Raw genomic sequence first — 288358 nt, forward strand, 5'->3', positions numbered from 1 at the left:
GTCAGGCTGAAAGATTTAGCAACTAGCAAAGTGAAGATCTAGGAGTCTATTTTCCTTGAACCTGTGTGAAACTGGTAAAACCTAAAGGGAAGGGTAAGGACACTTAATGGACAGAAAGATTAATTGAATGAAATCTGGGAAGACATGGAGCCTTATAATCGAAAGTTAACCTATTTCCTGTTTGTTTAGCTGTTTGACACAACTCTTGTGGACTTTATGGTTCATTTATGGGGTTTATAAGACTTTAATATATATTACACTGGAGCTCTATTTATAGGGTAGAATTCGGTCACCTTGATGCAATGGAAAGTATACTGGCCACCGAGTCACAAGACTGTGACCTTAGGAAACCTACCAAACCTCTCTGGGCCTGCTTTTCTTACCTGTAAAATGAAGATCTCTGAGGCCCTTTCTGAACAAGTCTGAGGGGTCAAAGTTTTATCACACCTCACAGTCTCACCTGCTACTGAGCTCTGGCCAAGAACCTGATAGTCTTGCAACAGGACTCCATTGTGTGTTCCTAGATGAGTTTTGCTTTGACATTAGATTGGCTTTAACATGTCAAGGGTGTCACATAAACGTATATTTTTGTTTTGCTTTTGTCTTGAAATGGCAGATTATAGCTCCTGCAGCAGGAAGATAAGAAATAAGGGATTACCATTGGTCTGCTATCGACTCATACTAGATGTCAAATTGAGATACATGAACAATGCAAGCACATTCAAGCTAAAAGAACAGATTGTGGCAATATTGTGGCAATATTTAAAAATATCACACTCTCTAAATAAGAGGCAGTTCTGATAAGCCTGTTTGGAATTCGTGCAAAACACCCATAACTCTGAAAATCTGAATCGTACATTGCCAAGGTAAATTGCTCCTATGTGGTAATTATAGATAAAGGGATATGTGGGTTATGTGATCATACCTGTCCCCCTTGGTTTCCAGATACCAGTCTTTCCTGGGCCTCTTACTTTCCAGATTGCTCCTTTTTTAGTCTCTTTTGTTTGCTCCTTCCTTCTCCTCATTCCCTTTAAATGTCTTTTTTTCCCCAGGCTTCTGCTTTTACTCCTGTTGCCTTCTTACTCTGTAAGCTCTCCCTGGCTATTTTATCTTCTCTAATCACTTCAGCTATTATCCGTAACCCGATGACCTCCTTAATCTCAATCTCCATACCTGATTTATTTCCTGGGCTCTAAATCTAGGCTTCTGCTGCCTGGGGGTGCATTTCAACAGTGAGCTCTCACGTACACTCAAATTTAACACATCCCTAACTAAACTCTGTCTTTTTCTCTACCAGAGACACACTTGTCCCCCTTCATGGTCTACCTGCCCCGCCCCGTACCTTTTAATACCCTACCTCAATTAATGTTATCATCTACTAGACTGTAAATTACAAGGGCAGGGACCATGGCTGTCTTGTTCACCATTGTATTCCCAGCACATTGCAAAATGCTTGTCACACGGTAGATGCCCAGTAATATTGTTTAGTATATAAAAGACTCCACCCACGATTCCAAACTAGAAACCTTCAAATCACTCTTGAAGCCTCTCTCGCTCAGCTCCCCAGACCTGTGGGGTTTATTGCATAAATGGCTTTCACATTTGGCCCCTCCTCTCCATCCCACTGCCCCAATTTAATTCAGCCCTTATCTACTATTTCTTGGATTACTGCAGGAGCCCCCTCACCAGTTTTCCTATTGAGCTGTTTTTTTTCCCAATTCATCACCATCTGACCCCCAGAGGGATTTTCCTAAAGCTTGAATCTAATCAGATTATCCTCAGGCTCCCCTTTACTTAAACAGAGTTTGCAATCTGGCAGCCTCAAACTGAATACAGCCTATGAATGTATTCCATGGAGTCAATATAGTGTTTTGAAAAAAATGAAATGCACTGTATTTCATGAATACTAAGATGTATCTTTTTTTCCCCTTCACATTTTAGCATCTCTGAATTTGGGATAGGTCTTCAAATTGATGGAATGTCATAGTTTGATTGGTAGCATTTTTTGTTCTTACTGGTATATTTAATGAGGCATCTCATAATTAAAGATGTCTTAAATTTGCTAAAATGTACTCATTGCTGACATTTAAAAATAGGGAGACTTTACATTAAAAAAATATGTTCAGCTTTTCTTGAAAAATTACATCTGGCAACACTTGGACCAAAATTTCTGGATGGCAGCCCTAGTAAGTAGCAGCTGCCTCATTTAGACGAAAGCTCTCCAGAGTACCCCATGGTTTCCACCCAGGCTGCTTTATTCATTTATATCATCTGCCCCAGTTCATATATGCATTTGAAATGACAATGACCCCTGGTTAACAGGTTAAAGTCCAAATCCTCTGTTATGATTTACAAGGACTATCATAATTCACACCAACCTACCTCCCCATGTTCCTGTCCCCATCCTCTACTTCATTTATCCTCTCTCCCCCAGTGTCAGGAAACATGACTCCAATATCATATGCTCTCTCAGGTTTTCCCTGCCTTTTCTGTTCTATGAAACATTCTCTGACTTTCCCAGGCAGAGCTCATTTCCCTCTGGGCTCCAATACTCTGTAGGCTTATCTCTACACATGTACCCACTGTATTGAAATTATTCCTGGATATGCCTATGTCCCTCATTACACTGTGAACCTGGTAGGGGAATGAATCATATGTCATTTATTCATCTTTGTATCCTGCCTCGTAGCTGGTACATGCTCAATAAGTATCTGTTGAGTAAAGAATGGATAGGGTGTGTTTTCTGACTGGGATCTCTGTTTTTTTTATGTTTTTGTCCATGGAGAGAGAGTAAGAAAGCTAAGAGAAGGGCAAGTTTTTTCCTTAGTGCTCTTAGTTTACAGCAGAAGATAATGCTTCTGGCTATGATTTCAGAAAGCCCTTGGCAGTCAAGGACAGTAGGGACTTGAACGTCTACAGTCCCAAAGGACTTTGGTGCTATCAGGTATTGAGGTATCAGAGGCCACAAGTGGACAGCGACAGTAAATACTCACCACCAAACAGATCTAAATACGTTCCTGTTTTCTCAGTTACTCCCAAATCTAGCTGCTTTGCCTAGATTCTAGCATACTCCCCAGTATGCATCAAGGCAAATAATATGAGCTGCCAGTTAGAATTACTTTTCCTTGGCAGAAATTGTGGCCAGCTCCTGGAATCTTGTGAAATATGAGAGGTTGCCTTTAATGCCCTCTCTCTCCCTTGTGAGGTAACCAGCCTTCTCCCTTCTTCTCTCTTTCCATAGTTTCCCACTACCCTAGCCCAACCAAGTGTCTTAGTTTGAGTTCCCTCAGAAGCAGACCCTGAGACAAGCATCTGAGGGCAAGAAGTTTGTTTGGAAGGTGAAGGCAGACCCAGTAGGGGAGTGGGGAAGTGAGAAAGGAAGGTGAGGCAGCCAATAAAGAATACATCTAGCAGGCATAGGCGGAGAGGGCAGCTATTTTTCAATCTTAACAGGCACTTTTCTCTGCCCTCTTGTAAGTCTAATTGCAGCATTATAAGTAGGAGCATGATTCATTCTGATTTTTATTTTGCCTCTCCCATTTCCCATCCTCGTTAAGTATTATAAAATATACATATCTATGAGAACACCCTCTTCCCTCTCCTCTTTTCTTCTGGCTAACTCCTGCTGAATCTTCAGGTCTCAGCTTGTACATCACTTCCAGGAAGCCTTCTCTGCTTCCTCCTCCCTTCTGGGATAGAGGCTCTTTTCTCAGTGCTCCCTTAGTATCCCATTAGAGATTTTATCATACTGTATAGCTTTCATTTATTCATGTGATACATATGTCTTGAGTGCCTCCTATGTGCCTGGCACTGTTATAGGTATCTGGAGCTTATATGCCACTAGGGGAAACAGAAAATAAACTATTAAAGGAGTGGATATCAAGTGGTGATAAGTGCTATGAAGAAATTGAAAGCAGGACCAAGGGACAGAGAGCGATGGGAATGCTGTTGAGATGGGGGCGGTTAAGGAGGGTGTCTCCAAGGAGATGACATTTTGAGCAGAGACCCAAGTGAAGAGATGGGGAGTGGGCCAGGTGCCTAGCTGGGGGCAGAGCACTCCAGGGAGAAGAGACGAGAAGTGCAAAGGCCCTGAAGTTGGCATGTACTTGGCATATTTTAATGTTTGTTTACCTGGGTATTTGTCCCACCTGACCGAGTCTGTCTTGTTCACCAGTTGTGTCCCTGTCCCTCAGCACAGTCCCTGTCTCATAGGGAGTGCTCAATAAATCTTTTTTTTTTTTTTCATGTTGCAATTATTTTTTTTTAATCATCATTTTATTGAGATATATTCACATACCACGCAGTCATACAAAACAAATTGTACTTTCGATTGTTTACAGTACCATTACATAGTTGTACATTCATCACCTAAATCAATCCCTGACACCTTCATTAGCACACACACAAAAATAACAAGAATAATAATTAGAGTGAAAAAGAGCAATTGAAGTAAAAAAGAACACTGGGTACCTTTGTCTGTTTGTTTCCTTCCCCTACTTTTCTACACATCCATCCATAAACTAGACAAAGTGGAGTTTGGTCCTTATGGCATTCCCAATCCCACTGTCACCCCTCATAAGCTACATTTTTATACAACTGTCTTCGAGATTCATGGGTTCTGGGTTGTAGTTTAATAGTTTCAGGTATCCACCACCAGCTACCCCAATTCTTTAGAACCTAAAAAAGGTTGTCTAAAGTGTGCGTAAGAGTGCCCACCAGAGTGATCTCTCGGCTCGTTTTGGAATCTCTCTGCCACTGAAGCTTATTTCATTTCCTTTCACATCCCCCTTTTGGTCAAGAAGATGTTCTCCATCCCACGATGCCGGGTCTACATTCCTCCCCGGGAGTCATATTCCACGTTGCCAGGGAGATTCACTTCCCTGGGTGTCTGATCCCACGTAGGGGGGAGGGCAGTGATTTCACCTTTCAAGTTGGCTTAGCCAGAGAGAGAGGGCCACATCTGAGCAACAAAGAGGCATTCAGGAGGAGACTCTTAGGCACAAATACAGGGAGGCCTAGCCTCTCCTTTGCAGCAACCGTCTTCCCAAGGGTAAAACTTATGGTAGAGGGCTCAACCCATCAAACCACCAGTCCCCTATGTCTGTGGTCATGTTGGCAACCATGGAGGTGGGGTAGGCGAATACCCCTGCATTCTCCACAGGCTCCTCAAGGGGGCACTACATCTTTTTTTTTTTCTTTCCTTGTTTGTCTTTTTTCTTTTCTTTTTTTTTTTTAACTTTCCCTTCTTTTTTAAATCAACTGTATGAAAAAAAAAGTTAAAAAGAAAACAAACATACAATAAAAGAACATTTCAAAGAGACCATAACAAGGGAGTAAGAAAAAGACAACTAACCTAAGATAACTGCTTAACTTCCAACATGTTCCTACTTTACCCCAAGAAAGTTACATAATATAGCAACATTTCAGTGAACTTGTTCCTACTACATCCATCAGAAATTAACAGACCATAGTCATTTCTGGGCATCCCCAGAACGTTAAATAGCTTATCTGTTCTTCTTGGATTATTGTTCCCCCTTCCTTAATTGCTCTCTACTGCTAGTTCCCCTACATTCTACATTATAAACCATTTGTTTTACATTTTTCAAAGTTCACATTAGTGGTAGCATATAATATTTCTCTTTTTGTGCCTGGCTTATTTCGCTCAGCATTATGTCTTCAAGGTTCATCCATGTTGTCATATGTTTCACCAGATCGTTCCTTCTTACTGCCGCGTAGTATTCCATCGTGTGTATATACCACATTTTATTTATCCACTCATCTGCTGAAGGACATTTGGGTTGTTTCCATCTCTTGGCAATTGTGAATAATGCTGCTATGAACATTGGCGTGCAGATATCTGTTCGTGTCACTGCTTTCCGATCTTCCGGGTATATACCGAGAAGTGCAATCGCTGGATCGAATGGTAGCTCTATATCTAGTTTTCTAAGGAACTGCCAGACTGACTTCCAGAGTGGCTGAACCATTATACAGTCCCACCAACAATGAATAAGAGTTCCAATTTCTCCACATCCCCTCCAGCATTTGTAGTTTCCTGTTTGTTTAATGGCAGCCATTCTAACCGGTGTTAGATGGTATCTCATTGTGGTCTTAATTTGCATCTCTCTAATAGCTAGTGAAGCTGAACATTTTTTCATGTGTTTCTTGGCCATTTGTATTTCCTCTTCAGAGAACTGTCTTTTCATATCTTTTGCCCATTTTATAATTGGGCTGTCTGTACTATTGTCATTGAGTTGTAGGATTTCTTTGTATATGCAAGATATCAGTCTTTTGTCAGATACATGGTTTCCAAAAATTTTTTCCCATTGAGTTGGCTGCCTCTTTACCTTTTTGAGAAATTCCTTTGAGGTGCAGAAACTTCTGAGCTTGAGGAGTTCCCATTTATCTATTTTCTCTTTTGTTGCTTGTGCTTTGGGTGTAAAGTCTAGGAAGTGGCCTCCTAATACAAGGTCTTGAAGATGTTTTCCTACATTATCTTCTAGGAGTTTAATGGTACTTTCTTTTATATTGAGATCTTTGGTCCATTTTGAGTTAATTTTTGTGTAGGGGGTGAGGTAGGGGTCCTCTTTCATTCTTTTGGATATGGATATCCAACTCTCCCAGCCCCATTTGTTGAAAAGACCATTATGGCTCAGTTCGGTGACTTTGGGGGCCTTATCAAAGATCAGTCGGCCATAGATCTGAGGGTCTATCTCTGAATTCTCAATTCGATTCCATTGATCTATATGTCTATCTTTGTGCCAGTACCATGCTGTTTTGGCAACTGTGGCTTTATAATAAGCTTCAAAGTCAGGGAGTGTAAGTCCTCCCACTTCGTTTTTCTTTTTTAGAGTGTCTTTAGCAATTCGAGGCATCTTCCCTTTCCAAATAAATTTGATAACTAGCTTTTCCAAGTCTGCAAAGTAGGTTGTTGGAATTTTGATTGGGATTGCATTGAATCTGTAGATGATTTTGGGTAGAATTGACATCTTAATGACATTTAGCCTTCCTATCCATGAACATGGAATATTTTTCCATCTTTTAAGGTCCCCTTCTATTTCTTTTAGTAGAGTTATGTAGTTTTCTTTGTATAGGTCTTTTACATCTTTGGTTAAGTTTATTCCTAGGTACTTGATTTTTTTAGTTGCTATTGAAAATGGTATCTTTTTCTTGAGTGTCTCTTCAGTTTGTTCATTTCTAGCATATAGAAACATTACTGACTTATGTGCATTAATCTTGTATCCCGCTACTTTGCTAAATCTGTTTATTAGCTCTAGTAGGTGTATCGTTGATTTCTCAGGGTTTTCTAGATATAAGATCATATCATCTGCAAACAATGACAGTTTTACTTCTTCTTTTTCAATTTGGATGCCTTTTATTTCTTTGTCTTGCCGGATTGCCCTGGCTAGCACTTCCAGCACAATGTTGAATAACAGTGGTGACAGCGGGCATCCTTGTCTTGTTCCTGATCTTAGAGGGAAGGCTTTCAGTCTCTCACCATTGAGTACTATGCTGGCTGTGGGTTTTTCATATATGCTCTTTATCATGTTGAGGAAGTTTCCTTCAATTCCTACCTTTTGAAGTGTTTTTATCAAAAAGGGATGTTGGATTTTGTCAAATGCTTTTTCAGCATCTATTGAGATGATCAATTGATTTTTCCCTTTCGAGTTTTTAATGTGTTGTAATACATTGATTGTTTTTCTTATGTTGAACCATCCTTGCATGCCTGGAATGAACCCCACTTGGTCATGGTGTATGATTTTTTTAATGTGTCTTTGGATTCGATTTGCAAGTATTTTGTTGAGGATTTTTGCATCTATATTCATTAGGGAGATTGGCCGGTAGTTTTCCTTTTTTGTAGCATCTTTGCCTGGTTTTGGTATTAGATTGATGTTAGCTTCATAGAATGAGTTAGGTAGTGTTCCATTTTCTTCAATGTTTTGAAAGAGTTTGAGTAAGATTGGTGTCAGTTCTTTCTGGAAAGTTTGGTAGAATTCCCCTGTGAAGCCATCTGGCCCTGGGCATTTATTTGTGGGAAGATTTTTGATGACTGATTGGATCTCTTTGCTTGTGATGGGTTGGTTGAGGTCTTCTATTTCTTCTCTGGTCAGTCTAGGTTGTTCATATGTTTCCAGGAAATTGTCCATTTCTTCTACATTATCCAGTTTGTTGCCATACAGTTGTTCATAATATCCCCTTATAATTTTTTTAATTTCTTCAGGATCTGCAGTTATGTCACCTTTTTCATTCATTATTTTGTTTATATGGGTCTTCTCTCTTTTTGATTTTGTCAGTCTAGCTAGGGGCTTGTCAATCTTGTTGATCTTCTCAAAGAACCAACTTTTGGTGATATTTATCCTCTCTATTGTTTTTTTGTTCTCTATGTCATTTATTTCTGCTTTAATCCTTGTTATTTCTTTTCTTCTACTTGGTTTAGGATTGGTTTGCTGTTCATTTTCTAGCTTCTTCAGTTGATCCATTAGTTCTTTGATTTTGGCTCTTTCTTCCTTTTTAATATATGCGTTTAGTGCTATAAATTTCCCCCTTAGCACTGCTTTTGCTGCATCCCATAGGTTTTGGTATGTTGTGTTCTCATTTTCATTCGTCTCTATATATTTAGCAATTTCTCTTGCTATTTCTTCTTTAACCCACTGATTGTTTAGGAGTGTGTTGTTTAACCTCCAGGTATTTGTGAATTTTCTAAGTCTCTGATGGTTATTGACTTCTAATTGTATTCCATTGTGGTCAGAGAATGTGCTTTGAATAATTTCAATCTTTTTAAATTTGTTGAGGCTTGTTTTATGTCCCAGCATATGATCTATTCTGGAGAAAGTTCCGTGAGCACTAGAAAAGTATGTGTATCCTGGTGATTTGGGATGTAATGTCCTGTAGATGTCTGTTAAATCTAATTCATTTATCATATTGTTTAGGTTTTCAATTTCCTTATTGGTCTTCTGTCTGGTTGATCTATCTATAGGAGAGAGTGATGTGTTGAAGTCTCCCACAATTATTGTGGAAACATCAATTGCTTCCTTTAGTTTTGCCAGTGTTTCTCTCATGTATTTTGTGGCACCTTGATTGGGTGCATAGACATTTACGATTGTTATTTCTTCTTGCTGAATTGCCCCTTTTATTAGTATGTAGTGGCCTTCTTTGTCTCTCAAAACATCCCTGCATTTGAAGTCTATTTTATCTGAGATTAATATTGCTACACCTGCTTTCTTTTGGCTGTAGCTTGCATGAAATATTTTTTTCCATCCTTTCACTTTCAGTTTCTTTGTGTCCCTGTGTCTAAGATGAGTCTCTTGTATGCAACATATTGATGGTTCATTTTTTTGGATCCATTCTGCGAATCTATATCTTCTAATTGGGGAGTTTAATCCATTTACATTCAACGTTATAACCGTGAAGGCATTTCTTGAATCGGCCATCTTATCCTTTGGATTATGTTTGCCATATTTTTCCCTCTCTCTATTAATATCCTTTATTGTACCCATACCGAATCTCTTTAGTACTGAACCTTTCTCCAAGTCTCTCTGTCCTGTCTTTGTTTCTCTGTCTGTAGGGCTCCCTTTAGTATCTCCAGTAGGGCAGGTCTCTTGTTAGCAAATTCTCTCAGCATTTCTTTGTCTGTGAAAAATTTAAGCTCTCCCTCAAATTTGAAGGAGAGCTTTGCTGGATAAAGTATTCTTGGCTGGAAATTCCTCTCACTCAGAATTTTAAATATATCGTGCCACTGCCTTCTTGCCTCCATGGTGGCTGCTGAGTAGTCACTACTTAGTCTTATGCTGTTTCCTTTGTATGTGGTGATTTGCTTTTCTCTTGCTGCTTTCAGAACTTGCTCCTTCTCTTCTATGTTTGACAGTGTGATCAGTATATGTCTCGGAGTGTGTTTTTTTGGATTTATTCTATTTGGAGTTCGCTGAGCATTTATGATTTGTGTATTTATGTTGTTTAGAAGATTTGGGAAGTTTTCCCCAACAATTTCTTTGAATACTCTTCCTAGACCTTTACCCTTTTCTTCCCCTTCTGGGACACCAATGAGTCTTATATTCGGACGTTTCATATTATCTATCATATCCCTGAGGTCCATTTCGAGTTTTTCAATTTTTTTCCCCATTCTTTCTTTTATGCTTTCATTTTCCATTCTGTCATCTTCCAGGTCACTGATTCGTTGTTCAACTTCCTCTAGTCTTGTACTATGAGTGTCCAGAATCTTTTTAATTTGGTCAACAGTTTCTTTAATTTCCATAAGATCATCCATTTTTTTATTTAGTCTTGCAATGTCTTCTTTATGCTCTTCTAGGGTCTTCTTGATTTCCTTCATATCCCGTACTATGGTCTCATTGTTCATCTTTAGTTCTTTGAGTAGCTGCTCTAGGTGCTGTGTCTCTTCTGGTCTTTTGATTTGGGTGCTTGGGCTTGGGTTATCCATATCGTCTGGTTTTTTCATATGCTTTATAATTTTCTGTTGTTTTTGGCCTCGTGGCATTTGCTGAACTTGATAGGGTTCTTTTAGGGTTTGTAGACCTATTGAAGTCCTTATCTCTAATTTATCAGATCTACAGCTTCGTGGAGTACACTTTCTCTAACTAACCAGCAGGTGGCGTCCACGAGCCACCTGTTCTCCACAAGCCAGATCTCCCCTGCTTAGCCTTTTTGGTGAGTGGGGGAGTGAGTCTTGTGGGGCCCAATTGGTGTCCCAAGCTTGCGTGTGTAGTTGGTGTTGCCTGCCCTGTATGTGGGGCGTGTTTCTGGGCAGTCGGGGAGGGGGGGTGGCCCTAACAATCAAATCTCCCTGATGATCCTAGAGTTTTAAAGCTGCTGCAATAGTCTAATCCTTCAGTTCAGTCCTGCCACAGTTTGTCTCTGCCACTGACCCACAAGTCTTTGGTATTGGCGTATGGCTCCTGAGACTTGCAAGTGGGCCCCTCTTCCAGGCTGTGCACCCCGGGTCCTCTGTTGAGGGATGACTGTGCTATGTCACAGGTGAGTGCCGTCCCCCCAGGGCAGTTCTGGGCTGCTGGGCTGTGTAGGGAGGCTCCCAGTCTGCTCAAATGATGGCTGAATGGGGCTTTGTTAATTCACACTGCTCCACCTTCCCAGCTCTGGGACATTCAGCTGAGGTTGCAGGGAAGGCTAATGTCCACGCCCAGTTTTGTGGTGTGTGCCTGTTATTTGAAGCACTTCCGTCACACTGGATTGTCTGGGGCAGCTCTGGGCTATGGGGCTGGCGATGGGCAGGAGTGTTTCCTGTCCACCAGGATGGTGGCTGTGAGTGGACACCCCCCTTTTCTTGGGAAGTTGTGTTGTTTAGTGAATTTTCTCAGCCACTGGATTATTGCCTTTTGTCTCAGAGCTCTCTTAGTTCTGCTCTTGACTTGACGTGCCCAAATTGCAATTCTTTGAAGCTTTCTGTATTGAGCTTCTTAGAGTAATTGTTTTAGAAAAAGCAAAAAGGATTTAAAAAAAAAAAAAAAAAAAAAAAAACGGCCCTCCTCAGAGATCTAATGGGTTATTGAAATGCTAATAGACAAAGCAACCAGGGCCATTAAGGAAAGGTGCACAGGGCAGAGAGATCAGCTTTGCTTCGGGATTTGCATATGCGCCTCAAGGCCTGATCTCCGCCCTTCCCCTTTCTGTGTTCACCAGAACTCCAAAAATCCTCTGCTTTTATTTTGGAGTTTTTCGTGTTGTTTTTTTTCTATGCCTGTCTCCTCTCTGCTGGGCTGGCTGCTCTCAGAGTCTCTGGTGTCTGGTCTCAGTCTATCTATGGTTGGAGTTTGAATCAGTAGAATGAGTTTTCGATAAGAGCAGCCACTGCAGTTCTCCCTTCTCCTTCCCGGAGCTGACAGCCCCTCCTCCCCCGGGACTGAGCCTGGCAGGAAGGGGCGCGGGTCCCCTGGCCGCAAAAACTTACAGATTTCGCTGATCTCAGTAGTTCCACGTTTTCATGAGTGTTGTATGAAGTATGCCCAAAGACAGATTGCTCTGTGGTGTCCAGTCCACGTAGTTCCTGGCTTTTTACCTACTTTCCTGGAGGAGTAACTAAAACTTACAGCTCACCAGTCTGCCATCTTGCCCCGCCCTCTCAATAAATCTTTTTTGAATTGAATGGAAGAGCACAAGGCATCCAGTTAAGGATAATTTGATATTGCCAAGGCATTTTCTGGGGGGCAAATTGAAATTTCACCTTTCCTGTTTTTATGTGATGCTGCACCCGTTGAGATTTAAATTGGCCCGCCTTTACTGTTAGGGGTTTAAATCTGTTAATGATTGGGTTTAGAACTGTTAACATTTCTTTGACCATTATTATTATTTTTTTTTCTTTTTCAGGCTGAGGAAACAAATCCCTGCTCAGCTGGAGGAAAGCCAGAGAACATCTGAGGGGAAACAGGAACCTTAAGTTTGTAAACGCCCAAGGTGCTGACCCAGGCAGTAGCGTATAATGATTATAATGATTATAAGTGTCATAGTGCCTGAGTTCAAATCCCAGCTCTGCCGCTCATTTGCTGTTTGACTTTGGGCTGTAGTTTGTGCTATAGTTTGCAGGTGGGGATTATAATAGTATATATCTCATAGGATGTTGTATGGATTAAAGAAAATTAGCCTGCGTAGAGATTATCAAGTGCCTGAAACAGTAAGTACTCAATAAATGTTATTATCATTATTGTTATCTATTCACATACATCAGTGCTGGTTCATTTACAGCTGGAGACTGCCTTTAGGACTCCTTGTGGTGTCTTTGCACAATGGAAGTTATTGACTTTAAGCAAATTCTGAGTTTTAATCAAATCATCTAAAGGGCACAGCCAGTCCCATTCCTGGTCCAGAGGCTGGCCAATAAAATAACCACCTAAAGCCCAAGTTCCTTTTCTTCTTACTTTTCTTTCTGAGATTATGCAAATATTTATTGGGTACCTCTTATGCATTAGATGCTGGGGGTACCAAAGGGAATGAAATGAGTCCTTTCCCTTCAGGATTTCTCACATGAAAGGATAAATTGCACTGCACTTTGGGAAGCACTATAATTGGACATGCACATGGCTTTAAGAGCCCAGAAGACAGAGGGACTAACTCCCCTTCAGTGATAAAGGAAACGCTTCACAGAGGAGGTGGCATTTGAACAACTGTGCCTAAAAATAGCTATAGTTTAATCACTGTGGATTGCATAGGCATTTGGCTGAGAAACCCAACCATAGAGCTACATTGTCCACTCTTTTTTGGGGGGAGCCTGGGTAATTATGCTATCATTTATAATAGTCTGTGGCAGCCTCATCAGGGGCTAGTCTTGGAGTCCCTGCTATGGAAAGGTGTACGGGTTATATTGCCTCTTAATGAGGCCCTCTGATAATATTTAATATGCTAATAGGAATACAGAAGCCCAAAGCTGGCTTTCCAGATATTTTACGAATGACTCTATTAGATTACGTAGAAAGCTAGGTAACCGTTTTACTAGATCTCCCGTGGTTCTCAATTGCATAAAGAAATTGGACTAATGAGCAGCTTGGGTGGGGTTATGAAATGATGGTGGCTGGAGGCGTGTAAATCCTAGCTTGCAATGCCTTAAGCTCTAAAACACATATGGTGTGTAGCCAGCTAGGGCCAGTTTGGGAGGAAAATTGCTGTCGGTGCAGTTGCAGTCAGCATGAGACTGGTGACAAGCCCACCTCTGGGTTACTGTGAAACCTAAGAGAACTGTGGCTGTGGGCATCCATCACTAGCATTGGCGCTTCAGTTTTTCAAATGCATCTTCCTTCTAACTCAGCAAAATTGCAGGCCACCTTCCTTTTCTTTTCAGCTGATAAAGGGAAGGGGAATCTCTCTTTCAGATAGCTTCTCCAACAAGCAGTTAATTGAATAGCTGGTGGGCTAAACATGTCATATAAATTAGCTTGCAGCACAGCACCAAGCAACTGTTCCCCTTAAACCCCAGGACTTGAAAGTCCTAAGGAAAAGCATTTAGTTTTCCCACTTCCTTAACTGTACCCAGGCTGTTGTAATGATTTCTAAAAATTATCCTTGGTTGACCTAAAGATTTGGCAACTGGATACTTTTGTGGCTGCCCCCTCCCCCCTTTTTTAACCTAAATTCTCTTTTATACTTTGAGTGGATGCATGCAAACAGCAGCCCAGCCCTGCCTGTACAGAGCGTGGTCCCCTTGGAAGCAGTCATGTGACCACTGACTTTGCAGCCCAGAACTTGAGTGCATCCCTTTATCTCTAGGCCCTGAGCTGAGCAGGGCAGGGCTGGGGCAGACAGCTGCAGCTCACAGGCCAATTCAGCCTTGCCCTGATCTGTGGCTCTGGGCTCGCTTTCCAGGCTGAAAGGCAAAGCAGCCATTTCCTTAATGGAATTTTTTCTTTATTTTCGTGTGTCTTTATTTTGCTTATTTATTTAAGCAAGGGCTCTCCCTGCAGAGAGCTGCAGAGATATGAGATGTGCACACGCACACGCGTGTGTGTGGTGTATGTCTAGGGGTGGGGGGCTCCAGAGAGAGCTGGAATGTACAATTTCTGAATGTACTCTTCTTTCATACCTCTACATCTCTCCTAGAGAAGTTTTTCTCATTTCTGTTTCTTTCAAAATACCCGGGGTGAGGAAAACCTCTGCATTGGCCAAGCAGAAGAAACAGGTAATAATGTTTGTTTGTTCTTAGGCACTTTTGACAACCAGAATTCTTCATTATAAGCATATATTGTTTAGCAGTGGAACAGGGCGTGTGCACTCCTTGGAGTATAATTTATTACTTTGAAATTTCTCGGAATGAGTTTTCTTAAAGATGCTGATTGCAAACCATAATCATAATTTTAAAAAGGCATACAGAAGACTTTGTAATCTTTGTGGCTAATTTCAAATGAACTTGATGATGTTTGGAAAGAATCTGTAGTCCTGTGAGTGAGAGCTAGAAAATGAAGAAAGGGATACTGATTTAGATGGTCCTTTGCGGAACCATTCTAGGCCCCTCATGGGGTGCTCTCCAAACCCCACTACCTAACTTCATATTCAGAAATCTTTCTTTAGTCCCCTTGGCCTTGCCTCATTTTAGAGGACCACAGGATTGCTCTCTGTCTATAGGAAATGGAAACAAAATTCCTTGGAATGTTCAAGACTTCTCTGTAGTGATTTAGTACATACACAAATTGACCAAATTGGATCCTGAAACCAAGGCATAGCTAGCCTTTAGGCAGACAGATATTTTTGTTCTTTAATGATTAAACAGAGTAAGTCTTTGGTTCTGCCGCTAATCAGCTGTGTCACTGTGCCACTAAGTATGGTATTTAATTTCTCAGTTTTTATCTGTATTATGGTGGTGGCAGGGGTGGGGTGGGGTGGTGGTTGATAAACCTTGGAGGTTTGCTGTGGAGATTAACTGAAATAATAGAATTATAAAGCACCTACTGTGCTGGGTAAATACTAGCCTCTTAATAAATAGTAGTGGCTTTAGCTATTATTATTACTACTACTAGTACAGCATTCTTTCAGATCTTAGACCTCTCAGAGGAAGAGCCCATTTCTTGGCGAATTGAATCTTCAATTTATCCCAGAATCAGTAGACACCCAGACAAAGCATTCTGAAGGAAGAGAATTGAGCAAACACTATTTTGTTTCAACACTCCTCTACAGTGGGTACCCCTCATGCCTGGTTAACTCATCAACTAAGAAGAGTTGCTCTTGGTTCAAGCCACGTTTTTCAACCACTGAGCTCATCAGTCAGTCCTCAGGATGAGTCTGTAAGGTGTTTGTTATTATCCCTATTTTCTTCACGAGGAAACAGGTACAGAAGGATTAATATCTGGCTGAGCAGAATTCAAACTCTGGTCTGTTTAACTTATAAACCCAAGGCTCCACCGGGCCAGAGTTAGGCAGTTAGGAGTAATAGGTGTTCTTGAGATCTTTGCCTCAAAAGGGTCCCCAGCTAAGCTATTTGGGAAACAGTAGACACTATAGCTCTTTCCTAGAGATTCACAATGCACTTTAACATATTGAAGACTCTGAGAAGTCCTGAAGTAAAGAGAGCTGTTTAACTCTTCCTCTGAACTTATTTGATGGTGGGACCTTTTTTGCCTTAACCTAGTATCATAAACCACATAGAACTACTCTTCCACAAATGCACTCTGGAAAACCTGGCTCCAGGCCAGGTTGACTCCTTATTGCAATCATTTGTGATATAACAACAGGTTATATCAGACACCCTTTGATCTTCCTTTATCTTATTCATTCGTCTCATGGGACCCAGGAAAGCCACCAGCTCAGTTGTACAGACCTTCCCTTAATCACTTAAGACCCCAAACACAATAAAATGCCACAGTATTCTCCTGGAAAAATAGTGGTGGCAGGGGGGCTCTAGTATGGTCTCTAGTGTGGTCATCCAGGGGCTCCTCTACCCCACTCTATGCCCATTAGTTCAATTTAGGCCAAGATATCAGGCTATAAAACCTGTGTTTCAACTTGAATCTCGAATACTAAAGAGAATGCAACAATGTGAGCCCAAAGAGGTATCTGTCCTCCATACTCATAACTACACAGTCCAAGGAGGGAGAATTAGACCTGCCTACCTATCTAATTGCCATTTTTGGGGGGAATGTGGGTGCCAGTTGGATGACTATGGATTCCAGATTTGGGTTCCTCAGGGTCAAAACTAGTGTAGGAATTTCTTAGGAAAGCCAGTATCATGCAAACTTCACATCTAGAATGCCAGAGGTGGAACCAAGGTCAGTGTAGCTGAGGCAAGGTGTGGGAGTTGGATAGCAGTGTACTTTGAAATAAAATAAAGTTAAGAGCGCATAAGAACAACTCAAAGAGGCTGGCCAGCACTTGGAGCATGCTTGGTGGTAGAAGTCAGGTTGGCTGAAAGGGTCATGTTTTTCTCTTACCCCCTGTATTTTCAGCTTTGGAATTGAAAAGTGGTTAGGAATAAAAGAACTGAACAACATCGAAGAGTTCCACCCTTCAGGTCTCTCCCCTGATGCCCTCACCCCCAACAAACACACACACACACACACACACACACACACACACACACACGCACACAGTAAAAACCTTTTAGCAGAAGCCATTTGTTTTGCAGGTTGTAAGTGAGTGCCCGTGATGAGTCAATATTTTATGTTTACATTTAAAAGCCATCCTTGGTATATATCAGTAGGGACAGCAGTGCTGGGCAAGCTTCAAGTTGTTTTTTTCCCCAAGATACACCACACTAGCTCATGTCGCTGGTTCATGTCATGGTATCCGTGGATCTTTGTGAACCATGCATAAACACCACACGTCTCAAGCCTGAGAACCCCTTTCTGGCCCTAGGGATTCACTTCATCAGAGACTTCTGTAATGCACTAAGTGCTTCTCTAATGCTGTCAGAGGGAAGGAAATAGAAGAAGCTTAGATTTTACCAAATAATGGAAAATCCCCAGATCATCTTGATCAGTGTTACAGTGCAGATCTGGGTATCCTCAAAGGCACATGCACTGCTTAAAAACTTGCTTCCTTCTTGGCCCTGAAGTAGGTGAGCACAGTCTAGACTGGGCAGCCCGTGTGAGTGGTAAGTAGCACCTTGCCTTACTCTTTTTCTTTTTTTAATATTACCTGAGGGAGGAAAAAAACAAGTTAGCAATAATTTACTTAATAATTATTTAATACTGTAAAAATTCTAATAGCAAATTATTTTTTTCTCATAAACAAAGAATTCTAGAACAATTATTTTTTCCAGTCATGATTTTGAAGTTTTCTTTAAAAATGGATGTATGAGCACTGTCTATTTTCTGGCTTAATAAAAGCCGTTGTATAATCAAAGAGCATATGTGTGTACAAAATGATGGACTAATAATGACTTTTAGCCATTAATTTTTTAAAGGACTTAAAGGCTTAGAGATATTCATTCCTTTATTCATTCATTCATTCAGCAAATATTTATTAAACACCTGCTATGTGAGAGGCACTGTTAGGTGCCAGAGATTCAAGAGATATTTTTAAAGAAAGATGTCCGTGGAGCTCTCAGCCTAGCAGAAGAATACATAGGCCTGATGCTTTTTAAGTCCTGGTGAATCTTTTATATGGAAATTTTTTTTGTTGTGTAATGAACTAATAGGAGTGGCTGAGAAACAAATGCCTTTGAAAAGAGGTTACTGTTAGGTCTGGGCCCTGGGCCCCTCCTCGTTGCCAGTCTTTCGAACCAAACTACCCTGCAGTTACTTTATTGTTTTCTGGAATAAGAAAATTGAGATTGAAATATATCACATCATATTGTTGAATCAATGTTTGTTGCCTATTCAATGCCCAGCTCTTATGTATTCATAAAAAGGGGTAGAAAAATAGTATAAGAATGGAAGCAAAGCCCAAGGAAGATATGGATATTGTTGGAGAGCAGTGTTTCTCAAACTGAGATGCAGACTGTTTGCCTACATCAGAGTCCTCTGAAGGGTTCACTTTAAGTGCAGATTCCCAGGCCCCCAGCCCTTCTGCATCTAAGTCAGTAGAGGTAAAGTCTGGGAGTCTTCCTTGTTTAACAAGCTTCCCTGCAAAGTCTTGTGAGTACTTGAGTCTGAGAGCAGTCATCTAGGCACTTAGAGAATACCACCAGGACTAGATGGGTTCCTTTAAAGGATGATGAAGGAAACCAGCAGATGTGTTCTCAGAGGCACTGCAGGTAACCTTTGAGAAATTTCTGAGTTACAGGAGAGAAGGCAGGAGATAGGTAAACAGTGCCTTGATTTCAAAAATGAGAAGATACCGGAAGCTAAAGTCGTGTAAGCCTAACATGACCTCTGGAAAACTTCTCTTTCAAACAGATGGAGTCAAAACATTTAGAGGAAAGTGTGATGATCACTAGGCATCATCATGGGTTCATTAAAGCATTGTCTATATCAGAGACTGTCAAACTTTGTTGCGTATTAGAATCATCTGAGGGACGTTAAAAAGTCCCCAGGCTCAAGCCCCACCCAATACCAGTTACATCAGAATCTCTGGGGGGTGGGACCCAAGCATCAGCATTTTTTAAATCCCCAGAGATTCTGATTTAATGGGGTGCAGACTGGGCATCAGGAGTTTTAAAAGCTCTCCAGTGATTCTAATATGCAATAAAGTTTGATACAACCACTGGTCTTTGTGACATTAAAGTCACTTCCTTGCACTCTGTGTAAACACTAGGTAATTTTAAAGGTCTCTCTCACCTTTAAACTTCTGTGATTCTGTTATTAAAGATCACGCCAAAAAAAAAAAAAAAAAAAGCTGGAAAAGAGCCCAGACTTCAATTAGTGATATGAATGAAGCAGATCTGGTTAAGACTAGGGCAAACTGGGCCAAAGGGTAAAGGTTGAAACTGACTGTGTTTTAAAACTTCAACTTCCATGTGAGACCAAGGGAAGAGATGTCTGTTTGGTGCAGGATCTATATTTTCTAAACTGTATAACTTATACAGTCAGTTTGTTCAAACACCACAATTCCATGGAACTTTGAATAGAAAGTGAGATATGGTAGGTTAGTATAGGTTATAGTGAAATAGTGACACATCCCAAAGTAATAAAATCCCAAAGAATAAAAATATATATGCAGGGCCCCCCTGAGGAGCTGGGGGAAAATGTGGAAGTGTTGGACTTCCTCACCTGGATGGTTGCTGATGTTCTCACAAACATTAGGACTGGTGGTTTGATGTGCTGAGCCCTCTATCTTGGCACTTGCCCTTATGGAGCTTGCTACTGCAAAGGAGAGGCTAGACCTGCATATAATTGTGCCTAAGAGTCTCCCCCTGAGTACCTCTTTGTTGCTCAGATGTGGCCCTCTCTCTCTCTCTAACTGAGCCAACTCGGCAGGTGAACTCACTGCCGTCCCCCCTATGTGGGACTTGACTCCCAGGGGTGTAAATCTCCCTGGCAATGCAGGATATGACTCCTGGGGATGAATCTGCACCCAGCATCATGGGATTGAGAACATCTTCTTGACCAAAGGGGGGATGCAAAAATGAAACGAAATAAAGCTTCAGTGGCTGAGAGATTTCAAATGGAGTCAAGAGGTCACTCTGGTGGACATTCTTATGCACTATATAGATAACACCTCTTAGGTTTTAATGTATTGGAATAGCTAGAAGTCAATACCTGAAACTACCAAACTCCAACTCAGTAGTCTGGACTCCTGAAGACGACTGTATAATAATATAGATTACAAGGGGTGACGGTGTGACTGTGAAAAGCTTGTGGATCACACTCCCTTTATCTAGTGTATGGATGGATGAGTAGAAAAATGGGGACAAAAACTAAATGACAAATAGGGTGGGATGGGGGGGATGATTTGGGTGTTCTTTTTTGCTTTTATTTTTTATTCTTGTTCTGGTTCTTTCTGATGTAAGGAAAATGTTCAAGGATGGATTGGGGTGATGAATGCATAACTATATGATGGTGCTGTGAACAGTTGATTGTGCTCCGTGGATGATTGTATGGTATGTGAATATATATCAATAAAACTGAATTTAATTAAAAAAAAGAATGAATTAGGGGCTGTGTAGTCAAAATAAAAGTTATTTCAAATAAAAAAATATCATGCCAAGCCAATTCCTTCCTTCCTTCCTCCCTCCCTCCCTTCCTCCACTTCCTCTCCTTCCTCTCCTTTCTTCCCTTTCTCTTCCTTTCTCTTCCCCTCTCTCCTCCTCCCTCCCTCCCTTCCTTCCATCCTTCCTTCCTTTATTTCTTCTTTCTTTTTCTGGGATTAGAATGTCAAGGTGTCCAAATAAATATCTTAGTTTCATTGAAATATTTAATGAAATTTCCTAGGATATCCTTGTAGATAAATGATAGTTAGATGGATGAATTTGCATAACAAATATGCTTAGAGAGTGTGAATGTAGTGGATGTGTGATGACCCTGGAGAATCCTTTTGGGTGGAGTGCCATAAGGCTTGTTCTGCCTTTGCACCTGACATTGTTAACCTCTTTTTATCCATGATGTAGATAAGAAAGACATGAAAGCAATGCCTATCAAATTTAGAAAAATCTGATTATTAAGGTTATGATTGCTTTAAAATAGTTTCATAATTCAAATATTTTGCTCATTTTAGTTATTCCTTTCTTCGAGTTGAAATTGGAAGCTTTAAGTGTAGTACTAATGGAAAAATGGACATGTCAGGGAGTGTCCAGAGTCAGTTGTTCTCTGACTTTGTTCCTATCAAGAAATGCAAATATAAAACACAATAATTTGTTGGATCAGGCTGGTTTGGAGCATTGCAAAATAAAGGAAACATCACCCAAAAATCCAATGGGACAAGATACTCCAGAAAGGCGTTGTGTTAAAAACTCCTGCCATATGAGTGTGGAAGATCCAGATCCAGCAATTTCAGCTAACTCATCAGAAGGCCTGGACTCTGGAAGGGGTCTCGGAAACACTTGGAGAGCGCCTTTCAAAAGGGCACTCACAGATTATGATTCCTCAGTTTGGGGTCTTGAGTCTCCATTTTTTAAGTGCCCCCAACTGATTCTGAGCAATACCCTTGAAGAAGTCACTTTGATTTGAATTTTGGCATAGTTGTTTCAATATATTGTTTTTGTTCCGTAGCCCGTCTCCAATTTGAGTTTTTACAAGTCCAGATAGATTTAATTACCTTGAGCTTAAAATCAAAACAATTAAATTATGTTGGATCCTTCCTACCCCATTCCCTATATTTCAATTAGAAAATGTATACTCTTACAGTTCAAATTTTCTTTTCATTTTTAATGCTTTAGTTATACAGAGCTTGATCTGACTTAGGCGTGGGGGAAATGTAATTTATGTGTGGCAGAAAAGCAATCTATAGCTGCTGTGTTGCTGATGTTGCTGCTGCCGTGTTTTGGAAAATAAAACAGGATTAGATTATGTATGATCATTTTCCACATCACATGATAAACTGCAGTTCAGAAGAAGCATAAAATGAGTCCTGCTGAGCAGCCCCTTAGATACTGTGTTGTTAACTGGTGGTTTCCTTCCCTCATGTGTCTCTCTCATTAGAATCTATTACTGAAGTGAGTGGCTCCTTGCAGCATAAAGTGAGGTACTTTTCAAACTCCTCTTGAAATCAGAAGTTGAATTCATGAACACACACGATTTAGACAACATGGGCTGTGGCAGTTCATCTTCAAAGAAAGGGAGGAAATCTGAGAAAGGTGAGTGCTGGCAATGAATCTGTCTTCATGAATGAAAAGGGGCTAGTGAGTCAGATTTACCCTTTCCCCCTTTCTCCTTTCCTATCACTGTTCTTTGTATAAGGCATCATCACTTGAATTGAAGGTTAAATATTGGGGTAGCATGGGAAACTACCTTTAGGAAGATGTAGCTTTGAATTTATGAAGCCCCACAAAGTATTACATAAGAGATATATTATGTTTGATTTAACTTCAGTTTAAAATGTACCCATATAAAATCTCAACTTGAAATTCAGTGGCAAAGAACAAGAAGGACTGTAAATGTATATCTGTTTATTCAATAATCTTATAAATAGCTATATCCATACCTATGTGACATTTAGTAGCATCATTGAATTTTTATTAGATTTTATAGCTCAACAATCAAATTATTTTTTGTATCTCTTCAACAGAACTTTATGAGATTTCCCTTATGTTTTTATAATAGTCTAGGTAGAATTTGAGGAATGCTAGATCATCTATTTCCAAAACAGTATATTGTTTCTAAATAGATGATCCTCCCCACCCCCATATAATTAAAGATTTAAATATTTCCTTTGTTTACTTTGTGCTGAAGTTCTTTCTCAGTTACTGGAATCTAGTTGAAACTCACTTGAGTGTTTAAGGGACCTTGTCTCCAGAAGGAAATTAAAATAAAAACAAATAAACTGGGGCAATTATATGAATAATTTGCTCTTAAACTCCATTCCCTTGTTATTTAGGTTACAGATAATTTTCTCAGTTACTATTCTACATTTTGGTTTTGGAGATTTACTCAGGCTTAAGTTGGAGAGGTTAGGATGCAGAGTATTCTATACTAATCAGTGTGGGATGTTTCCCTTTGGGAGTCAAATGTTCTTCTTCCCAGCTGACTTGTGCTGGTGAGTTCCCAAGCTGTTCGCTGAGAATAGGAAGGGACTTGGATGATGCAGTAACTCTTTGAGCGTGGCATGAAATAAACCTTTCAAAAACTCCAACTGAACTAATTCCACAGTAGTAATTTATTAGCAGAGAGAGAAGAGGGTAGGATTACCCACAATTCTTCAATTTTAGCCACTTTTCTTAGGTTAAAAAAAAAAAAAGGCCAAGCCCAGCTTGTAAAAGGAAATCTCTCTCTTTTTGCAATACTTTCCAGCTTTTAAAATGTTGCATGTAAATTGTAATATTAGCTTGGATTTTTAGATCCCTTTTTGAAATAGCAGCTTTACTGAGATATAATTCAGATACCTCTCAATTCATCTATTTAAAATGTACAATTCAGTGGTTTTTTAATATATTCAGACTTGTGCAACCATCACCATCATCAATTTTAGAACATTTTCATCTCTCCCGCTAAAAAAATAACATTAGCAATCACCCCTCACCCCCACCCCCACTCCAGCTCCAGCTCTAGGCAATCGCTAATCTACTTCCTGTCTCTATTAGGTTTGTTTATTCTGGACATTTCATATAAATGGAGGCATACAATATGTGGTCTTTTGTGACTGGTTTCTTTCACTTAGTATAATGTTTCCAAAGAACAACCATGTTGTAGCACGAATCCGTACTTCATTCCTTTTTGTTGCTTTCTAATATTCCATTGTATGGATATACCACAAATGGCTTATCCATTCATCAGTTAATGGACATTGGAGTTGTTGTCACTTTTGACTATTATGAATAATGCTGCTATGAATGTTTCTTTACAAGTTTGTGCGTGAACATAAGTTTTCTGTTCTCTTTGGTATATATCTAGGAGTGGAATTGCTGAGTCATATGGTAACTGTATGTTTATCATTTTGAGGAACTTCCAAACTTTTCCCAAGTGGCTGCACCATTTTATGTTCCCACCAGCATTCCATTTCTCCATATCCCCACCAACACTTGTTATTTTTCTGTCCTTTTGAGTATAGCCATCCTCATGGGCATGAGGTGGAATCTCATTGTAGTTTTTACCAGTATTTCTCTAATAACTAATGATGTTGAGCATCTTTTTATGCATTTACTGGCCATTTGTATTTCTTCTTTGAAGCAATGCCTATTCAGATTCTTTGCCCATTTATAAATTATTTATCTTTATATTATTGTGTTGTAAGAGTTCCTTATATATTCTAGATACAAGTCCCTTATCAGATATATGATTTGCAAATATTTTCTTCCATTCAGTGGGTTGTCTTTTCACTTTCTTAATGGTATCTCTTGGTGCACAGAAGTGTTTAATTTTGATGAAGACCAATTTATCTATTTTTTCTTTGGTTGCTTGTGCTTGTGGTTGCTGAGGAACCATTGCCCAATCCAAGGTCATGAACGCCTATGTTTTCTTCTAGTAGTTTTATAGTTTTAGCTCTTATATTTGTATCACTGATACATTTGGAATTAATTTTTGTATATGGTGTGAGGTCGGGTCCATCCTCATTTTTTACATGAGGCTATCCAGTTGTCCCAGCACCATTTGTTGAAGGGACTATTCTTTCCTCATTGAGTGGTCTTGACACTCTTTTCAAAAATCAATTGACTATAAGTGTGAACATTTGTTTCTGGGCTCAGTTTTATTCCACCATATCTATGTCTATCCTTATGCCAGTACTACCCTGTCTTGATTACTATAGCTATTGTGGAAAATTTTGAAATTGGGAAGTGTGAGTCCTCCAACGTTGTTTTTCTTTTTCAAGATTGTTTTGGCTATTCTGGGTCCCTTGAATTTCCATATGAATGTTAAGATCTACTTGTCACATTTGGTAAAGAAGCCAGTGGGTTGTTGATAGGAGGATTATATTGAATTTGTAGATCAATTTGGGGAGTATTCCTATCTTAACAATATAAAGTCTTCTCATTTAGGAACATGGAATGTCTTTCCACTTGTTTAAGTCATCTTTAATTTCTTTCAACAATGTTTTGTAGTGTTCAGAGTATAAGTTTTACACTTGTTAAACTTTTTTCCAAAGTGGAAGTGGAATTGTAAGTGGTATTGTTTTCTTAATTTCATTTTCAGACTTTTCATTGTGAGTGTATAGAAATACTTGAATTTTGTCTCTTTATCTTGTATCCTGCAACCATGCTAGACTCATTAATTAGTTCTAATAGACTTTTAGTGGATTTTTTTCGGATTTTCTACTTATAAGATCATGTCATCTGTGAAAAGAGATTGTTTTACTTCTTCCTTTGCAATCTGAATTCCTTTTATTTCATTTTCTTGCCTAGTTGTCTCGGCTAGAACCTCCAGTACAATGTTGAATATTTCCTAATTTTCCTTTTGAGTCCTCATTTGACTCACTGGATTTTTAGGAGTGGGTTTTTTGGTTTTCAAATATTTGTAAATTTCTCAAAGTTTTTTTCTGTTATCAATTTCTAACTTTATTCTGCTGTGGTAAGAGAACATACTTTGATTTCAATTCTTTTAAATTTATTGAGGATTGTTTATGGCCTAGCATATGGTCTATCCTGGAGAATGCTCCTTGTGCACTTGAAAAGAATGTGTAGTCTACTGTTCTTAGTAGAGTGTTCTATAGATATCTGTTAGATCTAGTTGGTTTATAGTGTTGTTCAAGTCTTCTATTTCACTGTTGATCTTCTGTCTAATTGTTTTATCTATTACTGAAAATGTGGTATTGAAATCTCCAACTATTACTGTTGAATTGTCTATTTCTTCCTTCAATTCTGTCTCTTTTTGATTCATATATTTTGGGGTTCTATAGTTAGGTACATATATATTTACAATTATTGTATCTTCCTGATGGATTGACCCATTCATAATTATAAAATGTCCCTCTTTATTTCTGGTAACAATTTTTTGTTACAGGCCTTTTTTTTCTGATGTTAGTATACCCACTCCAGCTTTCTTATTGTTGTTTGTGTGATATAACTTTTTCTATCCATTTACTTTGAACCTGTTTGTATCTTTTAATCTAAAGTATGTGTCATGTAGATAGCATATAGTTGGATCTTGCTGTTTTTTAACCAGTCTGACAATCTCCACCTTTTGATTGTTTTTTTCCTCCTCTATTCTTCCTTTACTGCTTTCTTTTGTATTAAATGAATATTTTTAGTGTAGCATTTTAATTCCTTTATTGAATTTTCACTACTTTTTCGAGTTATTTTCTTAGTAGTTTTTTACCATATAGGTCTTAAATTTTCAGAATCCGTTTCAGATTTATACTAACTTAATTTCAATAAGAAATAGAAACATTAGTCCTATATAGCTGTGCTCCCTCTCTGCCCTTTATGTGCTATTATTGTTATACATATTGCATCTATGTATGTTATAGATTGAAGAATACATTGTCTAATTATTACTTTACATAATTTTATATCTTGTAGAGAAGCTGAGAGAAGAAACAGAGCAAGTATGTACTTATAGAGTTTATTTTATTAACCTTATTTACGATTTCTGGTTCTCTTCATTTGTTCCTGTGGATTCAAGTTACCATTTGGTGCCATTTCCTTACTCCAATATAGCTTTGCTCCCACTCCACTCCTTTGTGATGTTGTTGTCAAATATATTCCATTTGTATATGTTATAGGCCCAAGAATATGGTTATATCATATTGTTTTATATAATTGCGTTTTTAAAAAAATTCAGCTTGAGATATATTCACATACTATACAATCATCCATGGTGTACAATTAACTGTTCACAGTGCCATCATATAGTTGTGCACTCATCACCCCAATCTATTTTTGAACATTTTTCTTACACCAGAAAGAATAAAAATAGGAATAAAAAATAAAGGTAAAAAAGAACATCCAAATCATGCCCTCCATCCCACCCTATATTTCATGTAGTTCTAGTCCCCATTTTTCTACTTATCCATCCATACACTGGATAAAGGGAGTGCGATCCACAAGGTTTTCATAATCACACTGTCATCCCTTGTAAGCTACATAGTTAAACAATCGTCTTCAAGGGTCAAGGCTATTGGGTTGTAGTTTGATAGTTTCAGGTATTTACTTATAGCTATTCCAATACACTAAAACTTAAAAAGGGATGTCTATATAGTGCATAAGAATGCCCACCAGAGTGACTTCTCAACTCCATTTGAAATCTCTCAGCTACTGAAACTTTATTTCGTTTATTTTGCATCCCCCTTTTGGTCAAGATGTTCTCAATCCCATGATACCAGGTCTGGGTTCATCCCTGGGAGTTATATCCTGCATTGCCAGGGAGATTTACACCCCTGGGAGTCACGTCCCATGTAGGGAGGAGGGCAGTGAGTTACCTGCTGAGTTGGCTTAGCTAGAGAGAGAAGGCCACATCTGAGCAACGAAGAGGTACTCAGGGGGAGACTCTTAGGTGCAATTATCAGCAGGTTTAGCCTCTCCTTTGCAGCAATGATCTTCATAAGGGCAAGCCCAAAGATAGAGGGCTTGGCATACCAAACTGTCAGTCCTCAGTGTTTGTGAGAAGAGCAGAACAACTCAGGTGAGGAAGTCCAACACTTCCACGTTTTCCCCCAGCTCCTCAGGGGAGCCCTGCATATATATTTTTATTCTCTGCCCAAAATACTTTGGGATGTGTCACTATTTCACACTAACCTGTACAACCGTACTAGATCGCACTTCCTATTCAAAGTTCCGTGTAATTATTGTGTTTGAACAAGCTGACTGTACAAATTAAATTGTTTAGTATACTACAGAAAATATAATCCTGCACCAGATAAACATCTCTTCCCTTGGTGTCACATGGAAGTTGAAGTTTTAAAACACAGTCAGTATCATCCTTTACTCTTTGGCCTGATTTGCCCTGGTCCTAACCAGATCTGCTTCATTCATATGTCTGTTGAAGTCTGGACTCTTTTTTTTTCCGCTTTTTTAACAGTTGCTATATGTGCTAATACTGGCATTCATATTGCTGAGCTCTAGCTCTGAGTTTCAGGTGTCACACAGATACCCAAAGTTCAAGATACCGATCAGGTTATAGACAAAGGGATCAGCATCTCAGAATTTGGAGATAGCCATTACATATAATTGCTTTTTATATCATCTTAGGGAAGAAAGAAGAGGTATACATTTATCCTGTCTTTTATAACTACGTTATTACCTTTACTGGTGCTCTCTGTTTTGTTTTGTTTATTAGAGAAATTGTAGGTTTACAGAAAAACCATGCAGAAAATACAACGTTCTCATATATCCCCTATTATTAACACCTTGCATTAGTGTGGTATATTTGTTACAATTGATGAAAGAATATTATTATAATTGTACTATTAACTGTAGTTTAAATTGGAGTTCATTGTTCGTGTTGTACAGTCCTATGATTTTTAAAAAGTTTTTATTCTAGTAACATAAATACAACCTAAAATTTCCCCTTTTAACCACACTCAAATATATCATTTAGTGCTATTAATTATGTTCACAATGTTGTGCTACCCTAATGGATGATGGCTCTCTGTTTTATGTGTATGAGGACTCATAGTACTGTCCAGCGTCATTTGCTTTTAGCTTGAAGAAATTCCTTTAGTATTTCTTGTAAGTCGGGTCTGATAGCAACAAATTCTCTCAGTTTTTGTTTATCTGGGAATGTCTTTATTTTCCCTTCATTTTTGAAATATATTTTTGCTGAATATAAGATTCTTGGTTGGCAGTTCTTTTTTTCTTTCAGCACTTTGAATATGTCATTCCACTGCCTTCAGGCCTCCATTGTTTCTGATGGGAAGTCAGCTGTTAATCTTATTGTGGTCCCCTTGTATATGATTGCTTTTCCTCCTGCTGCTTTCAAAATTTTCTCTTGTCTTTGGCGTTCAGCATTTTTCTACTAGGATGTGTCTGGCTGAAGATCTCTTTGCCTTTATCCTACTTAAAGTTCATTGACCTTCTTGTATGTGTAGATTAATGTTTTTCATAAAATTTGGGAAGTTTTCAGTCAATATTTCTTCAAAAATTTTCCTGCTCCTTTCTCTCTCTCCTTTCCTTCTCATACTCCTGTTATGCATTTGTGGGTGCACTTAATGGTGATCCACATTTCTCTGAGGCTCTTTCCATTTTTCTTCATTCTTTTTTTCTCTCTGTTCTTCAGATTGTGTAATCTCTATCAATCTATCTTTCAGTTCACTGATTCTTTTTTCTGCCAGTTTAATTCTACTTTTGAGCTCCTCTAGTGAATTTTTAACTCAAGCATTTCCATTTGGAAAACTCAAGCATTTCCATTTCCATTTGGTTCTTTTTAAAATAATTTCTATCTCTGTATTGATATTCTCTATTTGATGAGGCATTGTTATCATACCTTCCTTTACTTTTCTAAGCATGATTTCCTTTAGTTCTTTGAACATTTAGAATGCCCTCATTGAAATCTTTGTCTGTTAAATCCAACATCTGGGCCCTCTCACAGGTAGTTTCTGTTGCCTGCTCTTTGTCCTTTGTATTGAGTCACACTTTCCTCTTTCTTTGCATGTCTTGAATTTTTTTGTTGTTGTTGAAAACTGGATATTTTAAGTAATATATTGTAAGAATTCCAGTTATGAATTCCTGTCCTCCTCTTTGGAACTTGTTTTTGTTGCTGTTGCTTGTTTGTTTATGACTTGGCTGGACTATTTTAGAAGCCTGTCTCTCCCTTGATGTCACTCCTAAGAGGTGTAGCCTTGAACACGTGCATAGTCACCCTGGTGTGACAGTGGTTTTAGCAGAACTCTGACTGTTTCTTTTCCTGAGCTCTCTGAAAGCAGTCTGCCTCTGCTGATATTTCACTTCTTTTATGATATGCAACAGGGATGTAAGTGTTACCGGACCAAGGCAGTGGATTCTTTTGCCTGATGTTCTCAAATGACCAATTCCTGAAACACCAGGGTTTCAAAGAGAGAGAGCATTTTATTGCTATTCATGAAGCAGGAGAACAAATGGCCTGTGGGTCCAAAATCTGTCTCCCCAAACTGGAGTAATTCTGAGTTTTACAGCATCAAAAGTTGAACAGGTTTTAGGATAATGAGAACAATGGCCCCAGATTATATAATTAGAAAGGATCTAATTATTGAGCATGTGCAGATTGATTACATGCTTAGTCACAGAATGTATGTAAGAAAATGGTGGCCTTAATATGTTGATGGGAATGATTTTTAGTATTATAATGAGGTATAGGTGACTTGTAGGTTAAAGTCTAAGCTACTCTGCATGTCAGACGGGCTTATTTTGGTTAGATCCAGCTTCAGTTATCAAGATAACTTTGAACTTGGGGTAGGTTAGTTCTGGACTGACAAAGATCTTTCATTAATAAACATTAGGGGCTGTCTTTAGTGATCATAAGACTTTAAAGTCAAGAAACTGGACAAATGGTTACAAGTGAAGGTTAGTCACAAGGTTTTTACAATCACAAGGGTACAAGATAAAGGGTATACAATAATTATCAGAGATCAAGACAGCTGGATTACAGTTCAGGTTTCAGGTATTTCCCTCTGTCTACTCTAATATACCAGAAAGTAAAAAGGAATATCTACATAATGATTCAGTAATCATAATCAGTCCTTAAACACTAATTTCTTGGTTATATAAGAATAATAGGTGGAGGCGGGGCAAGATGGCGGACTGGTGAGCTGTATGTTTTAGTTACTCCTCCAGGAAAGTAGGTAGAAAGCCAGGAACTGCGTGGACTGGACACCACAGAGCAATCTGACTTTGGGCATACTTCATACAACACTCATGAAAACGTGGAACTGCTGAGATCAGCGAAATCTATAAGTTCTTGTGGCCAGGGGACTCGCACCCCTCCCTGCCAGGCTCAGTCCTGTGGGAGGAGGGGCTGTCAGCTCCGGGAAGGAGAAGGGAGAACTGCAGTGGCAACCCTTATCAGAAACTCATTCTACTGATCCAAACTCCAACCATAGATAGACTGAGACCAGACACCAGAGAATCTGAGAGCAGCCAGCCCAGCAGAGAGGAGACAGGCATAGAAGAAAACAACACAAAAAACTCCAAAATAAAAGCGGAGGATTTTTGGAGTTCTGGTGAACATAGAAAGGGGAAGGGCAGAGATCAGGCCCTGAGGCTCATATGCAAATCCCGAAGAAACGCTGATCTCTCTGCCCTGTGGACCTTTCCTTAATGGCCCTAATTGCTTTGTCTCTTAGCATTTCAATAGCCCATTAGATCCCTGAGGAGGGCCCTTTTTTTTAATCCTTTTTTCTTTTTCTAAAACAATTACTCTAAGAAGCCCAATACAGAAAGCTTCAAAGACTTGCAATTTGGGCAGGTCAAGACAAGAGCAGAACTAAGAGAGCTCTGAGACAAAAGGCAATAATCCAGTGGCTGAGAAAATTCACTAAACACCACAACTTCCCAAGAAAAGGGGGGTGTCCGCTCACAGCCATCATCCTGGTGGACAGGAAACACTCCTGCCCATCGCCAGCCCCATAGCCCAGAACTGCCCCAGACAACCCAGTGTGACGGAAGTGCTTCAGATAACAGGCACACACCACAAAACTGGGCGTGGACATTAGCCTTCCCTGCAACCTCAGCTGATTGTCCCAGAGTTGGGAAGGTAGAGCAGTGTGAATTAACAAAGCCCCATTCAGCCATCATTTCAGCAGACTGGGAGGCTCCCTACACAGCCCAGCAGCCCAGAACCGCCCTGGGGGGACGGCACTCACCTGTGACATAGCACAGTAATCCCGCAACAGAGGACCCGGGGTGCACAGCCTGGAAGAGGGGCCCACTTACAAGTCTCAGGAGCCATACGCCAATACCAAGGACTTGTGGGTCAGTGGCAGAGACAAACTGTGGCAGGACTGAACTGAAGGATTAGACTATTGCAGCAGCTTTAAAACTCTAGGATCACCAGGGAGATTTGATTGTTAGAGCCACCCCCCCTCCCTGACTGCCCAGAAACACGCCCCATATACAGGGCAGGCAACACCAACTACACACGCAAGCTTGGTACACCAATTGGACCCCACAAGACTCACTCCCCCACTCACCAAAAAGGCTAAGCAGGGGAGAACTGGCTTGTGGAGAACAGGTGGCTCGTGGACACCACCTGCTGGTTAGTTAGAGAAAGTGTACTCCACAAAGCTGTAGATCTGATAAATTAGAGATAAGGACTTCAATTGGTCTACAAATCCTAAAAGAACCCTATCAAGTTCAGCAAATGCCAAGAGGCCAAAAACAACAGAAAATTATAAAGCATATGAAAAAACCAGACGATATGGATAACCCAAGCCCAAGCACCCAAATCAAAACATCAGATGAGACACAGCACCTAGAGCAGCTACTCAAAGAACTAAAGATGAACAATGAGACCATAGTATGGGATACAAAGGATATCAAGAAGACCCTAGAAGAGCATAAAGAAGACATTGCAAGACTAAATAAAAAAATGGATGATCTTATGGAAATTAAAGAAACTGTTGACCAAATTAAAAAGATTCTGGACACTCATAGTACAAGACTAGAGGAAGTTGAACAACGAATCAGTGACCTGGAAGATGACAGAATGGAAAATGAAAGCATAAAAGAAAGAATGGGGAAAAAAATTGAAAAAATCGAAATGGACCTCAGGGATATGATAGATAATATGAAACGTCCAAATATAAGACTCATTGGTGTTCCAGAAGGGGAAGAAAAGGGTAAAGGTCTAGGAAGAGTATTCAAAGAAATTGTTGGGGAAAACTTCCCAAATCTTCTAAACAACATAAATACACAAATCATAAATGCTCAGCGAACTCCAAATAGAATAAATCCAAATAAACCCACTCCGAGACATATTCTGATCACACTGTCAAACACGGAAGAGAAGGAGCAAGTTCTGAAAGCAGCAAGAGAAAAGCAATTCACCACATACAAAGGAAACAGCATAAGACTAAGTAGTGACTACTCAGCAGCCACCATGGAGGCGAGAAGGCAGTGGCACGATATATTTAAAATTCTGAGTGAGAAAAATTTCCAGCCAAGAATACTTTATCCAGCAAAGCTCTCCTTCAAATTTGAGGGAGAGCTTAAATTTTTCACAGACAAACAAATGCTGAGAGAATTTGCTAACAAGAGACCTGCCCTACTGGAGATACTAAAGGGAGCCCTACAGACAGAGAAACAAAGAAAGGACAGAGAGACTTGGAGAAAGGTTCAGTACTAAACAGATTCGGTATGGGTACAATAAAGGATATTAATAGACAGAGGGGAAAAATATGACAAACATAAACCAAAGGATAAGATGGCTGATTCAAGAAATGCCTTCACGGTTATAACGTTGAATGTAAATGGATTAAACTCCCCAATTAAAAGATACCGATTCGCAGAATGGATCAAAAAAAATGAACCATCAATATGTTGCATAAAAGAGACTCATCTTAGACACAGGGACACAAAGAAACTGAAACTGAAAGGATGGAAAAAAATATTTCATGCAAGCTACAGCCAAAAGAAAGCAGGTGTAGCAATATTAATCTCAGATAAAATAGACTTTCAATGCAGGGATGTTTTGAGAGACAAAGAAGGCCACTACATACTAATAAAAGGGGTAATTCAAGAAGAAGAAATAACAATCGTAAATGTCTATGCACCCAATCAAGGTGCCACAAAATACATGAGAGAAACACTGGCAAAACTAAAGGAAGCAATTGATGTTTCCACAATAATTGTGGGAGACTTCAACACATCACTCTCTCCTATAGATAGATCAACCAGACAGAAGACCAATAAGGAAATTGAAAACCTAAACAATCTGATAAATGAATTAGATTTAACAGACATCTACAGGACATTACATCCCAAATCACCAGGATACACATACTTTTCTAGTGCTCACGGAACTTTCTCCAGAATAGATCATATGCTGGGACATAAAACAAGCCTCAATAAATTTAAAAAGATTGAAATTATTCAAAGCACATTCTCTGACCACAATGGAATACAATTAGAAGTCAATAACCATCAGAGACTTAGAAAATTCACAAATACCTGGAGGTTAAACAACACACTCCTAAACAATCAGTGGGTTAAAGAAGAAATAGCAAGAGAAATTGCTAAATATATAGAGACGAATGAAAATGAGAACACAACATACCAAAACCTATGGGATGCAGCAAAAGCAGTGCTAAGGGGGAAATTTATAGCACTAAACGCATATATTAAAAAGGAAGAAAGAGCCAAAATCAAGGAACTAATGGATCAACTGAAGAAGCTAGAAAATGACAGCAAACCAATCCTAAACCAAGTAGAAGAAAAGAAATAACAAGGATTAAAGCAGAAATAAATGACATAGAGAACAAAAAAACAATAGAGAGGATAAATATCACCAAAAGTTGGTTCTTTGAGAAGATCAACAAGATTGACAAGCCCCTAGCTAGACTGACAAAATCAAAAAGAGAGAAGACCCATATAAACAAAATAATGAATGAAAAAGGTGACATAACTGCAGATCCTGAAGAAATTAAAAAAATTATAAGAGGATACTATGAACAACTGTATGGCAACAAACTGGATAATGTAGAAGAAATGGACAATTTCCTGGAAACATATGAACAACCTAGACTGACCAGAGAAGAAATAGAAGACCTCAACCAACCCATCACAAGCAAAGAGATCCAATCAGTCATCAAAAATCTTCCCACAAATAAATGCCCAGGGCCAGATGGCTTCACAGGGGAATTCTACCAAACTTTCCAGAAAGAACTGACACCAATCTTACTCAAACTCTTTCAAAACATTGAAGAAAATGGAACACTACCTAACTCATTTTATGAAGCTAACATCAATCTAATACCAAAACCAGGCAAAGATGCTACAAAAAAGGAAACTACCGGCCAATCTCCCTAATGAATATAGATGCAAAAATCCTCAACAAAATACTTGCAAATCGAATCCAAAGACACATTAAAAAAATCATACACCATGACCAAGTGGGGTTCATTCCAGGCATGCAAGGATGGTTCAACATAAGAAAATCAATCAATGTATTACAACATATTAACAAGTCAAAAGGGAAAAATCAATTGATCATCTCAATAGATGCTGAAAAAGCATTTGACAAAATCCAACATCCGTTTTTGATAAAAACACTTCAAAAGGTAGGAATTGAAGGAAACTTCCTCAACATGATAAAGAGCATATATGAGAAACCCACAGCCAGCATAGTACTCAATGGTGAGAGACTGAAAGCCTTCCCTCTAAGATCAGGAACAAGACAAGGATGCCCGCTGTCACCACTGTTATTCAACATTGTGCTGGAAGTGCTAGCCAGGGCAATCCGGCAAGACAAAGAAATAAAAGGCATCCAAATTGGAAAAGAAGAAGAAAAACTGTCATTGTTTGCAGATGATATGATCTTATATCTGGAAAACCCTGAGAAATCGACTTTACAGCTACTAGAGCTAATAAACAGATTTAGCAAAGTAGCGGGATACAAGATTAATGCACATAAGTCAGTAATGTTTCTATATGCTAGAAATGAACAAACTGAAGAGACACTCAAGAAAAAGATACCATTTTCAATAGCAACTAAAAAAATCAAGTACCTAGGAATAAACTTAACCAAAGATGTAAAAGACCTATACAAATAAAACTACATAACTCTACTAAAAGAAATAGAAGGGGACCTTAAAAGATGGAAAAATATTCCATGTTCATGGATAGGAAGACTAAATGTCATGAAGATGTCAATTCTACCCAAACTCATCTACAGATTCAATGCAATCCCAATCAAAATTCCAACAACCTACTTTGCAGACTTGGAAAAGCTAGTTCTCAAATTTATTTGGAAAGGGAAGATGCCTCGAATTGCTAAAGACACTCTAAAAAAGAAAAACGAAGTGGGAGGACTTACACTCCCTGACTCTGAAGCTTATTATAAAGCCACAGTTGCCAAAACAGCATGGTACTGGCACAAAGATAGACATATAGATCAATGGAATCGAATTGAGAATTCAGAGATAGACCCTCAGATCTATGGCCGACTGATCTTTGATAAGGCCCCCAAAGTCACTGAACTGAGTCATAATGGTCTTTTCAACAAATGGGGCTGGGAGAGTTGGATATCCATATCCAAAAGAATGAAAGAGGACCCCTACCTCACACCCTACACAAAAATAAACTCAAAATGGACCAAAGATCTCAATATAAAAGAAAGTACCATAAAACTCCTAGAAGATAATGTAGGAAAACATCTTCAAGACCTTGTATTAGGCAGCCACTTCCTAGACTTTACACCCAAAGCACAAGCAACAAAAGAAAAAATAGATAAATGGGAACTCCTCAAGCTTAGAAGTTTCTGCACCTCAAAGGAATTTCTCAAAAAGGTAAAGAGGCAGCCAACTCAATGGGAAAAAATTTTTGGAAACCATGTATCTGACAAAAGACTGATATCTTGCATATATAAGGAAATCCTACAACTCAATGACAATAGTACAGACAGCCCAATTATAAAATGGGCAAAAGATATGAAAAGACAGTTCTCTGAAGACGAAATACAAATGGCCAAGAAACACATGAAAAAATGTTCAGCTTCACTAGCTATTAGAGAGATGCAAATTAAGACCACAATGAGATACCATCTAACACCGATTAGAATGGCTGCCATTAAACAAACAGGAAACTACAAATGCTGGAGGGGATGTGGAGAAATTGGAACTCTTATTCACTGTTGGTGGGACTGTATAATGGTTCAGCCACTCTGAAAGTCAGTCTGGCAGTTCCTTAGAAAACTAGATATAGAGTTACCATTCGATCCAGCGATTGCACTTCTCGGTATATACCCGGAAGGTCGGAAAGCAGTGACACGAACAGATATCTGCACGCCAATGTTCATAGCAGCATTATTCACAATTGCCAAGAGATGGAAACAACCCAAATGTCCTTCAACAGATGAGTGGATAAATAAAATGTGGTATATACACACGATGGAATACTACGCGGCAGTAAGAAGGAACAATCTCGTGAAACATATGACAACATGGATGAACCTTGAAGACATAATGCTGAGCGAAATAAGCCAGGCACTAAAAGAGAAATATTATATGCTACCACTAATGTGAACTTCGAAAAATGTAAAACAAATGGTTTATAATGTAGAATGTAGGGGAACTAGCAATAGAGAGCAATTAAGGAAGGGGGAACAATAATCCAAGAAGAACAGATAAGCTATTTAACGTTCTGGGGATGCCCAGGAATGACTATGGTCTGTTAATTTCTGATGGATGTAGTAGAAACAAGTTCACAGAAATGTTGCTATATTAGGTAACTTTCTTGGGGTAAAGTAGGAACATGTTGGAAGTTAAGCAGTTATCTTAGGTTAGTTGTCTTTTTCTTACTCCCTTGTTATGGTCTCTTTGAAATGTTCTTTTATTGTATGTTTTTTTTCTTTTTAACTTTTTTTTCATACAGTTGATTTAAAAAAGAAGGGAAAGTTAAAAAAAAAAAAAGAAAAACAAGGGAAAAAAGATGTAGTGCCCCCTTGAGGAGCCTGTGGAGAATGCAGGGGTATTCGCCTACCCCACCTCGATGGTTGCTAACATGACCACAGACATAGGGGACTGGTGATTTGATGGGTTGAGCCCTCTACCACAGGTTTTACCCTTGGGAAGACGGTTGCTGCAAAGGAGAGGCTAGGCCTCCCTATGGTTGTGCCTAAGAGCCTCCTCCCGAATGCCTCTTTGTTGCTCAGATGTGGCCCTCTCTCTCTGGCTAAGCCAACTTGAAAGGTGAAATCACTGCCCTCCCCACTACGTGGGATCAGACACCCAGGGGAGTGAATCTCCCTGGCAACGTGGAATATGACTCCCGGGGAGGAATGTAGACCTGGCATCGTGGGACGGAGAACATCTTCTTGACCAAAAGGGGGATGTGAAAGGAAATGAAATAAGCTTCAGTAGCAGAGAGATTCCAAAAGGAGCCGAGAGGTCACTCTGGTGGGCACTCTTACGCACACTCTAGACAACCCTTTTTAGGTTCTAAAGAATTGGGGTAGCTGGTGGTGGATACCTGAAACTATCAAACTATAACTCAGAACCCATGAATCTGGAAGACAGTTGTATAGAAATGTAGCTTATGAGGGGTGACAATGGGATTGGGAAAGCCATAAGGACCACACTCCACTTTGTCTAGTTTATGGATGGATGAGTAGAAAAATAGGGGAAGGAAACAAACAGACAAAGGTACCCAGTGTTCTTTTTTACTTCAATTGCTCTTTTTCACTTTAATTATTATTCTTGTTATTTTTGTGTGTGTGCTAATGAAGGTGTCAGGGATTGATTTAGGTGATGAATGTACAACTATGTAATGGTACTGTGAACAATCGAAAGTGCGATTTGTTTTGTATGACTGCGTGGTATGTGAATATATCTCAATAAAATGAAGATAAAAAAAGAAAAAAGAAAAAAAAAAGAATAATAATAGCAGCTATCATTTGTTGAGTGCCTAGTCTGTATATTCATTCTTTCTATTTCTCACCAGAATCTTAGAAGCAGCTTTGATTAGCCTTCTTCTATAGATGAGGAAACTGAGACATAGAGATTAGAGAAATGCTCAGAGTCACTCACTGGTTGGTGGCCGAACCTGAATTGGCACCAGGTCTGACAGGTTCCAAAGTCCATGCTCCTCTGATATACTACCCAGACATATAGAATTGGAATTGATCCAAATAAAGGAAATTGAGCAATACAATTTCATTCTCCTGAACTTCATTTTACAGTTAAAATTTTACATCAGTGCTATTTGAATTAATAATCTATTGCCTTTGTTTGTTTTTTCCCTCCCTTGTTGCACCTTGAGAACTCTGTGATATATTTTCTTTTATTTCTTCTCTTCAGACCACTTAGAAATGCATTTATTCAATTTTTCTAAGTGCCAAGGAACCTAAAAAAGCTATCTTTGTGTCTTTGGCTTTGACGTTTGATGATAAAGCTATGATAAATGGAAAAAATTCTCTAATGGAGGTTATTCTTTTCAAAATATTTGTTTACTTTTATTAAAAAATTTAAAATACTAAATAGCAAAGCAAATATTACTCCTAAATTCATCTTTAATTCTTGGTAGTATTCTTGGTAGAACGTCTAGTTAATTTAGTTGCTTTAAAATCTAAGAATCAAGCCATTCACAAATGCTTGAGGGTTCCTCCTCCCTCCCACCACTATCAAAGCCCTACTCCCAATCCCTCACCCCCATTTTTCAGTCCTTGGTGATGAATATTTAAATTAGCAACCCTCGTGGAAAAACAATGAATGACATTGTTTCCTTCATCTTTAGTGTGCTGTAAAGAATTTGCTCAAAGTTTAAAGGGAACCTTGCCATTCTTCTTGTTATTATTTTGGTGGTGGGGGTGGGGGTGGGTGGGGATTTTGGGTTATAATTGCCATCAAACAGTTTTTATTGGCACTGTGGAGAAATAGCAGAAATCACAGTGAGCTGGTACTCCCCCTCATTTTTCTCCTCAATGAAATCTGGGTATCAGATAACCTTTTTTTTTAATTCATTTTATTGAGATATAGTCACATACCATGCAGTCATACAAAACAAAGCATACATTCAGTTGTTCACAGTACCAACACATAGTTGTGCATTCATCACCAAAATCAATCCCTGACACCTTCATTACCACACACACAAAAATAACAAGAATAAAAATTAAAGTGAAAAAGCAATTAAAGTCAAAAAGAACACTGGGTGCCTTTTTTTGTTTGTTTGTTTGTTTGTTTGTTTTTTTCCTTCCCTCATTTTTCTACTCATCCATCCATAAACTAGACAAAGGGGAGTGTGGTCTATATGGCTTTCCCAATCACATTGTCACCCCTTATAAGCTATATTTTTATACAATTGTCTTCAAGATTCATGGGTTCTGGGTTGTAGTTTGATAGTTTCAGGCATTTACTGCTATCCATTCCAATTCATTAGAACCTAGAAAGGGCTGTCCATGTTGTGCATAAGAGTGCCCACCAGAGTGACCTCTTGGCTCCTTTTGGAATCTCTCTGCCACTGAAGCTTATTTCATTTCATTTCACATCCACCTTTTGGTCAAGAAGATGTTCTCCATCCCACGATGCCAGGTCTAGATTCCTCCCTGGGAGTCATATTCCACATTGCCAGGGAGATTTACTCCCCTGGGTGTCTGATCCCACATAGAGGGGAGGGCAGTGATTTCACCTTTCAAGTTGGCTTATCTAGAGAGAGAGGGCCACATCTGAGCAACAAAGAGGCATTTGGGAGGAGGCTCTTAGGCACAATTATAGGGAGTCCTAGCCTCTCCTTTGCAGCAACAGTCTTCCCAAGGGCAAGTCCTGTGGTAGAGGGCTCAGCCCATCAAACCACCAGTCCCCTATGTCTGTGAGCACATTAGCAACCATCGAGGTGGGGAAGCCCAATACCCCTGCATTCTCCACCAGCTCCTCAAGGGGGCTCTGCATATTTTTTCATTTTTTTTTAATTAACTCTTTTTTTTAAATCAACTATACATAAAAAAAATTTTTAAGAATACAATAAAAAAACATTACAAACAAAGCATAAGAAGGGAGTAAGAAAAACACAACTAACCTAAGATAACTACTTTACTTCCTACATGTTCCTATTCTACCCCAAGAAAATAACCTAATATAGCAACATTTCTGTGAACTTGTTCCTACCATACCCATCAGAAATTAACAGACCATAGTCTTTCCTGGGCATTCCCAGAACGTTAAATTTACCCACGATAGCTTATCTGTTCTTGTTGGGTTTTCATTCCCCCTTCCTTAATTGCTCTCTATCACTAGTTCCCCTACATTCTACATTATAAACCATTTGTTTTACATTTTTCAATGTTCATATTAGTGGTAGCATATAATATTTCTCTTTTTGTGCCTGGCTTATTTCCCTCAGCATTATATCTTCAAGGTTCATCCATGTTGTCATATGTTTCACGACATCGTTCCTTCTTACTGCCTCATAGTATTCCATCGTGTGTATATACCACATTTTATTTATCCACTCATCTGTTGAAGGACATTTGAGTTGTGTTTCCATCTCTTGGCAATTGTGAATAATGCTGCTATGAACATTGGCGTGCAGATATCTGTTCGTGTCACTGCTTTCCGACCTTCCGGGTATATACCGAGAAGTGCAATCGCTGGATCTAAGGGTAACTCTTTATCTAGTTTTCTAAGGAACTGCCAGACTGACTTCCAGAGTGGCTGAACCGTTATATAGTCCCACCAACAATGAATAAGAGTTCCAATTTCTCCACATCCCCTCCAGCCTTTGTACTTTCCTGTTTGTTGAATGGTGGCAGCCATTCTAATTGGTGTGAGATGGTATCTCATTGTGGTCTTAATTTGCATCTCGCTAATAGCTAGCTAAGCTGAACATTTTTTCATGTGTTTCTTGGCCATTTGTATTTCGTCTTCAGAGAACTGTCTTTTCATATCTTTTGCCCATTTTATAATTGGGCTCTCTGTACTATTGTCATTGAGTTGTAGGATTTCTTTATATATGCAAAATATCAGTCTTTTGTCAGATACATGGTTTCCAAAAATTTTTTCCCATTGAGTTGGCTGCCTCTTCACCTTTTTGACAAATTCCATTGAGGTACAGAAACTAAGCTTGAGGAGTTCCCATTTATCTATTTTTTCTTTTGTTGCTTGTGCTTTGGGTGTAAAGTCTAGGAAGTGGCCGCCTAATATAAGGTCTTGAAGATGTTTCCCTACATAATCTTCTAGGAGTTTTATGGTACTGTCTTTTATATTGAGGTCTTTGATCCACTTTGAGTTAATTTTTCTGTAGGGTGTGAGGTAGGGGTTCTATTTCATTCTTTTGTATGTGGATATCCAACTCTCCCAGCCCCATTTGTTAAAAAGACTGTTATGTCCCAGTTCAGTGGCTTTGGGGGTCTTATCAAAGATCAGTCGGCCATAGATCTGGGGGTCTATCTCCGAATTCTCAATTCGATACCATTGATCTATACTTCTATCTTTGTGCCAGTACCATGCTGTTTTGACAACTGTGGCTTTATAATAAGCTTCAAAGTCAGGGAGTGTAAGTCCTCCCACTTCGTTTTTCTTTTTTAGAGTGTCTTTAGCAATTCGAGGCATCTTCCCTTTCCAAATAAATTTGATAACTAGCTTTTCCAAGTCTGCAAAGTAGGTTGTTGGAATTTTGATTGGGATTGCATTGAATCTGTAGATGAGTTTGGGTAGAATTGACATCTTAATGACATTTAGCCTTCCTATCCATGAACATGGAATATTTTTCCATCTTTTAAGGTCCCCTTCTATTTCTTTTAGTAGAGTTATGTGGTTTTCTTTGTATAGGTCTTTTACATCTTTGGTTAAGTTTATTCCTAGGTACTTGATTTTTTTAGTTGCTATTGAAAATGGTATCTTTTTCTTGAGTGTCTCTTCAGTTTGTTCATTTCTAGCAAATAGAAACATTACTGACTTATGTGCATTAATCTTGTATCCCGCTACTTTGCTAAATTTGTTTATTAGCTCTAGTAGCTGTATCGTCGATTTCTCAGGGTTTTCCAGATATAAGATCATATCATCTGCAAACAATGACAGTTTTACTTCTTCTTTTCCAATTTGGATGCCTTTTACTTCTTTGTCTTGCCGGATTGCCCTGGCTAGCACTTCCAGCACAATGTTGAATAACAGTGGTGACAGCGGGCATCCTTGTCTTGTTCCTGATCTTAGAGGGAAGGCTTTCAGTCTCTCGCCATTGAGTACTGTGCTGGCTGTGGGTTTTTCATATATGCTCTTTATCATATTGAGGAAGTTTCCTTCAATTCCTACCTTTTGAAGTGTTTTTATCAAAAACGGATGTTGGATTTTGTCAAATGCTTTTTCAGCATCTATTGAGATGATCAATTGATTTTTCCCTTTCGAATTTTTAATGTGTTGTAATACATTGATTTTCTTATGTTGAACCATCCTTGCATGCCTGGAATGAACCCCACTTGGTCATGGTGTATGATTTTTTTAATGTGTCTTTGGATTCGATTTGCAAGTATTTTGTTGAGGATTTTTGCATCTATATTCATTAGGGAGATTGGCCGGTAGTTTTCCTTTTTTGTAGCATCTTTGCCTGGTTTTGGTATTAGATTGATGTTAGCTTCATAAAATGAGTTAGGTAGTGTTCCATTTTCTTCAATGTTTTGAAAGAGTTTGAGTAAGATTGGTGTCAGTTCTTTCTGGAAAGTTTGGTAGAATTCCCCTGTGAAGCCATCTGGCCCTGGGCATTTATTTGTGGGAAGAATTTTGATGACTGATTGGATCTCTTTGCTTGTGATGGGTTGATTGAGGTCTTCTATTTCTTCTCTGGTCAGTATAGGTTGTTCATATGTTTCCAGGAAATTGTCCATTTCCTCTACATTGTCCAGTTTGTTGGCATACAGTTGTTCTTAGTATCCTCTTATAATTTTTTTAATTTCTTCAGGATCTGCAGTTATGTCACCTTTTTCATTCATTAGTTTGTTTATATGGGTCTTCTCTCTTTTTGATTTTGTCAGTCTAGCTAGGGGCTTGTCAGTCTTGTTGATCTTCTCAAAGAACCAACTTTTGGTGTTATTTATCCTCTCTATTGTTTTTTTGTTCTCTATGTCATTTATTTCTGCTTTAATCCTTGTTATTTCTTTTCTTCTACTTGGTTTAGGATTGGTTTGCTGTTCATTTTCTAGCTTCTTCAGTTGATCCATTAGTTCTTTGATTTTGGCTCTTTCTGCCTTTTTAATATATGCGTTTAGTGCTATAAATTTCCCCCTCAGTACTGCTTTTGCTGCATCCCATAGGTTTTGGTATGTTGTGTTCTCATTTTCATTCGTCTCTATATATTTAGCAATTTCTCTTGCTATTTCTTCTTTAACCCACTGATTGTTTAGGAGTGTGTTGTTTAACCTCCAGGTATTTGTGAATTTTCTAAGTCTCTGATGGTTATTGACTTCTAATTGTATTCCATTGTGGTCAGAGAATGTGCTTTGAATAATTTCAATCTTTTTAAATTTATTGAGGCTTGTTTTATGTCCCAGCATATGATCTATTCTGGAGAAAGTTCCGTGAGCACTAGAAAAGTATGTGTATCCTGGTGATTTGGGATGTAATGTCCTGTAGATGTCTGTTAAATCTAATTCATTTATCAGATTGTTTAGGTTTTCAATTTCCTTATTGGTCTTCTGTCTGGTTGATCTATCTATAGGAGAGAGTGATGTGTTGAAGTCTCCCACAATTATTGTGGAAACATCAATTGCTTCCTTTAGTTTTGCCAGTGTTTCTCTCATGTATTTTGTGGCACCTTGATTGGGTGCATAGACGTTTATGATTGTTATTTCTTCTTGTTGAATTGCCCCTTTTATTAGTATGTAGTGGCCTTCTTTGTCTCTCAAAACATCCCTGCATTGAAAGTCTATTTTATCTGAGATTAATATTGCTGCACCTGCTTTCTTTTGGCTGTAGCTTGCATGAAATATTTTTTTCCATCCTTTCACTTTCAATTTCTTTGTGTCCCTGTGTCTAAGATGAGTCTCTTGTATGCAACATATTGATGGTTCATTTTTTTTGATCCATTCTGCGAATCTATATCTTTCAATTGGGGAGTTTAATCCATTTACATTCAACGTTATAACCGTGAAGGCATTTCTTGAATCAGCCATCTTATCCTTTGGTTTATGTTTGTCATATATATTTTTCCCCTCTGTCTATTAATATCCTTTATTGTACCCATACCGAATCTCTTTAGTACTGAACCTTTCTCCAAGTCTCTGTCCTTTCTTTGTTTCTCTGTCTGTAGGGCTCCCTTTAGTATCTCCAGTAGGGCAGGTCTCTTGTTAGCAAATTCTCTCAGCATTTGTTTGTCTGTGAAAAATTTAAGCTCTCCCTCAAATTTGAAGGAGAGCTTTGCTGGATAAAGTATCCTTGGTTGGAAATTTTTCTCACTCAGAATTTTAAATATATCATGCCACTGCCTTCTCGCCTCCATGGTGTCTGCTGAGTAGTCACTACTTAGTCTTATGCTGTTTCCTTTGTATGTGGTGAATTGCTTTTCTCTTGCTGCTTTCAGAACTTGCTCCTTCTCTTCCGTGTTTGACAGTGTGATCAGAATATGTCTCGGAGTGGGTTTATTTGGATTTATTCTATTTGGAGTTCGCTGGGCATTTATGATTTGTGTATTTATGTTGTTTAGAAGATTTGGGAAGTTTTCCCCAACAATTTCTTTGAATACTCTTCCTAGACCTTTACCCTTTTCTTCCCCTTCTGGAACACCAATGAGTCTTATATTTGGACGTTTTATATTATCTATCATATCCCTGAGGTCTGTTTCGATTTTTTCAATTTTTTTCCCCATTCTTTCTTTTATGCTTTCATTTTCCATTCTGTCATCTTCCAGGTCACTGATTCGTTGTTCAACTTCCTCTAGTCTTGTACTATGAGTGTCCAGAATCTTTTTAATTTGGTCAACAGTTTCTTTAATTTCCATAAGATCATCCATTTTTTTATTTAGTCTTGCAATGTCTTCTTTATGCTCTTCTAGGGTCTTCTTGATATCCTTTTTATCCCGTACTATGTTCTCATTGTTCATCTTTAGTTCTTTGAGTAGCTGCTCTAGGTGCTGTGTCTCTTCTGGTCTTTTGATTTGGGTGCTTGGGCTTGGGTTATCCATATCGTCTGGTTTTTTCATATGCTTTATAATTTTCTGTTGTTTTTGGCCTCTTGGCATTTGCTTAGCTTGATGGGGTTCTTTTAGGATTTGTAGACCAATTGAAGTCCTTATCTCTAATTTATCAGATCTACAGCTTTGTGGAGTACACTTTCTCTAACTAACCAGCAGGTGGCGTCCACGAGCCACCTGTTCTCCACAAGCCAGTTCTCCCCTGCTTTGCCTTTGTGGTGAGTTGGGGAGTGAGTCTTGTGGGGTCCAATTGGTGTACCAAGCTTGCATGTGTAGTTGGTGTTGCCCGCCCTGTATATGGGGCGTGTTTCTGGGCGGTCAGGGAGTGGGGGTGGCTCTAACAATCAAATCTCCCTGGTGATCCTGGAGTTTTAAAGCTGCTGCAATAGTCTAATCCTTCAGTTCAGTCCTGCCACAGTTTGTCTCTGCCACTGACCCACAAGTCCTTGGTATTGGCGTATGGCTCCTGAGACTTGCGAGTGGGTCTCTCTTCCAGGCCGTGCACCCCCTGGTCCTCTGTTGAGGGATGACTGTGCTATGTCACAGGTGAGTGCCGTCCCCCCAGGGTGGTTCTGGGCTGCTGGGCTGTGTAGGGAGGTTCCCAGTCTGCTGAAATGATGGCTGAATGGGGCTTTGTTAATTCACACTGCTCCACCTTCCCAACTCTGGGACAATCAGCTGAGGTTGCAGGGAAGGCTAATGTCCACGCCCAGTTTTGTGGTGTGTGCCTGTTATTTGAAGCACTTCCGTCACACTGGGTTGTCTGGGGCAGCTCTGGGCTATGGGGCTGGCAATGGGCAGGAGTGTTTCCTGTCCACCAGGATGATGGCTGTGAGCGGACACCCCCCTTTTCTTGGGAAGTTGTGGTGTTTAGTGAATTTTCTCAGCCACTGGATTATTGCCTTTTGTCTCAGAGCTCTCTTTCTTCTGCTCTTGTCTTGACCTGCCCAAATTGCAAGTCTTTGAGGCTTTCTGTATTGGGCTTCTTAGAGTAATTGTTTTAGAAAAAGAAAAAAGGATTAAAAAAAAAAAAAAAAGGGCCCTCCTCACAGATCTAATGGGTTATTGAAATGCTAAGAGACAAAGCAATTAGGGCCATTAAGGAAAGGTCCACAGGGCAGAGAGATCAGCTTTTCTTCGTGATTTGCATATGAGCCTCAGGGCCTGAGCTCCGCCCTTCCCCTTTCTATGTTCACCAGAACTCCAAAAATCCTCCGCTTTTATTTTGGAGTTTTTCGTGCTGTTTTTTTCTATGCCTGTCTCCTCTCTGCTGGGCTGGCTGCTCTGGGATTCTCTGGTGTCTGGTCTCAGTCTATCTATGGTTGGAATTTGGCTCAGTAGAATGAGTTTCCGATAAGGGCTGCCACTGCAGTTCTCCCTTCTCCTTCCCGGAGCTGACAGCCCCTCCTCCCACGGGACTGAGCCTGGCAGGGAGGGGTGTGGGTCCCCTGGCCACAAAAACTTACAGATTTCGCTGATCTCAGCAGTTCCACGTTTTCATGAGTGTTGTATGAAGTATGCCCAAAGTCTGATTGCTCTGTGGTGTCCAGTCCACGCAGTTCCTGGCTTTCTACCTACTTTCCTGGAGGAGTAACTAAAACATACAGCTCACCAGTCCGCCATCTTGCCCTGCCTCCAGCCATTACCATTTTAACATGCTCAGGTGCCTTCCCTCTTTTTTCCCTTTTCTTTTTTTTTCTTTTGGATATTTTTTTTCTCCTTTTTTTATTTGTTTTGCCTTTTTCCCCTCCAACTTTTTACTTTTAAAAATTGCAAACCTACAGAGAAGATGAAAGAATAGTACAATGAACACCCGTATATCCTTTACCTAGATTCACCAGTTAACATATTGCCATATCATCCCCCTCTCCCATTTTCTCTTTCTCCTTTGGAAAGTAAGTGGTAGACATTATGATACTAACCTCTATATACTTCAGCATGCATCTCCTAAAATGAGGGTGTCTACGTGTGTGTGTATATATATATATAAAACAGGGATATTCTCTTTTATAACAACACTATCACACTGAAGAAATTTAACATTGATTAATATTATCTAACATATAGTCCATATTCAAAATTTCTCAGTTGTCTAAAATTGCTCTTTGTCACTGTTTTTATCTTCCCTTTCAAAAAAACAAAGCCTTTTTTTGACCCCTTGTCCCCTCCAGTTACTCCCCTATCTCTCTCCTCCCTTTTAGAGCTTGCTCCTGGAAGGGGCATTAATACAGCTGTGTCCTACTTCCTTATCTCCTATCCCATGCCACTCAAAATGATTTTGACAGGTTCTTGAATGACCTCGAAGTCCAATGGATCATTTTCAGTACTTATATTTCTTGGCTTTCTGGTAGCACTTGGCACTCCTGCACACTCCTTTCTTAAAATAATTGCTGTACTTGACTTCAGTGCCAGCATGTTCTCCTGATTTTCCTACTAAGTCCCTGTTTGAACTGTTTATGAGGGCTCCACTTTCTCCTGACTTTTAAATGTTGGGGTTCTTCTAGGTTACTCTTGGCCCTCTTGTTTTATCACTCTGGTGCTCTCCTTGGGTGACATTATATACTCCCATGGCTTTAATTATCATCAATATGTCAAGTCCGCCAAATCTTTATTTTCGGCCCACATTAAATACTATAATCCCTGGTTTGTTGGCATCAATTGGAAATCATTTTCAACAGTAATTTCCTTTGTAAAAGAAACCACTTTCTTCATCTGAAATTATGTTTGCTCTCAATAATAGTTCTTAATTATTCACTTTTAGGTATGATAATGTGTTGGCCTTGCGATTTGTATAGAATTGGTACTGCAAACACATTTACTGCCTGCATGAAACAGGCAATGAAAAACAACTTATTTATTCTTTATACCAATTAAGTACAACTTCATCTTTTCTTTGTTGGGTGATTAATCTACCTCTGGCTTCAGAAATTTCAAGTGTTTTGAGAGTCTGACAGGGAGACATCTAGATACCCACTTTAGAATCATGAGCTTTTAGAAGGTAGCAAGTATTGCTTAGAGGATATGGAGCTCCACCCCTCCATTTAAATGATTTTTCCCAACTTCCTGAAGTAATGGTTGTCCAGCCTCACTAGACAATTCACAAAGAAGCCAGCTTTATTGTCGGACCTTGTTAATTGTTAGAAAATCCAATTACAGGGAGGCATATTTCAAGTCAGTGTAAGAAAGGGCAATACCTCACCCTCAAATGCCTATTATTTCCCATAATCAGAACACTTTTCTTGTATGATTATGGCTTTATATTGCATTAGCTTTTTAGCAGCTGCAGAAGATAAACATTAAATGCTGATGATATTTGACCTTGGATGAATGAATGTGGCAATGTGGCTCAGATTAGTAATTAATAACAAGGGAGACAAAACACAATTGCAGTTAAGATATTTAATTTTATTTCCTGAGTGAGGATTAAAGGTCATTATTGAATTGTTGAATAGAACATATTTCCTATGAGAAAATATTTTAATAATTTAATAGAAATACTTTTATATAGCTAAATTCCTTTTACATACTTAAGAATGTAAAATAGTTGTGAAAAATTGCTATCTTCGTGATAATGATTCCTTTAGAAAAGTGGCAGAAATTAATATGGTAGGGTGGTCACAATTACTTGTAAACTGTTGTTCCTCCTGGTCCGAGTGTTTTACTTATTTAACCTGTTATTTTGGTATTGTATAGATAAAGCTTCAGATTTTCTTGGACTGATCGTGGAACCAAAGATTACAACCCTCATGGATCTTTCCATAAGATGGCCTTATGTAATCTTTGTGTTGCTTCGTTGTCCTATTGAATAAAGCAGGGCTTTAAATGGGGCATTAAGAAATCCTGATCCTAATAAATGTAAAAGGAATGAAAGAGTTAGAAAGTCACTATTTTGCAACCACCACTGAAATAATTGATTTAAGCAAAAATCAGTAGTGTATGTTTGGAGAACAAAATATATATATAGTCTCATAGCATGTCCCTGCAAATTGTTTATTAATTATAAAGAGAATAAAAGTACCACTACAGTAAAGAATTTCAGGGGGACACTGCCTTAACCAAGTGATCTAAGTGAACCTCACCAGTAATGAGACAAATGAACGTCATGTGCCTCCTGATGTAATACACTGAGGACACATCACTTATTCCTGCCAAAATATATAGCCTACATCTAATCATGAGGAAATATCAGACAGATCCAAATTGAAGGATATTTTATAAAACGACTGGCCTGTACTCTTCAAAAATTTCAGTGTCATTAAAGATAAAGAGATAAAGGCTGGTCTCACTAATATGAACTAACTATTATGATCAAACTCGGAGAATTATATTCGAGAGCATAGATTACCAGGAGATAGAAAGTGGGCAGAGATCGGGCAACCGAGGATTAAGGAGTACAGAATGTTCAATAAGGTTCATTGTAAAGGTTCAGAAATGAATAGCACAATACTGTGTGATGGTAGCACAATACTGTAAATGTAATTAACAAAGCAGAGCGTGAGTATGGTTGAAAGAGGAAGGCTAGAGTTGTGTATGTCACCAGAAGGAAAGCTAGAGGATAAAAACTGGGACTGTATAACTTAGCGAAACCCAGAGTGGACAACAATGGTGGTTAATTGCATAAATATAAGACAGTTCTTACATGAACTAGAACAAACATAAGTCACTTTTACAAGGTGTTAATAATAGGGTGCTATATGGAAAAAATACAGTTAAAAGAAAAAAAAAAGGATAAAGGCTGAGGTACTGTTCTAGAATAAAGGAGACAAAAAATCTGACAACCTGAGATGTATTTACTGAATTTGTGGTGGTTGCAACCAAGGTTCATGCTTTTTAGCGGTACCATTTTCTAGCCCTTCCTTGTTTTTGCTTTCCACCAGTTTCCTCATTCATTGAAGACTCTCTGCACCAAGTACCAGTATCATCCTGAGTATCTTTAGTGTACATGTGAATAACCCCCAAACACTTTGGCATCTCAGTTCCTTGACCTAATTCCAGCAACCCCCTCCTCTGCTTGACTTCAGCTGCTCACTCCCATTTCCTGGCCCCTGTTGTCATCTGGAACAGCACCGCCTCTGAAATCTTAATAATTGCCATCCCATTCTCGGATCTCTTGGCCTTCATTGAAACCTCTGGGACTTAGGCCTTTCCCATATGTCTCTATTCCCAAGCCCCTTTTGTCTTCATTTTCTTCCCCATCCAGCTTCTGTTGGCTATCATTTGAACCATTCTGCCCCAATTGCCCCAAAATCCTTGCCCCATCCTCCTTTTCTTACCTGCCCCTGGCAAAACAGCCTGTCTGCATGTATAGAGTAGGCAGAGAATTAGATTTATCTGGCATGTGGCTTCTGATATGCCTTAATTTGTCATATCCTTGTATTCAACTGGATACTGTTGGTACTTGCATCAGTATACAGGGATGGGACCTAGAAAGCTATTTAACATAAAGGAAATAAGCAAAGTCACATGTTCCAATTGTGAAACACTGATATTTAATTGATCATATACAGTCATCATAGTTTTAGGAAGTTTGAACGAGAAATAATAGATGAAATGTTTAGTTTTCCTAAACCAATTGCTAGCAACTTTGGCTACAGTTCCTTGATGGGGAAAGTGAAAGATATTAGTGGCTTGACTTGGAGTTTTCTACAATGATAATACAGATTTTTTTTTTTTTTTTTAGTAGCCTTTGGAATTTGTCTTCTTTGTCCAGAAGTTTCTGGTTTGAGTGTACAGTTTTACACATCAATTTTATATACAGCTTTGGTATGTATAATAATAGGTAGGCTGCAGCTGTGTCATTAAAAAATAGATGAGTGAATTAGAATATTTTTAACTGGAAAGGATCTTAGAGATCACATAATCTAAAATTCTCATGTTCAGATGAGAAATTGAGGACCAAGGAGGTTAAGTGATTTGTCTGAGGTTACATAGTTTGCACCTGGTTGAGTCAGGACCAAAATAGAAGTCTCCTGATTAAAAATTCAAAACTTATTGTTATTACTAAATGTGGATGGGTTAGTGGGTGGGAGAGTGAGTGAGTAAATAAAAAGTTGTAGAAATGACCTCTAATTCTTGCCCTTCTTCCTTCTTTTTTGACTGGAAGGCAAGAGGGATCTGAGAAGGATAAAATTGTGATCTCTTTTGTTATTTGGGGAAGATGATGGTTTGGTTTAAAATGTTTGTCATTGAATACTGGGCCTCACGCTTTACTCTGTTTTCCTTTTGTTGAAGAAAATGCCTTTGCAAGCACACGGGCTCTGAGCTGTGTGCCCTTGCCATGCGGGGCTGCCAGAGCTCATGGACGAGTGGGCCTCAGAGGGTCCTGGCCTTGTTTGCTGCCCAAGAAGCTGGCTTTGTAGCCAGCTCATGTCTGCTGGGCATGTGCTTTGAGCTTGTTTTCCAGTGAAAGTGGAAGTCTCACTGGGCCAGCCACACTCTCTAGCAGATGGCAGATATAGAACCAAAGTAACAGCAAGAAAAACTGGTCCCAGGCCAGAGTGAGCCATACCTTATTCTCATCATGCTTTGAACAGCTGAGGTAATAGATGCTTTTTCTTCCCTGCTTAAAGCCTTTTGCCACTAGAAATTTGCTTTCCAGTTCATTTGAATTCATTCTAATCAGCTCTATCACACCTGTGCCTCTGTCTCTTCCTGACTTGGTCATCGGGTATCTTAAAGGTACATCAAATATTTACTCTTAGTGTTCCCTTGAGAGGCCTCTACCAGCAGAATTTCAAAAGAAGAGAGTCTTTAAATGCCATATTATTCCAAATATGAAACTTCTTATTTAAAAAACTGTCTGTCAAACTCCAGTTTAAAAAACAAAATAAAGAATCATTAAAAAAAACTCTACTGGTCAGCATTAAGAGAAACAAAAGACAGAAAATCTTGATTAAACAGTAATTTCACTTATTCATTCATTCAACAAAATTTTTATTGGACACCTACTATGTTCCAGAGACTGTTCCAGACCCAGGGGATACAAAAGCCAACCCAATGGACAAAGTTCCCAGCCCTTGTGGAGATTACACTCTAGTGGGAAGAAACAGTAGCAAATAAGTAAAATATATATTGTATCAGATGGTAATAAGTACTGTGGAGAAAAATTAAAATAAGGAAGGAGTGAGGCAATGGGGGGAAGGATGCCACTTTAAAAATTGTGATCAGGAAAGGCCTTACTGAGAAGGTGACATTTGAATAAAAACTGTGGGTCCACCACCCTTCCTGCTCCAGGCTCTTGGGTCTTGAGATGGTATCCTGTTTATCCACAGTAGTTGGTAGAATTACTAGTGAATATTTTCTAATTAGGGAGTCCTTGGGGCACTTGGAGTTGATAGCCTAGAGAGAGACAATTTCTACCTGTTATTCATACCTCACTTTTGAAAAGAGTGTCTACGATTTAGTGAGTGCTTCCTATATGACAGGCAATGTGCTAAGCATTTCATATTAATCAATCAATCAATTAATACATTGTTAATACTTATATAAATATATTACTGATACATTATTATGTGTTATAACAACAACCCAAGAAGATGGTCATTCATTTGTTCAACAAATATCCATTGCCAGGCCTTGCCCCAGATGTTGGAGATGTAGCAATGAACAAAATAGATAAAGTTCCTATTCTCAAGTAGCTTGGCTAATAGGCAAAGACAGACAATAAACATAAACATCTGACTATATTGTATGGTAAATGGTAAAAAGTGCCAGGGAGAACAATAAAACAGGTAAAGAGGAAGGGAAAGTGAGATGGGGGAAGCAGTGGGAAGTAGGTGCTATTCCACATATTGCCTCTCTTTTTATGGCTGATTCCAAATGCCATGCTGAGCTGTAGGGCATAATGTAATGAGCTCAGGTTCTAGAATTGTATAGATCTGGATTTGGCTCTACATTCTCCCACTGACTAGCAATGTGACCCGAACAAATTATTTCTGAGCCTTAGTTTCCTTATGTGTAAAATAAGGATAATGACACTTCTTAGGATTGTTGGGAGGATCAAATCAATTCAAATCAAATAAGCTGATCCACTTAAGCAGCAAGCACAGTGCCTGGCACAAAGCAAAACCTCTGAACTTATTTGCTTTACTCACTGACTCTCTGTATGCATATTTAATTTCTTGCAACATACCATGATAACGATCACCACCAGAGAAAAGAATCCATTTAAAAAACACAAAAAACAAAAAACAGCTTGGCAATAGAGAAACCACCTGTGCCGGGCACAGAAAATTGGCTAAATTATTAAACCTATGCTGTTGCTTCCTTCTAGAAATAAAATTAGGATATGTGTCCTTGGGACACATGGCAATAGCTTTTACTTTTGTTTCTTTTCTTCATGGAATTAATGTGACTGGGAAGACAAGCCCTGCTACCCAATGGAGCCGCAGCACCAGAAGTGGATCTAAGCTGTCCAACAAGTTCAGAACTAGATAACATAGATCTTCAACTGTATGGGCAGGGTTGGGGGTTATGAAGCCAGCGATTCCTTCCAGTAAGGTCTCCCAGATCTGAGCTCTACCCCTTGTCATTTTGGAGGTTTCTGTTCCAGAGGAGTGTCCTCAGCTGGCTGGTTTTGCTCCAGGGTGGGTGGGCTCTGAGGAAACAGGTGAGGTGTGGGAGGTATTACATTGTATGCCCAATACTGCCTCACCAGTCTCCTTCCCTGTCTTGAAGAGGTTGCTGAGGGAACTGTATGCCCAAGGAATGACAGCAGGATGTGAATCCAAGTCCAGTTTATCAACCACTGCCCAAGTACTTGGAATCCCAATGGAGAACTCCAGCAGGGGCCTGAGCTGGAGCACCCAGCAAGTTGGAGGCTTGAGGCCTAAGTAGGCCCTGCTTTTCTTACTCCCATGGGACTAGCTGATCAGGCAGGGTCTAGTCAGGAGGCATTAAACCACATGAGTTATCTGAACAGAGAGAATTTTAATATAAAGAAATGTCAACTAGGCATCAAGTTGTTAACTAGGTAACTGAAAGAGAACTCTAAGCTATCACAGGAGCAACTGCAGGAAACAGTTACCACCCCTAGGGCTGAGAGAACAGAGGGAAAAGATGGGAATTTTTTAAATTTAGGAACTTAGAGGAGGTTGTCCTGCCAAATTGAAACTCAGACCTTTGAGAAGGGGCACCATCAGCTGGTGCTAGTATGTCTCAGGGGCAGCCGGGAGGCTGGTTCCACAAGTGCCGGATAAACCACAGACTGGATCCCAGTGCTGCTACAAGGGAAAACTGCTGCCACCGGGACGGAGAGCAGTTGCTAGATTACACTGGCAGGAACAGGAAGCAGACAGGGAGGAACGTGTGCCTTGTTCCTCCTCCGCCTCTATTGGCAGAGCCCAGCGAGGAGTGGCTGGCAAAGCAGTAACGGGGTCTGCACCAAGCTGACTAGAGAAGGGTGGGATCAGAGTTGAGAGGCAACAGTTTAATAAGTGGCGTTCATGCTCAGGTGTAGAAGCTCCAGTATGGGAGTGCCAGCATAGACAGAGAGGGATGATTCCTGAGTTGGGGGGGGGGAGCTGGGGGAGCAGAAGGGGGATGTGCTTTGGCTTACTGACTTTGGGGTGGAAGGGGAAGGGCACAAGAGAAGGAAGTGAGCGTGGCTGTATACCTTCTCGGGCAAGGTATCCACACGTACTGGTACACTCTAGGCCTGTGAAGATATTGTGTGCCTACCAAACAAAAGAGCAACTCCTCCCTTTGGGATAAGGGGTGGGGAACACAGCAGGGGCCTCTACAGAGGCAAGGCAGAGATGGGGAGAGGGGTCTGAGGTCTCCTCTCTCCCCATGAGGAGGAGTAAAAATCGTATATGCAAAGTGTCTAGCATAGTCCAGGTAGATAATAGGTATTCAATAAATGGTAGCTATTATTATTCAAAGGAAGGAAAGGTACAACTAGAGTCGGGAATGAAGTAACTGGCTAGAGTGGTGAGAGCCCAGAGTTTGGACTCAGAACACCTGAGTTCATGCTAGGTAAGTGACTTTGAGTGAGATACTTGACTCTCTGAACCCCAAATTTCCTTTTGTGTAACATGGAGATGATAATACTTGGGCTGGGGGGAGAGTGGTACTAACTGTCTTGTAGTAGACTCTTAACATATGGTAGCTATTTTGTTCTATTAGTAATTATACAAATAATAATGAGCTTGGTTTATCAGTGTTGCTAATACTTTAGGGATTAATTAGTCCACTACATCATTGTACAGATGAGGAAACTGAGGCACAGAAAAAGGTCAGTAGCTCTCTGGAGGTTAAGAGCTTGGGCTCTGGAATCAGTCAGACCTGGATTCAAATTCTGCTGTCCATTTCCCGGTACTTCCTAAGTGACCTGAAGGAAGTTACTGGGTCTCTTTCAGCCTCATAGTGTTGTGAAGACTGTGGGAGTTACTACATTGCCTGGCCCTCAGTAAGTGCTCAGTAGATAGCTCTGGGACAGGACCACTGAGTTGAGGGCTGGTTGGTCATGACAGTGACTGTTCCACAGAACAGGCCTTTCAAATGGGCCTGGGTCCTCCATATTGGTGTTGTGAGGACACTTTGGGTTTCAGCCATGGTACTCCCAAGTATTTCAGTATTGAACGAGCCACTCTATTTCTTCTCACTGTGGATTTCTCTATTTCTTCTCACTGTGGATTTCCCCTATAAAGATCGTGATACTTGACTGTATGTCTATTTCCTGGGGTTTTCTGGAAACCAGATAACTAAATGAGCATCTCTGGAACCCAAGCACCTTGGGGAAGCTCAAAAATAAACCCTCAGATTTCTACGTCCTGGTGTATACTCAGCGTATCACAGTAGAACCAAGCCAAAGGGTACTGAAACTTGAGGCTGGATTCCTGCTTTCAGAACTCAATTTGTTCTTATTATAGTCATCTCTTAATTTTTATGCGCTAACTGGGAAAAGTGATAGCATGAATAAAAGGAGCCAGCTGGTGTTGATTGCTCTTCACTTTAAAACCTCAGGAAGGCATAAGAGACTATATTTTAAGTCTCATCATCTGTCACCTGGTCTCTTTCTTCAATACTATGAAGCTGCAGGATGAGTCAAAGGCTGGCAGCTACAGAAGGGAGATGAGATGCCTGGATAATCCACAAACAAGACAACAATTATCATTATAGTTGCCATTTATTTAGCATGGGCTTTACACCAAGTGTTGGGCTAAATTCTGTCTGTAATATCTCATTTCATCCTCAGAGTAACTCTGTGAGGGAAGGATGTGTGTTATTTATCCATCTGTCTATTTGCAGTTGAATCTCAGATGCGGAAGTGGAGCAAACCATACTTCTCAATTCATTGTACATTATCATCATTGGTCTGTGCAAGACCCAATCTTATGTTAATTAATTAATTTGCTTATTCCCTTTTATCTGTGTATCCCACACTCATTCACCTCTCCTTATAAATAACTGTTCTCTTGAGCTTCATGTGTATCTTTTCCTTTGTAAGTATTCTTATGAAATGTATATTGTGATTTTGTGTATATATATATTTTTAATTTATATAAAATGGTTTCACTTTTTTCCTAACTGTTCTAGCTGAAGCCTGATATTTTGAAGATTCATCCATGTTGCTATGGGTTTATTTAATCTGTTGCTTCCAATTGGGCCATAATATTCCATGGTGTGCACCCACCAAAGTTACACATTCTCTTTCCTGGCAATGGACACCCAGGCTGTGGGGTATCAAACTCCCTACTGCCACAAATAAAGATGTGATTGTATCCCCATACATGTCTCCTTCCACTGGGATATATTTTGAAGAATGGAATTGCTGTTTCATAGAATAAAAAATAGACTTTAATTTGCCAAAGTAGTGCCAGAGGTAAGTACTATTGTTATCCCCATTTTACAAATGAGGAAACTGAGGCTTTGAGAGCTTTAATAACTTACCTAAATTCACACAGATAGTAATTAGCAGAGCTGGGATTCAAATTCAAGCAGTCTTGCTCTGAAACTTGTACTCCTAATGGCTATGCCATCATTATTCTCTGAATATTTGAGAATTGAGGACATTTTAATAAAAACATAGAGGCAAGCCTCATCGTTTTTAGTTTTTATATTCTTAGAGCCTAGCAATCCAAGTGGACTGATTTTTTTTCTGATGTAGCTACTTCCCCCATAGACACATAGTAACTGTTTCTCTCTTTCATATCCCATGGGTTGGTAGCGATAAAAGCCGCGTTGATCATCCAGAACTGGTACCGAGGTTACAGCGCCCGGATGAAGGCCAGACAATGCTATGCCCTGACCATTTTCCAGTCCATCGAATATGCAGATGAACAAGGCCAAATGGAGGTCTGTTTTGCTAGCTTGTCTCTTCTTTTGGTAAAATGCTGCCCTTTACCACACCGTTATCCCTTGTTATTATAAGAATGAAAGTGTGGGTATTTGGGTCCATTTTAAGCTGAAGAACCTTGGTGAAAGGCTTTAAAGGGGGTGTAGTGACATTGTTTTGGCACTAGCCATTGGGAACGTGATTTGGGAAGAGGATAGCGTTTCTTAGTTCTTAAGTTTTTTGTAAGGGAACTGCCAGATGTTTCGTTAGCTAATTAAAAAATGGTCTTATTTTATTTTTGGGTGCATGCCCCATAGGAAGTAAAGTTGTTACTTTATGAAGGAAAATACTTTAAGGAGTTAAAAAAAATGAAAGAACGTCTTGGGAACAATCCTATGAACGTTCTAGATGGAAATATAAGTGGGTGAGGAAGGCCTTTTTAAAGCTTGCACAAAGGAGACATAAATCCAGCTTTAATGCTCATTGATGGAAAAAAGTACTTTTCAATAATAAAAAGATCTTGAAAAGATCACCAATATAGTTGTTAGTGAAAAAAATCAACTTTTAGAAAAATATGTCGAGTTTTACCCCATGTATATGAAAGAAAATGAAATATATGGCAAAGTCTGGGAAAAGATACACAGCAAATTGTTCATAGTGATTATTTCTGTGGACAATTATGGTTTTGGTGGGTGGGGGGTTGTTAAGAGAGACTTTTCATTTTCATTCTGTATTCTTTGTAGTTTTTAACAATCATATATTTGTGTATCAAATTATAATCTTTTTTAAAATAATTAAGAACACTTTAAAAAGAATTCAAGAAATTGTTGGATTGATTTTTGGCAGCTATATAAATGATATGGGATGGTTCAATCAGATATTCCCTTTGCCCGGATTAGGGGCTCAAGACCTTAACTGTCCTTTTAAACACTGTAGAATGTAGAGATGAATATAAAAGTAGAGTGAGCCCCCAAATTGATATGCTTTATACACATGCATTCCAGTATTAGTACATTTTTTCTATTGACTCTTTTTTTATAACAGCTTTATTGAGACTAATTCACACACTATCCAACTCACCTATTTAAAGGGTACAGTTCAGTGGTTCTCAGTAGATTTCAGAGCTGTATAACTATCACCACAATCAATTTTAGAAAATTTTTATCACCCCTAAAAACCCCATACTCATTAACAGTTATTCTTCCATTCCCCCCTTCTCCAGCCCTAGGCAACCTCTAATCTCCTTTCTGTCTCTATGGATTTGTCTCTTTTGGACATTTCATATAAATGGAATCATACAATATGTGTGGCCTTTTGTAACTGGCTTCTTTTGCTTAGCATAATGTTTCCAAGTTCATCCATCTTGTGGCATGTATCTGTAATTCATTCCTTTCTATGGCTGAATAATATTCCATTGTATAAGATAGATTATATTTTGTTTAGCCATCCATCGATAGACCATTTGAGTTGTTTCCACTTTTTGAATATTATGAATAATGCTGCCATGAAAATTCATCTACAAGTTTTTGTGTGGACATCTGTTTTCAGTTCTCTTAGGTATATACCTGGGAGTGGAATTGCTGTGTCATATGGTAACTTTAGGTTTAACTTTTCGAGGAACCACCAAACTGTTTTCCAAGCAGCTGTACCACTTTGTATTCCCACCAGCAGTGTATGAGTGTTCCAATTTCTCCACATCCTTACCAACACTTGTTATTATCTGTCTTTTTGAATATAGCTATCCTAATGAGTGTGAAGTGGTATCTCATTGTGGTTTCTGTTGACTCTTAATTGACAAACACATCAACAGCATTAAAATCATACATTTTGATATTTGTATGGAAAGTCCCTCTCCCCTCAATTGGTTGATAAAGTGCCTTAGTATTCACTCTTTATGGGAGGCTAGGCTGGGAAAGGAAGTTATTTGCACTTTATAAATGCAGGTCTTGATGGATAATTGATAGGCATAGAGGCAGCAAGGTGATGGTTAGAATGCTGGTGGATTTCCATCTTAACCTCCCTCCTTTCCTTTATTTCCTAAGTATATTTGACATTTAAGAGTAATCTTTAACTCAATATCACCACGAAAAAGCAGTGATCATAATGAACAAAATTTAGTAGCCATCTTAGTTTGGGTTTCCTAGAAGCAGGGTCTGGGACAGAGATTCTGGTGCAAGTGACTTATTGAGGGAGTAGTCTCAGGAAAAACCTATAAGGGAGTGAGGAAAGCAAGATAGGACAGGGGAAGAACTGACCTTCCAGAGAAGCCTGACCTCAGTCTGATCCCACTGGAAGCTCTAAAGTGTGAAATGCGTCACAGAGTTTGCCCCACCAGAGGCAAGGGGGAGGCTGGGCTGTTGTATCCTTGCTTCAGCCAGTCATTGCCTATGGGCAGCCCCCCAGGAGGGGGCATACATAATATCTTATGCAACTCTGGGTACAGTGTCTCCCATCTGCCAAGGGCAATCCTCCTGATGAGGGTAAAGGTGGGAGATGAGTGTGCCAGACTAGTAAAGGGGACTCGGGTGGGGCACTGACAGCATTTGCCACAGTAGCTGTTTGTGGTTCATTAATTGATTAATGCATTTTTATTTTGTTCAGCTATCCAACTTCTTTTCCTTCATGTTGGCAAACTATGCAACTGTACGTGAGGAAGATCCAGGTAAGTACAAAGGCTTAGTCTTTTGAAAAGTAATCATTAAATATTGACTTGTCCTCATCAAGAGATGTAAATTCTGAAAATGGAAGAACACTAAGAAATTTAAAAGGTGCCCACTCGTTTTGTCTATGTGATGCCGAACAACTGGTGAAATCAGTTTCAACTGGCTTTTTTTCCTCTCTGGTGTGGACTAAATTGGATATTTAATGTTTTCACTTTTCAGAAAACTGAATTAGATTTCATTCAACATTCATTTGTTGAATACCTTCTCTGAACCACAATCTATTGATGACCAATGGTAGCTTAGTAAAGAGGATCTTACTTTTCATCCACAAAAACGTGTGCTGCGGGCTCAAAGTATCTTGACTATTTCATGCAGCAGATCTGGGGTGGGGTGGTGAATGATGGCTTAAACACAGTTGGCTCCATCATGTCTGTGTTTTCTGCACACACACAGACACACACACGTATACACATACATACATATGTATATATTTTGCCATTCTGAAGCAGAGATGGGTAATATAAGTGTGTTCAAAAATGATTTTAAATTTATAATTATTCACAATGCATGTGTTTCTCCAGCAAATGAAGATTTGCCTGTTTTTATCTCCAGTGTTGCTCTAATTAAGTTGTGTATAGCATCTAAGAGTATCTTTTAAATAATCTGATAAACACTGTTCAAGGTGATGAAAGAATGATGTTTTAATGGCATGATTTAAGCTCAGTGCATATGTATGAAACTAATTAAAGCATTTAATGATCTGTAGAAGCTTTCTGAATGGTGGAATAGCCAAACCTGAGGAGTGGGGAGTGGGTGGAAGTGGGTACTTTGCCATTTTTTTTTCTTTTAAATAATTGCAATCTGAAGACAGTTGTTTGTGCTTCATGTTCTTTGGCAAAAATATTTTTGTGAGGAAATATAATAATGATGAAACAAAACAGCACTCTTTCTGCTTATGCCCTAATATTTCAATCCAGCCTGTGCATTAGAATCACTTATGGGGCTTGATAGCTATAGATGGCTGGGTTCCACTCCAGAGCTATTTACTCAGACTCTGTATTTTTCAAAATCTGAATTTTAAAAAATTTGGCAGGGATTTAAAAATATAAGAAAATGTTTATCAGAGAAGGGGACAATGGTATAATCTTCTTATGTGTACCTTTTCTTAAAGTATAGCATACAGAAAAGCACATAAATCATGTGTATGACACATTTTCTCAAAGTAAACATACCCACATAATCTGTGCCCAGAACAAGAAATAAGATTTTATCAGAGCCACAGAAGCCCCTTCCCTGCCCCCTTTCAGTTACTACCCAGTACTCCCCCCATCAGTAACTACTTTCCTGACTTCTACACCCCAGATTAGTTTTGCTTGTTTTTTAAACTTATTTATATAAATAGAAACATACAGTGGATACTCTTGAGTCTGGCTTTTTTTGGTCAACATTATATTTGTGAGAGTCATCCATATTGATGTAATTTGGTCATTCTTATTGCTGAATAATATTTTATTTTATGAATATACCATAATTTTTTCTATTGTTTATAGACATTTGAGTTTTTTCCAGTTTTGGCAATTTAAATAGTAATGCTATGCACAATCTTGTATACATCCCTTTCAGTGAACATATATATTAATTTCATTTGCTGCATGCTCATTTTCAGTTATCTATTGCTGCACAGCAAACCACCCCAAAATTTAACAGCTTAAAAACAACAACCATTTTATTGTGTGTGATTCTTTGGGTCAGGAATTTGAACAGAGCTTATTAGGGATGTCTTATCTCTGCCCCATGTGGTGTCACTTGGGCTCACTCATCTAATTGGGCTGGGCAGGAAAGTCCAAATGTTTTTTCTCACATGTCTGGGACTTCAGTGTTGTCTATTAACTTGGATACCTCCATTCTCCTCGTGTAGCCTCTCTGTCCAGCAGGAAATTCTGGACTTCTTTACATTGTGGGTGGGTCTCAAGAGGGCAAAGGCAGAAACTGAAAGCCTCTTAAGACCTATGCTCTGCAACTCACGCAAAATTTGTTCTGCATTACTCTATCAGTCAAGTCACAAGGTCAGCCACAAATTCAAAGAGGCTAAGAAAGATTCACATCTTGATGGGAAGAACAACAGCATTACATTGTAAAAGAATTTGGACACAGGGAGGCATGATTCATTGGGCCATTATTATAAATATATATCATAATACAGGAGTGGAATTTCTGGTTTATAGAGTATGCATATATACAGCTTTATTAGACAAACTGACAAACAGTTTTACAAAATGGTTGTACCAAGTTACACTGCCATCAGCGTATGAGTTCCAATTGTTCCATATATTTACCAACACTTGGAATTGTCTATCTTTTTCACATTTGCCATTCTTGCAGTTATGTAGTAGTATCACATTTTTGCTTACCTGGCATTTCCCTGATAAGCAGTGATGATGCTCACCTTTTCATATGTTTATTGGTTACAAGAATATCACATTTGGTGAAGTGCCTGTTAAGGTCTTTCACTCATTTTTCTGTTAGGTTATCTGTCTTTTTTTTATCAATTTCTAGGAGTTCTCTAAGTTTTCTAAATATGAATCTTTGTTAGTTAAATTTATTGCAAATATCTTCTCCTAGTTTTGCCCCCACCCTCAATCTTTAAATAGTGCCTTTTGATGAGCACAAGTTCTTAAGTTTAATGTACTACAATTTTTTTCCTTTATGGCTAGTGCTTTCTGTATCTTATTTAAGAAATCTACCTGATATGAGAAAATACACATATATCTGCTCATTTATGCAAAAATAAAGACAGGAAGGATAAACCAGAAACTAATAACATTGTTTACCTATAGGGGATGGGTGGGAATAGGGTATACTTTTTTTTATAGTTCTGATTCTTAGAACCATGATAATGTTTCACATCCCTAAAAAAATAATTAAAAACAGGAGGTATGTGTATGTATAATCCCAAAATGGAATATAAACTGTGACAAATGAATCTAATGATATTACAAATGAATAACATAACCACCCAGTTTTAGTTTGGCCAATGCTGCCAAAATGCAGATACCATAAAATGGGTTGGCTTTTACAATGAGGATTTATTGACTTACAAACTTACAGTTCTGAGGCCATGAAAATGTCCAAATCAAGGCATCAACAGACAATGCTTTCTCCCCAAAGGCCAGCTACCAGTGATCTTGGACTCAGAGGAGTCACATGACAAGGCACATGGAGGCATCTGCTGGTCTCTCCCTTCTCTCCCAGATTTCTTTGCTTTCAGCTTCTGGCTGCTCCATCTGTGGCTCTCTTTTTGAGCCTCTATGTGTTTCTTTCTGAATTTCATCCTCTTGTAAAGGACTCCAGTGAGGGATTAAGACTCCCCTGGGACATATCTCATCTGAAATAACCTAATCAAAAGGTCCTACCCACAATAAGTTTATACCCACAGGAATGGATTAGCTTTAAGAACATGATCTTCTGGGGTACACACAGCTTCAAACCATTGCATACCCAAAGGAAGTGAGGAGGAAACAAACGAGCCTAAGTAACACTGGAAAAAAGAATTTTGACCATAATGTACCTAGGTGAGGTTTCATTTTTACTTATCCTGCTTGGGGTTTGCTGAGTTTCTTGGATATTTAAGTTGATGCTTTTCATCAAGTTTAGAAACTTTTCATCCATTAATTATTTAAAATAGCTTTCTTTTCAAGTCTAAACTTCTTTTTCTTTCTGAATTCTTCTACTGCTTTTAAACTTTGAAAGTCCTGAATTTTTAAAAATGTGGATCAATATGCCTTTATTTCTAGATTTTTTTATGGTTTGACTTTTAAAATGTTAACACTTTGTAAATTTTGCATTCAGAATATTAAACTGAAAAAGGAATTTTTAAAACATAGTGGTTGAGAATAATTAAAAACCACAACTGCAAAGAAAATTTCCAAGTAGTTGACCAATTTTTCTTGCACCATGTATTTGATAATATATCCTTTCTCTACTGATTTGTAGTGCCTCCCTCATTATATATTCATTTAAAGGTGTTTAATAGGGTCTGTTTCTGGGCAACTATTCTCTTATACTTTTATATTTCTCTATTACAGAGTCCTTTTATCATACTGATTTAATTATTACAGTGTAGCAGAAAAAGAGTTTGACAGATTATTGTTTTAGGTTGAAATGTGATGGCCAAGAGTCTTCCTCTTTGGAGGGGAGGATTCCAGTTCCACCTAGGCCTGTTTAACTGATGTGCTGTGATCCATAAGCAGGATAGTTTTTAGGAGCCAGAAAGTCATTTAACATTACCAGATATCAGTGCCAGATTAAAGGTTTTCACTCTGAGACACAGAATATCTCGGGACACTTTGAGTGTTCCAGAGGGGAGAGGCACCTAGAAGCAGTTCTTCTTGTCTTTGTAATCTCATCACCTCTTTTGTGAAAATCAATTATGCCTTTTTATTTCCCTCCCCTATTCCTTTAGGAGCTCAAAACCAGTTCATAGGACTTGATGGGGAGTAGAGGCTCCATACATGCAGCCCCCAATCTGCTTTTAACATCAGCCTCCTCCCACAGGTAGAAAACCAAAGCTGCCATACATGGCACTAGACTTAAACAGATGGTGGCAGAAGTGGGGATGGGATAGAGGGTGTGGAAGTGTTGTTTTGACTATTCTTTCTGCCCCCCAGATCAGCCAAAATGTCCTGTCAGAAGCAGGTATTTTATATTTTTTGTTGATTTGGTGAATAGGCTGTTTTTCTATTATATCTTCCCAATGATTATTGGTGGTATTTAGCAAAGCTTTTGATTTATGTCTATTTATCTTGCATTGTGCTACTATTGATTAATAATATTAATAAAATCATTATTATTATTGCTGATATTTGTTAAATGTTTACCATGTGCTATGTGTTTAAGTGCTTTAAATACATCATTTCATTTAGTCTTCATGGCAAACTAATGAGGTTAGTATTATTATCCCTTTTTTGTAGGTGAGGAGGCTTAGAGGGTAGCCTCCCAAGGCTATTCATTTAATCAGTGGTGAAGTTGTGATTCCAACCTGGTATGATTAATCTCCATATTACACTTGGTTCTCTTATCAATTCTGGGAGTTTTTCAATTGATTTCTCTTGAGTGTAGATATTTAAGCACATTGGCCACAAATAACTTTATTTTTATATCTTTCTATCCAATAGTTGCACTCTTATTTCAGCTTCATGTCTTATTGCATTGGACAAAGATGCCAGAACAATGTTAAAATGAAACAGTAAAAGTGGGCATCCTTGTTTTGTTTATGATTTAATGGAAAAATCACTAGTGTTGATTTAAAATATTTTCATATTAAGGAAGAGCCTTTCATTCCTAGTTTTCTGAGTTCTTAAAAAATCAGGAACAAGTGTTGAATTTTATGAAATGTCATTTTGGCATCTATTGAGTTTATTTTGTGGATACCAATGGTTTAGATCCAGATTCATAATTGAGAGATGAAATAATTATATATATGTGGTTCATTTGGTGCTTTTCTTTTTCAAGCAATATCTGGAGCTTGGTTTCAACGTGACATGTGGGTGGTAGAGGCAGAAAATGTTTTTTAAAAAATTATGGACTTAAAATTTTTCCCTGTCCAGATTTTGAGTCTGTACTGGGTAAAAGAAAAGGTTGTGTGTAGGGGGTATTTTTGAGTTATTTTCTTTAGAATAACTTGTAAAGGTATCATTTCATTATATTTCCAGATTTGGTTGTATTTAATTAGTTTAGGTTCATGTTGACAGAATTGTAAATCAAATAGGTAAGGATTAATTCTAATTACATTTTGCACAAAGCTTCATATATTGTTGGCATTCATTAAATTCTGATTAGTTAGTCTAGTTGTAGCCCACAAGGACAGTGTATGCAATAGAAATGTTAAAGCTTTTCATTGTTTCCATATATGAAACACATTAGCTACTGTAAGAGGATCAATGTTATTCTTTTTTATGTGGTTAAAAACCAGCAGAAAAATTATGATTTAATGTTGACTAATATTTCACATTGAGTAGTTTTAACTAAGAATTGGTTGAAGGAGATAGTGCTTTTTCATGTATTTATCACTGAACTTAAAAGGAATGAGGGCCATCAGATCTATGAAAGGGAGGGCCAGATTGAGCTTTTTTTTTTTTTTAAAGAAAAAGCCCCAATATTTAAATTTCATTCATAAACAACCAGGCTGAGTTTTAATAACTGGAAGTGATGGAATTGGCTTGATATGTCAGTTAACCAATGGGGAGGGAGAGTAGACAGAGCATGGGGGGAGGCAGTGATTGGGAAAATGGAATAAAATGATTTCCTGTTTAAACCTCACAGAGTTGGGATTGCTCAATAAATCAGTTATAAGTATATAAATAATACTATATATTGTATAACATAATTATGTTTTAATATGTAGTGAAAGTGTAGTGGTTAAGAGTTTGGGCCATATTGGATTAAGGCCCACCCCACTCAGTTTGGGCACACCTTAACTAATAACATCTTCAAAGGTCCTGTTGACAAATGAGTTCACACCCACAGGACCAGGGATTGGGACCTGGACATTCCTTTTGTGGAGGACATGATTTAATCCCCAACATCCCTCTTCATCTTTCTCCACCTGAGTTGGCTGAATTTCTGTTCTTAGGCTGTTTCATGGGCAACCTAGCAAGAAGGAACCCTGGGTCCCAGCACCTACTGAAATAGGCAATGCAGGCAATCTGTTACGTAGAAATGTCTCTCTGAGAGAGAGGCCTTGTGGATACTTCCACCTAGGGTTTGTCATCTGACTTCATCTGCTTTTTTTACCAAGAAAAAAAAAATCATGTCAGAAATTTTGTTTTTATGTGAATAAAGAAATCAATTATAGCTAAGTAAAATCTTCTGTGTTTAACAGGGGAAGAATGAAATGACTATTGCAGTTTGATTCTCTGTAGATCCTGAATAGCAGCAGATGTTCAAACCAAATAATACCTTGTTATGTTTTTAGCCCTATTTTTAAAAATCTAAGATGGCAGAGTGGGCAAACAATTCAGAGTTAGAGCTTCAGAGCATCAAAATACCTTGATTGGTGGGTTTTCCCTGTCCTCCACCCTCTCCTCCCTGCTGATTGTGGGCTCACTGCTTTGGTGAATGCACCTACTGCTCTCAGAATGAATCATTCCTTCTGTTTATATGTGGGGTACCTTGGCATTCTTTTTTTTTTTTTTTCAGCTTTTATAAAGGGGTTTTATTTGGTTACAAAGTTACAGTCTTAAGGCCATAAAGTGTCCAAGATAAGGTGTCAACAATCGGGTACCTTCACTGGAGGATGGCCAGTGGTGTCCGGAAAACCTGTTAGGTGGGAAGGCATGTGGCTGGTCACTGCTCCAGAGTTCTGGTTTCAAAATGGCTTTCTCCCAGGATGTTCCTCTCTAGGCTGCATCTCCTCAAAAATGTCACTCTTAGTTGTTCTTGGAGCATTTGTCCTCTCTCAGCTTCTCTGGAGCAAAAGTCTTCTTTCAAAGGCCATCTCCAAAATGTCTCTGTAAGCTGCAGCTCCTCTCTCAGCTCCTGTATGTTCTTCAAAGTTTTCCTCTTGGCTGTAGCAAGCTTGCTCCTCCTGTCTGAGCTCATATAGTGCTCTAGTAAACTAATCAAGGCCCACACTTAATGGGTGGGGCCACACCTCCATGGAAATTATCTAAGCATAGTTATCACCTACAGTTGGGTGGGTCACATCTCCATGGAAACACTCAATCAAAGAATTACAATCTAATCAACACTAATATGTCTGCCCACACAAGAGTGCAACAAAGATAATGGCATTTTGGGGGACATAATACATTCAAACTGGCACAGTGGCTATACCTAAATAGGATTTTAGAAGATCCCATTCACAAATGAACCCACACTATTAACTGATAATACATCTTCAAAGGATACTATTTACAAATGAGTTCACACCCACAGTAACACAGATGAAGATTAAGAACAAGTCTTTTCTTCAATTAGAGATATGAACAAAGCAGATATGGTTAGGACTAAGGCAAATCAGGCCCAGCAGTAAAGGACATTACTGACTGGGTTTTAAAACTATAACTTTTGTGCGAGACCAAGGGAGGAGATGTTTATTTGGTGCAGGATCTATATTTTCTGTAGCACACTAGATGATTTAACCTATATGATCAGTTTGTTGGAACACCATAGATGCATGGAGCTGTGAAAGGGAAGAGGGATTTGGTGAGTTTGTACAAGCTGAGGTGAAATCCCGATACATCCCAGAGTGATATGGGCAGAAAGTAAAAGTGTATTTGCGGGGGCCCTCAGAGGAACTGGGGCCTTGGCATTCTTAACATTTTTTTTAAATTCAGTTTTATTGAGATCTATTCACATACCATACAATCATCCACTGTGTACAATCAATTGTTCACAGTACCACCATATAGTTGTGCATTCATCACCACAATCAATTTGTGAACATTTTCCTTACTCCAAAAAGAATAAAACTAAGAATAAAAAATAAAAGTAAAAAAGAACACCCCAAATATCCCATTCCCCCCATTATTCATTCAACTTTTGGGTAGGACAGTTTTTTTTTTTTAATTCAATTTTATTGAGATATATTCACATACCATACAGTCGTCCATGGTGTACAATCAACTGTTCCCAGAACCATCATATAGTTATGCATTCATCATACCAAGCTATTTTTTGAACATTTTCCTTATACCAGAAAGAATCAGAATAAGAATAAAAAATGAAAATAAAAAAGAACACCCAAATCACCCCCCATCCCACCCTATTTTTCATTTAGTTTTTGTCCCCATTTTTCTACTCATCCATCCATACACTGGATAAAGGGAGTGTGATCCGCAAGGCTTTCACAATCATACTCTTACCCCTTGTAAGCTACATTGTTATACAATCGTCTTCAAGAGTCAAGGCTCCTGGGTTGCAGTTTGATTGTTTCAGGTATTTACTTCTAGCTATTCCAGTGCATTAAAACCTCAAAAGGGTTATCTATATAGTGCATAAGAATGCCCACCAGAGTGACCTTTTGACTCCATTTGGAATCTCTCAGCCACTGAAGCTTTGTTTCATTTCATTTCACACCCCTATTTTGGTCAAGAAGATGTTCTCGATCCCAAGGGCATTCTTAACATTTTGCACAGTACCTTACATGAACTAGGTACTCAAGAAGATACTTATTGCATTCAGTATCAGGATATTGATTCTCCCCCCTTTCTGTCTTTCCCTTTTCAGAATTAGTAACTCGACTTTTTCATGGCACCCTCCAAGACAACATCGATAGAGATGACTATGTGGGCCTGATAGATGTTCCATACTCCTATAGTGGTCCTCGGCTGCAATTTCCTCTCACTTTTACTGATATTGACCTACTTCTCGAGGCCTTCAAGGAACAACAGGCAAGTGGAAGCAGATTCTTCCCTGATTCTTGTACATAGCTGGTACTCAATGACTATCTGTTGAATGAATGAATGAAAAAAGCAGAAATGCATTCCCTTGGGAAAAATTTTACACTGAGAACTATTCTCTGCTCTGATTAGCCCATTTTAAATAAAAGTCTCCTCAGGTGCACAGCAACTTTCTTTCTACTTACAGGCTTACAGCCTTCCCTTTTTATTTATTTTTTTGAGCTATAATTCACATACCATAAAATTTGCCATTTTAAAGGATATGATTCAGTAGTTTTTAGTATATTCACAAGCTTGTGCAGCCATCATCACTCTCTAATTCCAAAACATTTTCATTGCCCCAAAAAGAAACCCCATACCCATTGGCAGTCACTCCCCATTTCCCCCTACCTCAGACCCTGGCAACTGCTAATCTACTTTCTGGCTCTATGGATTTGCCTATTCTGGGCATTTTATATAAATGAAATCATACAATATATGGCTTTTTGTGTCTGGCTTCTTTCACTTGGCTAAAGTCTTTAAGGTAAATCCATATTGCAGCATGTATCAATACTTCCTTCTTTTTATGGCTGAATAGTATTCCATTGCATGGATACACCACATTTTATTTAGCCTTTCATCTGTTGATGGACATTTGGGTTGTTTCCACCTTTTGAATGTTATGAACAATGCTGCTATGAACATTCATGTACAATTGTCTGTGAACATTTGTTTTCATTTCTAATGGGTAACAGTAGAATTGCTGGGTCATTTGGCCACTCTATGTTTAACTCTTTGAGGAAATTCCGAACTGTTTTTCACAGTGGCTGCACAATTTTACATTCCTACCAGCAATGTACGAGGGTTCCAGTTTCTCCAGATTTTCACCAACACTTGTAATTTTCCTTTTTTTCCCCCGATTATAGCCATCCTAATGGGTGTAAAGTGGTATTTCATTGGGGTTTTAATTTGCATTTCCCCAATGACTACTATGTTGAGTATCTTTTCATATGCTTATTGGCCATTTGTATATCTTATTCAGAGAAATGTCTGGTCAAGTCCTTTGCTCATTATTCAGTTGAATTGTCTTTTTGTTATTGAGATGTAAGAGTTCTTTATGTATTCTGGCTTCTAGAACCTTATCAGATATATTATTTACAAATATTTTCTCCTATTCTGTAGGTTGTCTTTTCACTTTCTTGATAATGTCTTTTGTGGTGCAAAAGTTTTAAATTTTGATGAAGTCCAGTTTATCTGTTTATTCTTTGGTTGCTTGTACTTTTGTTGTCATAACTAAGAATCCATTGTCAAATCCAATGTCATGAATATTTACCCCTATGTTTTCTTCTAAGGGTTTTATAGTTTCATTTGTTGTATTTAGGTCATCAATTCATTTTGAATTAATTTTCATATGTGGTATGAGGTAAAGGTCAATCTTCATTCTTTTGCCTGTGTGGATGTCCAGTTGCCCCAGCACCGTTCGTTGAAGAGACTATTTCCCCATTGAATGGTCTTGGCACTCTTGTCAAAAATTAATTGGCCATAGATGTACAACTTTATTTCTGGGCTCTCAATTCTATTCCATTGGTCTATATGTCTATTCTTATGCCAGTATCACGCTGTTTTGATTACTGTAATTTTGAGGTAAGTTCTGAAATTGAGAAGTGTGAATTCTTCAACTTTGTTTTTCTTTTTCAATATTGTTTTGGCTATTTGGGTTCCCTCTGCAATTTCATATGAATTTGAGGATTGTTTCTTCCATTTCTACCAAAAATGCTGTTGGAATTTGGATAGGGATTGCATTGACTCCATAGTTCGCTTTGGGTAGTATTGCTATTTTGACAATATTAAGTCTTCCAGTTCATGAACATGGGTTATCTTTCCAGTTATTTAGGTCTTCTTTAATTTCTTTCTGCATTGTTTTGTAGTTTTCAGAGTACAAGTCTTTCACCTCCTTAGTTAAATTTATTCCTAGATATTTTATTCTTTTGGATGCTATTGTAAAAGAATGTTTTCTTAATTTCCTTTTCAGATTGTTCATTTCTGGCATATGGAAACACAACTGTTTTTTCTGTGTTGACATTGTACCCTGCTGAACTCATTTGTTAACTCTAGTAGGTTTTTTTTTGCATGTGGATTCTTTGTATTTTCTCTATATAGGATCGTGTCATCTGTGAACAGAGATAGTTTTACTTCTTCCTTCCTGATTTGGATGCCTTCTATTTCTTTTTCTTGCCTAATCACTCTGGGTAGAATTTCAGTACAGTTGAATAGCAGTGGTAAGAGTGGGCATCCTTTAACTTGTTCCTGATCTTAGGGGGAAGGCTTTCAGTCCTTCATCATTGAGTATAACGCTAGGTGTGGGTTTTTTGTAAATGCCCTTATGTTGAGGAAGTTCCCTTCTGTTCCTAGTTTTCTGTGTACTTATATCATTAAAGGGTGTTAGAATTGGTCAAATGTTTTTTTTTGCCTCTATTGAGATGACCATGTCATTTTTATCCTTCTTTCTATTAATATGATATATTACATTGATTGAATTTCTTATGTTGAATGGCCTTTGTATTCCTGGGATAATTCTCATTTGTTCATGGTGTATAATGCTTTTAATGTGCTGTGAGATTTAGTTTGCTAGTATTTTGTTGAGGATTTTTACATCTGTAGTCATTAGGGATATTGGTCTGTACTTTTCTTGTGGTATCTCTTTGGCTTTGGTATCAGTGTAATACTGGTCTCCTAGAATGAGTTAGGCAGTGTTCTGGGTTCTATATATATATATTTTTAAGAAGGATTTGAGAAGGATTGGTGTTAATTATTATTTAAATGTTTGATAGAATTCACCAGGGAAGCCATCTTGTCCTAGATTTTTCTTTTGGGAGGTTTTAAATTACTGATTCAATCTCTTTACTTGTTATAGGTCTGTTTAGAATTTCTAATTCTTCTTAAGTCAGCTTTGGGAATTTGTATTTTTCTAGAAAATTGTCCATCTCATCTAGGTTATCTAATTTGTTGCCATGCAGTTGTTTACAGTATTCTCTTATATTCCTTTTTATTTTTAAATAAATTAATGCCCCCCTTGTTTCTGACTTTAGTTATTTTGTCTTCTCTCTTTTTTTCTAAGTCAGTCTAGTTAAAGGTTTGTCAATTTTGTTTATCTTTTCAAAGAAACAATTTTTGGTTTATTGATCTTCTCTATTGTTTTTTCTGTTCTCTATTTCATTTATCTCAACTCTAATTCTTATTATTTCCTTCCTTTTAATAGCTTTGGATTTAGTTCACTCTTCTTTTACTAGCTCCTTTTGATATAAAGTTAGGTTATTGATTCAAGATCTTCTTTTTAAATGTAGGCATTTACAACTATAAATTTCCCTCTGAGTATTGCTTTCACTCCATCCCACAAATTTTGGTATGTTGTGTGTTCATTTGTCTCAAAGTATTTTCTAATTTCCCCTTTGATTTCTTCTTTGGCCCATTAATTGTTTAAAAGTGTGTTGTTTAATTCCCATTTTTTTGTGAAATTTCCAGTTTTCCTTTTGTTATTGATTTCTAACTTCATTCCATTGTGGTTGGGTAAGATATTTTGTATGATTTCAGTCTTCTAAAATTTATCGAGACTTGCTTTATGGCCTAATATATGATTCATCCTGGAGAACATTCCTTGTGCGCTTGAGAAGAATGTGTATTCTGCTGTTGTTGGGTGGAGTGTTCTATATATATGTTAGGCCCAGTTGGTTTATAGTGTTGTTTAAATCCTGTTTCCTTATTTATTTTCTCTCTAGTTTTTCTATCCCTTATTGAAAGAGTGGTGTTGAAATTTCAAACTATTGTTGTATAAGCTTCCTATTTCTCCTTTCAATTCTGTCAGTTTGCTTCATATATTTTGGGGCTCCATTGTTTGGTGTGTTTTTGTTTTAAATTATTATATCTTCTTGATGGATTGACCCTTTTATCAATATATAATGACCTTCTTTGTCTCTTGTAACATTTTTTTGACTTAAAGACTATTTTTTGTGTATTAGCATAGCCAACTCAGATCTATTTTGGTTACTCTTTGCATGGGCTATCTTTTTCCATGCTCTCACTTTCAATCTGTTTGTGCTTTTGGATCTGAAGTGAGTCTCTTGTACAAAGCATATAGTTGAATCATGTTTTTTTCTACCTTTTCTGCCAGTCTGTGTCTTTTAATTGGAGAGGTTAGCCCATTGACATTTAAAGTGATTACTGAAAATGAAAGGCTTCTTCTGCTTTTTTAAATTTTGTTTTCTATGAGTTGTATATTTCTTTTTGTCCTTATTTACTCCATTACTACCTACTTTGTGTTTAAATGGTATTTTGTAGTGACCCTTTTGATTCCCTTCTCATTTCCTTTCTGCTTATTTTTAAGATATTTTCTTAGTGGTTACTATGGGGATAACAAAATAACATCCTGAATTTATAACAATATACTTTGAATTGATACCCAACATAACTTCAATAGCATACAAAAACTCTGCTCTTCTACAGCCCCATTTCCTCACTTTATGGTACTATTATCACAAACTACATATTTATATATTGTGTGCCACAGGTCTCTTAGGCTCTGCTCATTTTTCTTTATTTTTTTTTCTTTTTGCTCTTCAGACTGGACAATTTCAATCGACCTGTTTTCAAATTCATTGTTTTTTCCTTCTGCCTGCTCAAGTCTGCTATTGAAACTCTTTAGTGAATTTTTCATTTTGGTTATTATATTTTTCAGCTACAGAATTTTTGCTTGTTTCCTTTTTATAATTTCTGTGCCTTTAGTGATACTCTCTGTTTGTCATACATTGCTATCCCATTTTCCTTTAGTTCTTTGTCCTTGATCATATTTAAGACAGGCAATTTAAAGTCTTTGTCTAGCAGGTCCAATATCTGAGTTTCCTCAGGGTCAGTTTCTGTTTATTTCTTCCACGAATGGGCCATATTTTCTTGTTCCCTTGCATGACTCATAATTTTTTTTTTTGTTGAAAACTCGACATTTTGACTATTATAATATGGTAACTCTAGAAATCAGATTCTTTCCCTTTCTCAATGTTTGTTTTTGTTATTTTCTGTCTTACTTTCCTGGCTGCTATGACAAACACCACACAATGGTTTGGCTTAACAATGGGAATTTATTGGTTCTCAGTATCAAAGACTAGAAGGCTTGCTTCCTCCTGGGGTCAGTAGTGTTTTGGCTGGCTGGTAATCCTTTGGTTCCTTGGCTTTCCCATCACATGGGGATGTCCTCTCCTTTCTCTTCCAGGTTCTGTTGACTTCCAGCTTCCTGTTCCTCTCCATGGCTTTTTTCTCTTTAAGGCTTCCAGTAGTAGGGTTAAGACCCATCCTTATACAGTTGGCCATACCTTACCTAAAAGTAACTTCTTCAAAAAGTCCTGTTTACAATGGGTTCACACCCACAGGAATGTGGATTGAGATTAAGAGCATGTTTATTTTCTTGGGGGGTGGTGGTAGATAATTCAACCTACCACACTTGCTTTGTAGTGACTTTTCTAAACTTTTTGTAAAGTCTGTATGATTTGTCATGTGTAGTCTCTGAAGTATCTGTTCCTTTAGCTTGTATTTGGCTAGTGTTTTGAGACAGATTTCTTTAAATGCCAAGGGAAAAGGGAGGAAGGAAGGAAAGAAGGAAAGGAGGAAGGAAGGATGGGAAAGAGGGACGGAAGGTGGAGGAAAGGAAAGGGAGAGGAAAGGGAAGGGAAAGGAAGGAAAGGGAAGGAAAGGAAAGGGACCCCTCTCAATCTTTGCAAATTGGCTCTGTGTTGGGATACTCCTTCAAGGCTTAGCCAGGCTATTTACAGCTCTGCCTTAGCCTTAAGTTCCTGCTTGCACTGAGCAGTTTTAAGTTACCTTTTTTTTGGAATCAGCATTTGCTTGGTTGCTGTAAATCTTTGACTCTTTTCTAGAGTTCTGACAAAGTTTATTCTGACAGTTTTTGTTTGAATTTTTTTTATGTTTCTGTTGAGGGACAGGCACTTGGAGCTACCTACTCTGCCATTTTCACTGACATCACCCCAAAAGTCTCATTCTTAGGTTGGAACCCTAATGGCATACCCTAGGAGCCAACTGGAAGTAGACTGGCTCTTCAGAGATTGAAACCCAGCGTTGAATCCTCTAATTCCTGAAATTGAATTGAGATGATCCTAGATAGCTAGTGCCCCTAGCCACCTGCCAAAAGCAAACTTAAATACTCTCTGGAAAAAATAGGCCTAGAATTATTTCTCTTTTTTTTCATATATAATGTCCAAAACTCAATAAAAATATTAACCAGGCACATGAGACTACAAGACACATGAAAGAAAACTAAGACAAACAACAACAATGGAAGTAGACCTGCAGAGCATTCAGTTAATAGTGTTATTAGACTCAGACTTGAAAATAAACATGCTTAATATGTTCAAGGAGATAAAAGATAAGGCATAAATCCAAGGAGCCATAATAGAAAAGATTGATAATTTTGACTTTATAAAAATGAAGGGAAGAATAAAAGTTCAATGCAATATATAATTGCTTTTATCTGTAAGAAAAATTAAGGATTATATATATAATATATATTTAGTTTTAAAAATTGATATAAAATTCACATAACATAACATTCACCATTTTAGCCATTTTAAAGTGTGCAATTCAGTGGTCTTTAGTATATTCAAAATGTTGTGCAGCCACCACTACTATCTAATTTCAGAATATTTTCATCATCTCAAAAAGAAACCTCATACCCATTAAGCAGAAGTGCCCCATCACCCCTTCCCCAAGCCCCTGGCAACCACTAATCTACTTTCTATCTTTATGGATTTTCCGATTCTGGATATTTCATATAAATGGAATCATACAATATGCAACTTTTTGTGTCTGGTTTCTTTTACTTGGCTTAACATTTTCAAGGTTCATCCATGTCGTAGCATGTATTAGTACCTCATTCCTATTTTTTTTTTTTTTGCTTTGTTTATTTTTTTATTATTATTTTTTTTTAATCTTCATTTTATTCAGATATATTCACATACCATGCAGTCATACAAAACAAATCGTACTTTCGATTGTTTACAGTACCATTACATAGTGGTACATTCATCACCCAAATCAATCCCTGGCACCTTCATTAGCACACACACAAAAATAACAAGAATAATAATTAGAGTGAAAAAGAGCAATTGAAGTAAAAAAGAACACTGGGTACCTTTGTCTGTTTGTTTCCTTCCCCTATTTTTCTACTCATCCATCCATAAACTAGACAAAGTGGAGTGTGGTCCTTATGGCTTTCCCAATCCCATTGTCACCCCTCATAAGCTACATTTTTATACAACTGTCTTCGAGATTCATGGGTTCTGGGTTGTAGTTTGATAGTTTCAGGTATCCACCACCAGCTACCCCAATTCTTTAGAACCTAAAAAGGGTTGTCTAAAGTGTGCATAAGAGTGCCCACCAGAGTGACCTCTCGGCTCCTTTTGGATTCTCTCTGCCACTGAAACTTATTTCATTTCCTTTCACATCCCCCTTTTGGTCAAGAAGATGTTCTCCGTCCCACAATGCCAGGTGTACATTCCTCCCCGGGAGTCATATTCCACGTTGCCAGGGAGATTCACTCCCCTGGGTGTCTGATCCCACGTAGCGGGGAGGGCAGTGATTTCACCTTTCAAGTTAGCTTAGCTAGAGAGACAGGGCCACATCTGAGCAACAAAGAGGCATTCGGGAGGAGGCTCTTAGGCACAACCATAGGGAGGCCTAGCCTCTCCTTTGCAGCAACCGTCTTCCCAGGGGTAAAACCTGTGGTAGAGGGCTCAACCCATCAAACAACCAGTCCCCTATGTCTGTGGTCATGTTAGCAACCATGGAGGTGGGGTAGGCGAATACCCCTGCATTTTCCACAGGCTCCTCAAGGGGGCACTACATCTTATTTTTTTCCTTGTTTTTCTTTTTTTTTTTTTTTTTAACTTTCCCTTCTTTTTTAAATCAACTGTATGAAAAAAAAGTTAAAAAGAAAACAAACATACAATAAAAGAACATTTCAAAGAGACCATAACAAGGGAGTAAGAAAAAGACAACTAACCTAAGATAACTGCTTAACTTCCAACATGTTCCTACTTTACCCCAAGAAAGTTACCTAATATAGCAACATTTTTGTGAACTTGCTCCTACTATATCCATCAGAAATTAACAGACCATAGTCATTCCTGGGCATCCCCAGAACGTTAAATAGCTTATCTGTTCTTCTTGGATTATTGTTCCCCCTTCCTTAATTGCTCTCTATTGCTAGTTCCCCTACATTCTACATTATAAGCCATTTGTTTTACATTTTTCAAAGTTCACATTAGTGGTAGCATATAATATTCTCTTTTTGTGCCTGGCTTATTTCGCTCAGCATTATGTCTTCAAGGTTCATCCATGTTGTCATATGTTTCACGAGGTCGTTCCTTCTTACTGCCGCGTAGTATTCCATCGTGTGTATATACCACATTTTATTTATCCACTCATCTGTTGAAGGACATTTGGGTTGTTTCCATCTCTTGGCAATTGTGAATAATGCTGCTATGAACATTGGCGTGCAGATATCTGTTCGTGTCACTGCTTTCCGATCTTCCGGGTATATACCGAGAAGTGCAATCGCTGGATCGAATGGTAACTCTATATCTAGTTTTCTAAGGAACTGCCAGACTGACTTCCAGAGTGGCTGAACCATTATACAGTCCCACCAACAGTGAATAAGAGTTCCAATTTCTCCACATCCCCTCCAGCATTTGTAGTTTCCTGTTTGTTTAATGGCAGCCATTCTAATCGGTGTTAGCTGGTATCTCATTGTGGTCTTAATTTGCATCTCTCTAATAGCTAGTGAAGATGAACATTTTTTCATGTGTTTCTTGGCCATTTGTATTTCCTCTTCAGAGAACTGTCTTTTCATATCTTTTGCCCATTTTATAATTGGGCCGACTGTACTATTGTCATTGAGTTGTAGGATTTCTTTATATATGCAAGATATCAGTCTTTTGTCAGATACATGGTTTCCAAAAAATTTTCCCATTGAGTTGGCTGCCTCTTTACCTTTTTGAGAAATTCCTTTGAGGTGCCGAAACTTCTAAGCTTGAGGAGTTCCCATTTATCTATTTTCTCTTTTGTTGCTTGTGCTTTGGGTGTAAAGTCTAGGAAGTGGCCGCCTAATACAAGGTCTTGAAGATGTTTTCCTACATTATCTTCTAGGAGTTTTATGGTACTTTCTTTTATATTGAGATCTTTGGTCCATTTTGAGTTAATTTTTGTGTAGGGGGTGAGGTAGGGGTCCTCTTTCATTCTTTTGGATATGGATATCCAACTCTCCCAGCCCCATTTGTTGAAAAGACCATTATGACTCAGTTCAGTGACTTTGGGGGCCTTATCAAAGATCAGTCGGCCATAGATCTGAGGGTCTATCTCCGAATTCTCAATTCGATTCCATTGATCTATATGTCTATCTTTGTGCCAGTACCATGCTGTTTTGGCAACTGTGGCTTTATAATAAGCTTCAAAGTCAGGGAGTGTAAGTCCTCCCACTTCGTTTTTCTTTTTTAGAGTGTCTTTAGCAATTCGAGGCATCTTCCCTTTCCAAATAAATTTGATAACTAGCTTTTCCAAGTCTGCAAAGTAGGTTGTTGGAATTTTGATTGGGATTGCATTGAATCTGTAGATGAGTTTGGGTAGAATTGACATCTTAATGACATTTAGCCTTCCTATCCATGAACATGGAATATTTTTCCATCTTTTAAGGTCCCCTTCTATTTCTTTTAGTAGAGTTATGTAGTTTTCTTTGTATAGGTCTTTTACATCTTTGGTTAAGTTTATTCCTAGGTACTTGATTTTTTTAGTTGCTATTGAAAATGGTATCTTTTTCTTGAGTGTCTCTTCAGTTTGTTCATTTCTAGCATATAGAAACATTACTGACTTATGTGCATTAATCTTGTATCCCGCTACTTTGCTAAATCTGTTTATTAGCTCTAGTAGCTGTATCGTCGATTTCTCAGGGTTTTCTAGATATAAGATCATATCATCTGCAAACAATGACAGTTTTACTTCTTCTTTTCCAATTTGGATGCCTTTTATTTCTTTGTCTTGCCGGATTGCCCTGGCTAGCACTTCCAGCACAATGTTGAATAACAGTGGTGACAGCGGGCATCCTTGTCTTGTTCCTGATCTTAGAGGGAAGGCTTTCAGTCTCTCACCGTTGAGTACTATGCTGGCTGTGAGTTTTTCATATATGCTCTTTATCATGTTGAGGAAGTTTCCTTCAATTCCTACCTTTTGAAGTGTTTTTATCAAAAAGGGATGTTGGATTTTGTCAAATGCTTTTTCAGCATCTATTGAGATGATCAATTGATTTTTCCCTTTTGACTTGTTAACGTGTTGTAATACATTGATTGATTTTCTTATGTTGAACCATCCTTGCATGCCTGGAATGAACCCCACTTGGTCATGGTGTATGATTTTTTTAATGTGTCTTTGGATTCGATTTGCAAGTATTTTGTTGAGGATTTTTGCATCTATATTCATTAGGGAGATTGGCCGGTAGTTTTCCTTTTTTGTAGCATCTTTGCCTGGTTTTGGTATTAGATTGATGTTAGCTTCATAGAATGAGTTAGGTAGTGTTCCATTTTCTTCAATGTTTTGAAAGAGTTTGAGTAAGATTGGTGTCAGTTCTTTCTGGAAAGTTTGGTAGAATTCCCCTGTGAAGCCATCTGGCCCTGGGCATTTATTTGTGGGAAGATTTTTGATGACTGATTGGATCTCTTTGCTTGTGATGGGTTGGTTGAGGTCTTCTATTTCTTCTCTGGTCAGTCTAGGTTGTTCATATGTTTCCAGGAAATTGTCCATTTCCTCTACATTATCCAGTTTGTTGCCATACAGTTGTTCATAGTATCCTCTGATAATTTTTTTAATTTCTTCAGGATCTGCAGTTATGTCACCTTTTTCATTCATTATTTTGTTTATATGGGTCTTCTCTCTTTTTGATTTTGTCAGTCTAGCTAGGGGCTTGTCAATCTTGTTGATCTTCTCAAAGAACCAACTTTTGGTGATATTTATCCTCTCTATTGTTTTTTTGTTCTCTATGTCATTTATTTCTGCTTTAATCCTTGTTATTTCTTTTCTTCTACTTGGTTTAGGATTGGTTTGCTGTTCATTTTCTAGCTTCTTCAGTTGATCCATTAGTTCTTTGATTTTGGCTCTTTCTTCCTTTTTAATATATGCGTTTAGTGCTATAAATTTCCCCCTTAGCACTGCTTTTGCTGCATCCCATAGGTTTTGGTATGTTGTGTTCTCATTTTCATTCGTCTCTATATATTTAGCAATTTCTCTTGCTATTTCTTCTTTAACCCACTGATTGTTAGGAGTGTGTTGTTTAACCTCCAGGTATTTGTGAATTTTCTAAGTCTCTGATGGTTATTGACTTCTAATTGTATTCCATTGTGGTCAGAGAATGTGCTTTGAATAATTTCAATCTTTTTAAATTTATTGAGGCTTGTTTTATGTCCCAGCATATGATCTATTCTGGAGAAAGTTCCATGAGCACTAGAAAAGTATGTGTATCCTGGTGATTTGGGATGTAATATAATGTATATGTCTGTTAAATCTAATTCATTTATCAGATTGTTTAGGTTTTCAATTTCCTTATTGGTCTTCTGTCTGGTTGATCTATCTATAGGAGAGAGTGATGTGTTGAAGTCTCCCACAATTATTGTGGAAACATCAATTGCTTCCTTTAGTTTTGCCAGTGTTTCTCTCATGTATTTTGTGGCACCTTGGTTGGGTGCATAGACATTTACGATTGTTATTTCTTCTTGCTGAATTGCCCCTTTTATTAGTACGTAGTGGCCTTCTTTGTCTCTCAAAACATCCCTGCATTTGAAGTCTATTTTATCTGAGATTAATATTGCTACACCTGCTTTCTTTTGGCTGTAGCTTGCATGAAATATTTTTTTCCATCCTTTCAGTTTCAGTTTCTTTGTGTCCCTGTGTCTAAGATGAGTCTCTTGTATGCAACATATTGATGGTTCATTTTTTTGGATCCATTCTGCGAATCTATATCTTTTAATTGGGGAGTTTAATCCATTTACATTCAACGTTATAACCGTGAAGGCATTTCTTGAATCAGCCATCTTATCCTTTGGTTTATGTTTGTCATATTTTTCCCCTCTGTCTATTAATATCCTTTATTGTACCCATACCGAATCTCTTTAGTACTGAACCTTTCTCCAAGTCTCTCTGTCCTTTCTTTGTTTCTCTGTCTGTAGGGCTCCCTTTAGTATCTCCTGTAGGGCAGGTCTCTTGTTAGCAAATTCTCTCAGCATTTGTTCGTCTGTGAAAAATTTAAGCTCTCCCTCAAATTTGAAGGAGAGCTTTGCTGGATAAAGTATTCTTGGCTGGAAATTTTTCTCACTCAGAATTTTAAATATATCGTGCCACTGCCTTCTCGCCTCCATGGTGTCTGCTGAGTAGTCACTACTTAGTCTTATGCTGTTTCCTTTGTATGTGGTGAATTGCTTTTCTCTTGCTGCTTTCAGAACTTGCTCCTTCTCTTCTGTGTTTGACAGTGTGATCAGTATATGTCTCGGAGTGGGTTTATTTGGATTTATTCTATTTGGGGTTCGCTGAGCATTTATGATTTGTGTATTTATGTTGTTTAGAAGATTTGGGAACTTTTCCCCAACAATTTCTTTGAATACTCTTCCTAGACCTTTACCCTTTTCTTCCCCTTCTGGGACACCAATGAGTCTTATATTTGGACGTTTCATATTATCTATCATATCCCTGAGGTCCATTTCGATTTTTTCAAATTTTTTCCCCATTCTTTCTTTTATGCTTTCATTTTCCATTCTGTCATCTTCGAGGTCACTGATTCGTTGTTCAATTTCCTCTAGTCTTGTACTATGAGTGTCCAGAATCTTTTTAATTTGGTCAACAGTTTCTTTAATTTCCATAAGGTCATCCATTTTTTTATTTAGTCTTGCAATGTCTTCTTTATGTTCTTCTAGGGTCTTCTTGATTTCCTTTGTCTTCCGTACTATGGTCTCATTGTTCATCTTTAGTTCTTGGAGTAGCTGCTCTAGGTGCTGTGTCTCTTCTGATCTTTTGATTTGGGTGCTTGGGCTTGGGTTATCCATATCGTCTGGTTTTTTCATATGCTTTATAATTTTCTGTTGTTTTTGGCCTCGTGGCATTTGCTGAACTTGATAGGGTTCTTTTAGGATTTGTAGACCAATTGAAGTCCTTATCTCTAATTTATCAGATCTACAGCTTCGTGGAGTACACTTTCTCTAACTAACCAGCAGGTGGCGTCCACGAGCCACCTGTTCTCCACAAGCCAGTTCTCCCCTGCTTAGCCTTTTTGGTGAGTGGGGGAGTGAGTCTTGTGGGGTCCAATTGGTGTACCAAGCTTGCGTGTGTAGTTGGTGTTGCCTGCCCTGTATATGGGGCGTGTTTCTGGGCAGTCAGGGAGGGGGGGGTGGCTCTAACAATCAAATCTCCCTGATGATCCTAGAGCTTTAAAGCTGCTGCAATAGTCTAATCCTTCAGTTCAGTCCTGCCACAGTTTGTCTCTGCCACTGACCCACAAGTCCTTGGTATTGGCGTATGGCTCCTGAGACTTGCAAGTGGGCCCCTCTTCCAGGCTGTGCACCCCGGGTCCTCCGTTGAGGGATGACTGTGCTATGTCACAGGTGAGTGCCGTCCCCCCAGGGCAGTTCTGGGCTGCTGGGCTGTGTAGGGAGGCTCCCAGTCTGCTGAAATGATGACTGAATGGGGCTTTGTTAATTCACACTGCTCCACCTTCCCAACTCTGGGACAATCAGCTGAGGTTGCAGGGAAGGCTAATGTCCACGCCCAGTTTTGTGGTGTGTGCCTGTTATTTGAAGCACTTCCATCACACTGGGTTGTCTGGGGCAGTTCTGGGCTATGGGGCTGGCGATGGGCAGGAGTGTTTCCTGTCCACCAGGATGATGGCTGTGAGCGGACACCCCCCTTTTCTTGGGAAGTTGTGGTGTTTAGTGAATTTTCTCAGCCACTGGATTATTGCGTTTTGTCTCAGAGCTCTCCTAGTTCTGCTCTTGACTTGACCTGCCCAAATTGCAAGTCTTTGAAGGTTTCTGTATTGGGCTTCTTAGAGTAATTGTTTTAGAAAAAGAAAAAAGGATTAAAAAAAAAAAAAAAAAAAAAAAAAGGGCCCTCCTCAGAGATCTAATGGGTTATTGAAATGCTAAGAGACAAAGCAACCAGGGCCATTAAGGAATGGTCCACAGGGCAGAGAGATCAGCTTTTCTTCGGGATTTGCATATGCGCCTCAGGGCCCTTCCCCTTTCTGTGTTCACCAGAACTCCAAGAATCCTCCGCTTTTATTTTGGAGTTTTTCGTGTTGTTTTTTTTTCTATGCCTGTCTCCTCTCTGCTGGGCTGGCTGCTCTCAGATTCTCTGGCGTCTGGTCTCAGTCTATCTATGGTTGGAGTTTGGATCAGTAGAATGAGTTTCCAATAAGGGCTGCCACTGCAGTTCTCCCTTCTCCTTCCCGGAGCTGACAGCCCCTCCTCCCACGGGACTGAGCCTGGCAGGGAGGGGCGCGTGTCCCCTGGCCGCAAAAACTTACAGATTTCGCTGATCTCAGCAGTTCCACCTCTTCATGAGTGTTGTATGAATTATGCCCAAAGTCAGATTGCTCTGTGGTGTCCAGTCCACGCAGTTCCTGGCTTTCTACCTACTTTCCTGGAGGAGTAACTAAAACATACAGCTCACCAGTCTGCCATCTTCCACTGCCTGCTCCCTCATTCCTATTTATGGTTGAATAATACTCCACTGTATGGATCTACACCATTTTGTTTAAGGGATTGTCTATTTATACATGTGTTTGCATATTCATATGTAGCTATATTAATTTTTACTTGCTTATTAAATGCATAGAATGCTTAGCAGTGGCTGTTCTGGGGATAGGGATTGGGGGACTAACGTCTGGGGATGAGGGAAAATTACTTTTCATTTTTATGTCCCTTTTTACTGTTTAAATTTCTATTTCAACTGAAAAACCAAGTTAAGTTTTTCCATTTAAAGAAAGAAATATCCTTTAAAAGTGGTATTTTCTCCTTCAGTGTCTTTAAAAGAATATAAATATTTTAAGTTGTTATTTAATCTGAATGATAAATATGGAAAACAACATGTAAGTTAATTATTTTAAGCATTTAATATTTCAGTTGTAAACACAATTATAATGCTATTTTAAGTCAGCTTTATAAGTAAGTCCTAATGATAGGAAGTGATTTTAGTCAATCTGTAACGGACCTAGGAAAAACTACTTTAGTAATAGGAATTTCCTGTTGCAATCATTCTCATTGAACATTTGTCAATTTAAATTTTTTAAAGACAAAATTGCCTCTTCAGACAGGAATTACTCTGATTGGTGCTACAAATGGATCCAAAAAGCTATAATGGCAAGTTACGGTAACACCGAAGCCAGCATTGGGAATCAATATATTAAATGTGCAAACTGAAATATGCCATTAAACAAAAGTGTTTTTTTGCCATTCTTTTAAAATATGACTAAAGGAAAGTTGACATTCAAGTTTTGACTCAGGTTGTGGATTGAGTGGATTTAGAGTGCTTTTGTGGTTAAAATACTTAGCAGTCCATTATGTCTTGGATAGACAGGAAGATAGCTCTTGCCCCAGTAATCAACATCCAGGGACCTTTCTCTTTCCTCCTAATTCTCACATTGCTTCAAATCCTGTTTCCTTTCTTTTTAAAAAATTATTACTTAATCATGAAAATTCTCAAAACTTAATTCATATGTTTTTGAAGTCTGGGATAGAAAATAATTTTATTATTTTAATAGCATTGAAAATGGAAATTTTAGAACACCATGAGTCAGGATTGGTCCAAAGGGTTCTATCTGCCCTTAATTCCATGTCCAAAGCAGTATCTTAACAACATGTAGATATGATGCCTCTGTTGGTCTTCAATAATCTGAACAAGTACTGTCCACTTGGAATATAATGTGAGCCACATATGCAATTTAAACTTTCCTAGTAGTCACATTTACCGAGTAAAAAGAAACAGGTGAAGTTAATCTTAATAATATATTTTATTTAACCCAACGTTTCAAAAACATTATAATTTCAATATGTAATCATATTAAGGATTATTAATGAAACATTTTATATTCCTTTTTTCATACTAAACTTTTATAATCCAGTGTGTATTTTGCACTTCCACTACATCTCAGATTGGACTAGCCCCTTTCCGAGTGCTCAATAGCTCCATGTGGCTAGTGGCTGCCATTTTGGACAACACAGGTCTAAACGGTCCTGACACCTAAAGTGGTAGAAACAGCTCTTAAATTTGTGTAGTAGTTACATATCTGCTATATTATTTTTTGGATTATGTATTTGGAATATTTTATAATTGAAAAGGAGAGAACATGCTACAACATGGATGAACTTGAAAACATTATGCTGAGTGAAATAAGCAGTATTTGAACATAAGGACAGATACTATTTGATGTCACTTACAGATGAAATATCTAGAAATAGCAAATTCATCTATCTACAAAAGCAGATTAGAAGCTACCAGGGGATAAAGAGAGGGGGAAAAGGAGAGTTGTTGCTTGGTGGGTATGGTGTTTGTAAATTTTGAAATAAAAGAATTTTTAAGAAAGTAAGGTGCTGCAGGATAACATTTATGCTCTAAATGGAGACAGTGAAACTATAAGGAATTTAAGATTTAGTAAATTTTGATGGGTCCAAATTTGAGCATATGTTTTTTAAAATAGATTTTCCAGTATTCAGGAAGGTTGTCATACTTTAACATTAAAGATTGTAAATGACACTTTATGAGAATAGTATTTAACATATTTTCTAGGTCAATATAGGTGACACCATTTTTCCTTAGGTGAATTCCATTTATTATTACAATTACATTTAATAAACATTTATCCTGTGACTATTAAGTGAAAAGCACAAGGTACTTTTCATATACTGAGGGGATAGGGAAAGAAATAAAGTACCATGCTTTTTTTTTTTAAAAAAAAAAAAAAAAAGCAATGAATGATATGAAGGAGGCATACAATGGAAACCCAAAAGGAGCCATTAAACTCCCCTGGGAGAAGAAAAGATCAGGGAAGACTTTCAGGAAGAGGTATTGTTTGAGTTGAGTTTTGAAGATTGAGTAGGAATTTACCAGAACATAGTACAGGATCTGCCATAGAGTGGATATTTGATACTTTTTTTTAGAATTAAATTAACTAATAAAGATATTAACTGAATTTATAGATGAAATAATATGTCTTGGATTTGCTCCATAATAATCCATTGTGGATTGAGGTACAAATGAAACAAGATTCCCTACATGTTGGCAATTCTTGAAGTTGGTGATGGATTCATGGCACTCATTATATCATCCTCTCTATTTCCATACATGTTTGAAAATGTCCAAAATACACAGGGGGGTGGGGAGTGGCTTAAACAAAGGGAATAAAAAATTAAAAAGCTTGGGGAAGAAAACGGAGTAAAATAATGATCTCCACACTATAACTGGAGGAGAGCAATAGGATGACTAGTCATAAATAGGAGATAATCCAAATGTTTTATTTGGGTTTGGAATACGTTTTATACATAGACTTTCATATAAATGTGCTTACTGTTCTGTAACTTCTCAAGTCTTATACATTAAATCTTGGAGTTACACGTGGGACGCTTGACTCAGGAGTTCCTTGGGAACTTGTCTGGCTGCCTGGTGAGAGCTCCAAGCCCAGCAATACCTAGTTTCCATCTCAGGTGGCAGGACATCCCAAATAAATGCAAAGCAGCGCTTCTTAAACAGATTCTCTCTACTTCTCTTTCTATTTCTCTGTCTTCTTTCTCCCCTTCTCTTTTATTCTTTTTGGCTACAGATTTCATTAGGGCAAGGGAGTCCTTCTTTTCCCCCCATCACTCCTCTGGGCAGTCAGGACCAAGAATAATTAGAAATGTTCTACAAATAGATGATGTCAATTAAAACATGAGAGTATAAATGTCCCAGGAATCATTCATTCATTCATTCATTTATTCATTCAATTTACAAATATCTATTGAGGGCCTGTTATATGCCAGGCACTGTGCTAGAATAATCTATTTGAGAGTAATTTACAGATTATCCTGAAATGCAACTATCTGTAATGTGCTCATATGCTCCACCTTCAGTTGTCTACAGTTGTGTCTTTCCTCCTAGTTCTATTTCTTCTGTTTCCCCCCCCCCACAGATACTTCATGCTTATTATGTCTTAGAGGTGCTATTTGAAACCAAGAAAGTCCTGAAGCAAAGGCCGAATTTCACTCACGTAAGAACTTCTCCCTCCAAAGAGATAACAATCTGTGGTAAGTTTCAGAGCGGAGTTGCCAAATTAATACCTAGAAGCTTCTTTGTCTTACATCATTTGCCTAACTTAAAACTGTAAATTGGGCTGTGCTAAGGGAAAAGTGTTGAAGATAGTTATCTATCATGATAATACTGTTCCCCATCTTGTCTTTGTTTTGCATACCAGCTGGCAGGAATTAATTTTATGAAAAATTAGAGAACTCATAGCTTTTTCTAAAGGCAGACAGCATTTTAATATGGAAAGGCACCCATGGGTGGAAAAGCATTCTTTGTCCTCCCTCTAGCGCTCATTATTTTTATTCCATGTTGCTCTTTCACGGTGGACCCCTGCATGCCACTTTACTGGGAAGAGATATGCCTTAGGATAGAGATTAAACTCTTCTCTGCCCTTGGCTGCTGTTTTAGATTTTTCCAACTGGTCTCTGCAGCTTTTAGAAGAGTGGGAATGTCCCAGAAATCTGTTCCTTGTTCTTCTGAATAACAAGAGTTGAGATTTTGTTATCATATAGGCCAGCCTGGCAGGATATTGCTTCAAGAAACAGTACACATTGAAATTCATCACAGTTGGTGCTCAGCATGCTTGCAACTGTCTGAGAATGGGTTGTGTGGAAGGAACAGCAATTCCCTTAACTTCTAATTAAGCCTTTAGGTTACAAAACACTGATTGTTATTTTCCAAATCATTTTTTTAGCCTATGTTTCTCTTGCCCTGGCAGGTATAAAGTGCATTTGACAACCTAATTAAACCATTTCCATTTCTAGCATCTGATAGTGGAGACCATGACTTGATGTAGCAGTGCATGCTTCACTATGTGCCCTGACTCAGGCATTCAAAGAAAGGCTTTAATGGCGCAATTCCAACATGATCAGCCCCCCACATCTCTGCCCAGCAGATGATGCAGCTCAGTAGTGGGGGACCTTTATTCAAGATACTCACCAGGTCTTACTTTTGGTGGAATTAAAGAACTTTGGATCATGAGGCTCAGGAAGCCCTGCCAACCTATGTAGCCTGTGAAGCCAGGGAAAGGTTTGCTATCAGAGTGTGTACAATAGGCCAAAACAGAGAGTGGGATTTTCTCCAACATGTTTCTACTGGAGATACAATTGCCACCGTAGACTTTGGATAAAAGGATCTGGTAGGTAGACATGAATTAGAGGATATGGAAGTCCTTAGAATCACACAGTGTAAGAATGCTTGAAATTTTTTTATAGAGACCATCTAGTTCTAACCCTTGCTCTTATGGATGAAACTGGAAACATCAATTGCCTTCCATGCATTTCTATGCAGTACCTGCCCCCTCTCCTCCACCCGCAAGCTCATCTGTGACAGGATCAGAAGGGTCAGAATTAAAACTCAGGTCCTGTGCATCGCAAGTTAGAGCCAGTCCTTTATCTCCTATTCCAACAAACATCATGCACCTCTCTGACTGATGTTTCATTTTCCATCATGGCACATGGACTAGGGAATTGACTAATTGGACAACTCCATTTATTTAAAGATTACCCTCATCATGGGCTTTTTGTTCTTTTTTTTTGGCTGGGGTGTACTTTATTGATGGTACCTGACAGAGTAGGGCTCTCAGCCCCTCCCCTTCCTCAGGGGGTCTGGGATGGAAGCTGTGGAGGACGGGCAACGCTTGGTGTCAGGGATCGATTTGGGGCCAGGACTCCCCAGCAGCTGATGGCCTCGCTTCCTCTCATGCTGTCGCTGGGGCTGGTGGTCCAGGGGCTCTTACTCCTTGGAGGCCATGTAGACCATAAGGTTCACCACTCTGTTGCTGTAGCCAAATTCATTGTCATACCAGGAAATGAGCTTGACGAAGTGGTTGTTGAGGGCAGTGCCAGCCCCAGCATCAAAAGTGGAGGAGTGAGTGTCACTGTTAAAGTCACAGGAGACAACCTGGTCCTCAGTGTAGCCCAGGATGCCCTTCAGGGGGCCCTCTGACGCCTGCTTCACCACCTTCTTGATGTCATCGTATTTGACCGCTTTCTCCAGCCGGCAGGTCAGATCCACGACAAACACATTGGGGGTGGGAACACAGAAGGCCATGCCAGTGAGCTTCCCATTCAGCTTCGGGATGACCTTGCCCACTACCTTGACAGTGCCGGTAGATGCAGGGATGATGTTCTGGGCAGCCCCACGGCCATCACGCCACAGTTTCCCAGAGGGGCCATCCACAGTCTTCTGGGTGGCAGTGATGGCGTGGACGATGGTCATGAGTCCCTCCACGATGCCAGAGTTGTCATGGATGACTTTGGCCAGGGGTTGCCAGGCAGTTGGTGGTACAGGAAGCATTGCTGACGATCTTGAGGAAGTTGTCATACTTCACATGGTTCACGCCCATCACAAACATGGGGGCATCGGCCGAAGGGGCAGAGATGATGACTCTCTTGGCACCACCCTTCAAGTGAGCCCCAGCCTTCTCCATGGTTGTGAAGACACCAGTGGACTCCACAACATATTCAGAACCAGCATCACCCCATTTGATGTTGGTGGGATCTTGCTCCTGGAAGATAGTAATTGGATTCCCATTGATGACAAGCTTCCCGTTCTCAACCTTGATGGTGCCTTTGAATTTGCCATGGGTGGAATCATACTGGAACATGCAGACCATGTAGTTGAGGTCAGTGAAGGGGTCATTGATGGCCACAACCTGCACTTTGCTGGAGGTTATAGCAGCCCTGGTGACCAGGCGCCCAATACAGCCAAATCCGTTTATTCCAACCTTCACCATCGTGTCTCAGAGATGCGGCTGGCACTGCACAAAAAGATGCGGCTATCTGGCAAGAGGGCAGGAGCAAAGAGCCCATTGTGGGCTTTTATTTCCAGACTGTTTCCAGGTCGTGCCGTTGGTAGAAGGGACAAGCCAAGGCCAGTAAGTCCTCTTTGCATAAGAATTATTATTTTCTGTCTTTAATAGCTCCAATGAACTTAGAAAAATTTGGTCATCATTTAAAACAAAATTTCAAATTGGGGCCATTAAAAAAAAAAGCTTCTAATTAAGATAGTATGAGGAAAGGAAGAGAAATTGTGATGAAAATTTGCCATTATTTTAATTTCAAGATGCATTTTTATATGTACATATAAATATGCCATATAGTTCCCAGCATGCATGAAGTATTTGAGTTTTTAGCCTATAGTTATGTTATAAATGATAATCAAATCTTCACTCATGTTTTTTGTTTATAGTAAAAATATCTCCCTGTGTCTGTCTTCCTATGGTACAATCAACTTTTTCTTTTGCTGCCCAATAGAAATTAAAAATATTTCTATAGCTTCAACTTTTAATATGCTGAAATAAGTTCATTTTTAGTATGCCAGCTACAACAGTTCTGTATCCCCAAATCTTTGAAAGACAAGTCACCCTGAAGAAAATTAAGAAAATAAAATAATTAAAAATACATGTGAAACTGATAAGTAAAAAATCCTTCCGTCTTTATTTCCTTAAATTTGGAGTGAGACCATATGAAAGCAATAACATTAAAATGTTCCTAATCTTGATATTATGGCCATATTTTATAAATAAATGCTAGTGATACAGGATTTTCATTTTGTTATTCTCATTATACTTGGAGTCTTCCATTGCATATATTTTCTTACTCTTGATTGTGGGATTTTAAGCAAATCAAGGAAAAGCATTTCTAAATTAAATTCTATTTGGTAATTAAGTTGATATACAGAATAGAATTTATGAGCAGAACTTAAGACAGGTATATTATCTAGAGATAGTTATCCAGATAGGGCTTTTGAGCAATTTGCACATTCACTCTTATTTTTGAATTAATGGTCTCATATACTCATGGTTTCTCTTAGTTGGCTGAGTTTTATAAAGCCATGCTTTTATTTTTATCTATTACAACTGCCTCATCAAAAGAATGTCAACCATCTACTCACAATTTTTAAATTTCAGATGCTACTGCTGGAACACATTCTTAAAACATGTCTTTAAAAAGCTATGTGTTTAGCAATTAAACATATATTCAGTGTGTCCTACTATGCACCAGATACTATAGTAGGCACTTGGGGATTTAATACTAAGATAGATTCTGTTGCTGCTCCTTGAGATGAAAGAGAGTAAAGGCAGTATAGAATAATGGAGAGCTTGGGGTTTGAAATGACATAAAGTTGGGTTTGAATTCTAGCTCTAGCTCTGATTGTTGGTAGCTGGGTAACTTTGCTTAAGTTGCTTAACTACTCTCAACCGCATTTGTAAGATGATAATGATGAAAATAACAGCCATCTCATAGGGTGTTTGTAAGGACTGAATAAGATGATGCATGTGAAATGCTTAGCCCAGTGCCTGGCTCAGAGTAAGCTAGGCACTCCGTAAATGGCAGAAATGAACTGGTAATTGCCACACAAGATGCCATTCCCCCTATTGGAGGGAAAGAAAAGATACTATGGAAACAAACTGTCTGTCGAATTAATAATAACATAGGGTAAAAACCCAATGCCCTGAGAACAGTTGGAGTATATCAGCAGTCTTTCAGTTTTAAAATTCCTTAATCTAAAGGTCATTGTGACAGGGAGGATCTAAGATGGCAGCATAGAGAGGAGTGGAAGCTAAGTAGTCCCTCTGGAACAACTAAAAAAACCAGAAACAACTAGTAAATAATCCAGAATAACTGCAGGGGGACAGACGTGACCGTCCACTCATCATACACCAACCTGAATTGGGAGGATTGCCTGAGATCACAGCATAAAATCTGTAAGTAAGAACTGTGGATCCAAATCGGGAGACCCCTCCCCGACAGCCCGAGCTACAAAGCCTCATGGTGCCAGAGACAAGCTTTCTCCCAGCAAGCGAATATAGCTCAGCTGAGCTGCAACTGGGGTTTTAATTAGCGAGTGTGAACTGCTCACTACGAGGTACGAATCCCCAACAAGTAGACAGAGGCTTTGTGTGACGACTGACCTTGGAGAGCTGGAGGGTCGCCTCAGACTAGCTCTGTTCCTTTTTCGACTCAGTGGAGAAAGCCTCGGCCTTTTTCAGTTCCCAGTTCTGTGACCCAGACAGGGGTGTGGCACAGGCAGAGAGAGACCACTGAAATGCTAATGACCTCCCCCTAGGGCGTCTATCTTCTCTAAGAGGAAAGGGGTGGGGCCCAGCTCTACTACCTGCCTTTCATTCAGAACTTACACCAGTCAAGAATTATAGGCTATACCCCACCTCCATGGTTGCTAACATGACCACAGACATAGGGGACTGGTGGTTTGATGGGTTGAGCCCTCTACCATAAGTTTTACCCTTGGGAAGATGGTTGCTGCAAAGGAGAGGCTAGGACTCCCTATAATTGTGCCTAAGAGCCTCCTCCCGAATGCCTCTTTGTTGCTCAGATGTGGCCCTCTCTCTCTGGCTAAGCCAACTTGAAAGGTGAAATCACTGCCCTCCCCCCTACGTGGGATCAGACACCCAGGGGAGTGAATCTCCCTGGCAACGTGGAATATGACTCCCGGGGAGGAATGTAGACCCGGCATCGTGGGACGGAGAACATCTTCTTGACCAAAAGGGGGATGTGAAAGGAAATGAAATAAGCTTCAGTGGCAGAGAGATTCCAAAAGGAGCCGAGAGGTCACTCTGGTGGGCACTCTTACGCACACTTTAGACAACCCTTTTTAGGTTCTAAAGAATTGGGGTAGCTGGTGGTGGATACCTGAAACTATCAAACTACAACCCAGAACCCATGAATCTCGAAGACAGTTGTATAGAAATGTAGCTTATGAGGGGTGACAGTGGGATTGGGAAAGCCATAAGGACCACACTCCACTTTGTCTAGTTTATGGATGGATGAGTAGAAAAATAGGGGAAGGAAACAAACAGACAAAGGTACCCAGTGTTCTTTTTTACTTCAATTGCCCTTTTTCACTCTAATTATTATTCTTGTTATTTTTGTGTGTGTGCTAATGAAGGTGTCAGGGATTGATTTAGGTGATGAATGTACAACTATGTAATGGTACTGTAAACAATCGAAAGTACAATTTGTTTTGTATGACTGCGTGGTATGTGAATATATCTCAATAAAATGAAGATAAAAAAAAAAAAGAATTATAGGCTAATCTTTGCATCAGGCAGAGAGTGCCCCTGCACAGCCCAGCGGCCCGGGGCTTCCCTTGAGGGACGACGCGCACTAGTGATGTAGCACAGCCTTCCCTCAGCAGAGGTCCTGGAAGATCACAGCTGAGAAGGGGGGCCCGCTCGGAAAACCCAGGGACGCTACATCAGTGCCGGTGGTTTGTGGGTCAGCAACAGAGAAAAGCTGGGGCAAAACTGAAATGAAGGCTTAGACTCTTGCAACAGCCTTGAATCTCCGGGAACACCTGGGAGGTTTGAGTATTAAAGTGGCCCTGCCTCCCTGACCACCCAGACACACGCACCACGTTCAGGGTGGACGGCTCCAACAACAAACCCAAACTGAGTTCACCAACTGAGCCCCACAAAAATCATTTCCCCACACACCACAGAGACAGAGTTGGGGAGAACTGACTTGAGGGGTATAGGTGACTTGCAGATGCCATCTGCTGGTTAGTTGGAGAAAGTGTACGTCACCAACTTGTATTTCTGAAAAATTAGATTGGTATTTTTTTTTTTTTTACAACTTGAAAGAACCCTATCAAGCAAAGCAAATGCCAAGAGGCCAAAAACAACAGAAAATCTTAATGCATATGATAAAAACAGATGATATGGAGAACCCGATCCCAAAACACCCAAATCAAAATATCAGAAGAGACACAGTACTTGGCACAATTAATCAAACAATCACAATCAAGGAACAAAAACATGGCACAGGATATAAAAGACATGAAGAAGACCAAGGAACAGGATAAAAGGGACATAAAGAAGACCCTAGAAGAGCATAAAGAAGACATTGCAAGAGTAAATTAAAAAATAGAAGATCTTATGGAAATAAAAAATTTTTGGCCAAATTAAAAAGACAATGGATACTCATAATACAAGATTAGAGGAAGTTGACTAACAACTCAGTGTCCTAGAGGTCCACAGAACAGAAAATGAAAGAACAAAAGAAAGAATGGAGAAAAAAATCAAAAAAATTGAAAAGGATCTCAGGGATACGATAGATCAAATAAAACGTCCAAATTTAAGACTCATTGGTGTCCCAGAAGGGGAAGAGAAGGGTAAAGTTCTAGGAAGAGTATTCAAAGAAATTGTTGGGGAAAACTTCCCAAACCTTCTACACAATATAAATACACAAAGCATAAATGCCCAGTGAACTCCAAATAGAATAAATCCAAATAAACCCACTCCAAGACATATACTGATCAGACTGTCAAATACTGAAGAGAAGGAGCCAGTTCTGAAAGCAGCAAGAGAAAAGCAATTCACCACACACAAAGGAAACAACATAAGACTAAGTTGTGACTACTCAGCGGCCACCATGGAGGCAAGAAGGCAGTGGCATGACATATTTAAAACTCTGAGAAAGAAAAATTTCCAACCAAGAATACTTTATCCAGCAAAACTCTCCTTCAAATTTGAGGGAGAGCTTAAATTTTTCACAGACAAACAAATGCTGAGAGAGTTTGCCAATAAAAGACCTGCCCTACTTCAGATACTAAAGGGAGCCCTACCAACAGAGAAACAAAGAAGGGAGAAAGAGATATAGAGAATTTTAACAGGCATATATAGAACCTTACATCCCAAATCACCAGGACACTCATTTTTCTCTAGTGATAACGGATCTTTCTCCAGAATGGACCATATGCTGGGACATAAAACAAGCCTCAATAAATTAAAAAAAAAAAAAAAAAACAACAAAAAAAACAACTGAACATATTCAAAGCACAATCTCTGACCACAATGGAATACAAATAGTAGTCAATAATTTTTGAATTGTAACTCCACTATTTACTTCCTACATGATATAAAATACACAAACTCTAATGACAAATCAGTGGTTTTGAACTCAATGTAAAATATGTAATTTTTGACAAGAAGTATATAAAGGTGGGGGAATGGAGGAGTATAGGTACATAGTTTATGTGTCCTATTGAAATTAAGTTGGTATCAAAGAAAAACAAGATTATTATGGATTTAAGAGTTTAATTTTAAGCCCCACAGTAAACACAAAGAAATTATCAGAGAATATGACCATAGAGATGAAAAGTAGAGTATGGGTTAAGAGAAATGGGGGAAGGGGCAATGGGGAGTTAAGAAATGAGTGTAGGGTTGCTGTTTGAGGTGAAGGGAAATTTCTAGTAATAGATGGTGGGAAGGTGATAGCATTGCAACATTCTAAATGTGATTAATCCCACTAATGGAATGCTAGGGAGGGGGTGGAATGGGAAGATTTAGGCTGTATATATGTTTCCACAATTGAGGAAAAAAAAAAAAAGACAGTGTAAATAGACGACAATTGAATGCCAAGGATGACCCTGGATGGGATCTGAGCATGAAGGACAGGAGGCTCAAAGGGACACAGTTGAGACATAGGGAAAAGGAAATATAGAATGTAAGTTTTGTATCATTGTTGAATCTCTTGTACTTCTTAGCTGCGCTTAATGGGGTTGCATAAAAGAATGTTCTTGTTCATGGGAATTGTATATGTGAATTATAGTGTTTGTTCAAGGATGTGTGCAGCTAGCTCTCATATGTTCAGAAGACACAGCAATAGATGATGGATGATAGATAGGGAGAGAGGGAGGGAGGGAGAGAAAGAAATAGCGGCGTGACAACATGTTAAAGTTAGCGGATTGGGGTATTGGGGGGGTCAGGGAATGCTGGAGTTCTGTGTATGGGATTTGTATTGTTTTTGCAACTGTTCCTATAACTTTGAATTTATTTTAAAATAAAATGTAAATAAATAAATAAATAAATAAATAAAGGTCATTGCATCTTCTTTCCACTGAATAGTGATTTTTCATTTGCACTCCAGGTGATTTGCATGGGAAATTGGATGATCTTCTTTTGATCTTCTATAAGGTAAATGATTATTTTGCTAAATAATTCCACTTTTGTTGGGGGAGGGCAATCCTAGGGAAGATAACAATGTTAGTTTTACTGGGGATATGTACAAATATAGATGTACTATAACATCTTTATTCAAAAAGCTCAAAGATTTTTAGAGGCATATCATTTGATTTTTTGCACACATCTCATAAATTGTTTTTTAATTTGGGTCTTTGCTCAATATTATTATTATCTGTATATCCATTGGGATTTGCACCTGATTGTGTTTATGGTCTTTATTATATCATAAATGTCTAGATGGCATAAGGTGGGAAGGGAAGCAGTCTGTTTTATCTTATTTGATTTTTATTTTGTTCAGAAGTGAACATGTCTCATACCACTCCTCTCTTCCAATGCACATTAGTTATGCTTGAAAGGAGTTTCTTACAGCAAGTTCCAAATTGCTCTCTTCTTTACCCTGATTCACTGCCTCTTGGCTCGGTTGCTCTTCCAGTGCTGTGACTGCTGTTCATGCATTGGGGTTTCATTTGTGGGAACCAGCACAGAGGGCACAAAGCAGCTTGGTCAGCATGGAGTTTCCCTGCATCTTGTTGACTGGATTCATTTCTCTCTCTGAGCAGCAGTTGCAATCTGAATGTTTGCTTCTGGGAAGACTGCATGTGGGAAACTGATCCTGAGTTGACCCCTACCTTCACAGTGGTACCCCTTATGCTGGTCTTCTCCATCCCTCTTTTGGATTAATGTATTTCTCTCCCATCCATCACTGTCATCTCACAACTAGCATGTTGAATAATTGAGCACAGCATAGGTGTCTCAGACAACTATTATGATGGCTAATTAGTTCCATGCTTTAAGACTGAAGAGCTTGATGAATAATTTTTTTTCAGCTACAATATTATCTTGAGCTTATATCCCTTAAGCGGTTGTCTTGTGAATAAAGTAACATAAATATCCAAAAGCATTTTAAAAATAATAAAGTGTAACAGAAATGCAATATTTTCATTTCATTCATTCAGAATGGAAGCTTGGAAGGAAATGGGTCAGCTCAAACCAGGAGGGCATGAATGGAGCTGGCACTTAGGAGTAGATTCAGTTGAGATCACAGGAGGCCTCAGCAAGGATATAAAGCATGACAGCCAGAGAGTGGGGTCAGAGGAAGGAGGAGGCTGCCCAGGTAGTAGGTTGGTATCAGGAAGTCCAACCAAAGGTTTGCTGTTCAGGTGCTGAGAGTGCTGGTAAAAGAGCAGTTCCAATGGTCGACTGCGGAACCTAAGCAGGCAGGGAAGGGAGAGAGGCCAGGATAGGCCAATCAACTGGGGAAATGGGAGAATCGAAGGACTGGAATGCTCTTTGAGGTCAGGGAGCAGGCTGGCCAGGGTGAGGGCCTTGGGCAGCAGGAATGGTGGAAGTTTTAGGGGGAGTTGTCCTAGGGGATGAGAGGGTCCAGGGTGGAATCTGGAATGGGGGTGACTGAAGTTGGTGAAAGAGAATATTGGCTATGAGGAGGTCAAGATTATGTAAAGCAGGTATGCTAAATGGGTTGGCCACGTGGTCTGAGGGTTGTGGAGGAGGGGAAGGGAGGCTAGTCAGAGGTTAGGGGCATGAAAGGAGGAGAGGCTTTCACCTGAGGGTGGCAAAGTCTTGGTCTGTTAGTGGCTCGGAGGAGCAGGTGGACCCTCTCCTACTCCTGACCCTGAGCTGTATGTCTTATATGCAGGAATGAGCCCTTTCCTTTGAGAGGGCTGAGTCAGGAGTCAAGCAGCATCCTTAAGACAAACCCAGATTTGTAGAGGGAAGTCTTTTCTGAATGAGTTGGAAGACAGAAGGGAGTTTATTTACCATAAAATAGGGATTCTACCAAATTGGAAAACTGTGGGTGAGGTAGAATGGATTGGTGAGAGGAAGCCAAGATGTTGTACAGATTGAGGAATGGGATTTGTTTAACTTAGTCTATAGCTCTGTGCCAAATTTTCAGAAGTTCAGGCCTGCTATTGTTGGCAGTTATGGTCTGAGTAAAGAGGACAGGGGCAGGGTGTGGGGAGCATGAAATAATACTTGTAATTATTTCTCTAGACGTTTTGGGAAATAGATGAAAGGGAAAGCAGTTGAGTAAATTAAACTGGAAAAATGGCTTCAAGTGATTTAGAAAAGAAAATTTCTTGAGAGGCAGTTGAAGATATTAACTTCTGACCAGGGATAGGACTCTGGAGTAGGCAGATGAAAAAAGAGAGTTATGACATGTTTCTTTAATTCCTTTGGCGAAACTATATGGGACATATAAAACCGGAAGGTGCTAAAGTAAAGACTGAACAGGAGGAGGTGGGTGGAAAGAAGCACTATAAAAAGAATTAAAGGTGAAAATATAGCATTTAAATGAAAGCAAGAAAATATTTTGAGAGCTAACCAATGACACAGTGTTCAGGGAGTAGAGATTGAGAGCCATGGCAATGAAAGAGTAGGGCACTATTATTTGGAATGGATTTGGGTGGGGGGAGGTGAAAGTGATGCTTGGAAATTCAACAGCCATGAATTAGAATTTTGGCAGGATTGAACAAGAAGGTCAAATGCATCTTGGATGGGGAATGAATTGCACATTGTTTTAGGCTCCTGGTTGCTATGGCAAATACCTCACAATGGATTGGCTTAACAACAGGAATTTATTGTATCATAGTTTTGGAGGCTGGAAGACTGGCTTCCTCCCGGGGTCAGTAATATTCTAGCGAGCTGGCAGTCCTTGGGGTTCTTTGGCTTTCCTGTCTCATGGCGATGTCCTCTCTGTCACTTCTGGGTTCCGATGACTTCTGGCTCCTTTCTGTGGCATTCTCTTTTATAGGGCCTCCAGTAATAAGATTAAGACCCATCCTGATTCAGTCGGCCACATCTTAACTAAAAACATCTTCAAAAGGTCCTATTCACAATGGGTTCCCACACACAGGAATGGGATTCAGATTAAGCACATGTTTTTTTCTGGGGTACATAATTCAATCTACCAAAACCATGAATATAAACTATTTTGGAAAAATGTTTCTGTTTGAAAACAGATGACATTGAGACCCCACCTATCCAGAGGTCAAACTTCGGTCTACTTCACTTATCTGTAACATGGTCCCAAACTTAGAGTTAAGTAGAAAAGGTCTCTGAGCTCTTGAAATAGTTGTCACAGATCCAATGAACTTTATTCACAGAATAGGCCATGGGCACTTGCTCAAAGACCAGTGAATATAGTGAACAGAAATCAGTAAGACCTCATCTCACAAATTTGCCTGTCTGGTCTTCCAGCCCACAGCAGATTAGGGAGTGGGAGGAGAAGAAGCAAAAGTCAGATACAGTGTCAGCAATGAAAGGTAAAAAAGCTCTTCCTTGACAGTGAGAGGAAATATAGAACTATAAAAATGAAATAGAAAAGAATAGTAAATTCATTGATCTGGGGCTTTGTAGTATATAGGGAAAGGAAGTCTGTACTCTGAGGTGCCTGAAGGGATGTTTCAATTGATGAACCTGCGTCAGGAAAGTTAGGTGGTATATACTGTGTTAAGAAGTAAGAGAATCAAAGGGCACGTTACAAAGGCTCCCAACCAAAATGCCTAAAGTATTTTTTAAACATATTTTATTTAGCCTTTACAGGAGTAAGCTTCTACGATCTAGAAAATTCACTTAAGCAATGCCTAGTGTATGAGTGAGTATCATTATTAGGTATTAGGTATAGGGTGATGACAGAAAATGAAAAAAGAGAAAGATTGAGTGAGAGAAGAGTAATAGGCCCAGAAAATAGATGTGGAGAAAAGGAAGAAGAACGTCTCAAAAATGAGGAGGGAGAAAACAATGCTCAGGTGGGGAGCAGTGGAATTCTCTTTGTGGCATCAGATACAAAGATTGCCTGCTCAGGGATTACAGCAGGTACATAACTATGATTAAAGCAATCACTTGATTGCTTCAAAAAATCGTAGAATTGCTGCAGTGGTCTCTGCTTCTAATGGCAATGCTTTGTACTCAATCAATACATCAAGTCATTGAATCCTGATTGTATGTAATGCACCAATGTGAGGTACTTTCCTCTGATTCATTGATAGGATCCCATGGGATTGAATCACATCAGCGTAACCCATGAGCTCACAGTCTTCCATTTAGAAGCAGATAGTGACCATGCTTTAACTTATCTTTATATTATTTATTTATTATTACGGGAAACAGAACTTGAATTGTAGGGACTAGTTTGGCAAACTACATCTTGTTGGAGATTTTTGGAGGTATAAATGGCCAAAATTTGTATTATGCTGTGACTGACCTATTTTTTTCCATCAACCCAAAAGAAAAACCAGGAAAACCCTCTGGCATTGAATTAAGGCAGAATTTTAATTCATCTTTCTACTGGTGTTTTACTAGCTAATTTCTTCCTTGTAAGTTCTTTAATACACTATAGGATACTTAGGCTGTAGGGCTGGGGTTGGCCCAAGACCAACCAAACACATTGCCTGAGAAGAAGAGTTATAAGGTAGGGTTACTGAGATGCCACACCATATTACTCTTTTAATCCAGGTTGTTGGTTTGGTTCAAGACCATTATTGCTATAACTGATCATAAACAAAAGTCTACGCATCCACTAATTTATTCACTCCTTCATTCATTAAATTTATCTGGTCCGTGTAATGTTCACGGCACCTTATAAAAACTGTGGAAAGATATGGAGATGAATAGGAAGTTCATTCATTTCACATATATTTATTAAACACCTTTATGAATGATGTCCTCTGACAAGGTTTGATAGCACAGTATGACTAAGACAGAGTTTTGGCCCCCAAAGACATGATAGTTTAGTGGGGAAAGTTGACTAACAAAAAGACAAGACATTTCGGGGTGGGGTGTGTTAAAATTGAGATATGTATGGGATTCCAAAAAAACACATTGGAGGCACATCTAACCTCTTGGAAGACTTCCTGGAGGAGGTGACATTTAAAACATTCCTGTCAAAGAATTTTAGTAATTTATTAAGTGACTCAATCATGAGGGAGAGTTTTCGAAGATCAGAAAAGATTTTATTCTCACATACTTTGTGCAGTTAACTGCAATAAATAATGTTAATCCGATCTGGGATTCATACAAATGATGTTTTTTTTTTTTTTAAATCCTATTAACAAACCATCATCACCCCTGTCCATTCCCATGCCTTTAAGTTCACCCTCATTATCATGTCTACATATTAGGTTATCATTCCCCCTTCATTAGCTTCTGTCTATCTCTGGGTCTCCTATATTCCACATTAGAAGACACTGATTTTATATTGTTCATGGAGTTCACATTAGTGGTAACATACAATATCTCTCCTTTTGTGTTTGGCTTATTTCACTCAGCATTATGTCTTCAAGGTTCATCCATTTTGTCATATGTTTCACGACCTCATTCCTTTTCACTGCTGTGTAGTATTCCATCATGTGTACATAGCACATTTTGTTTATCCACTCGTCTGTTGAAGGACACTTGGATTGTCTCCATCTCTTGGCAATTGTGAACAATGCTGCTATGAACATCAGTGTGCAAATGTCTGTTCATGTTACTGCTTTCAGATCTTCTGGGTATATACCGAGAAATGAAACTGCCAGATTGTAGGATAACTTGATATCTAGTTTTCTGAGGAACCACCAAACTGTCTTCCACAGCAGCTGTACCATTATATGTTCCCACCAGCAGTAAATGAGACTTCCAATTTCTCCACATCCTCTCCAGCATTTGTAGTTTCCTGTTTGTTTAATGGCAGCCATTCTTATTGGTGTGAGATGGTATCTCATTGTGGTTTTGATTTGCATTTCCCTAATAGCTAGTGAATATGAACATTTTTTTGTGTGATTTTTAGCCATTTGTATTTCCTCTTCAGAAAAATGCCTTTTCATATCTTTTGCCCATTTTATAATTGGGCTGTTTGTACTATTGTCGTTGAGTTATAGGATTTCTTTATATGAGCAGGATATCAGTGTCTTATCAGATATATGGTTTCCAAATATTTTCTCCAATTATGTTAGCTGTCTCTTCACCTTTTTGACAAATTCCTTTGAGGTATAGAAGCTTTTGATTTTGAGGAGTTCCCATTTATCTATTTTTTCTTTCATTGCTTGTGCTTTGGGTGTAAGGTCTAAGAAGCTACCTCTTATTACTATATCTTGAAGATGTTTCTTTACATTATCTTTTCAGAGTTTTATGGTACTGTCTCTTATATTGAAGTCTTTGATCTACTTTGAGTTAATTTTTGTATAGGGTGTGAGGTAGGGGTCCTCTTTCATTCTTTTAGATATGGATATCCAGTTCTCCCAGCCCCATTTATTGAAGAGACTGTTCTGTCCCAGCTCAGTGGATTTGGGGCCTTATCAAAAAATCAGTTGACCATAGATCTGGTGGTCTATTTCCAAACCCTCGATTCGATTCCATTGATCAATATGTCTATCTTTGTTACCGTACCATGCTGTTTTGACTACTGTGGCTTTATAGTAGGCGTCAAAGTCAGGAAGTATAAGTCTTCCCACTTCATTTTTCTTTTTTAGAATGTTTTTAGCAATTCAAGGCCCCTTTCCCTTCAAAATAAATTTGATAACTAGCTTTTCCAAGTCTGCATAACCTTGGTTAAGTTTATTCCTAGGTACTTGATTTTTTTAGTTGCTATTGTGAATGGAATTTTTTTCTTGAGTGTCTCTTCAGTTAAGTCATTTCTAATGTATAGGAACATTACTGACTTATGTGCATTAATCTTGTATCCCACCACTTTTCTGAATTTGTTTATTAGCTCAAGTAGCTGTGTTGTTTATTTCTCCGGATTTTCCAAATATACAATCTTATCATCTGCAGATAATAGCACTTTTACTTCTTCCTTTCCAATTTAGATGCCTTTTATTTCTTTGTCTTGCCAGATTGCTCTGGCTAGAACTTCTACCACAATGTTGAATAATAGTGGTGACAGCGGGCATCCTTGTCTCATTCCTCATCTTAGAGGGAAGGCTTTCAGTGTCTCACCGTTGAGTACTATGCTGGCTGTGGGTTTTTCATATATGCCCTTTATCATATTGAGGAAGTTTCCTTCAATTCCTACCTTTTGAAGTGATTTTATAAAAAAAAAAAAAAGGATGCTGAATTTTCTCCAATGATTTTTCTGCATCTATTGAGAGGAACATTTGATTTTTCCCTTTCAATTTGTTAATGTGTTGTATTACATTGATTTTCTTATGTTGAACCACCCTTGCATGCCTGGACGGAAACCCACTTGGTCGTGGTGTGTGATTCTTTTAATGTGCCTTTGGATCCGATTTGCAATTATTTTTTTGAGAATTTTTGCATCTATATTCATTATGGAGATTGGCCTGTAGTTTTCCTTTCTTGTAGCGTCTTTACCTGGTTTTGGTATTAGAGTGATGTTAGCTTCATAAAATGAGTTAATTAGTGTTCATTTTTCCTCAGTTTTTTGAAAGAATTTGAGCAGGAATGGTGTCAGTTCTTTTTGGAAAGTTTGGTAAAATTCCCCTGTGAAGCTATCTGGCCCTGGACTTTTATTTGTAGGAAGCTTTTTGATGACTGATTCGATCTCTTTACTTGTGATTGGTTTGTTGAGGTCTTCTATTCCTTCTTGGGTCAGTCTAGGCTGTTCATATGTTTCCAGGAAATTATCCATTTCCTCCAAATTGATTAATTTGTTGTCATACAGTTGTCCATAGTATCCTCTTATGATTTTTAAAATTTCTTCGGGATACACTGTAATGTCTCCCTCTCATGTATGATTTTGTTTATTTGAGTCTTCTCTCTTTTTTCTTTGTCAGTCTAGCTAAGGGTTTGTCAATCTTGTTGATCTTCTCGAAGAATCAACTTATGATTTTGTTTATTCTATTGTTTTTTGTTCTCCATATCATTTATTTCTGCTTTAATCTTTGTTATTTCTTTTCTTCTACTTGGTTTAGGGTTAGTTTGCTGATCATTCTCTAGCTTTTTCAGTTGTTCCATTAGTTCTTTGATTTTAGCTCTTTCTTCCTCTTTAATGTACACATTTAGAACTATAAATTTCCCCCTCAGCACCACCTTTGCTGCATCCCATAGGTTTTTTTTAAAATTCAATTTTATTGAGATATATTCACGTACCATACAATCATCCAAAGTACAATCAATTGTTCACAGTACCATCATATAGTTGTGCATTCATCACCCCAATCTATTTTTTGAACATTTTCCTTGTACCAGAGAAAGTAAAAATGAGAATAAAAAAATAAAGGTAAAAAAGAACATCCAAATCATCACCCCCACTCTATTTTTCATTTAGTTTTTTGTCCCCATTTTTCTACTCATCCATCCATACCCTGGATATTTACAATCACACTGTCACCCCTTGTAAGCTACATTGCTATACAATCGTCTTCAAGAGTCAAGACTACTGGGTTGCAGTTTGACAGCTTCAGGTATTTACTTCTAGCTATCCCAATGCATTAAAACCTAAAAAGGCATAAGAATGCCCACCAGAGTGACCTCTCAGCTCCATTTGGAATCTCTCAGCCACTGAAACTTTATTTTGTTTCATTTTGCATCCCCCTTTTGGTCAAGAATATGTTCTCAATCCCACAACATCGGGTCCAGATTCATCCCTGGGGGTCATATCCCATGTTGCCAGGGAGATTTACACCCCTGGGTGTCAAATCCCATGTAGGGGGAGAGCAGTGAGTTCACCTGCCAAGTTGGCTGAGCTAGAGAGGGAGGGCCACATCTGAGCAACAAAGAGGTACTCGGGGGAGACTCTTAGGCACAATTATAAGCAGGTTTAGCCTGTCCTTTGCACTAACTAGCTTCATAGGGGAAAGTCCCCTGATAGAGAGCTCAGCACATCAAACTGCCAGTCCTCAATGTTTGTGAGAACATCAGCAACAATCCAAGTGAGGAAGCCCAATGCCTCTGTATTTTCCCCCAGCTTCTCAGGGGGGCCCTGCATCTATATTTTTATTCTCTGTCCAAATTACTTTGGGACATGTCTCTATTTCACACTAACCTATGCAAACCTACCAGGTCTCACTTCTATTAAAAGTTCTATGTAATTATGGTATTTGAACAAACTGTACAAGTTAAATTGTTTAGGAAATATAGATCTTGTACCAACTAAACATCTCTTCTCTTGGTCTCACATGGAATTTGAAGTTTTAAAATGCAGTCAGTATTGTCCTTTACCCTTTGGCCATATTTGCCCTAGTCCTAACCACATCTTCTTCATTCATATCTCTAGTTGAAGGCTGGGCTCTTTTTCAGCTTTTTTAACAGTTGCTATATGTGCTAATACCGACATTCATAACTGCCAAGTTCTAGCTCTGAGTTTCAGGTGTCACACAGATACCTAATGTTCCAGAGACCAATCAGTTTTTACACAAAGGGATCAGCGTCTCAGAGTTTGGAGATAGTGTTACAATTCAGGAACAGATTTGACTGCTGTAAGAGCTTACGATCTAGAGACCATTACAATAATCATTCCCCTGTTAGGCTGTGCTCTAAGATTCAATTCTGAGTTTACACATTGTAGTTAGTCCATATTGGTGAGGTATTATAGTGTTTGCCTTTGTTTCTGGCGTACTTCACTCAAAATGCTGTCTATAGGTTCCATTCACCTCCTTGCATGTCTCACAGCTTTACTCCTTCTTGCAGTTGGTCAATATTCCATTGTATGCACACCACTCTGTTCTTCAGTCGATGTACCCTTAGGCCACCTCCACCCATTGCAAATCATGCATACTCTCTCCATAAACACCAGTGTGCAAATGTCCATTCATGTCCCTGCTCTGAGATCCTCCTTGTAAATGCCCGCTAATGAGGTAGCAGGACCTTAAGGCACCCACATACTTAGCTTCATGTGGAACCACCCTACTGTCCTCCAGAAAGGCTATACCATTCTGCCTCCTAATCAACAGTAAATAAGTATATCCCTCTCTCCATGTTTTCACCAGGACTTTTATCCCTGTTTATATTTTTCCATAAAATTTTATAGAGCTGTATTCACGTACCATATAATTATCCATGGTGTGTAATCAGTTGTTCACAGTATCATCATACAGTTGTGCATTTATCACCACAGTCAGCACTTGAACATACTGATTACTACGAAAAAAAAAAGTTTTTTTTTAAATGAATAATGAAAAAGATAATAAAAAGAAAAATAAAATATCATAGAATACAATATAGTAGTAGGATCAGGCAACAACACCACTACCAAGAATCCCGTATCCCTCCCTTATATCCCCCCTCACACATTCAGCTTTGGTATATTGCCTTTGTTACATTTAATGGAAGCATATTACAACGTTACTGTTGACCATAGACTCCAGTTTGCTTTGATTCTATTTTTTCCCCAGTACCATCCCCTTTCCAGCACTCTGCATGGTTGACATTCACTTGTTCTCTCACATACAAAAACAGTTTTATGGTTGTACATTTAGTCACAGTCGTTGACCACTCCAGTTTTTGCTAAGTTAAACAGTTCCAGTCTTGAACTTCTATCTTTACCTCAGGTGTCATTCATGTCCCTAGCCCATCTCTTTCAGCTTTACTCACGGACATCTTTGTTCAGTGTAGTTACGATATTGTGCTACCATCACACAGTATTATGCTATCTATTCTGGATCTATACAATCAATCCTGTTGAACATTCTGTAGTCCTTCAGCATCAAATGCCCGATTTCTACCCTCTTTCTATCTCCTGGTAACCTGTGTCATCAGCTTTTAACTCTCAAAGTTTGCTCATTAATGTTAGAACATATTATTGAGACCATACAGTATTTGTCCCTTTGTTTCCAGCTAACTTCACTCAACATAATGTCCTCAAGGTTCATCCAAGTTATTATATGTTCTGTGTCTTTGTTCTGTCTTACAGCTGTGTAATATTCCATCGTGTGTACGTACCACAGTTTGTTTATCCACTCATCTGTTGATGGACATTTGGGCTGTTGCCATCTCTTGGCTATTGTGAATAACACTGTGACAGACATCAGTTTACAAATGTCCATTTGTGTTTTAACTTTCCATTCCTCTGAGTATATACCTAGCAGTGGAATAGCTGGGTCATATGGCAAATCTATACTTAGCTTCCTGAGGAACTGCCACACTGTCTTTCAGAGTAGTTGCACCATTCCACATTCCCACCAACAGTGAATAAGTGTGCCTCTTTCTCCACATCCTCTCCAGCACTTGAAATTTTCTGTTTTTTGGATAATGGCCATTATAGTAGGTGTGAGATGATATCTCATTGTGGTGTTGATTTGCATTTCTCTAATAGCCAGTGAAGTTGAGCATTTTTTCATATGTTTTTAAAGAAATTTTTTATTGAGATTGTTCACAAACCATACAGTTATACAAAGGTCCAAAATGTACAATCAATTGCTCATGGTTCCATCATAGAGCTATGCATCCATCACCACAATTAATTTTTTTTTCAATTTTGAGAACATTTTCATTACTCCAGAAAAGAAATAAAGACAACAAAAGGAAACTCAAATCCTCCCATACCCTAACCACCCCCCCTCCATTATTGATTCATAGTTTTCTATAGTACATTTGTTACTGGTGATGAAAGAATGTTAAAATACTACTAACTGTAGTATATAGTTTGCAATAGGTGTATATATTTTTTTCTATATGCCCCTCTATTATTAACTTCTAGTTATAGTGTCATACATTTGTTCTAGTTCATGAGAGAGATTTCTAATATTTGTGCAGTTAATCACAGACATTGTCCACCACAGGATTCAGTTTTATATATTCCCATCTTTTAACCTCCAGCTTTCCTTCTGGTGACATACGTGACTCTGAGCTTACCCTTTCCACCTCCTTCACACACCATTCAGCACTGTTAGTTATTCTCACAATGTGCTACCATCACCTCTGTCCATTTCCAAACATTTAAGTTCACCCTAGTTGAACATTCTGCTTATAATAAGCAACTGCTCCCCATTCTTTAGCCTCGTTCTATATTCTGGTAACTTATATTTCATGTCTATGAGTTTACATATTATAATTAGTTCATATCAGTGAGACACTGCAATGTTTGTCCTTATGTGTCTGTCTTATTTCACTCAATATAGTGCCCTCAAGTTTTCTTCATCAACCCATTTTTTTAAGATGGTTTTGTTCACACACCATACATTCCATCCTTAGTAAACAATCGTTGGTTCCCTGTATAGTCACGTATTTATGTATTCAGCACCATTGCCACTATCTCCATTTCTTCCACAAAGGAGGAAGAGTCAAAGAAGGTAGAGGGACAAAAGAAAAAAAAAAAATAGAGAGAGAAAAAGAAACATTACAGCTAGAAAGCAACAAAAGGAAAGCTAGCATTAAACTAAAGTAGAATAAAGAGTCAGACAACATCACCAATGCCAGGAGTCCCATACCCTTCCCCTATGCCCCCCCCCCATATGCATTTAGCTTTGGTATATTGCCTTTGTTATATTAAAGGAAGCATAATACAATGTTTCTGTTAACTATAGTCTCTAGTTTGCATTGATTGTATTCCCCCCCCAATGTTACCCTATTTTTAACACCTTGCAATGTTGACATTCATTTGTTCTGCCTCATGTAAAAACATATTTGTACCTTTTATCACAGTCGTTGAGCACCCTAGGTTTCACTGAGTTATACAGTCCCAGTCTTTATCTTTCGTCTTTCGTTCTGGTGTCCCACATGGTCCTAACCTTCCTCTTTCTACCATACTCACAGTCATCTTTGTTCAGTGTACTTAAATTACTGTGCTACTGTCTCCCAAAATTGTTTTCCAAACTTCTCACTCCTGTCTTTTCCTTTCTGTCTGCAGTGCTTCCTTTAGTGTTTCCTGTAGAGCAGGTATTTTGTTCACAAACTCTGCCATTGTCTGTTTGTCAGAGAATATTTTAAGTTCTCCCTCATATTTGAAGGACAATTTTGCCAGATATAGGATTCTTGGTTTGTGGTTTTTCTCTTTCAGTATCTTAAATATATCACCCCACTTCCTTCTTGCCTCCATGGTTTCTATTGAGAAATCTGCACATAGTCTTATCAAGCTTTCTTTGTATGTGATGTGTTGTAGTTATGTTTCCTTTCCCATTTCTGATTGTATTTATTTGCATCCGCTCTCTTTTTCTTTTTGTTAGCCTAGCTAGGGGTCCATCAATTTTGTTGATTTTCTCAAAGAACCAACTTCTGGTTTTGTTGATTCTCTCTATTGTTTTCCTGTTCTCAATTTCATTTATTTCTACTCTAATCTTTGTTATTTCTTTCCTTCTGTTTGCTTTGGGGTTAGTTTGCTGATCTTTCTCTATTTCCTCCAGGTGAACAGTTAATTCCTCAATTTTTGCTTTCTCTTCTCTTTTAATATAGGCGTTTAGGGCAATAAATTTCCCTCTCAGCACTGCCTTTGCTGCATCCCTTAAGTTTTGATAAGTTGTGTTTTCATTGTCATTTGCCTCAAGGTATTTTCTAGTTTTTCTTGTAATTTCTTCCTTTGCCCACTGGTTTTCTGAGAGAGTGTTGTTTAGTCTCCATATATTTGTGAATTTTACAACCTTCTGCCTGTTATTTATTTCCAACTTCATTCCATTATGGTCCGAGAAAGTGTTTTGTATAATATCAATATTTTTAAATTTGTTGATATTTGCTTTGTGACCCAACATGTGGTCTATCCTAGAGAATGTTCCAGGAGCACTTGAGAAAAAAGTGTATCCTGCTATTGTGGGGTGTAGTGTTCTATATATGTCTGTCAAGTCTAGTTCATTTACGGTACAATTCAACATCTCCATTTCCTTATTGATCCTCTGTCTAGATGTTCTATCCATTGATGAGAGCAGTGTATTGAAGTCTCCAACTATTATTGTAGAGGTATCTACTTCTCTTTTCAGTGTTCTCAGTGTTTGCCTCATGAATTTTGGGGCACTCTGGCTTGGTGCATAAATATTTATGATTGTTATGTTTTCTTGATGAATTGACCCTTTTATTAATATATAGTGTCCTTCTTTGTCTCTTTTAATTGTTTTACTTTTGAAGTCTAATTTGTCTGATATTAATATAGCTACTCCTGCTTTTTTCTGGTTTTTGTTTGTGTGAAATATCTTTTTCCAGCCTTTCACTTTCAGCCTATGTTTGTCCTTGGGTCTAAAGTGAGTTTCTTGTAGACAGCATATAGATGGGTTCTGTTTTTTAATCCATTCTGCCAGTATATGTCTTTTTATTGGTGAGTTTAATCCATTAACATTTAGTGTTATTACTGTAAGGGCAGTACTTTCTTTTACCATTTTGTCTTTTGGATTTTATATATCAAATCTTATTTTTTCCTCTCTCCTTTTACCCTTCCTAATAATCTTCATTTTTACATTCTTCTCCAAACCTCTCTCTCCTGTCTTTTCCTATCAGCCTATAGTACTCCCTTCAGTATTTCTTGTAGTGCTGGTCTTTTATTCACAAACTCTCTCGATGTCTGTTTGTCTGAAAATATTTTAATCTCTCTCTCAGTTTTGAAGGACAGTTTTGCTGAATATAGAATTCTTGGTTAGCAGTTTTTCTCTTTCAGTATCTTAAATATATCATACCACTGTCTTCTCACCTCCATAGTTTCTGCAGAGAAATCTGTGCATAGTCTTATTGAACTTCCCTTGTATGTGATGGATTGCTTTTCTCTTGCTGCTTTCAGAATTCTCTCTTTGTCTTTGACATTGGACAATCTGATCAAAGTGTCTTGGAGTAGGTCTATTGGGATCTATTCTGTTGGGGGTATGCTGTACTTCTAGAATCTGTAATTTTCTTTAATAAGAGTTTGAAAATTTTCAGTGAATATTTCTTCTATTATCCTTTCCCCCCCTTTACCCTCTCTTCTTCTGGGACACCTATAACATGGATTTTTGTATGCTTCATTTTTTCACTCAGCTCCCTAAGACCCTGCTCATGTTTTTCCATTCTTTTCACTATCTGTTCTTTTGTGTGTATGAATTTGAATGTCTTGTCTTCCAGTTCATGGATCCCTTCTTTTGCCTGTTCAAATCTACTGTTGTATTCCTCCATTGTGTTTTTATCTCCTCCATTTTGCCCTTCATGGCCATAAGTTCTGCCATTTATTTTTAAAAGTTTATGAATTCTTCTTTATGTGCATCCAGTGTCTTCTTTATATCCTTCATCTCTTTTGCCATATCTTTCCTCAGGTCACTGATTTGATTGTTGAATTGATTTAGGAGTTCTGTTTGATTATTAGTTATTTGTTTGAATTCCTATATCTCAGTTGAAGTGTTAGTTTGTTAATTTGCTGACTCATATTTTCATATTTCCTTGTATGGCTCATTGTCTTAAGCTGTCTAGGCATCAGGTTTTCTAAGTCACTTTATTCTGGAGCTCAATTTCACTCTTTTACCTATGGGTTTCTTGTTGTTTGGCTTTGTTCTCTATCCTTTGGTGTTCTGATCAACTTATTTTAGACCTCTAACTTAGGTTCTATTTATTTGATCAGAATTTTTCACCTCTTATTTTTCTGTTTCTTGCCCTGCCACTATGTAGCCTTTTTGTGAGAGGGTCTCCTCAGATATGGTCAACCCCAGTCAGGTTTTCCCAGTCCAGAGATGCCCAGGTCACAGGGGGAGGATATGGAGTTTCCCTGTGAATGAGACCCTCCTGTGAGGCCTCTAGACTCGGTGCTTTTCCTGTCCTGTCCAGCAGGTGGCGCTTGCCAGCCCGCAGCTCCCTCTCCAGTGTGAGGAGGTGTGGTGTCTTTACTTCTCCTGCTGACTCTGACCCTGTTGGGGGCATGGCTGACTGAAGGTGGTTTCTAATTTCCAGCCCCTGGGGTCTGAGCTCCTTGATGGAGGGCTGCCAATTGAGCTGGACCATGCCCCACTCTTCTTGGGGAAGTTATATGCCCTTCAGGGAATTGTCTCCCCCATTAGACTCACTGCTTTGTCTGTCAGACCTATTTCAGCTCTCCATTTCCTGGGTTCAGAGGCCAGTTGCAGATATCTGAAAAGAGCTATTTATAATAGTTATTAAAAAAAATAAAGAAAGAAAGAAAAAGAAAAAAAGAAGTCCCGTTTAAAAGCCTTTCCCCAGCCTGGAAGTTTTGTCAGTGGCAGAATAGAGTATTTAAAGATGTGCTTTGGGCTATTATCTGGATAATTACTCTCCAACAGCTTTAATTCTGACCTTGCCAGGGGGCTATTGAAGTGTAAAAAGATAAGGATTCAGAAAGCAAGAAGGGAGGAGGGGCAAAATTTAGGGAAAAAAACACAACAGCCTTTTTGGATCCAGGAAATGGGTGCCCCTGGTACCTGCCCCCCCTTCCCGGAGCCCAGCCCTTCTCTAGCTCTCCCAGCTCTAAAAGTTAGTTAATTTGTTAATTAATTCTGCAGTTGAGGCTGGGTTGAGCCCCCTTCTTGCTCCCAGCAGATTGTTTTTTTTTCCTTTCAGGGAGCCAGCTGTGAGACTGTCTGAGAGGTTTGGGCAGGGAGGGGCGTCAGACCCCTGGTTGGGGGAACTTAAAGATTTCGCTGTGATCTCGGCTTTTCCACATGATCCAGACTTGTGTACAATGTGTGACTGTTCACTGGAGACCCCAAAAACACTGTTTAATACAGTTCTTGACTAATTATCAGCTGCCATAGAGAAGAGGCAAAATTCCATTCCTTACCACTTCGCCCTTTTGCCATCCCATAGGTTTTGATACGTTGTGTTCTCATTTTCATTTGTCTCTAGATATTTAGCAATTTCTCTTGCGATTTCTTCTTTGACCCACTGATTGTTTTGGAGTGTGTTGTTTAACCTCCACATATTTGTGAATGTTCTGGTTCTTTGACGGTTATTGACTTCTAGTTACATGCTATCATGGTCAGAGAGTATGCTTTGAATAATTTCAAACTTTTTAAATTTATTGAGGCTTGTTTTATGCCCCAGCATATGAACTATCCTAGAGAATGTTCCATGAGTGCTAGAGAAGAATGTCTGTCTTGGTAATTTAGGAAGTAACGCTCTATATATGTTTATAAAATCGAATTCATTTATCACATTGTTTAGGTTCTTCCTTATTGGTCCTCCATCTGGTTGTTCTATCTATAGAAGAGAATGGTGTATTGACGTCTCCCACTGTTAATGTAGAAATGTCTATTGCTTCCTTCAGTTTTGCCAATATTTGTCTCATGTACTTTGGGGCACCTCGATTGGGTGCATAAACATTTGTGATTGTTAATTTCTTCTTGGTGAATTTTCTCATACATATGCATATATATATATATATATATAGGTATATATATATGTATATATATTGTCCTTCTTTGTCTCTTATGACATCTTTGCATTTAATGTCTATTTTGTCTGATATTAGTATTGCTACCCCTGCTTTCTTTTGACTGTAGCTTGCATGGAATATTTTTTTCCATCCTTTCACTTTCAATCTCTTTGTGTTGCTGGGTCCAAGATGAGTCTCTTGTAAACAGTATATTGATGGTTCATACTTTTTAATCCTTTCTGCCAATCAATATCTTTTAATTGGGGAGTTTAATCCATTCACATTCAATGTTACTATTGTGAAGGCAGTTCTTGAATCCAACCATCTTATCTTTTGGTTTTTATTTGTTAGATCTGTTCCCCCCCTTCTCTTTTTTTTCCCTTTAAGTTTCCCTTACTAATACTCTTCAGTTCTGTGCCCTTCTCCTGACCTCCCTCTCCTTTCTTTTTCTTCTCAGCTGGCAGAACTCCCTTTAATATTTCTTGCAGGGCAGGTCTTTTGTTAACAAAGTATCTCAGCATTTGTTTGTCTTTGAAAATTTTAAATTCTCACTCAATTTTGAAGGAGAGCTTTGCTGGATAAAGAATTCTTGGCTGGCAATTTTTATCTTTCAGAATCCTAAATATGTCATGCCACTGCCTTCTTGCCTCCATGGTGCCTGCTGAGTAGTCAGTATTTAGTCTTATGTGGTTTCCCTTGTATGTGGTGAACCGCTTCTCTCTTGCCACCTTCAGGAGTTTCTCCTCTTCACCATTTGACAATCTGATTAGTATATGTCTCAGAGTGGATTTATTTGGATTTATTCTATTTGGAGTTCATGAGCATCTTTGATTTGCATATTTATGTCATTTAGAAGGGTTGGGAAGTTTTCCCCAACTATGTCTTCAAATACTCTTCCTAGCACTTTTCACCTTCTGAGACACCAATGATTCTTACATTTGTTTGCTTCATGTTGTCCATCATTTCCCTGAGGTCCGTTTCTCATTTTTCGATTTTTTTCACCATTTGTTCTTTTGTGTGTTCACATTCAACTGGTCTGTCTCTAGTTCACTTATTCTTTCTTCTGCCTCTTCAAATCTGCTGTTGTGTGTCTCTAGTATATTTTTAATTTGATCAATAATATCTTTTATTTCCATAAGATCTGCTATTTTTTTAACTTATTCAGATTCTTCTTTATGCTCTTCTAGAGTCTTCTTGCTGTCCTGTATGTCCTTAGCCAAGTCAATGAAGTTGTTTTGGAGATTTATGTGTACTTCTTTGATTAATTACTCCAAGTTCTGTGTCTCCACTGGCATTTTAATTTGGTCGTTTGGGTTGTCCATATCTTCTTGTTTCTTCATGTGCTTTATGATTTTCTGTTGTTGGCCTTGGGGCATTTGCTTATCTTGATAAGTTTATTTTGGGATATGCAGGATTATTTGAACATTTATTTATAATTTGGCAGAGCTACAGCTTGGTGGGGTGCACTTTTCCTATCCTACAGGCAGATGGCACTCTTGAGCCACCTCTTACTCTCAGGCCAGCTCTCCCCCAACTTCACCTGTGCACTAGATGGTGTCCAACCTGGATGGAAATCCAATCAGTGCACCAGTTCTCGGTGTACACTTGGGACTGCCAGCCTGTGGGTTGGGGGCCAGCCCTGTACAGTTCAGCAGGGAGCCTGCTTTAAGGCACAAAACCTAATAGTTCCCAAGGCTTGTGAATGGGCCACTCTGGGGCTGTGGGGCTGCGCATCTCACCCTCCAGCTCAAATGCACTGCAGTTCCTGTCCACCATGCGCCTGCGAGTCCCTGGGGTTGGGGAGGGGCTCCTGGTGCTTGGGTGCAGCGATCTTGCCTCTCGGCTGTGCTCACTGCAGGCTTCCATGGAGGAAGAATGAACGTGGTCACCACAAGTCCGCCAAATCCTGAGTTCCCTCATGGGAGCTCTCAGCCACAGGGCTGGTGAAGGGTTATCTCCCCAGCCAACTGCTGAGAAGGGTGCACGAGGTGTGGAAAGCTGCTCCCTCCCATGCTTATCAGCCAGCTCCAGTCACCTGTCCCTGGTGGCAGTCCAGACCAAACACACTCATCTCATCCTTTCAAATGCAGTCTCTCTAGCTAAGTCCCCACTATGTGGTTGTTCTAGTTTGCTAATGCTGGAGAATGCAAAACACCAGAGATGGATAGGCTTTTATAAAATGGGGGTTTATTTCGCTACACAGTTACAGTCTTAAGGCTACAAAACGTCCAAGGTAACACATCAGCAATCAGGTACCTTCACCAGAGGACGGCCAATGGCGTCCGGAAAACCTCTGCTAGCTAGGAAGGCAGCTGGCGTCTGCTCCAAAGCTCTGGCCTTAAAACGGCTTTCTCCCAGGACGTTCCTCTCCAGCAAGCTTGCTCCTCTTCAAAACATCACTCCCAGCTGCACTCCCTTTTCCTCCCCCCCGAGTCAGCTCATTTATATAGCTCCACCGATCAAGGCCCACCCTGAATGGGCGGGGCCACACCTCCATGGGAACATCCCATCAGAATCATTACCCACAGCTGAGTGGGGCACATTCCAAGCAAATCTAACCAGCACCAAAAACGTCTGCCCCACACAAGACCACAAAGATAATGGCATTTGGGGGACACAATACACTCAAACCGGCACAGTGGTGTAGAAGTCCCTGCCCAGTCAGTGGAACCCTGGAGCTGCTGTTCTGGAGCACTTTCTGCCCTTTACTAGTCTTTTTCACTGAGGAGAATTTTGCTCTGCCTCTCCTGATCCACCATTTTCCCAGAAGTCCAATTGTTTTTGATTGTTTGAAATTTTGGTTTCTTTAATGTTTAATTGTCCTAAACAATTGTATCATTTTACAATTTAATACTAAGTTAGACATTTTCAGCTCACAATCCCATCTGAGTTTGAAAAGGATTCTTTTCCCTGGGTACCACGATATTAACCACAACAGACCTTTGCTAAGAGTACATTTCAAATTTACGTGGCTTCAAATATAATTTTATCATCAAGTGAAGCAATTTGCATAGCATTAGTTAGGTCATATTTTTAGATTTTATTTTCTGAAAAGGTTAATTTTAATCAGACACTTTTGCCTAATTAGAGTGGCCAATTTGAAATACTTCATTCAGAGCCTTAGCCTGCTAAAATTACAAGACATTTTTCCTCATTGAATAGAAAGTGTGAAATTTTAAATCAGGTATTGGCAAATTAGTTTGTTAAATGATCCTGCGAGCAGAGATGCCTGAAGCTGAAAAAGAGATGCACATGGACAGAGAGAACCGGTTGGGTAGCACATTGATGCTGTCCATTGGAAGCCATGGTGCCTTGTTTCCCTTTTCTTTCTCTCTTCTCCCCATGCTTCAAACCCCCATCCCCCATCCTGCCCACCCATAATTTTCCAGTTGTGAAGTTTGTTGAACAGTTTTCTTATTCTCTATCAGTGTTTCACACTGCCACAGTGGGTGCTTCTTTTTATTCTGGGATTAAGGCAGTATTGATGTTACAATCAGAAGAATAGACTTCTAAAATAGGGGTTGCAAAATAAATAAAATTAAAATAATGTGGAGTTGAGGTCCAGAGGTTATTGTTTGTTGTGTCTTGGGAAAGTGTTCAAATAAGTTGGGATAACTTCCAAATGTATGTTGTAAAATGCTTCAGTAGGAAATAGGTGAGGATGTAGGCTTGTTTTTGTCTCTGTGCAAGTTAATTGTGGCCTGCAATCTCTCCCCCTGCAGGTCATGTTCTGAATACTGTTAAAAGTTGTAGTTACCCTAAGTTCTCTGTATTTGTCAACTTAAAACTCCCTGCCATGGATGGTTTTTTGTACATCAGTTACAGAATGTGCCAGAGAGTTAGATTTTCTCTAACTGGCTGAAGAATAGCATCAGTTTTTGCTTCTTTGAAGGAAATGCAGAGAAATTCCAGTAGCCAGAAGCCCAAATATCCTAGAAACCCATGTCCCAGGAGACTTTGTTCTTCATCTCTTGTCTGTTGTCTAGTTCTGTTATTATTCTAAAACTAAAACATATTTGAACTCAGACTATATAAAATAATATGACTAATCTTGGGCCAACAGGGCAGATCTTATACATCCAAATAAGTCTTGCCTTCTTTGAAGAGGTTGCCTTGAGAAGCTCAAAACTTACAGGAGTTCATATATATTTAGGACCCCTCTTTTAGAATAACTTGCAGAGACTGTAACATAATCTACTGAATATGCTTCACTATTACAAATATTAATCTTTTGAAGGCATGTGTGGTTTTCTGAAAAGGTTAAACTTGTGTGGCAAGTGTGCTGTATAAAGCAGATGGCCTAGCTATTACTTTTTTTTTGTTTAAAATTAGATTTAACTCAAGAAATTAATTATTTTTGCTTACAGTAGAGGTGAAAGAATACAGAGGTAGCAAAGAATCCATTTCAAAGTTTGGTTTAAGTGGAGATGAGTTTTCTGTTTGTTTGTTTTTTTAATTAAATTCAGTTTTATTGAGATATATTCACACACCATGCAGTCATCCATGGTGTACAATCAACTGTTCACAGTACCATCATATAGTTGTGCATTCATCACCCCAATCTATTTTTGAACATTTTCCTTATACCAGAAAGAATCAGAATAAGAATAAAAAATAAAAGTAAAAAAGAACACCCAAATCATCCCCCCCATCCCACCCTATTTTTCATTTAGTTTTTGTCCCCATTTTTCTACTCATCCATCCATATACTGGATAAAGGGAGTGTGATCCACAAGGTTTTCACAATCACACTGTCACCCCTTGTAAGCTACATTCTTATATAATCGTCTTCAAGAGTCAAGGCTACTGGATTGGAATTTGATAGTTTCAGGTATTTACTTTTAGCTATTCCAATACATTAAAACCTAAAATGTGTTATCTATATAGTGCGTAAGAATGTCCGCCAGTGTGTTCTCTTGACTCCATTTGAAATCTCTCAGCAACTGAAACTTTGTTTTATTTCATTTCGCATCCCCCTTTTGGTCAAGAAGATGTTCTCAATCCCACGATGCCGGGTGTACATTCCGCCCTGGTAGTCATATTCCATGTTGCCAGGGAGATTTACACCCCTGGGAGTCAGGTCCCACGTAGGGGGCAGGGCAGTGAGTTCACCTGCCGAGGTGGCTTAGCTAGAGAGAGAGGGCCACATCTGAGCAACAAAGAGGCACTCGGGGGAGACTCTTAGGCACAACTATAAGCAGGTTTAGCCTCTCCTTTGCAGTAACGAGCTTTATAAGGGCAAGCCCCAAGACAGAGGGCTCGGCATACCAAACCGTCAGTTCTCAATGTTTGTGAGAATATCAGCAACAATCCAGGTGAGGAAGTCCAACACTTCTGCATTTTCCCCCAGCTCCTCAAGGGGGGCTCAGCATATATATTTGTATTCTCTGCCCAAATTACTTTGGGATGTGTTGGTATTTCACTCTAACCTATACAAACCTACCATAGGAGATGAGAAGTTTTAATATAAGAAAATCTGTCATCACCGTGGAAAACCGGTTTACCATCCAAATATAATAAATATAATTTTAGATGGTTGAATGCTTTTCTCCAGTTTTGGTACTAAGATTATGCTGGTTTCATGAAATGAACTGGATAGATTTCCATCTTTTTCTGTGGTTTGGAATAATTTAAATCCATGCTTCTCAAACTTGGCTACACATTGTAATCACTCAAGGAATTGATAAAAGATACTGATATCTGGGTCCCAGCCCCACAGATTCTGAAGGGCATATCGGGATTTTTAAAAGCTCCCCAAGTGATTCTAATGCTCAGCCAAGGTTGGGAATCATTGATTTAGATGACATTAAAACTATTTGCTCTTGAAAATTGATATAGCTCCACTATAAAGCCACATGGGCCCAATGCCTTTTTTTTTTTTTTTTTTGCTGGGTGTACTTTACTGATGGTACATGACAAAGTAGGGTGCTCGGCCCCTCCCCTTCCTCAGGGGGTCTGAGATGGAAGCTGTGGAGGATGGGTGACGCTCGGTGTCAGGGGATCGATTTGGGGCCAGGACTCCCCAGCAGCTGATGGCCTCTCTTCCTCTCATGCTGTCGCTGGGGCTGGTGGTCCAGGGGCTCTTACTCCTTGGAGGCCATGTAGACCATAAGGTCCACCACCCTGTTGCTGTAGCCAAATTCATTGTCATATCAGGAAATGAGCTTGACAAAGTGGTCGTTGAGGGCAGTGCCAGCCCCAGCATCAAAAGTGGAGGAGTGAGTGTCACTGTTAAAGTCGCAGGAGACAACCTGGTCCTCAGTGTAGCCCAGGATGCCCTTCAGGGGGCCCTCTGACGCCTGCTTCACCACCTTCTTGATGTCATCGTATTTGACCGCTTTCTCCAGCCAGCAGGTCAGATCCATGACAAACACATTGGGGGTGAGAACACAGAAGGCCATGCCAGTGAGCTTCCCATTCAGCTCCAGGATGACCTTGCCCACTGCCTTGGCAGCACCGGTAGATGCAGGGATGATGTTCTGGCAGCCCCACGGCCGTCACACCACAGTTTCCCAGAGGGGCCATCCACAGTCTTCTGGGTGGCAGTGATGGCGTGGACGGTGGTCATGCATCCCTCCACGATGCCAGAGTTGTCATGGATGACCTTGGCCGGGGGGGCCAGGCAGTTGGTGGTGCAGGAAGCATTGCTGACGATCTTGAGGGAGTTCTCATACTTCACATGGTTCACGCCCATCACAATCATGGGGGCATCGGCCGAAGGGGCAGAGATGATGACTCTCTTGGCGCCACCCTTCAAGTGAGCCCCAGCCTTCTCCATGGTTGTGAAGACATCAGTGGACTCCACAACATATTCAGCACCAGTATCACCCCATTTGATGTTGGTGGGATCTCGCTGCTGGAAGATAGTAATTGGATTCTCATTGATGACAAGCTTCCCGTTCTCAACCTTGACGGTGCCTTTGAATCTGCCATGGGTGGAATCATACTGGAACATGTAGGCCATGTAGTTGAGGTCAGTGAAGGGGTCATTGATGGCCACAATCTGTAATTTGCGGGTGACTACAGCAGCCCTGGTGACCAGGCGCCTGATATGGCCAAATCCATTTATTCCGACCTTCACCATCGTGTCTCAGAGATGCGGCTGGCACTGCACAAAAAGATGCGGCTGAAAAAAAAAGAGTTAATTGAAAAAAAAAAAAAAAGCAGTGAAAAAAATATGCAGACCCCCCCTTGAGGAGCTGGTGGAGAATGCAGGGGTATTAGGCTTCCCCACCTCGATGGTTGCTGATGTGCTCACAGACATAGACGACTGGTGGTTTGATGGGTTGAGCCCTCTACCACGGGACTTGCCCTTGGGAAGACTGTTACTGCAAAGGAGAGGCTAGGCCTGCCTATAATTGTGCCTAAGAGCCTCCTCCCGAATGCCTCTTTGTTGCTCACATGTGGCCCTCTCTCCCTAGATAAGCCAACTTGGCAGATATAATCACTGCCCTCCCCCCATGTGGGATCAGACACCCGGGGGAGTGAATCTCCCTGGCAACATGGAATATGACTCCCAGGGTGGAATGTAGACCCGGCATCGTGGGATGGAGAACATCTTCTTGACCAAAAGGGGGATGTGAAAGGAAATGAAATAAGCTTCAGTGGCAGAGAGATTCCAAAAGGAGGCAAGAGGTCACTCTGGTGGGCACTCTTATGCACAATATAGACAACCCTTTTTAGGTTCTAGTGAATTGGAGTAGCTGGTGGTAGATACCTGAAACTATCAAACTACAACCCAGAACCCATGAATCTTGAAGACGATTGTATAAAAATGTACCTTATGAGGGGTGACAATGTGATTGGGAAAGCCATGTGGATCACACTTCCCTTTGTCTAGTTTATGGATGGATGAGTAGAAAAATGGGGGAAGGAAACAAACAAACAAACAAACAAAGGCACCCAGTGTTCTTTTTTACTTTAATTGCTCTTTTGCACTTTAATTATTATTCTTGTTATTTTTGTGTGTGTGATAATGAAGGTGTCAGGGATTGATTTTGGTGATGAATGCACAACTATGTAACGGTACTGTGAACAATCGAATGTACGCTTTGTTTTGTATGACTGCATGGTCTGTGAATATATCTCAATAAAATGAATTAAAAAAAATGCAGCTGTCTGGTGAGCGGACAGGAGCAGAGAGCCCAATGCCTTTTTAAATGATAATCTTTAATCATCTTTCAAATTTTTTCAAGTAATTGCATTGTTCAAGTTTCTACTTCCTTTGAATAAGTTTTGGTAGTTTCTGATTTTCAAGGAAATAATCCATTTATCTAGATTGTAAAAAAAAATTGCCATAGATACTGATATTATATTTGTTACACACACATAATTCTTTTATTTACTTCCCTTTATCTTTTTTCTAATGTTTACTCTTACGTAATTTGTCATTCTCTCTTTTTTCACTTATCCTTAATTAGGCTCAGGATATATTTATCAATTTTATTGCTTCTTTCAAAGTACCAACCTTTGGATTAATATATCTTTTCTTTTTTTGTTTGTCTTCTGTTTCATTAATTTTGGTGTTATCTTTTTCTGATTTATTTTGTTCTTTTTTCTAATTCCTTTAGGGTGAATACAATCTTTCATGTGTATCTTCTTTAATAATGAAGGCATTTAAGGCTATCCATCTTTTTAAATTTTAGTTTTAGCTGAACCTTTTGTTGAACTTGTAATTTTGGTTTTGATTTCCTTTTTCATCCAATGGTTATTAAGATGGCAACTCTTACTTTCCAAGGATCTTATTCCAAAGAGTTAGAATTTTTTCTAATTACATTTTTACTATTTCAAATTTTATTGGATTATGATATAAGAATATGTCCTATGAAATGTTTCCTATTTAGAATTTCTTAAGGTTTTCTTTGAAGTCAAGCATGTGATTGATTTTCATAAAGGCTTCATGGGCATATGAAGAATCAATTGTATTCTCTATTTGTAGGATGCAAAACTCTTCATATATATATATGTTAAATCAAGCTTATTGGTTGTATATTCAATTTTTCTCTCTGTATTATTGCCTGTTATGTCTGTCTAAATATGTGTATTAGTTATATATTGCTGTGTAACAAATTATCCCAATACTTGGTGGCCTAAAACTACAAACATTTAATGTCTCACAGTTTCTGTGGATCAGAAATTTGGGTGTGGCTTAGCTGAGTGGTTGTGGCTCGGGTTCTCTCATGAGGTTGGAGTCAGTCTGTCAGCCAGGGCTGCTGTCATCTGAAAGCTTGACTGAGGCTGGAGGATCCATTTCCAAGATAGCACACTCAATTGGCTGTTGGCACAGCACCTCAGTTCCTTGCTGAATGTTGGCAGGACAGCCACATGGGCCTCTTCACAGGGCTGCCTGAGTGTTCTTGTGACATGGCAGCTAGCTTTCCCAAGAGTGAGTGATCTGAGAGAGAGTAGGCAGAAAGCTGCAGTGCCTTACAACTAGTCTCCAACATTGCACACTATCACTTCTGTTTGTTTTTGTTTTTGTTTTTTTCATTAGAAGCAAGTCACTAAATCCAATCCACACTCAGGGGAGGCAAATTAGACTCCATTCTTTAAAGGGAGTGTCAAAGAATTCGTGGATATTATTTTAAACTACCACAATCTAAATAATTCACCATACTTATATTTTTAAACAGTTTCTTATTGCATTTACAATAGTTAAACATATGAAGCAACACTTGTTCTTTTGTTTATTGTATATAAATTAATGAATTGTATCTTCTTCATAAAGTGCCCTTTATTATGACACAATGTTGCTTTGTGATCATATTTAGCACTTTTAATCCTAAATTCTACTTTGTCTCATATTAATATTTACATTTTTGCTTTCTCTTTGTTGTGTTTACCTTATTTTCAGCCTCCCCTTATCCATTTATTTTATGTGTATTTCTCACAAACAACATATGCCTGAGTTTTGTGTTTTAGCAGTTTAATAATCTAGGTATTTTAATGGGATAATTTAGCCATTTGCATTTTAGAATAACAATAGATACATTTGAAAAATTTCCTTCCATTCTATTTTTTTAAATTCTATTTTATTGAGATTATTCACATACCATACAATCATCCACAGTGTACAATCAGTTGTTTACGGTACCATTATATAGTTGTGCATTCATCACTACAATTAATTTTTTTTTTTCAATTTTTGGAACATCTTCATCCTTCCATTCTATTTTGTTTACTATTTATTTCACTTTGTTTCATCCTATTCCTTTTCTTTTGCTGTTTCGGTTTTCTTTTTTATTGTTTTATTTGGAATTTTTACTGTGCTTTTCCATTCACTAGTGGTTTCCTTCCCATTCCTGACATTTCTTATAATATTTGTGTGTATGTGTGTATTTCTCAAATAGCTACAAATTTATTCTTCCACGATCATTCTCTACTCTCCCCTAGTAATATAAACACAGTTATTTTTAACTCATTCAGATGAGATTTTTAGAACATTTTACTTTCTCCCCTTACCTCCTGCAAACCCTAGCTCTTGCTGATGCCATATTTTTTGTTCTTGACCATTATCAGGTTTTCCTTCATAGTATGTCTCTTTTATTTCCAGAATCCTTGCTTGGTGCTTAAGTACAAGTTCCACATTATCATTATCCAGTTATATTTAACTATATAATGAAGGTTCATTGCTCACATCTGTAGTCTTTCTTCTTGTTTTTTTCTCCAGCTTGAGGACTTTTTATTGTCATTGTTGTTTGATTCAGTTTGAGTATTTTCTTGAGTGTTTCCTCTATGGGGCACATGGGTGCTATATTCTCTGAAGGCAAGCTCCTGTATTGTGAGAACTTCATACTGTTTACTTCTGTGTTCCTAGCACCTAAATTTGTGCCTAGTACATAACAAGCAATCAATAAATGTTTATTGTTTTTGAGGTAGTAGATCACTAAATATTCGTATATGTCTTTCTTCCATTCTGAAGAACTTTTTTTTTTAATTTTTATTTTGAAATAAATTCAAACTTACAGTAACAGTTGCAAAAATAATACAAACCCAATACGCAGAACTCCAGCATACTCCAACCCCCCTCCACCAATACCCCGATCTACCAACTTTAATATTTTGTCACTTTACCATTTCTTTCTTTCCCTCCCTCCCTCCCTTGCTATCATCCATCATCTATTGCTCTGTCTTCTAAACATAAGAGAGCAAGTTGCACATATCCTTGAACAAATAATATAATTCACATATACATTTCCTATGAACAAGAATATTCATTTATGTAATCGCATTAAGTGTAGTTAAGAAGTTCAAGAAATTTAACATTGATATAAAGCTTACATTCTATATTTCATTTTTTCTTATGTCCCGGTTGTGTCCTCTTGAGCCTTTTCCCCTCTATTCTTAGATCTCATCCAGGATCATCTATGCCATTTAATTGTCATTATCTATTTAGACTGTCTTTTTTTTTTTTTCAATTGTGGAAACATATATACAGCATAAATCTTCCCATTCCAACTCCTCCCAAGCATTCCATTAGTGGGATTAATCACATTCACAATGTTGTAATGCCATCACCTTCCTACCATCCATTACTAGAAATTTCCCTTCATTCCAAACAGAAACCCTACCCTCATTTCTTATTAATTCCCCATTGCCCCTTCCCCCACTTCTCATAACCCATACTCTACTTTTCATCTCTATGATCATATTCTCTGATACTTTCTTTGTGTTTACTGTGGGGTTTAAATTTAACATCTTAAGTCTATAACAATCTTGTTTTCTTTGATACCAACTTAACTTCAATAGGACACATAAACTATGTTCCTATACTCCTCCATTCCCCCACCTTTATGTAGTTCTTGTCAAAAATTACATATTTTACATTGAGTCCAAAACCACTGATTTATCATTACACTTTATGTATTTTAGATCCTGTAGGAAGTAAATAGTGGAGTTACAAATCAAAAATACAGTAGTATTGGTATTTATATTTACCATGTACTCTTTACTGGAAATCTTTATTTCTTCATGTGGTTTCAGTCAGTTGTTTAGTGTCCCTTCCTTTCAGCCTGCACAATTCCCTTTAGCATTTCTTATAGGACTGATCTACTGGTGATGAAGTCCCTCAGCTTTTGATTATCCCGGAATGTTTTCATCTCCCCCTCATTTTAAACCTCCAAGTGTTTGTGAATTTTCTAAGTCTCTGGTGGTTATTGACTTCTATTTGTATTCCATGGTGGTCAGAGAATGTGCTTTGAATAATTACAATTTTTTTTTTAAATTTATTGCAGCTTGTTTTATGTCCCAGCCTATGGTCTACTCTGGAGAAAGTTCTGTGATCACCAGAGAACAATGTGTATCCTGGTGATTTGGGATATAATGTTCTATATATGTCTGTTAAATTTCTCTTTATCGCTCTCTCCTTTCTTTGTTTCTCTGTCGGTAGGGCTCCCTTTAGTATCTGAAGTAGGGCAGGTCTTTTATTAGCAAAAATCTCTCAGCATTTGTTTGTGAAAAATTTAAGCTCTCCCTCAAATTTAAAGGAGAGCTTTGCTGGATAAAGTATTCTTGTTGGCAAATTTTCTCTCTCAGAATTTAAATATGTCATGCCACTGCCTTCTCACACCTCCATGGTGGCTGCTGAGTAGTCACTACTTAGTCTTATGCTGTTTCCTTTGTATGTGGTGAATTGCTTTTCTCTTGCTTGCTTTCAGAACTGGCTCCTTCTCTTCAGTATTGACAGTCTGATCAGAATATGTCTTGGAGCGGGTTTTTTTGGATTTATTCTATTGGAGTTCACTGGGCATCTATGTTTTGTGTATTTATATTGTGTAGAAGGTTGGGAAAGTTTTCCCCACAATTTCTTTGAATACTCTTTCTAGACCTTTAACCTTCTCTCTTCCCCTTCTGGGACACCAATGAGTCTTAAATTTGGGTAGTTTTAGTTTATCTATCATATCCCTGAGATCCATTTAGATTTTTTTATTTTTTTCCCCCATTCTTTCTTTTGATCTTTCATTTTCCATTCTGTGGTTCTCAGGTCACTGAGTCAGTTGTTCAGCTTCCTCTAGTCTTGTACTATGAGTATCCAGAATCCTTTTTAATTTGGTCAACAGTTGCTTTTATTTCCATAAGATCATCTATTTTTTTACTTACTCTTGCAATTTCTTCTTATGCTCTTCTAGGTCTTCTTCATGTCTTTTGATATCCTGTGCCATGCTCTTCTTCATGTCCTTTATATCCTGTGCCATGCCTCCCGTTGTTTGTCTTTAGTTCTTTGATTAATTGCTCCAAGTACTGTGTCTCCTCTGATCTTTGATTTGGGTGTTTGGGTTTGGGTTATCCATATCATCTGTTTTTTCATATGCTTTAAAATTTTCTGTTGTTTTTGGGCTCTTTGGGCATTTGCTGTACTTGATAGGGTTCTTTTAGGATATAAAGGATTATTCAGACACCAGTCTCTAATTTGTCAGATCTACAGCTTGGTGGCGTACACGTTCTCTAACTAACCCAGCAGGTAGTGTCTGCAAGTCACCTATTCTCCTCAATCAGTTCTCCCCACTTTGTCTTTGTGGTGTGTGGGGGTCTGATTCTTGTGGGGTCCAACTGGTGCACCAAGTTTGGGTATATTGTTGGTGTTGTCTGCCCTGAATGTGGGGCATGTGTCTGAGCAGTTAGGGAGGCAGGGCAGCTTTAAATAATCAAACTTCCCAGGTGTTCCTGGAGATTTAAGGGCTATTGCAAGAGTCTAAACCTTCATTTCAGTCTTGCCACAGATTGTCTCTGCTGCTGACCCACAAGTCCTTGGTATTGGCGTAGGGTCCCTGGGATTTCCAGGTGGGTTCCTCTTCCCAGCTGTGCCCTTCTAGGGCCTCTGCTGAGGGAAGGCTGTGGCTATGTCACAAGTGCGTGCTGTTCCTCAAGGGAAGCCCTGGGCCGCTGGGGCCGTGCAGGGGCATTCCTAGCCTGCTGTAAAGATGGCCTAATGGGGGCAATGTTAATTTCCCCCCCTTTTCGCACAGCTCCGCCTTCCCAGCTCTGGGACAATTAGCTGCTGGTGCACGAATGGCTATTGTCCACACCCAATATTGTGGTGTGTGCACAGTGTTGCTGGAAACACTTCCCGTCCCACTGGATCCCTTGGGGCAGCTCTGGGCTGTGTCTCTGGCTCTGGGCCGGAGTGTTACCAGCCCACTGGGAAGATGACTGCAAGGGGCGTGGTTTTTTCCCCTTTTGGCTCACCCCACCCTCCTCACTCCGAGACAACAGCAGTAGGTGTGCGAAAAGCTGCCTTCCATGCCAGATATTGAGGCTTTTGCACAGACCTGTCTTGCCGCACTTCACTGCGTAGTTCTCGCTGTTGTATCTGCAGCCGCTTTTGGGTTTATTTTAAAAAGAACTAGATCACCTCCAAACGCCAACCCATGGTTTCCCCACACTGCAGCATGGCTGCCAGACATTCAGCAGCTTACTCACTTGTTTCAGAACACAGACTCTGGGTTTCACCAAGTGCACGTTCTCTGTGGATTTAACAGATCTTGTCCAGCTGGTGCATCGCTAGAACTGGTGTTCTGGGTCACTTTCTGGCCTCTATCTAGTATTTTTCATGGGGATGTTTTTTTGCCCTGTCTCTCCTAGCTGCCATCTTAAGTTCTCCCACTCTGAGAACTTTTATGGTTTCAGTGGTATTTGATCTCTTACAAATATTTTTTCTGTCACCCTGAGAAGTTAATGATTCTTGGCCACTATAGAATTCCTGGTTCATAGTTCTTTTCTCTCTTTAATCTCTAGACTTTATTCTACCATCTTCTGCCTTTCACCATTGCAGATGAGAAGTCTGATACCATGCTGATTCTCTTCCCTTTATAACTTGTTCTTTCTGTCTGACTGTAAGAATTTGACTAGGTAGTAGGGATTTGTTTTCCATCAATTGTGCGTGGGAGTCATGAGCTCTTCAAACTTCAAGCTGAAGTTTCTTTATAACCATGGAAAATTCCTTCTCTTATTTATGTGATTATTGCTTCTTCTCCATCTGTTCCTTTTTCCTGATTCTGGACTGCTTATTTTTGGTATATTAGGTCTCTTGGCTCTAAGCTCTAGTATCTTACTCATGCCTCGTGATTTCCATCTTTTTGCTTTTTACTCTGTGTGCAAGATTTTTCTTTCGCTTGCTCTTTTGGGCCAATAATTTATTTCCCAACTGTATTTTTCTTTTGATTAGCTCTAACCTATTGATACCTTAAATTTTAATAGCATATTTTTAATGCCAAGCATTATCTTTTTATTCAATTTATGTTCCTCTTATTATTTTTAAAATTAAATAGCCTCCTAGCTCTTCCAGCAGTCCTGTTTTATTAGGGGCCATCTGTTTTAGCAGATCAGATTGGTCTGCCTCTGTGGTTGCTGGATCCCTTTTAGTATCAGGTTATTTACATTTTCTATTTTCTACTTTAACCTAGGAAAATAGCTAAGTTTAGGCCTTCCCATAGTTGGAGGCACAGTAGTTTCTACTCCTGCATCAAGAGTGTGAGAGGAAGTCTCTATATAGCTTGGTACTCCCAAATGAAGGTATCACTGCTCTTTCAGCTTCAGGGATATGGAATAAGGTTCCCTACACTTCTTCCAGTAAGATCCCAGCCCTCCCCAGGAATCAGGATAATACATGTGCCCTGACGCAGAGTGCCCCCTTAATCAAGGGGGGGGGGGGGTCCACAGATCCCATTAGGCCTACTTCCTCCATGTTCTCAACCCAGGACTCTCTCTTGCTGCTCCTCCAGCTCCCTCAGGCCTGGCCATCCCAATAGAGCCGGTAGTCTCCAACAACTCAAGCTTCTCCATCTTGCTCTTCCCAACCAGTTGAAGGCGGGGGGAAGGAAGGGTATCAGAGATGCATAGTCCTTCCTCTTTTCCTTAAGTTTTGATGAGAAATAGCCTCTCTTTGTATTTGGCTTATACCATCTGTTCCAGTTTGCTCATGCTACCATTATGCAAAATACCGGAAATGGATTGGCTTTTATAAAGGGGATTTATTTGGTTACAAATTTACAGTCTGAAGGCCATGAAAATGTCCAAATTAAGGCATCAACACAAGTATAACCTTCACCAAAGGAAGGCCAATAGCATCTGGAAAAACCTCTGTTAGCTGGGAAGGCATGTGGCTGGCATCTGCTGATACCAGGTTGTGTTCCAGCTCCTCTCTCAGTTCCTGTGCATTCTTCAAAATGTTGCTCTTGGGGCATTTTGTCCCCTCTTAGCTTCTCCAGAGCAAACTCTGGGCTATCATCTCCAAAGTGTGAGCAAAAGTCTGCTTTCAGCAGCTGTCTTCAAAATGTCTCTTTCAGTTGCTCTCCAAAATGTCACTCTCAGCTGCTCTGAGGTCCTCTGTTTGTGAGCTCTTTTATAGGACTCCAGTGATTAAATCAAGACCTGCCCTGAATGGGCAGGGTCCATATTTCCATGGAAATAATCCAATCAGACACCCCACAGATGATTGAGTCACATCTCCATGGAAAACACTCAATCAAAGGATTCCAACCTAATCAACACTAATAAGTCTGCCCCCATAAGACTGCATTAAAGAACATGGCAACAGAATACATCCAAACTAGCACACTATCCAACCCCAGATAAATAAGGTTATATGAATTAATGTATAAGCAAATATAAAACCATGGACTCTTAAAATTAGTAATAACATGGAGGTCTTAATGAAATGCATCCCTTAGTTCATATGGTGTTTACAGTTTTTGTGAAGTTTTACATGCAAAGTCTTGTTTGAGTTACTAAATACCCATGTGTGGTAAGCATGGAAGTTGTTATCCCCATTTTACAGCTGAGGAAACTATAGCTTATAAAGGTTGAAAAAAAAACTTGCCCAAGGTAATAAGTGAAGCTAGGCTAGAGAATAAGTCCTCTTACTTTGGCCCAGGACACTACACCACTGCCACCTCCCCCAAATTTCCTTCAGAATATGCTACATTACATAATAATTTCTGGCATCCCTGAGTTCTGTGTAGCAGTATGTATTATAGTTGTTCAACTCTTTCTATTATATTGATTTGAAAAACCAAAAATGTATATATATAAATACTAAGATGTTGAGTAGAAAATAAGATTTTCTTGTGTAGCTTAAAAGCTAACAAAAGAAGAAAATTTGAAAGTAGTTGTAGAAACATTACTCTAGCTGGAATATGTGTATTATTTCCTGAAGGAGGACATACATTTGCACAGATGAGTACTTAACTTTTTCTCTTTGTAAGATATTTTTTTAACATTTGTATTTATCTTATTATGCAATAGAAATTCATTAGGCCATTTCGCCATCAGGCATGACATTGAGAAAAGGTAACCATGTAACATATGTTTGTTTTGTCTTAGAGTTTTATACTGTAAGAGTCAATGAACTAATCACTATTATAAAGACCAGACCTTTCTCCTGATTCCAGATCTTTTCACACTAACACTGTGTATAAAAGTCTTATCTCCTTCTTATGGGTGATATTAAAAATATTTAACTAATATGGCACAGCAAGTGATCAGAATCCAGGCTGGATATAGACACCTGATGTGATGGTATCAGTGTGTGCTGATGTTGTATCAGCCCTGCTCAGGGTCACTTAGCACCTTATAGTTTCTTGGGTTCATTTTATGTTGTTTTGTGTGTGTGTGTTTTTTTCATTAGAGCAGTTTTATGTTTACAGAAACATGACGCAGGAAGTACAAAGTTCCCATGTACCCCCCGTCTCTCTCTCTCTCTCTCTCTCTCTCTCTCTCTCTCTCTCTCTCTCACACACACACACACACACACACACAGAGTTTTCCCTATTACTGATATTTTACATTAGTGTGGTACTTTTGTTACAATTCATGAAACAATATTATTATAATTATGCTATTAATTTTAGCACACTGTTTACATTGTGTTGTACAATTCTACAGTTTTGTGTGTGTGTGCAGGGTAACTTATATACAACCTCAAATTTCCCTTTTTTCTCTCTTTTTGATTATACAGTTCAGTGGTGTTCATTACTATAGGAAGTTGTGCCTCTGTTTCCATCATCCATTGCCAAAGCTTTTCCGTCCCCAAACAGAAACTCCATACGAATGAAACATTAACTTCCCATTCCCCTCCCCTTCTTGGCTTCTGGTAACCTGTATTCTAGTTTCTGACTTCATGAATATGCTTATTTTGCTTATTTCATATAAATGCGATCCTACAGTATTTGTCCCTTTCCATCTGGCTTATTTCACTCTACATGATGCCTTCAAAGTTCCCTGGGTTCCTTTATATCCATTCTTCCATTTGATCTGGGGAGGTATATGGTGTCATCCCCTTTTTGCAAATTAAGAGAATCACAGCTCAGAGAAGTTAACCATAGGGCCCCTTAGTATGAAAGACTTTTACCTCTTAGTTCAGAGTTCTTCCTGGGGTAGAAGTCTCCCTTTTTTCTTCAGGGGAAAAGGAAGAGATGAGAGATGCTATTTTTGATAGGATAAAAATCAGCTCCTTCCAGGGAGAACTCACAGTGGGTGTTGGGTAGAATGTGCACCCCCTACTGGAATCTTCCTCTTTTGAGCTAATTTACCGACTCAAGGGAATGAGCAGCTTTTTTTTCCCAGTGAAGGCACTGAACCAGCCTCTCCCCTCCATATTCCCAGGGACATTATGAATAAAGACTTACTTGAAAAGTACATTCTTTTAATTGCTTGTTTTTCCCCCCTCTCCTTCCACAGAATGGTCTTCCTTCAGAGGACAATCCTTATGTTTTTAATGGTGATTTTGTAGATCGAGGAAAAAATTCCATAGAGATCCTAATGATCCTGTGTGTGAGTCTTCTTGTCTACCCCAGGGACATGCACTTGAACAGAGGGAACCATGAAGATTTTCTGATGAATCTGAGGTAACCTAGGTCTTTAGGTTTCCTCATTTGTGTACAGCTCTGGAAAATGCTGCCACATTTAGTTCCTAGCTAAGAGTTAGAGATGAGGGTAGAGAAGTGGGGATGAGGAGAATCTCAAGGAAGACCTCAATTCTTATCTCTATTTACCACCCCCAGTCTTCTACTGAGTATAAATTGCTCTGAAGCCCCTTTCCTGTCTTTTCTTCTAATTCTGTTTTTTTTTTTTTTTTTTTCTGTTCCTAATCTTTTGCTTTGCCTCAGATTTTGTCTCGGAAACTAGTACTGTGATATTCACTGATGTGTATATTTTTTATGACATGTTAATTGCTTCTGGCATAGTGTTCATAAACATATTTGAGAACAACTGTAACATAGCATTTCAACTATCTGCCTCACTGGAGATTTGAGGAATAAAGATTTGTTAAATGGTTTAAGAATTTTTGCTGAAAGGCACAATAGGTGACAAATGTTCCCTTTTTCTTTCTTTTCTTATTTTATGAAAAACAGAAACCAGTTTGTACTAGGGCAGTAGAAGGCATGGCATGCTTCTTGCTTTTGGTCCTGGGCTTTTGGGTGCCTTGGTCCAAACTCAGCAACTGATTATTTTTGTGTTTTGTGCAGTTTTGGCACCTGGCATGAGTGCAGAGTTTCAATTCCAATTCTCAGGTGTGAAAGGAAGTGCTAAGACTGTGAAGAAGAATATCCCAGTACTATTATCCGAAGTCCATTCTGTATAACAGCGCTCAGTACTTTTATTTGGGCGTGACATTTATTCTGTCATTTATTCGGTTAGTCAATTATATTTATCTAGTGGTTAATGAAAGAGACATGGCCCCTGCCCTCATAGAGTTTACATCTAGCAGGGCTGACATATGCTGAGCATGTTTTTCAAGTGTGATGAGTTTGTAAAGGGGGGACTCCACCTTGTCTGAGGAGTGACGTAAAGTTCCCTTATAGAAGTGTCTTGTTAGTCGGAGACCTGAAGGATGAATTAGACAATCAAGGGAGAGCCGGGGTGGAAGAAAAGGGGTATGGCAGGAATGGGATAGAGTGTTCCATAGTGAGGAGGCAACCTTATGCAGAGCCGGAGATGAGACTTTTTAGACTTGAGGAAAGTTCAGGAGGGCAGGGGCATAGAATAAGGGGCAGGATGGTGTGTGGTAGGACTGGAGAGATTTGAAGTACTTGCATCATGCAAAGGAATTTGGATTTTCTTTTAAGGGTGACAGAAAATCATTGAAGAGTATCATAGAATGTGTGTTTTAGAAAGTAGCAGTTTAAAATGCAGGAAGTATGAATTGGAGAGGCTAGAGTGGATACAAGGCAGCCAATTAGGAAATGATTGAAGAGATAAATGATGGATTCTCACTTACACCAGGGTGATGGCATTGGAGATGCACAGAAGTAGATTGCTTGAAGAGGAATTTGTGCAATGATGGCTTAGGGCCTGGTAGCATGTTATGGGGGATTTGGAAGAGGAGGGAATCAAGATGATCTCCAAGTTCCTGGCTTGAGTTTGGGAGTATAGCAGCATCATTCGTTGATATTGAGAACATGAAAGATGAGCAGGTTGCGATGAGGGAGGGTGAGGAGTTGAGTTTGGGGTAATCTGATTTGAGGTGCTGTTGAGTGGTCAGTTTAAGTGTATGTGTCCAGAACTCAGACGCAGTGTGGTGTGGAACATTGTCCTGTAGTATTGGCATATAGCTAGTAATTAAAGACCAGGGCACGGGTGAAATTGCTGAGAGAGAGAAGGGAGAAGAGGACTAAACCTGAAGAAACTCTTAACATCTCAGGCTAGATAGAGGAGGCAAACTTGCAAAGGAGATTCAGAGTAGCCAGAAAGGAAAGAGGAAAACCAAGATATTTATCATAGAATCCAAGAGAAAAAAATTTTTCAAGAAGGACAATGTACTCAACTGTATTTCATGCTTCAGGAGGGCAAGAAAGATGAGAATTGCAAGGTGTCTATTGTATTTAATAAAGCAGAGAGCTTTGATGAGTACAGGACTGAAGTCATGTCCAGAAACAAGTTACGTGGCAGAAGCCTGACATGACATGATTTGCATGGAAACTTGGAGTAAGTGCTGTGTTCCAGTTTCACGGTGTTGAGTATTAATGGTACATACTATTGTCCCAAGTCAAGGAAAAGTAATTGAAAAAATTCCATCATTAAATCCCCCATGGCTACTGCTATTTGTATTTTGAAATTCCTGGCACTTTCTATTAAAAGCCTGAATACCATTGCATGAACTATATCAGAAAAAGCATACAGAGCCAACTTGTTATCTTCTAGGCCTTTCTTCCTCTTTGTTCAGTCTTTTTTTTTTTTTTAAATCATTCACTCAAAGTAAGATATAGGGTGTCTGAGAAATTCTACCTAAACAAAAGGCTGTCTTTCTCATGGCTCGCCCCAGCTGCCACAGCACACTTCTCGGAATACTTGCAGCATTTATACAGCCTGTGCCCACTACGTATTTCTTAAATTGTTTCATGAAAATTTATCTTCTTTCCCCAACTATATCATAAGCTCTTTGAGGGCAAGATGTTGGCATTGATTGCTTTTGTTCTTTCCCATTACCCCTAGCAAAGACTTGAGGAAAAATAGTTCCAACTAGTCTAGTTTCTTGAGTTATTGATACTTGTGATAGTGAGATGTCAAGGACTCCCCTTTTTGCATGATTCATTTAAGTAGAAGTTATCAATAGTTAATTGAATTGCTTAAATCCCATAATTTTTTTCAGGTATGGCTTCACGAAAGAAGTTTTGAATAAATACAAGGTAAGACTTTCATACTTCTTTTTTTTTTTGTATTCTCCTTGTTATTTATACAAGAGTGAAGCATTGTCAAAGCCCAGATTGATGGTTTAGGAAGGGTGATGGGGAGCTAGTCAGAATCCATGCAATGAAATAAAAGCACAGCAGGAAGCCCTAGCCAGGATAGAGTCTCATATTTTCTTTCTGGACTAAACCAAGCTTTTTTCCTTGTGTAAATTTCAGCATAGGCACAAAAGTACCATCTGGGTACTGCCCCCATCCAGAAACCCCTAGTGAAGTCAACAGCAGCACAAGGAAAGCTAGGATGAGAGATTGGATGGCTAGACACCTGGGATCCCTTGGCTTCCCATCATGCCCCCCCTAGGTGCTATTATTTCCTTATATTTGGAAAGCAATTGTGCTATTTAAAAGAAAAAAAAGTAATTAATCCACTATGACTGACTAATACATTCACCCATCTACTAATGAATCTAGTTCCTATTTCTCAGTTTATGTGATTTCTAGAAATTTGGAGACATCCTTAAGCCCTAAATTGTTTCAGTACATGGTATGTAGTAGCTCACAGGAAGAGTGAATTTATAACAAGAGGGTGTTTGTTTAGATGCCAGAATCATCCTGGCAGAATCAGGGGGCCAGAGCAAATTAACATAGAGACAGAGGTGGTAAACAATGTATGCACTGTTTTTCTCTGAGAAACTGTGTCCTGTTTGCTAAGGAGATAGAATAATTAGAAGACTAAAGTTCACATAGCTTGGAGGTTAAGAGCCTAGGCCCTTTCAAGTGCTGGCTCCATACTTACATCTCATATGACCTCATACAAGTTGTTTTACCTCCATACAAGTTGTTTACTTCATTAAAATGGGGATAATAATAATACATTTTTTAGGGTTGTGAAAATTAACCCAACATACTGCCTGGTGCATAGTATGCCCCAAATAAATGGTAGCTGGTATTATTATTATTAATTGTTAGAATGAAAAATGGAAGTATGAGTGAGTGTGAAGAAATGCATATGAATGAAAATAATTGTATGCATGGGTGTTAATACCACCACTAAAGAATGAGTGCAAAAGAAGGCATATGACAGAGCCAAAAAATACATTTGGAGCCAGATTATGTTCCTGGTTATCCATTGTCATGACTACCTCATTGCTACCGCACCTGTATGGGAGGTCCAAAAAAAGAGAGCCCCTTTCCATTTGAGATCTTTTGGCTTAGGGACCCAGAGTTGTAGTATAACCTAGATGTTTCTGCCCCTTAAGAAAGTTGATAACTAAATTTGTCTTTTTGAGCCAATGAATCAAGTAAGCTAGTATGAGGACACAGAAGTAAAAGGAAGTAGGGCTTTCTCCTTCAGAACCATGACTCTGTGGTTACAGACTAAAGAAGGGGTCTGCAGTTCCTAAAATCATCGTTGTGCCAGAATACTTGGTATTGGAGCAACAGGAAAAAAGACTGACTCTTCCCTAAGTAAAATGTGGTAGGTGGTATCTGATGCAAACCACAGTGTCTATTTTGTTCAACAAATACTTACTGAGAACCTAGAGCATGTCAGGAACTATGTTGACACTGAGGAGACAGAAACAAATATAACACAGTCTTTGTCTTCAGGGAGCCCATAGTCTAGCAGGAGAACCTTCTTTGTAAACAATAAGGGCTACACTGTCATTTACTGGGGCCAGGCTCACAGTCTAAATTGTTGGGCAGAATTGCTTCAGCAGGTTCCTGAGGGGGCTCAGCAGCTAGACAGTAAACGTGAATGGAATCTCCATGCAGCTGAAATGAGATGATGGCTTCAGGTTGTAATGTGTCTGTCTGCATGGTCTATAAGCAGTGCAAAGCTTTCTGGGGACCCTAAGGACTTTGAGCAGGCTACTTTCACACTAGAGGGGCGAGAGGACTAATGAGTATTTAGGGATTTGGGGAAGATGTTAAATCAGAAGTAGAATAATACCACATGTCCTTAGACTTCATTCATCCAACCCCTTTGCTTAAACTATTGACCTAATCAAGAAATGCACAGTGTTAATTATTAATCTTTATGGCAGAAAATGTTCCTCTTTGGTTGTTGGTTCAGCATTCCTCTATGGGAACTGAGGGGAAAAAGCATAGTCACTCCTTGGTGACTTCAGATCCTAACTCAAAGAGGGGATCATTAGTGATTGGAAAAGAACCAGTCCTGGGATTCTTAGAGGAAGGGACTTGATTATTCTAACGAGCATGGGTTGCCAAGAGGCATAGGATGGTGGGGAAAATATAAGATACCTAGAGTTATGCTGACATGTGTTGTAGTCCTGATTCTCTACTAGTATCAGTGGGATCTTGGAAAAGTCAGTTAACTTGTCCATGCCTCAGTTTCTTTATCTGTATGATGGAAATGATCATTTCTGCCTCATTGGATTGTTACAATGATCAAGTGAAATAATGCCTGTGAAAATACATGTGTCTGTACACATGTATATATAAATTGTTATGTTGTGCAAGGATGTGAGTTATTATTTTAATTTCTATTTGATCCTCCTATTTGCTTCCTATAAGAATAAACAAATATTTAATGACAAGAACTAGGCCAAGGGAGAAGGGGGGTGCTATCTATTTCATATCCACCAAGTGAGAATGTCGATGGGCACACTGCCTTCCCATTGGCCTCGCTAGGGCATTTGGGGGGCTCTCATTGGAAGGAGGCAACAGCTCTGGGAATTCCCTAGAACCCTGTTACAGATGGCTCACATTCATCTTCCTCCTCCTCCTTTTCTCACTTCCTAGTCCCTTGCAATGGCCTTTAATCCTTTTGATGGCCTGCAATTTTGCTTTCTTACTATTGTCACGCCAAATGTCATTTAAAAAAAAAAGTGTTTTTCTGTGATTTAAAGAATAAGTTCTAAATTATATATTGGATGAGGGCGTTAGGCTAGGATTGAGGGCATTATTTCAGAATAAAGTTTAAATCACTTAGTCTGATATCTGAGGCCCCATAAGATAGGCCTACAAACCACCTTCCCAATTTTGCCTTCCTCTCTTGTCTCTCATGCATCAGTTTAGCTCTAACAAAAGTGACCTGCTCACTGTTCCCTGAATTTGCTCTGTATGTTCCAGCCTTAATTCCTCTGCCAATGCAATAGTCTCTATTCAAAACACACTTTCCCACATCTACCAGTCATAAATCCTCCTCATTTTTCAAAGTCCAATTTAGAGGCCACCTCCTCCATGATGTTTTCCTTGAACTCTTGGTAGAGCTTAATTTTCTCATCTATTCTATGTTCCCAGAGACCTAGATTCAGATTCAAATTATAGCACTTATTTTAGCTGTTTGTATACATGTCTTGTCTCCCTTAATCAGTTGTGTGTTTCTTGAGGGCACAGACTATGTCTTCTCATTCAACATCAGTAAATGTTTGTCAGATCTAATAGTTGTTCCTGAAATGACAGATAGCAGGAAACACCCAGGACCAGAGCTGTGAATGGCCCAGAGTGTCCACTTCCACTGGTGTTCTTTTCTGTTCTTAAGGATTAACGTTTGGCCCAGATTTGACAAGACAATAGCCTGGCTCCAGGCCTGATCAATTGCTTATCAAGGATTTTTCTGAAACAGACTGTATGGCCTAATATTGCCATGAAACACATACTGGGTAACTGAGCATTTGATTGAAACATGTTGCTCTTTAAAAGGTTCTAATTGGTTAGTGACTCCATGCTAACTTCCTTTGGGTGGCCTGAAAACTGTTGCTTTTTGTCCATACATTGTAACTAATCAATAAACCTGAACCTATCAGAAAAACAAAACATACTCAAGCTGTTTTCCTTACAGCTACATGGACGAAAAATCTTGCGACTCTTAGAAGAAGTCTATACCTGGCTCCCAATTGGTACAATAGTTGACAACGAAATTCTGGTCATACATGGTGGGATATCAGAGTCCACAGACTTGAATTTACTCCACCATCTAGAGAGAAACAAAGTAAGAAGTAATGTATGCATAAATCTTGTCTCAAAAATAAGGCGATGTGTACTTCTTTTTGTTTATTATTCTGTATTGATTTGTGTTTTGTGGTGGTTGTAACTCTGAAAAGATTAGTAAAAATTTTAAGAAAAATCTATGATTGCATGATAAAAAACTAAATAGGTAACTATATATGGAAAATATTTTTTAAATTCATGGTGGAAGTGGAAAAATGAAGAAACTTGGCATTTCATATAGTTTTTTGAAATGAAAAATCCTGATTTTTAAAGCAGAATCTCAGTTTATTTTTGAGTTGATATAATTTACCTTATGATATACTTCAAATGGCTCAGAGTAGTTTTTTGAAAGATTTTAAACCCAAATCATATTCAATACGACAGAAGCAAGCAGGAACATGTATAGAACATCGGCAGGAAGGGCCCTGCAGTGCTGATAAGATCCCACACTCAACGAAGGGCTTCCCTTGGGTGGGCCATGCAGAGTGAGGGATGTGGTCTTCCTCCACTAGTGCCAAGCAGAAGCCCCCAGACTGGGGAAGGAGGGTACCAGTGCCCTACAAAGGCGCCCCGTGAGAATGAGGGCCAGTAGCAGCTGCAAAGCCAGAACATCAGCCATGGTCCTAGTGAGAAACCTGAACTCCAACACCTCAAGGCTGATAAATTTTTAATCAATCTAGGAGCTAGGATCTAGAACTGGAATTTTAACTTGATATAGACAAAAGCGTGACACTTATCACACCTTGAGTTTTTGGAGCCTTTATACCTTTATATAGATATGAATAATGTTGCTAAGACCCACTCATCCTTTTAATTTCAGCTTAAATGCACCCCTCACCTGGGAAGCCTTCCACAACCTCCAGCCCAGATCAGGTTTCCTTTAGTATGCTTTCAAGCCCCTTGTGTATATCCTTCTTAACAGTTACCAAAGTTAAAAAAGGAATTGTGGTACTGTTGTTTACTATCTTCCCCTGCTTCTCTAGCTCCCTGCTATAGCCCTAGCACCTAAGACATAATAAATACTTAATCAGTGTTTGTTGAGTATCATTTAAGAGGTTTAAGACCAAAGTCAGGCAAACCTGGGTAGAAACTTTACAATGCCAGTCCTGATTGTATGGTGATTTTATATACCCCCCTCCTCTCCCATTCAGTGATAACCAGAGGGTAGGATTCCAGCTAAGAGCAAGGGAATATGATGTTTTTGTCAATCAAATGTTAGCAAGCACATGGCAGGAATGCTACAGTGCCCTATGACAACAGCACTCATCAGCCATGGCAGCCACTGCCAAGTGATCAGATTGAAAGTTACTTTCTTGCTCGATTTACTTTCCTGAGATTAGCCTGAGGGCTTTTTGAGATATTAATGCCACTTCTCTGGAATACCCATTACTAGCTCTGTGGAGACCCTAAGTAGGGACCCTTAGTGTGGTAAAGACCATGAGGCTCTGAAATCAGACAGATGTAGCTAGATTTATAGCCTGCCTATGCCACTTCCTGGCCAGGTGACTTTGGGCAAGATACTTAAGTTTGCTAAGCTTCAGTTTCCACACCTATAAATTGGAGATAAAAATACCTACCATATTGGATTGCTGGGAGAATATAATTACCTACATCAACAAAATGGCATAGAGTAGGTGTTAAACATATACCTCCCTTCTCCCACCCTCTCCTACTCTTTCGTGGTTCTTGGGTCTGAGGTTTGAATTTCAGTCACCAAGACAGACCCTGGGGAATTTGGGGGCCAGGATTTTCCAGGGTAACTCAAGTTTTACCCTCTTCAGGGGTCACTGTTCCACCTACCCATAAGACTGGTTTTAGAGATAGAAATTTTTTTTATTAAATTCAGTTTTATTGAAATACATTCACACACCAATCATCCATGATATACAATCCACTGTCCACAGTATGATAACATAGTTATGCGTTCATCACCACAATCTATATCAGAACATTTTCCTTACATCAGAAAGAACCAGAACAAGAATAAAAAATAAAAGTGAAAAAAGAACACCCAAATCATCCCCCCATCCCACCCCATTTGTCCTTTAGTTTTTATCCCCATTCCTCCACTCATCCATGCACTAGATAAAGGGGGTGTGATCCACGAGGTCTTCACAATCACACTGTCACCCCTTGTAATCTACATTATTATAATTGTCTTCAGGAGTCCAGACTGCTGGGTTGGAGTTTGGTAGTTTCAGGTATTTACTTCTAGCTATGCCAATACATTAAAGCCTAAGAGGTGTTATCTATATAGTGCATAAGAATGTCCACCAGAGTGACCTCTCGACTCCACTTGGAATCTCTCAGCCACTGAAATTATTTTGTCTCATTTTGCATCCCCGTTTTGGTCAAGAAGATACTCTCAGTCCCACGATGCCGGGTCCACATTCATCCCCTGCATACTCTGCGTTGCCAGGGAGATTTACACCCCTGGGAGTCGGGTCCCACGTAGTGGGGAGGGCAACGAGTTCACCTGTCGAGATGGCTCAGTTAGAGAGAGACAGGGCCACATCTGAGCAACAAAGAGGTACTCAGGGGGAGACTCTTAGGCACCGTTACATACAACTTTAGACTCTCCTTTGTGGTAATGAGCTTCATAAGGGCAAGTCCCATGCTCGAGGGCTCAGCAAATCAAACCGCCAGTCCCAATGTTTGTGACAACATCAACACCAGTCCAGGGGAGGATGTCGAACACATCCGCTCCTTCCCCCAGATCCTTGGGTCTGGGGAGGGGGAGGCTGTAAATATATTTTTTATTATATGCCCAAATTACTGTATGATGTGTCACTATTTCACTCCAGCCTATACTAACCTACCTTATCTCACTTCCTATTCAAAGTTCCATGCAATTGTGGTGTTTGAACAAATCAACTGTAGAGTTGTACCATTTAGAAAATTTAGATCCTGTACCAAATAGATATCTATTCCCTTGGTCTCATATGAAAGTTGAAGTTTTAAAACACAATCAGTTTCAACCTTTATCCTTTGGCCTGGCTTGCCCTGGTCTTAACCAGACCTACTTCATTCATATCAGTAATTGAACTCTGGGCTCTTTTTCAGCTTGTTTTTTTTTTTTTTGACAGTGGCTGTATGCACTAATACTGACATTCATATCTTCTGAGCTCTAGCTCTGAGTTTCAGGTGTCTCAGAGACATGCATTGTTCCAGAGACCAATCAGGTTATATGCTAGGGGATCAGCATCTCAAAGTTTAGAGATAGGCCTTACAATTCAGGGATAGAGTTAACTGCTGTAAGAGCTTACAATCTAGGGACTATTACAATTATTGTGTCCACGTTAGGCTATGTTCTAAGATTCACTTCTGAGTTTACACATTGTAGTTAGTCCATATTGGTGAGGCATCATCCCTCTCACCACGTTTTCTCCAACACTTTTACTCCTATATATATATTTCCCTGCAATTTTATAGAGTTATATTCACATATCATACATTTATCCACAGTGTACAATCAGTTGTTCATGGTGTCATCATAAAGTTGTACATTTATCACCACAATCAGCACTTGAACATACTGATTACTACAAGGAAAATTGTTTGTTTTTTTTTAGCAATAAGAAAAAATGATAAAAAGAAAAATAACATGTCATACAATACAATATACTACTAAGGACAGCAAATAACACCACTACCAAGAATCCCATATTACTCCCCTATGTCCCCCTCTCATATACATTTAGCATTGGCATATTGCCTTTGTTACATTTAATGGAGGTATATTACAATGTTACTGTTGACCATAGACTCCAGTTTGCTTTGGTTGTGTTTTTTCCTGAATACCATCCCTTTTTCAAATTTCTACATGGTTGACATTCATTTGCTTTCCCACATGCAAAAACATTTTTATATTTGTATATTTAGTAACAGTCATTGGCCACTCCAGTTTTTGCCACGTTATATAGTCCCAGTCTTTATCATCTATCTTTACCTCTGGTGTCATACATTCTCCTATCCCACCTCTTTCAGCTTTACTCACAGACATCTTTGTTCAGTGTACTTACAATACCGTGCTACCATCACACAGTATTATGCTATCTATTTCTGGATCTATGCAATCAATCCTGAACATTCTGTAGTCCTTCAGCATCAAATGGCTGATCTCTGCCCTCTTTCTATCTCCTGGTCACCTGTGTTGTCAGCTTTTAACTCCCAAAGTTTGTTCATTAATGTCTGTTCATATTAGTGAGACCATACAGAATCTGTCCTTTTGTTTCTGGCTAACTTCACTCAACATAATGTCCTCAAGGTTCATCCACATTATTACATGATCCATGTCTTTGTTCTGTCTTACAGCTGCATAATATTCCATCATGTGTATATACCACAGTTTGTTAATCCACTCGTCCTTTCATGGACATTTGGGCTGTTTCCATCTCTTGGCAATTGTGAATAATGCTGCAATAAACATTGGTTTCCAAATGTCTGTTTGTGTCTTAAGTTTTAGTTTCTCTGAGTATATAGCCAGCAATGGAATAGCTGGGTCATATGGTAAATCTATATTTAGCTTCCTGAGGAACCTCCATACTGTCTTTCAGAGTGGTTGCACCATTCTACATTCTCACCAACAATGAATAAGTGTGCCTCTTTCTCCACATCCTCTCCAGCACTTGTCATTTTCTGTTTTTTTGGATAATGGCCATTCTGGTAGGTGTGAAATGATATCTCCTTGTGGTTTTGATTTGCATTTCCTTGATAGCCAGTGAAGTTGAGCATTTTTTCATATGCTTTTGAGCCATTTGTATTTCCTCTTCAGAAAAATGTCTGTTCATGTCTTTTACCCATTTTTTAATTGGATTGTTTGTCTTTCTGTTATTGAGATGCAGGATTCCTTTATATATTCGGGATATTAAACCCTTATCTGATATGTGGTTTCCAAATATCATCTCCCATTGTGTAGGTTGCCTTTTGACTTTTCTGACAAAGTCCTCTGATGTACAAAAGTGTTTAATTTTGAGGAGATCCCATTTGTCTATTTGTTCTTTGGTTGCTCGTGCCTTGGGTGTGAAGTCTAAGAAACCACCTCCTTTCACAAGATCTTTAAGATATTGCCCTACATTTTTTTCTAAGAGTTTTATGGTCTTGGTACTAACGTTTAGGTCTTTGAACCACTTTGAGATAATTTTGGTGTAAGGTGTGAGATGGACATCCTCTTTCATTCTTTTGGAAATGGATATCCAGTTCTCCAAACACCATTTATTGAACAGGCTGCTCTTTCCCTGTTGCTTCGGCTTCACTGCCTTATCAAAGAACAGTTGTCCATAGATGTAAGGCTCTACTTCTGAACACTCAATTCGATTCCATTGATCAATATATCTGTCCTTATGCCAGTACCATGCTGTTTTGAGCACTGTAGCTTTGTAATATGCTTCAAAGTCAGGTAGTGTGAGACTTCCCACTTCACTCCTCTTTCTCAAGACATTTTTGGCTATTCGGGGCACCTTACCCTTCCAAATAAATTTAGTTATTGGTTTTTCTATTTCTGTAAAGTAAGTTGTTGGGATTTGAATTGGTATTGCATTGAATCTGTAAATCAGTTTAGGTAAAATTGCCATCTTAACTATATTTAGTCTTCCAATCCATGAACATGGTATGTTCTTCCATTTTTTCAGGTCTTCTTCAATTTCTTTTAGCAGTTTCTTATAGTTTTCTATGTAAAGGTCTTTTGTGTCCTTGGTTAAGTTTATTCCTAAATACTTGATTCTTTTGGTTGCTATTGTAAATGGGATTTTTTTCTTGATTTCCTCCTCTTGTTGCACATTACTTGTGTATAGGAACACTACAGATTTTTGCATGTTGATCTTGTAGCCTGCTACTTTGCTGTATTCATTGACTAGTTCTAGTAGCTTTGCTGTAGATTTTTCTGGATTTCGTACATATAGAATCATGTCATCTGCAAATAGTGAAAGTTTTACTTCTTCCTCTCCAATTTGGATGCCTTTTATTTCTTTTTCTTGCCTAATTGCTCTAGCTAGAACTTCCAGCACAATGTTGAATAACAATGGTGATAGTGGGCATCCCTGTCTTGTTCCTGATCTTAGAGGAAAAGCTTTCAGTCTCTCCCCATTGAGTGTGATGTTAGCTGTGGGTTTTTCATACATTGCCTTTATCATATTGAAAAAGTTCCCTTCTATTCCTATCCTTTGAAGTGTGTTCATCAGGAAAGGATGTTGAATTTTGTCAAATGCCTTTTCTGCATCAATCGAGATGATCATGTGATTCTTCTGCTTTGATTTATTGATGTGGTGTATTACATTAATTGATTTTCTTGTGTTGAACCAGCCTTGCATACCTGGAAAAAATCCCACCTGGTCGTGGTGTGTAATTCTTTTAATGTGCTGCTGGATTCGATTTGTGAGTATTTTGTTGAGGATTTTTGCGTCTATATTCATTAAAGAAATTGGTCTATAATTTTCTTTTTTTGTAGTATCTTTGCCTGGTTTTGGTATTAGGGTGATGATGGCTTCATAGAAAGAGTTAGGTAGCTTTCCCTCTTCTTCAGTTTTTTTGAAGAGATTGAGCAGGATTGGTACTAATTCGTTCTTGAATGCTTGGTAGAATTCACATGTGAAACCATCTGGTCCTGGGCTTTTCCTTTTTGGGAGCTTTTTGATGACTGACTCAATCTCTTTACTTGTGATTGGTTTGTTGAGGTCATCTATTTCTTCTTGAGTTAATGTTGGTTGTTTATGCTTTTCTAGGAAGTTGTCCATTTCATCTGAGTTGTCTAGTTTATTAGCATATAGTTGCTCATAGTATCTTCTCATTATCTCCTTAATTTCTGCAGGGTCGGTAGTTATATTTCCTTTCCCGTTTCTGATTGCATTTATTTGCATCTGCTCTTTTTTTTTTTGTTAGCCTAGCCAGTGGTCCTTCGATTTTATTGATTTTCTCAAAGAACCAACTTCTGGTTTTGTTGATTCTCTCTATTGTTTTCCAGTTCTCAATTGCATTTATTTCTGCTCTAATCTTTGTTATTTCTTCCCTTCTGCTTGCTTTGGGGTTAGTTTGCTGTTCTTTCTCTTAATTCCTCCAGGTGAGCAGTTAACTCTTCAATTTTTGCTCTCTCTTCTCTTTTAATATAGGCATTTAGGGCAATAAATTTCCCTCTTAGCACTGCCTTTGCTGCATCCCATAAGTTTTGATAAGTTGTGTTTTCATTGTCATTTGCCTTGAGGTATTTACTAATTTCTCTTGTAATTTCTTCTTTTACCCACTGGTTTTCTAAGAGGGTGTTGTTTAGCCTCAATATGTTTGTGAATTTTATGACCTTCTGCCTTTTATTTATTTCCAACTTCATTCCATTGTGTTCTGAGAAAGTGTTTTGTATAATATCAATATTTTTAAATTTGTTGAGACTTGCTTTGTGACCCAACATGTGGTCTATCCTAGAGAATGTTCCATGAGCACTTGAGAAAAAAAGTGTATCCTGCTGTTGTTGGATGTAGTGTTCTATAAATGTCTGTCAAGTCTAGTTCATTTATCATACAATTCAACATCTCTGTTTCTTTAGTGATCCTCTGTCTAGATGTTCTATCCATTGATGAGAGTGGCGTATTGAAGTCTCCAACTATTATTGTAGAGGTATCTATTTCTCCTTTCAGTGATCACAGTGCTTGCCTCAAGAATTTTTGGGCATTCTGGTTTGGTGCATAAATATTTATGACTGTTATGTTTTCTTGATGAATTGACCCTTTTATTAATATATAGTGTCCTTCTTTGTCTCTTTTAATTGTTTTGCTTTTGAAGTCTAACTTGTCTGATATTAATATAGCTACTCCCGCTTTTTTCTGGTTGTTGTTTGCATGAAATATCTTTTTCCAACCTTTCACTTTCAGTCTATGTTTGTCCTTGTGTCTAAAGTGAGTTTCTTGTAGGCAGCATATAGATGGGTCCTGTTTTTTAATCCATTCTGCCAGTCTGTGTCTTTTTATTGGGGAGTTTAATCCATTTACATTTAGTGTTATTACTGTAAAGGCAGTACTTTCTACTACCATTTTGTTTTTTGGAATTTATATGTCATATCTTATTTTTCCCTCTCCTTTTACCTTTCCTGATACTCTTCATTTCTGCACTCTTCTCCAACTCTCTCTCTCCTGTCTTTTCCTATCAGCCTGTAGCACTCCCTTTAGTATTTCTTACAGTGCCGGTCTCTTATTCACAAAGTCTCTCAGTGTCTGTTTGTCTGAAAACGTTTTAATCTCTCCCTCATTTTTGAAGGAAAGTTTTGCTGGATATAGAATTCTTGGTTGGCAGTTTTTCTCTTTCAGTATCTTAAATATATCATGCCACTGTCTTCTTGCCTCCATGGTTTCTGCAGAGAAATCTGTACATAATCTTATTGACCTTTCCTTGTATGTGATGGATTGCTTTTCTCTTGCTGCTTTCAGAATCCTCTCTTTGTCTTTGACATGGGACAATCTGACCAATAAGTGTCTTGGAGTAGGTCTATTGGGATCTATTCTATTTGGGGTACGTTGTACTTCTTGAATCTCTAATTCTCTGTCTTTTATAAGAGTTGGGAAATTTTCAGTGAATATGTCTTCTATTACTCTTTCTGCCCCTTTCCTCCTCTCTTCTCCTTCTGGGATACCCGTAACACGTATATTTGTGCGTTTCATGTTGTCACTCAGCTCCCTAAGACCCTGCTCATATTTTTTCCATTTTTTTCACCATCTGTTCTTTTGTGTGTATGAATTCGAATGACCTGTCTTCCAGTTCACTGATCCTTTCTTCTACCTGTTCAAATCTACTGTTGTGTCCCTTCATTGTGTTTTTCATCTCCTCCATTGTGGCCTTCATTCCCGTGAGTTCTGCCATTTGTTTTTTTAAGTTTATGAATTCTTCTTTATGGTCAGCCAGTGTCTTCTTTATATCTTGCTATATCTTCCTTCATTTCATCAAATTTATTTGGCATTAGTTGCCTCCACTCCAGTGTCTCAGCTGAGCTATTAGTTTGTTCCTTTGGCTGGTCCATGTTTTTGTGTTTCCTGGTATGGCTTGTTATCTTAAGTTGTCTAGGCATCTGAATTTTCTTGATTAGTTTATTTTGGAGCTTGTTTTCTGTCTTTTACCTAGTGGTTTTCTTGTTGGTTGGCTTTGTTCTCTGGCCTCTATTATTCAGTTCAACTTATTCTAGACCTCTAACTTAGGTTCTGTTTAGTTGATCAGAATTTTTCCCCTCTTGTTTTTTCTGTTTCTTGCTCTGCCTCTATGTAACCTTTTTGTGAGTGGGTCTTCTCAGATATGGTCGACCCTAGTCAGATTTTCCCAGTCTAGTGAGGCCCAGGTCTCATTGGGAGGGTATGGAGTTTTCCTGAGAATGAGACCCTCCTATGAGGCCTTTAGAATCGATGCTTTTCCTCTCCTATTCAGCAGGTGGCGCTGGCCAGCCCACAGCTCCCCCACCAGTGTAAGGAGGTATGGAGCCTTTAGTTCTCCTGGTGACTCTGATCCTGTCAGGGTTGTGGCTGACTGAAGCCGGAATCTGAATTCCAGCCCCTGGGGTCTGAATTCCCAGAAGGAGGACTGCCAGTTGAGCTGGACCTCCCTCCATTCTCCCAATCCTCAGAACTCCAGTTGTCTCTCAGGGGCACTATTCCCTTCTCCTCTCTCCTCTTTGGGGCCTCTCCAGGTAGATTCCTTGGTCAGCCTGAGTTGCCAATTAAAGACGGGGATGGAGGGCTTCAGTAGTGAATACAGAACTCAAAGACACTGTGGGTACTCTGTCTCCCCCAAGTCCAGCCTAGTCCCTCACCCTGGGCTTTCCGATAGAAAATAACCACATATATTACTTTTAGATTAAAAAAAAAAAGTAGAAAAGAAATCAAGAAAAAGAAAAAAGGAAAAAAAAAAAAAGAAAGAGTCTCTTTTAAAAGTCTTTCTCCAGCCTGGAAGTTTTGTCAGTGTCAGAATAGAGCATTTAAAGATATGCTTTGGACTACTGTCTGATAATTACTCTCCAACCACTTCAGTTCCACCCCTGCCGGGGGCTATTGAAATGCAAAAAGATAAGGGATCAGTGAGAAGCCAGAAGGGACAAAATGTAGAGGGAAAAAATGGCTTTTTTGGAGTCTAGGAATGGGTGCCCACTTTTATGTGCCCCCACTTCTCGGAGCCCAGCCCTTCTTTAGCACCTCAGCTCCCAAAATTAGTTAATTAATTTGTTAATTAATTCTGCAGTTGAGGCTGGGTTGAGCCTGCCTTCTTGCCCTCAGCAGATTGCTGTTTTTTTGTGTTTTTTTGGCCCCCTTTCAGGGAGCTGGCAGCAAGACAGTCTGTGAGGTCTGGGTGGGGAGGGGCGCCAGACCCCTGGTCCGGGGAACTTAAAATGTTCGCTGCAATCTCAGCTTTTCCTCCAATTCCAAACTTGTGTCCAATGTGTGACTGGTTACTGGAGACCCCGAAAACACTATTTCATATAGTTCTTGGGTAATTGCCAGCTGCTGTAGAGGAGAGACGAAATTCTGCTCCTCACCACTCCGCCATCTTGCCCTGCCTCCCTAAAGATAGAAATTTTGAGTTGTATATGCTTTTTATCTCCTACCCCTCCTTGAGTGAGGTTGAACTTGCAGCACATGCTTGTTGAATTGAACCTTAATGAAATCATGTTCAAGCCTTTGGGACTCTGTCAGATGAGATGCAAAAGTAGATTTCCAAATCCAATTTTATAGTCCCCACTTTCCTATCCCGTAGGACCCTCCAGCTGTAGGGGTGACCATACATCCTGGTTTACACCTGTTTTCATGGTACCGTTGTTCATAGAGGAGGAGTGGGTTTGGGGAACCTGATGATAACCTCCATTTAGGTTCATTAAAGGCATTTTGTAAAGTGGGGCAGGTTGAGGGCCATGGAGAGGCAGAGAAGGAAGATTCTGTTAGCCTAAGACTCTGATTTTGTGTTCTTCAAACTCCCTGGCAGAGGGTGTGGGAAGGGGCGGGTAGTATGACTCCAGAAGAAAATGGTGGTATGGTGCCTTAAGAGGAGCTGAGGCAAAGTATCTCTATCCCAAGTGGCCTTGAAAACTACAGAGTCACACACACTTAAGAGACCATGTGGCCTTGTCCAGTGAACTTACCAGAAGTGAGCTGTATGGACCTAAGTCCAGAGGGTCCTACCAGTATGTTCTTCTCTGCCTATGAGCTGGGGACATTTTCTGGGGAGAGAGAGGGAGGTGAGGCTGTGAGTTCACTAATAATATCTGAGATTGAATTTCCAACTGGCGCAATGACACAGGACTTCAGAATAGGATTTAATGGTTTTTTTTTTTTTGAAAATTAAAGGTAAGATTTCATACAAACCCTGGTTTCTAGAAGAAACTAAGTGCCTACCTCAGAGAATTGCCCATTACTGAACTATGGCCACCAATGTAACAGAAGCACTATTTACAAATTCAGTTTTGCATAAAGGTATGGTACTACAAAGGAATGTGTATAAAATTATAGTGTCAGGTTGTGAAAGGGAATGCAGAAAGAATTACAGTAATTAACTTGCTATCAGAAGGACATTTGGTTTCCAAAGGAATACAGCAGCTTTGCTGCTAGGATCAGAGAACACAACCAATTGCTGGCAGGGTCAGGTTGAGAACTACATTGCATTTAGGTTGACGGGCTTCAAAAGTTTTCAACCTCTATCCACTTTGAGAACTTTCTTGGACATAGGTGTACTTTCTCTCATTTATCAAGGAAAACACAACAAAATGAAAAGCAGCCACCCTCTTGAAAGGTGTTTTTGAACCCCTCAAAGCCTATCGGTTCTCTTAGCCCCCTTTATACAGAAAGGCTCACAGGGAGACTAGTTTTGCCTGCCCATAGTGTCTTTAATTTCCTTTGATGAGGCCTCAAAATTTATTTAGCGCCTACAGCTGTGGTTTCTGGTGTCTCCTAGAAACTCAAATGGGAAACTTTTCCTGTTGGGTAATATACAAACAGAATTTAACAGGCTCACTTTACAGAGAGCAGCTGATCGATGAGCTAGAGTTGCTGGGTGAGATGAAAAGGTGACCATGTGTCTTTCATTAGGTTGAGGCACAACAGAATACCAACTGGCCCTCACATTTCTGCGTGTGACACACTAAGTATAGGGTTTGGCTGATGCATGAATTTGTTTTGTAGATGAAATCTGTGCTAATGCCACCAGTGCCATTAAATGAAGACCTTGCCTCTGACTTCCAGAAAACTAAAGCAGGTGCAAGTGCGATGCCTAGAAAATCAAATACATCCCTTCCTGAGCAGTTATCAAAACATGAATGGGAACAGGTAGGTGAGCAAAACTCTACAGAAACCCAGTATTGAGGCTAGGGGGCAAGATGGCAGACTGGTGAGCTGTATGTTTTAGTTACTCCTCCAGGAAAGTAGGTAAAAAGCCAGGAACTGCGTGGACTGGACACCACAGAGCAATCTGTCTTTGGGCATACTTCATACAACACTCATGAAAACGTGGAACTGCTGAGATCAGCGAAATCTGTAAGTTTTTGCGGCCAGGGGACCCGCGCCCCTCCCTGCCAGGCTCAGTCCCGGGGGAGGAGGGGCTGTCAGCTCCAGGAAGGAGAAGGGAGAATTGCAGTGGCTGCTCTTATGGGAAACTCATTCTACTGATTCAAACTCCAACCATAGATAGACTGAGACCAGACACCAGAGACTCTGAGAGCAGCCAGCCCAGCAGAGAGGAGACAGGCATAGAAAAAAAACAACACGAAAAACTCCAAAATAAAAGCAGAGGATTTTTGGAGTTCTGGTGAACACAGAAAGGGGAAGGGCGGAGATCAGGCCTTGAGGCGCATATGCAAATCCCGAAGCAAGGCTGATCTCTCTGCCCTGTGCAGCTTTCCTTAATGGTCCTGGTTGCTTTGTCTATTAGCATTTCAATAACCCATTAGATCTCTGAGGTGGGCCGTTTTTTTTTTTTTTTTTTTTTTTTTTTTAAATCCTTTTTGCTTTTTCTAAAACAATTACTCTAAGAAGCTCAATACAGAAAGCTTCAAAGAATTGAAATTTGGACACTTCAAGTCAAGAGCAGAACTAAGAGAGCTCTGAGACAAAAGGCAATAATCCAGTGGCTGAGAAAATTCACTAAACAACACAACTTCCCAAGAAAAGGGGGGTGTCCGCTCACAGCCACCATCCTGGTGGACAGGAAACACTCCTGCCCATCGCCAGCCCCATAGCCCAGAGCTGCCCCAGACAACCCAGTGTGACGGAAGTGCTTCAAATAACAGGCACACACCACAAAACTGGGCGTGGACATTAGCCTTCCCTGCAACCTCAGCTGAATGTCCCAGAGCTGGGAAGGGGGAGCAGTGTGAATTAACAGAGCCCCATTCAGCCATCATTTGAGCAGACTGGGAGCCTCCCAACACAGCCCAGCAGCCCAGAACTGCCCTGGGGGGACGGCACTCACCTGTGACATAGCACAGTCATCCCTCAACAGAGGACCCGGGGTGCACAGCCTGGAAGAGGGGCCCACTTGCAAGTCTTAGGAGCCATACGCCAATACCAAAGACTTGTGGGTCAGTGGCAGAGACAAACCGTGGCAGGACTGAACTGAAGGATTAGACTATTGCAGTAGCTTTAAAACTCTAGGATCATCAGGGAGATTTGATTGTTAGGGCCACCCCCCCTCCCCGACTGCCCAGAAACACGCCCCACATACAGGGCAGGCAACACCAACTACACACGCAAGCTTGGTACACCAATTGGGCCCCACAAGACTCACTCCCCCACTCACCAAAAAGGCTAAGCAGGGGAGATCTGGCTTGTGGAGAAAAGGTGGCTCGTGGACGCCACCTGCTGGTCAGTTAGAGAAAGTGTACTCCACGAAGCTGTAGATCTGATAAATTAGAGATAAGGACTTCAACTGGTCTACAAACCCTAAAAGAACCCTATCAAGTTCAGCAAATGCCACGAGGCCAAAAACAACAGAAAATTATAAAGCATATGAAAAAACCAGACGATATGGATAACCCAAGCCCAAGCACCCAAATCAAAAGACCAGAAGAGACACATCTAGAGCAGCTACTCAAAGAACTAAAGATGAACAATGAGACCATAGTACGGGATATGAAGGAAATCAAGAAGACCCTAGAAGAGCATAAAGAAGACATTGCAAGACTAAATAAAAAAATGGATGATCTTATGGAAAATAAAGAAACTGTTGACCAAATTAAAAAGATTCTGGACACTCATAGTACAAGACTAGAGGAAGTTGAACAACGAATCAGTGACCTGGAAGATGACAGAATGGAAAATGAAAGCATAAAAGAAAGAATGGGGAAAAAAATTGAAAAACTCGAAATGGACCTCAGGGATATAATAGATAATATGAAACGTCCGAATATAAGACTCATTGGTGTCCCAGAAGGGGAAGAAAAGGGTAAAGGTCTAGGAAGAGTATTCAAAGAAATTGTTGGGGAAAACTTCCCAAATCTTCTAAACAACATAAATACACAAATCATAAATGCTCAGCGAACTCCAAATAGAATAAATCCAAAAAAACCCACTCCGAGACATATACTGATCACACTGTCAAACATAGAAGAGAAGGAGCAAGTTCTGAAAGCAGCAAGAGAAAAGCAATTCACCACATACAAAGGAAACAGCATAAGACTAAGTAGTGACTACTCAGCAGCCACCATGGAGGCGAGAAGGCAGTGGCACGATATATTTAAAATTCTGAGTGAGAGGAATTTCCAGCCAAGAATACTTTATCCAGCAAAGCTCTCCTTCAAATTTGAGGGAGAGCTTAAATTTTTCACAGACAAAGAAATGCTGAGAGAATTTGCTAACAAGAGACCTGCCCTACTGGAGATACTAAAGGGAGCCCTACAGACAGAGAAACAAAGACAGGACAGAGAGACTTGGAGAAAGGTTCAGTACTAAAGAGATTCGGTATGGGTACAATAAAGGATATTAATAGAGAGAAGGAAAAATATGGCAAACATAATCCAAAGGATAAGATGGCCGATTCAAGAAATGCCTTCACGGTTTTAACGTTGAATGTAAATGGATTAAACTCCCCCAATTAAAAGATATGGATTCGCAGAATGGATCAAAAAAAATGAACCATCAATATGTTGCATACAAGAGACTCATCTTAGACACAGGGACACAAAGAAACTGAAAGTGAAAGGATGGAAAAAAATATTTCATGCAAGCTACAGCCAAAAGAAAGCAGGTGTAGCAATATTAATCTCAGATAAAATAGACTTCAAATGCAGGGATGTTTTGAGAGACAAAGAAGGCCACTACATACTAATAAAAGGGGCAATTCAGCAAGAAGAAATAACAATCGTAAATGTCTATGCACCCAATCAAGGTGCCACAAAATACATGAGAGAAACATTGGCAAAACTAAAGGAAGCAATTGATGTTTCCACAATAATTGTGGGAGACTTCAACACATCACTCTCTCCTATAGATAGATCAACCAGACAGAAGACCAATAAGGAAATTGAAAACCTAAACAATCTGATAAATGAATTAGATTTAACAGACATCTACAGGACATTACATCCCAAATCACCAGGATACACATACTTTTCTAGTGCTCACGGAACTTTCTCCAGAATAGATCATATGCTGGGACATAAAACAAGCCTCAATAAATTTAAAAAGATTGAAATTATTCAAAGCACATTCTCTGACCACAATGGAATACAATTAGAAGTCAATAACCATCAGAGACTTAGAAAATTCACAAATACCTGGAGGTTAAACAACACACTCCTAAACAATCAGTGGGTTAAAGAAGAAATAGCAAGAGAAATTGCTAAATATATAGAGACGAATGAAAATGAGAACACAACATACCAAAACCTATGGGATGCAGCAAAAGCAGTGCTAAGGGGGAAATTTATAGCACTAAACGCATATATTAAAAAGGAAGAAAGAGCCAAAATCAAAGAACTAATGGATCAACTGAAGAAGCTAGAAAATGAACAGCAAACCAATCCTAAACCAAGTAGAAGAAAAGAAATAACAAGGATTAAAGCAGAAATAAATGACATAGAGAACAAAAAAACAATAGAGAGGATAAATATCACCAAAAGTTGGTTCTTTGAGAAGATCAACAAGATTGACAAGCCCCTTGCTAGACTGACAAAATCAAAAAGAGAGAAGACCCATATAAACAAAATAATGAATGAAAAAGGTGACATAACTGCAGATCCTGAACAAATTAAAAAAATTATAAGAGGATATTATGAACAACTGTATGGCAACAAACTGGACAATGTAGAAGAAATGGACAATTTCCTGGAAGCATATGAACAACCTAGACTGACCAGAGAAGAAATAGAAGACCTCAACCAACCCATCACAAGCAAAGAGATCCAATCAGTCATCAAAAATCTTCCCACAAATAAATGCCCAGGGCCAGATGGCTTCACAGGGGAATTCTACCAAACTTTCCAGAAAGAACTGACACCAATCTTACTCAAACTCTTTCAAAACATTTAAAAAAATGGAACACTACCTAACTCATTTTATGAAGCTAACATCAATCTAATACCAAAACCAGGCAAAGATGCTACAGAAAAGGAAAACTACCGGCCAATCTCCCTAATGAATATAGATGCAAAAATCCTCAACAAAATACTTGCAAATCGAATCCAAAGACACATTAAAAAAATCATACACCATGACCAAGTGGGGTTCATTCCAGGCATGCAAGGATGGTTCAACATAAGAAAAACAATTAATGTATTACAACACATTAAAAACTCGAAAGGGAAAAATCAATTGATCATCTCAATAGATGCTGAAAAAGCATTTGACAAAATCCAACATCCCTTTTTGATAAAAACACTTCAAAAGGTAGGAATTGAAGGAAACTTCCTCAACATGATAAAGAGCATATATGAAAAACCCACAGCCAGCATAGTACTCAATGGTGAGAGACTGAAAGCCTTCCCTCTAAGATCAGGAACAAGACAAGGATGCCCGCTGTCACCACTGTTATTCAACATTGTGCTGGAAGTGCTAGCCAGGGCAATCCGGCAAGACAAAGAAATAAAAGGCATCCAAATTGGAAAAGAAGAAGTAAAACTGTCATTGTTTGCAGATGATGTGATCTTATATCTAGAAAACCCTGAGAAATCAACGATACACCTACTAGAGCTAATAAACAAATTTAGCAAAGTAGCGGGATACAAGATTAATGCACATAAGTCAGTAATGTTTCTATATGCTAGAAATGAACAAACTGAAGAGACACTCAAGAAAAAGATACCATTTTCAATAGCAACTAAAAAAATCAAGTACCTAGGAATAAACTTAACCAAAGATGTAAAAGACCTATATAAAGAAAACTACATAACTCTACTAAAAGAAATAGAAGGGGACCTTAAAAGATGGAAAAATATTCCATGTTCATGGATAGGAAGGCTAAATGTCATTAAGATGTCAATTCTACCCAAACTCATCTACAGATTCAATGCAATCCCAATCAAAATTCCAACAACCTACTTTGCAGACTTGGAAAAGCTAGTTATCAAATTTATTTGGAAAGGGAAGATGCCTCGAATTGCTAAAGACACTCTAAAAAGGAAAAACGAAGTGGGAGGACTTACACTCCCTGACTTTGAAGCTTATTATAAAGCCACAGTTGCCAAAACAGCATGGTACTGGCACAAAGATAGACATATAGATCAATGGAATCGAATTGAGAATTCAGAGATAGACCCTCAGATCTATGGCCGACTGATCTTTGATAAGGCCCCCAAAGTCACCGAACTGAGCCATAATGGTCTTTTCAACAAATGGGGCTGGGAGAGTTGGATATCCATATCCAAAAGAATGAAAGAGGACCCCTACCTCACCCCCTACACAAAAATTAACTCAAAATGGACCAAAGATCTCAATATAAAAGAAAGTACCATAAAACTCCTAGAAGATAATGTAGGAAAACATCTTCAAGACCTTGTATTAGGAGGCCACTTCCTAGACTTTACACCCAAAGCACAAGCAACAAAAGAGAAAATAGATAAATGGGAACTCCTCAAGCTTAGAAGTTTCTGCACCTCAAAGGAATTTCTCAAAAAGGTAAAGAGGCAGCCAACTCAATGGGAAAAAATTTTTGGAAACCATGTATCTGACAAAAGACTGATATCTTGCATATACAAAGAAATCCTACAACTCAATGACAATAGTACAGACAGCCCAATTATAAAATGGGCAAAAGATATGAAAAGACAGTTCTCTGAAGAGGAAATACAAATGGCCAAGAAACACATGAAAAAATGTTCAGCTTCACTAGCTATTAGAGAGATGCAAATTAAGACCACAATGAGATACCATCTAACACCGGTTAGAATGGCTGCCATTAAACAAACAGGAAACTACAAATGCTGGAGGGGATTTGGAGAAATTGGAACTCTTATTCATTGTTGGTGGGACTGTATAATGGTTCAGCCACTCTGGAAGTCAGTCTGGCAGTTCCTTAGAAAACTAGATATAGAGCTACCATTCGATCCAGCGATTGCACTTCTCGGTATATACCCGGAAGATCGGAAAGCAGTGACACGAACAGATATCTGCACGCCAATGTTCATAGCAGCATTATTCACAATTGCCAAGAGATGGAAACAACCCAAATGTCCTTCAACAGATGAGTGGATAAATAAAATGTGGTATATACACACGATGGAATACTACGCGGCAGTAAGAAGGAACGATCTGGTGAAACATATGACAACATGGATGAACCTTGAAGACATAATGCTGAGCGAAATAAGCCAGGCACAAAAAGAGAAATATTATATGCTACCACTAATGTGAACTTTGAAAAATGTAAAACAAATGGTTTATAATGTAGAATGTAGGGGAACTAGCAGTAGAGAGCAATTAAGGAAGGGGGAACAATAATCCAAGAAGAACAGATAAGCTATTTAACGTTCTGGGGATGCCCAGAAATGACTATGGTCTGTTAATTTCTGATGGATGTAGTAGGAACAAGTTCACTGAAATGTTGCTATATTATGTAACTTTCTTGGGGTAAAGTAGGAACATGTTGGAAGTTAAGCAGTTATCTTAGGTTAGTTGTCTTTTTCTTACTCCCTTGCTATGGTCTCTTTGAAATGTTCTTTTATTGTATGTTTGTTTTCTTTTTAACTTTTTTTTTCATACAGTTGATTTGAAAAAAGAAGGGAAAGTTAAAAAAAAAAAAAAAAGAAAAAAGACAAACAAGGAAAAAAAAAAAAAGATGTAGTGCCCCCTTGAGGAGCCTGTGGAGAATGCAGGGGTATTCGCCTACCCCACCTCCATGGTTGCTAACATGACCACAGACATAGGGGACTGGTGGTTTGATGGGTTGAGCCCTCTACCATAAGTTTTACCCTTGGGAAGACGGTTGCTGCAAAGGAGAGGCTAGGCCTCCCTGTATTTGTGCCTAAGAGTCTCCTCCTGAATGCCTCTTTGTTGCTCGGATGTGGCCCTCTCTCTCTGGCTAAGCCGACTTGAAAGGTGGGATCACTGCCCTCCCCCCTACGTGGGATCAGACACCCAGGGAAGTGAATCTCCCTGGCAACGTGGAGTGTGACTCCCGGGGAGGAATGTAGACCCGGCATCGTGGGATGGAGAACATCTTCTTGGCCAGGGGGGGGATGTGAGGGGAGATGAGATGGGCTTCGGTGGCAGAGAGATTCCGGAACGAGCCGAGGGGTCACTCTGGTGGGCACTCTTGCGCACACTTTGGACAGCCTTTTTTGGGTTCTGAAGAGTTGGGGTAGCTGGTGGTGGATACCTGAAACTGTTAAACTACAGCCCAGAACCCATGAATCTCGAAGACAGTTGTATAGGGATGTAGCTTATGAGGGGTGACAGTGGGATTGGGAATGCCATAAGGACCAGACTCCACTTTGTCTAGTTTATGGATGGATGTGTAGAAAAGTAGGGGAAGCAAACAAACAGACAAAGGTACCTAGTGTTCTTTTTTACTTCAATTGCTCTTTTTCACTCTAATTATTATTCTTGTTATTTTTGTGTGTGTGCTAATGAAGGTGTCAGGGATTGATTCAGGTGATGAATGTACAACTATGTAATGGTACTGTGAACAGTCGAAAGTACAATTTGTTTTGTATGACTGCGTGGTATGTGAATATATCTCAATAAAATGATGATTAAAAAAAAGAAAAAAAAAAAAAAAAAGAAACCCAGTATTCACCAAAATGGCAACAAAGACATAGCATAGATGTTGCCCCTTACGGTATACAGATAAAAGTGACTTTATTTTTATAAGTAGATCAAACCATTTCTATCTGAATTCATCACTATATTTGTAACATTGTTATTGAGAATATAATTCATATACCATATTCACCCATTTAAAGTGTACTATTCAATGGTTTTTACTACGTTCCCAGAGTTGTATAACCATAACCACAGTCTAATTTTAGAACATTTTCATCAACCACCCCCAAAAAAAACCTCATGCTCATTAATAGTCACTCCTCATTCCCTCCACTTTTCCCTTCCCCATGTGGCTGTGGATAACACAAATCTACTTTATGTTACTTTAGATTTGCCTGTTCTGGACATGTTCTATAAATGGACTCACAGAATATATGGTCTTTTGGGTCTGGCTTCTTTCACTTAACACAATGTTTCTGAATTATCCATGTTACAGCATGTATCCGTACTTCATTCCTCCTTATTGCTGAATAATACTCCATTGTATGGATATACCACATATTTTGTCTGTCCATTCATCAATTTTTGGACATTTGGGTTGTTTTTACCTTTTGGCTATTATGAATAATGCTACTATGAATATTCATGTACAACTTGTTATGTGAACATATGTGTTCATTTCTTGGGTATATACTTAGTGAAATTGCTGGGCCATAAGGTAACTCTAAGTTTAACATTTTGAAGAACTTCCAAACTGTTTTCCCAGGAGGCTGCACCATTTTGCAATCCCACCCGCATTGTATGAGGGTTCCAATTTCTCCATATCCCCACCAGCACTTGTTACTGTCTGTCCTTTTAATTATAGCTGTCCTAGTGAGTATGAGGTGGAATCTCATGGTTTTGATTTGTATTTCCCTAATAACTAATGATGTTGAGCATCTTTTCCTGTGTTTATTGACCATTTGCTTATCTTCTTTGGAGAAATGTCTATTCTAGTCCTTTGCCCATTTTTTAATAAAGGCAGTGAGGTAATAAGCTCTGTAGATGTTGGGGAAGACTGTTTTAGGCAGGGAGAATAACCAGTGCAAATGCTTTAACAAGAACATGACTTGTCAGTATGGTGGTTCCACAGGAGGCTAAGTATAGGGTTGCCATATGATCCTGCAAACCCATTATTTGGTATATACTTGGAAGAAATGAAATCAGGGACACGAATAGACATTGGTACACTGGTGTTTATGGCAGCAGTATTCACGCTTTGCAATTGGAGGTGTCCTAAGGGTACATCGACCGGTAAACCTAAGGGCGAACTGTACTGTATACATTCAATGGAATATTGAGTGGCTGTAAGAAGGAAAGAAGTTGTGAAGCATGCAACTAGGTGAATGAAACTTAAGGACATTATGTTGAGTGAAATAAGCCAGAAACAAAAGGACAAATATTGTAAGGCCTCACTAATATCAATGAACTATAATGAGCAAATGCTGAGAATTGAATTCAAGAGTATAGGTTATCAGGGGATAGAATGGGGGACAGAGATTGGGCAATTGATGATACAGGAGTACAGAATGTTCAATAAGACTTATTGTAAAGGTTCCTAGATTGTAAGTTCTTACAGCAGTCACATCTATTCATGAGTGTTAACTGTTATTTAAGAGATGTTTTTTTTGGTACAAAATTTATATTCTCTATAGCACACTAATTTAACCTGTAAGGTCAGTTTATTTAAACAACATAATTACATGGAACCTAGAATAGGGAATGATATCTTGTAATTCTGAACAGGTTAATGTAATACCCCAATACATTCCAGAGCATTTTGGGCATAAAATTATATACATACAGATACATATGTGTGTGATGTGTGTGTGTGTGTGTGTGTGTGTGTGTGTGTGTGTGTGTGTGTGTGTGTGTGTATGCAAAGTCCACTTGAAGGACTGGGGGAAAATGTGGAAATATTAAACTTCCTCACCTGGGAAATTCCTGATATTCTCACAAGCATTAGGGACTCCCAATTTAATAACTCAAGCCCTCAATCTTGGGGCTTGCCCTTATGAAACTCATTCCTGCAAAGGAGAAGCTAAGCCTACTTATAATTATGTCTAAGAGTCACCCCCAGAGAACTCTTTAATTGCTCAGATATGGCCTCTGTCTCTCAGTCATAAACTCACTACCCTCCCCACTATGTGGGACATGACTCCCAGGGATGAGCCTGCCCCTGGCATCGTGGGATTGAGAATGCCTTCTTGACCAAAAGGGGGAAAGGAAATGAAACAAAATAAAGTTTCGGTGGCCAAGAGATTTCAAATAGAGTCAAGAGGTCATTCTGGAGGTTATTCTTATGCATTATGTAGATATTCCTTTTTAGTTTCTACTGTATTAGACTAGCTAGAAGGAAACACCTGAATCTGTTGAACTGTAATCCAGTAGACTTGATTCTTGATGATGATTGTGTAACTATATAGCTTTTATTGTGTGTCTGTGTGATTGTGAAAACCTTGTGACTGATACTCCCTTTACCCAGTGTATGTGCAGATAAGTAATAAAATAAAGACAAAAAATATGTAAATAATAGGGGGATAATGGGTATGGGGTGTTTTGGGAGTTCTTTTTTATTTTTATTTTTTCATCTATTTTGGAGTAATGAAAATGTTCTAAAATTGTGGTGATGAATGCACAACTATATGATGATACTGTGAGCCATCGATTGTATACTTTAGATGTGTGTGAATATATCTCAATAAAATTGCATTAGAAGAAAAGAATGTGCCTTGTGCATTCAAGAAGCAGCAAGGAGACCAGTGTAGTTGAAGTACAGTAAATGAAGGGGAACAGGTATAGTGGCTAAGGTCAGAGGAGTAAGTAGGGTTGGGGTGAATGGGGAAGAGGTAGATCATGTAGGAACTGGCAGATCATTGATAGAATTTTGGCTTTTATTTTAAGGGAAATGGGGAGCCATTGCAGGATTCTCAGCAGAACAGTGACAGGATCTGACTTAAGTTTTAAAAGGATTACACTGATGATTGTAGGATAGCAAGAGTGGAGACAGGGAGACCATTTAGGAGACTATTACCATAACCCAGACAAGAGATTATGGGGACTTGGACCAATGTGTTAGCAGAATTGGGGCTGAGGAGTGGTTAGATTTCTCTCTGTATTTTTGAATGTAGAGCCTACAGGATTTCCTGGATTTCCTTGATTGGATGTGGGATATGAAAGCGAAGAGTCAGAGGTGACTCCACTGTGTTTGCTCTGTGTAGTCGGAAGGATGGAGTTGCTGTCATTTGGTATTGTTTGGTGGGGGAGTATCAGTCCATCTGGGGACATGTTAAGCTTGACATGTCTATTAGACATCCAAGTGGAAATACCAACTAACAGTTGTATATCCAAGCCTGGAGTTTGGATAGTATTCTTAGCCTGCAGTACAAATTTGTGAGCCATGTGCATGAGACTTGGTGAGCTCAACAAGGAAGTGAGTATATAGAGAAAAGGAACCAAGGACTGATCCCTGAGGCTCTTCAAAATTAAGAAGTCAGGAAAGAGGAGGAATCATTAGTGAAGATTGAGAAGGAGCAACCCATGAGGTAGAAGAAAACCAGGAGAGTGTGGTGTCCTGGAAGCCAAATTAAGAAAGGGTCTCAAGGAGGAAGAAAAGATCAGTTATGTTAAGTGTTCTGAAAGGGCATGCAAGATGATGATTGGAAATGACTGTTGGACTTAGAAATGTGGTTATTGTTGGCATTCAATAGAACAGTTGTGATGAAGTGGTGGAGATGAGAGTCTGATCAGGATAGGTTTCAGAGCTCTCTTTGAAGAGGCAAGGAATTGGTGAAATCAAGTACAGACGACTTTGGGGGGCAGTTTTGTGGTATAGGGAAGCAAAGAAATAGGGCAGTAACTGGCAGGGAAAGTGACGTCAAGAAGATATTTTTCAAATTGTGAGGAATAACAGCATGTTTGAATGCCGATGGGCATTATTCAGTAGAGAAAAATTGGTGATGTGAGGGATGGCAGAGAAGCTAGAGCAAAAATGACCCTTAAGTCACAAGAGGTTATGGAATCTAGTGTGCAAGTGGAGAATTGGCTTTAGGTTGGGAGAATGGTTAGCTCATCTATGGTAATGGGCAGGAAGGTAGAATACATGGGCACAGGTATGAATAGGTGGGTAATATGGTATCTGGATTTACTTGTGATTAGATAAATTTTTAAAGTTTGCAGAGATGTTCCAAAGCCTTTCTCATTCCCCTCTCTCCCCAACCCCAAAGTCAACATTTTCAGCCAATATAGATATCCTTAGTGAACTCCAAAAATGCAGAGAAGGGTTCTGGGCCAATAAGAACTCTATTTTAACTTATCTCTTGATTATGTTTAAAGATGGACAAAAAGTTCAAAGTAGTACTGTCACCTAGCCAAAGGGAATCCACAAAAGTTAGTTCAGCATCTTTTGCCGGGCATTGCTTCAATCTCTTTTCATCCAGCATCCTATGTAACCCTCACAACAACCTGGTGAGAAAACTGAGGCTCCAAAGAGTGAAATGACTTGTTTGAGGTCACTTGGCCAGTCAGTGCATGATGGAGCAGGATTTGATCCCAGGTCTGACTCTACTGCCCAGTCTCTTTATCTGAAGGAATAGGAGGTCTGAAGAAGGAAATGAAATATTCTAGTCACCCTTATCCAATGAGGCAAAGGGTGAATGAATAGTAGGAGGAAGGCATCTAAAGAAATCTTGGTATCTGGCCAAATTTCGGCTGAGCACAATATTTAAAACAACATGTTCAAAAACTGGAGAGAAAACACGTAATGTTCTGGTTTGCTAATGCTGCCTTTTCACAAAACACCAGAAATGGATTGGCTTTTATAAAGGGTGTTTGTTTGGTTACAAAGTTACAGTCTTAAGGCCATAAAGTGTCCAAGGTAAGGCATCAACAATCGGGTACCTTCACTGGAGGATAGCCAATGGAGTCTGGAAAACGTCTGTTCACTGGGAAGGCACATGGCTGGTATCTGCTCCAGAGTTCTGGTTCCAAAATGGCTTTCTCCCAGGACGTTCCTCTCTAGGCTGCAGCTCCTTAAAAATGTCACTCTTAGTTGCTCTTGGGGCATTTGTCCTCTCTTAGCTTCTCAGGAGCAAAAGACTGCTTTCAAAGGCCATCTCCAAAATGTCTCCGTAAGCTGCATCTCCTCTCTCAGCTCCTGTGTGTTCTTCAAAGTGTCCCTCTTGGCTGTAGCAAGCTCCCTCCTTCTGTCTGAGCTTATATAGTGCTCCAGTAAACTAATCAAGGCCCACGCTGAATGGACAGGGCCACATCTCCATGGAAATTATCTAATCAGAGCTATTACCTACAGTTGGGTGGGTCTCATCTCCATGGAAACATTCAGTCAAAGAATTACAGTCTAATCAACACTAATACGTCTGCCCACTCAAGCTTGCATCAAAGATAATGGCGTTTTGGGGAACATAATACATTCAAACTGGCAGATTCCACTCCCTGGACCCCAAAATGATATGATTTTTCCATATACAAAATACATTCATCCCATCACAATATCACAAAAACTTAAATCATTTCAGCAACAATAAGTAAGCACAAGATCCCATCAAAGTCAGTCACAGGCGTGGTCTGTCCTAAAGCAAAATTACCCTCTTACTGTGGACCTGTGAAACTTAGAACAAGTTATCTGCTGCCAATATACAAAGGAGGGACAGTCATAGGATAAGCATTCCCATTGCTATAAGGAGAAACAGTAAGGAAAACAGAGTTTAAGGGACCAAAACAGTTCCTAAAACCTGCAGGGCAAACTCCATTAGATTTCAAAGTCTGAGAGTCATTTAGAGAACTATGTTTTATCCTTGGGGCTTGAGAGAGCAGGAGTCCAACCCTTTCAAAGGACCTACATGGCAGCCCTTTTCTCTCCAAACCCTGGGGTGAGTGCTCCAACATATCCACAAATTGGGGAGACCACCCTCTTCTCGGCCCCACCCTCCTCAAGCATCAGGGTGCCACCCGGACTGTGCCTTTCCCGGGCAAAGGTTCTCCCTTCTCTGAACAGTGAGTGGCAGCCAGGTTCTCCCCAATCCCCGGGGAATGTGCTGCACCCTCTCTGGGGCCTGGGGTGGTAGCAGTCTTCCTGAGCATCGAGCTGGAAGGCCTGCGCTCTGTCTCCGGGGCAAATGCACCCTTTCCCATGCATGGGCTGCTCCACTCTCTTAGCCTGAGACCTCCTGACTCCAGACTGCAATCTCCATGGCTCTACCTTTGAAGAAATATTTCCTTCAATTTGTCCCTTCTCCAGTCCAGGCCAGCAGTGTCTCCTTCTAAATAGATCTCGCAAAAATCTTGTTGGCTTGGCATGACGTACACCGGGTCAAATCCGTCAGACAATAGGACTTTCCACATATCCTTTCTGGATAACTCCATCTCCAATCCTGGCTTGTACTGAAATGGAAGTCAGGTTCCATGTTTGGTTAAATCCTCATGTGGGGCTGTCGCCTCTGGGGTCTCACTTTTTGGACGCCCAGAATCTTCCAAAGCATCAATTTTTGGTTTCTGTGTACCCAAGAATTCATTTCTCTGTTATCTCTGTCCTGTCACATTTTACTATAAGCTGCAAGTAGAAACCAGGCTACTTCTGTATTTAGCTTGGGGATGTTATCAGCTAAATATTTCAGGTCGTCGCTTTCAAATTCTGCTTTCCATCCAACGCCAGGACTCAATTTAGCCAAATTCTCTGCCACTTTAAAACAAGGATCACCTTCCTTCCAGTTTGCAGCAACACATTCATCATTTCTGCTCAAGGCCTTATCAGAAGTATCTTTTGAATTCATATTTCTACCGACAGTCTCTTCAAAGCAATCTAAGCCTATTCTGTCAAGCTCCTCACAGTTGTTCCAGAATCTTCCCCTTATCCATTTAAAAAGCCATTCCAACATGTTTGGTATTTGCAAGGTAAGCAGCCCCGCATTTCTCTGGTACCAAAATCTGTTCCAGTTTGCTGATGCTGCCTTTTCACAAAACACCAGAAACAGATTGGCTTTTATAAAGAGGGTTTGTTTGGTTACACAGTTACAGTCTTAAGGCCATAAAGTGTCCAAGGTCAGGCACCAACAATCAGGTACCTTCACTGGAGGATGGCCAATGGTGTCCGGAAAACCTATTAGCTGGGAAGGCACGTGGCTGGCGTCTACTCCAGAGTTTTGGTTTCAAAATGACTTTCTCCCATGATGTTCCTCTCTAGGCTGCAGCTTCTCAAAAATGTCACTCTTAGTTGCTCTTGGGGCATTTGTCCTCTCTTAGCTTCTCAGGAGCAAAAGACTGCTTTCAAAGGCCATCTCCAAGATGTCTCTGTAAGCTGCATCTCCTCACTCAGCATTCTTCAAAGTGTCCCTCTTGGCTGTAACAAGCTTGCGCCTTCTGTCTGAGCTTATGTAGTGCTCCAGTAAACTAATTAACGCCCATGCGGAATGGACAGGGCCACACCTCCATGGAAATTATCTAATCAGAGCTATTATCTACAGTTGGGTGGGTCGCATCTCCATGGAAACACTCAGTCAAAGAATTACAGTCTAATCAACACTAATATGTCTGCCCACACAAGATTGCATCACAGATAGTGGCGTTTTGGAGGACATAATACATTCAAACTGGCACACGTAACTAAAAGAAGCAATTAGATGCACTTTCAGTGCTGTTAACCCTCACCTAAAGCATACTTTTGGAAACTGGATTACTTACAGCTGCAAACAAGCACAGGGCACTTATTGCAGGATTTATTTTGGATTAAGGAGGTTTAAAAGGTTGAGAAACAAATAGATTTGGGTGGTAAGGTTATGTAAAAGCTGTAATTCAATAAAGCTTTTCCATAATTTTTTGTTTGAAAATTCTCAGGAATCTTTTAAATAACTGTTCTTTCATGCAATTACCACATAAGAGTCCCCTGCATTTCAGAGGAGAAAGTGCTGTTGAAAGAGATTCTCTCTGCTGAAGAATTGGTTTCACCAACAAAGAATAGAAAATAGATCTATGTTAACGGCCACAGTTTGGGTAAACCTAGGCAAGTAAATGAATTCTAGACAGAGAAAAGAAATGCAGAACTCATGGAATGGGTTCTGAAGGAGAAGTTCATTTCTATAAAATAGATACCCCCTTATGACTTTGAATCAAAGAAAAATGAATGTTTGATATATTGTTCTCATATTATTGATGAGCCTGCTAAGGCCCAAACTGGTTAAGTGATTTGCCCAAGGTGGCACAGGTAAATACTGGAAGAGCTAATTCCTTGACTAGTGCTTATTCTAGTTCGACTCCCATCATATGTACATTTAATTTATGTAAATTCAACTATATGCATATGGCTAAAAAGGATGAAAATACTGTAAATTTTTATTTTCATATATATTCTCTATCATATACTGTATATTAATGTATCTATAAAATAGTCACACATCCGTATTATTACATAGGACTTGTATATACAAAATCATGTGTCCTGTCCTTTAAGGGGAATTTAAGAAGTTTTTCCAGGGGTAATTTTGGCTGTAAATGAATTGCATCTCATGTAGGTACTTAGAACTTAATCCCCTCCTAATAAAACACAATTCATGTTTCATCTTTCCTCCTTTACTGTACTGAAGGTCAAAACATGTCCCCATAACATGAATTCATGGTAAAAGCCAGATATGACACAGTTTTAAATGCATTATTTTTATCCTAAACACCAGCAAAGTGAAAGGGTTCCATTTTATTTATTTGTAGGTAGGGTTATGCCAATGCTGGAATTCAGAGGGGAGAGAGGAAAATTATTGTCTGAGTCTTCTTTGGATAGTTTGAATTCTCACTTCAATCAGCCCTGAAAAATTCTGCAAGTGTCTGGTATGGGCCTGGTGCAGGGGTCTCTAGCTCTGACCAGGTGCTTATCATACCAGAGCAGTTTTGCTACCAGGACTGTTCTTCTTTCCATCTCACTGTCTTTCCTCTTATTTCTAGCTTCCCTTCAATACCAGACATGGATGGGTGTACAGTCAGGTTTAGTGGGACAACCGTTTCTGGCCCTCTTCTCAAAATCTGCTTTGGACCCACTAGAAAAACTGTACAACTTACAATGCATGCTACTTCAGGTCCTCAAAGGAAACATGGAAATTATAGACTCCTACAATCATAGTTTGTTAGAACTTTGAGATACTTTACTGGTCATCTGGTCCAAACCTCTGATTTTAAAGATTTAGAAAGTGATTCCCAGAGCATTTTCTCAAGGTTTCACAGCTTTTGTGACAAAGCTACTTTTTCTCACTACTGCTTAAGCTCTGATAGAAGTTTAAATAAAGAATCTTTATACATAGATCGGAGCCACAAAGAGGGAGCCTCTGATTTACTAGGAAAAATATTCTTAGAAACTTGGGTCTTCAGTCCTGGGCATTTGTGTAGCTGCATTTGCCTCTTTCGCCTCCAAAAAGAAATGTGATGCTAATAACGTACTTAGGGATTTAGGAGAACACCCTATGGAAATCAATATGGCTAAAAGCTACAGAATCCATTGCCAAAAATGAGAATGTACTTGTCAAGGGGCAAAAAGTGGAAGAAATGCTTTAGAAGATATTCTTGGGTAAATAGTTTTCTATATTTGTGTTGGGAAAAAACAAGGGCTTTCTTAGGCTGTGTGCTCAACAGGACAAAATTCCAGGCCATTGCAACTGGGTGACCTACTTTATCCCCCTGAACATGTGTGTTCATTGTGGGGAGTTACTTTCTCCTCTGAACGTGCAATGATGCTCCTTTAGAGAAAAGAGTTTGCACAAGTGTAAAACAATTGTGATGGGATTTTTAAAGACCAAAAAAAAAAAAAAAAAAAAAAAAAAAGCAGGGATTGTGTCTTCACATTAAGTATTGCTAAATTGGTCATTTTTATTGCTACATTGGTTGTTGGAGATGAGCAGAAAGGGATTGAGGTGGCTATGGACATTCAGATTACTCTGGAAAGGATTCATGGAGATGAGTATAAAACAATTTTCAAGGAGGAATGAGAAATAGTTTTCCTTTGGGATAACTTGGGATATTTCTGGCAAATAAGTTGGAATCTAGAATGACAGACTCTCACTTGTAAATAGCAGCTTAATCTGGTTTGTTGTTCAAAGGTTGTTGATATTCTGTGGAGTGATCCCAGAGGCCAAAGAGGCTGTTACCCAAACAAAAGTCGGGGAGGAGGCTGCTATTTTGGACCAGATATTACTTCCAAGATTCTTAGTAAATACCATTTGAAGATGCTCATTCGGTCTCATGAATGTAAGCCTGAGGGTTATGAAGTCTGCCATGATGGGAAGGTAAGCTCACGCTGTTGGCAGTGTTCTCACAGACAGCCTTCCCACCACCATAGTCTTCTCTTCAGAGAGTGTATTGATCCAGAAGACCACGGGAAGATATCTTCCCTGATACCAAAATGGAAGGCCATGCTTGGGTACACAGAAGCAGGAGACTGGAGGGTTCACAGAGGTTATCTGAAGGGGCCTCACTGCCCCTCACCCTCAGAAATATTTGGCTTATTTGCCTTATCTTCCCTAATCTCAGCGATAGAAATGTATGGCACACAGTGGTAAGTACACACACAGAAAAGACTTTGTTCTTTATTAATTGTAAGACGAATCTCCATTACAGTGTGATTAGGAATGTACTTACCCTCACAGAGAATACAAAAGATAGCAGTGAATATTTTTTGTCTTCTTGCACCTTTTGCACTTTCCTTGTGTAGGGCAGAGCCAAGCAACCCACTTCCCTTCAACTTGTTGAGTAGGTGATCTCTGGCAACTTGCTTGCTATGGGCAGTTTAGCTGTGGCCAATAAAATGGAGTGTGTTGTGCTCTGTCAGTGGTGTCTGATAAGGCTGGAAGAGGTAAGAACCGAGGAACTGGTTTCTTGTCCCAAGTTGTCCTGGGATGCTTCTTGCTCTAAAAGCAGACAGCAGTGAATAAAAATGAATACCAAATTGCATGGTATTGCCCTCAATGTCAACACTTTCACTTTTCTTAACTCTATTAATTCATTTTAGGTTCACACTAACATTGCAAGATGAGTAAGGCAAGTATTATTTAGGTTTTCTTTGCAATAAGAAAACTGAGAGAAAATAGCAGTGGTTTGTCTGAAGTGACATACTTATTAGGGTGGAACTGGGCCTAAGCCAGGTTTCCTGTCACAGACAAGAATTGTCCTCCCATATGCCACCACTGCCCCAAGGCTGATTCCTTTCAAAAATGGTGGTGGGGGTTCCTTATTCTAGCCACTATTTCCCTGCCCTTAAAGCATTGGTTTTATGGAGCCCTGGACCCTCTAAATCTTTCAGCTCCAAGCAAGAGAAAAAGACCATGATACAACACAAGTTTTATTTTGAAAGCTCTAATATTATAAGGAAAGAACAAAAAATATTTATGTCCTTGGAAAATTAGAATTCACAAAACTGAACATTAAGTATTCCAAGATGTAGAAATAAAATTATACACAGGATTGCAATACACTTAAGATATTGGATGAGTGACTAGCAGTTGGTACTCCTGTGGATATTGATTAAAAAGCCTTGTTTTCATCTAGGGCAGAATCTCAGGAAAGCACATCAGACCTGGATAATTTTCCGTGGTTATGAAGTTTGTTTGATTTTTGTTTTTAAAGAATTATAGCTATTTCTGCATTTATTAATGACCTTCTGAGAACTAATTTTTGCATGAACCTCACCCTCTTTTTCTTCAATCAGGTTATTACTGTATTTTCTGCGTCTAATTATTATGAAGAAGGCAGCAATCGAGGCGCTTACATCAAACTGGGTCCTGGTATGAAGCCTCGATTTGTCCAGTACCAAGTAACTGAGTTAACGTGCCCAAAGCCTCTTTACCAAAGGTGTGTATATTCTAAGGAGAATTCTGAACACTTGTATTGTTGACCCAGTAAAAACAGTCCTGAGTGACAAACAGCAGCCACAGAGTGAAGGCAACTACTTATTGGTTACTTATTGGTATAAACAAAATGGAAATGGCTTCAGACACCAAGTAGTGAATGTGCCAGTATTTGAAACCCAAAGGAACAATTTTCAATTCATACTTTTCTTTAGATGGGTGAAGCAGTCATCATCCAGGGACAGAACCTAATGAAATATAAAGAAGAGAGTCCACATACCCACTCAGACCCCTAACCTACAACCTTCTCTGCCCGACAAGGTCTTCCTCCTCTTCTCTTGCCAGCGGTGTATATGACTAAAATAGTTGAGTTTCTCCTTCCATGTGATGGCATTCATAACATATCTTCCCTTTTTGCCCTTTAACATTGTCTTTTAAGGTATTTTTAAATTATAAAATTAATGTTTGATAACAAGTGAAACAAAAATATATAGAAAGAAAATGGTAATGATCTCTTCTCCCCTGACTACTCAATAATCCTCTTCTCTAGAAGTAACTAAAACTAACAGCCTGAGGTGGACCCGTCTCCCCTCTACTCTTGCTCCTATAAAAATAGACAGTTATTTGTCCATTTTATTTAAAAAAAATTTGAGTACCTTCTATGTGTCCCTTATCAAGTACATGATTTGCAAATATTCCCTCATATTCTGTGGGTTGTCTTTTCCTTTTCTGATGTATTATTTACAGCACAAAAGTTTTTAATTTTGAGGAAGTCCAGTTGTCTATTTTTTTTTTCCTTTGGTTGCTTGTGTTTTTGGTGTTGTATTTAAAAAGCCATTGCATAACCCAAAGTTATGAAGATTTATTCCTATGATTTCTTCTAAGAGTTTTATAGTTTTAGCTCTTACATTTAGGTCTATGAACAATTTGTTTAGGTTCTGTGTGTGATATGAGGTAAGGATCCAACTTCATTCTTTTGCATGTGATGGTCCAATTGATGCAGCACCATCTGTTGAAAAGACTGTTCTGTCTCATTGGATGGTCTTGGCACACTTGTCAAAAATCAGTTGATCATAAGTGTAAGCGTTTATTTCTGGGCTTTCTATCATATTCCATTAATCTATATATCTACCCTAATGCAAGTACCACGCTGACTTGATTACTGTAGCTTTGCAGAAAGTTTTGAAGCTGAGAAATGTGAGTCCAACTTTGTTCTTCTTTTTCAAGATTGTTTTGGCTGTTCTATGTCCCTTACATTTCCATATGAATTTTAGGATCAGCTTGTCAATTTTGTATAAATGCTAGCTGGGATTTTGATAGAAATTATGTTGAATATTAAGTCTTCCAAAACATGAACATGGAATGTTACTCTATTTATTTAGATCTTTAATTTCTTTCAGTTGTGTTTTGTACTTTTCAGTGTACAGGTCTTGGACTTCTTTTGTTAAATCAATTCCTGAGTATTTTATTCATTTTGATGCTACTGTAAGTGGAATTGTTTTCTTAATTATATTTTGGAGTGTTCATTGTTAGTATCTAGACATACAATTGATTTTTGTATATTGATCTTATATTGATTTTGTGTGTTGATATTGTGTAAGCTTAATGAACTCCTTTTTAGTGGATTCCTTGGGATTTTTTATATACATGATGATATTATTTCTGAATGGAGAAAGTTTTACTTTTTTCTTCACAATCCAGATGCCTTTTATTTCTTTTTGCTTGCCTAATTGCCCTGACTAGAACCTCCAATACAATGATGAATAGAAATGGTGATAGTGGACATCTTTGTCTTGTATTTTATCTTAGGGGGAAAGACTTTAGTCTTTCACCATTAAGTATGATGTTAGTTGTAGGTTTTTGTAGATGTCTTTATCAGATTGAGGAAGTTCCTTTCTAGTCTTAGTTTGTTGAGTAATTTTATAATGAAAGGGTATTGCATATGTCAGATACTTTATCTGCATCTATTGAGATGGTCATGTGGATTTTGCCCTTTATTCTAATAATATGGTGTATTACATTGATTGATTTCAGATGTTAAACAGCTTTGTATTCCCGGGATAAATCCTACTTGGTCATGGTGTATAATCCTTTTAATATGTTGCTGGGTGTGGCTTGATAGTATTTTGTTTAGGAATTTTGCATATATATATTATTAAGGACTGTTGGTCTATGGTTTCCTTTTCTTATGATTTCTTTATCTAGTTTTGGTATCAGAGTAATACAGACTTTACAGACTAAGGTGGGCAGTATTCCCCCCCTTCTAATTTTAGGAAGAGTTTGTGAAGAACTGGTATTAGTTCTTCTAAAATGTTTGGTTGAATTTACCAGGGAAGTCATCTGGGCCTTGGCTTTTTTTGGTAGGAAGTTTTTGGATTACTTATTCAATTTATTTATTTATTATAGGTCTATAGTTTCAGTAGTTTGTGTCTTCTAGGAATTTGCCAATTTCATGTAGGTTATCCAATTTGTTGGCATACAATTATTCATATATTTCCTTATTATCCTCATTTCTGTAAGGTCAATAGTGATCTTTCCTCTTTCATTCCTGATTTCAATAATTTGAGTCTCTTTTTCTCTTGGTCAGTCTGACTGAAGGTATGTCAATTTTGTTGATCTTCTCAAAGAACTAATTTTTGGTTTTGTTATTATTATTTTTCTATTCTCTATGTCATTTTTTTCTGCTTTAATCTTTATAATTTCTTACCTTCACTTTGGGTTTAGTTTACTCTTTTTTTTGTTTGCTTTGCTAGTTTTCTAAGGTGGAGGATTATGTTATTGATTTGAGATTTTTCTTCTTTTTAAACGTAGGCATTTACAGCTATAAATTTTACTCTTAGGAACTGCTTTTGTTGCATCCCAAAATGTTTGGCATATTGTGTTTATATTTTCATTCATCCCAAGGCATTTTCTAATTTCTCTTGTGATTTCTTCTTCAACCCATTGGTTGTTTAGAAGTGTGTTGTTTAATTTATACACATTTGTAAATTTCCCGAACTGCTTTCTGTTATTAATGTCTAATTTATTTCTTTTATGGTCAGAAAAGATACTTCATATGATTTCAATACTTTTAAATATATTTAGGCTTGGTTTTATGGCTTTGCATAGGATCTATTGTAGAGAATGTTCCATATATGCTTGAGAAGAATGTATATTCTTCTGTTGTTGGCTGGAGTGTTTTATGCTTTTCTGTTAAGTGGAGTTGGTCTATAATGTGTTCAAGTCTTCTATATCTTTGTTGATTCTCCAACTAGTTGTTCTATCCATTATTGAAACTACAGAATTGATGTCTCCAACCATTATTATTGTATCATTTATTTTTCCCTTCAATTTTGTCATTTTTGCTTCATGGATTTTTTGGCTCTCTTATTAGGTTTATATATACATATATGTATACACACACACACACATAGTTATTTTATCTTTCTGATTGATTGACCCTTTTTATAATTATAAAATATCCCTCTTTATCTTGGGTAACAGTTTTTGTCTTGAAGTCTATTTTGTCTGCTCCACTCCAGCTCTCTTATCTTTGCTGTTTGCATGATATTTCTTTTTTTGTCTTTTTCCTTTCAACCTGCTTGAATCTTTGAAACTAAAGTGTGTCTCTTGTAGACAACACATAGCTGGATCTTGTCTGTCTTTTTTTTAATCTTGTCTCACAATATCTGCCTTTTGTTTTGTTTTCAAATCCAGTAACATTTAATGCTATTATTGATATGGCTGGATTTATGTCTGCCTCTTTTTATTTTTTGGTATTTGTCTCATGACTTCTTTGTACCTTTGTTCTTCCTTTACTTCAAGATTATTTTTGTAAATGGCCTGAAGTAGGAGTTTAGAATCCAGATGGTTGGCTAACTATGCTGGCACCATTTAGAAAAAAATGGTCTTTTCCTACTCACTGCAATGCCTCCTCTATTATATATATATTGTTCCCATACATAGTCATCTGTATTTATGAAATTTTTATTATTTTCTACTTGTGTACTTGTCTTCTCTTAGGTCAACACCCATTGTTTTATTTCAGTAACTTTATAGTAAAATTTAATCTCTGGTATAGCAAGTCCCTCTATTTTTTTCTTCTTTTTCAAAATTTTATTGGATATTCTCAGATATTAATTGTCCGTGTGAGTCTTTGAAATCCAAAAGAAAACCCATTTGTAATCCTTTTAGAATTTCACCAAATACCCACACATATACACTCTTACATTCACTATCTAGGAACATGGTGTGTATGAATTTAGGCAATTCATTTAAAGTGAAAATTGTTAAGTGATAACATAGCACGTTAAAATGAAACAGAACAGGATGGTTCCTGTAACTTTCATTTAATGTTTTCTTGACATAGGGTGCATGCTATTGAAAGTAGTGCCATCAGGATACTAAAAGAGAGAATTATTTCACGAAAATCTGACCTCATTTGTGCTTTTGAACTTTATGATCGCAGTAAATCAGGTAAGAAAATCAGGTAATGCTTGCCATTCCTTACCATACCAGGTTACATACTGATCAGTCATATAAGAAATCATAGAATTCTCTCTATATAAGCAAAAATTCTCTGATGTATTTCTTTGAGTTAAAATTTTTAAAAAAAGGAACCCATAGAACTATATTATACAACTGCAAACCCTAATGTAAACTATAGACTATATGTGGGCTATAGTTAATAGTATAATTATAATTAATATTGTTTCATCAATTATAATAAAGTTAACCACATAAATCCAAAATGTTAACAATAGAGAAAACTGTTTGTGAGGGAGCAGTATATTGGAACACTGTATTTTCTGGATGATTTTTCTGTAAACTTACAATTTTTCTAATAATTTTTTTTAAAAAAAGCACTAACAGTGACCTTCCATAATCTCATGAAAGCTCTCTACAAAAACCTATAACAAATAGCACACTTAATAGAAAAATGTTGAAAGCTTTCCTTCTAAGATTGACAATAAGGCAAGCATGCTATGGGAAGCTGAACAATGGCTCCCCAAATATGTCCACATTCCAATCTGTGGACTCTGCTACTCTTACCTTACATAGCAAAAGGAACTTTGAAGATGTAATTAAATTAAGGATTTTGAAATGGGAAAATTATCCTGGATTATGCAGGTGGGTCTGTTGTACTCACAATGGTCCTTATAAGAGGGAGGCAGGAGGACTTAGAGAAGAAGACAATGTGATGATTGAAGCAGAGATGAGAATAATGCACTTTGAAGATGGGGAAAGGGGCCACAAGATAAAATATAGGCAGCCCGTAGAAGCTGAAGAAGGCAAGGAAATGGATCTTCCCTTCGGAGCCTCCAGAAGGAACTGCCCTGCTGACATTTTGACTTTAGCCCATTGAAACTGACTTGGACTTATGACCCCCGTAACTGTAAGAGAATAAATTTATGTTAATTTAATTCCATGATAATTTGTTACAGCAGCAATTGGAAATTAATACAGATGCTCCCAGTCAACACCTCTATTCAACATTGTACTCATGATGCTAGCCAATGCAATAAGGCAAGATAAGGAAATAAAATGGTAATTGGAAAGGAAGAAATAAAACTCATTATTTGTAGACAACACGATTAAGTATGTAGAAAAGTCCAAAGAAATCCACAGAAAAACTATTAGAATTCATTTTATTAGAATTAGAATGATTCAAATTAATAAGTGAATTTGGCAAGTTATTGACCACAAGGTCAATACATGGAAATTGATTGCATTTCCATATGTTAGTGTATCAGTCAGAGTCTAGCCAACAGACAGAAACCATACCAGTAATTTGAACAGAGAAATTTAATATAAAGAATTATTAACTAGTAAAAGGTGATTAACTACTAAAAGGAATAAAAGAGAACTCCAAAGAATATAGGAATAGCAAGTATAGGGAGCAGCTACTGTCTGTAGGGCTCTGAAAGAATACCCCAAAAAGACACAAACTTGCTGAGATTCAGACCTCTTTGGAGAACATTTGGCTGTGGCCCACTGGACAGAGAAGTTCAATGAGGTGCTTCAGGTGTGACCTTATCTGCAGCTGGTGGGCCAGGACTGAAGAGGAGGGAGCCACTCACTGGGGTGCCAGCAAAACTCTCTAAAGGCTGTGTACCACTATGTCTCCCACACACTACAGCCATGCACTAGGGTGTCAGTGAAATTCACTACAGGGTGGGTGCCCTGCGTCTCCTACATAACTCTGCCAACCATGCTGTGCTGTAGAAGCAAGAAGAAAAGCACACCAGAACCAGAAAGAGAAGCTGTTTCTTCTGCTATTCTTTGCAGCATTCTTTCTGCGCCCTATACTGATAGTTTAACATTATAGCAGCTGTAAAAGGAGAAATATTTAAGGGGTCCAGCTCTAGTATCACAAAACAGGGCAAAGAAGTATAGGTTTTGAGTTGAATGAGAATAAATTGATAACCGGTGTAACCAGCAATTAACTTTTAGATAATGCCATTTTAAAAAATATGTCATTCACAATAGATAAAATAATCAAGTATGTAGGAAGAAATATAATAAATGATGTATGAAATTTCTTCATGGAAACTATAAAATATTAAGAGAAATCAAAGAGGACTGAAATAAATGCATGGGTATTGTGCTCAGAGTTATCAAGATAAATTCTCCCCAAATTGTTCTGTAGGTTCAATGCAATCCCAATCAAAATCCCAACATGAGATTTTTTCATAGATCTTGAGAAGCTGCATCTGAAATTTATATGGAAGTGCAAGAGGGCAAGAATAGCCAAGACATTCTTGAAGAAAAAGAATAAGGTTGGAGTACTTGTCCCGCAGTACAGCAAGACATATTATAAGGGTATGGTAATTATAATAGTATGGAATTGGCACCAGGATAACCCACATGGACAAATGGAACTAAAATAGAGAATCCTGAAAAAGATGCATGCATATATGGACACTTTAAGGTGTCACTGCCACACAGTGAGAATAAGGTAGTCTTTTCAATAAATGATGCTGGGCCAAATGGACAGCCATATGAAAAAGAGAAATGACCCATAGCTCATACGTCTATAAGAATCAATTCCAGGTAGATTGTAGATCTAATTATGAAAGGCAAAAGCAAAGCTTATGGAAGGAGAATTTACAGAAGAATTTATTTATGCCATTGGACTTGGCAAAGATGTCATAAACAGTACGGGAAAACACTAACCATAAAGAAAAAAGTGGTGATTTTAATTACATTAAAATTAAGAACTTCTGGTCATCAAACTATACCGCTAAAGGAATGAAAAAAAGGCAAACCATAGAATGAGAGAAGTTATTTGCAACACAAGCAATTGACAAAAGTCTCACATCCAGAAAATATAAATAACACCTGCTAATCAAAATAAAAAGACAGAAAATGCAGTAGAAAGATTGGCAAGAGACTTGTATAGCCAGTTCACTAAAGAGGATATCCAAATAGCCAATATATGAAAAGGTGCTCAACCTCTTTGGTAATATGTGAAACAAAAATTAAATCCACAATGAGATATTACTACACAGCCCCTAGAATGGCTGATATGAAAAATATTGGCAATATCAAGTGTTGGCAAAGATGTGGACCAACAGGAACTCTCATATACTGCTGATAGAAGTCTAAATTGGTGCAACCATATCAGAAAACTGGAGTATCAAATGAAGCTATGCTTTTTATATACCCTATCATCCAGAAATTTCACTCCTAAGTATATACCCAACAGAAATGCAGGGAGATATGTGCACCAAAGGTACATACAGAAATATTCTTAGTAATATGGTTTGTAATAACCCCAAACTACAGATATCCAATGTCCATCAATAATAGAATGGATATTTAAGTTGTGAATACTCATACCATGGAATACATATGTCAATGAAAATGAATAAACTACAGTACCTAAATGGAACAACAGGGCTGAACTATTGTTCAGCAAAAGCCAGAAGGTCTCTCCTCCCAAATATATTATTGGATGATTCCATTTATATAGAGATCAAAAAAGGCAAAAAATAAACTATAGTGTGAGGGATCAAGATAGCAGCTCTCCTTGGGAAAGTGGGATGTGGTAATAATTGTGTGGGGTACACAATTTGGGTACTATCAGTGTTTTATTTCTTGTCCTTGGTGGTGGTTGCATGAGTTCCATTTATGATAATTCCTTGAGCTCTGTATTTGTTTTGTGAACTTTTCTGTATGTGATAAACTTCAATTAAAAATAAATTGTCCTTAGCTGGTAAGTGTGTGGGGAAATGGGCTGGTGGGAATGTAAATGGATAGACTCTTTCTGGAAAGCAGTTTGATAATATGTATCAAAAACCTTAAAAAATATGCATACCCTTTGATCCAGCAATTCCACATCTAGGAGTTATTCTAAGGAATAGTTTCATAGTCATTAAAATGATGATGTAGATCTATGTTTATAATATAAATGGATGTCCATAGTTTATTATAAGTAAAAAAGGAGATTAAATATGTATGTGGGTTTTGTCATATGCAATACATAGATATAAAATTTATGCTAGAGTGTAATGTATATTTGATTTTAAGAGATAAAATATGTATAATTTATGTATATTCATGTTTATATACATAGCAAAAGGAGTGGAAATAACAACATTGTTTTCTGTACGTCCTAAATTATTTTAAATTAGCATATCTTTAATAATCAGAAGGAAATGGAGATTTTCTATTTTGAAAAACTACATGCAATATTAGGGGAAAAAGATATTATATAGGAAAATGAAAGGTGAGTAAAGTAAATCTTTTATTCTTTATATTCTTTTGTGTTTTCAAATCTTCTCTAATAAGCATACCTTACTTTGTTAATCAGAAAATGGAAAAAAATTAACACTAAAAGGCTTGATTTCTTATAAGTATAATAAGGGGAAGATCTGTGGAACACTGGACTTTCTTAAGTTGATTCCTCCCTGAGAGCTGTGTGGTCTGGAAGGACAGATCATAGAGGAGAGCAGGAGGTACCCAGGCCTCAGAACCCCAGACTGCCCACTCACTCTACCAAGGAGGCTGTGTTTCTTTATCAAATTATAAACAAATGTAAACAAATGATAAGACTTTTGTTGTGTTGTTGTTGTTGTTAGGAAAACTTTCTTTGGGCCAGTGGGCTTTTTCCATGGAGAGCATTTTGGGGCTGAACTTACCATGGAGATCCCTGAGATTGCATCTGGTAAACACAGACAAAGATGGAAATATTGACTACATGTCCAGCTTCCAGGATATCCACATTCAAAAACCTGTGAAAGAGGCAAGTGAAACATAGCCCCAGTTAAAACCTGGCTGGAGCAAAACACACTTTGGACAACCTAAACGAGTAACTTAGCCCTTCAAAAATTGGGGGATGTAATCATCTTGTAGCTGTCTTAGGAAAGACCTAAGAGGGATCTCCCAAGTACATTGTGATATCGTCAGGAAATTTGTGTACTCTGAGGATAGGCACCCACTCCTGCAAAGGCAAGCAAATCCATGGCAAGCGTGATTCTTATTTTAAGTGTTGTCTCGTGAAGGGAAGATTTGACATCCATTCTTTCATACAACATACCCTTTAAAATACTCACTGTATTTCCTATGAAGCTGTGAAGTTATAGACTTGCTTACATGACCCAGAATATGCCTTAAAGATTTTTTTTTAATTCAGTTTTATTGAAATATATTCACACCATACAGTCATCCATGGTATACAATCAACTGTTCACAGTATGATCATACAGTTATGCGTTCATCACCACAATCTATTTCTGAACATTTTCCTTACATCAGAAAGAATCAGAATAAGAATAAAAAATAAAAGTGAAAAGAGAATACCCAAACCATCCCCCCATCCCACCCTATTTGTCATTTAGTTTTTACTCCTATTTTTCTACTGATTTTTTTTTCAATTTTTAAACTTTGTTTATCAAAAAATTAAAAACAAACAGGCAATCTTTGTTGCTCAGATGCGGCCCTCTCTCTCTGGCTAAGCCAACTTGAAAGGTGAAATCACTGCCCTCCCCCCTACGTGGGATCAGACACCCAGGGAAGTGAATCTCCCTGGCAACGTGGAATATGACTCCCGGGGAGGAATGTAGACCCGGCATCGTGGGATGGAGAACATCTTCTTGACCAAAAGGGGGATGTGAAAGGAAATGAAATAAGCTTCAGTGGCAGAGAGATTCCAAAACGAGCCGAGAGATCACTCTGGTGGGCACTCTTACGCACACTTTAGACAACCTTTTTTAGGTTCTAAAGAATTGGGGTAGCTGGTGGTGGATACCTGAAACTATTAAACTACAACCCAGAACCCATGAATCTCGAAGACAGTTGTATAAAAATGTAGCTTATGAGGGGTGACAGTGGGATTGGGAATGCCATAAGGACCAAACTCCACTTTGTCTAGTTTATGGATGGATGTGTAGAAAAGTAGGGGAAGCAAACAAACAGACAAAGGTACCTAGTGTTCTTTTTTACTTCAATTGCTCTTTTTCACTCTAATTATTATTCTTGTTATTTTTGTGTGTGTGCTAATGAAGGTGTCAGGGATTGATTTAGGTGATGAATGTACAACTATGTAATGGTACTGTAAACAATCGAAAGTACAATTTGTTTTGTATGACTGCGTGGTATGTGAATATATCTCAATAAAATGATGATTAAAAAAAAAAAAAAAACAAACAGGCAAACAACAACCAAAAAAACCCCACAACATTTCAAACAAAGCAATGGATTAAGGAAAACAAATAAACTAAAATAACTACTTTGCTTCCAATATGTTCCTGCCATACCCCAAGAAAGTTAATAAACCATGTCCAAACAGAGGAGTAAGAAAAACAAATAATCTAAAATAACTGCATTGCTTCCATCATGTTCCTACCATACCCCAAGAAAATTAACAACCCCTAAGAAAACAAAGGAATAAGAGAAAAAAAAAACCTAAAATAACTCTATTGCTTCCAACATGATCTTACTATATCCAAGAAAGTTTACAAACCATAATCATTCCTGAGCATTCCCATAACATTGAGATTACCCTCCATAGTTTATCTGTTCTTATTAGATTATCATTCCCCCTCCACTAATTGGTATCTCTAGGTCCCCTACATTCTACAGTATAAAACATTGTACATTTTTCACAGAATTCACTTTAGTGGTAACATACAATATCTTTCTTTTTGTGCCTGGCTTATTTTGCTCAGCATTATGTCTTTTTTTTTTTTTTTAATCTTCATTTTATTGAGATATATTCATATACCACGCAGTCATACAAAACAAATCGTACTTTCGATTGTTCACAGTACCATTACATAGTTGTACATTCATCACCCAAATCAATCCCTGACACCTTCATTAGCGCACACACAAGAATAACAAGAATAATAATTAGAGTGAAAAAGAGCAATTGAAGTAAAAAAGAACACTGGGTACCTTTGTCTGTTTGTTTCCTTCCCCTATTTTTCTACTCATCCATCCATAAACTAGACAAAGTGGAGTGTGGTCCTTATGGCTTTCCCAATCCCCTTGTCACCCCTCATAAGCTACATTTTTATACAACTGTCTTCGAGATTCATGGGTTCTGGGTTGTAGTTTGATAGTTTCAGGTATCCACCACCAGCTACCCCAATTCTTTAGAACCTAAAAAGGATTGTCTAAAGTGTGCGTAAGAGTGCCCACCAGAGTGACCTCTCGGCTCCTTTTGGATTCTCACTGCCACTGAAGCTTATTTCATTTCCTTTCACATGCCCCTTTTGGTCAAGAAGATGTTCTCCGTCCCACGATGCCGGGTCTACATTCCTCCCCGGGAGTCATATTCCACGTTGCCAGGGAGATTCACTCCCCTGGGTGTCTGATCCCACGTAGGGCGGAGGGCAGTGATTTCACCTTTCAAGTTGGCTTAGCTAGAGAGACAGGGCCACATGTGAGCAACAAAGAGGCATTCGGGAGGAGGCTCTTAGGCACAACCAAAGGGAGGCCTAGCCTCTCCTTTGCAGCAACCGTCTTCCCAAGGGAAAAACCTGTGGTAGAGGGCTCAACCCATCAAACCACCAGTCCCCTATGTCTGTGGTCATGTTAGCAACCATGGAGGTGGGGTAGGCGAATACCCCTGCATTCTCCACAGGCTCCTCAAGGGGGCACTGCATCTTTTTTTTTTCCTCCTTTTTTTTTTTTTTTAACTTTCCCTTCTTTTTTAAATCAACTCTATGAAAAAAAAGTTAAAAAGAAAACAAACATACAATAAAAGAACATTTCAAAAAGACCATAACAAGGGAGTAAGAAAAAGACAACTAACCTAACTGCTTAACTTCCAACATGTTCCTACTTTACCCCAAGAAAGTTACCTAATATAGCAACATTTCTGTGAACTTGCTCCTACTATATCCATCAGAAATTAACAGACCATAGTCATTCCTAGGCATCCCCAGAACGTTAAATAGCTTATCTGTTCTTCTTGGATTATTGTTCCCCCTTCCTTAATTGCTCTCTATTGCTAGTTCCCCTACATTCTACATTATAAACCATTTGTTTTACATTTTTCAAAGTTCACATTAGTGGTAGCATATAATATTTCTCTTTTTGTGCCTGGCTTATTTCACTCAGCATTATGTCTTCAAGGTTCATCCATGTTGTCATATGTTTCACCAGATCGTTCCTTCTTACTGCTGCGTAGTATTCCATCGTGTGTATATACCACATTTTATTTATCCACTCATCTGTTGAAGGACATTTGGGTTGTTTCCATCTCTTGACAATTGTGAATAATGCTGCTATGAACATTGGCGTGCAGATATCTGTCCGTGTCACTGCTTTCCAATCTTCCGGGTATATACCGAGAAGTGCAATCGCTGGATCGAATGGTAACTCTATATCTAGTTTTCTAAGGAACTGCCAGACTGACTTCCAGAGTGGCTGAACCATTATACAGTCCCACCAACAGTGAATAAGAGTTCCAATTTCTCCACATCCCCTCCAGCATTTGTAGTTTCCTGTTTGTTTAATGGCAGCCATTCTAACCGGTGTTAGATGGTATCTCATTGTGGTCTTAATTTGCATCTCTCTAATAGCTAGTGAAGCTGAACATTTTTTCATGTGTTTCTTGGCCATTTGTATTTCCTCTTCAGAGAACTGTCTTTTCATATCTTTTGCCCATTTTATAATTGGGCCGACTGTACTATTGTCATTGAGTTGTAGGATTTCTTTATATATGCAAGATATCAGTCTTTTGTCAGATACATGGTTTCCAAAAATTTTTTCCCATTGAGTTGGCTGCCTCTTTACCTTTTTGAGAAATTCCTTTGAGGTGCAGAAACTTCTAAGCTTGAGGAGTTCCCATTTATCTATTTTCTCTTTTGTTGCTTGTGCTTTGGGTGTAAAGTCTAGGAAGTGGCCACCTAATACAAGGTCTTGAAGATGTTTTCCTACATTATCTTCTAGGAGTTTTATGGTACTTTCTTTTATATTGAGATCTTTGGTCCATTTTGAGTTAATTTTTGTGTAGGGGGTGAGGTAGGGGTCCTCTTTCATTCCTTTGGATATGGATATCCAACTCTCCCAGCCCCATTTGTTGAAAAGACCATTATGACTCAGTTCAGTGACTTTGGGGGCCTTATCAAAGATCAGTCGGCCATAGATATGAGGGTCTATCTCCGAATTCTCAATTTGATTCCATTGATCTATATGTCTATCTTTGTGCCAGTACCATGCTGTTTTGGCAACTGTGGCTTTATAATACGCTTCAAAGTCAGGGAGTTTAAGTCCTCCCACTTCGTTTTTGTTTTTTAGAGTGTCTTTAGCAATTCGAGGCATCTTCCCTTTCCAAATAAATTTGATAACTAGCTTTTCCAAGTCTACAAAGTAGGTTGTTGGAATTTTGATTGGGATTGCATTGAATCTGTAGATGAGTTTGGGTAGAATTGACATCTTAATGACATTTAGTCTTCCTATCCATGAACATGGAATATTTATCCATCTTTTAAGGTCCCCTTCTATTTCTTTTAGTAGAGTTATGTAGTTTTCTTTGTATAGGTCTTTTACATCTTTGGTTAAGTTTATTCCTAGGTACTTGAATTTTTTAGTTGCTATGGAAAATGGTCTCTTTTTCTTGAGTGTTTCTTCGGTTTGTTCATTTCTAGCATATAGAAACATTACTGACTTATGTGCATTAACCTTGTATCCCGCTACTTTCCTAAATTTGTTTATTAGCTCTAGTAGCTGTATCGTCGATTTCTCAGGGTTTTCTAGATATAAGATCATATCATCTGCAAACAATGACAGTTTTACTTCTTTTCCAATTTGGATGCCTTTTATTTCTTTGTCTTGCCGGATTGCCCTGGCTAGCACTTCCAGCACAATGTTGAATAACAGTGGTGACAGCGGGCATCCTTGTCTTGTTCCTGATCTTAGAGGGAAGGCTTTCAGTCTCTCACCATTGAGTATTATGCTGGCTGTGGGTTTTTCGTATATGCTCTTTATCATGTTGAGGAAGTTTCCTTCAGTTCCTACCTTTTGAAGTGTTTTTATCAAAAATGGGTGTTGGATTTTGTCAAATGCTTTTACAGCATCTATTGAGATGATCAATTGATTTTTCCCTTTTGACTTGTTAATGTGTTGTAATACATTGATTGATTTTCTTATGTTGAACCATCCTTGCATGCCTGGAATGAACCCCACTTGGTCATGGTGTATGATATTTTTAATGTGTCTTTGGATTCAATTTGCAAGTATTTTGTTGAGGATTTTTGCATCTATATTCATTAGGGAGATTGGCCGGTAGTTTTCCTTTTTTGTAGCATCTTTGCCTGGTTTTGGTATTAGATTGATGTTAGCTTCATAAAATGAGTTAGGTAGTGTTCCATTTTTTTAAATGTTTTGAAAGAGTTTGAGTAAGATTGGTGTCAGTTCTTTCTGGAAAGTTTGGTAGAATTCCCCTGTGAAGCCATCTGGCCCTGGGCATTTATTTGTGGGAAGATTTTTGATGACTGATTGGATCTCTTTGCTTGTGATGGGTTGGTTGAGGTCTTCTATTTCTTCTCTGGTCAGTCTAGGTTGTTCATATGCTTCCAGGAAATTGTCCATTTCTTCTACATTGTCCAGTTTGTTGCCATACAGTTGTTCATAATATCCTCTTATAATTTTTTTAATTTGTTCAGGATCTGCAGTTATGTCACCTTTTTCATTCATTATTTTGTTTATATGGGTCTTCTCTCTTTTTGATTTTGTCAGTCTAGCTAGGGGCTTGTCAATCTTGTTGATCTTCTCAAAGAACCAACTTTTGGTGATATTTATCCTCTCTATTGTTTTTTTGTTCTCTATGTCATTTATTTCTGCTTTAATCCTTGTTATTTCTTTTCTTCTACTTGGTTTAGGATTGGTTTGCTGTTCATTTTCTAGCTTCTTCAGTTGATCCATTAGTTCTTTGATTTTGGCTCTTTCTTCCTTTTTAATATATGCGTTTAGTGCTATAAATTTCCCCCTTAGCACTGCTTTTGCTGCATCCCATAGGTTTTGGTATGTTGTGTTCTCATTTTCATTTGTCTCTCTATATTTAGCAATTTCTCTTGCTATTTCTTCTTTAACCCACTGATTGTTTAGGAGTGTGTTGTTTAACCTCCAGGTATTTGTGAATTTTCTAAGTCTCTGATGGTTATTGACTTCTAATTGTATTCCATTGTGGTCAGAGAATGTGCTTTGAATAATTTCAATCTTTTTAAATTTATTGAGGCTTGTTTTATGTCCCAGCATATGATCTATTCTGGAGAAAGTTCCGTGAGCACTAGAAAAGTATGTGTATCCTGGTGATTTGGGATGTAATGTCCTGTATATGTCTGTTAAATCTAATTCATTTATCAGATTGTTTAGGTTTTCAATTTCCTTATTGGTCTTCTGTCTGGTTGATCTATCTATAGGAGAGAGTGATGTGTTGAAGTCTCCCACAATTATTGTGGAAACATCAATTGCTTCCTTTAGTTTTGCCAGTGTTTCTCTCATGTATTTTGTGGCACCTTGATTGAGTGCATAGACATTTACGATTGTTATTTCTTCTTGCTGAATTGCCCCTTTTATTAGTACGTAGTGGCCTTCTTTGTCTCTCAAAACATCCCTGCATTTGAAGTCTATTTTATCTGAGATTAATATTGCTACACCTGCTTTCTTTTGGCTGTAGCTTGCATGAAATATTTTTTTCCATCCTTTCACTTTCAGTTTCTTTGTGTCCCTGTGTCTAAGATGAGTCTCTTGTATGCAACATATTGATGGTTCATTTTTTTTTGATCCGTTCTGTGAATCTATATCTTTTAATTGGGGAGTTTAATCCATTTACATTCAGCGTTATAACCGTGAAGGCATTTCTTGAATCAGCCATCTTATCCTTTGGTTTATGTTTGTCATATTTTTCCCCTCTGTCTCTTAATATCCTTTATTTTACCCATACCGAATCTCTTTAGTACTGAACCTTTCTCCAGGTCTCTCTGTCCTTTCTTTGTTTCTCTGTGTGTAGGGCTCCCTTTAGTATCTCCAGTAGGGCAGGTCTCGTGTTAGCAAATTCTCTCAGCATTTGTTTGTCTGTGAAAAATTTAAGCTCTCCCTGAAATTTGAAGGAGAGCTTTGCTGGAAAAAGTATTCTTGGCTGGAAATTTTTCTCACTCAGAATTTTAAATATATCGTGCCACTGCCTGCTCGCCTCCATGGTGGCTGCTGAGTAGTCACTACTTAGTCTTATGCTGTTTCCTTTGTATGTGGTGAATTGCTTTTCTCTTGCTGCTTTCAGAACTTGCTCCTTCTCTTCTGGGTTTGATAGTGTGATCAGTATATGTCTCGGAGTGGGTTTATTTGGATTTATTCTATTTGGAGTTCGCTGAGCATTTATGATTTGTGTGTTTATGTTGTTTAGAAGATTTGGGAAGTTTTCCCCAACAATTTCTTTGAATACTCTTCCTAGACCTTTACCCTTTTCTTCCCCTTCTGGGACACCAATGAGTCTTATATTCGGACATTTCATATTATCTATCATATCCCTGAAGTCCATTTCGATTTTTTCAATTTTTTTCCCCATTCTTTCTTTTATGCTTTCATTTTCCATTCTGTCATCTTCCAGGTCACTGATTCGTTGTTCAACTTCCTCTAGTCTTGTACTATGAGTGTCCAGAATCTTTTTAATTTAGTCAACAGTTTCTTTAATTTCCATAAGATCATCCATTTTTTTATTTAGTCTTGCAATGTCATCTTTATGCCCTTCTAGGGTCTTCTTGATTTCCTTTATCTCCCGTACTATGGTCTCATTGTTCATCTTTAGTTCTTTGAGTAGCTGCTCTAGGTGCTGTGTCTCTTCTGGTCTTTGGATTTGGGTGCTTGGGTTGGGTTATCCATATCGTCTGGTTTTTTCATATGCTTTATAATTTTCTGTTGTTTTTGGCCTCGTGGCATTTGCTGAACTTGATAGAGTTCTTTTAGGATTTGTAGACCAATTGAAGTCCTTATCTCTAATTTATCAGATCTACAGCTTCATGGAGTACACTTTCTCTAACTAACCAGCAGGTGGCGTCCACGAGCCACCTGTTCTCCACAAGCCAGTTCTCCCCTGCTTAGCCTTTTTGGTGAGTGGGGGAGTGAGCCTTGTGGGGTCCAATTGGTGTACCAAGCTTGCGTGTGTAGTTGGTGTTGCCTGCCCTGTATATGGGGCGTGTTTCTGGGCAGTCAGGGAGGGGGGGTGGCTCTAACAATCAAATCTCCCTGGTGATCCTAGAGTTTTAAAGCTGCTGCAATAGTCTAATCCTTCAGTTCAGTCCTGCCACAGTTTGTCTCTGCCACTGACCCACAAGTCCTTGGTATTGGCATATGGCTCCTGAGACTTGCAAGTGGGCCCCTCTTCCAGGCCGTGCACCCCAGGTCCTCTGTTGAGGGATGACTGTGCTATATCACAGGTGAGTGCCGTCCCCCCATGGCAGTTCTGGGCTGCTGGGCTGTGTAGGGAGGCTCCCAGTCTGCTGAAATGATGGCTGAATGGGGCTTTGTTAATTCACACTGCTCTACTTTCCCAACTCTGGGACAATCAGCTGAGGTTGCAGGGAAGGTTAATGTCCACGCCCAGTTTTGTGGTGTGTGCCTGTTATTTGAAGCACTTCCATCACACTGGGTTGTCTGGGGCAGTTCTGGGCTATGGGGCTGGCGATAGGCAGGAGTGTTTCCTGTCCACTAGGATGATGGCTGTGAGCGGACACCCCCCTTTCTTGGGAAGTTGTGGTGTTTAGTGAATCTTCTCAGCCACTGGATTATTGCGTTTTGTCTCAGAGCTCTCCTAGTTCTGCTCTTGACTTGACCTGCCCAAATAGTAAGTCTTTGAAGCTTTCTGTATTGGCTTCTTAGAGTAATTGTTTTAGAAAAAGAAAAAAGGTTTAAAAAAAAAAAAGAAAAGAAAACGGGCCCTCCTCAGAGATCTAATGGGTTATTGAAATGCTAAGAGACAAAGCAACCAGGGCCATTAAGGAAGGGTCCACAGGGCAGAGAGATCAGCTTTTCTTCGGGATTTGCATATGCGCCTCAGGGCCCTTCCCCTTTCTATGTTCACCAGAACTCCAAAAATCCTCCGCTTTTATTTTGGAGTTGTTCGTGTTGTTTTTTTTCTATGCCTGTCTCCTCTCTGCTGGGCTGGCTGCTCTCAGATTCTGTGGTGTCTGGTCTCAGTGTATCTATGGTTGGATTTGGATCAGTAGAATGAGTTTCCGATAAGGGCTGCCACTGCACTTCTCCCTTTTCCTTCCTGGAGCTGACAGCCCCTCCTCCCACAGGACTGAGCCTGGCAGGGAGGGGCACGGGTCCCCTGGCCGCAAAAACTTACAGATTTCGCTGATCTCAGCAGTTCCACGTTTTCATGAGTGTTGTATGAAGTATGCCCAAAGTCAGATTGCTCTGTGGTGTCCAGTCCACGCAGTTCCTGGCTTTCTACCTACTTTCCTGGAGGAGTAACTAAAACATACAGCTCACCAGTCTGCCATCTTGCCCCGCGAGCATGCCTTAAAGATTTTTAAAATTTAGCATCCCTTATTAAAATGTGAATACCCCAGGGAGAGGTGTCAGCTCTCTAGTATTTGTTAGTTAACAACTCATCAGCAATACGTTAACATTGAGCTGAAAGTGAGCCCATAAGAACTGACACTTGGGTGGTTGATTGCAGGGGAGATGAGAGGTTAGGAACAGAGAGAAGGGAGGGAGAGTGCAGGAGCGAGAAAAGGAGGAGGCTTTTGGCTTCACTTAAGGGGCAGTTCAGTGCAGTGACTACAATTATAGGCCTTGACTCTAGGCAGCTGCGATTCAACTCCCACTTACCAGCTATGTGAACCTGGGGAGAGTTACTTTACCTCTCTGCTTTCTAATCTGTAAAATGAACCCGATAGTAGTTCTGTTCCTACTCTTTAGGATTGTGGTTGGGGACTAAATGAAATAACCCACATAAGTAAGCTCTTTGTGCAGAGCCTGGCATAGAGGTACTCTTGGTAAATGCTGACTTTTGTTATTTACTGCTTCCTTATTCTTCTTGGCCCTGTCCCCTGAGGAACACACACTGCAGACCAGTGCAGAAAACAAAGAGCACGGTACTTTAGCTGATTGAAGAGTGTTGGGACTCCAAGGAAGGCTGCCTTTTCAAATTTCTATCTCAGTCATACAATTTGAATTTGTGATAATATTTCATGATTGTTACATTTACTGAACTTGATTTGTGCCATTAATTCTATATGTTTTAATGCTCAGAAAATCTTTATTGTAGGCTCAGTCTACTCTAATTGAAATTTTGTACAGATACCGATCTGACCTGCAGATCATATACAATGTAATTGACTCTGATCACTCAGGTAAGTGAACTTTCTTTAATTAATTCAGTACTAAAAAGCAAAAGCTAGTCTGTTTTTCTGAATCCAGAACTCCTTTTTTTTAAATTTTTTAAAATTTTTTATTGATTTCCTTCTTCATCCAAGCTTGATTAAACTTAAGGGGAATAAGTGAGCTCACCTTTTTTATTATTATTGTTATTTTAGTTTGGCCCACAAACTCTGTATTCAAGACCAAAGAGGCCTACATAAGCCTATGTATCCATTGGGAAACTGGAATAGCTCCTTTTATAAATCACCAGCACAAATCCACTGCCCGTTTAAAAAGCTTAATTACTCCTGGCAATAAAAAAATCAGATTCTGTTTTGGGGACTGAGAGCTGTGACAACTCATTTTCTACTTAGCTTATTTTTCAAACTTAAAAAAAATCAAATCTATTGCAGAGACCTTTTATAAAGAATAAAAAATCAATAATCCAACACATGAAAGTAAATTACTGCTATAAAAAAGGCAGAGCACCATTGTTTGCGATCCTCTTATTTAGTCCCGGGGTATCAGGGTATCCTCTCCTTCTGCTTTGATGTCACCTTCCTCTCTGCATTCCTTCTGTGTCCCCTCCCTTAGATTTCAGATCTTAAAATTTCTATACCACATATAGCTCCACAGCCCACAGTCCTTTCACTATTTACTCATTCTGGCTTTTGAATAATCTCAGGATCACTTGGTAGTTGAAAGGGACGTATTGTTTCTTACATTTGTGATCTTACTCTTTCCTTTCCATTTCCTTCAGTGTCTCAGTGGTCAGGCATATTAGTGAGCTTCTAATCGAGACTATTCAATCAATACGACTGCCCCATCCCTCCCTTAGGTGGGTCTTAACATGAACACTCACAGCCTTCTCCTATATTCTCTTAGGCCTGATTTCCATGGAAGAATTTCGTACCATGTGGCAACTTTTCTGTACTCACTACAGTGTTCACATTGATGACTCCCAAGTTGATGAGCTCGCCAACAGAATGGACCTAAACAAAGACGGAAACATTGACTTTAACGAGTTCTTAAAGGCTTTCTATGTAGTGCATAAATTTGATCATCTGAACAAATCAGACACCAACCTGGCTGGCCAAAAATGAAGGCTTCACTCAGCCTCCGTGTATATAGCTGGATCCTAATCACAGACACAATATTTACCAGGACCCTTGAAATTCATAGTCAGTAGTAGAGAAGAGTAGACCCCAGCTCACTCCACAAACAAATGCATGATATGGATGTTGGAAATTCCTAGTGAATTGTTAATGTTAAGACTAGGTTAAATGTCATCTGATAGGATTTTGTTCCAGTATTAGGACCCACACATTGCCAGGGAGAAACTGAGTTTGAGTCTAGTGTTGGTCTCTTAGATGCCACCTAACTGGGAGACCAGAGGAGTTTGGCAACATACTGAAAGACACCCACTGAGCACCAGAGAAAATGATTCAGTGCAACATCTGTGTATGGCTGAGGGATGGGAGGAGGAATACCAAACTGTTAATGGAATAAAATATTTCCATCTTTAAGTCGTAATCTTCTTTGGAGCTATCATAAACCAGTAATTCTCAATTGTAGGGAACTCCCCTTCAGGGATGGGGGCCATATTAGATTCTTGGGGGATGCTGTGGGAGTATATTGTTTGAAAAAACTTTTTTCTTTCCTATTGAGATACAGAGTAAATACATTCAGATTGAGCCCTACAATTATTATGGTTTGACACCTTCTTTGGTAAGATGGGGCATTGTTTATGCATACATTGTGCAGTTTATTCTGCTATTCTGGTTGTGTATCAAACACAAGAGATTTCTGTTTCAAGGCAAATATATTTCTTTTTTTTTTTTTAAGTTTAGGAACTTCAAGATGTACCAATATACTAGACTAGATATCCTACAACCCTGCCTGCTACAAACATCAGCAATAATAGATAAAATATAACAAACTTCTTTTTTAAATGCATAACCGAGCTTGCAAGAAAGTAAAAGAAACCCCTAGGAAGCAGGAGAAAAGTATAATTAAAATCATAGCAATATTAACATCAGACAGGATAGATTTTAAGGCAAATAATATCATTAGAGATAAGGAAAGTCATGCTAAAAGGAATGATTCACCAGGAAAATATAACGATGATAAATTTATATGCATCCAATAACAGAGTTTTAAATTTATAATGCAAAAATTGACATAACTACCAGGAGAAATTGAGAAGAGGGAGATTTTTAATATACCTCTATCAGTTAGTGATCATGTAAATAAAAAATTTGGTATACAAAACATTGGACAATCCAATTAATAACCTGATCATATAAATATAATATATATAATGTGTATAATATGTGTACATATGTTGTGTATGAGTGTATACACATACACAACCCTGCAAACAATTTTAAGGAGTACACATTATTTTCAAACACACATGGAGCATTCATGAAAATTGATTACATACTAGACCACAAAACATATCTCAAATACCAAGCAATCAATAACAAAGAGACTACACTATCTGACAATAATGCAATTAAATTAGAAACCAATATAAAAAAATAACCATAAAAGTGAATGAATGAAGAAGGGGTTTGACTGTAGGTATACCAGAAATTGCTTAAAAAGTGTAAAATATTGTGAATAACTAACTTTATGTCAATAAATTTGAAAAATTAGATGAATGGACTATTTTCTAGGGAAAAAATAAAATTTACTAAAGCTAACTCAACTGAATCCATCATAAAGTAGCCAGCCCCAGCTGAACAACTAGCTGACTGCCAATAGATGAGTGAGTTCAGCTGAGATTAGCTGAGCCTGATCTAGGCCAGAAGAACTGCTCAGCTGAGCCCAGCTCAAATTGTTGACCTACTAAATTATGAGTTATATAAATAGTTGTTTTAAGCCACTGAATTTTGAGGTAGTTTATAATGTAGCAAAACAAGGTAACTGATAGCTACATGTGGAGTGCTGTCTTAACAAAAATTAAAGTATGTGGACAAGGCATAGGGAGTGGCTGGAAAAGCAACGAAACAGCAGAGACTGGAAAATTTGCTAGGAATTTGCTATAGCAGGCTAGAAAAATGACTATGAGGTAATGTAGTTTTGAAACAATTTGTAAAACTGTAGTCTACAGCAATGTGGAAGATGGAAAATATTCTTAATGAACTTTGGATTTGACTAAGGAGCTCTCCAGGCAAAATGTTGAAAGTGACAGCTAGTTGCTCCTAGCTGTGGATAATAGTGCATAAGAAAAAAGAGATGAGCTAAAGGAAGAACTATTCAGTTTACAAGCAGAATTTAGGAGGAATATGAAGGGGCCAGGGCAGGATGGGTTGGAAAACAAAGTATTTTTCACTTCTAAAATCCAACTACCAAAATATTTTCAAAGCAAATGAAAACTTGAAGGCAAATTCTGCTTCTGGTCAAGATAAGAGTAATAGGGACCAGATCTATCCTCATGCCTGAAACAACTAAAACAATAACAACAAAAATACAAAATAGATGAAACCATGGTTTTCAAAACACTGGACAACAGGCAATAAAGGACAGTGGCCTCCAAAAGAAAGAAACAAATGAGGTCGCCCTAAAATTGCCCTAGCTTACTGCCTTGAGAGAGTTTCCAGCCATGACACAGGGTGGGGAAACCCAGGCAAGGCCCAGAATAACAACTAAATTGGGAAACCAAGGTGGCTAGTTCTCACAGGACACAGTACTAGCGAGGAGAGAGCCAAACAGAGGAAAGAATCTGGAGAGCTGCAGAGGATTCCCCTTGAGTATTCAGCAGAGTAATGGTCAGTGCATTTACATGAGGCCAGGGAAAGAACCATCTGGTGCTCACTTAGTTCCTGGAATAGAACCTTGTCCCACTAACTAGTGTGGAAAACCTCATAATTTACGGGTCATTGGGTAGAGTCCTCCACAGGGTACCTTGCCTCAGTAGTGGGGACTAAACACTGCTCTGGACTTGGACTAAACACTGCGCTGGTCTGGACTTACAAATCTTAAAAGCAAGACCTGAAATGATATAGCTGTATGCAAGTGGCTCAACTGTGTCCCAGAATAAAGCCCAAGAATATTTATAGGAATACAAAAATATCCAGCACCCAAAATGGTAAAATGCACAATGTCTAGCATCCAAACAAAAGTTACCAGACAGTCAAAGAAACCCAAAAATACTAACCATAATGAGGAAAAAAATCAAATTTGACACTGATCCAAAACTAACACAGATGTTAGGATTAGCAGACAGAGTCATTAAAATAATTACTACAACTGAATTCCATATGTCCAAAAAGTTGAGAGAAATGGAAGATAGAAAAAGATCCAAATAGAACTTCTAGAGATAAGAAGAATTTTTAAAAATGAACAGGGTGTCAGTGAACTGTCCCACAATTTCAAGAACCCTAATAAATGTATAAATGGAATGTCCAAAGGAGAGGAAGTGTGGGGGGACAGAAGAAGTATTTGAAGAAATAATAGGCAAATATTTTCCAAATTTAATGAAAACTAAACCTACAGGCTGAAAAAACTCAATAAACCCCAACCACAAGAAACCTGAAGAAAACTACAACATAATCAAATTGATCACAAATTTCCAAATATATATATATAATGACCTAGTGAGGTTTGTCCAAGGAATTAAATTTTGGTTTACTATTTGAAAATCATTCAATGTAATTCACCATATTAACAAACTGAAAAAGAAACGCTATATGATTATCATGAGTTTTTGAGCAGACATTAATATAGAATAAAGGAATATTATGAACAACTTTGTGCCAATAAATAAATTTGATAATTTAGATGAAATGGATAAATACCTTGAAAGACACAAGGAAGAAATAAAAAACCTGAATAGCCCTATATCTATAAAGAAGTTGAATTTGTAGTTAAAACCATTTGCATAAAGAAAACTCGAAGACCACATGGCTTCACTGGTGATTATACCAAACATTTAAGGAAGGAATAACGCCAATTTTACAGAAACTATTCCAGAAATTGATGAGGATACGATAGTTCCCAACTCATTCTACAGGTCAGCCTTACCCTGATACCAAAACCTGACAAAGACATTACAGAGGGGGAAAAAAAAAACCTACAGACCAATATCCCTCATGAATATGGATGCAAAAATTTCAAGCAAAGTTTTAGCAAATCATATCCAGGAATATATTTTAGAAAATGCATCATGACCAAGTGACTTTTGTTCAATGAAAGTTGGGTTTAATATTTGAAAATCGTTCAGTGTAATTCACCTGTGAACAAACCACAAAAGATGTACCGTATGATCATCTCAGTATATACAGATGTTGGACAAGAGTCAATGTCCATTTCTGATTAAAGAAAAAAAAATCTCTCAGCAAACTAGAAATAGATGGGGACTTCCTCTACCTAATAAAGGTCATCTACAAGAAACCTACAGTCCTGGCCAGTGCAATCAGACTAGAGAAAGAAAGAAAAGGCTTCCAGATGGGAAAGGAAGAAGGAAGAGTGTCTTCATTTGCAGATGGCATTATCATCTATGTAGAAAATCTGATGAAATCTACAAAAAAACTAATAGAACTAATACGTGAGTTTAGCAAGTTTGCAAGACACAAGGTCTATATATAAAAATCAATTTTATTTTTATATATAAGCAATCAAATTGAAATTTAAAAACCAATACCGTTTAAAATAGCCTCAACAAATGAAATATTTAGCAATAAATGTGACAAAAGATTTGCAAGTCCTGAACACTGAAAACTATGAAATATTGCTGAGGGAAATTAAAGAAGACCTAAATAAATGTTGATCTATACTGTATTCTTGGGTTAAAAGACTCAATAATGGTAAGATGTCAGTTATCTCCAATTATCCCCCTATGGATTCAACACAGTCCCAATCAAAATCCCATCAGACTGTTTGTAGCCATTTACAGGCTGATCCTAAAAATCATATGGGAATGCAAAGGGCCTAGAATATCCAAAACAAGTTTGAAAAAGCAGAAGAAATTTGGAGAACTAACACTACCTGATGTCAAGATGTATTATAAAGCAATGGAAATTGAGACAGTGTGGAATTGGTGTAAAGATGTATAAATAGATCAATGAAACTGAATGGATTCCAGAAATAGACCCACACATACATGGACAACTGATTTTTTTTTGTTTTAACTTTTTAAATAAACTCTAGGATAGCTGTAGATTTACAGAAAAGCTGTGAACATAGTACAGAGAGTTCCTATATACCCCATGCCCATTTCCCCATTATTAATATCTTACATTGAAATGGTACACTTGTCACAATACACCCATATTGATACATTATTATTAACCATGGCCCATAATCTATTCAGCTTTTCCAGTTTTCCCCTAATGTCCTTTTTCTGCTCCAGGATCACATCCAGGAGACCACATTACATTTCGTTGTCTTGTCTCCTTAGGCTCCTCTTGGCTAGGACAGTTTCTCAAGACTTTCCTTGTGTCCTTTTATATGTACTTATTTCATAATTTCTTTATGATTATCTATATATATTTGGACTTCATGGGAGTCTAATAGTATGTGATGTGTACGAACTCTTGATCAGGTTGGATTGCTTACTCATGTGTTTGTAATTTTTTGTGAACTCATCATTAGCAGGGCTTGTATTTTTTTTTTTTCTTTGAAAATACCGTATTTGAGAAGTGGGAACATCCCGTCAGATACAAAATATATGGGTGTCCATACAGCTTGAGGAATAACTCTCATGTTACTTTTTAGTCTGGAATTTCTGGACTGCCTGGATAGAATAAAAGCAACGTGAATTGTGGTCCTGTGGTTTTGAATTCTCAGAGGGCTTTTATTTTTTCCTATCCAAAGCCCTGTGTCCTGTGGTCTCTCTTGTTTTTAAATCCTTTCATAAATAGAATAGTTCTTTGAGGGTCTTGGCATTATGTGAGGTTCTCAGTTCCAATTCCTACCTCCCAAAGTCCAAAGCCTTATTTCCTTCCCCTGTGTGGGCATTAAAACTCAAGCCCCCAGGTTCTGGAAACAATTACCCCGTTCGTCCAAGCATTCACCCCTCAGCGTTTTTAGTTCCCTCTTTGTTTCTGACACCTGGGGATTTGCTTTTATCATTTATGAGCCTAGCTGTACATTTCAAATAATTATGCTATATTTTACCCAGTATTTCTAGGTGAGTGTAATAAAAGGATTTTCACGTTGTCTGAGTCAACCACATTGCTAGAAGCTGAAAAACAGACGTTCTGTAGCCATAGCTCTTTGTTAATTATCCTTAGGCTTCATATTTTTACCTGGACAATGATTGAATGTCCATAATATGCCAGTGCTTGCATTATGCAACACGTGACATTTACTGGGTCTCCATTTTTTAATTTTGATAGGACTTATTTCTGAATAATTTTCCTCTTTAATTTTTTGGGGATCATATTATTTATGTTGTTTTTTTACAGGGTCACACTTATTTTTCCTTTCAATTTTTCTCCCCCAAAATCAGCATGGCACTCATCACCCCTTCAGCCCACCTAGAGAAGCCCTGTGAACAACTTGCTGCATACCCCTCCATGTTTGAATGTGTCTGCATATAAACCTATACAGACTTATGCGTGTCCTCATATATGCATGTATTTACATAAACACTAATACATAATCAAGGTGGTTTTTCATGATATGCTGTATAAAAATGAAATTATATTCTACATAATTTTTGTAATCCTGCTGTATTAGTCAAGGTTCTTCAGAGAAACAGACCCGAAAGGAGATTATTGTGAATCAAAGGTTGAAAACCGCTCTCTCATTATTACTTTTGTATTTCCCCAACTACTAGAGAATCTGAGCATCTTCTCATGTGTTCGAGTTTGCTCTTCTGTGAACTGTATAGTCACTTTTTTTTTTGCCTATTTTTCTTTTGGGCTGTCAGTCTTTTTCTGCTCAATTTGTAAGATATTTTTGTATGCTGTAGAAATTAACCCTTTGTCATTTGTGCTACAAATTTTTGTCCACATCTATTCCTTGTCTGTTGACTTTGTTCGTATTATTTTTTGCCATATAAAAGTATTTATATTTTAAATAGTAAATATATCCATATTTGCTTTTATAACCTCTGGACTTGCAGAAGATCTTTCTAACCTCTCTAGATGATGTATGTATGCTCTTAGATTTTCTTGCAAGATTTTTGTTCTTTGCATTTAAGTCTTTACATCTAAGAGTTTAATTTTATATAGTATACTGTGTGGTTTATTTTTATATTTTTTCCATATAGATACTTTGTCATGCCAATTTATTGACTAGTCCATGCTTTTCCCACTGAATTGAATGGCCACACTTGTCATCTGCTAATTTCTCAAATATACTGGCATCTAATTTCTCAAATATACTGGCATCTAATTCTGGATTTTCTAGATACTTCTGTTAATTTGTCTAATTTTATACTAATATTACATTGATTTGATTTTAGTGGCTTTATAGAATTTCCTGATAACCAGTAAGGCAAGTCTCACTCCACTGTTTTTTTTCTTAGTTTTCTGAGCTATTCTCAGACCTTTTTTTCTCTATATGAACTTTAAGATAATTTCATACAATTTCAAGAAAAGCTCTGTTGAGATTCTAATTGAAACTGAATGAAAGATATATACCAAATTTGGAAAATTTTACATTTTTAATGATATCAAGTATTCCTATCTAAGAAAAATGTTTTCCTTTCCATTTGTTCATAAAATGTTTTCTGTCTTTTAATGAGCTATTATAGTTTTCCTTTCATAGGCCTTATGCCTTTCTTATTAAATTTATTCCTAAGTATTTTATACTTTTTTGCCACTATCGTAAGTGGAAAACTTAGCATTTCTAGGTACTTGTTGTTAGAGTAAACAAAAGCTGTTGATGGACGTGGTATCTATCCTCCTTACCAAATATTGTTATTAATTCTAAAAGTTTTAAAATAAGATCTCTTGGGCTTTTTAGGTATACAATTGTAGCATCAGCAAACAAAGTTAGCTTATATCTCTTTTAGGGTTGCCAGATTTAGCAATCAAAAATACAGAACACCCAGTGAAATCTGAATTTCAATGAATAATTTTTAAACCTTTTTATAAGTATTCTGTATTTTATTTGGCAATCCTACTTCTTTTCCAAAGATTATGACTGTTGTTTTATTTTCTTTTTATGTTGCATTTGCTGAAGCCTCTAAGACAATGGTTCTCATTTGGGCTGCACATTAACCTCAGCCAGGAAGCTTTTAAAAGATTTCCGGTTCGAGGCCCTGTGGCATAGAGATTTGACTGGGATATTTTGTAAAAGCTTCCCAGATGATTCTAATGGGCATTCAGGGTTGAGAACTAGTGTCCTAAAACAACGTTAAATACTAATGGTCTGGAGGCGGGGCAAGATGGCAGACTGGTGAGCTGTATGTTTTAGTTACTCCTCCAGGAAAGTAGGTAAAAAGCCAGGAACTGCGTGGACTGGACACCACAGAGCAATCTGACTTTGGGCATACTTCATACAACACTCATGAAAACGTGGAACTGCTGAGATCAGCGAAATCTGTAAGTTTTTGCGGCCAGGGGACCCGCGCCCCTCCCTGCCAGGCTCAGTCCCGGGGGAGGAGGGGCTGTCAGCTCCGGGAAGGAGAAGGGAGAATTGCAGTGGCTGCTCTTATCAGAAACTCATTCTACTGATTCAAACTCCAACCATAGATACACTGAGACCAGACACCAGAGACTCTGAGAGCAGCCAGCCCAGCAGAGAGGAGACAGGCATAGAAAAAAAACAACACGAAAAACTCCAAAATAAAAGCAGAGGATTTTTGGAGTTCTGGTGAACACAGAAAGGGGAAGGGCGGAGATCAGGCCTTGAGGCGCATATGCAAATCCCGAAGCAAAGCTGATCTCTCTGCCCTGTGCACCTTTCCTTAATGGCCCTGGTTGCTTTGTCTATTAGCATTTCAATAACCCATTAGATCTCTGAGGAGGGCCGTTTTTTTTTTTTGTTTTTGTTTTTTAAATCCTTTTTGCTTTTTCTAAAACAATTACTCTAAGAAGCTCAATACAGAAAGCTTCAAAGAATTGAAATTTGGGCACGTCAAGTCAAGAGCAGAACTAAGAGAGCTCTGAGACAAAAGGCAATAATCCAGTGGCTGAGAAAATTCACTAAACAACACAACTTCCCAAGAAAAGGGGGGTGTCCGCTCACAGCCACCATCCTGGTGGACAGGAAACACTCCTGCCCATCACCAGCCCCATAGCCCAGAGCTGCCCCAGACAACCCAGTGTGACGGAAGTGCTTCAAATAACAGGCACACACCACAAAACTGGGCGTGGACATTAGCCTTCCCTGCAACCTCAGCTGAATGTCCCAGAGCTGGGAAGGGGGAGCAGTGTGAATTAACAGAGCCCCATTCAGCCATCATTTGAGCAGACTGGGAGCCTCCCAACACAGCCCAGCAGCCCAGAACTGCCCTGGGGGGACGGCACTCACCTGTGACATAGCACAGTCATCCCTCAACAGAGGACCCGGGGTGCACAGCCTGGAAGAGGGGCCCACTTGCAAGTCTCAGGAGCCATACGCCAATACCAAAGACTTGTGGGTCAGTGGCAGAGACAAACTGTGGCAGGACTGAACTGAAGGATTAGACTATTGCAGCAGCTTTAAAACTCTAGGATCATCAGGGAGATTTGATTGTTAGGGCCACCCCCCCTCCCCGACTGCCCAGAAACACGCCCCACATACAGGGCAGGCAACACCAACTACACACGCAAGCTTGGTACACCAATTGGGCCCCACAAGACTCACTCCCCCACTCACCAAAAAGGCTAAGCAGGGGAGATCTGGCTTGTGGAGAACAGGTGGCACGTGGACGCCACCTGCTGGTTAGTTAGAGAAAGTCTACTCCACGAAGCTGTAGATCTGATAAATTAGAGATAAGGACTTCAACTGGTCTACAAACCCTAAAAGAACCCTATCAAGTTCAGCAAATGCCACGAGGCCAAAAACAACAGAAAATTATAAAGCATATGAAAAAACCAGACCATATGGATAACCCAAGCCCAAGCACCCAAATCAAAAGACCAGAAGAGACACAGCACCTAGAGCAGCTACTCAAAGAACTAAAGATGAACAATGAGACCATAGTACGGGATATGAAGGAAATCAAGAAGACCCTAGAAGAGCATAAAGAAGACATTGCAAGACTAAATAAAAAAATGGATGACCTTATGGAAATTAAAGAAACTGTTGACCAAATTAAAAAGATTCTGGACACTCATAGTACAAGACTAGAGGAAGTTGAACAACGAATCAGTGACCTGGAAGATGACAGAATGAAAAATGAAAGCATAAAAGAAAGAATGGGGAAAAAAATTGAAAAACTCGAAATGGACCTCAGGGATATGATAGATAATATGAAACGTCCGAATATAAGACTCATTCGTGTCCCAAAAGGGGAAGAAAAGGGTAAAGGTCTAGGAAGAGTATTCAAAGAAATTGTTGGGGAAAACTTCCAAAATCTTCTAAACAACATAAATACACAAATCATAAATGCTCAGCGAACTCCAAATAGAATAAATCCAAAAAAAACCCACTCCGAGACATATACTGATCACACTGTCAAACATAGAAGAGAAGGAGCAAGTTCTGAAAGCAGCAAGAGAAAAGCAATTCACCACATACAAAGGAAACAGCATCAGACTAAGTAGTGACTACTCAGCAGCCACCATGGAGGCGAGAAGGCAGTGGCACGATATATTTAAAATTCTGAGTGAGAGGAATTTCCAGCCAAGAATACTTTATCCAGCAAAGCTCTCCTTCAAATTTGAGGGAGAGCTTAAATTTTTCACAGACAAAGAAATGCTGAGAGAATTTGCTAACAAGAGACCTGCCCTACTGGAGATACTAAAGGGAGCCCTACAGACAGAGAAACAAAGACAGGACAGAGAGACTTGGAGAAAGGTTCAGTACTAAAGAGATTCGGTATGGGTACAATAAAGGATATTAATAGAGAGAGGGAAAAATATGGCAAACATAATCCAAAGGATAAGATGGCCGATTCAAGAAATGCCTTCACGGTTTTAACGTTGAATGTAAATGGATTAAACTCCCCAATTAAAAGACATAGATTCGCAGAATGGATCAAAAAAAATGAACCATCAATATGTTGCATACAAGAGACTCATCTTAGACACAGGGACACAAAGAAACTGAAAGTGAAAGGATGGAAAAAATATTTCATGCAAGCTACAGCCAAAAGAAAGCAGGTGTAGCAATATTAATCTCAGATAAAATAGACTTCAAATGCAGGGATGTTTTGAGAGACAAAGAAGGCCACTACATACTAATAAAAGGGGCAATTCAGCAAGAAGAAATAACAATCGTAAATGTCTATGCACCCAATCAAGGTGCCACAAAATACATGAGAGAAACATTGGCAAAACTAAAGGAAGCAATTGATGTTTCCACAATAATTGTGGGAGACTTCAACACATCACTCTCTCCTATAGATAGATCAACCAGACAGAAGACCAATAAGGAAATTGAAAACCTAAACAATCTGATAAATGAATTAGATTTAACAGACATCTACAGGACATTACATCCCAAATCACCAGGATACACATACTTTTCTAGTGCTCACGGAACTTTCTCCAGAATAGATCATATGCTGGGACATAAAACAAGCCTCAATAAATTTAAAAAGATTGAAATTATTCAAAGCACATTCTCTGACCACAATGGAATACAATTAGAAGTCAATAACCATCAGAGACTTAGAAAATTCACAAATACCTGGAGGTTAAACAACACACTCCTAAACAATCAGTGGGTTAAAGAAGAAATAGCAAGAGAAATTGCTAAATATATAGAGACGAATGAAAATGAGAACACAACATACCAAAACCTATGGGATGCAGCAAAAGCAGTGCTAAGGGGGAAATTTATAGCACTAAACGCATATATTAAAAAGGAAGAAAGAGCCAAAATAGAACTAATGGATCAACTGAAGAAGCTAGAAAATGAACAGCAAACCAATCCTAAACCAAGTACAAGAAAAGAAATAACAAGGATTAAAGCAGAAATAAATGACATAGAGAACAAAAAAAACAATAGAAAGGATAAATATCACCAAAAGTTGGTTCTTTGAGAAGATCAACAAGATTGACAAGCCCCTAGCTAGACTGACAAAATCAAAAAGAGAGAAGACCCATATAAACAAAATAATGAATGAAAAAGGTGACATAACTGCAGATCCTGAACAAATTAAAAAAATTATAAGAGGATATTATGAACAACTGTATGGCAACAAACTGGACAATGTAGAAGAAATGGACAATTTCCTGGAAACATATGAACAACCTAGACTGACCAGAGAAGAAATAGAAGACCTCAACCAACCCATCACAAGCAAAGAGATCCAATCAGTCATCAAAAATCTTCCCACAAATAAATGCCCAGGGCCAGATGGCTTCACAGGGGAATTCTACCAAACTTTCCAGAAAGAACTGACACCAATCTTACTCAAACTCTTTCAAAACATTTAAAAAAATGGAACACTACCTAACTCATTTTATGAAGCTAACATCAATCTAATACCAAAACCAGGCAAAGATGCTACAAAAAAGGAAAACTACCGGCCAATCTCCCTAATGAATATAGATGCAAAAATCCTCAACAAAATACTTGCAAATCGAATCCAAAGACACATTAAAAAAATCATACACCATGACCAAGTGGGGTTCATTCCAGGTATGCAAGGATGGTTCAACATAAGAAAAACAATCAATGTATTACAACACATTAAAAACTTGAAAGGGAAAAATCAATTGATCATCTCAATAGATGCTGAAAAAGCATTTGACAAAATCCAACATCCGTTTTTGATAAAAACACTTCAAAAGGTAGGAATTGAAGGAAACTTCCTCAACATGATAAAGAGCATAAATGAAAAACCCACAGCCAGCATAGTACTCAATGGTGAGAGACTGAAAGCCTTCCCTCTAAGATCAGGAACAAGACAAGGATGCCCGCTGTCACCACTGTTATTCAACATTGTGCTGGAAGTGCTAGCCAGGGCAATCCGGCAAGACAAAGAAATAAAAGGCATCCAAATTGGAAAAGAAGAAGTAAAACTGTCATTGTTTGCAGATGATATGATCTTATATCTAGAAAACCCTGAGAAATCAACGATACACCTACTAGAGCTAATAAACAAATTTAGCAAAGTAGCGGGATACAAGATTAATGCACATAAGTCAGTAATGTTTCTATATGCTAGAAATGAACAAACTGAAGAGACACTCAAGAAAAAGATACCATTTTCAATAGCAACTAAAAAAATCAAGTACCTAGGAATAAACTTAACCAAAGATGTAAAAGACCTATACAAAGAAAACTACATAACTCTACTAAAAGAAATAGAAGGGGACCTTAAAAGATGGAAAAATATTCCATGTTCATGGATAGGAAGGCTAAATGTCATTAAGATGTCAATTCTACCGAAACTCATCTACAGATTCAATGCAATCCCAATCAAAATTCCAACAACCTACTTTGCAGACTTGGAAAAGCTAGTTATCAAATTTATTTGGAAAGGGAAGATGCCTCGAATTGCTAAAGACACTCTAAAAAAGAAAAACGAAGTGGGAGGACTTACACTTCCTGACTTTGAAGCTTATTATAAAGCCACAGTTGCCAAAACAGCATGGTACTGGCACAAAGATAGACATATAGATCAATGGAATCGAATTGAGAATTCAGAGATAGACCCTCAGATCTATGGCCGACTGATCTTTGATAAGGCCCCCAAAGTCACCGAACTGAGCCATAATGGTCTTTTCAACAAACGGGGCTGGGAGAGTTGGATATCCATATCCAAAAGAATGAAAGAGGACCCCTACCTCACCCCCTACACAAAAATTAACTCAAAATGGACCAAAGATCTCAATATAAAAGAAAGTACCATAAAACTCCTAGAAGATAATGTAGGAAAACATCTTCAAGACCTTGTATTAGGTGGCCACTTCCTAGACTTTACACCCAAAGCACAAGCAACAAAAGAGAAAATAGATAAATGGGAACTCCTCAAGCTTAGAAGTTTCTGCACCTCAAAGGAATTTCTCAAAAAGGTAAAGAGGCAGCCAACTCAATGGGAAAAAATTTTTGGAAACCATGTATCTGACAAAAGACTGATATCTTGCATATACAAAGAAATCCTACAACTCAATGACAATAGTACAGACAGCCCAAGTATAAAATGGGCAAAAGATATGAAAAGACAGTTCTCTGAAGAGGAAATACAAATGGCCAAGAAACACATGAAAAAATGTTCAGCTTCACTAGCTATTAGAGAGATGCAAATTAAGACCACAATGAGATACCATCTAACACCGGTTAGAATGGCTGCCATTAAACAAACAGGAAACTACAAATGCTGGAGGGGATGTGGAGAAATTGGAACTCTTATTCATTGTTGGTGGGACTGTATAATGGTTCAGCCACTCTGGAAGTCAGTCTGGCAGTTCCTTAGAAAACTAGATATAGAGCTACCATTCGATCCAGCGATTGCACTTCTCGGTATATACCCGGAAGATCGGAAAGCAGTGACACGAACAGATATCTGCACGCCAATGTTCATAGCAGCATTATTCACAATTGCCAAGAGATGGAAACAACCCAAATGTCCTTCAACAGATGAGTGGATAAATAAAATGTGGTATATACACACGATGGAATACTACGCGGCAGTAAGAAGGAACGATCTGGTGAAACATATGACAACATGGATGAACCTTGAAGACATAATGCTGAGCGAAATAAGCCAGGCACAAAAAGAGAAATATTATATGCTACCACTAATGTGAACTTTGAAAAATGTAAAACAAATGGTTTATAATGTAGAATGTAGGGGAACTAGCAGTAGAGAGCAATTAAGGAAGGGGGAACAATAATCCAAGAAGAACAGATAAGCTATTTAACGTTCTGGGGATGCCCAGAAATGACTATGGTCTGTTAATTTCTGATGGATGTAGTAGGAACAAGTTCACTGAAATGTTGCTATATTATGTAACTTTCTTGGGGTAAAGTAGGAACATGTTGGAAGTTAAGCAGTTATCTTAGGTTAGTTGTCTTTTTCTTACTCCCTTATTATGGTCTCTTTGAAATGTTCTTTTATTGTATGTTTGTTTTCTTTTTAACTTTTTTTTTCATACAGTTGATTTAAAAAAGAAGGGAAAGTTAAAAAAAAGAAAAAAAAAGAAAAAAGACAAACAAGGAAAAAAAAAAAAAGATGTAGTGCCCCCTTGAGGAGCCTGTGGAGAATGCAGGGGTATTCGCCTACCCCACCTCCATGGTTGCTAACATGACCACAGACATAGGGGACTGGTGGTTTGATGGGTTGAGCCCTCTACCATAAGTTTTACCCTTGGGAAGACGGTTGCTGCAAAGGAGAGGCTAGGCCTCCCTGTATTTGTGCCTAAGAGTCTCCTCCTGAATGCCTCTTTGTTGCTCAGATGTGGCCCTCTCTCTCTGGCTAAGCCAACTTGAAAGGTGAAATCACTGCCCTCCCCCCTACGTGGGATCAGACACCCAGGGAAGTGAATCTCCCTGGCAACGTGGAATATGACTCCCGGGGAGGAATGTAGACCCGGCATTGTGGGATGGAGAACATCTTCTTGACCAAAAGGGGGATGTGAAAGGAAATGAAATAAGCTTCAGTGGCAGAGAGATTCCAAAACGAGCCGAGAGATCACTCTGGTGGGCACTGTTACGCACACTTTAGACAACCCTTTTTAGGTTTTAAAGAATTGGGGTAGCTGGTGGTGGATACCTGAAACTATTAAACTACAACCCAGAACCCATGAATCTCGAAGACAGTTGTATAAAAATGTAGCTTATGAGGGGTGACAGTGGGATTGGGAATGCCATAAGGACCAAACTCCACTTTGTCTAGTTTATGGATGGATGTGTAGAAAAGTAGGGGAAGCAAACAAACAGACAAAGGTACCCAGTGTTCTTTTTTACTTCAATTGCTCTTTTTCACTCTAATTATTATTCTTGGTATTTGTGTGTGTGTGCTAATGAAGGTGTCAGGGATTGATTTAGGTGATAAATGTACAACTATGTAATGGTACTGTAAACAATCGAAAGTACAATTTGTTTTGTATGACTGCGTGGTATGTGAATATATCTCAATAAAATGATGATTAAAAAAAAAAAGTAAACAGATAAATAAAAAAAAAAATACTAATGGTCTACTTGAGCATGTCTGTCTCATCCTTGATTTCAATTAAATGTTTTCAGTGTCTTGACATTTAAAATAATATTTGTTGTTGGTTTTTAATAAATATCCTTAGTTTTTTTTGTTTGCTTGTTTTTTAACCTAGTTTCCATCTATTCTTATTTTAAGTTTTTTATTAGGAGTGACTGTTTTTAGCTTCTATTAATCTGACTATATGGTTTTCTCCTTCAGTTTATTGATATAAGGAACTATATTGCTAGATTTCTTCATATTGAAGGACTTGATAAATTCTTTCATTCCATGCTGAAGTCTATTTGCTAGTATTTTATTTAGAACTTTGCATCTATATTTATAAGTGAAATTGAGGTTGAGGACTTATTGTTGTTGGAATGAGCTTTGTCCGATTTGGGTAAGTTATGCCAGCTTCATAAAATGAATTGGGGACCTTTTCTTTTTTCTTTTTTTAACTGCCTGTAAGAGCCATTGCTACTCAAAGTGCCAGGTGTGAACCCACAGCACAGGTCTCACCTGGGTGCCTGTTGGAAATGCAGAGTCTAGGGCCCCACCCCAGACCTGTGGAATCCGAATTTGCATTTTAACAAGACCCCCAGGTGATTTGTGTGCACATTCAGTTTGAGACGTGCTGCTATAAATAACGCTGGACTCATTTGTCCAGTAAAGGTTAGATAACACTCACCTGTGGACCCCTGTGGTCCTGGGCCCTTTTCTATCCACCTGGGGGAAACCGCTATTAACTTTTCCAAATTGGTCTATTTTGATAGCTTGACTTTGGCAGAGAAATCATCCCTTTCTTCTGGATTGTTCCAATTTGCACTTTCTTGTTATTCTTTTAATTCTTGCTAAACCTATGGTTACATCACCTTTCTAATTCCTCCTCTTGTGAACTCCTGCTGGCTTTCTTCCTTCTTTGATCTGGCTTGCAAGAGGTTTGTCTCTATTGCTAATCTTTTCTAAGGAGCAATTTTTCTGTTTGTTCATCTTTTGAACTATTTTGGGGACGGGGCATTTGTTTTCTGTTTCACTTGTTTCAGCTTTAATCCGTATAATTCTCTTCTGATTTCTTTTGGTTGATTATTTTGCTGTTCTTTTTCTAATTTCTTAAGATTAATGTGATGATTTGAAGCTGTGTGTACCCCAGAAAAACGTGTTCTCAAAGCTAATCCATTCATGTGGGTTTAAATCCAGTATAAGTAGGATCTTTTGATGAGGCTACTCAGTAGAAGGTGTGACCCACCTCATTCAGGATGGATCGTAATCCGGTTACTAGAGTGCTTTGTAAACTGAAATGAATACAGGGAGAGAGAGAGAAAGCCATGGAAGTCAAGAAACTGAAAGCAACAAAATCCTGGAGAGAAGGGGGAGACCAGCAGATGCTTTCATGTGCCTTGCCATGTGACAGAGGAGCCAATGGAAGAAAGCATCGTCTTGATGATGCCTTGATTTGGACATTTTCTCGGCCTCAAAACTGTAAGCTAATAAATTCCCATTGTTTAAGCCAACCCATTTCATGGTATCTGCTTTAAGCAGCCTAGGAAACTAAAACAGATTTTGGTACCAGGAGAGTGGGGTGCTGCTATTGCAAATACCAAAAATCTGGAAACAGCTTAGGAATTGGTTGCAATTAGTATAGGTCTGTCAGTTTTAGACATTAAAAAAAATAATGAAGACATTTAAGGTTATGAATTTCCCTTTATACCCTGCTTTCACTGTGTTCTCTAGGTTTTATATGAACTGTTCTCCTTTTTTTTTTATTAGTTTCTGGGCAGTAATTTTCCTTTTAATTTCCTCTTTAAGGGTTTTCTAAGAGTGTTTTTCTTATTTTCCACATTTAAAATTTTCCTTATTTAAAATTTCACTTACATTCCTTAAAAATTTACTAAGATTTTCTTTGTGACCATGTACAAGATTTATTTTTATAAATGTTTCATGGACATACAAACAAAATGTATACTTCCATCTGCAGAATGTAAGGCTCCCTATATATTTGGGAGCCTTTACATTTGAGATAAGACCAAATCATTGTTCTTATCAATCAATTTGTCTATGCTGTCACTGATTTTTATCTTTTTAGATATATCCAGTTCTGAAAGCCATGAATTGAAGCATACTAGTTAAACGGTATTTTTCTCATATTCTGTTTGCATTTCTATGGCTTTTTTTCTTTGATTTTGGCAACTATGTTATTTAATGCACATTGTTTTATGAATATGATATGTTCTTTTTTTTTATTAAATTCAGTTTTATTGAAATACATTCACACACCATACAATCATCCATGGTATACAATCCACTGTCAATATGATATGTTCTTAATTGTGTATTTTTATCATACACAATGTCCTTCTTGGTGCTGTTTAGGGTTTTGATCCTTAACTTTCTCCTTACCTCTTATTAATACTGCTATTCCTACTTTCTTTTTATTGGCCTTTTTTCTCATATATTGTTGGCATTTTATTTTCAATCTTTCTTTGTCGGTTTATTTTGTTTCTCCTCTAAGTAACATATACCTGGATTTTTATTTGTAACTCTGTCAGAGGGTCTCTGTCTTTTATTGAGTGAATTCCGTCTAATTACCTTTGGTGAGTTGACTGATACACTTGATTTTATTTTGTTCATCTTACTCTGTGTTTAGTAAATGTGGTTTTGGTTTTTCCCTATGTTTTTCTAGTTTAATTAAGTTTCCATTCATTCCATTTTCCCCTTATTTATATCTTCAGTAGATAAATAGGCTTTTAATGGAGATTTTAGGTATATTCCCCCCCCGCCCATTTTTTAGTCTTTCTTTTGCATGAGTTTTCAGTGACTTAGTCAAAATAGCAGTCATGGAGTTGAAAGTCAAGCCAATGTCCTTTGACTCTAATCCCTGTGATATTTCCACAATACCAGAGATTCTTAGCAAAGCCAAGCATTTCTAATTGAATAAGCATGGTTCACGCTCAGACCAGCTTAGGGTCAGGGTGTCTCACTCTCTCTCAGGGCACGTCAGTGAGGATCTCTGCAGGGCCAGAACTGGGCATCTTAGGTGAGAAGGGCTGATCTTTGGTGTCACTTGGCTCCACAGGCCTGGTGGGGCCAGAATTGCCTACCCTCTTGGGTATGATTTTTAGGAGGCCCCTTAAGGGGGTTCTGGACTCCCTGCCCCTCTGGGGATAAGTCTTTATCAGGAAAGGGGTGCACCTTTGGATTATGAGCATCGCAAGGCAGTTGTAGAGCTTTGGGTTCTGTGCCCAGAGGTCCAGGAAAGAACCACTCTGAGGTCCTATGGCTTCTAGGGCTGTCACCAAGGGAAGGGGTCCCAAACCATCAGAGTGGGTAGTCTCTGCCTTGGGAACAGGCTCAAGCTATTAGGTCCATTTCTTTTCCCCACTGCGTATTCCTTGGGTCCTTGCCCAACCACTAACCTAAGGGAGCTCATACTGCCATGGTGGTATCAGAGCCCGTGACTGCCCTCCTGGGGTCCCTGCATCTCCTGGGAGGACAATCATCCTAACAGGAATCCATCAGTTGTCATTTGACAAAGCCTTCCAGCAAGTGTACATGGAGCTCTAGTAAGACTTCTTGGGCCAAGGAGAATGTCACATTTCTTTGCTTTTGGCAGGACTCCTCACTTCTCACCTTGGGAACACCATTTAGCTCATGCTGAACAGAAACTTCATTTGACCATTATGTTGGTCTCAAATCAATAAATTTTAGAACAAATTAACTTATCACTTGCAGCTTGGTAGATAAAATCTTTCAAAACATAGGCTACATGGGATGATAATAGAAGGATCCCTATTGGGAAAAATTGGGGGAATCTCTGAAGCCTTTTACAAGTTGGGTCTGAGTAGATTAAATATCTCTTCACTAAATAGCTTCCAAGGGATCTGCAATAAGGGCAGGGTGCTTCTCACCCCATTAGCCTCCTGGGATTGGTGTGAGGATCCAAATGACGTGACAGCTTTGGAACTTGCCATGTGCTGAATGTGTGTGCTAGGTCACGGGGATGGTTAACATTGTGGTTGTGGAGACCCTACCAACATGGCCTTGGTATGGCTCAGAGTGGTGGATGATCCTTTGTTGCCTCCCTGCACTATAGTCCCCACCCTGTGCATTTCCTAAAGTCAAAAACCTACTCCCCTCTCCAAGAATGTGAGTGTATTAGAAGCCCCTGGGAGCACAGGCAAGTGCCCTGGATGGGGAGTCAGAAGACTCGGCTCTGCTCGGGCTTGCCTGCTAACATGCGTGAGGTGGAGCTTTCTTTTCCTCACCGACAACCTAAGGACTGGACAGGAGTCAGGGAAGGTCCTTGCCAGCTCCCACATCCTGCACCTTTTGCCTCCTGAGCCCAACTCTGCCTGGTCTCTGCCTGTTGCCTGTAAAGCAAGTGTGGCCCTGCTCCCTTGGCGCTCGGCAATGCCACTGAAGGGCTGCTGCTGATGGTGGTCATGATGATGGTCATGGGGGTGATGATGAAGGCCAATCTGATGGTCATGCTGGTGGTGGTGATGATGCTAGTGAGATGATGATGGTGATAATGGTTGTGATAGTTTGAAACAAACAGTGGTGACGTTGCTGGTGACGTTGGGTTGGTAGCGACAGTGAGAACTAGCACATTAGCAGTGACTCTGAGCCAAGTGCCCTTCTAAGCACTTCATACATGTTAACTCATTAATCTTCACAACTGCTCTATGAGGTAAATAGTATTATTATCATTTTTATTTTATAGATGAGGAAACTGAGACACAGAGAGGTTAAGCCGCTTGCCCAAGGGACACTGTTGGTAGGTGGTGGAGCGGGGTTGTGGACGTATGTTGTCAGGTTCCAGGGTTGTGTGCTGTCACCATTCTGTGCTGTCTGGTACCTGTCCTGGGAGCTGAGTTAACCCAGAGATGCACAAGGATCAACAAACTTCATTTTAACCCAGAGATTTAACCTTCTCCCTCTTGTCAAACTTTGGCTTTTTTTTTTTTTTTTAATTTGAGAAATTAGCAATAGTTCTAATGGCCAAATTTCCCCCTAGTTATACTTCCCCTGTGCAGACAAGGAAAGGAGCCTCAGCTGGTGGTGAGATGATTTCCTTGGTATTGGCCGGGTGCCCACTCCTGCTCTCCTCAGCCTTGGCTGCCCAGCTGGACACTTAACCATCTCCAGGTTTGAGGCTTTCTTCCAAAGAGGGAGAATAAATGGGGGACCCAGAAATCCTTAGCTGAAGTATAAAGCAAATATAAATGGAAACTCTGAGGCTGAGTGATTCACTTAACCAATATGACTCATGTTCTGCTAAGATTTCTTTGAAGAATATGTTCGCAGTCTGATTTAATTATAGTTTACATTTACTGCTGCCTCAGTGAGCCTACAAAGTGCACCCCATCCCTCACGACCCCAGGCAAGGTGCAAGTTGAAATGCCTCCCAGGAGGAGAGTGGGAGAGGACAGTGGAAGTGGGTCCTGCAGTTGGCACATCATGTGCTTTGGACAACCCTTGAGGAGACCTCAGCCAGGACGGTGGCCTTCCCAAGCAAGTCATGAAAGTGTCCTCAGTGGGGGTTTGGAGTGATGGAGAGAAAGAAATAGGATTTAGTCAGAGCTTCCTCAACGAGGGTGAAGGGAAACCCGAGGCTGCCTGATTACTAGACAGAAAATGTCTCACTTGCCCACCTGCTTTGAGGTTTCAGTGAGACACTCTGAGTTATTGCACCTGAAGGGCATCATTTTACAAATGTGGAGCTGTGACCACAAGTCTGTCCTTGCTATCTGACAAAGACGGTCGTTCCTCTCTTCCTGCACCGCCAAAGCATGGACGCATTAGTGGGCATTTCACTGTAAAAATTCATATTCCCCCAATATCTGGCACTGGCTAGAATTCACATCCCCTGGCTTCTGTGTGCTTGAGGAACGGAATGCTGACAGAGGGGCAGCCTGAAACCGTGGGCTTTAGGGTTGCTGGACAAAATACAGGGCGCCCAGTTAAATTTGAATTTCAGATAAACAATATATAATGTTTCAGTATAAGCATGTCCCCAATACTGCTGACTTTCATTTGCTAACTCTGACAACCCTACAGTGGGCTGTGAAGTCACACAGCCTGGCTTCCGAGGCCCTCTCTGCCACCGAGTGGCTGTGAAACTCTGAACAAATGACTTGAGCATTTGGCACCTCACTTTCTTGTCCTGCAAAATAACTGGAACTATCTCCTGGGACTGTAGCAAAGGTGAAAAGAATCCATGTGCTGCACACAGCATAGGCAGCAGTAGCTAGTTGTAGAGGACGCTGTTGGTACCCCCCTCCCCCAGCCTTGGGGAGCACTACAACTCACAGTGGCCCCCTTTCCGGGGACGGCCCACAGGGTTATGCGCCCCCCACCCCCATCATCACCCAGGCCAATGACTCACTGATCTGGGAGGGACCATGGCTCCAGCCCCCTCCCTCCCCAGGGCTTGCTCAGTGGTGCAGTGTCCGGCGCTTTCTCCGCCTCGCCTCGAGTCCTCGGTCGGCCGGCGATGGGGACCAGAGAGATAAGGGGAGAGAGGGTGCGGACAATGTCTTACCCGAAGCACTCATGATCACTCTGGACTCGCAGCAGTGAAGCATGTAGGCTTTTAATGGAACTAGGCAATCATCCTCTTTACAGGTTCCGCCCGGGGCAAGACGCCTCGGGGGAGAACAACCTCGATGCGGCCGTCAGGCGCGGCTCCTTGTGGGCTGTCTCCCCGAGCTCTGCCCGGGAACTTTCTTATAAACCTTACGTATATCCAATGGGCAAACGCCACGCATACAAGCATGATTGGTGAATACAGAGGGTTGTCACATACATCACAAAGCGGAAGCAGGATGTGGGCGCCATCTTTGCACCACTCGATGGGCGGGGGGAACTCAAGGGCAGGCTGCAGCTTGTCTACTAGGCCTAATCCGGAATGTGGCTGCTCACATCTCCCCCTTTTTGTTTTTATTTTGATGCCCCAGTGTCTCCAGTGATGAATGTGCTCCCGTGGACCTAGATGGCCCACAACGTATGTTTTGGTGCTTTGGGGAGTCTGGACTAGGTCCCGGCCATACTGCGGCGGGGCCTCTGGCACCGACCAGAATGCTCACTTCATATAGAGACCGGAGAGCCCATGAGCTGGAAACCATGTGGCTCTCCTTGCAGTACTCAGTCTCGCAACTGGGGGACAAGAGGGTTAGGAGAACGGTAGCCAGTGTCGAGGGCGTCACTAGGTGTCTCTGTGCAATGGCAGGGGTCCCGTCTGGCCACAACTAGGACTCTGCCCAAGAGATCTACCTGAGACAAAAATAGGACCACTGGTGCCGATTATTTATATCCGGGATTTTGCCAAATACTTAGCTGCGAACCTTGCCCCCAAATGCCCCGCTTCGAGTGGTTGGGATGGGTGCTGGGCAGAGGGACTATAGTCATCAGGAGGGTTACAGGCAGAGGACATGGCCATCATGGCGGTAACACGTAATTGCTGCTGTTTTTGAAACAGACGCTCCAGCAAGCTCTTAACAATGATCAAACCTACTAACAACCCCACAGCAAGGAGAACCCAGTTCGTCAGATTAGGCCAGGAGAGCCAGGATGTGACTGTGCTCCACAACTCCCCCAGTTTTTCCTTTAAAGTAGACAGATCGAATGTCACGGGCTGTAACTTAATGCCCCCGATTCTATCTAGACTGGACTCCACCTGCAGGGTAAGATTCTGAAATTCAGGGAGATAAGTATTCTTCAGCCAATCAGAGATCTTTTGAATATTAACAGTTGTGTTGGCTCTGGTAGGAGTGACACAGATTTTTGACCAGAGCCATCGGGCATCACATGCTTGCCCAATCACTTCCCAGAGCACGTCTATCTCTTGGCCGAGTTCCTGTATCTCAAGCTGCAGGCTTTGAATGGCCTGTGAATTCAGTTGCAACATTTTGCCGTGGGCCTGTATAGCCTTTCGAGTGGCGTTGGCAAGTTCGTTAACACTTTCCATGGTTAAGGCGAGTTCCCCGGTAGAGAGGGACAAACCAGGAGGGAAAAAAGGTTCAATATCCCAGGCCCTCTTCCCGGGCTGTTGGGGAGTGGTTGGCGCCACCGACATCATCTGACCGCTCATTACGCGAGTCGAGGGCTGGATCCAACAGGTCACGTTGGGGGTTCGACGACTTATCCGGCTGCAGTTCTTTGGTATTCTCAGGCGGCTGCACGGTTCTCACCAATCTCTCCGGCACCCACACTGGCTGACGTCCTAGTTCCTGGGGAAAGACACAAACAGAGCCTCTGGCCCAGCTGAGCACTGGGTCAGGACCTTTCCATTGCCCCGACAGAACATCCCTCCAACGGACCAGGCCTCTATGCGGAGGACCTGGGGTGGTATGTTGTAGGGCAGGCGTCATGGTTGATGCGTTTTCATTTAAATAATTGTATGTAAATAGGGCGGCAGACAATTGGGCCCTGGGGGACAGACCATGACCTATTCCCTCCTTTTGCTTTTGCAATAGTTCTTTAATGGTCCTATGCGCTCTCTCGATGACACCCTGCCCCTGAGGGTTGTATGGGATGCCATGTTTTAGGTGAACTTCCATAACATCACAAAATTTTTGGAAAGCCTTGCTGACGTAAGCCGGTCCATTGTCTGTTTTCAAAGTTTTTGGCTTGCCCCACGTTGCCCAAGCTGCAAGGCAATGCGCAATAACCTGATGGACCTTTTCCCCTGTCTCGGCAGAGGCAAACATCACCTGAGAACAGGTATCAATTGACACATGCAAGTACTTGACCCTACCAAACTCGGCAAAATGAGTAACATCCATCTGCCAAATGTCTCCCGGGATGAGACCCCTAGGGTTTACTCCTATTGAGGGGATAGCTTTTCGAGTGACACAATTTCCACAGGCTCGGACTATGTCTCTAGCTATTGCTCGTGGTATCTTAAACCGCCTAGCCAGGGTACCCGCGTTGATGTGGAACCTGTGATGGAATTCTCGGGCTAGTTGGCAAGGCGTCAGTGCAGGAAAGACATGTGGCTGCCGAGTAGCCATATCTACTAAATGGTTACCGCGTGCCATGGGGCCAGGTAAGCCCGTATGAGCCCTAACATGAACTATATGAAAGGGGTGCTGTCTCGCGAGAATCGCCTTCTGAAGCTCGAGAAAGAAGGTGCTTACTGTGGAGGAACCCTTTATAATGCCCACGACTTCCAAAATTTGCAGAGAATTAACAACATAGATGGAATCAGAGACAATATTCAGGGGGTCTGGAAACTCTTTCAAAACCGTGGAGACGACCTGCAGTTCGACCCACTGAGGTTTGAGTGGCTGAAAAAGAACAGTTTTGGGAGCATCTCCTTCCACACAATATGCTCCTACACCGGAGCTGGAACCATCAGTGTACACAGTGAGGGCGCCCTTAATTGGTCTAGGCGACGTGACCCTGGGAAAAATCACCGGGTGTCGGGTGACAAACTGTAGAAGGGGGTCTTTGGGGTACTGATTATTGATACATCCCGAAAAGGTGCATCGGAGAATGGCCCATTGATCTATACACCCAGTAAGCACCTCAAGTTGCTGAGAAGAGTAAGGCACCCTGAGGTTTTTGGGCTGCAGACCAAAATGTTGCACCGCCTGTCTAATGGCTTGTAGGGCCAGTTCAGCGACTGCAGTGGGATAATGTTCTAAAATCCTTTTAGGGGAAACTCCGGGGTGAATCCAGAGTAATGGTCCCCGTTGCCATAGCACTGCGGTGGGCTGTGATTCTGTCGGTAGAAGACAGGCATCAAAGGGCTCACTGGGGTTCACTCTTTTCAATGCAGCACTACTGAGCGCTCGCTCTACTCGGTACAGTGACTGCCTCGCTGCAGGGGTAAGGTATCTTGGTGAAGCCAGATCCGAGTCCCCTTTCAGCAACTCGAATAAGGGCATTAAATCTGCATTGGGTAATTTCAAATATGGGCGGATCCAGTTTATGTCCCCCATAAGCCTCTGCATATCATTTAGGGTATGAATCCTATCTACTCTGAGTGTAACCTTCTGGGGTGAAATGTGGGTAGGGGTGAGTCTTGCTCCTAAAAAGGTGACAAGCTCGGTCATTTGTATTTTTTCCGGGGCCACTACTAAGTTGGCCTCTCGGAGTGTTAGAATTAAATGTGCTAATGCGGTCTTGAGGAGGTCTACCTTTCCATGGGTCAACAGGATGTCATCCATGTAATGGAGGATCCTCACATGGGGAAAAAGCTGACGGGTACTGACTAGTTTTTCGGCCACGTACAGCTGACACATAGTAGGGCTATTAGCCATACCTTGAGGCAGAACCGTCCATTCAAAACGACGGCAGGGCTCCCCCTGATTTAGGGAGGGCACTGTGAAAGCAAATTTTGGGGTATCCTCGGGGTGAAGTGGGATAGAAAAGAAGCAATCTCTAATGTCTATGACTACAATAGGCCACCGCTCTGGCAGAGTTGAGAGGAGGGGCAACCCCATCTGGACAGGTCCTAGAGGCTCCATGCAACTATTGATGGCCCTCAGATCATGTAATAGCCTCCACGCACCTGATTTTTTCTTAATGACAAAGATAGGGGTGTTCCAGGGAGACGTGGAGGGAACGATGTGCCCCCTCTCCAGCTGATCTGACACTAAGGCGTGCAATGCTGAAAGTTTCTCCTGAGGCAAGGGCCACTGAGGTACCCAGACTGGAACCTTAGCTTTCCAGGTTAACTTTATAGGTGTAGGTGGGTATTTACCCTCAGTGGCCCCTAGGAAAAACCCAGGCCTTGTCTGCCAGGGTTTGAGTCAGCCTGAATGGGCTTCACGCGCCCTTGCAAGGAGGCTCCCAGCCCCCTGCCCGGGACATATCCCATTCTATTCAGCAACTGTTTAGAAGTTGGAGAGTAGCCTGTGGTTAGGGTTACATCCATTTGAGCTAGAATATCTCTTCCCCATAATGAAACAGGCAGGGCCAGCACATAAGGCTGGAAACTGCCCTGATGTCCTTCCTCATCCTCCCAATGGAGAGTAGTGGCACTCACCATGGGCGCTGAGATTTGGCCGATCCCTCTGAGGGTGTCTTCCGCTTGGTTCGTTGGCCAAGCGGGGGGCCAATCTTGCTGTCTTATAATCGACCTATCTGCTCCGGTATCTAACAGACCTAGGAAGGCTCGGCCTTGTACTTTAAGAGTCAGCATGGGTCGAGACTCTAGGGACATCTGAAGACCCTCAAAAACCTCTCCGGAGGATCCAAATCCTTTATTCCCCCTCTGTCCTGGCTTGCTTGGAAAGACTGAATGCAGGCTGGGCAAAAGCAGAAGCTGCGCCAACTTATCACCCTCTGCAATGACCAGAGTACCCTGCAGAGACTGTACCATAATCTGGACATGGCCTGTGAAATCTGAGTCTACAATACCTGGTATAACTGTTAACCCTTTTAGGGCTGTGGATGCTCTCCCTATTAAGAGCCCCACCGTTCCTGCTGGTAAGGGCCCCTTGAAGGAGGTCCTCACTAATTGGACTCCCATGGCGGGGGTTAGTACGAGTCTGGAGGTGGCACAGAGGTCCAATCCTGCTGATCCGGGAGATGCGCGGGTCTGGATGGGGGCCGCATCGTCCGTTGGTGTGTTTGGGGGCCCACCGCAAGGGTGGACCCCCCCTGCCCGTTTTTTGAATCTTGCTCAGGACGACCAGAAAGGCGTACTCCTTGCGCATTGAAGACTGACTTACAGTCCTCGGCGCGGTGAGGCCCCTTGTGGCAGCGGCCACACAGCCTAGTGACTGCACGTGGCCCGCGGAGGTGCTGAACGGCGGGCGGTTGATCTTTATTAGGGCAATCTCTCCTAAAATGTCCTGACTGGCCACAGCCACAGCACCTTTTTGGCTTTACCTCTAAAGCTCTGGGGTCCTTTGTGTTTACTTGTAAGGAGCTGGCCAGCATAGCAGCCAACCCTGCATTAGTTAACGGGCTACCAGCGTCTCTGCAAAGCCGAACCCATTCTGTCAAGCTCTTCCCCTTATTCTGTGCCAGGATAACCTTACATTCCCTATTGCATTGCTCAAAAATCCTCTGCTTAACTACAGTTTCCGCTACCCCTGGATCTGAGAAGATTCTCTCAGCCGCAGTCTGCATCTTTGCCACAAAATCCACAAAAGGTTCTGTGGGACCCTGGTGAATGCCGCTGAGTGAGGCCTGGGCTTCTCCCTCTCCTGTCAACTTTTTCCATGCCCCTATGAAACAGCGGAAAATTTGGGCGTAAACTTCCTGGGGGTATCCTGTCTGATTTTGGGCGTGAGCACCTTTCCCTAACAACATATCTACATTCCACCCGCCGTGCCTCCCCGCCGCATTCCTCGCTGCCTGCTCCTCAGCTAACTCCTCAAACCACGCTTTCCAATCGATAAACCGGCCGGGTGGCAAGCAGGAGCGAGCCAGCTGAAGGATATCAGCAGGTGTATGATTTAGGGTGGAGAGGTTCTCAACCATGTTCAGGGTGTAAGGGGCGTTGGGGCCGTACTGATGTACGGCTTGCCTCAGCTCCTTCAAGAGCTTGTAATCATAGGATTCATGCAGATTACGACCTTGGTGATTGATGATGACTGGGAACATTTCGGAGACCGGTTCGGGCTCGAGCGGTTGATAGCCGCCCAAAATGCCAAAAGGTCTGAATGTGGTAAAGGGGCTCCACTTCCAAAAATGCCTCCTATTGTCATTTGAGGGTGAAGGGCCCGGAGGGTCCACGTAGTCGGGCGGGGGTTCTGGGTGTTGCGAGGGGGGTCATGGTCTCTACTCGTCATGGCCACTAGAGGGAGTCCTGTACAAGGGCCCCTTGCGGAGTCGGTTAAACCGTCCACCGGATGCAGGTGCTTCCTTAGGGGCGCAACGGTCGTTGCCGGTGGGGCAGAGGGCCGCGTGGGTGAGATAGGGGGTGCCTCTAGATCAATCAGCGGAGGCGCTTCCGGTCCCTCGTCTGCCTCGCTTTCAGAATCTGAGTCAGAACTATCAGAACTAGTACTCGACTCTGGCGGCTTGCCCTTATGGGTGCCCTCCGCGGATGAAACGGACTGAGTTTCTTGGAGCGCATGTCGCACCTGCAACAAGGCAGCAGGCGTGGTCAGGCCCATGGCCGATTCCAGCTCAAGTACAGCACGAACAGTCTCCCATATAAGGACCAGGACTGGGTCCAGACAAATGCCCGTTTGGCGCGCTCGGTCTATATCACGGCCAAGTTTCATCCAAGAGGGCAGGTTGAGGCTGCCAGAGCAGGGAAACCAGGGGGCAAAAGTGGCCACATCATCAAGGAATCGTTGGAGAGAACTTTTCTTAACTGAGATACCCCGCTGCTTCAAAAGGGTCTTTAAGGGGGTTAATAGGGGTGAGCTTTCAGACTGCCCCATGCTTGCAGTCGGCACTATCTCTTAATCACTCGGAGAGCTCTTCCGAGTCCCCGGGGCTACCTGAACGCCCACGGGCCCTAGTCCTCGTATGGAAAAAAGGGGTGCTTACCTTCTCGCGGTGATCAGTCGCGGAAGTCAAGCCACGGATCCCGGGAGCACGTCTCCGTCGGGGCGAGGGGAACGCAAATGAGGTTGCGGGTTCGAAGTTCCCCGTACGGGCCACCACTTGTCCGGCGCTTTCTCCGCCTCGCCTCGAGTCCTCGGTCGGCCGGCGATGGGGACCAGAGAGATAAGGGGAGAGAGGGTGCGGACAATGTCTTACCCGAAGCACTCGTGATCACTCTGGACTCGCAGCAGTGAAGCATGTAGGCTTTTAATGGAACTAGGCAATCATCCTCTTTACAGGTTCCGCCCGGGGCAAGACGCCTCGGGGGAGAACAACCTCGATGCGGCCGTCAGGCGCGGCTCCTTGTGGGCTGTCTCCCCGAGCTCTGCCTGGGAACTTTCTTATAAACCTTACGTATATCCAATGGGCAAACGCCACGCATACAAGCATGATTGGTGAATACAGAGGGTTGTCACATACATCACAAAGCGGAAGCAGGATGTGGGCGCCATCTTTGCACCACTCGATGGGCGGGGGGAACTCAAGGGCAGGCTGCAGCTTGTCTACTAGGCCTAATCCGGAATGTGGCTGCTCACAGTGCAGTTCACACTTCGGGGCTCCTTGAGGGCCAGGCTAAAGCTAGTCTGGGCTGCCCGAGAGCACATCATTTCTCAGCCCCTTCCCCAGCTCTATGATTCTGCCCCTCTTGCTTCCTTACTGGTTTGTCCTGGGGCTAGGCCCTCAGTGCTTTCACTTGGCACAAAGATCTCTGATCTAAGACGCTAGTATTACTGTTATGCATGTTGATAATTATGAGGGTTCATGTAACCTTAGTGACCCCTAGAGTCTGTAAGCCTTGGGGGACTGTGGACACTTTCAGCGGATGGCTCCTGCCCTGAGAATGGGCCTCTGGGGCTATGGCCCTTTGGGGCTAGGTACATTGTCACCTCCTGGGAAGTCTGCAAATGGTGGTGGTGGTTGGGGGGAGGGGGGTAGTGGTCCGGCAGGGATAGCGAATCCTCTCTGCAGAGCATGACAGCCCGGGGGTGGGTAGACAGGCTAAGCCTCCCCCTCCCCTGCAGCCGAGCCAGGGAGGCCTGGGGAGCCTTGGCCTTAACCAGGCAGTGGTTGGGGAAATGACCAATTAAATGCACAAAAAGGATAAATTGGGGGTGGGGGAGGGGGACTCAACTGGGTGCTTCATTAACTCTTTCACTCTCCTGTTCTCCCATCTTGCCTGTGTGCTTTTGCATCAGTAACACATCACTTTAAAGAAACTTCTGGACAGGATGCATTTTGGGGCCTCAACTCTTGGAGAGGGTATACAGTTTTAAGAGTAAGGCCTATGGGAAAGCCATAAGGACCACACTGCACTTTGTCTAGTTTATGGATGGATGAGTAGAAAAATAGGGGAAGGAAACAAACAAACAAACAGACAAAGGTACCCAGTGTTCTTTTTTACTTTAATTGCTCTTTTTCACTTTAATTATTATTCTTTTTATTTTTGTGTGTGTGCTAATGAAGGTGTCAGGGATTGATTTAGGTGATGAATGTACAACTATGTAATGGTACTGTGAACAATCGAATGTACGATTTGTTTTGTATGACTGCGTGGTATGTGAATATATCTCAATAAAATGAAGATTGAAAAAAAAAAAAAGAGGCCTAGCTTTGAAGCCAGCTCAGCCACTTAGATAGAGACCATGGAAACTGGACCAGCTTCTGAACCTCTCCAGGCCTCAGTTTTCCTTGCTGCAAAATGGGGATTCTGCTGCCTCCTTTCAGAGGGTTGAGGTGAAGATGAAATGACATGGGCCAGGGAATATATGTGATGGATATTCAATGGATGCTCATTTCCTTTGACATAGAAGTCACCCAATTTCAACATGAATTTCAAGTTAAGAGCATTGTCACACACATAAAGAGAAGACCACTTGAAAATGAAGTTTTACTTTTGATGTTGAAATGTAACTCCTTGCAGCTCATAGCACAGTTGCTTATTTATTAAGGTGACTGTTTTGTTGTCTGTCTTTGAGAGAAGTTAGGCTCCCAGAGGAAAGGAATCATTGTTTTGGTCACTGGTGCATCCCATGTGTCTAGATGAGTCCCTGGCATGTGGTAGGTACTTGATAGATTTGTGTCAAGTGGAATGACTGAGGAAACTGGGACACAAAGTGGTTCTGGAAACTTCCCGAGATCCCCCAGCTGCTTGGGGGAAGAGGGGATGCCAGCCCAGCTTCTGAGTTCTTACCCCCGAACACTGCTGCCCCCCTGGTGACAGCCTGCGTCTTTCTGGTGACCCCACCCCTCTTGTCCGGGTCCTACACCTGCACCCCCACCCCAGTCTGTCGGTTCTCCCCTGGCTGATGCCTGCACTCCCCTTGGGGTCCCTGCTCCAGCTTCCACATCCTTTCCAGAAGTGGACTGGGCTGTGTGGTCCCCACCCACTGTCCCCTTACTGCCCATCACCCCCTCTGCTTTCTACCCCATTAGAGGAGGGGCAGGAGGCAAGGCCCCCCCCCCCAGCCAACTCCTGCTCACTTTGGCCTGGCCTAGCTGGTGGCCCTTGACCTTAAGAGACACAGGGATGATGATTCAGCAGCTCGCCGAGACCTTGTCCCTTGTCCTCTTGCCTTCAAGCAAATCCCCGCATCTCAGGAATCCTCCTCCCTGTCAATTATTTTCCTATAAGCATCAAGACCCAGTCCTGAGCTGCTGCCAGTTCTGGGTAAAGAACAAATTGCAGATCTCAGCAGCTTCTAATCCACGCCTGGACAGGGCAGCTACTCACTGCTGTGGTCTGCTCCCCAGGCAGGAGATGCATCAACTGCGGGAGTCGAGTTGGGGGAAACAAAGGGTCAGACCCACAAAAGTGGCCCAGCCAAGACCCAAGTTCAGCCACTCCAGCTTTGCATTTCTCCTAGATTCTGGGGAAAAGTAATAGCAATGATTGCAAACCTGATCCCTCCTCTGCCTCTTTGTTTTCCAGTCAACCCACCCTCATCATTGGCCCAGTACAACCAGCTTCTAAATACCTAGTTATTTAGCTGGCTGTTTTTAAAAATGTAATAAGCACGTGCAGACCCATACCCCCCAAAAAAGCTAGGACCCAACAATAACTTACATCTGGTTATGTGTTCCCCATTCCATTGCACTCATCTGTCTCCCCAACTGACAGAATCACCGTCTGTCTGGAATCCCATAGGTTTTGTTCTCCTCCCCTCTGCTTTTATAGTTTTATTGCATCTGTGTGCGTTTCTAGAAAACATACATTTTTAAATTAAATTCAGTTTTATTGAGATATATTCACATATGGTACAGTCATCTGTGGTGTACAATCAACTGTTCACAGGACCATCATATAGTTATGCATTCATCACCCCAATCTATTTTTGAACATTTTCCTTACACCAGAAAGAATCAGAGTAAGAATAAAAAATAAAAAAGAACACCCAAATCCTCACCCCCCCATCCCACTCTATTTTTCATTTAGTTCTTGTCCTCATTTTTCTACTCATCCATCCATACACTGGACAAAGTGAGTGTGATCTACAGAGTTTTCACAATCACACTGTCACCCCTTGTAATCTACATTGTTATACAGTCGTCTTCAGGAGTCCAGACTACTGGGTTGGAGTTTGATAGTTTCAGGTATTTACTTCTAGCTATTCCAATACATTAAAGCCTAAGAGGTGTTATCTATATAGTGCATAAGAATGTCCACCAGAGTGACCTCTCGACTCCATTTGGAATCTCTCAGCCACTGGAACTATTTCGTCTCATTTTGCATCCCCCTTTTGGTCAAGAAGATACTCCCAGTCCCATGATGCCGGGTCCACACTCATCCCCAGGAGTCATACTCTGCGTTGCCAGGGAGATTTACACCCCTGGGAGTCAGGTCCCAAGTAGGGGGGAGGGCAGCGAGTTCACCTGTCGAGATGGCTCAGTTAGAGAGAGAAAGGGCCACATCTGAGCAACAAAGAGGTACTCAGGGGGAGACTCTTAGGCACCATTACATGCAAGTTTAGCCTCTCCTTTGCAGTGACAAGCTTCATAACGGCAGGCCCCAAGATAGAGGGCTCAGCATACCAAACCTGCAGTCCTCAGTGTTTGTGAGAACATCAGCAATAATTCAGGTGAGTAAGTCCAACACTTCTGCATTTTCCCCCAGCTCCTCACAGGACCCTACATATATATTTGTATTCTCTGCCCAAATTATTTGGGGATGTGTCGCTATTTCAGTCTAACCTATACAGACCTACCATATCTCACTTCCTATTCAAAGTTCCCTGTAATTGCAGTGTTTGAACAGACTGACTGTAGACGTTATATTGTTTAGAAAATATAGAACCTGCACCACATAAATATCTCTTCCCTTGGTCTCACATGGCAATTGAAGTTTTAAGACACAGTTTTGACCTTTACCCTTTGGCCCAATTTGCCCTCATCTTAACCAGATTTGTTTCATTCATATCTCTAATTGAAATCTGGGCTCTTTAACAAGCATGCATTTTTTATTTTAAAAAAAAGGTGTCATACTGTTTGTAATCTTTCTGAAGATGTAACCCCTTTTCACTGGATGCTATATCGCTAAGAGTCACCCACATTGTTGCATGTGACAGTAGTCGATTCATTCTGAATCCTTCATGAAATTCCACAGTGTGAATATACCTCCTCACAGGCAGGTGGCGGCTTGACAGGCTTTTACTTAGGGAACAGTGCTACTTCCGTCTCTGCTTTCAAAATTGCTTGCAGATTGTTGAATTCCTGCTAGTATTCTTTTATTATCTTTTGAAATGTCTAGTTTTTCTGTTGTCACGTCCCCCCCTTCTCATTCATATTTTGTTTTCTTCTCTCTTCTGTTTGACAGTCTTGACGGTCTACCTGTTTTATTTTCCCCAAGGAACCAATTTTGGTTTTGTTAATCTCTCTTGTACCTTTATTTTCTACTTCATTAATCTGCACTTGTCTTTATTATCTTTATGGTTCTTTCTCTAATTGCTAAGAATGGAAACCTAGCTCATTCATCTTGAGGCTCTCATTTTCTAATATTAGCATTTAATGCTATAAATTTGGCCTGAGGCACTGCTTTTTCTCTCTCTCACAAGCTTGGATATGTAACACTTTCATTGACTTCTGGATATTTTTAAATTTTTATGATTTCTTCTTTAACCTGTAAGTTATTTAAGCAATTTTTTTTTATTTCAGGGATCATGGTCTGAATGATATTTAATTTTTTTAATTAGTTTACTCTTTCTTTATGGCTTAGTATATAATCAAATGTTTAATGCTCCTAAGTGTGCTTGAAAAAAAATGTGTAGTCTCAAATCATTGGCTCAAATTGTATCACTCAGATTTGCAGTATCTTTAATGATATTTTTGTCCACTTGACCGCTCAGTAATCAAAAAGGATGTGTTGAAATCTCCCACAAATTGATGCATTCCTAGATTTCTCCTTGTAGCTCAATCAATGCTTGCACCACATATTTTGAAGTTATTATATTGGGTACATACATGTTTAAAATGGAACTTCCTTCTTGGTGAATTTCACTTTTTATCATTATGTAGTCATCTTTTCCATCCTTAATACTGCTTTTTTGTCTTAAAGTCTATTTTATCTGACTTGAATACCCATTCTCTTTTGATTAGCATCTGCCTGACATGTCATTTTTCATCCTTTTACTTTTAACCTTTCATGTTCTTATGCTTTAAGAGTGTCTCTTACAAATTGCATCACTCTCTCTAATCCAGCCTGTCAACGTATGTGTTTGAACAGGCGAGTTTGGTCTATTTACATTATTTGAATCATTGGTCTACATAGCTTGTTTCTAACATCTTCATGTGTATTTTGGTTTGTTCCACCTTATCTACGTTTATCTCACTCACTTTGTATTGTATTATACACATTATTTGGCACTATATCACATACTCCTTATTTTAATGTCACACTTTTTCTGTGTTTGTTTTCTTCCTTATTTGTGAACTGCTATCTTTATCACCCCTTGTGAGAAACGAGCCCCACACCCCTTGGTGTCCACCCAGTGCCTCACATCTGATTCTGTTGATTTTATCTAAACTTTTAATTCTGGGTAATTTCTGATATATTTTCTCTTTTTCTTTGCCCTTGGCTACTTTTTAAAGGCAATAAATAATTTTATCAAGCCATCTGACCATCTGTAATTTGTAGATCTCTTATGTTTAAGAACTTCATCCAAAACTCAAACCCATATAAATCTTTGGCCAACTTTTGAGGCCTGTTATGCCTGAGGATATATTTATCATGTTATTGACAGTTTGGCTGCATAGAAGATTCTAGGTGCTGTATTCTTTACTTTCAATATTGTGAAAACATTACTCAATTGTCTTCTTAAATCCACCTTTTGTTGATACATCCATCTGATTCTTGCTCCTTTGCCTGTGTTCTGCTCTTTAAATTAGGAGAATTTCCTCTCCTAAGTCGAGGCAGAGGTTTTCCTTACCACTCCTTATTGACATTCTATGGATCCTTTCAACCTTCATTGTTTGCTTTTAAAAAACAAAACAAAACAAAAAAACCGAACTGCTTTCCTTTTGACATAGGACATACAGGAGGAGAACTGCCTGCATCCCAGTGTGGGCCGCAATGAGCTTTGCAGCGTGCAGTGCCCGTGTAACCTCCCCCGGCTGTTGATGGTCAGACTTGTTCAGTGAGTCCCAGCAGATAACTAGGATGGTTGGATGTAATCTACAGAGGAAGACCCTTGGCACATTGCAGAATGTTCTACCTGGCAGAGCTTCTCAAATACAAAAGGCTGTGACATTTCCCATTGTCAGAGCACAGAAGGGTGGTGGACCAGAAGACTTTGGGTCTGTTCCAACCCTCAGATTTCAGGATTCTAACTCCAATATCTAACACTTGATGCATGTGTTGATGCCAAGTCATCTGGGCTTGGGAAACTCACCTCCTGGTTTCATGGTGCCTGCCCCATGCATGAGAAAGAACAGCTTCTGCACAGCCACAGGGAGAGCAAGCCCGCAGGGGCCCTTGGCAACCCAGCAGCTGAAGGCAAGTTCAAACAGAAACTTCTTATATTTTTTTTTAATTAAATTCAGTTTTATTGAAATACATTCACACACCATACAATCATCCATGATATACAATCCACTGTCCACAGTATGATAACATAGTTAGGCATTCATCACCACAGTCTATCTCTGAACATTTTCCTTACATCAGAAAGAACCAGAACAAGAATAAAAAATAAAAGTGAAAAAAACACCCAAATCATTCTGCCATCCCACCCCATTTGTCCTTTAGTTTTTATCCCCATTCCTCCACTCATCCATACACTAGATAAAGGGGTTGTGATCCGCAAGGTCTTCACAATCACACTGTCACCCCTTGTAATCTACATTATTATATAATTGTCTTCAGGAGTCCAGACTGCTGGGTTGGAGTTTGGTAGTTACAGAAACTTCTTATATTTAATCAGAGTTCTCCAGAGAAACAGAACCAACAGGATATATGTCTTTGTGATATATATATATGATTTATTATAAGGAATTGGCTCATGCAATTGTGGCAGCTGGAAAATCCAAATTCTGTAGGGCAAGGTCAGAGGCTGGAAATTCTGATAAAGTTGTTAGTGAAATCCTTAGTCCAAATTCTGTAGGTGAAGCTGGCTGACTGGAAATTCCAGCAACAGCCAATGTTGAAATTAAGGTAGAAATTCTTCTGATCTCTGAAGCCCAGTTCTCTCTTAAGTCCTCCAACTGATTGGATGAGATTACTCACATTGCTGATGGTTCTCTCCTGTGGTGATGCAATCAACTGATTGTAGGTACAATTAATTGACTATAGATGCAAAGCCCATTGGTGAAATACTCTCACAGTAATGTGTAGACCAGTGTTTGACCAAACAACAAGACACTCCAACCTAGCCAAGTTGACACGTGAAATTAACCCTCACACTTCTCCGGGGGCTAGCTCTGCTTCTTCTTCTGCCCTCAGCTGGAAGGGAGCATCTTTCCACTGGGGAGAGCATGGCAGAGGCTGGATCACTGCCAGCAGCTCATCCCAGTGGCCAGGAAATGAACAAACGTAGGAATCTGAACTGCCTTCCACCACAGCCATAACATGCTACAATTCCCGTGGAATTGATGGAGCAGCAGCTTTTCTAAAGTGTGTGTAGGTATGTTATGGAGATGGGTGGTTTGAGGAGAGGGATTCAACTGACAAAGTGTGTCCTCACTGGCAAAATCCCCTTCCTCGCCTGGCTTTTGCATAGCTTATAAAGAAGCAAGGCTGCAGACCATCTCCTGGTGTTCTGTGGTCTGAATCTTGGGGACACAGATTCCCCTTCATTTAGCAAAAGCACAATTGCAAGTTCTTATTTAGTCTTTGGATCAGTGCTGAGGCTGGGAGAAGGCAGGCTTGGGGATCTGGCAGCACTGGTAGATCTTAAGTTCCAACAACAAGATCACAATTCTGGAGCCAGGTGACACACACAGGGGGCCTGGGGCATGGAGGGAGTAGGAGGGTGTGTGCATGTGTGTGTCTGTGTGTGTGTGGCAGGGTGCATAGTGTAGATGGAATCCAAGCAGGAGGGGCCAAAGTATTTGGTGAGCAGTGCTTTTCCTGATGCTGCCAAGTGCCCAGACAAGGCAGGAGATGCTTCAGACAGCAGAAAAGAGGCCAAGACAATGACCTAGGAGGCTGAGTGCACATGGCAGACTCTAGAGGCTGCCCACCCAGCAGCCACTCTTCCTCATCCTCACTAACAGGACCCCAACTTTGTTTCATGTATTTGACAGTGATGCCTTGGAAGGTGGCTCCTTCTCCCAGGCCCACAAGAGTTCTAGATTAGGACTCGGTAGTTAATCCTTGTTGCCTTTTCTCAGAGTTTAGTCTAAAATAGGCATGTGACTCAGTTCTGGCCATTAGAATTAAGGGGGATTCTGCTAGGGGGGTTATGGGAAAGATTTCCCTACCTGAAGTGGTTTTGGAGTTAGTGGTAGGAGTGGAGAGACAGACAGACAGAGACAGAGTCAAAAAGAAAGCCCTGACCCTTCCTCTCCTTTCCTGGTTGGGATGTGATGCTTGGAGCTGTGGCAGCCATCTTGCAATCACGAGGGGAGAAAACATCCCACTCTGAAGATGATGGAGAAGAAAGATGCAAGGGCTTGGATCCTTCATTGCAGAGCCACTGAACTAACCCTGCAACCTCCTAGCTCAAGACTTCTTGTTGAATGAGATTACAAATGTGTTTATTGTTTGAGCTGCTGATGTCTGGGTAGTCTGTGATGGGCAGCTGTAAGTATCCCAACTAAAGAATTTGTCCACTTGCCCGATCCTGCCTTTGAGCATTCTGGGAGCAGACAGGTCTTCAGAATACATGCCCCAGGCAGTGCCCAACTGCACTGGGGCAGGAGAGACTGTGGGTGGGGGGTCAGGGCCTTTGACCCTCCCACCTTCTTTCTCCTGTCATCTCCCCATCACACTGTCTCGCCCAGAGGGCCGAGATTTCGACAAGCTAGAGCTTTCCCTGAGGCTAAGACATGACGTGTGATATGCCATGGAAGAGCTTGGCATGCTCAGTAACCCTCAGACTTCTTTATTCTAACACCTCAGCATCATCCCAGAGGAACTGGACCTGGCTGGAGTGAGGACAGAGTGGAGAGGAGGCATTTGGGGGCTATTTTTAAAAGGAATTCATGGAACAGTTACTAGGTTCCAGGACCTTTACACCCACTGGTTAATTTTTAATGCTCTGCAAAACTTACAGATACTATTACTTAAAACCATTATCCTTGTTTGACAAACAAGGAAGAAAGGCTCAGAGATTAACTTGCCATCCATGATCATGCAGCTAAAAGTAGCCTGCCTGAGTCCAAAGCCCCATTCATAACTGCCCTGTGCTGTCTCCCATGGGTGACTAGGAGTGCACAGATCCAGATGGGGTGCCACCATTGTGGGGAGGGGTCTGTGGTGTGACAGCAGCTGCTGTCTACCGAGCCTCCACCACATGCCGGTGTTTAATGAACATTCCTATGACGTTAGTATCTATACATTATTATTATGTACATTATCTCATTAATCTCCAGAACCACCAAATGTGGAAGGTTTAAATAATCACCATCCCATTTTACAGAGAAGGAAACGGAGGCATCAAGAGGCCATGCATAATCCAAGGGTGCCCAGCTCTACCCAGCAGTGTGGGGTTCTGAACTCAGGCCCATCGGACCTCAGAGCACATGGCCGAGGCAGGCCAGGGGGTCTCAGGAGGTGGTCACAGTGAGGGCTGAGACCTCAAGCCAAGCGCAGCCTCCAGGCTGAGTTTGCAGCAGGTCATGGTCTCTGGTGGCTGCGTCCACGTGAGAACAGGTGCTATTTGCTATGAGCGCTGCTGTTTCCAAAGCACTAACCACGTTTCTTTTGATCTTGAAATGGACCCTCTGAGGGAGGTGGGGCAAGACCTGGCCCCCCTGTTTTATAGCTGGGGAGACTGGCTGCAGGAGCCAAGGGCAGGACAAGGACAAGACACCAGGCACAGTTAGTCTACACCCATACTCCCGGCCTAGCCAGATGCCTCTTTTTCCTAGGGGTGCCTGTTGGCAAATGTGATTTGGCTCTGCCTGGGCTGAGTGGAGCATTTAATCCCTGTGAACTACGCTGAGAGTTCCCTTTCCCTTTGCTATTTCTCTATGTATCTACCATCCATACCTTGTCTAAACCAAGAAAATGAGTCTCTTCTGAGGTAGATTTGTAAGGCAAATGCAGTGTTCTTTGCCCATCTGTAAAATTCCGGGGCTGATAATCTAAGCAATTGGAAGATGATTATAGGGTTTTCTTTATCAATATCTGAGAGGTGTGTTACTCCATCAGATAAACAGTTCAAATCTCGGCCTTCCTTGCTTTTTCCAACAAAACTGTTTTCATTTCCCGGCTGTTAAAGCAAATACCATGTGATAGGTTGGCTTAAACAATGGGAATTTCTTGGCTCACAGTTTTGAGGCCGGGAGAAGTCCAAAGTCGAGGCGTCAGCAAGGCAATGCTTTCTCCCCGAAGACCATGCTGGCCATCCTTGGTCCTCGGCTTTTCCGTCACATGGCAGCATCTTCGCCTTTCTCTTCTGGGTTCTGCTGACTTTCCGCTTCTTGCCTCTCCCTGTGGCTTCTCTCTCAGGCCTTCTGCAATAGGACTAAGACCCAACCTCAGGTGGAGCACTCCTTAACTGAAGTAACCTTATCAAAAAGTCCGATTTATAAGGGTTTGCACTCACAAGAATGGATGAAGAACATATTTTTCTGGGGTACATAGCTCCAAGCCACCACAGTCTGCCCTCTGGACCCCAAAAAAACATGTTCTTCCCACATGCAAAATGTATTCTTTCCATCACAGCGCCCCAAAAGTCTTAAGTCATTTCAATAACAATGCTAAGTACAAAGTCTCATCACAGTAAGTTATGGATGTGATTTGTCCTGGGGCAAAATTCCCTTCTGTAAGTGGACCTGTGAGACCTACAGAACAAGTTGTCTGCTTCCAATATACAGTGGAGGGACAGGCATAGGCTAGACATTCCCATTCTGGAAGGGAGAAATTGGAAAGAACACAGGGGCCCCAAACAAGTCTGAAACCCAGCAGGTTTCATAGATAGATTGACGGATATTTTCTCCTCTGGGCCTGATGGGGCAGCAGCCTCGCCCCTTCCAAGTGCCTGTGCAGCGGCCATGATCTCCCCAAACACCGGGGTGAGGGTCCTGCCCTCTCTGAGCATCAGGATGGTGGCCAGGCTCTCCACAAACATTGGGGCACAGGCCCCACCCTCTGCAAGCATTGGGGTGGCAGCCAGGTTCTCTGCAAACCCTGAGGCATGGGCTCCACCATCTCTGATCATTGGGGTGGCAGCACTCTCCCTGAACAATGGGGCACAAAGTCCACCCCTCCAAGCAAAGGGCGGACCTGCCCTTTCCACACACCTGGGTGGGCCCGCTCTCTTGGCCCAAGATCTTTTGGGTCCAGCCCTTGGCTTACATGGTTCTGCCCTTGAAGTCATTCTTCCTCAGTTTGTCCCTTCTCTGACTCTTTCAGTTCAAGCTGGCAGTGGTTCTGCTCAGAGAAATTTTGCTAAAACATTGTAAGCTTTGTGTGTAGTTCAAGCAGGTCCAAACCCTCAGACAATAGAACCTTCCACAGATTCTTCCTGGACAACTGCATTTCCAATCCTGACTTCTACTGAGATGGCTGACAGGATCCACGTTCAGCCACACCCCCTTTAGCAAAGGTTTGTTCAGTGAAACCCTCACATGGAGCCCTGGCCCCTGGGGACTCACTTCCCAAAAGTTCCAGGAGGTCCCTGGTAGACCTGCTTCTGGCCCTAGTCCCAGAGCACACTACCTGGATAGGCTGAGAATTTTCAAAGCCATCAGTTTTTGGTTTCTTTGTGCTTAAGAGTTTAATCCTCAGCTTATCCCTTTCCTTTCACATTTTACTTAAGCTGCAAGGAGAAGCCAGGCTACCCCTTCCACACTTAGCTTGAAAATCTTCTCAGCTAAATATCCAACTTCATCACTTTCAAGTTCAGCCTTCCACTCAACATCAGAACACAAATTGGTCAAGTTCTCTGCCAATTTATAATAAGGATCACCTTTCCTCCAGTTTTCAATAACACAATCATCATTTTCTTCTAAGGTCTCATTGGAAGTACCTTTAACATCCATATTTTTACCGATAGTCTCTTCAAGGCAATTTAGGTTTTTTCTGTCAAGCACCTCACGGTTCTTCCAGTCTCTACTGATTAGTCAATCCCAAAGCAGTTTCCACATATTTAGGTATTTATAATAGCAGCACCCCATTTGCCAGTACCAAAAACTGTTTTAGTTCCTAGGTGCTAAAACAAATACCATATAATGGGTTGACTCCAACAGTGGGATTTTATTAACCCACAGTTTTGAGGCTAGGAGAAGTCCAAAGCTGAGGCATCAGCAAAGGGATACTTTCTCTCTGAAGACCATGGCTTTCTGGAGCTGGCTGCCAGTGGTCCTTGGTTCTTGGCTTTTTCTTCAAATGGCACTGCACATGACAGCGTCTTCTCCTTTCTCTCAACTTCCATCTTCTTGCTTCTTTTGGTGGCTTTTCTCTCTGTGGCCTTCTCTATACAGTCTCCAGTAATAGGATTAAGGCTCATCCTTCGGTGGGCCACATCTTAACTGTGTAACCTCATCAAAAGGTCCTATTTACAATGGGTTCATGACAACAGGAATGGATTAAGGACATGTTTTTCTGGGGTACATAACTCAAGCCACCACAGCACCTAGAACATAAGACCCATCTGAGGACAAAGTCACTTATCCAGGGACTCCTCAAAGCCAGTCATCTTAGGCTGAACATTCCTACCTCTATTTCTGCTCTTTACCCCTCAAGGTACATACTCTCTGTGCAGCCTTCTGGAATGTTCCCCTGACCACTGTCTCCCAGCAGAAGGTACCCTCCCTTCCTGCAGTGGATGACTCATTTCATGTCTTTTTTTTTTAGGTTTATAAAAAGAAATGTGTCAAATTCAAAACTCAGCACAGCACATCTATTTAAAGTGCAGAGAAAGCAGCCTTTTAACAACTTGCCAAATGTGAAGCCTTTAGAACCTTATAAGGCCTCAGCCCCAAAGTCTGTAACTAGTGCTTTCTAAGGCCCCAACTTGAAAGAGAGCCAGCTGCAGGCAGGTGGGCGAGGCTGTCAGAGGTCTGACGCCAACCAGGTTTGTGATGGGGAAAAACATCTGAGAGGGCAGATGTTAGCGCAGAGAAGCCAAGGTCTGAGCGGTGAACCCTGGGACAGAGCCCCAACGACTGCGGCCTCTGTTGACTCTCAGGCATGCATTACCTTGAGGAAGGGGCCGCAAGCCAGGCTGGTCTGTGGATGTGTATGTGCACGTGTACAAGGGATGCAATTGCACATGCCCAGCTCTGCTTGACAAAAGCATAAGGCCCACAGGCATTTCTAGGCCTGAAGCCTGTTGGGGGATGAGAGGAAGGGAACAGAAATAGTTTCTCTCCCTCTTTCCTTCTGTCATCTAATTGCCTCCACTTTCTTTTTTTTTTCTTTTTTTTTAATTTTTTTATCATCATTTTATTGAGATATAGTCACATACCACGCAGTCATACAAAACAAATTGTACTTTCGATTGTTTACAGTACCATTACATAGTTGTACATTCATCACCTAAATCAATCCCTGACACCTTCATTAGCACACACACAAAAATAACAAGAATAATAATTAGAGTGAAAAAGAGCAATTGAAGTAAAAAAGAACACTGGGTACCTTTGTCTGTTTGTTTGCTTCCCCTACTTTTCTACACATCCATCCATAAACTAGACAAAGTGGAGTTTGGTCCTTATGGCATTCCCAATCCCACTGTCACCCCTCATAAGCTACATTTTTATACAATGTCTTCGAGATTCATGGGTTCTGGGTTGTAGTTTAATAGTTTCAGGTATCCACCACCAGCTACCCCAATTCTTTAGAACCTAAAAAAGGTTGTCTAAAGTGTGCGTAAGAGTGCCCACCAGAGTGATCTCTCGGCTCGTTTTGGAATCTCTCTGCCACTGAAGCTTATTTCATTTCCTTTCACATCCCCCTTTTGGTCAAGAAGATGTTCTCCATCCCACGATGCCGGGTCTACATTCCTCCCCGGGAGTCATATTCCACGTTGCCAGGGAGATTCACTTCCCTGGGTGTCTGATCCCACGTAGGGGGGAAGGGCAGTGATTTCACCTTTCAAGTTGGCTTAGCCAGAGAGAGAGGGCCACATCTGAGCAACAAAGAGGCATTTAGGAGGAGACTCTTAGGCACAAATACAGGGAGGCCTAGCCTCTCCTTTGCAGCAACCGTCTTCCCAAGGGTAAAACTTATGGTAGAGGGCTCAACCCATCAAACCACCAGTCCCCTATGTCTGTGGTCATGTTAGCAACCGTGGAGGTGGGGTAGGCGAATACCCCTGCATTCTCCACAGGCTCCTCAAGGGGGCACTACATCTTTTTTTTTCCTTGTTTGTCTTTTTTCTTTTTTTTTTCTTTTTTAACTTTCCCTTCTTTTTTAAATCAACTGTATGAAAAAAAAAGTTAAAAAGAAAACAAACATACAATAAAAGAACATTTCAAAGAGACCATGACAAGGGAGTAAGAAAAAGACAACTAACCTAAGATAACTGCTTAACTTCCAACATGTTCCTACTTTACCCCAAGAAAGTTACATAATATAGCAACATTTCAGTGAACTTGTTCCTACTACATCCATCAGAAATTAACAGACCATAGTCATTTCTGGGCATCCCCAGAACGTTAAATAGCTTACCTGTTCTTCTTGGATTATTGTTCCCCCTTCCTTAATTGCTCTCTATTGCTAGTTCCCCTACATTCTACATTAGAAACCATTTGTTTTACATTTTTCAAAGTTCACATTAGTGGTAGCATATAATATTTCTCTTTTTGTGCCTGGCTTATTTCGCTCAGCATTATGTCTTCAAGGTTCATCCATGTTGTCATATGTTTCACCAGATCGTTCCTTCTTACTGCCGCGTAGTATTCCATCGTGTGTATATACCACATTTTATTTATCCACTCATCTGTTGAAGGACATTTGGGTTATTTCCATCTCTTGGCAATTGTGAATAATGCTGCTATGAACATTGGCGTGCAGATATCTGTTCGTGTCACTGCTTTCCGATCTTCTGGGTATATACCGAGAAGTGCAATCGCTGGATCGAATGGTGGCTCTATATCTAGTTTTCTAAGGAACTGCCAGACTGACTTCCAGAGTGGCTGAACCATTATACAGTCCCACCAACAATGAATAAGAGTTCCAATTTCTCCACATCCCCTCCAGCATTTGTAGTTTCCTGTTTGTTTAATGGCAGCCATTCTAACCGGTGTTAGATGGTATCTCATTGTGGTCTTAATTTGCATCTCTCTAATAGCTAGTGAAGCTGAACATTTTTTCATGTGTTTCTTGGCCATTTGTATTTCCTCTTCAGAGAACTGTCTTCATATCTTTTGCCCATTTTATAATTGGGCTGTCTGTACTATTGTCATTGAGTTGTAGGATTTCTTTGTATATGCAAGATATCAGTCTTTTGTCAGATACATGGTTTCCAAAAATTTTTTCCCATTGAGTTGGCTGCCTCTTTACCTTTTTGAGAAATTCCTTTGAGGTGCAGAAACTTCTAAGCTTGAGGAGTTCCCATTTATCTATTTTCTCTTTTGTTGCTTGTGCTTTGGGTGTAAAGTCTAGGAAGTGGCCTCCTAATACAAGGTCTTGAAGATGTTTTCCTACATTATCTTCTAGGAGTTTTATGGTACTTTCTTTTATATTGAGATCTTTGGTCCATTTTGAGTTAATTTTTGTGTAGGGGGTGAGGTAGGGGTCCTCTTTCATTCTTTTGGATATGGATATCCAACTCTCCCAGCCCCATTTGTTGAAAAGACCATTATGGCTCAGTTCGGTGACTTTGGGGGCCTTATCAAAGATCAGTCGGCCATAGATCTGAGGGTCTATCTCTGAATTCTCAATTCGATTCCATTGATCTATATGTCTATCTTTGTGACAGTACCATGCTGTTTTGGCAACTGTGGCTTTATAATAAGCTTCAAAGTCAGGGAGTGTAAGTCCTCCCACTTCGTTTTTCTTTTTTAGAGTGTCTTTAGCAATTCGAGGCATCTTCCCTTTCCAAATAAATTTGATAACTAGCTTTTCCAAGTCTGCAAAGTAGGTTGTTGGAATTTTGATTGGGATTGCATTGAATCTGTAGATGAGTTTGGGTAGAATTGACATCTTAATGACATTTAGCCTTCCTATCCATGAACATGGAATATTTTTCCATCTTTTAAGGTCCCCTTCTATTTCTTTTAGTAGAGTTATGTAGTTTTCTTTGTATAGGTCTTTTACATCTTTGGTTAAGTTTATTCCTAGGTACTTGATTTTTTTAGTTGCTATTGAAAATGGTATCTTTTTCTTGAGTGTCTCTTCGGTTTGTTCATTTCTAGCATATAGAAACATTACTGACTTATGTGCATTAATCTTGTATCCCGCTACTTTGCTAAATTTGTTTATTAGCTCTAGTAGGTGTATCGTTGATTTCTCAGGGTTTTCTAGATATAAGATCATATCATCTGCAAACAATGACAGTTTTACTTCTTCTTTTCCAATTTGGATGCCTTTTATTTCTTTGTCTTGCCGGATTGCCCTGGCTAGCACTTCCAGCACAATGTTGAATAACAGTGGTGACAGCGGGCATCCTTGTCTTGTTCCTGATCTTAGAGGGAAGGCTTTCAGTCTCTCACCATTGAGTACTATGCTGGCTGTGGGTTTTTCATATATGCTCTTTATCATGTTGAGGAAGTTTCCTTCAATTCCTACCTTTTGAAGTGTTTTTATCAAAAAGGGATGTTGGATTTTGTCAAATGCTTTTTCAGCATCTATTGAGATGATCAATTGATTTTTCCCTTTCGAATTTTTAATGTGTTGTAATACATTGATTGTTTTTCTTATGTTGAACCATCCTTGCATGCCTGGAATGAACCCCACTTGGTCATGGTGTATGATTTTTTTAATGTGTCTTTGGATTCGATTTGCAAGTATTTTGTTGAGGATTTTTGCATCTATATTCATTAGGGAGATTGGCCGGTAGTTTTCCTTTTTTGTAGCATCTTTGCCTGGTTTTGGTATTAGATTGATGTTAGCTTCATAAAATGAGTTAGGTAGTGTTCCATTTTCTTCAATGTTTTGAAAGAGTTTGAGTAAGATTGGTGTCAGTTCTTTCTGGAAAGTTTGGTAGAATTCCCCTGTGAAGCCATCTGGCCCTGGGCATTTATTTGTGGGAAGATTTTTGATGACTGATTGGATCTCTTTGCTTGTGATGGGTTGGTTGAGGTCTTCTATTTCTTCTCTGGTCAGTCTAGGTTGTTCATATGTTTCCAGGAAATTGTCCATTTCTTCTACATTATCCAGTATGTTGCCATACAGTTGTTCATAATATCCTCTTATAATTTTTTTAATTTCTTCAGGATCTGCAGTTATGTCACCTTTTTCATTCATTATTTTGTTTATATGGGTCTTCTCTCTTTTTGATTTTATCAGTCTAGCTAGGGGCTTGTCAATCTTGTTGATCTTCTCAAAGAACCAACTTTTGGTGATATTTATCCTTTCTATTGTTTTTTTGTTCTCTATGTCATTTATTTCTGCTTTAATCCTTGTTATTTCTTTTCTTGTACTTGGTTTAGGATTGGTTTGCTGTTCATTTTCTAGCTTCTTCAGTTGATCCATTAGTTCTTTGATTTTGGCTCTTTCTTCCTTTTTAATATATGCGTTTAGTGCTATAAATTTCCCCCTTAACACTGCTTTTGCTGCATCCCATTGGTTTTGGTATGTTGTGTTCTCATTTTCATTCGTCTCTATATATTTAGCAATTTCTCTTGCTATTTCTTCTTTAACCCACTGATTGTTTAGGAGTGTGTTGTTTAACCTCCAGGTATTTGTGAATTTTCTAAGTCTCTGATGGTTATTGACTTCTAATTGTATTCCATTGTGGTCAGAGAATGTGCTTTGAATAATTTCAATCTTTTTAAATTTATTGAGGCTTGTTTTATGTCCCAGCATATGATCTATTCTGGAGAAAGTTCCGTGAGCACTAGAAAAGTATGTGTATCCTGGTGATTTGGGATGTAATGTCCTGTAGATGTCTGTTAAATCTAAATCATTTATCAGATTGTTTAGGTTTTCAATTTCCTTATTGGTCTTCTGTCTGGTTGATCTATCTATATGAGAGAGTGATGTGTTGAAGTCTCCAACAATTATTGTGGAAACATCAATTGCTTCCTTTAGTTTTGCCAATGTTTCTCTCATGTATTTTGTGGCACCTTGATTGGGTGCATAGACATTTACGATTGTTATTTCTTCTTGCTGAATTGCCCCTTTTATTAGTATGTAGTGGCCTTCTTTGTCTCTCAAAACATCCCTGCATTTGAAGTCTATTTTATCTGAGATTAATATTGCTACACCTGCTTTCTTTTGGCTGTAGCTTGCATGAAATATTTTTTTCCATCCTTTCACTTTCAGTTTCTTTGTGTCCCTGTGTCTAAGATGAGTCTCTTGTATGCAACATATTGATGGTTCATTTTTTTTGATCCATTCTGCGAATCTATATCTTTCAATTGGGGAGTTTAATCCATTTACATTCAAGGTTAAAACCGTGAAGGCATTTCTTGAATCGGCCATCTTATCCTTTGGATTATGTTTGCCATATTTTTCCCTCTCTCTATTAATATCCTTTATTGTACCCATACCGAATCTCTTTAATACTGAACCTTTCTCCAAGTCTCTCTGTCCTGTCTTTGTTTCTCTGTCTGTAGGGCTCCCTTTAGTATCTCCAGTAGGGCAGGTCTCTTGTTAGCAAATTCTCTCAGCATTTCTTTGTCTGTGAAAAATTTAAGCTCTCCCTCAAATTTGAAGGAGAGCTTTGCTGGATAAAGTATTCTTGGCTGGAAATTCCTCTCAGTCAGAATTTTAAATATATCGTGCCACTGCCTTCTTGCCTCCATGGTGGCTGCTGAGTAGTCACTACTTAGTCTTATGCTGTTTCCTTTGTATGTGGTGAATTGCTTTTCTCTTGCTGCTTTCAGAACTTGCTCCTTCTCTTCTATGTTTGACAGTGTGATCAGTATATGTCTCGGAGTGGGTTTTTTGGATTTATTCTATTTGGAGTTCGCTGAGCATTTATGATTTGTGTATTTATGTTGTTTAGAAGATTTGGGAAGTTTTCCCCAACAATTTCTTTGAATACTCTTCCTAGACCTTTACCCTTTTCTTCCCCTTCTGGGACACCAATGAGTCTTATATTCGGACGTTTCATATTATCTATCATATCCCTGAGGTCCATTTCGAGTTTTTCAATTTTTTTCCCCATTCTTTCTTTTATGCTTTCATTTTCCATTCTGTCATCTTCCAGGTCACTGATTCGTTGTTCATCTTCCTCTAGTCTTGTACTATGAGTGTCCAGAATCTTTTTAATTTGGTCAACAGTTTATTTAATTTCCATAAGATCATCCATTTTTTTATTTAGTCTTGCAATGTCTTCTTTATGCTCTTCTAGGGTCTTCTTGATATCCTTTGTATCCCGTACTATGGTCTCATTGTTCATCTTTAGTTCTTTGAGTAGCTGCTCTAGGTGCTGTGTCTCTTCTGGTCTTTTGATTTGGGTGCTTGTGCTTGGGTTATCCATATCGTCTGGTTTTTTCATATGCTTTATAATTTTCTGTTGTTCTTGGCCTCGTGGCATTTGCTGAACTTGATAGGGTTCTTTTAGTATTTGTAGACCAATTGAAGTCCTTATCTCTAATTTATCAGATCTACAGCTTCATGGAGTACACTTTCTCTAACTAACCAGCAGGTGGCGTCCACGAGCCACCTGTTCTCCACAAGCCAGTTTTCCCCTGCTTAGCCTTTTTTGTGAGTGGGGGAGTGAGTCTTGTGGGGTCCAATTGGTGTGCCAAGCTTGCGTGTGTAGTTGGTGTTGCCTGCCCTGTATATGGAGCGTGTTTCTGGGCAGTCAGGGAGGGGGGGTGGCTCTAACAATCAAATCTCCCTGGTGATCCTAGAGTTTTAAAACTGCTGCAATAGTCTAATCCTTCAGTTCAGTCCTGCCACTGTTTGTCTTTGTCACTGATCCACAAGTCCTTGGTATTGGCGTATAGCTCCTGAGACTTGCAAGTGGGCCCCTCTTACAGGCTCTTCACCCCGGGTCCTCTGTTGAGGGATGACTGTGCTATGTCACAGGTGAGTGCCGTCCCCCCAGGGCAGTTCTGGGCTGCTGGCCTGTGTAGGGAGTCTCCCAGTCTGCTGAAATGATGGCTGAATGGGGCTTTGTTAATTCACACTGCTCCACCTTCCCAACTCTGGGACAATCAGCTGAGGTTGCAGGGAAGGCTAATGTCCACACCTAGTTTTGTGGTGTGTGCTTGTTATTTGAAGCGCTTCCGTCACATTGGGTTGTCTGGGGCAGCTCTGGGCTATGGGGCTGGCGATGGGCAGGAGTGTTTCCTGTCCACCAGGATGATGGCTGTGAGCGGACACCCCCCTTTTCTTGGGAAGTTGTGGTGTTTAGTGAATTTTCTCAGCCACTGGATTATTGCCTTTTGTCTCAGAGCTCTCTTAGTTCTTCTCTTGTCTTGACCTGCCCAAATTGCAAGTCTTTGAAGCTTTCTCTATTGGGCTTCTTAGAGTAGTTGTTTTAGAAAAAGAAATAAGGATTTAAAAAAAAAAGGGCCCTCCTCACAGATCTAATGGGTTACTGAAATGCTAAGAGACAAAGCAATTAGGGCCATTAAGGAAAGGTCCACAGGGCAGAGAGATCAGCTTTTCTTCGGGATTTGCATATGAGCCTCAGGGCCTGAGCTTTGCCCTTCCCCTTTCTATGTTCACCAGAACTCCAAAAGTCCTCCGCTTTTATTTTGGAGTTTTTCGTGTTGTTTTTTTCTATGCCTGTCTCCTCTCTGCTGGGCTGGCTACTTTCAGATTCTCTGGTGTTTGGTCTCAGTCTATCTATGGTTGGAGTTTGGATGAGTAGAATGAGTTTCCAATAAGGGCTGCCACTGCAGTTCTCCCTTCTCCTTCCCGGAGCTGACAGCCTCTCCTCCCACAGGACTGAGCCTGGCAGAGAGGGGTGAGGGTCCCCTGGCCACAAAAACTTACAGATTTTGCTGATCTCAGCAGTTCGACGTTTTAATGAGTGTTGTATGAAGTATGCCCAAAGTCAGATTGCTCTGTGGTGTCCAGTGCGCGCAGTTCCTGGCTTTCTACCTACTTTCCTGGAGGAATAACTAAAACATACAGCTCACTAGTCCGCCATGTTGCCCCGCCCCCTAGCCTATAATTCTTGACTGGTGTGAGGAGGTATGGCCGTGTTCCCCCAGGCTCTGGGGTCTGTTTCTGAATGGAAAGGGCCCCACCCGTTTTCTCCTAGAGAAGACAGACCCCTCAGGTGGAGGTCATTAGCATTTCAATGGTCTTGCTCTCTGCTTGTGCTGTCTCCACCCTTCCCCGAGTCACAGCCCTGGAAACTGAAAATGACTGGGGCTTTCTCCACTGAAGCCAGAAAGAAACAGATAGTCCCCTTCAGACCTGGTCCAAGGTGACCCTCTGGCTCTCCAAGGTCAGTCATCACCCAAAGCCTCTGTCTGTTTTTTGGGGATGCATACCTGTAGTGGGCAGTTCACACTTGCTACTTAAAACCCCAGTCGGAGCTCAGCTGAGCTATATTCGCTTGCTGGGAGAGAGTTTATCTCTGGCACCACGAGGCTTTGCAGCTCGGGCTATGGGGGAGGGGGTCTCATGACTTGGATCCACAGGTTTTACTTACAGATTTTATGCTGTGTTCTTGGGCATTCCTCCCAGTTCAGGTTGGTGTATGATGAGTGGATGGTCTCATTTGTTCCCACGCAGTTATTCTGGATTATTTACTAGTTGTTTCTGTTTTTTTGTAGTTGTTCCAGGGGGACTACTTAGCTTCCACGCCTCTCTAGGCTGCCATCTTGCCCCTGATTTTTACTCATATAATGCATTCCGGGAAATTATCGGTACACTAATTTTTGATGTTCACGCTGTCCTACCTTGATCAGTAGTAACTGCTTTAAGTAGGCTCTTTTACCCTTCTGATATTTTGCTGCTAGTCTTGACTCTTCTGAGATCAGATGTTCCAGACCCACATTGTATAGTCCCTGCGCCAGATCTTGAATCAGACAAATTTCCAAGAATCCCTGCTTAAAGACCCAAAATTCTCACTCTGAAAATTGGCAATTAAAGGGTAGAGAATTAAACTTGCTTTTCCACTACAAACTATATTTGAAGGTAACCAAATAGCCCCAGAAGAAGAAGGAAAGCTCTTCTTTACCTAAGAATTTCAGCTAAGATTTTTAGAAGGAAAGGGATGATAGAATTAGAAAATTACTATTTTGCAGGGTACAAAACAAACTTATAGGGGAGGAATCAGGCTGTCACAACCTTCAACCAGTGATCAATCTCAGTATCACTAATAATAGGACAACATGATATGTTAATATGATATTGGAGTCAGGAAGAAAAATGTCCTTATCTTTTTTTTAACAGTCTATAATTCACATATCATAAAATTCATCCATTTCAAGTATACAATTCAATGGTTTTTAGTATATCCACAGAGTTGTGTATGTATCACCACAGTCAATTTTAGAACAATTTTATTACCCCAAAAAGAAACCCCATACCCATAAGCCGTCACCTCCCAAACTCCACCCCACCCCCACCAGCCTTAGGCAACCACTAATCTGCTGTCTGTTGCTATGGGTTTCCCTATTCTGGACATTTCACATAAATGAAATCTTAGAATGTGTGGTGTTTTGAAACTGGCTTCTTTGGGCAGCATAAGGTTTTCAAGGTACATCCATGTTGTAGCATGTATCAGTACTTCATTTCTTTTTATTGCTGAATAATATTCTAATGTAAGTATATACATTTTATTTATCCAGTCATCAGTTGATAGACATTTGGATTGTGACCACTTTGGGCTATTATGAATAATACTGTAACACTCATTTACAAGTTTTTGTGTGGACATCTGTTTTCATTTCTCTTGGGTATATACATTGGAACGGGATTTCTGGGTCATATGGTTAACTTCCATGTTTAACTCTATCTTTAACCATTTGAGGAACTGCTAGAATGTTTTTCAAAGTGGTTGTATCATTTTCCATTCCCACCAACAATATATGAGTGTTTCAATTTCTCCACATCCTCACCAACACTTGTTATAATCTGCCTGGTTATAACCATCCTAGTGGGTATGAAAAGGTATCTCACTTTGATTTTGATTTGCATTTCACGGATGAATAATGATAGCGAGCATCTTTTCATGTGCTTATTGACCATCTGTGTATCTTCTTTGTCTATCCTTTGCCCATTTTTAAAATTGGGTTATTTGTCTTTTTATCACTGAGTTGTAAGTGTTCATTATTTACTCTAGACACAAGTCCCTTATTATTTACATGGTTTGCAAAACATTTGTCCCATTCTGTGGGATGTCTTTTCACTTTCTTGGTGGTGTTCTTTGAAGCACAAATGTTTTTAATTTTGATGATGTCCAATTTACCTATTCTTTTTCTTTTGTCGCTTGGATTTTTGGTGTCACATCTATGAAACCATCGCCTAATCCGCGGTCATGAAGTTGACACCTATGTTTTCTTCTAAGAGTTTTATAGTTTTGGCTCTTACATTAAGGTCTTTGATCCATTTGGAGTTAATTTTTGTATATGGTGTAATGTTCTTATCCTTTTTGAGATGCAGACTAAAGAATCTAGAAGTGAATACACGATGTCTGCAATTTACTTTAAAATACTTCAGAAAAAAATAGATGACACAAATATGGCAAAATGTTGACCAATACTAAATATAGGTCATGTGTGTATGGGTGGTTCACTTATTTTTTAAAGTAAATTATTTAGAAACTTTAACATTTTATAATTAGTTACATATTATTTACCACACAGCAAATAAAAATCATACAAAAGAACAGATGCATCAGGGTGTTGTGACACTGCTCTTAGCAACCACTATTCTAGGGCTACTGAACGTAGTACTGCAACCACTAGCCACACATGGCTGTTGAGAAAGTGAAATACGGTGAGTCCCAATGTGTTGAGGGTATAAAATGTGCACTGGATTTCAAAGACTTGGAACAAAATGAAGAATGCAAAATAGCTCATTGTTCTAGTATGCTAATGCCGCAGAATGCAAAACACCAGAGATGGATAGGCTTTTATAAAATGGGGGTTTATTTTGCTACACAGTTACAGTCTTAAGGCCACAAAGCATCCAAGGTAACACATCAGCAATCGGGTACCTTCACCGGAGGATGGCCAATGGCGTCTGGAAAACCTCTGCTAGCTAGGAAGGCAGCTGGCGTCTGCTCCAAACCTCTGGCCTCAAAATGGCTTTCTCCCAGGATGTTCCTTCCTAGCAAGCTTGCTCCTCTTCAAAACATCACCCACAGCTGGACTCAGTTCCCTCTCTTCGAGTCAGCTCATTTATATAGCGCCACTGATCAAGGCCCACCCTGAATGGGCGGGGCCACGCCTCCATGGGAACATCTCATCAGAATCATCACCCACAGCTGGGTGGGGCACATTCCAAGCAAATCCAACCAGCACCAAAACGTCTGCCCCACAAGACCACAAAGATAATGGCATTTGGGGGACACAATACATTCAAACCGGCGCACTCATCAATAATTTTTATATTGATTACATGTTACAATGATATTTTGGATACAGTAGGTTAAATAAAGTACACTATTAAAATGTATTTCACCTGTCCCTTTTTACTTTTTTTAAAACATGGCTACTAAAAAATATAAATTACATATGCAGTTGCATTATGCTTCCTTTGGACAGCACTGCTCTATGGGGCTAGGAGCCAGAAAGCCTGTGTCCTAATTCCCTTGCTGTCTTTTACCAACCATGTGACTTTGGGCCATTTACTCCATTTCACAGCCCTAGGAGAGTTAGGATTAAATTCATTCAGCAAGTATTTAAAGCTTTTACTATCTACAAAGAACTTGCCTAAATTATGTGGCAAATATAAGATGTGAAATGATCCACAAACTCAAATTATTGTTTCCCCTTCCATCTCTATCCATGAGTCAATGAAGACAGAAGTCAACAATGGAAATATCTCAATCATTTTTACTTCCTCCACTGACATTTTAACTCAAAATAGTATCTGAGATCCGAGGTCACATGTACACATTGTATATGTTCTTTTGTTCCTCTGAGCCTTGAGATTTTATGCATGCATTCCATTTTCCTGGAGGCTCCCCCAACTCCACATTCTGTCCAAGAATCAAGCATACTGTCGTCGACTGCTGGTGTAGTCCCACAGCACACTGACTTTGGTCTTAGTCATGTGACTTGCTTTGACCAATGGGAGATTAGCAAGCATAATACAAGGAGGTGCTTGCACATTGACGCTTATCTTCTTGGGATACTCTTTCTTGGGACCCAGCTGCCATGCTTTGAGGAAGACCAAACAGCCATGAAGAGAGGCCCACACAGATGAGGGAAGGGACAGGGATTCTTTCAGATGGTAGTTCTCAACCTGGAGTGATCCACTCCCCCCGCCGAGGACATTTGGCAAGGTCTGGAGACATTTTTGATTGTCATGATTGGGGGTGGAGTGGGGAAGTATGTGCAACTAGCATCTAGTGGGTAGAGGTCAGGGATGCTGCAAAATACAGGATGGCCCCCACAACAAAGAATTATGCAGCCCAAATGCCATTACTGCCGAGGTGGGGAAACCCTGGTCTAGACCAAGGTTTCTCCATAACCTGGTTCCTACAGATCAAGGATAAAGGGGCTTGGGAGAGAAAGTGCCCACACTTAAATAAAATCATCTATAGCTGCTGTTTTAATCCTGTACATTTACCAGTGACAGCTTTCTGGACAGTCTGCTACTCATCATAATTTTAGATGCTTTCTATTAGGATTCTCATTAGTCCCAATTAGTATATGTCCCCTTGTATACCTTCAGCATTTCAACATCATAACTCATCAAACTGTTGAGCCACAGTGCAGATATGGTTTCTCCTGGCACCACCAAGGCCATAGTTTGTCTCAAATCAATCCTAGTTTCCATATCCCCATCCATCAACAATCCTGGAGACCAGGGGCTTTAACTTTTACTGTTTTGTCATCCATCAGCAGTGTTATCAAAGAACCGTGGCCACATCAAGCTAACAAGCAGCTCATGTTCCCCCTGAGAAGAACATACATATATTTAAAGGAATCCCATTCTTAATTAATTTTGTCTATAAAAGAAATTTTAAGGACATAAGAATCACCATAATATGGTTGGTAGTAAATTTACTAGGAGAGTTTAAAATAATTAATTAGCAGATTCATTCTATAAAAATTTAAACATATGGCTGAGTATAAATCTTATTGCTATGGTATGCTAACACAAATAAAATAAACCATTGTAGGTAAGGGTTGTTTGTTTGTTTTTTAATAATACAGCATGTACATGTTTCCGGGCTCAGTAAAAAAGAGGCAGACATGCTGCCAAAATTGGTGGTTTGGACAACTTTTGGTAAGCAGAGGGATACAGGAGTTTAAAAAAATACTTGATGTGCAAGTTAATATAATTTGCAAGGTACAAAGACCTAGATGAAGAATTCCCAATACTACATATGAAGTTGGGTTACTGCAGGTTGCAATTCAACTGCAAGCAGCCTTTGCTATTAATGGTGAGTCAATTCTTGGCAACTGTTAATAAAAATCCAGCCATTTATCTACCTGTATAAACCATTTTCATGGAGGAGTTCTTAAACTGTGACCACTGTCGCCATCACTCAGTACTCCACCCTGGCATAATGCATTCTCTTCCCTGAAATTTGCTTTGTACCTGGAGATTGCCTCTGATAACTGCACTTGCTTCTTCACCTTGTGAAAGCCCTTTTTTCTGGGTTCTATGGAGAGGGACTGGGAAGAGGCACTGACTCCAGGGATAAGGATGGCCTAAGGCCAGGGTCCTGACTGGTTAGGTTGGTGTTCCCAGGATCAGGTTGTCCAGAAAGTGACCAGCAGGAAGTGATGAAGCTGGCCCAAGGACCACTGCATCTACCTAAAAAGGAGGAATCTGAAGGGGCCTTGGTTTGATCCAGTGCCCACCAAGACAGAATCCCTCCCCTTTTGGTCAGGACTCAGATGATGGCTGGCATTGCTGGCCTTTTCAATGATGAGGGGCACTGCTGTGGATCAGCATCAGCAGATTTTAACTGTCAAGGGTCAGATGGTAAATATTTTAGACTTGGTGGGCCAAGAGGCAAAATGGAGGACATTATGTAGGTGCTTATATAACAAGAGAGAAAACAAATTTCCACAATGTTTTTATCAACAAAATTCAAACACAGCAATAATAATTGAGTATATGTTTTGGTGATATACTCTATTAACTGGAAAGGAATTCTTTTTGGGGGGAGTTAATGTTTCTCCTAATGGAGATTCAAAGGCTATGTACCCTATCATCATGTAGATTGCAAATATTCACCTGTAAAAACTATTCTTTCCTCACTGGTACAAAAAGAGGCAGTACATCCTGCTACTGTTGAGCAACCGGTTGCCTGTGGGGGATTTGGGGAGTTCAGGGGGTCGCCACTGGCTACAAGGTACTTATGGCTTCTTCGCAGCACTCTCCCTCTGTGCTTGGGAAGCAGATCAGAAACGTCAAGATTGGGTCCTGGAGCCCCCTACGGGCAAGGGTACCCCTGTCCTTTGGGACCACCCAAGGCTTCTCAACCTCCCTCCCTGGGTGTGGGGGCAACCCCTGCCCCCTCCGGCCTCCAGCTTCCCCTCCAGTTCCCTCCCTTCATCCTCCTCCTCCTCCCACGTGTCCCCTAGTCCTCTCCCTCCCACGACTGCCTCCTCCCCCTTCCGCTCCCTTCTCCCTCCCGCTCCCTCTCCCCACCCCGCTCCTCCTCGCGGTCCCGCTGCTGCGCTATTCCGTTTCTCCTCCCACTCCCATTCCCCCTCCCGCCCCCGCTCCCCCAGCTCCTCCTCCTTCTCAAGCTCCTCCTCCTCCCGCTGCTCCTCAGGTCCGACCGCTGCCTTTCCCGCTCCCGCCAGCCGCCCGCGCTGCCACCGTCGCGCCCCGCCATGCCGAACATCGTGCTCTTCAGCGGCAGCTCGCACCAGGATTTGTCCCAGCGCGTGGCCGACCGGCTGGGCCTGGAGCTGGGCAAGGTGATCACCAAGAAGTTCAGCAACCAGGAGACCACCGCCTGCCCGGGGCCACCTCCCGGGGCCACCTCCCCGGCCCGCCGCGCTCCCCTTCCGGGGCGGACCGGCGGCAGCAAGGCCTCCGCGCCACCGCGGCCCCGCTGCAGCCCGGAAGGGCAAGATTGGGGCGGTTGCCACCCGCGGGGAGAGTGGGCGCAGCCGGTGGGCAACGGGGTTCCCGGGTTCCCCGGGCGGCTCGTCCCTGTCGCCGCGTCCTCTGCGAGTCGGAATCCCAGCCCCGCGCGTGGTACAAAAGGTACCACCACGTCCCTGGCCCTGGCTGCACACCGGAGCCACCTGGGAAGGTTTAAAATGCTGGTGCCCAGCCGCCACCACCCACCCGGTCCCGATTCAATGGGCCGGGCACCTGCGTTTTTAAAGCTCTCCTGATGACTCTAAGGAGCAACTGGGGTGGAAGCCGCTGGGCTGATGAAAGGATGTGGTTGTGCAAAAGGTTTTACAGAGTGTGAGAACTCCGGGGCACACGTGCTGAATTTCCCTGTGCCTCTTCTCATTTGTCTGCCCCAACGATGACGGACTTTACACTTCTTGTGGAGTTCTGGGACTCTGCCGCGTTCAGAAGCCCCACCATGGTTTAAGCGTTAATTTCTACCCATTTCTCAAGTCGGCAAGAAGGGGTCACCTCTGCCCATCAGCACGGTCAGGTGGGGGCATCCTCCCACGCTGGGCCAGGGGCTCTTTCCACTTACCCGACTCCTCAAAACTCTTTGAACAGTTTCAAGTTGGTTCCTCCCGGCAACCATCCCTGAAGTGTATAGCACTGTACACATGATCCCATTGGCAAAGATCCAGTAAACCACCATTTTCAACAGATGGTGCTAGAACAATGGGACATCCATAAGCAAACAATATTTATAAACAAATGAGCCTCCATCCATACTTCCCACCATTTACAATGCATTAACTTGAAATGGATCCTAGACCTAAATGTAAACTCTGAAACTGTGAAACTTCTAGAAGAAAAACAGGAGACATTCATTGTGACCTTGGGTCAGGCAAACATTTCGTAGATCCTGAGGTGTTCTATTAAGACATATGAAGATGGTCTCCAAAGTGGTCTGGAGTTATGGTGTTTCTTCCCAGGTTGGCTTTTTTGGATAGGTGGATCCCTTGTGACTTCTTCCAGGTGGTAAATTACAGTTAGGAGGCTCTGGTGATAATATAAGTAAAAGTGAAAAAGTGGTAGGCCAGTGACATGACAGCTGGGAAGACTTGGGTTCAAAAATTCAGCTTTGTCGAGCTTAAGACAGACTTGCTGGAGGATGCTCAAGGGCTCTGCAGAAGGACAGAACTGGATTTGAATGTTGCAGTATTTTGCCACTCCTGTTCAAGGTTCAATGGTTTTAAGAACAGAAGAAGGGGATAATAGTTTTTGTTCAGGAGGTAGTGTAGTTTAAAGGAGAAATTTCTGGATGAAGTAGATTTTGAAAGCAACTATGTTGCCCTTCCATGTTATCTCAGTTGTGGCACCATCCTTTGCTAAAGACCCTGGTTAATCTAGGTCAGAAGTTCATTACTAAGTTAATGTTGGGTTTCCGCTAAAAATACTGTGTGTACTATTGCTGGGATAAACTCACACAGACATGAAGTCTGAAAGTTTATACATTTGTTTTAACTATAAAACACATTTCCAATTCATTTGGTTCTGAATATTTTATAACTACCACTTGATAATTAGAAACCATGAGGTCTCAAAAACCAATCAGCATTAAGTCTGAGAATTTAGGTAAAATATAAAAGGTTGACTTCCTGTTTTTTCTCTTTTTGATGAACTGTATCGGTATGGAGTTTGATTTTACAAACAGTTTTTTCTGGACCAGGTACCATGCTGTGATCTGGTTTTTACTGTGTGGTCCTGAAGAAGAAACAGAAGAGCAAAAGGAAGAGGAAATGGATTCAGTTCACATGAGGGCCCCTTCCTGAATCTCCCACTCAGCCAGGACTCAAATCTGCTTTCCTGTCTCCTGGTCATGCTCCTTCCAGTCCACATTTAAAAATGCTAGCTAATCGGACACAGCACTTCCTAATGTTACCTTCTCATCTCTAAATTGTTTCAGATATGCAGGGACATGCCTGTCCCACCTTCGTTCTAGACCACTGAAATCCCGCGATGATGATGGTGTCCGAAAGTCTCTGTTGGAACCTTGTGCCGGCACAGTCCATAGCTGTGTGGCGAGCCCCAAGGTTCTGGTTGTCAATGGCTGTGTGACAGATCACCACAAAGCTTAATAGCTTCAAACAACAACTATTTATTTTGCTCACAACCTGCAATTTGGGCAAAGCTCAGCAAGGAAGGTTTGTTTCTGCCCAGGGTGTTGGCAGCTGGGGCAGCTAATGGGGACCAGAGTAACCACTTCCAAGATAGCTCTCTCACCTGGCTGGCAAGGTGGGCTAGCTATTGCCTGGGAGCCTGGTGAGGAACCTTGGTTCCTCTTCCCCTGGGTCTCTCCATGGGGCTGCTTGAGCTTCCTTATAGCCTGGAAGCTGGGTTCTAAGAGTGTCCTAAAAGATAGCAAGTAGAAGCTGCTAGTCTATTAAGGCCTGCCTGGAAATTGGCACATCATCACTTCCATCCTATTCTATTGGTCAAGCAGTCACAGAGCTCTCCCAGATTCAGCAGGGAGGGAACACAGTCCTTGCTTCTTGATGGGAATAGTGTTAATGAATTTGGGGCCATCTTTTAATTACCACAGTCATTCATTGTTGAGTCAAACTCTTCAGCCTTCTTATTTGGGGAGGAGTGAAGATCTGCCTGAACAGCCAGTGGATGCTGCCTTCTGTCCCCAGTTTTTAAGAGATCCAGAACAAAGATCCGGCGTGATCATCTTCATGAATAGAAGCAAGAAGAGCTTTGGAAACACTGTTGCCATGGTGATGGTATTCTGTGTCCTCCCCTGGACCACTAGTCATATGGGGGTTGAGGTTCCTGAGGAAAAATACACCATTTGGGGGATAAACAGTCATAAGACCAGGGGTTTATGTTTTCTGTAACAGGCCAGCTGGTAAACAGATCCGGTATTGTTGACCACACGAAATCTGTTGTTGCTGCTGCTCTTCTTTCTCATTCTCTTCTTCTTTCCCTTTAAAAATGTAAAAATCATTTGTATTAGTTCCCTATGGTGGCTCAGGCTTACTCAGACTTAGTGGCTTAAAACAGCACAATTATTATCTTACAGCTCCATAGATTAGAAGTCCAACATGGGGTGGCAGGGCTGCATTCCTTCGGAAGGTTCCAGAGGAGAAGCCATTTCCTTTCCTTTTCCAACTTCTAGAGACCGCCCACATTCCTTGGCTCATGGCCCTTTCTTCCATCTTCAGAGCCAACAACAGAGCATCTCTCTGGCCCAGCTTCATTCATCCTACCTTTTTCTCTGACTCCAACTTCTTCTGTCTCTTCCACTTTTAAGGGCCCGTCTGGATAATCTCCTTATTTTAAGGTCAGCTGATTAGCAGTTTTAATTCCATCTGCAAACTTCTTTCCCTTTGCCTTGTAAACTAACACGTTCACAGGTTCCGGGGACTAGGATGTAGACATCTTTGGGGAGCTATTTTTCTGCTGACCACCCCATTCTTAGCTTACAGGCCATACAAAAACAGTCAGTGGGCCCTAGTTTGTCAACCTTGGGTCTATACAATACTGTGATTTCCAAATTTACTTCATCCCTCAGTTGAGGAGATGTTCGCAGAAGAATTACATGTAGCTCCTTAGAACTTGAAATAGAAGGGTGCACATAGAATTCTGTCCCTCTCATCTCCCAAGACTGGCATCATACTGTTTCTTTCCAGAGCAGAAAACATGCAAGAACATGACCTGTTGTTAAAAAAAACTCATTTTTCAGAACATGTCAACTCAAAAAACTTTGTTTTTTGTTTTTTGTTTTGTTTTTTTGCCTTCTAATTAGTCTACCTGAAGTTGAGTATAGGTGTCTGTTGTCTCAGGTAGACTAACAGATGGTATCCCAGATGTAGATTTGCTTTAAAATTTTCTTTAGATATAGTTGGCTCTTTTAATAAAACAATTTTAATAAAACAATTTTAGGCTTCTGATAGTGGGAGAAGGTTGAAGGATAATTATTCATGTGCCTTAGTTATAATTTTAAAATAAACTGCGTTGTATTTCTTTTTTGGATGAGCGTTTCTTCATTTAGTCAGTTCTGCTATAATATGACATGTGTTCCTAAAAATTAGCACGCCATGCAAAATTGTGCAATAGAAACCACAGGACTTATGGGGAAAATGGGGCTAGGGGCACAACACTCAAAAAAGAGAAGGGAATGGCATTTATATGAGTTAAATGTTTAAGACATCCGTAAATACTACAGGAAATATGGCACTTGAGCTTGAAAAAAGACCTGCAGTTTGCTTGTGGAAGTGGGCCCTGGAAGGGTTGCAGCTTGCAAGTTATTGTGAGGTGGTAGAAGGAGGATTATCTAAAATCATATGGAAAGTTGGGCTAGCAGATGTGGATAGGTGTGGCTTTTTGTCCTTGTGAAATGTGTGTGTATTCAGTATTTCTGAGTGGCTTCTACTGCTGGGTGCAGTTTTCTGCAGTCTCAATTTAGTATGAGGGGTAGCACATAAACAAACACAGAGTTCATGTTATGTTCAAATTGTTCCTAATATAGCAATCATTGGAACAAATTTCCCTCTTCAAAATGAGCATTATAGCAGAGCGACCCATGTTCTTGGTTCTCAGGTAGTGCTCTGGGACTTGCCTGAACATTGGTCGCTATTCTACTTTTTTTCCTGTGGAACGTACACACCAGTGAATCCTGACCCCCTCCCAACCTTGTGTATGTAGGATTTGCTCTGCCATCGGTCGCCTGAGAACTGGCAATGTTCCTTAGCACTGAGTCAAGGGCTCTTGACTCAGAAGGATGACGGAGCTCCTGGCTTCCCAGGGCGCATGCCCACCAGCAGCCTCCTCACCCTTCCTGCTGTCTCCTCCAGGGCCACCATCCAGCACAGGTACCTTCTTGCCCAGTGCAAATGCACCCTTACCTCATGAGATGCTTGTCCCCTGCTCCCCACCCCCACCTTGGTGTGGCTTCCTTTGCTCACTGGGGGGCCTCTCTGGGCTTCATGTGGATATGTGGGGTGTGGTTGTGTGGGGCACTGTTTAGCTGGTGATGCTGTGGTAAGAAAGAAGTCACCAACCCTTGCTCTAGTCCTCATTGTAGAAAGTTGAGGATTATTTTTTCTTACTACTCTGCTTAAATAAAGCAATGGTAGCTTTGCTTACCGTCTTAGGAAAGGGCTTAAACCCTTCACTTGTGTGTGTGTGTGTGGGGGGGGGGCTGTTTCAGGAGCCACTTAGTCGGCTACAGTGACCTAATTCTTGGCTAATGTCAGCTTGTTAAACAAATTTTAAAAACAAGCAAAAAAACAAGAAATCCAGAGATAGAAGGTGGCTGGTGTTGCATCAGTTACTTAATGATGGCAGGATCAGAGCCTCTGGGATTCTCTGGGCCTTCTCTTCCTGGTTGCAGGAGGGCTGCCACAGTTCTGAGCATTGAGTCTGTGTTCAGACCAGGAAGCACTGGGCAGCTCAGAAAGGAGATGGGGCACAGTGGGGATGATGCCCCCGGAGGTGTTCAATGTGGTACAGCCCTGGGGCCATGAGACTTCTGCCTGTATCTCATGGGCCAGGACTGGGTCACATGGCCCCTTGCTGCAGAGGAGGCTAGAGAATCACATTCTTTGGCTTTCAATGTCTCTATGGTAGATGTTGGCAAGAAAGGAGAGGGTTGGACTGGGTATTGGGTGGCTTGGCTTCCCTCTCTGACATAACCTCTTGAATTCATGTTTAAACTCATGTATTTTTCATGGATTTCATAAGTCATTATTGATCTTTGCTATCACATATCAAGTGTGCCTTGGTGAGTTATATGTTTTTAGTTTCCCTTAGCAGCTTGGAACTACATTTTTATGCATTTTTTTCTTTTTTTTTATTAAATTCAGTTTTATTGAAATACATTCACACACCATACAATCATCCATGGTATACAATCCACTGTCCACAATATGATAACATAGTTATGCGTTCATCACCACAATTTATCTCTGAACATTTTCCTTACATCAGAAAGAACCAGAACAAGAATAAAAAATAAAAGTGAAAAAAGAACACCCAAATCATCCCCCCACCCACCCCATTTGTCCTTTAGTTTTTAACCCCATTTTTCTACTCATCCATACACTAGATAAAGGGAGTGTGATCCACAAGGTTTATGCATTTTTTTACTGAGCATAATCAGACCTTATAACTGGTTAGTTAAATGAAGAAAAGTCAGTTAGGGCAGGGGACCACAAAAATCATTACTGCCTTAAATGGTTTACTTTAACTTAAAATATAAGTTATGTTCATGTTCTAGTCTTTGGCTTTAAGACCAAAGACTGTGGGGTATTGCTGATTGCAGTTACACATAGCTCATGTTTCCTGCAGAGCCCATAGCAAAATGTGAATTTAAAAAGAAGTGGGAAGTGCTTAGGGTGCAGAGTCTGCCTTTTCCCTCAGTCTCCTACCCAGATAATTACAGCAAATAAGTGGCAGTGATGGGTCTGAGAATAAACATTTGGGTAAGCACCTGTCTCAACAGAAGCGGATGGAAGTATGTGGACACACAAGAGAGCAGGTGAGTTAATCCTGGGAGTTGACTGAGTGGTGGTGAAGAGAGGCTTTCCAATACATTGTTCCTAGACCCCAGAATACTATCTGTTGCTCAGATGCCTTTCCCTGGGCTCAAAACCCACTACTCCGTGCCTTATTTCAGGTTTTCCAACCTTGGTCTGGATAATTTTTTTGTTGAGGGAGGTCGCCCTGCGTATCACAGTATGTTTAGTAACACCCCTGGCCTCTACCCACTAAATGCCAGTAGCACTCCCGGTCATGACTATCAAAAATATTCCTAGACATTGCCAAATTCCCCCCTCCGGGGGGGGCAAAGTCACCCCCTCTTCCCCCAATGAGAACCAGTGCCTTATTCGCATAATGATTCGGTTAGAAAATGGCAACTAGAAGGTTTGAGCACATATCCTGAACCTTGAAAGAGGAATGGAAAGTTCTGCAGTGTATCAGAGCCACGACACCAAGCAGAGTGCACACAGGGCGTGCTGCTGGCTTGAAAGTCATTAGATTAGCTTCTCACAACACCCTGGGCATTGAGAAAAGCCTAGATGGAATTCCAGATCTTGCCTTTCCAAGAGGGACTGCTTCCTTCCTCCTCTTGTTTTTGACCCACAGGCAAGAAAACTTATTCTCAGTCCACATGGCTGTGAATTAGCATTTAGCTGGGTAATCTGGTTTGGCAATACCTTCTCAAAACCTGCTTCCAGGTGCCTGGATAACTTATTATATAGCACATCACATACCTCTTCCTGTTTGGCACATACTTGGTTTGGTATGCAGCATTACATATGTTGTAAGATAACTTCTACCAACTTTTAAGTAAAAGGATAGCATTTGTAAATGATTCAAAAATATTTTTATAAATATATAAACCTATATAAAAGTAAAAAGGACAGTATACTTGACCCTCATGTAGCCAGTCCCCCAGCAAGAACAAGGATCAGCTCAGTGGGCAATCATGTTTCAGCTCCATCAGCCCCACTACTCATGCACTCAGCTACTCAGTTCCCTTGCTCTTCAATGTGGGCAGATGTCAGAGGAAGTACCCTTTGCAAAAGAGAAAAAACAAACAGAAAAACAACTTGGAGGAAACAGACTATGAAGAAAGAAGGAAACATTCCTCCCCCTCCCAGAAAAAGAAAAAAAAAGAACCTCATTAAGATCCTCAGAGAATTAAGAGAAGATTTTACAGTCATCAACAGAAATATATTATTTTTAAATATAGGAAAAACACAAATAAGGACTAGTCTGAGAACAAGAAAAGAACTCTTAGAAATTAAAATGTGATCACTGAAATTAAAACAACAACACAAAAACTCGCTGGAAGAATTTAGGAGATAAAGTTGAGTAACTTTCAGAAAGTGGACAGAGATGCAGAAAGAGGAAAGAAATAACTGTGACATGAAGAGGGTCAGTTTAGCAGATCCAACTGCCAAACAATAGGTGTTCCAGAAAGAACACAGCAAATGGAGGCAAAGAAATCATCAAAGCAATAATTCAAGAAAATTTCCCAGAACGGACAGATGTAAGTTTCCAGAAAGTATTTAACCTAATACCCACTGCAAGAGATGAAAATAGACCCACAACAGAGCAAGCCATTATGAACTTTCAGAACCCTGGGGACAAAGTGAAGACCCCAGAAGTTTCCAGAGAGAAATAGCAGATCCTGTGTAAAGAATAAGGAATCAGAATATCTTCAAACTTATTGATAGCAACATTAGGAATCAGATGACATTTGAGCACTACTTTCAAAATTCTGAAGGAAGAAAACTGTCACCCCAGAATTCTTTACCCAGAAATACAGAAATTTTCAGAACTAAGTATAAAAATTTAGCTCCCATTTACTCTTTCTCAGGCTACTGGAGGCTGCTTACCAGAAAAACAAGGAAGTACACCAAGAAAGAGGATACAGAAAATGGGAAATCTAGTGCAGGACAGGGGATCCCCAGGTGGCAGCTGTGTGTAGACAGGAAGATAAACCAGATCAGATAGCCCTGGGAAGATGTCTGCAGGACAAGGAAATGGATATTATACTGAGGCCTCTGAAATTGTGAGGAGATTTAGATTGTTTGCAAAGTGTTTAGGATTGAATTTGCATTCAGTACTTAGAAAATTTAGCAGATAAACGGGTAAGATTAACTCCAGGGAAAACAAAAATTTGTGTGTGAGAGGAAAAATTTAAACTTTGATTTAAATTTACTGCATGGCTCAGCTGTGAACAGCATTTATATAGTTAAAATATGACACTCAGTATTTGGTTTGAATATCGACTTGCAATGGGATAATGGTGGGATGGGAAGAGTGTATATGTGTGGTGGGACCCAGGAGGAAAACTGTTAAATCCTCAACTTCCATAGCGGGAAGTCAATATGTGATGCTGAAAATGAAAACTAAAAACGTAGCAATACAAGCATATTGGCTAGACATTTGGAAATAAGCATCAAAAAACAACATAAAGAGGTGAAATTGGTTGCTTCTGGGCCGTTTGTTATAAACAATCTGCATATATAGCATTGATAACATTAAAAAAAAAAACACCTAAAACTAAATACAATGTTGCACAGAAAAGGGTTAACACAGCAAGTCTGAGACTGCTCTCCTTAGAAGGGCCTACCACTAGCAAGGCTGGCACTTGGCTGGCATCTGGGAACTTGGACTTTGCAAAGGTTCCCACTATTCCTGGAGAAGAATGGCTCACCGTGTCTAAACTGTTTGTATAAACAATGTGGTTTCCACTGAACACCTAATTTCCTTCCAGGAGTCTGGAATTTTGGCACCTACTAGGCAGAGGGTGCCTACGTGACCTGCTCCCAATAAAAACCCTGGGCACTGAGTCTCTAATGAGAATTCCTGGTGGACAGTATTACACATGTTGTCACCATGCAGTGCTGTCATCTGTGTGACTCCACTGGGAGAGGACTCGTGAAACTTCTGCCTGCTGTCCTCCAGGTCTGGCTCTGGGTCTCTTTTCCTTTTGATTTTGTTCTGTACCTTTCACTGTAGTAAATCTTAGCCATGAGACGACTCTGGGCTGAAGCCCTGTGCATCCTTCTAGCAGTTCCTCAAACCTGGGCGTAGTCTTGGGACACCCCACCACCACCACCACCACCACCAAGCTGCAAATATACTTTAATATTAATTGATTGGAGCCTTCTTTTTCTAGCATGGAGATTGGAGAAAGTGTGAGAGGTGAGGATGTCTACATCACTCAGAGTGGCTGTGGAGAGATCAGTGACAACCTGATGGAGCTCCTCATCATGATCAATGCCTGCAAAATCGCCTCATCATCCAGGGTGACTGCCATCATCCCGTGTTTTCCCTATGCCCGGCAAGATAAAAAGGACAAGGTAGGAGATGTGTCCTGTTTGAAAACCTGCTCTGGGTTAATGTCTACACTTCCCTCTCACATATTGCCTCAATCAGTATCTTAATGATAGAGTAAATGGACTTTTTCACCTTGTCTTTTTCAGTGATATGTCTTTGAATCAGCCTTAAAGTTATGTTAATATTTGTAGAAATGGAAACATCAAGCAGGTCTGTTGTTTTTCCAAACCAAACCAAACCATATTTTTACAGATATTAAAATACCCTTATCGTCCTCGTGGTGATGGAACTGTTGTGGATCTTTGACCATGGTGGTGAATACACAAACCTACACATGTGATAAAATTGCATAGACCTAAACAACACACACACACACATACACACACCAACAGGTGCAAATAAAACTGGGGAAATTCGAATCACGTCAGTGGATTGTATGAATGTCAGTGTCCTGGTTGTGACATTGTATTACTGTTTTGCAAGATGTTATCACTGGGGGAAACTGGGTAGAAGGTACATAAGCTCACACTGTATTATTTCTTAGAACTACATGTGAATTTCTAACTGTCTCAAAACAAAAGGTATAACTTATAAAATACCACTATTTTTAACTTTCAAGAAGAATGAAGTTAATATTGCTGAATTATTCTTTTAGCAACACTAGCACTTGAAAAGGCTCTATGAGTCTCTAGAAAAAATTGAAGAAGATGTGGTCTTTGTCTTTGAGGTAGATCAGAGAAGTTGGAGTTCAAGAGGAACTCTAAAGGAGTCAACTCTGAGACGTTATCCCTGCTATGTATCTTATGAATAGATGTTCAATCCAGTTCTGCATGAATCCTTCTAGTTTACAAGCTGCGCTGCTGTTTTGTGATGTGGTAACTAATTATGAGAAATGTCTCCCCTCGTATGCCTACATTTATCTCCCTAGTTTATTTTCTGAAACAACACACAACTTGATCCCCTTAGATTAGAAAAAAAGCCCTTTGTAAATCTGAATTCATGTACCAAGAGCTTCCTAAATTTTGAATCCCAACTTCTTCAGCTGTGGATTCCAGACCCCGTGCTGAACACAAGCATCGGTTAATTTATTGTTAAAAATTTGCTCTGCAGAGCCGCATTCAGCACCCACAATAAAAAGAGTAGAAGGGGTTGGCAAACTTTTTCTGTAAAGGCCACATGGTCTCTGTCCCAACTACTTAATTCCAGTTGTAGCCCAAAAGCAGCCATGGATACTACGAAAATGAGTGGGTGTGACTGTGTGTCTGTGAAACCTTATTTCTGCATACTGAAATTTGAATTTATATGATTCACATCATGACATTTCATTCTTTTTACTTTTCCCCCGCCAACTATTAAAAAATGTGAAAACCATCGTTGGCCCATGAGCAATATAACAAGCAGCTGGCCGGATCCGGCCCGTGGGTTGCAGTTTGTCGAGGCCTGGATAGGCGCACTGACTGGTCTTTAGTATGTGTGTGGCTGTCACTTAGTGACTTAACTTTAGCTTGTGGGCACTTAAAGCCTCAGGTCACATCAGTGCTGCGAAGCCAGGTCCTCCCTGCTTGCTCTGCATTTTTTTCTAACTAAAGTAGGTTTGAAAGTTTTATTTATAAATTTCAACTTATTTGTTTTGTCCCACCCGTATAGTCCGTTGTCTTAGCAATCCCTCCCATTCGTGCCTGATTACAGGATTGTTTGGCATCTGGATCCTTGTCCCTGCTGTAAAGGAGCTAATATTCTAATATTCTGCTGCTACTTTGGTTCCATGTGGCAAGAAGTTTAATACATTCTCACACTAGAACCAATATTTCTATCAAGTGCTCCTCCATCATCTGGAGGGTTTGCATTTTGCGTTTGGCTCTGAGATATGTGATACACATAGTTACCTAACCATGTCTTCTCCCCAGAAAATTCCTCCTTTTATCATTATGCAGTTCTTGGCCCACCATTTGGTTCCGCTTCAACTGTTAATAAATCTTGAGACGCCTACATTTTTTGTATTCAATTTGCAGTTCACCTCTTGTTCCAGGGCTGTATTTTCATAGTTTGTTTCTTTCTCTCCATAATGAAGTCTTTGTTGTATGAGAAACGAGCACTGTCTGTCTGTCCTCCACCCTTGCGTGGTCACTCACATACTGCAGGGGGTGTGACGGCCCTCCCGGCTTCTGTCCTCTAAATGCCAGTGGTGCCTCCAGCCACTGCACTAACAAGAAGTGCCTTGCAGAGTGCTTACAACCCCACTGGGTTTAACTGTTCTGTGGAACCACATTGTCTGACTTAGCTACTTACCCTTTTTCCCAGGGTCAAACATTTAGTTGTGTTTTCCAGTTTTAGCCATTTCAAGCATGTTTCTTTTCCTTCCTTTCAACCTTTCTTAATCACTTTGCCTGAAGTGTGTCTCATGGTAACAAGATGAGAGCTACCATTAGGTTTTTAACCCAACCAGACAAATCCATTACTTTCTGAACTGAACTGCTGACAGATGAGATAAGATTTACATCAGTCAACAATACAGATGCAAGGACGCAATAACCATTGAGAGACTGTACAGGTAGCGGTGTAGGAAATCCTGAGTTAGGAAATCGTGTGTGGTTTGTTGTTAGGGAAAACTGATGGAAAAGAAGGAGTCTTAGGGGAGGGTCTTAGTTTCCTCCAGCCACTGTAACAAATTACCAAACCGGGTGGCTCAAAACAATAGAAATTTATTCTTTCACAATTATGGAGGCTGGAAGTGCAAAATCAAGGTGTCCACAGGGCTGCTTCATTCCTTCTGGAAGTTCTAGGGGAGAATCCTCTCCTTGCCTCTCCCAGCTTCTAGTGGCTGCCGGTATTCCTTGGCTTGAGGCTGGATAACCCCAGTCTTTGCCCTGTCTTCACATGGCCTTCTCTTCTCTGTGTCAGATCTCCCTCTTGCTTTGAGGTACTGTTGTCTGACATTTTGCTTTTTGTGCACTGTGATCCTGGGGAAGGGTAGATAGTCTTTTGTCTTCAGCTAAGTAGCTTACTGATCCACTTTCTTCTGGAAACAATAACATGTCTCTAAGTATTATTTCTTGTGTTGTGCGACATACAAACGTCATTTTTGTTTTTTGAACAAAAAATTCTTTACTCCTTGTGTTTTGGCAGGTTTTGTAACTATTTATGAAGAAATATTTTAGCTGAGTACTATATAATTTACAATCTTATGAAATTATGAAGGTGGAACCAAGAAATAGCAAGGAAATGTACTATTTTATCTTCTGGCAAAGGGACATCATTCCTGTATTATAGTGTATGCAAATACACCCTGTAAATGTTAATTTCATTAAATATGGGATAGGGACTCAAATTTCAGAAACGATCCCAAGTCTTGAGTGCTCTGTAGCCTAAGTTGCATGTAGCAGACAAGAAGCTGTGCAAACTTTTCATTCCATAACAGTCCTTTTACATTGGATTTTAAACAAAGTGGCTCTGGTTTACAAGATTTCATTCCCTGTATGGCACTTTAAAGGAAGAAAAGACATGCTCCTCGTTCTAAAATATGCATTATAGTTAAAACTTCCATTTGTATTTCTGCATATTTTCTAAAGCACTTTTAAAGAAAGAGTGATGTCCCTTTAAAAATGTGATAACCTGGTACCATGTGGTGTTGACTCCTCTAAGCACTGTAAGTTAAACTATATGTAGATTAAAAATAGTAATTAAAAAAAGGGCACATACACTTAGGGCCCACCCAGATGATCCAGGATAATCCCCCAGTCTCAAGATCCTTAATTCAATCACATCTGCAAAGACCTTTTTTCCAAATACGGCAGGATTTACAAGTTCCAGAGATTAGGACCTGATATCTTTGGGGCCACTATTCAGTCCATCCCAGGGCACCTTAAAGGAAGTCACTGATGTGTTAATTAGTGAATATTTTAAGATCAGTTCAAGGTTTTAAATAGTATTGCCATATCATTTATCACCCCAGCTAGGACATTTTTGAGAGTGAAAGGGGGCTCTGTGAAACCAGTGTCACCCAGACTGTTCCAGGCATGCCTCTGTATAGGTCAATCAGATGAACTCTGTAGCCTTGGGATTGACCTTGGAAGTAGTCAGACGTGTAGAATCTTCTGGCACTATTATTTCTGGTTTGTCTGTATAGTCAGTGTGGCTTGTATTATAATAAGGAGATAATGTCATTCATTCACCAAACTTGTCGAAAGGGGAATTCTGGGCTCAGAGATCATTGTGGCCCATAACTTCCCACTGCACTCAAAATACTACCTGGTCTTTAGCCTACCTAAGTGTAGCAAATCACTCAGTCCCCTACTCACTTCACTTGACTGGGAAGTGGTGGTGCTTGTCTTAAGAAATGAAGTGTGCCAAACAGCTCAGTCCATTTCTCCTAAGCATTTTCCTGGTAGGAAGTCAAGCCACTTGATTAAAAGAGAGAAATTAACAGTTTGAAAAATTATTACCAGGAATTTAAAACATACAAAGGCAGACCTCAGGAACTCTGTTGTCCTTTTTCCTTCCCTTGACTATATTGCCTGAGTCATCTAACACAGAGTGAAATGTTCATTCCATGTAATTGCTTTACATAGAATGACCTGCAAAGAAGTCCAGAAAAAAAAAAACTAGAGCCTTTTAATCACGCGCAAAAGCTGGCTTCATTTTCTCTCATCTTACTGCTTCTTTTTAAGCAAGCCATGAACATATATAAATTGTTATTTATGGTTTTTATTTGTGTGTGCAAGAAACCAGAGACAAGTTCTGACAATGAAGGAAGACTTTCATAAATTAGGACACAACAGTGCAATGTGACGTGAACATGGAAAAATGATGCGGACATAACGTGAATCGTAAAAGATGTGGTACAGAAGTGGTCTGAGCTCTGTGATTGCAGCTTTGGAACCAAATGGACTTGGGTTGGAATTCCATCTCTGCTATTTATTCAATTTGTCCTTTGTAAAAGTTACTTAAACCATGTATTTTTTGTTTTCTTATCTGTAAAATAAGGACAGCATTAGTTACTGTTTCGGTTTGCTAAAGCTGCCTGAATGCAGTATACCAGAAATGGGTTGGCTTTTAAGGATGGGGATTTATTAAGTTACAAGTTACAATTCTAAGGCCATGAATATGTCCAAATAAAGGCATCAACAGGACGAAACCTTCTCTGAGGAAAGGCTGCTGGCATCTGGAGTTCCTCTGTCACATGGGAAGGCACACAGCCGGAGTCTGCTGGTCCTTCTCTCCCGGGTTTAGCTTCGGTTTCAGTGGTTTTTTCTTCCTCAGCTCCTTAGGGTCCTTTCTTCACATCTCCAGGGAAAACTCTGGATTTCATCTCTTAGCTTCTCTTTCTAAGCTTTCTCTCTCCGCTAGCTCTCTTAAAGGACTCCAGTAAAGGATTAAGATCCACCTTGAACTGGATGGGTCATATCTCCATGGAAACAACCTATCAAAAGTTCCCATCCACAACAGGTCTCTACGTAGCCACAGGGATGGATTAAAAGAACATAGACTTTTCTGGGGTACATAACAGATTCAAACCAGCACAGTTAACGATTTATAGAGTATCTAGCATATAATATAGGAGTTGGCAACCTTTCTGAAAAAAAAAAAAAAAACCAGATGTTAAATATTTTAGGCTTTGTGGAGCAGACGGTCTGACTTCACTGCTACTCAGTCTGACCATTTTAGTGTGACCACCACCATAGCCCATATGGAAATGAAGGAGCATGGCCAGGTGCCAATAAATCTTCTTTTATGGACACTGAAATCTAAATTTCATAGAATTTTCAGATCCCAAACTATTATTCTTTTGATTGCTTTTCAACCATTTAAAACATAAAAAGTCACCCTTAGCTTGCAGGTTGCACAAAAACAGATAGTGAGCCAGATTTGGTCCATGGGCCATAGTTTGCCAACCCCAATGCAGTAGACACTCAATAATTGCTAATTCCCTTCCCTGGTGAAAACTGTGTACTGTGGGCAAGGCTGGAAATAATTACTTTTGAAGACAGTAGAGGACTTGTACCTTTGGGATTTATTTTCTTCTTTCAAAAGCATTTTCAGTGTTACGTTCTCTTTTCAATTGAGGACAGTTTTGTTTTGCTTTTTTTAAAACCAGAGAAATTGAGGATACTTGTCCTGACATGAATTTCTACAATCTTGCAATTTTTTTTAAAGCTTGTCAAATTTATGCTTTTAGCAGAGAGGTGTTTGGTACATTAAGATCTGGAATATCATGATTGGGATGATGTACAAAACATTTGCCCATTATAAATTTTTCATTAGGGGAGTCTAATGCTTTATTTTTTAACTATTATATTTTTATTCTTACTTTGTTGAAATGCTGCACCAATTTTGTTCTTTTTAGGCTATAAAAGTCAATTAACTTGTCACTCCCTCTCTATAAGATTCAGTTGGGTATCAAGCCAACCAGCAAGCACTGTACAAACCAGATTTGTAAACAAGGTCTGCAGAAGGAAATCAGAAAGTACAAATTTAGAAATTACCCCTGCACTTTGGATTCCAGAAGTAAGAAATGCTCAATGCCAGTGAGGAGAGATCTTTGTGCCGGTTGTAAAATTATACAAAGGGCATGAAATGAATGAGTACCATGAATCAGATTCTATTACGAAGAAGTTGCAGAGGCCAATTTGTTCTTTTTATTATCCTGGAACTTTGACTAAGTAAGTCAGTGAGGCCAGAAACTGGGTGACAAAGAGATCTTGTTATTAAATATTTATTGAAGAACTACTGTACGCACGGTATGGAGCTGTGTGCTACAGATGATGTGAGAACCAACAAAACCAAGTCTTTGCCCTTTAGGAATGTGGAGTCTAGCAGTGAAAATATCATATCTTCTAATATCAGTTTTGCAGTAGGCATCACAGGGCAGTCCCAAATAGTAGAGGCCAAACAATGAGCTAATGCTGTGTCACTTTAGAGGAGGAAAGGGGATTTCCCTCTGGAGTTCTCAGAGTGCCTTAAACTTTGGTGATCCAGACCAGAGCTGGAAGATCAAACACATTGGGGCAGTGGAACTGTTAGGGAGTAGAGATGATGCACGCATGTGGGTGGGGATGCATTCAGGGGTGGCAAGGCTTCAGGTCTTCTCTAGTAAGAGGGGGGAGCATGCCCAGTGCAGACTGTAAGGAGGATCCCTGTAGCAGAGGGCCTGGGAGAAAAACATCCCAGTAGGCTAGAGCCAGGCAGGCTCCAGGTCTTTGGATAGTAGTAAAGCTGAGAAAATGCAGTTTTATCCCAAAGGTGCCATGGGATGTGTAACAGAGGAGTTAAATGATGAGAACATGCGTTATACGAAATGGTTACTGTGCTAGGGTAGATTGAAAATTAAATTTAAAGAAATAGAAAAATATTTCCCTATAATTTCACTTCCTAGAAACATCTACTGTTAACGTTTTGACATATTTCCTTGTGTGTTGAAAAATATATGTATACATGTTTTTTTATTTCTTGTGTATATTTAAGTGCTTACTTGGTATTTGTTGGTCCTCTGCCATATGCCCAGTGTTAAGCACACTGTCTGGCGACAGTCAATAGGTATTTGATGGTTAGAAAGGAAATGAATACATCTCCTTTATTATTGCAAAGTGTGTGATTTTCCTTATCATGCTTTATTGATATTTCCTTTTGGTTTACCTTTCTCATGTACGTCTTGGTTAACGGAATCTATGTCTACCTTTTCTCTTCCCTCTCCCTCTTATAAAACCCATACCTTTTATATTTTAGAGCCATGCCCCGATTTCTGCAAAACTTGTGGCCAATATGCTGTTGGTCGCTGGGGCAGATCACATCATCACCATGGACCTGCATGCCTCTCAGATACAGGTATGGTGTGCTCCTGGTTGTGATCAGGGCCTTAATGCCTGTGGTTAAATCCTAACTCTCTCTCCCTCAGTGTAAATACTTGCAGAAGGAATTTCTCATGTCTGAGTTTGTCTACAACTACTCTCTGGGCTTTGTGGCTTTACTGCACTCGGAAATACAATTCAATGGCAATGTGGCCTGTTTGCCCTACCACACTCCTGAACAGTTTTGGAGGCATGGGAATGGCTTTTTGATAGTAAACTATATAAAAAAGTCCGTCTCAACTTCTGGAAGATAATTTGAATGACAGAGTTGATGGTCTTCTACCCCTTCACAACTTAGTTCCTTCACCTGAAAAACAGGCCGAATTATACTGGACCCACTTTGTGATATATGTTGAATATGCAGTATTTGGTTTATAACGGTGCTTTAGAAATGATCTCTTCTTCCCCACTGCCCTGCAAAGCCATTCTCCTGTTCCTCTCAATACAGGCAGTCATAAAAAAAAAGAGAGAGAAAAGGCTGCAAACATAACAAACTAGACTAAAATGTGCTCCTGGAATGTATCTGTTTTTGTATTTAATTCTATTAACATTAATAAAAGGGAGTCTGTTATAAAGACTTTTGAGTAAAAAATTCAGATTTTACTGAATCAAAGAGATTATCTTGAAAAACCCTGCCACATGATGTACATTTCTCCCCGGAGGGATTCTTTGATATTCCTGTGGATAACTTATATGCGGAACCTGCGGTTCTGCAGTGGATTCGGGAGAATATCGCCAAGTGGAGGAACTGCATCATCGTTTCACCCAATGCAGGGGGAGCCAAAAGGTATGATGCAAGCTTCACAATACAGATTTCTGGCTTAGAGAATGAGTTTTCCTTATCCTATGCATTACAGAAGGAAGTGTGTTTTAAATTACTGTGTTTTAAATTACTTAACACTTTATTTTTGCAAAACGCTACAGGCTTCACTTCCAGAGCAGAAACTTGTCATCTTTATTAACACTTCATCATTTGTGAATGAATATATATATTCGTTTCCTGCAAAGAATAGGTATGGTTTGTTTTGGAAACTCTTTTTCTTTCTGATTTTAAAAGTAATGTGCCTAATTGGAAAATAACGCTTTTAATTACAACACACTTGACTTAGCTAGTCCTTTCTACCTAAAACACTTGGAAGTGGTAGCAGCCAAAATAGAACAAATTAAAAAAAAAAAAGAAACCAATATACACGGAGCAACAAGAAAGAAAGGAAAATATCAGAGGCCAAGAAATAAAGAAGGGGCTGAAAGCCATGCTAGGCAGGGGTGGGTGTGAGATCTGGGGAGAGGCTGGTGGCTTGGGCATTAACACCCACAGAGGGCCCTCCATGGAGAACAAAGATGAAAGCCAGACCTCCACCCACCAGCCCAGGGAGAGAGCCAAGAAGCTTGTCTATACCTGGACCTTTGGAAGGGAGGAGACAGTACTCACCCATGAGAAAGTGAAACTTAGAGCCTGCCCCACATGCGGATGTGCAGTGGGATGCACTGCCCCATGGTGCTGGAATCCCTACACTGCGAAAGTTAACCGGAGAATTGTCCCTGGCTGCAAAGCCACTTCGGAGGCAGTTTCACAACCCCAGTGGCTTGGCAAGCACTCCCTGCTGCAGCTGACCTGATGAGCCAAAGTTAAAAAGCAAAGAGGGAACAACCCACCCCGAGCTTGGAGTCTGCAGATAGCAGGGGAGCAGGCAGCCAATACCTTGGAATGAAAGAGTGATTTGCTGGACTATAAGTAAATTTAGGGGAAAAAACCACAAAACACTGAGGAGGAAAAAGGGGTTGAAATCTACATGGTACTCAAAGACTCATGGTTGAGGAACACTGAGTGGCATAAGGGAATGATGCTGAGCAGAAAAGCTAAAGGGCTTTGCAAAGAGAAGCAAGGAATTAACGCACAATCAGAACACATAGTGTCTGGAATCAAGGATCAGGATAAAAAGGGAATGCTCAGTAGAGTTTACTGCAGGGTGACTCAAAGTGACCTTGGAGAACTCTGCAGCTGCTGTCTAGGAAGAAAATAAAAGTGGAATGGAGCTTCATACCCAGATAAGGCCTCCAGCAGGAAGGGAGATGAAAGAGAGACATCTTCCCACCAGCCCAGCGAGAAAGCCAAGAAGCTTGTACACGTAGGCTCAGGGTGGCAAGTGGCCATTAAGCTTTGCAACTTCTTTACAATGCAAATGCCCGTCCCTCATTTGGCTTCTCATCTACCTGCAGCCCAGCTGTGACCCTGGAAGCAAGTCGAAGAGCTTACAGGGGGCCTAGAAAGCTGTCATCAAGCCCATGTGGGAAAGCGTAGGTCCTGATAACTTAGAGGACTCCCGTTCTGTTTTAAGCTGTGTCTAACAGGCTGCCTTAGTTTCCCAGCACGGCAGAGGAGGAAGAACGGGGGATGCAGCTGGAGATGAGCCTCTGGCAGCAGCAGGAAGTGGCCATTGACAGAAAGGAGACACAAATACATGAAAGACAGAAGGAGACACTGAACTTGAAAGACCCCAGGCAGGCAGCAATAGGTTAGAGAAAGGCCCCGGGTTATAGCGGTTTACAGTGCATGGTGTCTCCAAAATGCCCTCAACTAGGAAGGACATTGAGACTGGATCACTCTGAGTGTTGTCTGCTTAAGAAAACAGGGGAATGCAAAAAACAGGTTAGGGTAGTTTCCACTGAAAATACACACAGTTTACAAGGAAACTTACTTAAGTTACATAGTGGAATCCATACTCAAAAAGGACTGGGATCCATTGGCCTGATCGAAGCTTAGAGGCAAAGAAGGGGGATTAGAGGTGACATGAGCATAAGAAGAGGCAACTTTTAAAAAATAAATCTTATTTTGCTTTAGTATGCATACCATACAGTTCACCATTTAAAGTATGCAATCTAAGATAAAGAAAAAAAATGAAATAAAGTACGCAATCTAATGGTTTTTAGTATAGTCAGAGTTGTACAATCATAACCACTAATTCCAGAACATTTTCTTGACCCCAAAAAGAAACCCAGTTCTCATTAGCAGTCACTCCCCATTCTCCCCCTTCTCCCAATCCTGGGCAACCATTAATCTCCTTTCTGTCTCTATGGATTTGTCTTTTCTGGAGAATTCATATAAATGGAATCATACAATACGTGGCCATTTTTGCCTGACATATTTCTTTTTAACCAGAAAAAAAATTATTTTAGCAGCTGTTAAGCCTAAACAATAACAGATTCCACAAACTTGTACAGCGTTTTTCTTTCCTGTTCCAACCCCTATTATATGTGTATGTATACACACACACACACACACACACACACACACACACACAAACACACACACACATACAGTCTAAGTAAATCATGCACATTCTTCGCAAAAATTCAGCCAGTATAAAAGCGTACTGTCTCTCATTCCTTTTTTAGAGGCCTCTCTTTCCATTGTCAGAATTATGTTATTCAAATATATATCCTCCTAATTTATTCTACACAAATTGTATTCTGCGGTACACACTTCTTCGTTGTGCTTTTTTTCCCAAGAATTACTATATTGTAGCAATGATTCTAAAGCTGTGCAATAGATCAACTTTATTGTTATTTTTTTACAACTGCATGATGTTTCATTGCGTGCATGTATCATAATTCATTCAGTCAGTTCCCCGTTACCCACTTGTAGATAGAGTTCCTTTGGGAACTTACTAGCTTTCACATTTTGTATACTAGTGCAGTAGGATATGTTTCTAGAAGTGGAATTGCCAGGTTTTAGTTTTACAGTGCCAAATTTTGGTTGTTCAAAGAAATGTACCAGTTGACATTCCTATCAAGGATGAATGTACGTGTATTTTTCTACACTGCCGTGCTCACACAGTGGATTATCAAGTTTTTTTTTTTATTTTACAAATCAGATGGGTGACGAACGGTATCTCTTCATGTTAATTTGGGTTGCTGAGCAAAAGGCTAAGGGCCCGTTCTGGAGTGTTCACTTCCTAGGGTGGTCTTTTCATACCTTTTGCCTGTTCTGTTGGCTACAGGTCTTTTTTTATTGATTGTTAGGAGTTCTGTGCAGGCATGAGATAAGAGCTTTGTTTCTTTTTTGTATTACAATTTCATTCCTTTCCCTTTCTTGTACTTTTAGTCTCTGCAGGAATTTAAAAATATCATTATGTAGTCGTATTTATCTATTGATATTATGGCTTCTGGGGTTTTGAAGGATTCACCCTTCTCAAAATTTTTCTTCTCCTATGATTTCTTATATTTTTAGGGTTGCCTTTTTCTTTTTAAGTGTTCCAATTTTTCTTCCATCTGAAATTTATTTAGGAATAAGTAATGAAATAAGAATCCAACTCTTTTTCTCCCCCCAGCTATCTAGTTGTTGAAACACTACTTATTAATCTCCCTTTTCCCTATAGATTTGAGATGCCACTTCTTATTTTTTTTTTACTTTTTTTTTAATCTTCATTTTATTGAGATATATTCACATACCACACAGTCATACAAAACAAATCGTACTTTCGATTGTTTACAGTATCATTACATAGTTGTACATTCATCACCTAAATCAATCCCTGACACCTTCATTAGCACACACACAAAAATAACAAAAATAATAATTAGAGTGAAAAAGAGCAATTGAAGTAAAAAAGAACACTGGGTACCTTTGTCTGTTTGTTTCCTTCCCCTATTTTTCTACTCATCCATCCATAAACTAGACAAAGTGGAGTGTGGTCCTTATGGCTTTCCCAATCCCATTGACACCCCTCATAAGCTACCTTTTTATACAACTGTCTTCGAGATTCATTGGTTCTGGGTTGTAGTTTGATAGTTTCAGGTATCCACCACCAGCTACCCCAATTCTTTAGAACCTAAAAAGGGTTGTCTAAAGTGTGCGTAAGAGTGCCCACCAGAGTGACCTCTCGGCTCGTTTTGGAATCTCTCTGCCACTGAAGCTTATTTCATTTCCTTTCACATCCCCCTTTTGGTCAAGAAGATGTTCTCCGTCCAACGATGCCGGGTCTACATTACTCCCCGGGAGTCATATTCCACGTTGCCAGGGAGATTCACTCCCCTGGGTGTCTGATCCCACGTAGGGGGGAGGGCAGTGATTTCACCTTTCAAGTTGGCTTAGCCAGAGAGACAGGGCCACATGTGAGCAACAAAGAGGCATTCGGGAGGAGGCTCTTAGGCACAACCATAGGGAGGCCTAGCCTCTCCCTTGCAGCAACCGTCTTCCCAAGGGTAAAACCTGTGGTAGAGGGCTCAACCCATCAAACCACCAGTCCCCTATGTCTGTGGTCATGTTAGCAACCATGGAGGTGGGGTAGGCGAATACCCCTGCATTCTCCACAGACTCCTCAAGGGGGACTTCATCTTTTTTTCCCTTGTTTTTCTTTTTTTTTTTTTTTTTTAACTTTCCCTTCTTTTTTAAATCAACTATACGAAAAAAAAGTTAAAAAGAAAACAAACATACAATAAAAGAACATTTCAAAGAGACCATAACAAGGGAGTAAGAAAAAGACAACTAACCTAAGATAACTACTTAACTTCCAACATGTTCCTACTTTATCCCAAGAAAGTTACATAATATAGCAACATTTCTGTGAACTTGTTCCTACTATATCCATCAGAAATTAACAGACCATAGTCATTCCTAGGCATCCCCAGAACGTTAAATAGCTTATCTGTTCTTCTTGGATTATTGTTCCCCCTTCCTTCATTGCTCTCTATTGCTAGTTCCCCTACATTCTACATTAGAAACCATTTGTTTTACATTTTTCAAAGTTCACATTAGTGGTAGCATATAATATTTCTCTTTTTGTGCCTGGCTTATTTCGCTCAGCATTATGTCTTCAAGGTTCATCCATGTTGTCATATGTTTCACGAGATCGTTCCTTCTTACTGCCACGTAGAATTCCGTCGTGTGTATATACCACATTTTATTTATCCACTTATCTGTTGAAGGACATTTGGGTTGTTTCCATCTCTTGGCAATTGTGAATAATGCTGCTATGAACATTGGCGTGCAGATATCTGTTCGTGTCACTGCTTTCCGATCTTCCGGGTATACACCGAGAAGTGCAATCACTGGATCGAATGGTAACTTTATATCTAGTTTTCTAAGGAACTGCCAGACTGACTTCCAGAGTGGCTGAACCATTATACAGTCCCACCAACAATGAATAAGAGGCCCAATTTCTCCACATCCCCTCCAGCATTTGTAGTTTCCTGTTTGTTTAATGGCAGCCATTGTAACCGGTGTTAGATGGTATCTCATTGTAGTCTTAATTTTCATCTCTCTAATAGCTAGTGAAGCTGAACATTTTTTCATGTGTTTCTTGGCCATTTGTATTTCCTCTTCAGAGAACTGTCTTTTCATATCTTTTGCCCATTTTATAATTGGGCTGTCTGTACTACTGTCATTGAGTTGTAGGATTTCTTTATATATGCAAGATATCAGTCTTTTGTCAGATACATGGTTTCCAAAAATTTTTTCCCATTGAGTTGGCTGCCTCTTTACCTTTTTGAGAAATTCCTTTGAGGTGCAGAAACTTCTAAGCTTGAGGAGTTCCCATTTATCTATTTTCTGTTTTGTTGCTTTTGCTTTGTGTGTAAAGTCTAGGAAGTGGCCGCCTAATACAAGGTCTTGAAGATGTTTTCCTACATTATCTTCTAGGAGTTTTATGGTACTTTCTTTTATATTGAGATCTTTGGTCCATTTTGAGTTAATTTTTGTGTAGGGGGTGAGGTAGGGGTCCTCTTTCATTCTTTTGGATATGGATATCCAACTCTCCCAGCCCCATTTGTTGAAAAGACCATTATGACTCAGTTCAGTGACTTTGGGGGCCTTATCAAAGATGAGTCGGCCATAGATCTGAGGGTCTATCTCTGAATTCTCAATTCAATTCCATTGATCTATATGTCTATCTTTGTGACAGTACCATGCTGTTTTGGCAACTGTGGCTTTATAATAAGCTTCAAAGTCAGGGAGTGTAAGTCCTCCCACTTCATTTTTCTTTTTTAGAGTGTCTTTAGCAATTTGAGGCATCTTCCCTTTCCAAATAAATTTGATAACTAGCTTTTCCAAGTCTGCAAAGTAGGTTGTTGGAATTTTGATTGGGATTGCATTGAGTCTGTAGATGAGTTTGGGTAGAATTGACATCTTAATGACATTTAGCCTTCCTATCCATGAACATGGAATATTTTTCCATCTTTTAAGGTCTCCTTCTGTTTCTTTTAGTAGAGTTATGTAGTTTTCTTTGTATAGGTCTTTTACATCTTTGGTTAAGTTTATTCCTAGGTACTTGATTTTTTTAGTTGCTATTGAAAATGGTATCTTTTTCTTGAGTGTCTCCTCAGTTTGTTCATTTCTAGCATATAGAAACATTACTGACTTGTGCATTAATCTTCTATCCCGCTACTTTGCTAAATTTGTTTATTAGCTCTAGTAGCTGTATCGTCGATTTTTCAGGGTTTTCTAGATATAAGATCATATCATCTGCAAACAATGACAGTTTTACTTCTTCTTTTCCAATTTGGATGCCTTTTATTTCTTTGTCTTGCCGGATTGCCCTGGCTAGCACTTCCAGCACAATGTTGAATAACAGTGGTGATAGCGGGCATAACCTTGTCTTGTTCCTGATCTTAGAGGGAAGGCTTTCAGTCTCTCACCATTGAGTACTATGCTGGCTGTGGGTTTTTCATATATGCTCTTTATCATGTTGAGGAAGTTTCCTTCAATTCCTACCTTTTGAAGTGTTTTTATCAAAAAGGGATGTTGGATTTTGTCAAATGCTTTTTCAGCATCTATTGAGATGATCAATTGATTTTTCCCTTTTGACTTGTTAATGTGTTGTAATACATTGATTGATTTTCTTATGTTGAACCATCCTTGCATGCCTGGAATGAACCCCACTTGGTCATGGTGTATGATTTTTTTAATGTGTCTTTGGATTCGATTTGCAAGTATTTTGTTGAGGATTTTTGCATCTATATTCATTAGGGAGATTGGCCGGTAGTTTTCCTTTTTTGTAGCATCTTTGCCTAATTTTGGTATTAGATTGATGTTAGCTTCATAAAATGAGTTAGGTAGTGTTCCATTTTCTTCAATGTTTTGAAAGAGTTTGAGTAAGATTGGTGTCAGTTCTTTCTGGAAAGTTTGGTAGAATTCCCCTGTGAAGCCATCTGGCCCTGGGCATTTATTTGTGGGAAGATTTTTGATGACTGATTGGATCTCTTTGCTTGTGATGGGTTGGTTGAGGTCTTCTATTTCTTCTCTGGTCAGTCTAGGTTGTTCATATGTTTCCAGGAAATTGTCCATTTCTTCTGCATTATCCAGTTTGTTGCCACACAGTTGTTCATAATATCCTCTTGTAATTTTTTTAATTTGTTCAGGATCTGCAGTTATGTCACCTTTTTCATTCATTATTTTGTTTATATGGGTCTTCTCTCTTTTTGATTTTGTCAGTCTAGCTAGGGGCTTGTCAATCTTGTTGATCTTCTCAAAGAACCAACTTTTGGTGATATTTATCCTCTCTATTGTTTTTTTGTTCTGTATGTCATTTATTTCTGCTTTAATCCTTGTTATTTCTTTTCTTCTACTTGGTTTAGGATTGGTTTGCTGTTTAATTTCTAGCTTCTTCAGTTGATCCATTAGTTCTTTGATTTTGGCTCTTTCTTCCTTTGTAATATATGCATTTAGTGCTATAAATTTCCCCCTTAGCACTGCTTTTGCTGCATCCCATAGGTTTTGGTATGTTTGTTCTCATTTTCATTCGTCTCTATATATTTAGCAATTTCTCTTGCTATTTCTTCTTTAACCCACTGATTGTTTAGGAGTGTGTTGTTTAACCTCCAGGTATTTGTGAATTTTCTAAGTCTCTAATGGTTATTGACTTCTAATTGTATTCCATTGTGGTCGGAGAATGTGCTTGGAATAATTTCAATCTTTTTAAATTTATTGAGGCTTGTTTTATGTCCCAGCATATGATCTGTTCTGGAGAAAGTTCCATGAGCACTAGAAAAGTATGTGTATCCTGGTGGTTTGGGATGTAATGTCCTGTATATGTCTGTTAAATCTAATTCATTTATCAGATTGTTTAGGTTTTCAATTTCCTTATTGGTCTTCTGTCTGGTTGATCTATCTATAGGAGAGAGTGATGTGTTGAAGTCTCCCACAATTATTGTGGAAACATCAATTGCTTCCTTTAGTTTTGCCAGTGTTTCTCTCATGTATTTTGTGGCACCTTGATTGGGTGCATAGACATTTACGATTGTTATTTCTTCTTGCTTAATTGCCCCTTTTATTAGTATGTAGTGGCCTTCTTTGTCTGTCAAAACATCCCTGCATTTGAAGTCTATTTTATCTGAGATTAATATTGCTATACCTGCTTTCTTTTGGCTGTAGCTTGCATGAAATATTTTTTTCCATCCTTTCACATTCAGTTTCTTTGTGTCCCTGTGTCTAAGATGAGTCTCTTGTATGCAACATATTGATGGTTCATTTTTTTTTATCCATTCTGAGAATCTGTATCTTTTAATTGGGGAGTTTAATCCATTTGCATTCAACGTTATAACCGTGAAGGGATTTCTTGAATCAACCATCTTATCCTTTGGTTTATGTTTGTCATATTTTTCCCCTCTGTCTATTAATATCCTTTATTGTACCCGTACCGAATCTCTTTAGTACTGAACCTTTCTCCAAGTCTCTCTGTCCCTTCTTTGTTTCTCTGTGTGTAGGGCTCCCTTTAGTATCTCCAGTAAGGCAGGTCTCTTGTTAGCAAATTCTCTCAGCATTTGTTTGTCTGTGAAAAATTTAAGCTCTCCCTCAAATTTGAAGGAGAGCTTTGCTGGATAAAGTATTCTTGGCTGGAAATTTTTCTCACTCAGAATTTTAAATATATCGTGCCACTGCCTTCTTGCCTCCATGGTGGCTGCTGAGTAGTCACTACTTAGTCTGATGCTGTTTCCTTTGTATGTGGTGAATTGCTTTTCTCTTGCTGCTTTCAGAACTTGCTCCTTCTCTTCTATGTTTGACAGTGTGATCAGTATATGTCTCGGAGTGGGTTTATTTGGATTTATTCTATTTGGAGTTCGCTGAGCATTTATGATTTGTGTATTTATGTTGTTTAGAAGATTTGGGAAGTTCTCCCCAACAATTTCTTTGAATACTCTTCGTAGACCTTTACCCTTTTCTTCCCCTTCTGGGACACCAATGAGCCTTATATTTGGACGTTTCATATTATCTATCATATCCCTGAGGTCCATTTCGATTTTTTCAATTTTTTCCCCATTCTTTCTTTTATGCTTTCATTTTCCATTCTGTCATCTTGCAGGTCACTGATTCGTTGTTCAACTTCCTCTAGTCTTGTACTATGAGTGTCCAGGATCTTTTTAATTTGCTCAACAGTTTCTTTAATTTCCATAAGATCATCCATTTTTTTATTTAGTCTTGCAATGTCTTCTTTATGCTCTTCTAGGGTCTTCTTGATTTCCTTTTTCTCCCGTACTATGGTCTCGTTGTTCACCTTTAGTTCTTTGTGTAGCTGCTCTAGGTGCTGTGTCTCTTCTGATCTTTTGATTTGGGTGCTTGGGCTTGGGTTATCCATATCGTCTGGTTTTTTCATATGCTTTATAATTTTCCGTTGTTTTTGGCCTCGTGGCATTTGCTGAACTTGATAGGGTTCTTTTAGGATTTGTAAACCAATTGAAGTCCTTATCTTTAATTTATTAGATCTACAGCTTCGTGGGGTACACTTTCTCTAACTAACCAGCAGGTGGCGTCCACGAGCCACCTGTTCTCCACAAGCCCGTTCTCCCCTGCTTAGCCTTTTTGGTGAGTGGGGGAGTGAGTCTTGTGGGGTCCAATTGGTGTGCCAAGCTTGCGTGTGTAGTTGGTGTTGCCTGCCCTGTATATGGGGCGTGTTTCTGGGCAGTCAGGGAGGGGGGTGGCCCTAACAATCAAATCTCCCTGGTGATCCTAGAGTTTTAAAGCTGCTGCAATAGTCTAATCCTTCAGTTCAGTCCTGCCACAGTTTGTCTCTGCCACTGACCCAGAAGTCCTTGGTATTGGCGTATGGCTCCTGAGACTTGCAAGTGGGCCCCTCTTCCAGGCTGTGCACCCTGGGTCCTCTGTTGAGGGATGACTGTGCTATGTCACAGGTGAGTGCCGTCCCCCCAGGGCAGTTCTGGGCTGCTGGGCTGTGTAGGGAGCCTCCCAGTCTGCTGAAATGATGGCTGAATGGGCCTTTGTTAATTCACACTGCTCCACCTTCCCAACTCTGGGGCAATCAGCTGAGGTTGCAGGGAAGGCTAATGTCCACGCCCAGTTTTGTGGTGTGTGCCTGTTATTTGAAGCACTTCCGTCACACTGCATTTTCTGGGGCAGCTCTGGGCTGTGGGGCTGGCGATGGGCAGGAGTGTATCCTGTCCACCAGGATGATGGCTGTGAATGGACACCCCCCTTTTCTTGGGAAGTTGTGGTGTTTAGTGAATTTTCTCAGCCACTGGATTATTGCCTTTTGTCTCAGAGCTCTCTTAGTTCTGCTCTTGACTTGACCTGCCCAAATTGCAAGTCTTTGAAGCTTTCTGTATTGGGCTTCTTAGAGTAATTGTTTTAGAAAAAGAAAAAAGGATTAAAAAAAAAGGGGGGGGGGCCTTCCTCAGAGATCTAATGGATTATTGAAATGCTAAGAGACAAAGCAACCAGGGCCATTAAGGAAAGGTCCACAGGGCAGAGAGATCAGCTTTTCTTTGGGATTTGCATATGCGCCTCAGGGCCTGAGCTCTGCCCTTCCCCTTTCTATGTTCACCAGAACTCCAAAAATCCTCCGCTTTTATTTTGGAGTTTTTCGTGTTGTTTTTTTTCTATGCCTGTCTCCTCTCTGCTGGGCTGGCTGCTCTCAGATTCTCTGGTGTCTGGTCTCAGTCTATCTATGGTTGGAGTTTGGATCAGTAGAATGAGTTTCCGATAAGGGCTGCCACTGCAGTTCTCCCTTCTCCTTCCCGGAGCTGACAGCCCCTCCTCCCACGGGACTGAGCCTGGCAGGGAGGGGTGCGGGTCCCCTGGCCGCAAAAACTTAACAGATTTCGCTGATCTCAGCAGTTCCACGTTTTCATGAGTGTTGTATGAAGTATGCCCAAAGTCAGATTGCTCTGTGGTGTCCAGTCCACGCAGTTCCTGGCTTTCTACCTACTTTCCTGGAGGAGTAACTAAAACATACAGCTCACCAGTCCGCCATCTTGCCCCCTGCCACTTCTTATTATATACTATGTTCCCATGTCTGTTTGCCAACCCCTACTTTGAATAAATGCAAATAAACTAACCAGAGTAAACAGCCAGTGTTGAGATGCTGTTTGTTCAAAACAGTCCCACCACCCCACCCATGCTCCCTCTGCCAGGAAGCCCAAGCTTTTTAGAAGTATGTGTTTTAGCTTTTGTGCTCCCTCCCTTCCCTTTCCCCAAAGCTTCTGCTACACACTGTCACCATCCTCATATTCTGGAAGAGGCTTTTCTCCAACAGATTCCCTCAGAACAAACAGCCTTGCAGATGGCTCACGATACATGTAACTGACATTATCTTTGGCTTAATTGCATAATGCAAAAAAATCCTATTTCACAGAAAATATCCATTTCACAAATTGGAGCTTGTTGCTTTAGAAAAAACTTTGAGGCTTGACTTGTTCCAGGTAAAACTTAGTATCGCCACAAGAGGTCATACTTGGGCGGTCTTTGAAGCTTCACTGGGTTGACAATTTAAAAAAAAAAACAAACCTAAAAAGGAAACACCCACCACTGTTTAGTAACTGTCAACAGAAAACTGGCATGAAAAGTGGGTGAAACTAAATAATTCCGATTTCACTTCTTCCCCCCAAGTATATAATGATAGGGCATGTGCTATAGAAAATTTGGGAAGTTATAAAGAAGAAAATTATAACTACCTGTATCTCTAACCCGTGATGCCTCTACAAACAATTTGGTATATTATATCACATCTCTCTCTCCTGGGGTTGCCTACACACACACACACACACACACACACACACACACACACAAATACACACACACAAGAAAGAATATAAATAGGTTTCCAGAAGAAATCAAAGGATTTCAGTGTAGCTCTTTGTCTCAACATCACTTGTTAAGAATGTATATAAAAATCAATTATATACCTGGAAAAGGAGAGTTGCTTGTAGCTTTGTTGTAGAAATCCAGATGGCTACCTGAAGGGGCTGGGGCTCCCCACTCATGGGAGATGTCCCTGGCCCCCACTGAGAAGAACCACAGAGCAAACCTTTCCCAGGCTGTGCCTTCCCTGCTGGTCTACCATCAACAGGCATATGAGAGCAGGACTCACCTGGCACAGGTGGGAGAACAGGTCGCACTTGTTCTTAGCAGGTACAGAACTTCAACCACAGAAGTGTTGCTTCCCAGTACTGTGCCATGAACCAGGACCCTGCCGTGCTGTAATCTTCCTAGTACTCCCTGAAATTACAAATGAAAAAAGAAAATTTCCAATATATGTGCAGATGTTAGATAAAGGTTTTCAACTCTTCCTGGAAAACCTGTTTTGTATTCTAAGAAACTAGCTTTCCTTAACTGGAGTTTAAATAGCTTATCTCTTATGATACAAAGTTGTCATGTGGATAGTGGTGTATGTTTTAGGGTGATTGTGTGGCCAAGTTTTTGCCAGTCTTCAAATTTAATTTTTTTTATCAATTAAATCTTGAAACCATTAAACCATTCAGTGTTAGGGAACTGTTGGTAGCTAAACAAATTTAGAGAAGAAAGGTGTCTGCTAGGGTAACTGTGTTTAGGGTTCCAGACTATCTCATCTAGTCTAATCAATAGTCTTGTCTTTAAGTAATCACCATGACCATGATTACGGACATACTTGGATTCATTACCACCATCCTATCATTGGCTCTCCCCTCCCCAAGCAAAACTGTATCCGGCTTTATTAGATACTTCTCATAAACAGTCTTGGTATTTCAGGCGGGACACGGGCAGACAGTTGTTAGCAGTCTACAACAACTCCAACTCCCTTCTTCAACGGACCTCCAAAATCAGACAGCCCCTATAAAACCTGATAAAGTCTTCATCTGATGCTCTGAACAGGGAAGGTTTAGAGTGAGAGCTGACATTTCACATTTAGCATGTTGTTTAACAACTGTTCACGTGCTGACCCTGATTTCCAGGAAATGAAACAAAAATGGCAGAATTCTCAGTTTGAAGACTCACAGCCTAAACAAGGACTCACTGCTCCTTTGAGGGACACCATCTCAGGGGCCTCACTTGAAAGTCCAGATTGGCATTCTGGGAACTGATTTTGGGGGTTCATGTCCCAACAGGTCTTTGGGTTTAAGGGAGTCAAGTCTATGCTGAAGACAGAGGGAAAAGAGGACATGAGGACATAAAAATGAATTTTCATTTTTCTACACCATAAGGCATTTGTGCCAGGGTAAATGACTCCTCAGGAGTCAAGAGGCTTCCTCTAGAAGGTGCTTTCTCCCTTATCAATCCAGCTTCGGATTCATTCTATTAGTGACATTTGCCCCTTCCTCCAAAAACAACAATGTGTGCTAACAACATAGCTTACCAAAAAAAAGGGAAAACTAAATTCAGCATTTTTAGGCAACTTGATAGAAAATAGTGTTTTGTACTGTACAGTCACCAGAAGTACAAACTGATCAAAAATGCATACACTTCACTTGGCATCTCCAGCACCTTCAGCTTTCTATGCCTGGTCTGTTTTGGCATCATTTTCTGCAGGGTTACTCCCATCCTTGGCAGCATCAGCTTTATAGGCTTGGGCTCTGGCTTTGGAGGAGCAGGTTTGACAGATAACCTTGTGGATCTTCTCCTTAGTTCATCCTTCACCTTAGCTTTATCTCCTTTAGCATCTCCTTCAGCCTTTTTCTTGGGGATAGTGGCAATGGTGGTGGGACATGACATAGGCTCTGGATGAAGGGATGCAGCAGCACATGTGCTGTGGTCAGCTTGAGGTCCTTCTCACTTCTGCACATAGTTCTTATCATGTGCTTTAAAGCTATAGTCCAGTATAGTCTTTTTTCTTCCCCACACATTAGACATTACTATTATTATCTTTATACAATCAACATTTATTTAGAATTTTTCACATATTGATCAGCATCTTTGCTTCTTTGCTTACCCAACCCCTACCCCCCGACACACACATTTCTACTTATATGTTATCATTTTCCTTTTTTGCTTGAGTTGCATTCTTTAGAATTTATTTCCTTAAGTAATCATATATTAGATGTGAAATCTCAGGTTGTATAGTTTGGCTGACAATATCTTTATTTTGCCCCCCGGGAAGGCAGTTTTGCTGGGTATAGAACCCAGCCTGATAGGTATTCACTCACGTCACACTGACTTCGGGCTTCCATTGTTGTGTTGAGGATTTGGCCAAAGGTCTGATTGATATCTCTTCTGAGCAACCTATCTTTATCCTTTGCTTCATTTAAGATTTATTGTTTTTTTACTAAGATTGTTTGGAAATTCATTTGTTGGTCATAATAAATAGAGGAATGGGATATTCCAACAGTTCTGGAAAATTCTTAGCTATCAGCCCTTCAAATATTGCCTCTTCCGTGTTCTTTGACCTCTTTCTAAACTTCAGTTTACCTGTGTTACCATCTTACTCTGTTTTTCATGTCTCTTAGCTTCCTTTTCATATTTTCTACCTCTTCCGTTTCTTGGGCTGTATTATATAGTGTTTCCGTTTCTATATTCTAATTCACTCACTCTCTTCTCAGGTGCATTTAATCTGTTTATCGAGTTTTTAATTTCAATTGTAGGATTTTCCATTTCTAGAAATCCTCTTCAATCTTTCCCAAGTCTTGACTGATCATTCTTTGTAGTCCTTTCTCTTGTTCCTATGTCAAGCTTCTGTTTTATTTCTTTAAACATATGAAATAATCATATTATTTTTTCTGCCAATTCCAGAGGCTAATTCTGCTGTGATGATTCTGTTACCACTGGTTTCTGTTGGCTCTCTCTTTTGGTGCCTTGTTTCCTTTGCTGTTTTGTAACTTTCTTCTATGAATCACTCATTTTACTTTGAAGTTTCTTTTTAATCCTTCAGAGAGGATTTGCATTGTTTTTGCCCATCACCCTGGGGCACTACCCAAGAGTATCAGTGAATTATATTCTCCTCTTGAAGTTTCTCGTCATACAAGCAGTAGGAATTTGGACAGATAGCCCTTGGGAGAGCCGATGTATAGTTATGACCTCTCAAGAGAGACGTGACCCCTCCATTCAGCATCTCTCTATTCAGCATCTCTTTCTATTGCTTGCACAGACCCTCCTAAGCCAATGCCTCTTGAACATTTGCTGTGGATGGGACAGCAAAGGAACTGACCTCGTGACTTCCAGGATCTCCCTGTTTTCCCAAGTCTGCCTATCACAGTGGATGTTTTAACCAGGCTCTTGCCCCTATTACCTGCTCTACTAACTGAGCAAATGGTAGTTCCTAAGTAACTTGCTTTAAGCTGCCTGTGCCTATAAAAATAGTACTTACAAATACTAATACATTGAATATCTATTTCTTAGCCATTAGTTTCATCCAGTGGTCAGGGTGCCCTGGCATTCCTTACCAGCTGCCATGAATGCAAGACCATTCTAGTACCTTCCTAACCCATGGATTGCTTGGTGCATCTCCCAGACCATGCCTGGCCCTACAAATGAGACTGGGTGCTTTTTGTTATCTTGACTGTGGTTAGTTCCTACATTCCTAAAGTACGATTTTAAAGAACAGAGTTTTTATTTTCATTGACTAGATTTCATACGCCCCATTTGCTTCTTTGTGCAGGGTCACATCAATTGCAGACGGGTTGAACGTGGAATTTGCTTTGATTCACAAAGAAAGGAAGAAGGCGAATGAAGTGGACCGGATGGTGCTGGTAGGGGATGTGAAAGATCGTGTGGCTATCCTTGTGGACGACATGACTGACACGTGTGGCACCATCTGCCATGCCGCCGCCAAGTACGCGGGGGGTGGGGAGTTGGGAGATATTTACTGAAGGGGCGACAGCATTCCATTAAGAAAGGAAAACTGTCAGCTTTGAGAAACTGGGCCTGCTTTTCCTAATTATTGCTCATTTCTTGGCAGTGCAGTTTTAGACCAAAGGTAATTCGAGGCCCATCTGTTTTCATCATTATTTTGTTGGTAGAAAAAGTATTTAGGATTTTATTTTCATTTTCAAGGTTGAGCTAAAAAGATTCTGAGAAGATGCTGGCCCCAAAACTGAGCACGGAAAGGCAGGCCGACAGTCCTGCTGGATTCTTCAGGCCCTTCCTTCCTCTGCTTGGCGTCAGCCCCATCAGTTTCTGGAAGATGTAGAGCCACACTATCTAGTTCAGGAGCCACCAGCCAGTCACATGTGATCTTGAGCACTTGAATGTGGCCAGTCTGAACTGAGATGTGCTGAAAGTGTAAAATATACACCACGTTTCAAAGACTTAGTATGCAACAAAGAATGTAAAATATCTTATTAATAATTGTTTTATATTGAGTACATGGCATGATGGTGATATTTTGGCTAATATTGGGTTAACCCACTGGTTCTCAACCAAGGGAAGTATTGTCCCCCAGAGGACATTGGGCAATGTCTAGAGACAATGTTTGGTTGTCACAACTGAGGATGTGTTCCTGGTATCTGCTGGGTGGAGGCCAGGGATGTTGCTAAACATGCTGCAATGCTGGGACAGCCCTTACCACAAAGACAAAGCCAGCCCCAAATGCCAATGGTTCTGAGGCTGAGAAACCCTGACTTAATGGAATCTGAAGTGTTTTGCTAACACTTACAAAAAGATCCTTTTTAGGCTAATAAATTCATTTCATGATTTTCTTTACGGAACACACTTGTTGTTTTAACAGTCACACTAGGGGATAATGTTTCAAGAATACCCATGTACACATGCTCCATGTTTTATCGTCTGTTATTCTGCAGGCTGCTCTTGGCTGGAGCCACCAAAGTTTATGCTATCCTTACCCACAGGATCTTCTCTGGGCCGGCTATTTCCAGAATAAACAGTGCTGCCTCTGAGGCTGTTGTTACAAACACAATTCCGCAAGAGGACAAAATGAAACACTGCTCCAAGATTCAGGTACTGCCTACACCACAGGTGGAAGGAACTAGGCAGCAAAGCACCGAGTCTTCTGGGTATGAGTGCTTGCTAATGCATATGCTGGCAGAGTTTGTAGCTTCTCATAACGTTGAGGATATGAATTACATTAGATCCCTGAAAAAGGCAAGGCCATCAAGAGGTCAGGGTTCACTATGAAGAAATAGTGAGCGAATGAAATAGCAATAGTAAAGCAGTAAGAAGCAAGCTGTGCTGAGGATTTTCAGCCTGGCTCCCTCTTGCTCCTCCCAACTTGGTGTCCACAGCCCACCAGAGAGTCAGTAAGAATCACTTTACACCGACGGGCTTGAAATAAGTTGAAAGGGGCTGACTTCCCATTTTGCTTCTCTGTCAAGTTAATCTTGGCAAGTTATTTCATCATTTGCTACCTTTGTTCCCATCAATAGAGCTTGAAAGTGGGCTAAAGTGACCTGCTTCCTGATTTCTAATCAGTCAGAGAGAAACTACTTGTTTGGTAGTAGGAGATACATGGGAAAATGGTCAAAATAGCTGTACTTTTTATTTTCTTGCCTGATTAGCAGTAATTTAGGTTGGGAGTCTGCAAATGACACCCACTAGACCAATCCAGCTCACACTCTGTTTTTTTAAATAAGGTTTTATTGGAACACATTCAGGCCCGTTTGCTTATAATTTGTCTATGGCTGCACTTGTCCTATAAGGGCAGAGTTGAGTAGCTGTGTCAGAGACTATCTGACCCTTTGCAGAATAGTAGTTTGTTGACCTCTGGGTTACCTGATCACAGCTGTGCTCTCGAAATGACATACTCATCATCTTTTCAGAAATAAAGAGAGAAAAACCTTCTATATATATATAACGATTGAATAAAATTACTTTTAAAACAAGAAATGCCCCCAAGTAAAGAAGGTTCTTGGTTAACACCAGCCTGGAAAAGCTTTTGAAGATCTACACTGAAAATCTTACTTCCAGGATCCCACACATGTTTGGTTCAACAGGTTGTAATCTGAAGACAGACTGAAAAGCTCTTTGTCCCCTCAAAAAAAAAAAAAAAAAAAGGTGTTTGAGAGTTTCTGATAGTAACGCATC

The 288358-nt window shown here is 40.0% G+C and overlaps 3 protein-coding genes and 2 pseudogenes across 3 annotated transcripts; 3 read left to right on the forward strand and 2 right to left on the reverse strand.

Annotated features, from left to right (window-relative positions):
- The first annotated feature begins 12694 nt into the window (after positions 1-12694).
- Positions 12695-192985, forward strand: PPEF1 (protein phosphatase with EF-hand domain 1). The gene is made up of 17 exons (XM_037822700.1): positions 12695-14632; positions 21963-22117; positions 57822-57949; positions 60531-60591; positions 69821-69984; positions 88226-88340; positions 97233-97279; positions 133167-133333; positions 136078-136114; positions 139920-140069; positions 152200-152343; positions 170340-170525; positions 171944-172086; positions 176431-176537; positions 181145-181308; positions 191791-191875; positions 192768-192985. The coding sequence occupies exons 2-17, from the start codon at positions 22045-22047 to the stop codon at positions 192983-192985; spliced, it is 1989 nt and encodes a 662-aa protein (XP_037678628.1). The 5' UTR covers positions 12695-14632; positions 21963-22044.
- On the reverse strand, positions 90032-91075 carry LOC119524059 (annotated as a pseudogene).
- LOC119524058 lies at positions 120575-121575 on the reverse strand (annotated as a pseudogene).
- Positions 192986-250324: 57339 nt separating the features above from the next.
- LOC119524017 lies at positions 250325-255247 on the forward strand. The gene is made up of 3 exons (XM_037822701.1): positions 250325-250381; positions 250987-251360; positions 253440-255247. Exons 1-3 carry the CDS (start codon positions 250325-250327, stop codon positions 253612-253614), a joined length of 606 nt encoding a protein of 201 aa, XP_037678629.1. The 3' UTR covers positions 253615-255247.
- Positions 255248-268891: 13644 nt separating this feature from the next.
- On the forward strand, positions 268892-286188 carry LOC119524018 (ribose-phosphate pyrophosphokinase 2-like). The gene is made up of 3 exons (XM_037822702.1): positions 268892-269158; positions 269844-269968; positions 285978-286188. Exons 1-3 carry the CDS (start codon positions 269096-269098, stop codon positions 286186-286188), a joined length of 399 nt encoding a protein of 132 aa, XP_037678630.1. The 5' UTR covers positions 268892-269095.
- Positions 286189-288358: the final 2170 nt, after the last annotated feature.

Source organism: Choloepus didactylus, chromosome Y (assembly GCF_015220235.1).
Source record: "Choloepus didactylus isolate mChoDid1 chromosome Y, mChoDid1.pri, whole genome shotgun sequence".
Lineage (NCBI taxonomy): Eukaryota > Metazoa > Chordata > Mammalia > Pilosa > Megalonychidae > Choloepus > Choloepus didactylus.

What these genes read in the sequence shown, in the direction of transcription:
- LOC119524017 (XM_037822701.1), top strand. Translation starts at nt 250,325, where the DNA reads ATGAGGGGCACTGCTGTGGATCAGCATCAGCAGATTTTAACTGTCAAG. An exon ending in TAACTGTCAAGGGTCAGATG is followed by an intron (nt 250,382 to 250,986) that starts GTAAATATTTTA and finishes CGTGTCCCCTAG; the next exon opens with TCCTCTCCCTCCCACGACTG. An exon ending in AAGTTCAGCAACCAGGAGAC is followed by an intron (nt 251,361 to 253,439) that starts CACCGCCTGCCC and finishes TCTAAATTGTTT; the next exon opens with CAGATATGCAGGGACATGCC.
- PPEF1 (XM_037822700.1), top strand. Translation starts at nt 22,045, where the DNA reads ATGAACACACACGATTTAGACAACATGGGCTGTGGCAGTTCATCTTCA. An exon ending in TTCTTTTGATCTTCTATAAG is followed by an intron (nt 97,280 to 133,166) that starts GTAAATGATTAT and finishes CTCCTTCCACAG; the next exon opens with AATGGTCTTCCTTCAGAGGA. An exon ending in AAGTCTGCCATGATGGGAAG is followed by an intron (nt 170,526 to 171,943) that starts GTAAGCTCACGC and finishes TTCTTCAATCAG; the next exon opens with GTTATTACTGTATTTTCTGC.
- LOC119524018 (XM_037822702.1), top strand. Translation starts at nt 269,096, where the DNA reads ATGCTGTTGGTCGCTGGGGCAGATCACATCATCACCATGGACCTGCAT. An exon ending in TGCATGCCTCTCAGATACAG is followed by an intron (nt 269,159 to 269,843) that starts GTATGGTGTGCT and finishes TTCTCCCCGGAG; the next exon opens with GGATTCTTTGATATTCCTGT. An exon ending in AATGCAGGGGGAGCCAAAAG is followed by an intron (nt 269,969 to 285,977) that starts GTATGATGCAAG and finishes TTCTTTGTGCAG; the next exon opens with GGTCACATCAATTGCAGACG.